Here is a 288,358-nt window from a genome sequence, read left to right as displayed (position 1 = left end):
AAATGAAATAGAAAAGAGAAGAATCTCCAACTTACAAGGAGAATTTGAGAGCTTTCCTTTGGCTTGATGGTTTGAGGGATCTACTCTTGTTTAAAACAAGAGTGGCCACCAATCTTTAGAAGAGGGAAGATCAAAAACTAATGAATTATGAGTAAATTCACAGTTTTTGGCTCTTGGGAGAAGCAAGGTAACAGTGCAAAAAACACTATTAAGCTTCAACAAAGGGGGAGTCTTCTATTTATAGGAAAAAGTGAGCCTCTAACCAAGCAAACTGATTCTAGAATTTTCGAGATCAGTTTGGTCAATTTAAGACCATTTTAGGTCAGTTTAGCTCACTTTTTGGATCTAGTTGAAATAGGAGAGAGGAGAGATAAAAATATCTCATTATTTGGGAGTTTAAAACTCTCCCCCACATGTGAAATAGGCCCCTCCTTCATGAGGGGAATTCCCCCCATACTGAGGTGTCAAAAATGCATCATTTCTTCTAAATATCTCCCTTTTTTAACTAATAACCTTGTCCTTAGTCAACTCTTCATCTTATGTGAGTATTTACTCATTTTTGGGGGGATTTTCTTTATTTCTTTCATTTATCTCCTCCACTCATTTGGATGAATCTTATTGGCCCATAGGAACCTTAATTTAAAATTTCAAAAAAATCTTGACCCTCAGGATAAGGCCTCTTGAACAGATTATACTTGACCCTCAGGATAAGGCCTCTTGAGCAGATTATACTTGATTTCTAATGCACCTTCTGAAAATCTTTTTGAACTTCTGTTTCGAGAAAATTTATTTTAATAAGAAGAGATATTTTTGCATCCAAAAATATTTAAAAATTGAATTACCACTCTCTAGAAGATTTTCTCTCTCTAGGCCAAAACTTGTAGAAACAAGATCTTTTATATTTTTGAAGAGGGATTTGACTACAGGGGAAGATACTAGACATCCTGAGAGGTTGGGGAGGAATCTTACATTCTACCTCACTTAAAAAACGCGAGATGTCCTCATCTCGCAGGTGGAGTATGATCTCTTTCATCTTCTTCTTCTTCTTCAATCACTTCCAGCGTTACTGCCTTGGAAGTGGACGGCCAATTTGTGAAAAACTCTCTTTGACTTCCTCTATTCTGAGGTAGAGGTCTTGCATTACCTTGGATTGAAACTGCAGGTTGGATAGAGGGTCTACCTCTGGGATTTCCCTGATTTTAGCGGATAGAACCCTGATTACTTTGGATGAAATGGAATGGATCCTGGAATCTTGATCCCTGATTTTCCTGCCCTGAAAACCTTGATCCAAAAGGAGTTGGGAAATCCATGCTGCGATGTCCAAACCCTTGACAGTTATAGCATTTCACTCTCTTGTTCAAGGGTGGAACTTCTGAAGTTGAAATCTAGGGGATTGAGTTTTGGGAAAAGGACATTTCTTCCATTCTGAAACTTCCCATATCTAGGGTTTCACCCTAATATCTCTTAGGCGGAGGAAGGTTGGAATCACCTTCTGGGAATAAAAACCTTTTGAAAGGTGATGGTGCTGGCTTTGGCGGGACTTTGACATCAAAGGCCTTGGCGAAATCCTTCGCCATCCGAACTACTTCGGCCATGGAAGCTGGCTTGGCATTCTTCACCAGGATATTCAAAGGTTCGTTCAGTCCCCGAATGAACCTGGCCATCAGCTGTTCTTCATCCAGCGGAGGCGAGTATTTGAGGAGGAGGGTGAATGCTTGGTGATATGCTTCAATAGTTCTTCTCCCCTGGGTTAACTCTAAGAATTCATTCATCTTTGTTTCTAAAAAGCTGGAAGGACAGAACCTCGTCCTTAGGTAAATTTTGAGATCAGTCCAGGTTTGAGTATTTCGGTCGAGACGCTTTGTCTCGCAGTGGTTTCTCCATGCCACTCTAGCTGACTCCACTATCTTTAGCCTTGCAAGAGCCATTTTGCTCTTCTCATTGTACCCGGTGACATCGAAGTATTCTTCCATTGATTCGATCCACTTCTCCACAGCCTCGCCCAAGTTTTTCCATTCTTCCTTGATAGGTCCAGGCTGTGAACTATGAAGAGTTTTACGAACATCCAGGTCGAGCTCTTCTTCATTGAGTTAGGGGTTAACATTTCTACCACGACGACCTCAATCCATGTTCCTATCAATACGAAAATTCTTGTTAAGTCTCTTTATTTATGATTCAATCCGATTTTTGATTCAACTGCTTCCGGGGTTCTCTAAATAGGTCGGCTCCCCACAGAGTCAAGGGATAAAGATACTCATATAGAACGCATTATCAGTTAACAATTCATTCAGAATTATCTCATTCATATCTTTAACACAATAATGGTCTATCAGATTGAATTTTTATATCTAAACAATCCTCCATGGGGATTTCAAATTTTTAGATTTTTAATTTATCAACCCTTAACTCATCTTTCCATGCATAAATCCAATTTAGTAGGAATTACACTTTTAGAATAAAAGAATTTCTCTTATGCATTTAATTTATGCATAAAATCAAAATTGATGAAAATAACTCTTTTGAATTAAAAATAAAATTCTTTATGCATCTATTTATGCATAAAATCAGAATAGATGAGAATAACACTTTTGGATTAAAATAAATTCTTTATGCATCTTTCCATGCATAAATCCAATTTAATAGGAATTACACTTTTAGAATAAAAGAATTTCTCTTATGCATCTAATTTATGCATAAAATCAAAATTGATGAAAATAACTCTTTTGAGTTAAAAATAAAATTATTTATACATCTATTTATGCATAAAATCAAAATAGATGAGAATAACACTTTTGGATTAAAATAAATTATTTATGCATCTTTCCATGCATAAATCCAATTTAGTAAGAATTACACTTTTAGAATAAAAGAATTTCTCTTATGCATCTAATTTATGCATAGATTCAAAATTGATGAAAATAACTCTTTTGAGTTGAAAATAAAATTCTTTATGCATCTATTTATGCATAAAATCAAAATAGATGAGAATAACACTTTTGGATTAAAATAAACTCTTTATGCATCTTTCCATGCATAAATCCAATTTAGTAGGAATTACACTTTTAATATAAAAAAATATCTTTTATGCATACAAATCATTTATGATAAAAATCACTCTTTTAATATAAAAGAATTTCTTTTATGCATAAAAATTATTTATGATAAAAATCACACTTTTAATATAAAAAAATATCTTTTATGCATATGTTTATGCATACAAATCATTTATGATAAAAATCACTCTTTTAATATAAAAGGATTTCTTTTATGCATCTATTTATGCATAAAAATCATTTATGATGAAAATCACACTTTTATAATCAAAATAACAATTTCAATATACTTCCTTCTATGCATGGAATTTAATTCTAAAGAAAGTAACACTTTTTTAATAAAATATTTTTAGTATGCATTTTCTTATACCTAGGATGAAAATTAACACTTTAAGAATACATATACGATGGGAATTACTCTTTTTCAATAAAAAAAATTAAAACTTATTTTTCACAATTTTAGAAAAATTTTGCCATAACCTCCTTTGTATGGCTGACCATTTTTCAAATTTTAACTCTCTAAAATTAATTGGAAGTTCACCAAGAGTATTTAAATCATTCTAATGTAAACATTTTCTACTTATCAAAGTGAAACATTATGAAAAATGTGATTTTATCCATTAATCATTCATCTAGGATAATGAATGGCTGGATTTACTAAAGAAGAGAGGGGAATGCCTTTTTTCAATGAGGCATAACATCATAATCATTTTACAGAAGACAAAAATCATAAAAACCATAAAATGAAATAGAAAAGAGAAGAATCTCCAACTTACAAGAAGAATTTGAGAGCTTTCCTTTGGCTTGATGGTTTGAGGGATCTACTCTTGTTTGAAACAAGAGTGGCCACCAATCTTTAGAAGAGGGAAGGTCAAAAACTAATGAATTATGAGTAAATTCACAGTTTTTGGCTCTTGGGAGAAGCAAGGTAACAGTGCAAAAAACACTATTAAGCTTTGACAAAGGGGGAGGCTTCTATTTATAGAAAAAAGTGAGCCTCTAACTAAGCAAACTGATTCTAGAATTTTTCAGATCAATTTGGTCAATTTTTGACCATTTTTAGGTCAGTTTAGCTCACTTTTTGGATCTAGTTGAAACAGGAGAGATAAAAATATCTCATTATTTGGGAGTTTAAAACTCTCCCCCACATGTGAAATAGGCGCCTCCTTCATGAGGGGATTCCCCCCCATATTGAGGTGTCAAAAATGCATCATTTCTTCTAAATATCTCTCTTTTTTAACTAATAACCTTGTCCTTAGTCAACTCTTCATCTTATGTGAGTATTTACTCATTTTTGGGAGGATTTTCTTTATTTCTTCCATTTATCTCCTCCACACATTTGGATGAATCTTATTGGCCCATAGGAACCTTAATTTAAAATTTCAAAAAAATCTTGACCGTCAGGATAAGGCCTCTTGAACAGATTATAAGGCCTCTTGACCGTCAGGATAAGGCCTCTTGAACAGATTATACTTGATTTCTAATGCACCTTCTGAAAATCTTTTTGAACTTCTATTTTGGGGGAACTTATTTTAATAAGAAGAGATATTTTTCCATCCAAAAATATCTAAAAACTGAATTACCACTCTCTAGAAGATTTTCTCTCTCTAGGCCAAAACTGGTAGAAACAAGATCTTTTATATTTTTGAAGAGGGATTTGACTACAGGGGAAGATACTGGACATCCTGAGAGGCTGGGGAGGAATCTTACAATCTACCCCACTTAAAAAACGCGAGATGTCCTCATCTCGCGGGTGGAGTATGATCTCTTTCATCTTCTTCTTCTTCTTCTTCAATCACTTCCAGCGTTACTGCCTTGGAAGTGGACGGCCGATTTGGGAACAACTCTCTTTGACTTCCTCTATTCTGAGGTGGAGGTCTTGCATTACCTTGGATTGAAACTGCAGGATGTGGATGTGGATGTATGAATGTGAATGTGGATATGGATGTATGAATGTGGAATGTGGATATGGATGTATGGATGTGAATGTGGATGTGGATGTGGATGTATGGATCTAGATGTAGATGCAGATATGGATGTATGTATGTTGATGTGGATGTGAAAATGGATGTATGGACGTAGATGTGGATGTATGGATGTATGTATGTGGATGTGGATGTATAGATGTGGATGTGGATGTATGAATGAGGATGTGAAAATAGATGTATGAATGTGGATGTGAAAATGGATGTATGGATGTAGATGTGGATGTATGGATGTGGATGTGGATGTGGATGTGGATGTGAATGTGGATGTGGATGTGAATGTATGGATGTGGATGTGGATGTGGATGTGAATGTATGGATGTGGATGTATGGAAGTATGTATGTGGATGTGGATGTATGAATGAGGATGTTAAAATGGATGCATGAATGTGAATGTGGATGTGGATGTATGAATGTGGAATGTGGATATGGATGTATGAATGTGGAATGTGGATATGGATGTATGGATGTGAATGTGAATGTGGATGTATGGATGTGGGTATGAATGTGGATGTATAGATGTAGATATGGAATGTGGATGTGGAAAAGGATGTATGCATGTGGATGTGAATATGAAAATACATCCACATCCACATCCACATCCACATCCACATTCACATCCATACATCCATTTTCACATTCCACATTCATACATCCATATCCACATTCACATTCATACATCCACATCCACATCTACATTCATACATCCACATCCACATCCACATTCACATCCATACATCCATATCCACATTCCACATCTACATCCATACATCCACATCCATTTACATCTATCTGATTCCTATCACATCTTATCACATCTATTTATAGAATGTAGGAGAATTCTAATTATAAAGATTCTTAACACATCTAATTAGGCATAAAGACAACTTTAGTAGGAATAACACTTTTATAAAAATCCTTTTATGCATCTATTTAGGCATAAGTTGAATTTTAAGGAAAATAACACTTTCGAATTAAAAATAAACCTTTTATGCATTTTACTATGCATAAATTCCATTTTAATGAAAATAACACTTTCAAAATAAAAATAAATCTTTTATGCATTTTACTATGCATAAATTTTATTTTAATGAGAATAACACTTTCAAAATAAAAATAAATCTTTTATGTATCTAACTATGCATAAATTTAATTTCAATGAAAATAATACTTTCGAAATAAAAATAAATCTTTTATGCAATTTTCTATGCATAAAATCAATATTGATAAGAATAACTCTTTTGAATTAAAAATAAAATTCTTTATGCATCTTTCTATGCATAAAATCAAAATTGATGAAAATAACTTTTTTGAATTAAAAATAAAATTCTTTATGCATCTTTCTATGCATAAAATCAAAATTGATAAGAATAACTCTTTTAGAATACAAATAAAATTCTTTATGCATCTATTTATGCATAAAATCAAAATTGATGAGAATAACTCTTTTGAATTAAAAATGAAATTCTTTATGCATCTATTTATGCATAAAACCAAAATTGATGAGAATAACTCTTTTGAATTAAAAATAAAATTCTTTATGCATCTATTTATGCATAAAATCAAAATTGATGAGAATACCTCTTTTGAATTAAAAATAAAATTCTTTATGCATCTATTTATGCATAAAATTAAAATTGATGAGAATAACACTTTTGGATTAAAAGAAATTCTTTATGCATCTTTCCATGCATAAGTCCAATTTAGTAGGAATTACACTTTTAGAATAAAAGAATTTCTCTTATGCATCTAATTTATGCATAAAATCAAAATTGATGAAAATAACTCTTTTGAATTAAAAATAAAATTCTTTATGCATCTATTTATGCATAAAATCAAAATAAATGAGAATAACACTTTTGGATTAAAATAAATTCTTTATGCATCTTTCCATGCATAAATCCAATTTAGTAGGAATTACACTTTTAGAATAAAAGAATTTCTCTTATGCATCTAATTTATGCATAAAATCAAAATTGATGAAAATAACTCTTTTGAGTTAAAAATAAAATTCTTTATGCATCTATTTATGCATAAAATAAAAAATAGATGAGAATAACACTTTTGGATTAAAATAAATTCTTTATGCATCTTTCCATGCATAAATCCAATTTAGTAGGAATTACACTTTTAGAATAAAAGAATTTCTCTTATGCATCTAATTTATGCATAAAATCAAAATTGATAAAAATAACTCTTTTGAGTTAAAAAAAATTCTTTATGCATCTATTTATGCATAAAATCAAAATAGATGAGAATAACACTTTTGGATTAAAATAAATTATTTATGTATCTTTCCATGCATAAATCCAATTTAGTAGGAATTATACTTTTAATATAAAAAAATATCTTTTATGCATATGTTTATGCATACAAATCATTTAGGATGAAAATCACTCTTTTAATATAAAAGAATTTCTTTTATGCATCTTTTTATGCTTAAAAATCATTCATGATGAAAATCACACTTTTAATATAAAAAAATATCTTTTATGCATATGTTTATGCATACAAATCATTTATGATGAAAATCACTCTTTTAATATAAAGGGATTTCTTTTATGCATCTATTTATGCATAAAAATCATTTATGATGAAAATCATACTTTTATAATCAAAATAACAATTTCAATATACTTCCTTCTATGCATGGAATTTAATTCTAAAGAAAGTAACACTTTTTTAATAAAATATTCTTAGTATGCATTTTCTTATACCTAGGATGAAAATTAACACTTTAAGAATACATATACGATGGGAATCACTCTTTTTGATTAAAAAATTTAAAACTTATTTTTCACAATTTTAGAAAATTTTTTCCATAACCTCCTTTGTATGGCTGACCATTTTTTAATTTTTAATTCTCTAAAATTAATTGGAAGTTCACCAAGAGTATTTAAATCATTTTAATGTAAACATTTTCTACTTATCAAAGCGAAACATTATGAAAAACTTGATTTTATCCATTAATCATTCATCTAGGATAAAGAATGGTTGGATTTACTAAAGAAGAGAGGGGAATGCCTTTTTTCAATGAGGCATAACATCATAATCATTTTAGAGAAGACAAAAATCATAAAAACCATAAAATGAAATAGAAAAGAGAAGAATCTCCAACTTACAAGGAGAATTTGAGAGCTTTCCTTTGGCTTGATGGTTTGAGGGATCTACTCTTGTTTGAAACAAGAGTGGCCACCACTCTTGTTTGAAACAAGAGTGGCCACCACTCTTTAGAAGAGGGAAGGTCAAAAACTAATGAATTATGAGTAAATTCACAGTTTTTGGCTCTTGGGAGAGGCAGGGTAACAGTGCAAAAAACACTATTAAGCTTCAACAAAGGGGGAGGCTTCTATTTATAGGAAAAAGTGTGCCTCTAACTAAGCAAACTGATTCTAGAATTTTCCATATCAGTTTGGTCAATTTTTGACCATTTTTAGGTCAGTTTAGCTCACTTTTTGGATCTAGTTGAAACAAGAGAGAGGAGAGATAAAAATATCTCATTATTTGGGAGTTTAAAACTCTACCCCACATGTGAAATAGGCGCCTCCTTCATGAGGGGAATTCCCCCATACTGAGGTGTCAAAAATGCATCATTTCTTCTAAATATCTCTCTTTTTTAACTAATAACCTTGTCCTTAGTCAACTCTTCATCTTATGTGAGTATTTACTCATTTTTGGGGGGATTTTCTTTATTTCTTCCATTTATCTCCTCCACACATTTGGATGAATCTTATTGGCCCATAGGAACCTTAATTTAAAATCTCGAAAAAATCTCGACCCTCGGGATAAGGCCTCTTGAACAGATTATACTTGATTTCTAATGCACCTTCTGAAAATCTTTTTGAACTTCTATTTCGAGGGAACTTATTTTAATAAGAAGAGATATTTTTCCATCCAAAAATATCTAAAAACTGAATTACCACTCTCTAGAAGATTTTCTCTCTCTAGACCAAAACTAGTAGAAACAAGATCTTTTATATTTCTGAAGAGGGATTTGACTACAGGGGAAGATACTGGACATCCTGAAAGGCTGGGGAGGAATCTTACATTAAGCAAACTAACGTGGAATACATTATGTATCTTGAGATGGGGAGGCAGAAGAAGTTTATAAGCTAGATCACCCACTTTCTTTATAATAGCATAAGGTCCACAGTATCTGGGATAGAGCTTCTTGTACTTCCCTAAAGATAAGGAACTTCTTTTTGGTCGTACTCGAATGAAGACCATATCTGATTCTTCAAACTCTCTCTCTGATCTCTTTTATATGCATACTGCTTTTGCCTATCTCTTGGGCTGCCTTAAATCTTTACGAATTGATTGCATTTACTGGTCCATGTCATCAAGCATTTGTCTAGACATTTTGACTCTGATCAATGGGTCAGACCAAGTCAATGGTGTAAGGCAATCTTGTCCATACAAAGCTTTGAAAGGGCTCATCCCAATACTTCGAATGATAAGAAGCATTGTGAGTAAATTCAACTAGATACAAATGGCTTAACTACTTCTTGTGAGTAAATTCAACCAGATGCAAATGGCTTAACTACTTCTTGCATTCCCTACCACAGCATGACCGAAGATATCTTCTATTACCTGGTTCACTCTTTTAGTCTGGCCATCTATTTTTCGGGGTGATAGGCTGAGATCCAAGAAAGTTCCTATGGCTTCGAAGAATGCGGTCCAGAATTTCTTCTATTACCTGGTTCACTCTTTTAGTCTAGCCATCTGTTTTTCGGGGTGATAGGCTGTGCTGAGATCCAAGAAAGTTCCTACGGCTTCGAAGAATGCGGTCCAAAATTTCGATGTGAATCTAGAATCTATGTCACTTACTATCCTCCTGGGTAAGCCATGTAATCCGAAGATCTCTTTAAGAAAAACTATGGCAACATCCACTGTAGTATATGTTTCTTTTACTAGAATCAGATGGGCAACTGATTGCATTGAAGGTAATCCAGTGACAAAGTCCATACTGATACATTCCCACTTCATCTGTGGAATGTCTAGAGGCTGCAATTTTCCTGGCATCTTGACTCTCTGACACATCAAGCATTGTCGCACATTATCAATCCATACTGATACATTCCCACTTCATCTGTGGAATGTCTAGAGGCTGTAATTTTCCTGGCATCTTGACTCTCTCTGCCTTGACTCTCTGACACATTAAGCATTGTCGCACATTATCAAGTACATCCTTTTTTATTCCAGGCCAGAAGAAGATTTTCTTCACAGACAAATAGGTTTTTATAAACCCTGGATGTCTAGCTATCACGCTATCATAGGCTTCTCTCAGAATCCTTCCCTGTATGTCTAGCTATCACGCTATCACGCTTCTCTCAGAATCCTTACATGTATTCCCTCATCATTGGGAATGCATATCCGATTATTATAATACATGCATCCTTCATCCAATTTGTACTCAAGAACTCGACTCATTTCCTAAGGAGTCTTGCTTTCCTACATCAGAAGGGTAGCAATAGGGGCAAAGAATTTGTCTTGCATGATTTTCTCCCTTGCTTCACAGATTAATGGATTTGACACCACTGTAATTTTGCAAGCAAGGAGGCTTTTCTGCTGAGCGCATCTACCACCACATTTTCTTTCCCCAGCTGATACTTAATTTCAAAATCGAATTCCTACAGGGTCTACATCCATCTCCTTTGACGCATGTTGAGATCCCTTTGGGTGAAGATCCACTTCAGACTTTGATGATTTGTCATCAAAGGTGAACGTTTGTCATCAAGGTGAACTTCTATCCCAAAAGATAATGTCTCCACAACTTTAGAGCATAAACTACTGAGAGTAACTCCAAGTCATGGACGGCATAATTTCTCTCATGTTTTGTGAGTTTTCTGGATTCATAGGCCACTACATGACCTTCCTACATAAGATCACCGCCTGAGGCAAACCCACTAGCATCAGTAACTACCTCAAAAGGTTTGGTAAAATCTGGCAATTTAAGGACAGGGTTGGTTACAAAGGTTGTCTTCAGCTTGTCAAAGGCACTCTGACACATAGCAGTCCACTGAAAAAGGGTACTCTTCTTGAGAAGGTTAGTTAAAGGGGATGCTATCTGAGCATACTTGGGTATAAAGATCCTATACCATCCGCCGGTTAACCCTAGGAGTCCTCTGACTTCCTTTACTATCTTGGGTTCCGGCCAATCTACGACTGCCTGGATCTTTGCGGGGTCAGGAAAAATCCCATCTTTTGACACTTTGAATTCCAAGTATTCCACTTGGTCAACAGAAAAAGAACACTTGCTCTTTTTTGCAAAGAGTTGGTGTTTCCTTAGGATTTCCAGGACCTTGCACACATGATCTTCATGATCTACAGCATTCTTTGAGTATACCAAGATATCATCAAAGAAGACAAGAACAAAATCATCCAAGTATTCTCTGAGAATATGCTACATAAGATGATTAAACGTCGCCGGGACATTAGTCAATCCAAATAGCAGGACTGTGAACTCATAATGCCCATAGCGAGTATTGAATGCTGTCTTCGGGATGTCTTGTTCCTTGATTCTGATCTGGTAGTACCCGAATTTGATATCTATCTTTGTGAACATTTGGGTCCCACTTAACCGATCCAGAAGTTCATCAATCCTAGGGATAGGATACTTATGTTTAATTGTTAATTGATTCAATTCTCTGTAGTCAATACAGAGTCTTACCATTCCATCTTTCTTCTTTTGAAAGAGAACGGGCACTCCCCGAGGTGAGACAATGTGTCTTACGAATCCCTGCTCTAAACTATTCCTTAAGTTCTATGGCTTCAGGGACTGGCATTTTGTATGCACGCTAGGCTACTGGCCGGGGGATAACTCAATCTCATGATCTACTTCGCGAGACGGAGGCATCTCAGTCAGCTCTTCAGGGAACACATCTGCATACTCACTTAACCACTCTGGTTCTTTAGCCTTGCATTTTATGTCTACTGGATTCATCTTAACGACATAAACAGCTTGCCTCTTTATGAGCCCTTTTAACAATTTAGAAACCTTGACTAATTGTAGCACTGGGGATCTGAAAATTTCAGTTCCTTGAACTTTATTCCAGTGAAGATCAAGGAAAGAGATGGTTCCTTTGTGATAATGAATGTCAACCTGATTCTTATGGAGCCAATCCATTCCAAGGACTCCATCATATACTCCCAAGGGTAGGACTCTGAACTGGCAATTTGTTACGTTCCCATCTAGACTAAACTGAATAAGGTTTGTCTCAAGGTGTGTGAAAAGAATCTTTCCACTAGAAAATTCCACTTGCATAGGTTTCCTTGATTTTATGTTTAGGACTAACTTACGCAGACATCCTGGGAAAATAAAAGAATGAGTACTGCTTGAATCAATCAAAAGCTTGAATTTCTTACCCTGGTACTCTACTAGATTCTAGAGGACTGAAAATTGACAGTTATTCCCCTGATGATGCTCTATTGTAGCACTATCCTTTTTCTTCCTCCACTTCCTCAGTTATAGTGATGATGACTCTAGCTGCTGTCTGCAGTCTGAGGTGGAACTCTCTCTCTCTTTGGTTTCCCCAATTCTGGGAGGGAGTTTGGAGATTGCTTTGCATGAAGGCTGTCGCAGGCTGAGCTGGCACTCTTCTGGGGTTGCCCTGATTTTGGTGCGGGGGACCCTGATTAGACTGATCAAAGGAGTCTGTCTCTGAAATCTCGGACCTTGGTTTCCTTGGCCCACTGAAGGAGATGGCAATCCTTGAAACCCCTGACATCCGAAGCACCTGTTCTCACTTCAAAGCGCTTCTCTCTGCATTCTTGAAAGAGCCAGAGTTCCTGAGAAAGAACTTCGAGGGAAAGATCTTCCTTCATTCCTAAAACTGACTGATGAGACAAGAGCTTTCAAAAGAGCATATAGATGCTTGCCATTTTCGCCCAGCTTGGAATCTCTACCAAATGTGATAAATATAGAATGGCTTCGTATGGCAATTTCGATGGCATCGCAAAATGGAGAGATGATCACAAGAGAATAGCATGAGTATGCAAGAGGATCTGACTCTTAAGTAGGTACATTCTTCATCTCTATCTTATGTATATACCTTGTTTAATGCACTATACTAAATGTCATGCTTTTGTTTAATGTTAGTATAAACTACATAATGCAATATGGTCAGAGGGAAGGCACTTTTGCATGGAGCATGTGGATTCTAAAGAAACACATTTGATTGTGGTGTGAGAGAGCTACTATCTTCTCCTTAGGAATAAAGCGAATAAGAAGTCTGTAGATATGGCAAGAAAGTCTGAAATCTCGAGGCGTAGGAGGGTGATATAAAATAACACCATGCATCACTTTTAGCCTCATCAGAATCATGGCCAATGAGATATTTTGCCTCAGCATCACACGATGGTCCTCGCAAGAGGCGTGGACATACTGCCCTACAAGCCACTTGTGCTGTCGTCTCTCCGCTAGGTCTGGGAAATATAAATCCTTGAAATGGCCTGCAAGTCTGGCTTAGTTCGTTCGAGTTGTAGTAGAAGAGATGAGATGCTCGAAGGCAAAAACAATCATATCTTATGAGACTGGGTGAGATCGGGAAGACCAGATAAGTGTGGAACTTCCATCTATAAAACCAAATTCTTTGATTAAAAATCTCATTAATGAAGCTTAAGGAATAAAAATACAATACGTAAATGCTCTTTGTGAGTTTTTATTATAAATTTCTGATAAGAATTCATTTGTCCTTATTAGCTTTCATCAAAGCTTTGATACCAGCTGTGAGACCCCCGTCCCCCCTCCGTGATGCCCCCTCCGAGGGTGCTGTGGCAACAGAAGCAGTGTCAGCCTCTCACACGGGGTAGGGATCCACACTCGAGGCCTCGCCCATGGATGTTCGAACAAGAGACTAGCCCAGTGGTTCCTCCAAAATGAACCCAAAAAAACTTTCCTCGCCTAGAAGGCACGGGTGATTCCGCTAGGAAAATCATCTAACGGAAGAATTGATCTAATGAGTCAAAGTCTTAACTATTCAAACTGATCCGACTGAACCCAAAGTCACACGGTCAGATCAAAGAAGAGACTTGCACATGGTCCATAGAATCACCGCTTTTTCGTCCTTTAACAAGGCACAGCCGCGCTGATTCCCTCCCACAGAACAAAGGTCTTCCTAGGACTTAATCTAACTAATGTAACTAATCGTAACTTATTTGTATCGCAAGAATCCCCCGATCTAGCCTATCCCCAACCAGCCCATGGGTTAGCCAACCGCCCAACCACTGTATTGGTGGGATTCCTTTATAAAAATTTGGTTATGTTTTGCCCGGGTACCAAGGAAAAGAGTTCCCATGTCCCCTAGCTGTTTCAAGCAAAATTTAAGGTAGGCATACCACGTACACACCCAATATGAAATTGCCGTTATAACAGATTCGGCTGTCTTTAAAACAATCTTTCAATGAAAATCATAGTATTGCTGATCATAATCCTCCAAAATATTGAGTCCATTGTTTTACAAAATATATCATCTGGACTCTCAGCAGCAGCAGCTGGTCAACCAACGAGATCTAATATCAACATTAGATTCACAAAAGTCACTCTTTTTAGTTTATCCGAATCTTCATCGACGTACGCATGGGTGTCCTAGCAACCGTGAGCCCGTGCATCACCTGGTCAGAACCCTCTAGGATCCTACTTAGGTGTCCTAGCACTTCACTTAGGGACCGCTTCATCGGTCCTCGCCCATCGTACCGGAAGCACACCATTTTAACCATAACGAGGTTGGTCAAGACCTTGGTAGGCTTTGTCGCGAGCGACATCCCTCGACCACTCCCCCGCTGCGCCAGCTGTTACAACAACGAGTCTCTCCTTAGTTAAACACATACCAAATGCTTCCTTCAGCATTCTGGCATAAAACAATCCTTTAAAAGAAAACAGAGGTTCTATGCAAGTAAAATTTCCGGTTTGAGATTGGTTCCACAAAACACTTTTTCGTTAATCCATATTTCATCAGGGTAATCTACTCATCATTTGACTGAATGTCCAACTAAATTCTTGGTGATTTTGGTCAAGGGAAAACTAGGTTAAATCAACGGTAGTCTATTCTTTGTATTAAGAACTGGAATTGGTCACGGGGTTTTTGCTTATCGAGAGATGGACAAGTAGTTTACTGGCCGTCCCTCTCACAGTCCTGGTCTAACCAAAATTATTCGGTTTAATTCTAACTTTAATTCCAAGGATTTTCTTGAGATGAACATCTACAGAACTTGTAACTGTAAGAAAATTCCAACTTTATGAATTTCATTCCTTCTTAACCATAATAGATTAAGAAATGGTTTTATATGAGAATATCGGATTTTTATAAAAATTCTTCTTCCATTTAATCTAATTTTGGGTAAATATCAATTTGGTGATTTATCCACATAAAATATCTAAAGATATTCTTTCTGCCAATTTAATTTATCAACCCTAATTCTCTAGGTGAAATTATGGTAAAAATTCCTCTTTTGTCACCAAAATTTAATTCAAATCTTTCTCTACTTAAATACCATAAAAATTCTTCTTTTAACTAAATATAAATATGCTTTTTTTAATATAATTAAAATTCCTCTTTTTGCATTTAAATGATTGAATTCCAAATGTCATGGAAATTTCTCTTTTATCATAAAATAAATTAATCTAAAATTTCTCTTTAAATTAAATAAAATATCCATTATTTTAATTATGCCAAGAATTCCACTTTTACCATTTAAATGATTGAATTCCAAATGTCATGGGAATTCCTCTTTTATCATTTAAAATTTCTCATGCATAAAATAAATTTATCTAAAATTTCTCTTAAAATTAAATAAAAATATCTATTATTTTAATATACCAAAATTTCTCTTTTTCCATTTAACTACATGGATCTCCATTATCATGGGAATTCCTCTTTTTGCATAAAAATAAAATTACCAAAAATTCCTCTTTTCTTTAATTAATTATTTATGCATAAATACTATAAATTAGTTTCTCATGAATATGATGAAAATCATTCTTTAAGCATAGGATGTCTCATCCTAAAATATGGTAGGAAGTCCTCTTTTAGCATTATGCATAAAAATAAGATATATGTTAATTTTTAAAAATTTTGCCATAGCTTCGTTGCTATTACAGATAATTTTAAATTTTTCTAAAAAAGAATAAGACTTTGTAATACAATTTTTTTGTAATACAATTATGATAGAAGAACTATCATTAAACTTAAATCCAAATTATGAAATTAAATCATAAATTTACCATAATTTTATTAACATAAAAGCATAAAAATACTATTTTCTTAACCTCTAGCTTAACAAGCTTAGAGTTTGGTTTTAAATTAAGAATTTATCAATGAGAAGCATTCTTTTTCTAAAGAATTAGCCATAGGAATGACTTTTCTTTTGGGAGAGAGAGATATACATAAAAAGCATTCAAACTAAGCATAAAGATTAACTTTTTTGTGATTAATCATTAAAGTTCTTAGAGAAAGCTTGATTTGCATGAAAAACAACTAATTAGAAACTTCTCAAGCTTGAGAGGAGTTGAGAAGTGAAATCATTTTAGAATATTAACAAAAACGATGAAGTTCCTTCTTACCTCTAGGTTTGGCTTGCTTCTTTATCTAGTGAAGTTCCTTCTTACCTCTAGGTTTGGCTTGCTTCCTTATCTAGAAGTGAAGCCCCCGACCAATCAATTAGTTTAGCGAGTTGAGAAGGAAGCTCCAATTGTTGAAGAGAGAGAAGCTCCAATCTCTCCAAAAGTAGAGGATTTTTAAGGGATAATAGAAAATATGATTATTTTAATGTAATACTGGCATGGTATAGCTCACAGATGAGAATACAAAAGAATGAGGGTCTATTTATAGGTGAGGGAGGCCACTAACTGAGTCCAACTAGGTTCTAGAATTTTTGAGCTTCAGTTTGGCTGAATTTGGATAAGACTTGGACCAGTTTAGCTCCCATTTTGATCCAATTTGATCCACGAGAGAGGAGAGACAAAAGTATCTCAAATTTTTTGAATTACAAACCCTCCCACACGTGTGAAGGAGTGCCTATCTCAAAGGTCCCCCTCTCCTTACTAAGGTATTAAAAATTCATCATTCCTCCAAAATATCTCTTTTTTTAGTAATATCTCTTAATTTTTAACTAATAAACCTTGTACTCAGTCAACTCTTCATCTTATGTGAGCATTTACTCATTTTTGGGTATTTTCTTTTATTCATTGGATTTATCTCATCCCAACACTTGGATTAATCGTATTAGCCCATAGGAACCTTAATTGGACCATAATCCAAAAATTTCTGAAAATCTTGACACTTAGGCTAAGGTCACTTATATCATTTTTAATTGATTCCTAATGCACCTTGGAGAATTTATTTTAAACTTCTGTTTCAGGGAAATATATTTTTGATATTAGGAGAATTTTTATATCTAAAAATATCTCAATATTGAATTACCTCTCTCTAGAATTTTTTTTCTCTCTAGGCAAAAACACGAAAAAATAATATTTTTTTTGTATTCAGAAATAGGAAATGATTACAGGGGATTGAGGTAAAATCTTATTCATTATTCACGCTGAGGAGGAATCTTACATCCTTTCCCACTTGAAAAACATGAGATGTCCTCATCTCGCAAAGTGGGGGTAATCTTTTGCCAACTCTTCTTCTTTCTCCCATGTGGCGTCTTCCAGAGGGAAGAACTTCCACTTGACTAAAAACTCTCTAAAGACTCTACTCCTGAGAACCTTCTCCCGAATGTCAAGGATTTCTTTAGGTTGGAGTACCATCTGGCCTTGAGTCAGAGAAATCAATTGTTCATCATCAAGTACTATGTGACTCAGACTGGGTACATATTTCTTAAGCAAATTGACGTAGGATACATTATGTACCTTGAGATGGGGAGGCAGAAGAAGTTTATAAGCTAGATCGCCCACTTTCTTTATAGTAACATAACGTCCACAGTATCTGGGATAGAGCTTCTTGTACTTCCCTAAAGATAAGGAACTTCTTTTTGGTCGTACTCGAATGAAGACCATATCTAATTCTTCAAACTCTCTCTCTGATCTCATTCTATCTGCCTACTGCTTTTGCCTATCTTGGGCTGCCTTAATATCTTTACGGATTGATTACATTTGCTGGTTCATATTATCAAGCATTTGTGTAGACATTTTGACTCTGATCAATGTGTCGGACCGAGTCGACGGTGTAAGACAATCTTGTCCATACAAAGCTTTGAAAGGGCTCATCCCAATAATTCGATGATAAGAAGCATTGTAAGCAAATTCAACCAGATGCAAATGGCTTAACCACTTCTTGGGTTCCCTGCCATAGCATGACCAAAGGATATCTTCTATTACCTGGTTCACTCTTTTAGTCCAGCCATCTGTTTCGGGGTGATAGGCTATGCTGAGATCCAAGAAAGTTCCTACGGCTTGGAAGAATGCGGTCCAGAATTTCGATGTGAATTTGGAATCTATGTCACTTACTATCCTCCTGGGGTAAGCCATGTAATCTGAAGATCTCTTTAAGGAAAACTCTGGCAACATCCACTACTGCAGTATATGTTTGTTCCACTGGAATCAGATGGGCAACTTTGGTTAGTCTGCCAACTACCACAAAAATGGAGTTGTAACCTGATTGCACTGAAGGTAATCCAGTGACAAAGTCCATACTAATACATTCCCACTTCATCTGTGGAATGTCTAGAGAGGCTGCGGTTTTCCTGGCATCTTGACTCTCTCTGCCTTGACTCTCTGACACATTAAGCATTGTCGCACATGATCAAGTACATCCTTTTTGAGTCCAGGCCAGAAGAAGCTTTTCTTTATAGACATATATGTTTTTATAAACCCTGGATGTCCAGCTATCAGGCTATCATGGGCTTCTCTCAGAATCCTTCCCTTTATTCCCTCATCATTGGGAATGCATAACCGATTCTTATAATACATGCATCCTTAATCCAATTTGTACTCAAGAACTTGACTCATTTCCTGAGGAGTCTTGCTTTCCTGCATCAGAAGGGTAGCAATAGGGGCAAAGAATTTGTCCTGCATGATTTTCTCCCTTGCTTCACAGATTAATGGATTGGCATTTTGACCGTCTTGTGAATGAGGTCGTGGAGACCTATCTGTTAAAGTTGCAACTGCTAATAGAGAGTCAACGGAGGACGTCTCGCGTAGCAAGGTCGGCCGAGGTCTTGACCAGCCTCGGTTTGATTTAAATGGTGAGCTTCTCGTACAATGGATGAGGGACCAAATTTTAATGAAAGTAACACTTTTATAATTAAAAATTTTCTTTTATGCATTTTATGCATAAAAATCAATTTTGATGAAAGTAACACTTTTATAATCAAAATATTCCCAATATGCAACTTTCTATGCATAGAAATTAATTCTAATAAAAATAACACTTTTATTATAAAAATATTTCTAATATGCATTTTTCTATAAAAATAACACTTTTAGAATACACCAGCGGTGGGGATTACTCTTTTTGAATAATAAAAGATAAAACTTATTTCACAAAATTTAAGAAAATTTTACCATAACCTCCTTTGTATGGCTGACCATTTTTCAAATTTTTTCATTCTCAAGTTACTTAAAAATTGTCCCAAATGGTTCAAAGCATTATAAACTAATCAAATTCCACTTTTTAAAGAGAAACAATATGAAAAGTTTAATTCTAACAATTTTATTACACATCTAGGATAAAGAAAGGCTGAATTCAAGAATGAAGAGAGGGGGAAAGCCTTTCCAACAAGGCATAGCATCATTTTTCATTTTAAAGAAAACAAAAATTAGAAAACCATTAAATGGAATAAAGAAAAAGTAGGATTTCTAGCTTACATGAATTTTTGTGAGCTTTCAGGGATCTACTCTTGTTTGCAACAACAAGAGTGGCCACCAATTCTTTTGAAGAGGGAATGGTCAAAAACTAATGAATTATTAATAAATTCACTGTTTTTTGCTCTGGGGAGGAGTAGAGTAACATTGCATAAAACACTATTAACCATTTACAAAGGGGGAGGCTTCATTTATAGGAAAAAGTGAGCCCCTAACCAAGCAAACTGATTCTAGAATTTTCCAGATCAGATTGGTCAAATTTTTGACCATTTTTAGGTCAGTTTAGCTTACTTTTTGGATCTAGTTGAAGCAGGAGAGAGGAGAGATAAAAATATCTCATTATTTGTGAGTTTAAAACTCAACCACACATGTGAAATAGGTGCCTCCTTCATGAGGGAAATTCCCCCACACTGAGGTGTCAAAAATGCATCATTTCTTCTAAATATCTCTTCTTTTTTAACTAATAATCTTGTCTTTAGTCAACTCTTCATCTTATGTGAGTATTTACTCATTTTTAGGGGGATTTCCTTTTATTCTTCAGTTTATCTCCTCCCTACATTTGGATTAATCTAATTGGTCCATAGGAACCTTAATTTAAAAATTTCAGAAAATCTGGACCCTTAGGCTAAGGTCCTTTTTACCTGATTTCAATTTATTCCAATTGCACATTGGAAATTTCTTTTTGAATATCTGTTTCAAGGGAAACCATTTTAGACACTAGGAGGATTTTTATATCCAAAAATATCTCAATTTTAAAATACCTCTCTCTAGACATTTTCTCTCTCTAGACCAAAACAGGGCAAAATGGAATCTTTCTTTTATTTCAGAGAGGGGAATAATTATAAGATCAGAAGGGGAGGTTCTTACACTTGCACACCTCAAAAGACGGAGGGAGGAATCTTACATCCTACCCCACTTAAAAAACGCGAGATCTCCTCATCTCGCAAAATTAGAGGAGAACTCTTTTCCTTAAGATCCAACTGATGCTGGGGTTCCTTATAGTCTGGTTAACCCAACAGAATCCTGGGATAAAGATCCCTTATATAAAACTCATCATCAGATAATAATTCACTCAGATCGTATCATTCAAATCCTTATCACAATAATGGTCCATTAGACCGAATTTTCTATCTGAACAGTCCATGGAAATTTTCAATTATACAGATTTTTACTTTGACATCCCTTAAGTTGATCCACTGGGTCAAGTGTTAATAGCAGTAATCTGCCAGCACAATCCACTAATCTCATAGTGATTTGCTAAAGTCATTAACGTCATTCCAGCTACTACGAACATCATCACAGGGACTCGTCCCATTCATCCTCATTGTGGTTTTGCTTAGTTTATTACATTTCAACCAAAATTTAGGAATCTTCATTTTTCAGTCAGAATCCAAATCAACTCATCAGTTCTCAACCTCATTTGAATTCATCATCTGAATAGTATTAATGCTTATAATTTCAAGTCTTAGATTTACTCTTATATACTGCCAGTAAAGAGCTGCAGTTATACCCTCGGTATATAGTAGTCACGGTCCTTGGAACTATAAGGTAAATACCATCATGTCTAGGCCTCAAGCAAGTCAGGGATTCCATATAATTGCGGTACTTCCATCTAAAGACCCAATTACCAATTTACGAATTTCAGTTTGAATATCAATTCGTATGAATTTTTTCACACAATTACAACCTTTTATTGTTTCTTCATAAATTTTTGACATTTTTGGCTTCTCGGTTAATCCTCATCAGCCACCAATTCGCTCTGATGTGAGGTCCCTCTCCCCACCGCCCAACGAATTTAGGAGTGCTAGTAGTGGAAGTAGCACTTCTTGCATGGGGCAGGGTCCCACACTCGGGGCCTCGCCCACCCATGGATATTCGGACAAGAGACTAATCCATCGATTCTTCCAAAACCGATCCCGAAAAAACTTCCCTTGCCCGGAAAGCACGGGCAATTCCTCTAACGTAGTCAAAAGCCTTAAAACTAACTGAACTGATCTGACCAAACCCGTAAGTCCCAAGTGAGATCAAGGAAAAGATTGCACTTGGATCATAGAGACCAACACATTTTTCCTCATTGAGAGGCAGAACCATTGATTCTTTTCCACATAACAATTTTTGTTCGGGATTTACTTCATCTATCGTACCATAACAGAATTGAGTCTCAATTTAAGGATCCATCAGTCCAGCCTAGTCCTGTGGGTTAGCCATCCGCCCAACCACTGTAGTGATGGGATCCAACTAAGAATTTGGTTAGGTTTTGTCCCGGGTACCAGGGAAAAGAGATCCCAGGCCCCCTAGCTGGATATTCATGCAAACTTAAAACTAGTCACACCACTTACACACCCAATATGAAATTGCCTTTTTCTCAGCATCAGCTATCTTTAAAACAATCATTTAATGAAACCATTGTGTCACTGATCACAATCCTCAAAATCTTCGATTGAATCCTTATTTCCAATCATTCCTTCATCAGTGTACCTATGGCATCATTGGCAACCAGAACGCTCACCACCTGTTGCTCAGGGGCCTTTTCGTTCCTAGCTCATAGTAACTGGCAATATATTCATATATCAAAATGGAATCTCCGTTGAAGATTAGCAAGGTCAACCAACGGATCCATATAAAAGAGCCATGGACTCAGCCGTTGAGGACCAACAAGGTCAACCAACCAGATCCATGCCCGAATTCAGAAAACAACTCTTACTCCTTGTTCCAATATCTTCCCCGACGTACGTGTGGGTATCTTCGATGACCCAAAGCCCGAGCACCGTATGGTCAGCACCCTCTAGGATCCTTCGCAGGTCACCTAGCGCTTCACTCATAGGCCGCTTCCTTGGTCCCTCATCCACTGTACGAGAAGCTCACCATTTAAATCAAATCGAGGTTGGTCAAGACCTCTGCCAACCTTGCTACGCGAGACGTCCTCCGTTGACTCTCCGTCAGCAGTTGCAACTTTAATAGATAGGTCTCCACGACCTCATTCACAAGACGGTCAAAATTCTTTCCCAGCATTCTTGACATAAAACAATCATTTAAAAACAGATTTCACATATAAATACAGTTCCAACAATATTTCCATTTTTTCTCATCACTCCACATCCTTTCACATTAGTCCCCATCTTTTCTCATCTTCCCACAATTTTTTTAATTTTTTCTTCATCAATCCCTATCACATCATATCATTCTCATCCAATCGCATCATCCACATCATCCATACATCCATCCACATCATCCACACCAATCCACATCATCCATACATCCATCCACATCAATCCACATTATCCACACATCCATCCACATCTTCCATACATCCATCCACATCAATCCACACGTCAATCCACATCATCCATACATCCATCCACATCAATCCACATTATCCACACATCAATCCACATCATCCATACATCCATTCATGTCAATCCACATTACCCACACATCAATCCATATCATCCATACATCCATCCACATCAATCCACATTCATTTTATAAGTATTTCCATTCTCATCTTATCACATCTTTTTCTATCTCATCACTTATTTCCTCATTTATCCTCATCAGATCACATCTACTTGCATCTACCCATACATCTCATCACTTCACATACATTAACATCTATCCAGTTTACATCGCATCTTATCACATCCATTTCACATCACATCTCATTCATTCACATCCTGATTCACATGCTAACACATTCATTCACGTCCCTTATCGTTCATTCACATCCCGATTCACATCACATCACATCCATTCACATCCCTTATCATTCATTCACATCCTGATTCACATGCTATCACATTCATTCACATCCCGATTCACATGCTAACACATTCATTCACATCCTATATCATGCATTCACATCTCGATTCACATGCTAACACATTCATTCACATCCTATATCATTCATTTACATCCTGATTCACATGACATCACATCTCATCACATCTATTTACCTCTCATTCTCATCACTTCTATTCTCAACACATCCATTCATCCATTCTTTCCCATCTATCTGATTCGCATTACATCTCATCACATCTATTCACCTCACATTCTCGTCACTCCTATTCTCATCGCATCCATCCATCCATTCAATCCCATCTATCTGATTCGCATCACATATCATCATATCTATTTATCTCTCATTCTCATCACTTCTATTCTCATCACATCCATCCATCCATTCTTTCCCATCTATCTGATTCGTATCCCATCTCATCACATCTATTTACCTCTCATTCTCATCACTTCTATTCTCATCACATCCATCCATCCATTCACTCCCATCTATCTGATTCGCATCCCATATCATCACATCCATTTACCTCTCATTCTCATCACTTCTATTCTCATCACATCCATCCATCCATTCATTCCCATCTATCTGATTCGCATCACATATCATCACATCTATTTACCTTTCATTCTCATCACTTCTATTCTCATCACATCCATCCTCTATTCATTCTCATCTATTTGATTCATATCACATCTTATCACATCTATTTATAGAATGTAAGAGAATTCTTGTTTTTGATATAAAGATTCTTTATGCATCTATTTATGCATAAGAACAACTTCAGTGGAAAATAACACTTTTATAAAAATCCGTTTATGCATCTATTTATGCACAAATTCAATTTTAAGGAGAATAGCTCTTTTGAAATAAAAATAAATTTCTTTATGCATCTTTCTATGCATAAAATCAAAATTGATGAGAATAACTCTTTTGAAATAAAAATAAATTTCTTTATGCATCTTGACCGATGGTCAAACAGAAAGGGTGAACCAAGTAATCGAAGATATACTTCGGTCATGCTGTGTGGCAGGGAACCCAAGAAGTGGCTAACCTATCTGCACCTAGTCGAATTCGCCTACAATGCTTCTTATCATGGAAGTATCGGGATGAGCCCTTTCAAAGCTTTGTATAGACAAGACTGCCAAACACCATTAACTTGGTCCAACCCATTGATTAGGGTCGAGATGTCCAGACAGATGCTTGACGACATGGAGCAGCAGATGCACTCAATGCGTAAGGATATAAAAGCTGCCCAAGATAGACAGAAGCAGTATGCAGATAAGAAGAGGTCAGACGGAAAATTCAAAGAAGCAGATATGGTCTTCATTCGAGTACGACCCAAAAGAAGTTCTCTATCTCTTGGGCAGTACAAGAAGTTATCCCCGAGATTCTGTGGGCCATATCTGATTATAAAGAAAGTAGGTGACTTAGCCTATGAACTTCTTCTGCCTCCTCATCTCAAAGTACATAATGTATTTCATGTCAGCCTACTTAAGAAGTATGTACCGAGCTCGAATCATGTGCTTAATGAACTCTTAACTTCTTCAACCCAAGGGCAGATGGAACTCCAACCTCAAGAAATCCTTGATGTTCGAGAGAAGGTTCTTAGGAATAGACTTCTAAGAGAATTATTAGTCAAATGGAAGTTCTATCCTTTTGAAGACACCACACCTGGGAGAAAGAAGCCAAGCTGATGAGGGATTACCCCAAGTTTGCGAGATGAGGACATTTTGTATTTTACAAGTGGGAGAGGATGTAAGATTCCTCGCCAGCCCCTCAAGCTGTCTAGTTTCTTCCCAGCCCCTCAAGATGTCCAATTTCTTCTCCTGTAATCAATCCCCTTTTCAGAAATATAAAAGATCTTGTTTCTACCTTTTGAGTCCATCGTGGATGAAGCAGGACACTTTTTAGTATCACGGTCAAAGGTTTTACAATAGATGCAGTATAGAAAAACACGTGCCTTGTATGCACAATAATGAGGATTGGGATGGTCATAGTGATTGCATTCAACACAAGGCATTTCGCTCGTCCCTTTTATAGGCATTAAGGATGTCTGATTTTGAAGGTTCTCATCCTCTCTTCGAGATGTTGGCTGTAAGGTTTTAAGCAAGGCTGCATAAAATTCTGGAAATGTCAATTCCAAGATCGATCTTTCTTTTTCCATCGCTTCATTTGGTTTAGATGAGTAACATCTCGTAGTATGATCACCTTCTAGCATGTTGTCATCTAAACATATTGCTTCTTTGCAACATTGATCGAATGTTTCCGGATTGGATACAATGATCAAGTCATGTAAGTTGTTATTCTTTAAGCCCATCATGAAACATCTCCTCAATCGAACATCATTTAATTTTTCCCATGACTCACAACGTGAGTCCAAGATTTTATCCGAAGGATAAAATCTCTAATGGATTCATTTGGTTGACGTTCAATTGAATATAGTTGTGTTATTGCACTCCACCGATCACCTTGTCTGGAAAAGCCGTGTATAAAGGTTGATTTCAAAGTTTTGAAGTTAGTCTTTTCATCGCTGGCATTAATATGCGATGAACCATCGATTAGCTTTTCCCTCTAAGCATAAGTTCAACGCATGTATCTTAGTGGGGCAGTTAGGATTTCCAAAGGCTTCACATCTCTATTCAAACTTTTGAATGAATTGAACAGGGTCTGTTGTTCCATCATATTTGCCCATTATTTTGAAAATTTCTATGGCCGTATTTCTGTATGAGTCATTGAGACCGTATGTGAGTGCTCTTGTTGGAAGACTCACTGAGTCCTTGGGCCACCCCCTTACTAGACTAGTCAGTATGTCCGAGGTATGGGCATCCAGGAAAGGGTTGGTACTTATAGGACTTGTGGGAATGTTAGGCAAAGGACCAAAGCCTGGTGAAATCGAAGTGATAGAGGGTGTAAAATTGGATGACACGCTTGTTATAGGCATGGTCAATGGCATGGGGAGGTGAATTGGCGGCATGGATCTCAATGGCTCGAAGATGTCAACCATTGGGTTCAGTCCTTGCGTAATTGCAAGCAATCCCTCTATTGTGGCCATGTCAGACTGCCTAAATGCTCCTTAATGAGCAATCAAATTTTTTTTTGCTTTTTATACTTTCCCACAGCCCGTTAACAGCCTCAAGAGGCTTGGCGTAAGCTTTGTTGGATCAAACGGGTGTCCGTTTACCCTAATTAGCTTAGGCGCTATATGCACGTGACCAACCTCTGAGATATTTTTGGAAAAAGCATATGCTAGGAACTTCCCAGATGAAAGAGGAGGTCCTAAAACCTATTTTTCATTACTGTCTCAAGATGAAAAAAAATTCTGAGAATTTTTTTCATGTCTCGTAGTACGTTTTTGAGGGTGTTCCAACAAGGAATTTTGAAAAACTCTGTATGAGAAAGTTGTAGTATTTTTGGAGTACTACAACTTTGTTTTCCTGATTCGTCTGTGATTTTGTCGTTTAGACCCTCAAAAAGTAGCCCAAATATGGCTCATCGTCGTTTTCGCGCTATTTTTGTGATTTTTTGTGGTTCTTTTTTGCCTCGATTTTCGGGTCGAATTTCGAGGTTGCTGGTCGAAGGCCAAAATGATCGATTTGGACTTCGGACGACCGAGTCCAAAGTCGAAGAGCTCAATGTCAGCTTTTCGATGAGCCTTAGAGCGCCTTCATCGGATACACGATTCAGGAGATACGGGCCTCCAAACAAGAGTGGTTTTTCATTTTTTTTATTTTTTATTTTTTATTTTGGCCGCGTGAACTGTTTCACCGTGAAACTTTTGGGGGGTGAACCGGACTTCACGTGGACATTAAATTTTGAATTTTTATTTATTTATATTTATTTTACTATGTGAACTTTTCTTTCACGTCGTGAAACTTTTCACGCGTGAACCGGACTTCACGTGGATATTAAATTTTGATTTATTATTATTATTATTATTATTTTGGCCACATGAACTTTTCACATCGTGAAAAACTTTTCATGAATGAACGGAACTTCACGTGGATATTAAATTTCGATTGTATTATTATTATTATTATTATTTATTTTCTTTCTTTTACCGCATGAACTTCTGTTTCACATCGTGAAAAACTTTTCATGCGTGAACTTCTGTTTCATGTCGTGAAAAACTTTTCATGCGTGAACCAGACTTCACGTGGATATTAAAATATGATTTTTATTTATTTATTATTTATTTTTTTACTGCGCATGAACTTCTGTTTCATGCCGTGAAAAACTTTTCACGCGTGAACCGAACTTCACGTGGATATTTAATTTTATTTTTTTAAATTATTTTTTTACCGCGTGAACTTCTGTTTCACACTGTGAAAAACTTTTCACGCATGAACCGGACTTCATGTGGATATTAAATTTTGATTTTTATTTATTTATTTATTATTATTATTTTGGTTGCGTTAACTTCTGTTTCACGTCGTGAAAAACTTTTCACGTGTGAACCGGACTTCACGTGGATATTAAATTTTTATTTTTTTTCATGCCGTGAAAAACTTTTCACACGTAAATCGAACTTCACATGGATATGAAATTTTGATTATTTTTTTTTCCGCATGAAATTATGTTTTACGTCGTGAAAAACTTTTCACGCGTGAACCGGACTTCACGTGGATATTAAATTTTAATTTTTTTAATATTATTTTTTTTACTTTTTACTACGTGAACTTCTATTTTACGTCGTGAAAAACTTTTCACGCGTGAACCGGACTTCACGTGGATATTAAATTTTGATTTTTTAAATATTATTTTTTTACTTTTTACTACGTGAACTTCTATTTTACGTCATGAAAAACTTTTCACGCGTGAACCGGACTTCACGTGGATATTAAATTTTGATTTTATTATTATTATTATTATTATTATTTTGCGAGAACTTCTATTTCATGTCGTGTGAAAAACCTTTTACGCATGAACCGAACTTCACGTGGATATTAAATTTTGTTTATTATTATTATTTTTCTTGCAACGTGAACTTATGTTTCACGCGTGAGAAACTTTTCACACATGAGCCCGACTTCACCAGATATTAAATTTTATTTTTTTTAAATTTTATTATAATTTTTTATTTTTATTGCGTGAACTTCTATTTCACGTCGTGAAAAACTTTTCACGTGTGAACTGGACTTTATGTGGATATGGAATTTTGATTTTTTTTCTTTTTTTTTTCCGCATGAACTTATGTTTCATGCCGTGAAAAACTTTTCACACATGAACCAAACTTCACGTGGATATTAAATTTTGATTTTCTTTCCCTTTTTTTTGCGCGTGAACTTATGTTCCACACCGTGAAAAACTTTTCACGCGTGAACCGAACTTCAAGTGGATATTAAATTTTGATTTTATTTTTTTATTTTGATTTATTTTTTTACTACGTGAACTTTTGTTTCACACCGTGAGAAACTTTCCACGCGTGAACCGGACTTCACTTGGATATTAAATTTTATTTTTTAATTATTATTATTATTATTATTTTATCGCATAAACTTCTCTTTCACGTCATGAAACTTTTCACGCATAAACTGGACTGCACGTGGATATTAAATTTTGATATTTTTTTCTTGCAAGAATTTATGTTTCACAACGTGAAAAACTTTTCACGCATAAATCGGACTTCACGTGGATATTAAATTTTAATTTTTTTATTTTTTTATTTTATTTTTATTTTTATCGCCCCGTGAACTTCTGTTTCACACCATGAAAAACTTTTCACGCGTGAACCAAACTTTTTTTTTATTTCTTTTTTATTTTAATCGCGCGAACTTATGTTTCATAGCATGAAAAACTTTTCACGCGTGAACCGGTCTTCACGTGGATATTAAATTTTGATTTTATATTATATATTATATATTATATATATTTTTTCCATTTTTTTAACCACGTGAACTTATGTTTTAGGTCGTGAAAAACTTTTCACGCGTGAACCTGACTTCAAGTGGATATTAAATTTTGATTTTATTTATTTTTTATTTTTTTAATCGCGTGAACTTTTGTTTCACGCCGTGAGTTTTCCTGCATGAACCGAGCTTCACGTGGATATTAAATTTTGATTTTTTTTTCTTTTTTTTAAATTTTTTGCCGCATGAACTTCTTTTTCACGCTATGAAAAACTTTTCACTAGTGAGGCGGACTTTACGTGGATATTAAATTTTGATTTTTTAAAAATTTTATTTTCCCATGAACTTATGTTTCACGCCGTGAGAAAGTTTTCACGCATGAACCGGACTTTACATGGATATTAAATTTTTTTTTTTTGCTGCATGAAATTCTGTTTCACGTTGTGAAAAGCTTTTTACGCGTGAACCGGACTTCACGTGGATATTAAATTTGATTTTCTAAATTTATTTTTTATTTTTTATCGCGTGAACTTCTATTTCACGCGTGAAGCAAAATTCACGTGGATATTAAATTATTATTATTATTATACTTATTATTTTCTACGAGAATTTTTTTTCATGCCATAAAAAACTTTTTACGCGTGAATCGAACTTCACGTGGATATTAAATTTTATTTGTTATTATTTTATTTTATTTTTTACCGCACAAACTTATGTTTCACGTCGTGAAAAACTTTTCACGCGTGAATCGGATTGCACCTGGATATTAAATTTTGATTTTTTTTATTTTATTATAATTTTTATTTTTACCACCTGAACTTCTGTTTCACGCTCTGAAAAATTTTTCATGCATGAACCAGACTTCACATTGATATTGAATTTTGTTTTTTTTTAAATTTTACCACGTGAGCTTATGTTTCACGTCGTGAAAAGCTTTTCACGCATAAACTAGATTTCATGTGGATATTGAATTTTGATTTTTTTTCTTTTTATTCTTTTTGTCGCGTGAACTTATGTTTCACGCTATGAAAAACTTTTCACGCATAAACCGGACTTCAAGTGGATATTAAATTTTGATCTTGATCTTTTTTATTTCTTTTTACTACGTGAACTTTTGTTTCACGTTGTGAAAAACTTTTCATGCATGAACAGGACTTCACGTGGATATTAAATTTGGATTTTTTTAAATAATAATAATTATTTTTTGCTGTGTGAACTTCTATTTCACGCCGTGAAAAACTTTTCACGTGTGAACTGGACTTTAAGTGGATATTAAATTTTGATTTTTTTTATTTTTTCTCGCGTGAACTTATATTTAACGCCGTGAAATACTTTTCATGCATAAACCAAACTTCACGTGGATCTTAAATTTTGTTTTATTTTATTTTTTATTTTTCTCACGTGAACTTCTATTTCACGTCCTGAAAAACTTTTCAAGTGTGAACCGGACTTCTCGTGGATATTGAATTTGATTTTTTTTAAAACCATGTGAACTTATGTTTCACGCCGTGAAAAAATTTTCACGCTTGAATCGGACTTCATGTGGATAATAAATTTTGATTTTTATTTATTTATTATTGTTTTACCACGTGAACTTATTTTTCACGCCGTGAAAAACTTTTCACGCGTGAACCGGACTTCAAGTGGATATTAAATTTTGATTTTTTAAAACCCCACGTGAACTTTTGTTTCACACCTTGAAAAAGTTTTCACGCGTGAACCGTACTTCACATGGATATTAAATTTTGATATTTTTAATTTTGAATTTTTTTTATCACATGAACTTCTGTTTCACGTCGCGAAAAAATTTTCGAGTGTGAACCGGACTTCACGTGGATATTAAATTTTAATTTTTTTAACTTTTTTTTCCCACGTAAACTTTTGTTCACGCCATGAAAAACTTTTCACGCATAAATCGGGTTTCATGTGGATATTAAATTTTGATTTATTATTATTTATTTATTTATTTATTTTAAAGCGTGAACTTCTGTCTCACGTCGTGAAAAACTTTTCACGCATGAACTGGACTTCACGTGGATATTAAATTTAAATTTTCTTGAAATTTTTTTCTCGCTAGAGTTTCGTTCACATCATTTTTCTGTTCACGTGAGATTTCCGTTCACGTCATATTTTGATTTACATGATTTTTCCGTTCATGACATCATTTTCTTGTTCACGTCATTTTTCCATTCACGTCATTTTCCCGTTCATATGAGATTTTTGTTCACGTCATTTCTTCGTTCTCGTAATTTTTCCATTCACGTCATTTTTTTGTTTATGTCATTTTTTAGTTTACGTGATTTTTTATAAAAAAAAATATTTCACCCACATGAACTACTGTTTCACACCGTAAATACTCTTCACACGTGAACCAGACTTCACATGGGATTAAATTTTAATTTTTTTAACTTTTTTATTTTTGATTTTATTTTATCACGTGAACATCTGTTTCATGTCGTGAAAACGTTCTCATACGAGAACCGAACTTCACATGGATATTAAATTTTGATTTTTATTTATTTATTTATTTATTTATTTTTACCGTATGAACTTATGTTTCACGCATTGAAAAACTTTTCACGCGTGAACCGGACTTTATGCAGATATCAAATTTTGTTATTTTTATTATTATTATTTTTTTCTTTTCACACGTAAACCGCACTTCACGTGGATATTAAATTTCTTTTTTTTAAAATTTTTAATTTAATTTTTTTATTTTCTCTGTCGAATTTCCGTTCACGTCATTTTTCCGTTCACATGAGATTTCCATTCATGTCATATTTTCGTTCATGTGATTTTTTCGTTCATGTCATTTTTTATTTACGTCATTTTTACGTTCATGTGATTTTTTTGTTTTTTTGCCCACGTGAGCTGTTGTTTCACACTGTGAAACACTCTTCACGCGTGAACCAAACTTCACGTGGGATTAAATTTTGATTTTTTTTATTTTTTATTTTTTATTTTGCCGCGTGAACTTATGTTTCACGGCGCCATGAAAAACTTTTTACTCGTGAACCGCACTTCATGTGGATATTAAGTTTTGATTTTATTATTATTCTTCTTTTTGCCGCGTGAACTTATGTTTCACACCATGAAAAACTTTTCACGCATGAAATGAACTTTACGTGCATATTAATTTTTTTTTGTTACCGCGTGAACTTTTGTTTTACGTCGTGAAAAACGTTTGACGCATGAACCGAACTTCAAGTGTATATTAAATTTTGATTTTTTTTCACGCATGAACTTATGTTTTACGTCGTAAAAAACTTTTCACGCGTGAACGGAACTTCACGTGGATGTTGAATTTTAATTTTTATTATTTTTATTATTAGTAGTATTTTCTTTGCCGCGTGAACTTCTATTTCACGCTGTGAAAATCTTTTTACGCATGAACCAAACTTCATGTGGATATTATATTTTAAATTTTTTATTATTTATTATTTATTATTATTTTTACCACGTGAACTTCTGTTTCACGTCGTGAAAAACCTTTCACGCGTGAACAGGACTTCACTTGGATATTTCGTTTTGATTTTTTTATTTTTTTTCCACGTGAACTTTTGTTTCACGTCGTGAAAAACTTTTCATGCGTGAACCGGACTTCACGTGGATATTGAATTTTGATTTTTTTCCCCATGAACTTATGTTTCACGCCGTGAAAAACTTTTCATGCATAAATCGGACTTTACGTGGATATTAAATTTTAAATTTTTTACTTATTATTAGTATTATTATTTTACCACGTGAACTTATGTTTCACGTCGTGAAAATTTTTTCACGAGTGAACCGGACTTCAAGTGGATATTAAATTTTGATTTTATTTATTTTTATTTTTTTAACCCTGCGTGAACTTTTGTTTCACGCCGTGAAAAAGTTTTCACGCGTGAACCGTACTTCACGTGGATATTAAATTTCAATTTTTTAATTTTTTAATTTTTTTAATTTTTTAGTTTTACTGCATGAACTTCTGTTTCACGCTGTGAAAAAATTTTCAAGCGTGAATCGGACTTCACGTGGATATTAAATTTTCATTTTTTTACTTTTTTTTTCTCACGTAAACTTTTGTTCACGCCACGAAAAACTTTTCACGTGTAAACGGGGCTTCATGTGGATATTAAATTTTGATTTATTATTATTATTATTATTATTTATTTTAAAGCGTGAAGTTCTGTTGCACGTCGTGAGAAACTTTTCACAGTTGAACCAGACTTCACGTGGATATTAAATTTCGATTTTCTTAAACTTTTTTTTTCCCGTCAGAGTTCCACTCACGTCATTTTTCTGTTCACGTGAGATTTCCGTTCACGTCATAATTCGGTTTACGTGATTTTTTTGTTCACGACGTCATTTTGTTGTTCACATCATTTTTCTATTCACGTTATTTTTTTGTTCACGTGAGATTTTCGTTCACGTCATTTCTTCGTTCTCGTTATTTTTTTGTTCACGTCATTGTTTCGTTCACGTGATTTTTTTAAAAAAATATTTCCCCCTCATGAACTGCTATTTCACGCCGTAAAACACTCTTCACGCGTGAACCGAACTTCACGTGGGATTCAATTTCAAAGTTTTTTTATTTTTTATTTTTGATTTTATTTTATCGCGTGAACATCTGTTTCATGTCGTGAAAATTTTCTCACACGAGAACCGGACTTGGTGGATCTTAAATTTTAATTTTTATTTATTAATTATTTTTTTAAAACCGTGTGAACTTATGTTTCACGTCGTGAAAAACTTTTCATGCGTGAACCGGACTTCACGTGGATATTAAATTTTGTTGTTTTTTTTCTCCTGCCACGTGAACTTATGTTTCACGCCGTGAAAAACTTTTCACACGTAAACCGGACTTCACGTGGATATTAAATTTTATTTTTTTTAATTTTAAATTTATTTCATTTTTTATTTTTTTTCGCCAGATTTTCGTTCACGTAAGATTTCCATTCACGTCATTTTTTTGTTCACGTGAGATTTCCATTCATGTCTTATTTTTGTTCACGTGATTTTTTCGTTCATGTTATTTTTTTGTTTACGTCATTTTTACGTTTACGTAATTTTTTTTGCTTTTTAGCCCGCGTCGTGAACTATTGTTTCACACTGTGAAACACTCTTCATGCGTGAACTGGACTTCATGTGGGATTGAATTTTGATTTTTTTGATTTTTTCTTTTTTCTTTTGCCGCGTGTGAACTTTTGTTTCACGCCGTGAAAAACTTTTCATGCGTGAGCTACACTTCATGTGGATATTAAATTTTGATTTTATTATTATTATTCTTTTTGCCGCATGAACTTATGTTTCACACCATGAAAAACTTTTCACGCATGAAATGAGCTTTACGTGCATATTAAATTAATTTTTTTTATTACCGCGTGAACTTTTGTTTTACATGGTGAAAAACTTTTGATGCGTGAACCGAACTTCAAGTGGATATTAAATTTTGATTTTTTTTGACGCATGAACTTATGTTTCACGTCATAAAAAGCTTTTCATGCGCATGAACTGAACTTCACGTGGATAATAAATTTTATTTTTTGTTATTTTTATTATTATTAGTATTCTCTTTGCCGCGTGAACTTCTATTTCATGCCATGAAAACCTTTTCACGCATGAACCGAACTTCATGTGGGTATTAAATTTTGATTTTTTTTATCGCGTGAACTTCTATTTCACGTCATGAAAAACCTTTCACGCGTGAACAGGACTTCACCTAGATATTTAGTCTCGATTTATTTATTTTTTAACCACGTTAACTTCTGTTTCATGCCGTGAAAAACTTTTCACGGGTGAACTGGACTTCACGTAGATATTGAATTTTGATTTTCTTTTCCCATGAATTTATGTTTCACGCTGTGAAAAACTTTTCACGAGTGAACCAGACTTTACGCGAATATTAAATTTTAATTTTTTTTACTGATTATTATTATTATTTTACCGCGTGAACTTATGTTTCACGCCGTGAAAATTTTTTCACGCGTGAACCGGACTTCAAGTAGATATTAAATTTTGATTTTATTTATTTTTGTTTATTTTTAATCCCATGTGAACTTTTGTTTCATGCCGTGAAAAAGTTCACCTGTGAACCGTACTTCACGTGGATATTAAATTTTGATTTTTTATAGTTTATAAAATTTTTTTATTTTACCGCATGAACTTATGTTTCACGCCTTGAAAAACTTTTCATTCAAGCGTAAATCGGACTTCACGTGGATATTAAAATTTGATTTTTTAACTTTTTTTTTCTCGTATAAACTTTTGTTTCACGTCGTGAAAAACTTTTCACGCATAAATCCAGCTTCATGTGGATATTAAATTTTGATTTATTATTATTATTTATTTTAAAGCGTGAACTTGTGTTTCACGCTGTGAAAAACTTTTCACGCGTGAACTAGATTGCACGTGGATATTAAATTTTAAATTTTTTTATTTTTTTTCCATTGAATTTTCATTCACATCATTTTCTGTTCACATGAGATTTCCATTCACGTCATATTTTCATTCACGTGATTTTTTCGTTCACGTCATTTTCTCGTTCACGTCATTTTTCTGTTCACGTGATTTTTTTGTTCACGTGATTTTTCCATTCACATCATTTTTTTGTTCACGTTATTTTTTTAAAAAAAAATCGCTTGTGTGAAACTACTGTTTCATGCTGTAAAACACCCTTCACATGTGAGACAGACTTCATGTGGGATTAAATTTTGATTTCTTTTGTCGCGTGAGATTTTTCCCTTCACATGAGATTTTCGTTCATGTCAGTTTATCATTTTTCCGTTCACATGATTTTTTAAATTATTTTTTTATCCGCGTGAACTATTGTTTCGCGCCTTGAAACACTCTTCACGCATGAACTGGACTTCATGTGGGATTAAATTTTGATTTCTTTTTTTTTCTTTTTTTTTTCCGCGTGAACTTTTGTTTCACGACATGAAAAACTTTTCACGCATGAACCAGACTTGACGTGGATATTAAATTTTGATTTTATTATTATTATTTTTTGTCATGTGAACTTATGTTTCACGCCATGAAAAACTTTTCATGCATAAACCGAACTTCACGTGCATATTAAATTTATTTTTTATTTTTTTTGTTACCATGTGAACATTTGTTTCACGACGTGAAAAACTTTTCACGCGTGAACTGGACTTCAAGTGGATATTAAATTGACGCGTGAACTTATGTTTCACACCATGAAAACCTTTTCACGCGTGAACCAAACTTCACGTGGATATTAATTTTTGATTATTGTTATTTTTATTATTATTAGTATTTTTTAACCGCATGAACTTCATGAGGATATTAAATTTTTATTTTTTTACCGTGTGAGCTTTCATTTCACGCCATGAAAAACTTTTCACGCATGAATCGGACTTCACGTGGATATTAAATTTTGATTATTTTTTTATTTTTTATCACGTGAATTGTTTCACGCTGTGAAAAACTTTTCACGCGTGAACCGGACTTCACGTGGATATCAGATTTTATTTTTTTAATTATTATTATTTTATTGCTGCATGAACTTCTGTTTCATGTCGTGAAAAACTTTTCACGCGTGAACCGGACTTCACGCGGATATTAAATTTTGATTTTTCTTTTGTTTTTTCCGCTGGATTTTCGTTCTCGTGAGATTTTTGTTCACGTCATTTTTTCGTTCACATGAGATTTTTGTTCACTTTATTTTTCCATTCATGTGATTTTTTCGTTCTCACGAGAGATTTTTCTTCATGTGATTTTTTCGTTCACGTCATTTTTCCATTCACGTGAGATTTTCATTCACGTAATTTTTTTGTTTACGTGATTTCTTTTATTTTATTTTATTTTTTATTTTTTTGCCCGCGTGATTTGCTGTTTCACGTCGTGAAACACTCTTCACGCATGAACTGGACTTTACGTTGGGATTAAATTTTTATTTATTTATTTATTTATTTTTAATTGGTCGTGTAAACTTTTATTTCACGCCGTGAAAAACTTTTTATGAAAAACTTTTCACGTGTGAACCGCACTTCATGTGGATATTAAATTTGAAAAAAAAATTACCATGTGAACTTATGTTTCACGCCGTGAAAAACTTTCCATGCGTGAACCAGACCTCACGTGGATATTAATTTTTTTATTTTATTTTTTATCATGTAAACTTCTGTTTCAAGCTGTGAAAAACGTTTCAAGCGTGAATTAGATTTCACATGGATATTAAATTTTGATTTTGATTTTTTATTTACCACTCGAACTTCTGTTTCATACCGTGAAAAATTTTTCACGCTTGAACCAGACTTCACGTGGATATTAATATTATTTTTTATTTTTTTTACCACGTGAACTTATGTTTCACGCCGTGAAAAACTTTTCACGCGTGAACCGAAGTTCATGTGGATATTAAATTTCGATTTTATTTTATTTTTTTAAAAAATTTACCATGTGAACTTTTGTTTCACGCAGTGAAAAACTTTTCACACGTGAACCAGATTCCGCTTCATGTGGATATTAAATTTTGATTTTGTTTTTTTTGATTTTTTTGATTTTTTGATTTTTTTTGCCGGTTTTCTTTTCACATGAGATTTCCGTTCACGTCATTTTTTCGTTCACGTGAGATTTTCGTTCACGTCATATTTTCGTTCACGTGATTTTTTTGTTTACGTGATTTCTTCATTCACGTGAGATTTTCGTTCACGTCATTTTTCTGTTCACGTGATTATTTTTATTTTGGCCCACATGAACTACTGTTTCACGCCATGAAACACTCTTCACGCGTGAACCGAACTTCACATGGGATTAAATTTTGATTTTTTAATTATTATTATTATTATTTTGAGTCTAGTGGAAAATAAGAATTTTCCTTTTTGGGGGGAATATTTTTTGAATTTAGAATGAAAGGGGTATGGGCATTTTTCCAAAAAGGTAAGTGGAATCAAAAAAGTCAACTCTTTAATGACACACCTTACACCCTTCATAAATGACCCCCAAAATAGACAAATTGACAACTCATGAGCCTCTTCTCATTGAATGCTCATTAGCCTTAATGAGTTATGTAAAAAGGTGATTAAAGATTAATACAAGATTAATCCTTTCACTAATCTTTTTCTCTTTTACACTAATCAAGGACTCTAATTAACCACGAAACCTTAATTAATTTACACAATTGAGCACACCATTGGATAGAGCAAGGAAAAACTAATCTTTATGTATCAACAATTGTGTACATTAATCTAAATTAGGAGATTAATTAGACTCCTAATTATAGTCTCCTCTTTAAGGCAAAATTAAGCAAAGAGAGTCAAATTTCTCCAATTAATCAAACAATTGATGTGATTAGGTGTTTTGATGCATCTAGATGCTCTCAAAACACTCAGAATTCCCAATTTCAACTACTTATAGGATCAATTTAGACCCCAATTAACACAATTTATAAATTTTTAGCCTCTTTGAATAAGATTAATCACTCTTAATGACAAAAACCAGTCCATTAAGAGAAATTAGTCAAATTCAAGGGTTTTTTGATAGTTTTGAGAATTTTTTTGAAAGATTAAGCTACTCCTAACGCTTGGGGCTAACACTCTAATTCAAATAATTTTTACAAAAAACACACAATTAAACTAAAATTAATGATCTTAGATCTATGTTTAAACTAAAGAGAGCTAACATTCACTAAGAAATGCATTCTCTTGCATTGTTTGATGCAATGGATGCAAACTAAGCCTAATACAAACTATTTGCAAGCCCTAAGAACATGAAAAACCATAAAAACAACAAATTAATCTAAAAATTAAGCAAAAAGCATTCTTTTCAAAAACAAAAAAGAGAGCTATTCTACACCAAATCTCACACAAATCACCATCAAATCCACATCTTTTTCATGGAAAACCACTAATCAAGATAATGGGCAATGGGTTATACATAGATTAGAGACAAAACGATGGAAAAAGCCAAGGCAGCGGCGCCAAAAATGTTAAGGCTCACCCTAACACATCCAAAAAGAGCTTACTTGGTGAACCGCAACTATCGTGAGGATCTTTCCAATGGCCAAGCTCGTAACTCTCGAGGTCTCCAAGCTCTACAACTCCTTGAGAAGTAATTTCACTACGTCTTCTGTGAGCGTTGTCACACCACCGCGTTGCACTACGGGTCATCATCCCTCCCCTCACCTCACTTCACTCACACACACTCACTAGCATGCATTAGGGAGAGAGATTAGTAAGAGGATTAGCAAGAGCAAGACTCAATTGCACAATGGGAGAGTATGTTGTATTATGAGAGAAATTCACTTATATACATGGCCATAAGTGTTCACACTCACTTAAACTATGGCTGACCGGGCACTTTAGGCTCATAAGAGGCCTAATGCTATTACAATGACTACTCTCATAATATATCCTTGAAGTACATCACTTAGGACTTCATCCTAACTTGCTACCACACGCTCTTGAAGCGGGAATTACCATAAATACTCCGTCACACTATTACGGGCGCTCGTCCAAGTTGTAGCTTTGGACACTATTGCCTGATATCTTGAATGTATGACCCTTTGGTGTATCTATCGTGACTCCTTGATGTAAGATAATGGCGGTAGCTCTTGTTAATCCTAGAATTGGATTAACAGGGGAACAACTGCATAAATCCCTGTTCCTATCCCTTATACACAAAAGAGCTTAAGACTAAGCTAAACCAACCTTCCTCTCACGAAACAGCCCCCATTCCAAGAGACATTGCAGGTCTCTCTTCTTTCCTCTCTTCTCGGGTCCAAATCTCTATCGGCACTTTGCTTCAAAGTAGCCAAGCCTATGGAATGACCTAAAGGATTGGATGAAAGGATGCCTCCTCAGGGCAGGCATGCACAAAACCATGGAGCCTGATAGCTCTAATGAATCTAATGAAGAAGAATTTCACATGCCCCTTAAGGTAACTAGAACTCCTATGGTTCGAGTGAACAAGCTTAGACACTACTTCAAAGGTGATGAACTCAATGCAGCCTTGCCAATATCCTTCAAAATGGCCACCAAGTTATAGCAATCTTGGATGGTGGAGCAGGTGTAAGCATTGTTACAAAACAATGTTGGGAAAAATGGTTAGAACCCACCTTGGATGACACTACTTTGTTGGTTAAACTCACTGATGGAGCCACAGCTAGACCCATTGGTCTACTAAGGGATCTTAAGATTAAGATCCTGGGAACCACTTACCGCCACACCTTCGTGGTCATGAATTTTGGATGTCAACCAATTTCCTATGATTGCATCCTTGGTAGACTCTTTATGAGAGAGTCTAAAATGATTTATGATTGGGATACTGAACACATATACATTCAGAGAAAAGATCTTACATTCAAGATCAATCTACGCACATGGAAGGTGGACCAATCACAGAGGACCCAGTCACAACTACGCAATCCACAATAGTCCATGTGTGTCAAACGTGCCACAAGACACTTGAGGATGAAAAGGAGAGTGAGGGTTGTGCACCTCTTCCAGAGCCTGAGAACTCTGAGAACTAGATGCATATCCTTGATACCTTAGACATTCAACCTACTAGAAAACTAGTACAAGGTTTGCATGGCAGACAAACAAGAGATTACATCACTATACATGCTTAGTTTAGCAAACTTGCCTGATGTTGCCACCCAAGAACTCAAACAAGCTATTAGAGAAAAACCACCAGGGAGTACACACTCCCATAGAACACACAGGCGTGAGGGATTCCTTGGGCCAGAAAGGATTTTGCCAACAGCTCTCTTTTGGTCCACAATACAATCGCACAACCCATTAGAACCCACTGAACCTAAACTAGTCTCAAAAAAGCTTTTCTGCTCAATGCGCAAGGCACACAACAAAAAGAAGCACAAGCTAAAAAAGAAGCCAAAAGGCTGATTAATGAAGCACAAGCTAAAAAAGAAGCCAAAAGGCTGATTAATGAAGAAAGTGCTAAAGCAAAAGATATAAGACAAGTGCCTTTAAGCATTTTAAGAACTTCCAAATGGCCGACCGATTTGTCCAATATGATTTGCCTCAAAGGTCTAACAGGGTAACCTGGGGCCTCATATGATGGTCCACAACCAAGGTCAAGGAAATAAACTTGGTAGGCTCGTGTGAAGACTCGAGGCCAGTGCAAAAGACCTTTCAAAAAGAAGAAGAGACTGAGCTCATCGCCCTATTGATTGAGTTCCAAGATTTCTTCACTTCGAAGTACACAAACATGAAAGGTGTGCCCCCAGAAGTAGTCGAGCACACCATTCCCATGGTTGAGTGGAGCCAAGTCGGTCAAATAATGAACTTACCCAATGAACCCTAAGTACTCCAAGGTGGTCCGCAAAGACATCGAAAGACTCATTAATGCTGGATTCATCTATGAAATTGAGCATATGGAGTGGGTATCACCTATCGTGATATTGCCCAAAAAGAACGGTAAAGTCAGAGTTTGCGTCGACCTCAAAACGGTCAATTTTGCCACCATCAGGGACCACTATCCCCTACCCTTCACAGAACATGTGCTGGAGAGTGAATAGCAGGAAAGGAAGCCTACAGCTTGCCCGACAGATTCTTTGGTTATAATCAAGTGCTAATCGATCCAAAGGACCAATTCAAACAGCCTTTGCCACATGGGGTACCTATGCATATAGAGTCATGCCCTTCGGGCTGACCAATGCCCTCGAAACCTTCCAACGTCTTATGTGCACAACTTACAAGGAATATCTTTGGAAATTCCTTGAGGTCTTCATGGATGACCTTTGTGTCAATTCCTCCTAGAAGGAGCACCTTGCATGCTTGCGCAAAGTTCTAGAAAGGTGCAGGCTATACCGCATCTCGTTGAACCCACTGAAATGCCAATTTTGGATTTGACATGGAGTAATCCTGGGACCATCATCTTCAGGCAGGGAATCTCAACGGATGACAGCAAAGTGTGACTCATCTTAGAGCTACCACCACCCACAAACTTTAAGGGAGTCCAGCAACTTATGGGACACGTCGGCTACTATCAACAATTCATTTTTATGTACGTTGATATCGCTCGGTCTCTTTATGGACTCATCATCATCTTTGAGTGGACTAAAGAATGCCAACGGGCTTACACTATGCTCAAAAAATCCCTAGCAAGTGCTCCAATTATTAGATCCCCAAACTGGGATATCATCTTTCATGTCCACATATCGATGCCTCAGCCTTTGCTATTGGATGTGTGCTGGCCCACCAACCAGGAGAATACAAGATGGATTTCCCCATCAGTTTTGCCAACCGCCAACTCAATGAAGCTAAGAGAAACTACACCACAACTGAGAGGGAGGGACTAGCCATGGTTTACACTGTCAAGAAGTTTCACCAAGTTTAGCGACCAAGTTTATATTCTTCGTAGACCATCAAGCCCTCCTATACCTTCGTAAAATAAGCCCTATATGACAGGCATAATCACTTGGTTGCTACTTATTTTTCTTGAGTTTAACTTCACATGAGGAAAGGCTCTCAGTATGTTCTTGCAGACCACATGTCAAGGATCCCCAATGATGAATAGCTGGTGGGAGTAGATGATGATTTACTAGATGCCGCCATATTCCAACTATGCTTGATTCCTGAATGGGGTGAGGAAGTGGCTCACTTTTTGGCCAATGGCTTACTCGTTGATCCCCTCCTCAACAAAGCACCCGCCACCACTTGATCAAAAAAGTTACCCCCTACCAACTCATTGTGTAAGTCAATTGTATAAATAGGGGAAAGATAGAATCCTTTGACGTTGTGTTCAAGAAGACAAGTATGTCTTCCTCTTTGAAATGCTCACTCCGCCTGCATTGGGGGGCACTTTCAGATATCACAGCTCGAAAGGTCCTCACGGTTGGGTTATGGTGGCCCACTGTAATGGCTAATGCTGCTAAGTACATCAAACGATGCGATGAGTGCCAGCGTACCGCCATTCCACGCTTCAAAGACCACATGCCCCTGAACCCTATAGTGTCCTTATTACAACCATTCAAGAAATGGGGCATAGATTTCATCGGACCTATTCGTCCAGCAGCCAAATACACTCAAGCACTACTACAGACTATTGCACCAAGTGGGTAGAAGCTTGTGCAACCCCCCCACAAGGCTGATGCTAGATCGACTGCTAAAATTCTCTATGAATCAATCCATAACCCACTTTGGTTGCCCTCTCGAGTTCATCATTGACAATGGGACACGCTTCATTAACGAGGTAATCCAATTCCTCTTGCAAGAGTTCCTTGTCACCCCACAAAAAGTCCTCCCAATATTACTCCTCCCAAGCTAATGGCTAAGCAGAAAGCATAAACAAAATCATGTGTGCCATTCTGACCAAAAGCATGGAGGCCAGCCACAATGATTGGGAACAAAAGTTTCCGGTTGCATTTTGGGCTTATAGAACTTCATACAAGGTAGTAACCAATGCTACCCCTTTCAGTTTAACCTACACTACTAAAGTGGTCATGCCCATGGATTTCTTAGTCCCTAGTTTGTGTATCGCAATGCAAGAAAAACTCATCGGAAATGCCTTAGGCTATCACCTTTTTGAGCTTGAAAAGCTCAACGAAACACGCCTTCTAGCTATATATAGCATGATCGTAGAGAAGTTAAGGCGTAAACAATGGTTTGATGACCAACTTAAGGATAAACAGATGAATGAGGGTGAAATGGTCCTCTTACCAAGACACACAAGAAAAAGCTCAAGCTCAAAGGATTAGGACCTATCCTAGTCACTGAGATAACACCACAAGGTACAATGCGCATTAAAACACTTGATGGTGTTGAGATGGCTGGTGGAATTATTCACATTATTTAGACTTTATGGATTTATTTAATGGTGGATAGTTATTTTATGTGCAAGCAAGACTGATCACCTCTCATATTTTGAGCTTATATTGTGAATGTCAGTGCAGATCAATGGCAAGGTTAGTGTGTGGGATGTGCATGGATCCATTGGTGGGCTTGCTTCGACAGAAATCTATTGACACATGGCGTGTGGCGATTATTTATTCGATGCTGGCAGTGATATTTTATGTGCACATTAGTGTGCAACATTTTGATATACATTAGTTCTATTTTATGAGTGAAACTTAGAGTGTTCACACTTTTGTATTTAGGCTTATGCAAGCCCAATGTGGAGATCCATATTTTTGGTTACATGTATTTTTTTGGCTCTTGCTTTTTGTACAAGGAAATATATTTTAAATACACCATGAAGAGGACGTGAGCCAATCTCATAGTGGGGGAGATTTAACCCATTCTTGTGTCGCATGCATATTCTTCTATTTTAAGCTTGAGTATTTCTTTCAAGTTGATTTTTAATAGAGGGCCAACTGTAAGCTTCCAATATTGGTATCAAAGCCAGAGAGCTAGGGAACAGAGAATTGTGCCGCATACTTTTCTTGTTAGAAATTAAAAAAAAAGTTGTGTATTGGGCACTCAGACAGCCCCCCAGACTATTGTCCTTTGTGTGAAGGTGAGAGCCACTGACACGGAACCCGAGAGTGACACCAGTTGTCAGAGCGTCGCCTAACTCTATGTCTACAGTGCGCACTGCACAGTGGTCAAAGCACCAGTTAGTGGCAAACACACCGACTATTGACCACACCAGTTAGTGGCAAACACACCGACTATTGACCACACCAAGTACAAGTGAGCACAAGAGGCAACAAATACAGCCGACCACAAGCGCCAGTAGCAAGCCCAACCACCGACAACAACACCGACAAGAAGCACCGGTAGAAAGTCCAACCATCGGCAACAACAACGTCAACAAGCATCGACAGCAGCGGACGGATGACAATGAGATTTCAACACCGGCGGTGGTGGACAGACAGGCATAGAACGCACCGAAAACTCACACCTCCCCACACACCAACGTGGGTGTCTCCTAAGAGACAAATGTAAAGAGGTAGCTATCCTCTCTCCTTTATACTTGGCGTGTTCTTTCTAATCGATACTATGTGGGATAATTCAAAAGTTGTGTGGCGCCCTGTGGTGGTGAGCCAGTGAGAAGAATTTAAAAAAAAACTAAGAGAATAAAAGAGAAGAAGGAAGAAAAGAGGAGAGAAGAAGACAAAGAAGAGAAGAAGAAGGAGTAGAAAAGAAGAAGAAGAAGAAGAAGTAATTTCAAAAAAACATATATATATATATCTTTTGAAAGGGGGGTATTTTTTTTCCAATCTTTGTTTCCGCTTAATCCCCAATTTCTATCAAGCATCTATAGCCATGGATTCTAATGATGGCACTCAACTACCAACCATTTCGAATGTGTCACCTCTTCCCGCTCCTACTTTGGAGGGGTGAAAAAATCTATTTTACCTTTTCCTCAATCTATGGATAATTACAAGTTTCAAGTTCTTTAAAGGTTGAAGACACTTGCAAGAATTTATCCTTTGCCATGGAACAGCTTATTATTGTTTGAGTTTGTCGCTATGGGAACACTCACGGCATATCCTGAAAGGATTACCTTTACATGAGACTTGAATATGCCATGTTTGGGGTACTTTAAACATACAATGTATATTGAAACTAACCCCCTCACTTGCAAGATTTTGTGGTTGGGAGTCAATAACCGAAACATTTATGCTACCTGTTAAGGATCCGATCAACGTTTGGCTAGATTTCCTAGTGGGTGAAAACAAGAAAAGATCCCTAAGATTTTGGTTGGATTGGAAATTTCAAATAAAATCACCATAGCTCAAGCACAGCTTTCTAATTGGAATCGACTCCTTACTTTGCAAACTGGACACGCGATCAGTACAAAACCTACAATGGGGTGCTGGCAGCATAGCCTCTGTGTACAAAACCTACTTCAAGGTGCACACCCAAAAAAAAAAAAGAGAGAGAAGCCACGGGCATTCCACATTTGCCACACACGTTCCCTTCTCAAGTTCTAGAATCCCCCGGCCGTTCCAAGTATGCCTTAGCCATTCCACGTTTGCCCTGGTTGTTCCTTCTTCAACCCAAGAAAATTCCTATTCCATTCTGATTCAGTGAGCGAACACCTGTTCCATTCCAATTTAGTGAGCAAATTATGCCTTTTCCATTCCAATTTAGTGAGCCCACACCCATTTGCTCTGTATTTCCTGAAGCTGCAGCTGTTTCCTTGACTTGCCATGGCCGTTCGTTTCCACTATCCAACTGCCACCACAACCTTTCGTTCACCTTGCCACACAACCATTCCTTGCCAATGCCATGGCCATTCCCTTCTCCCATAGCTATAAATATGCCCCCCCTCTCTATTTCCTCACTTTCAGCTCTCACCTTAGCTGAACTATTGCCATTTTTTCTCTCAAGCTCCCACAGTCATTAGCCAGCTAGGAACATGTCAGAAGCCTCCGACTCCTCCCAAGAGGTTCTTTGTCACACCTCTATTCGAAGGAAGAGACCTGCAGTGGCCGTTTTCAAAGAATATGCTAAGCACCTGACCCTGTTCTCTCATCTCGAAGAAGCACTCATGAAATAGGTCAATGGGCATACTGTACACTCCCTTATGAAGAATAATCATAAGGTGGAGAGAGAACATCTTCATGGCAACTTCTTCAATGATTGAGCAAATCTTCAAGTTCTAATCAACATTGGTGAGTCAATTAAACCTTCTTGGTGAATCATTGGCATCATTGGCATTGTGGTGAAGTGGAATATGAGCCTTATGCATGGATCTTGAGGCTACATGAGTCATTTGCCCAAACCCTAAGAGCATCAAGGCTTGCATATTGCCATTAAAGGGCTTAGTAGTTTTTTCCCATGCTATTGAACACTCTTGATGCATGATTACATGCTAGTGAATGATTACATGCTATTGAACACTCTTGATGCATGATTACATGCTAGTGAATGCTTTTGGATGCCACTCTTTACAAATGCTATGCCATGGGATGTCATATGAAGCATATGGATTTTCTTCATGATTCACATGTCTTTTGGTAATGATTTGATGTTATTAGAGTCACATATGGAGGATAAAGAGGCATGAGTACATGATCAAAATATGTTTGAGTAGGATGAGTTCATGCTAAAACTATTGTAAGTGATTACATCCCTACATTTTGGATTGTACACCACTCTCACACACCATGTATTCACTTTGATTCATAGAATCTAGTATGTGTGTGAGGGTACTCTTGGCATTGGTGGAGAGGCCAAGGGGGACCATGGCATGAACTCTCCTTGTCGTGAGTGCTTTTGGTAACGTGGCAAACAAGGAGGGGGATTAGGTACATTGGTGTGAAGACTTGGCCCCAACCTTTGCCTTGAGGCCCGAACTCGGTAAAGGGGTGGGAAGGCTTGGTCGGGAGATTGGCAAGCAAAAATGCTTCATCGACACGGTCTACATCAACATCATTGTGCATTGGAAAAGTGGTGTATGTAAATTACTGAGCAAAATGGATGTATACATGCTATATTGAAAAAGGCATTGTGGATTAAGGCTACTATATTTTGAGATTTGGTCCAAAATACAAAGGAGACTCTGCTGAAATTTTTTTGGGAGTCTTTTGCAGAAAAACGACATTGCAAAAGGGTTCCATAAGGTTTCTTGCCATTGCTTATTGCTTATTGGTAGTTGCCAAGTGGTTGTGCACAAGGATTGCGCACTCTTTGACCCCAAAACAAGGTGTTTTGCTGAATCATAAAAGTGTGATTCAGTCCGAGGGGTTAAGGACTGAAGTTAAGTGGTTTACACCCTTGGATAGCACGTGGAAAGACCTTTCTATCAAGCCATCAAAGTGCGTGAATCGGAATTCATTTTGTGGGTTAACCGGTCGACCTTGACCGCAAGAGAAATTGTGATTCAGTCACAAATGCTAAGGACTGAAATCGAGTGGTTTACATAGCCTTAGTGTGATCATTCTAAGCTACAATTTGAGTTATTAACCTCTCCATTTGGATAACCCTAGCTAGGTCAACCCGATCTTGTTGACTGTTTAAAGAAGTCAAAATAGAGGCATATTGCCGATTAAAGTCAAATGGACACTTGGATCTTGTAGTATACCTCAAGAGCTTTCCAATAGATCCCTAGATCACCCGATTTCGACAACTTTTTGCCATCCAAACCCTAAAATTCCATTTTCGGCCATGGGAAGGGCAAGCCAAGGAAAGGTGTGGATGCAACCAATGATTTTGGGCTAGGTGAATATGATACGAGGGACAATGTGATTAAGGATGAAGCCATTGTGCAAGATCTCCATGATGATGAGCAAATATTTCATGAGCATGGGGAGGACAATGTTGATGCAAATGTGCATGAAAGGGTGCAAATGCATGAAGGGAATGCTACGCTAGCCGGAACTAATGACATGATGATGTTCATGCAAAAAATGTTGGCAAACATGATGATGTTCATGCAAAAAATGTTGGCAAACATGACGGCAAGCCTATGAGAGCAGTGAAGGTACAACAACCGTATGGAATCAATGATGAAGGATCAACAACAAGCCTTCATTGATACATTTGCCGTACTTCGCAAAGATATCATGGGAGGTGCCTCCAATGCAAGAATCAATTGTGGGAATGAATATGTGGACAATGGTGACAAGGAGAATCGCCCTCCAAACGCATCATTGCATATTGGTGGACCTAAGATGCATAATGGTGACATGGATAGAGCTATGCCTTCAACCTCAAGGGATGTTAGAAAAGGCAAGCAAGTGGTATTCAACTTTGATGTGCAAACTATTGATGGGTCTTGGAAGACTTCCAAAGCTCTCGTGAGGGTTGGTGGTAATCAAGGGAATCATGTGTCACAAGATGGGGATGAGTTCAAAGGTGTGAAGGACAAAGTGAATCCCACCAAGTTCAAGGGTGAGGGCAATACCAATGACGAGTATGAAGAATGGGTGAACAAAATGGAGATGTACTTTCAGCTCAACCCAATGTCGGAACGAGGTAAAGTGTACTTTGCCACTCTTCATCTCGAAGGCTATACCCATACATGGTGGAGGCACTTGTCTACTCATGGATACGTGATTACGACTTGGGATGAAATGAAGGAAGCATTTGTCTTGGAATTACATCAACAAAAAGTAATATGTGCTTGGAATGAGCTTGAGCAACGAGGGAAGAGTGTAAAGGAGTATGCACATCAATTCCTCAAACTATCCTTGCATGTAGATGATGTGAGTGAGACATATAAGAAGATCAAGTACATCAAACAAGGAGCTCAAGTCAAACATTGGAGCTGATGTAAATGCTCAAGGGCCATCATCTCTCAAGGAAGCCATGGTGTTAGCCGAAATCTATGAGGAGACATATAGTCAACAATGGCAATCCAAAGTTTCCAAAGTTGATGCAGTCCCATCTTCCAATGTAAAGACTTCTCCAAGCAATGCCATTCCAAAGTTTCCAACGGTGTATGGCAAGGGCATCAAATCAAATTTCAGGTTTGGTGGCAAGGGCATCAAATCAAATTTCAGGTTTGGTGGCACTTCTTCAAAAGTTGGGAATGGTAAGATGGATGGGAAGCCGACTAATGGTGCACACAAGAGCATGGTGATGAAGGAGGACCGCATCAATGAGTTTCATAGCAAAGGTTTATGCTATAAGTGTGGAGAGAAATGGTCCAAGGAGCATTACAAGGTGTGCAAGGCTAGACAACTATCCTTGAGTATATGATCTTAACCGAGTCGAATGGTGATGAACTCGAGGATGAGGAAGCAAAATTTACGGATTGAAAAATGACAAATATGATAAAGAAGATGAACATGAAGTTGATGGTGAATTTCCTTTCAATTCAGGTGGACCCATGAAGAGCAATTCATTTGATGATGGTTTGCCTATGCGTACTACAAGTGCATGCAAGAAAGATGCTATCCTTTTCACGTTGTCACATGATGCTTATGCAGGTTGCAAGGGCACTAAGACATTGAGAATCAAGGCTATGGTCAATGGAAGAGAAGCATATGTACTTGTGGATAGCGGTAGTATGCATAGCTTTGTCACAATCAGAATTCCTTGTGTAATCTCAAGTTGTACCCGGATGCTTTGGATGCATTGCATGTTGTGCAAGTGGCAAATGGGGAAAGTATGGATTGCACAATGGTGTGTAAGGACATGGAGGTGTTGCTTTCAAAGGATTATGCTTGCAAAGCTAATTTGTTAGTGTTGGACATGGGGCCAATTGACTTAGCGTTGGGATGTGATTGATTGTCCACACTTGGCACCTTCTCTATGAATTTAAAGAGGGGATTGATGAGCTTTATTCATCATGAGTGAAGTCAAGTGACATTGTGGGGTACTACTACATCCAAGTTGACCTTGATTAATGGCACGAAGCTCAAGAGAGAGCTAAAAAGGATGGGATGTGTGTATGTACTACAGCTTTGCAAAGAGGAGTCTTCAAAGGAAAGAAAAACCGAAATGCATGGTGACATGGCCAAGCTCTTAGAGGCTTACAAAGATGTGTTTCAAATGTCCAAGAGCTCACCACCTAAGAGGGATGTAGATCATGGTATTGATCTTGAACCGAATGCAAAAGTGGTTAACAAGACACCCTATAGGCTCTCGAAGGTGGAGAAGCATGATTGCCAAGCAAGAGGATGTGAATCCAAGTGCCAAGGAAGAGGTTGAGAAGATGCTTACACTTCTTCAACAATGCAAAGAGAACATGAAGCGTGCTCAAGAAAGGATGAAGGTTTATGAGGACCGACATAGGAGGCCACTGGAGTTCAAGGAAGGGGATTTTGTGTTTTTGAGAATCCCTAAGTCTAGATGTGCCTCTCTCAAAGGCAACACCAACACTAAATTGGCTCATCGATATTATGGTCCATACAAGGTCTTGAGGAAGGTTGTTGAAGTGGCATACCAACTCTTGCTTTGAAAGATCCCTGCCCCCTCCACGCAACGAATTTTGGGGGTGCTAGCAGTGGAAGTAGCACTTCTTACGCAAGGCAGAACCTCTCACTCGGGAACTCACCCACAGATATCCGAACAAGAGACTAATCCCTCGGTTCTTCCAAAACCAAACCCGGAAAAACTTCCCTCGCCCAGTAGACATAGGCGATTCCTCCAGGATATTTTTATTCTAACGTAATCAAGAGCCTTAACCAAATTGATCCGACCGAACCCGTAAGTCACATGGTCAGATCAAGGAAAATACTTGCACTTGGATCATAGAGTCCAATGCTTTTTTCCTCATCAAGAGGCACAACCGTTGATTCTTTTCCATAGAACAGTTATTCGAGATTTACTTCAACTATCATAGCTAAACAGAATTGAGTCTCATTTTAGGGATCCATCAGTCCAGCCTACCCCATCCAATCCTATGGGTTAGCCAACCGCCCAACCACTATAGTGATAGGATCCATTTAGAAATTTGGTTATGTTTTGTCCCGGGTACTAGGAAATAGAGTTCCTAGGCCCCCTAGCCGGTGCTTCAAGCAAACTTCGAGATAGTCACACCACTTACACACCCAATATGAAATTGCATGTTTCACAGATTCAGCTGTCTCTAAAACAATCTTTTAATGAAACCATAGTATCACTGATCATAATCCTCCAAAATATCCAGCTTGAATTCTAATTTCCAATCATTCCTTCATCGGTGTACCTATGGCATCATTGGCAACCAGAATGCTCACGACCTGTTCACTCAGGGGCCTTTTCAATAGTTCCTAGCTCATAGTACCCGGCAATATAATCACATAAGAAAATCCAGATGGACTCTTTGTTGAAGATCAGCAAGATCAACCCCAACAGATCCATAAAAGAGCCATGGACTCATCCATTGAGGACCAGCAAGGACAATCAACCAGATCCATGCCGGAGTTCAAAAAACAACTCTAACACCTTGTTCCATTTTCTTCCTCGCACGCGTGGGTATCTTCGGCGACCCAGAGCCCGAGCACCGTATGGTCAGCACCCTTTAGGTTCCTTCGCAAGTCACCTAGCGCTTCACTCATAGGCCGCTTCCTTGGTCCCTCATCCACCGTACCGGAAGCTCACCATTTAAATCGAACCGAGGCTGGTCAAGACCTCGGCCGACCTTACTATACGAGACGTCTTTCGTTGACTCTCCGTGAGCTGTTGCAACTTTATCACTTAGGTCACCATGACCTCATTCACAAGATGGTCAAAAATGCTTCCCAGCATTCTTGACATAAAACAGTCATTTAAAAACAGGTCATAAATACAGTTTCTAACGAACTCTCATCTTTCCACATTGTTTCACATCAATTCACTTTGTTTATTCCACATCCAGTCATATCTATTCCCATCATCCTTCATCAAATCATACCATATTACATCTCATCACATCTATCCACATCACATCACATTCATCCACGTCACATCTCATCACATCCAATTACATATATTCAGATCCTCATCACATCATGTCACATCCATCCTCATCACATCTCATCCATTCACATCTACCCATATCCACATCACATCACATCACATCTCATTCATTCACATCTACCCCGATCCACATCACATCACATCTCATCCATTCACATCTACCCCGATCCACATCACATCACATCACATCCATTCACATCACATCTCGTCCATTCACATCTACCCCGATCCACATCACATCACATCTCATCCATTCACATCTCATCCATTCACATCTACCCCGATTCACATCACATCCGTTCACATCACATCTCATCCATTCACGTCTCATCACATTATATTCACATCTATTTATATCTCATCATATCATATTCACATCACATCACATCCATTCAGATATCATCGCATCACATTCACATCCATTCACATCTCATCGCATTATATTCACATCCATTTATATCTCATCATATCATATTCACATCACATCACATCACATTCACATCTACCCCGATTCACATCACATCCGTTCACATCACATCTCATCCATTCACGTCTCATCACATTATATTCACATCCATTTATATCTCATCATATCATATTCATACATCACATCACATCCATTCAGATATCATCACATCACATTCACATCCATTCACATCTCATCGCATTATATCATTCACATCACATTCACATCCATTCACATCTCATCGCATTATATTCATGTCTACATCTATTTACATCGCATCACATCTTATCCACATCTCATCACATCCACTCACATCTCCTCACATCACATTCACATCTTATCACATCACATTCACATCCACATCCATTTACATCTCCTCACATTCACATCCACATCCATTTACATCTCCTCACATCACATTCACATCTTATCACATCACTTTTAGTACGATTTTTCTACTTTCCATACCGATGGGACTTTTCTAAGTTTCTGCCAATTGCTTGGCCTAGTTAAAGGTACTTTTTCTCGATGGATATTTTCATATTCTTTCTCAAATTTCTCAAGTGAAATATATTCAATATTCATCTTTTTGAGTAAAAGATTCATGGGATTTTGTGAGGTCCCTCTCCCCACCGTGCAACGAATTTAGGGGTGCTAGCAGTGGAAGTAGCACTTCTTGCATTGCAAGGCAGGGTCCCACACTCGGGGCCTCGCCCATGGATATCTGGACAAGAGACTAATCCATCGGTTCTTCCAAAACCGATCTCGGAAAAACTTCCCTTGCCCGGAAAGCACGGGCGATTCCTCCAGGATAACTTTTCTCTAACGTAGTCAAAAGCCTTAACTAACTGAACTGATCTGACCGAACCCGTAAGTCCCAAGTCAGATCAGGAAAAAGATTGCACTTGGATCATAGAGACCAATGCTTTTTTCCTCATTGAGAGGCACAACCGTTGATTCTTTTCCATAGAACAATTTTTGTCTAGGATTTACTTCATCTATCGTACCATAACAGAATTGAGTCTCAATTTAAGGATCCATCAGTCCAACCTAACAGAATTGAGTCTCAATTTAAGGATCCATCAATCCAGCCTAACCCCATCCAGTACTGCCCAACCACTGTAGTGATGGGATTCAATTAAGAATTTGGTTAGGTTTTGTCATGGGTAACAGGGAAAAGAGTTCCCAGGTCCCCTAGCTGGATATTCATGCAAACTTAAAACTAGTCACACCACTTACACACCCAATATGAAATTGCCTTTTTCTCAGCATCAGCTATCTTTAAAATAATCATTTAATGAAACCATTGTGTCACTGATCACAATCCTCAAAATCTTTGATTGAATCCTTATTTCCAATCATTCCTTCATCGGTGTACCTATGGCATCATTGGCAACGAGAACGCTCACCACCTGTTCCTCAGGGACCTTTTCGATAGTTTCTAGCTCATAGTAGTAACCGGTAATATATTCACATATCAAAATGGAATCTCCGTTGAAGATCAGCAAGATCAACCAATGGGTCCATATAAAAGAGCCATGGACTCATCCGTTAAGGACCAGCAAGGTCAACCAGCCAGATCCATGACCGAATTCAGAAAACAACTCTTACTCCTTGTTCCAATATCTTCCCCAACGTACGTGTGGGTATCTTCGGCGACCCAGAGCCCGAGCACCGTATGGTCAGCACCCTCTAGGATCCTTCGCAGGTCACCTAGCGCTTCACTCATAGGCCGCTTCCTTGGTCCCTCATCCACTGTACCGGAAGCTCACCATTTAAATCAAACCGAGGCAGGCCAGACCTTGCTATGCGAGACGTCCTCCGTTGACTCTCCGTCACCAGCAGTTGCAACTTTAACAGATAGGTCTCCACGACCTCATTCACAAGACGGTCAAAATGCTTCCCCAACATTCTTGACATAAAACAGTCATTTAAAAATAGATTTCACATACAAATACAGTTCCAACAATATTTCCATTTTTTCTCATCACTCCACATCCTTTCACATTAGTTCCCATCTTTTCTCATCCAACAATATTTCCATTTTTTCTCATCACTCCACATCCTTTCACATTAGTTCCCATCTTTTCTCATCTTCCCACAATTTTTTTTCCTTCATCTCCATCCACATCAAATCACATCTAATCGCATCATCCACACATCAAACCACATCATCCATGCATCCATCCACATCATCCACATCAATCCACATCATCCATACATCCATCCACATCAATCCACATTATCCACACATCCATCCACATCTTCCATACATCTATCCACATCATCCATACATCCATCCACATCAATCCACATTATCCACACATCAATCCACATCATCCATACATCCATTCATGTCAATCCACATTACCCACACATCAATCCATATCATCCATACATCCATCCACATCAATCCACATTCATTTTATAAGTATTCCCATTCTCATCTAATCACATCTTTTTCTATCTCATCACTTATTTCCTCATTTATCCTCATCAGATCACATCTACTTGCATCTACCCATACATCTCATCACTTCACCTACATTAACATCTATCCAGTTTACATCACATCTTATCACATCCATTTCACATCACATCTCACTCATTCACATCTCGATTCACATGCTAACACATTCATTCACGTCCCTTATCGTTTATTCACATCCCGATTCATATCACATCACATCCATTCACATCCCTTATCATTCATTCACATGCTATCACATTCATTCACATCCTATATCATTCATTCACATCCCGATTTTCATGCTAACACATTCATTCACATCCCCATTCACATGCTAGCACATTCATTCACATCCTATATCATTCATTCACATCCCGATTCACATGCTAACACATTCATTCACATCCTGATTCACATGCTAACACATTCATTCACATCATATATCATTCATTTACATCCTGATTCACATGACATGACATCTCATCTATTCATTCACATTTATCTGATTCACATCACATCTATTCACCTCACATTCTCGTCACTCCTATTCTCATTACATCCATCCATCCATTCAATCCCATCTATCTAATTTGCATCACATATCATCACATCTATTTACCTCTCATTCACATCACTTCTATTCTTTCACATCCATCCATCCATTCTTTCCCATCTATCTGATTCGCATCCCATCTCATCACATCTATTTACCTCTCATTCTCATCACATCCATCCATCCATTCATTCCCATCTATCTGATTCGCATCCCATCTCATCACATCCATTTACCTCTCATTCTCATCACTTCTATTCTCATCACATCCATCCATCCATTCATTCCCATCTATCTAATTTGCATCACATATCATCACATCTATTTACCTTTCATTCTCATCACTTCTATTCTCATCACATCCATCCTCTATTCATTCTCATCTATCTGATTCATATCACATCTTATCACATCCATTTATAGAATGTAAGAGAATTCTTATTTTTGATATAAAGATTCTTTACGCATCTATTTATGCATAAGAACATCTTCAGTGGGAAATAACACTTTTATAAAAAACCGTTTATGCATCTATTTATGCATAAATTCAATTTTAAGGCGAATAACTCTTTTGAAATAAAAATAAGTTTCTTTATGCATCTTTCTATGCATAAAATCAAAATTGATGAGAATAACTCTTTTGAAATAAAAATAAATTTCTTTATGCATCTTTCTATGCATAAAATCAAAATTTGATGAAAGTAACGCTTTTATAAAAATAATTCTTATATGCATCTATTTATGCATAAATAAAAATCAATATTGATGAAAGTAACACTTTTGTAATAAAAAAATTCTTTTATGCATCTATTTATGCATAAAAATTAATATTAATGAAAGTAACACTTTTATTTAAAAAAATATTCTTTTATGTATCTATTTATGCATAAAAATTAATATTAATGAAAGTAACACTTTTAATTAAAAAATCTTTTATGCATAAAAATCTATATTGATGAAAGTAACACTTTTATAATAAAACAAAATATCCAATATGCATCTTTCTACGCATAGAATTTAAATCTAATGAAAATCACTCTTTTATAATAAAAACAAATAACCAATATGCATCTTTCTATGCATAGAATTTAATTTTAATGGAAATAACACTTTTATAATAAAAACATTTCTACTATGCATTTTTCTATGCCTAGAATGAAAATAACACTTTTAGAATACACAAACGATGGGGATTACTCTTTTTGAATAATAAAAAGATAAAACTTATTTCACAAAATTTAAGAAAATTTTGCCATAACCTCCTTTGTATGGCTGACCATTTTTTAAATTTTTCTAACCTTAAATTACTTAAAAATTATCCACAAATGGTTTAAAGTATTCTAAACTAATCAAATTCCACGTTTAAAAGAGAAACAATATGAAAAGTTTATTTCTAACAATTTGATTACTTAACTAGGATAAAGAAAGGCTGAATTTAAGAATGAAGGGAGGGGGAAAGCCTCTCCAACAAGGCATAGCATCAATTTATCATTTTAAAGATAACAAAAATTAGAAAACCATTAAAAGAATAAAGAAAAAGTAAGATTTCTAACTTACATGAATTTCTGGGAGCTTTCCTTTGGCTTGATGGTTTGAGGGATCTACTCTTGTTTGCAACAAGAGTGGCCACCAATTCTTTAGAAGAGGGAATGGTCAAAAACTAATGAATTATTAAGAAATTCACAGTTTTTGGCTCTGGGGAGGAGTAGAGTAACAGTGCATAAAATACTATTAAGCTTCAACAAAGAGGGAGGCTTCTATTTATAGGAAAAAGTGAGGTTCTAACCAAGCAAACTGATTCTATAATTTTCTAGATCAATTTGGTAAATTTTTGACCATTTTTGGGTCAGTTAAGCTTACTTTTTGGAACTAGACTTGAATTAGGAGAGAGGAGAGATAAAATATCTCAATTTTTGGGAATTTAAAACTCCACCACACATGTGAAATAGGTGCCTCCTTCATGAGGGGGAATCCCCACTCTGAGGTGTCAAAAATTTATTTTTTTAGTATTTCCTTTGGTCCTTAGTCCACTCTTCATTTTATGTGAGTATTTACTCATTTTTGGAGGGGATTTTCTTTATTTCTTCTATTTATCTCCTCCACACATTTGGATGAATCTGATTGGTCCCTCAAAACCTTAATTTAAAATTTTCAAAAAATCTAGACCCCTAGGATAAGGCCTTTTGAACAGATTATAATTGATTTCTAATGCACCTTCTGAAAATCTTTTTGAACTTCTATTTCGGGGGCATTTATTTGAATAAGAAGAGATATTTTTCATCCAAAAATATCTAAAATCTGAATAATCTCTCTCTAGAATATTTTCTCTCTCTAAGCCAAAATAGGTAGAAACAAGATCTTTTATATTTCTGAAGAGGGATTTGATTACAGGGGAAGATACTGGACATCTTGAGAGGCTGAGGAGGAATCTTACATATGAGATTCCCACTTTGGACCTTAGATCTTCACATAATATAAATCTTAACTTGATTTTTTGAGAAAATTCTAAGCTATTTGTCTATTTTCTTTAAATATTTCAAGGTCTTTAAAGTGTTATAATATATGCCACTTTTTGCACCCACAATATCTACCACTTAAAATGCTCAATCTTGTAGATCAAAAGAGTGGTAGATAGTGAGAAATTAGTAGAATGTGGAGGTTAGTCAAAATTGCAAATCCAATGGTTGGATTTTTTATGATCTCTTTTCTAAAATTCTTTCAGGCTATAAGAAGGCCTGCAAATTTTAATAATATAATTAGTAAAATTACAATTTTGATGCAAATCATCTAAAACCTATAGAGACTAGTGTACTTGTAATGGCGCATCTATGAAAAAAACAATTGGATCACTCTAAGTATGGAAAGATCATGTTTTTATCATTTCATCATATTTTTTATTAATTTTGATTAATCAGACTAATTTGTATTAATTTAATTTGTATTGGGTTAATTTGATTGCATGTAAATTTTCTATTAGTTCCTTGATCTCATTTGAAGTACCTTGCCCCCCCCCCAAATTTTCTCTCCAAGCATTGTCCCAGTCCAGCATAAATTGGACAAAACTGAATGCCCTGATCGTGCAACAACCCATTTATCTGAATATTTTAATCTCGATAGATTTCTTGAATTTTCTTTTTACAATCCGTGTGAATATAAAACGATAGAAATTTCTCTCTTAGAGTATTTCAATATTCATTTATCAAATACTCATAGTATTTAAGAGAATTCTAATTTTGATATAAAAATTCCTTATGCATAAAAATCAACTTCAATGGGAATAACACTTATATAAAAAAATCCTTTTATGCATCTATTTACGCATAAAAATCAAATTTTATAAGAATAACGCTTTCATAATAAAAAAATTTCCTTTATGCATCTTTCTATAGATAAAAATCAAATTTAATAAGAATAACACTTTTGTAATAAAAACATTTCTTTATGCATCTTTCTATGCATAAAAAACAATTTTAATAAGAATAACACTTTTATAATAAAATAATTTCCTTTATGCATCTTTCTATGCGTAAAAATCAAATTTAATGAGAATAACACTTTTATAATAAAAAAATTTCTTTATACATCTTTCTATGCATAAAAATCAATTTTAATAAGAATAACTTTTTTGTAATAAAAAAATTTCTTTATGCATCTTTCTATGCATAAAAATTAATTTTAATAAGAATAACACTTTTGTAATAAAAAAATTTCCTTTATGCATAACGCTTATATATAAAAAATCTTTTTATGCATTAATTACGCATAAAAATCAATTTTTATAAGAACAACGTATTTATAATAAAACAAATTCCTTTATGCATCTTTCTATGCATAAAAATCAAATTTAATAAGAATATTACTTTTGTAATAAAAAAATTTCTTTATGCATCTTTCTATGCATTAAAATCAATTCTAATAAGAATAACACTTTTGTAATAAAACAATTTCCTTTATGCATCTTTCTATGCATTAAAATCAATTCTAATAAGAATAACACTTTTGTAATAAAACAATTTCCTTTATGCATCTTTCTATGCATAAAAGTCAATTTTAATAAGAATAACATTTTTGTAATAAAAACATTTCCTTTATGCATCTTTCTATACATAAAAAACTAAATTTAATGAGAATAACACTTTTGTAATAAAAAATTTCCTTTATGCATCTTTCTATGTATAAAAATCAATTTTAATAAGAATAACACTTTTGTAATAAAAAGTTTTTCTTTATGCATCTTTCTATGGATAAAAATCAATTTTAATAAGAATAACATTTTTGTAAAAAAAGCTTTCCTTTATGCAGCTTTCTATGCATAAAAATAAATAACAAATGCTTTAGCAAAGTCCTTTGCCATTCTGACAGTTTCTGCCATTGAGACTGGTTTGACATTTTTCACTAATGTGTCCAATGGCTCGTTCATCCCTCAAATGAATCTGGCCATCAGCTGCTCTTCATCCAAAAGTGGAGAATATTTGAGGAGAAGGGCAAATGCCTGATGATATTCTTCAATCGTCTGGCTATCCTATTTCAGTTCCAAGAACTCATTCATTTTGGTTTCCAGGAATCCCGGAGGACAGAACCTCTTCTTGAGGTAAGCTTTAAGATTTGACCAGGTCTGGGTATTTCGGTCGAGACGGATTGTCTCGCAATGGTTCCTCCATGCGACCCTGGCCATTTCCACAATTTTTAATCTAGCGAGAGCCATCTTGCTCCTCTCGTTTTTATAACCGGTTACATCAAAATACTCTTCCATTGCCTCGATCCATTTTTCCACTACTTCTCCTAACTGTTCCCCTTCACCCTTGAAAGGACCAGGTTGGGATCGGTGCAGGGCTTTACAAACGTCCGGATCTAACTCTTCATCATCGGTAAGAGGATCCAGCTACCTAGCATGGGCCGCGTGCCTCATGATTCTGACAAAACAATATTTTTGTCAACTTAACTTTGTCAACAGATTTATGACTATTTAATTTTTGAGATTTATTTCTTAAACAAATAAATATTCCATCATAATTCTTGAAAACAAGATTCACTCTGATAATTTTATTAACCAATATTCACAACCACGAAAACAATTTGGAATCTTTTATAAAACATCATTTATTATCAAAAGTTCTTCTCCTAGGAATAAAGCGACTAAGAAGTCTAAAAATGCGACAAGAAATTCTAAAATTTCGGGGTGAATGATTATAGAGTTGGACATAATTAATAACTCCTACCCTTATCAAGAGCATGGCTAGCGAGATATTCTGTCTAAGTCTTTGACGTTGATTGGTATTGACGTTAATACTTTGCCCTCCAGAGTTCCACATATGCTCACGTCGCTCTATTGGATCGGGAAAGTATAGATCCTCAAAGTGACGAGCGAGTCTCACTCTGCTTTCTCAGGTTGTAGCGGAGTTGATGAGATTTTCAAAGGCAAAGGCGATCATATCCTCTAGGAATGCTAGACAGATTTGGGGTATCCATCTAAAAATCCAGATCAATTTATGAAGTTCATTTCAAACATAATCTTAACAAGTGAAAACATGATTTCCCTGATTTACTTTAAAATTTTAGGCAATTTCTACTGCAGTTTCTTAAGTTTACAACAGCGCTCTGATACCAGCTATGAGACCCCTCTGCCCCCTCCCTGCACACGGGATTCCCACTTGCTAACAGCGGAAGTATCTTCCTCTTGCGTGGAGCAAGGTTTCCCAACTCGGGGCCTCACCCATGAATGTCCGGGCAAGAGACTAATCTGATGGTCATTCCAAAACCAAAACCGAAACCGGAAAATTTTCCCTTGCCCGAAAAACGAAGACGATTCCACCTTTTGATTTTCTTACGAATTTTCTAATGGGGTCAAGAGACTAAACTATCCTTCACCTGATTAAACCAGATAGAATGAAAACTATCACTAACTTAATTTGAAGAAATTAATGCTTTTTTCCTAACCAAAATCAAGCACAACCGTTGATCTAATCATTTGAGGAAATCAACGCTTTTTTCTTAACCAAAGTCAGGTGCACAACAATTGATCTACTCATTTGAGAAATTCTTCAGGGTTTTATTTAACTACTCAAATTCTAAGCGTAATCCTATTATCTCAATTTAATTATTAAAACTCCACTGATTCCAGCCTATGGGTTAGCCACCACCCAACCACTGGAATTGGTAGAACCAGACAATTACTCACTCACAGTGACCCATAATTGAATGCCTTTCTTAACTTTTTCTTTTGAATATAGATACGCACACACTTCTCTTTAAAACTTTTGCTTTTGAATACAGATACGCACACACTCCTCTTTAAAACTTTAACATATAAAATAATCCATTGACAAACAGTTATTGGTTACAGATATCATAACTCAAAATTTCCATCCAGTCCCTTGTTTCTCAAAAAACAGTATCACTCTGGACTCTCCATTTTTGAGATTCAGTAACTAATTACAATAATCATTTCGTCCATCATACATATCTTCCATGACATACGCATGGGTGTCCTAAGCAATGCGAGCCCGTGCATCGCCTGGTCGTCAGAACCCTCCAAGATCCTCCTTAGGTATCCTGGCACTTCACTCAGGGACCGCTTCGTCGGCCCTCGCCCATCGTATACCGAAAGCACACCATTTTTCAACCATATCGAGGCTGGTCACAAGACACCTGGGCAGGCTTTGCCACATGAGCCGTCCTTTGAACACTCCCCGACCGCCAGCTGTTGCAACCGAATTTTCCTTAGAAAAACATAAACCAAATGCTCTCTCCAGCATTCTGGCGTAAGACAGTCCTTTACGAAAAGAGGGTTTCTATGCAAGTTTTCAGTTTGATTTTCTTTTGAATACAATGAGTATTTCTTGAATCAGTATCTCCAAAACTTCTTAAATGAAATTCTGAATTTCATACCAGAATTCCTCGAATTTTGTAACCTTAATCCACAGATTAATTCGAAGGGTCTCAAACTTAGTCTCAGATTTGGCAAGAGTTTTGAGTGTATTTTTCTAAACTGGTCACACCTTCTTTCTTCGAAACTGACAAAAGAGTTTGGTCTTGGTCATAGTCTGAATCACGGTTCGAGTCGGATAAGATTTTTCCTAAACAATCTTTCTCGAAAAGGTTTGATAATTCAGTTACTATTTTACTGAATTTCTTTCTTTGAATATTCACTTAACTGATTTCTAAATTAGTTACGAATGCCAATGAGGAATAAAATAATCATTTATTTAAATATTTTGATCTCGATAGATTTCTTGAATTTTCTTTTTACAATCCGTGTGAATATAAAACGATAGAAATTTCTCTCTTAGAGTATTTAATTATTCATTTATCAAATACTCATAGAATTTAAGAGAAATCTAATTTTGATATAAAAATTCTTTATGCATCTATTTATGCATAAAAATCAACTTCAATGAGAATAACACTTATATTTAAAAAATCCTTTTATGCATCTATTTACGCATAAAAATCAAATTTTTTTAAGAATAACGCTTTTATAATAAAAAATTTCTATGCATAAAAATCAAATTTAATAAGAATAACACTTTTGTAATAAAAAAATTTCTTTATGCATCTTTCTATGCATAAAAATCAATTTTAATAAGAATAACACTTTTGTAATAAAAAAATTTCCTTTATGCATCTTTCTATGCATAAAAATCAAATTTAATGAGAATAACACTTTTATAATAAAAAATTTCCTTTATGCATCTTTCTATGTATAAAAATCAATTTTAATAAGAATAACACTTTTGTAATAAATAAATTTCCTTTATGCATCTTTCTATGGATAAAAATCAATTTTAATAAGAATAACACTTTTGTAATAAAAAAATTTCCTTTATGCATCTTTCTATGCATAAAAATCAAATTTAATGAGAATAACACTTTTATAAATTAAAAAAAATTCTTTATGCATCTTTTTGCATAAAAATCAAATTTTATGAGAATAACACTTTTGTAATTAAAAAAATTTCTAAAAATCAATTTTAATAAGAATAACACTTTTGTAATTAAAAAATTTCCTTTATGCATAGAAATCAATTTTAATAATTAATATCAGTGATATCCATGCATATTCATAGGTGAATATGTACATGGAGTAATTAGAATATTTCTTTTAGATGCAAAAATGGTGGGAATTACTCTTTTGGAATAACATAAAAACAAACTTTCTTTTCCACAAAATTTTGGAAAATTTTACAATAACCTCCTTTTGTATGGCTGACCATTTCTCATTTTTATCATTCTTTATTTAACTTAAATTAACCCAAATTAGATTCATAGAACTCTAATCTACATAATTTTCTAAATTCAAGAGAGTAAACAATAAGAAGAGTTTAATTAATCCTGTAGTTAATCTTTCTAGGATTAAGAAAGGCTAGAATGTAAAGAAGAGAAGGGGACGGCCTTTTCCTCAAAGGCATAGCATTTGAATTTAATTCAATCAACTGTAAAACATAAAAATCAAGAAAACCATAGATTTAAAATTTGTAAATAAGTAAGAAAATTAGCTTACATGGAGCTTGTAAGCTTTTCTTTGGCTTGAGGGATTGAGGTTTCTACTCTTGTTTGAAGCAAGAGTGGCCACCAATTCACTTTGGAGAGGATTAGGCCAAAAACAATTGAATTATTAAGAAATTCAATGTAGATGGTTGAGGACAGGAGTAGAGTAACAGTGCATAAACACCATTAAGCTTTTACAAAGGGAGAGGCTTCTATTTAAAGAAAAACGTGAGCCTTTAACCAAGAAAACTGATTCTAGAATTTTCCAGATCAATTTGGTCTATTTTTGACCATTTTTGGGTAAGTTCAGCTTACTTTTTGGATCTAGTTTTGAATAGGAGAGAGGAGAGATGAAAATGTCTCATTTTACTGATTAAAAATTGGGGGTAATGATGAGAAAAAAGGTGCCTACTTCATGAGGGGAGATCCCCACTCTGAGGGGATCAAAATTCAGTTTTTTAACTCTTTTCTTTGGTCCTTAGTCCACCCCACTCTTCATCTTATGCGAGCATTTACTCATTTTTGGGTGGTTTTTTCTTTTATTCTTCAATTTATCTCCTCCCTACATTTGGATTAATCTTATTGGTCCATAAGAACCTTAATCTGAAATTTTCAAAACATCTGGACCCTTAGGTTAAGGTCTTTTGTGCACATTATAATTTATTTCTAATGCACCTTAGGAATTTCTTTTTAAACTTCTATTTTAGAGGAATTTATTTTAATAAGAAGGGATATTTTTCCATCCAAAGATATCTAAAAACTGAATTATCTTTCTCTAGAACATTTTCTCTCTCTAGGCCAAAACAGGTAGAAACAAGATCTTTTATATTTCTAAAAAGGGGATTGATTATAGGGGAAGAAACTGGACATCTTGAGGGGTTGGGGAGGAATCTAACAACATGTTCCAAGATTGCCCAAGACAAGGGACAAAAAACAAGAAAAACAAGGGACAAAAATCTGTTGAAACCAAGGTCGAATTAAAAGACAAGGAAAAAGAGTCTATACAAGACTTAAACCTAAAAGGGGACATAAACACGAAAGAGCCAAAAGCTATACATGATGCATAAGCATCCACATCAAAGACTACCACACAAACCTCAACACCCATATGTACGACATAGGATACAAAAACCCAAAAGAATATTCGATCTCGTCGCATGGGTAACCATAATGAAAAACTGACAAACCAAAGAAAGTTAGAGAATGAAACAAGTTCTAGTACATCACTAAGTGAGGATGAGAAAAGTTCTTACTCTTCGCTCAGTGCACCATATAGACCAATCAAGAAACTAGAACCCACCTAACCACCCCAAATGGATAATAATGATCACATGACATATGCAGAACGTAAAAAACGAGCTCAAGAGTGCATGCTTAGCATGGTTGAATGTCTTACAGGGTCACCAGTTGTGATTGAGCCTCATACACACCAAAACTAAACCAGCAACCAAGATACAAAGCCTAGAGGAGTACCGCTTTCCCTTTCAAGAGGAAGACATACTCTCTATAGAAGAGTCAATTGACATAGACTATACAAACTATAGGCTTGAGAAAGCACGTGAGGAATTCGATAATTCCCTTACAAGACTCTCAAAACCTCAATGCTCTTCTCTGATAAAGCCAAAATCACATCAACACTTGCACCTTTCATGGCTCAACCTGAGTTATACAAGGACATAACGAACTACATAAACTAGGAATGTCAGGGTTTGCAAGTTTCCAAATAGCCCTCATTAAGAATTATCAGAGGGCCAAGTGTGCCATTGTATGCACTGGGTGCTTTGAAAAAGCTGAGACCCAAACAAAGGATGAAAGTGAATGGGAATATGAAACAGGCACAGGATCTGAAGAGCTGAAATAATAATCGAAACACCCATGGTTACTTTGGAAGACTTTATCATGGTATGGTTGGATTTCCCTACACGCAATGATGTTCACAGCGTAAGCGTGCATTGATTAGCCCGTCAACATCATAACAATAGACACTTGGGTGTCATTGGGACAACCTAACCTCACCCCAACAAGCAATAGTCTTGCAAAAGGAACCAATGAACAAAACATTGAAGTTCCAGGCTACTTTAGATACACTACTCAAACAATCGAAATTTACATTTCATGTCACCCTAGATTCCCTTGAGTATGATGTCATCCTTGGCGGACCTTGGATAAGTGAATCATTGTATTCACTAGATGAATCCATGCAAACAATCACCTTGAACACTCCTGCATGCAATGTACAATTACTATTATATGGGAGGAAGAAACCTTATAGGAGCCAGAACTTCCAACATATCTTATTGAAAAGATCCCTAGGATTTTGGTTGGATTGGAAATTTCAAATAAAATCATCACAGCTCAAGCTTAGCTTTATCCAAAACGAGAACACAATCTCATGACGCTCGAGCTAAGGGATTTGTTAGGTCAACCAACACGTATGAATGCGATATGGTGTGGATGTGATGTAATATGGATAGAATATATGTGATGGGATGGGGATACAATGAATGTGATGAATGTGGATGTGATGTGATGTGACGTGAGTCAGATAGTATGAATGGGTGAGATGTGATGTGGAATGGATGTGATGTGATATGATGTAAATTGGGATAGATGTGAATAGATGATATATGTGATGTGAATGGATGAGATGTGATGTCATTTGAATCGGGATGTGAATGAATGATATGGGATATGAATGGATGAGATGTGATGTCATGTGAATCGGGATGTGAATGAATGATATGGGATATGAATGGATGAGATGTGATGTCATGTGAATCAGGATATGAATGAATGATATGGGATATGAATGGATGAGATGTGATGTGATGTGATGTGATGTGATGTGATATGAATCGGGATGTGAATGAATGAGATGTGATGTGAAATGGATGTGATGTAAATTGGGATAGATGTGAATGGATGATATGTGATGTGAATGAATGTGATGTGAATTGGGATAGATGTGAATGGATGATATGTGATGTGAATGAATGTGATGTGAATTGGGATAGATGTGGATGAATGAGATGTGAATTGGGATAGATGTGGATGAATGAGATGTGATGTGAATGGATGAGATGTGATGGGATGTGAATCGAGATAGATGTGAATGAATGAGATGTGAGGTGAAATGGATGTTATGTGATGTGATGTGATGTGGATCGGGGTAGATATGAATGGATGAGATGTGATGTGGATTGGGGTAGATATGAATGGATGAGATGTGAATGAATGTCTAGCTCTTTACGCAGGTAAGAGATTTTTGCCTCGTTACGACCTGCATACAAACCAGCTAGAATATCCCAAGCCTGTTTTGCTGTTTTAGCTGAACGAATATGTGGGGTGATGTTACGTTTGATAGAAAGTGCAATCAAGGCATGAGCCTGCGCATCTTTACCATCCTTGTTCAGCAGTGGGTAAAACAGTAGCAACAGTAGAGCTGCTCGATCCTGCAACATCCTCAACAGATCCTACATCCACAGAACCTGGACGTACATCCATACCCTGCACAATGTTCCACACTCCTTTTGCAACCAAAACATGCTGCATCATGTATGCCCAAAGTGGGTAGTTGTTGTCTCCATCCAGTTTGTCTTCAGTAGACAACATGCGAAATACATCATTGCTGTTATCAACCATGGCCACTGACTGAAACTGATGCAAAAGCTACCTGTAATGAAGCAAAGACTGAACAGAAAACAACTCGTGCTATGTAGCACGGTCCACAATAGAGTACGTATGCCTGTTTTGCAGAAAACTGCACTGTCGAAATTTCTACACAAAATGACGAAAACATGTGCAGAACTTGAAATGCAAAACGGAGCCCGAAACGACCTCAGATGTAGAGTATAGGGACCTGTAAGCGCTTGTGAAAGCTCACCTCAATCGGAGAACATGAGTCGGAGGGTGCTGGCGGCGTAGCCCTGGGAGCCGATGCCTGCTCTGATACCAATTATTGGAATTAGGGTTGCAGGAAAGCACACAAAGCTTGGAGAAGAAGAAGCAAGAATGCACACAACACAAAGTATTAGATTGTGTCAATGTACAAAAGATAAGTTAGCCCTAGAATGATGGGCGTATATACAAGTCGGGGGAAAAAACCTCCTAAAGAGGGAAAAAGTGCCCCGGCGGTCCTAAGTGTGTTCACACACATCACTGCCTATATATATGGCAGTGATGTGCTCACACACATCACTGCCTATATATATGGCAACAGCCCCTCTGCTGGCACAGAGATTAGACAGCTCTTGGGAGATTATTGCTAGCATCTCAGCCTCGAATATCTGGAAGGCTAGATGCACTGAGGCCATTGAGGGTATTCCCGTTCTTGTTTCTCAGTGTCTTTGCAGGATTTGGAGTGATATTATTCACACCATTATGGTTACCTAGGCCAGAATCCAGGGATCTTCGAGGGCTATGGAGAGGAAGCGCGGCCAGTTTATGAGAGAGTGGGACATTGGTATCTTTTTCACATCCTCTCATTCGGGACCCTATTGGCAGCACAGGGCTCCTGATTGGTTGAGATCTCCACCTTGCTTGGTGTGAAATCTCCATTTTGTAAAATTTTTTCATACTTAATAAAAGTCTCCTTTCTAAAAAAAAAGGCAGCTTCGACATTTAGAGATAAGGGTGTACAATTTATTTATGAGCTATTTTCATCAATGCAGGCTACTGTTCACATGGACACCTCCATGTGCTGGCTTTTTGGCCCTTCTACAATGCATATGAGATCTATTGCTCGACAACACCCGCCTTTTTCGTCGTGGGACCTTCTTCAACATCTTCTATATTCATGCTTGAGCTTCTGACTCAAGTATTCATCTCATGGCAAACGAAGATGCAAAATGGTCTACACCAGCATTGAGGGGAGTTTCTTCCTTTGCTTCTAGATGTTCTATTTTTTATGAGTCACAGGTTCTCTGCTTGGGTAGTTCCCCAAAATCTGAGTTATATATTTTTGGATCCTTTTGGATTTTGTACTGCCTTATTTTCTATAAAAATCTCCTCTCTGTCATACCCTTTTTGCCCTTGCTTTAGGCGAGGGGGAGTTGTTTTGGCATGCCGATGTAGGCTGTCTTTGTCACGCTAGTTAGGACCTAGCCTCTTGAGTCTTTTGCCAAGACCATGCTTGTTAAGCCTTTGAGCCATGCTTGTTGAGCCTCTGAGCCTTTTGTGCCATGCTCACTAGCCTTTGAAGCCACACTTACTGGACTCTGGGTCTAAAGCGAGGAACACATCTTGTGTCTTTGCTTGTGTTGGTGTACGGGACTATTGAAGGTATTGCATGCAACTCCACCAAAACTTCGAAGGGAGGTTTGTTTGATATTTCGAAGTTAGTTTGAAGTCTAGTCTAGTGTCTTTTATATGGTGTGAAGACCCCTTATTTAGGTCTAGGTCAAAAGACAAAGGCCTTGGTGCCTATAAAAGCATGTACTTGGGTCCTTCATTCACATATGAGTTCCATTTAAGTTGTGAAATCTCTCACTCTCATACTTGAGCTCTATTGCTTCTCTCTCTCTCTCTCTCTCTCTCTCTCTCTCTCTCTCTTACACACTCCACTATGATGATGATATTTTATCCTTCCATAGCTCCATGTGTGATCCTGTGGGATGCCAAAAGTATCTTGGCTCTCCTTACTTCTAGGAACTGTTGCACAAATCCATTGACTGCACGAGACTTTGTAGCACCACCATCGATATTTAAGAGAGTCTTCAACATCATTTGTGGTCCCTTCAGTATCTTGAGGAATAGTTGCAAATTTTGTTTTTGTATATGACCAATGAGTTTATTTCCTTGAGTTTGGTCCACATGTATGTGCCCATGGGCAACCAATCTTCTAATCCTAACATGGATTAGTGTTGGTAGTAGATGTTGGTGGTTTGAGCATTCAAAGCCAAGGGAATGCACATAGGTACAAGTTTCCATCAAGAAGTCTGACCTTGCACACAGGAACCTTGGAGCTTGGAGAGATTCTTTGGAGTCCCCCACTTGCACCAAGAAAGTGAATGCCATGTTCTTTCTTGACAAATACTAAAAGGGTCCTCAATTAGGCTCAAATGAAGAGAAAAAAGAGACAAGGTGACTTACATGTTTTTCATAACCCTCATCGATGCGCCTCTGTATATGCGGTCTAAACGTTGTGCCTTCTTAGACATGTTTTTAACTGTCCACCATCTTTATGTAATCGGCAATGAATTCTTCATTTGTCATGCTTCCAACCTTATGAGAACCGTCGTCTTCCCAAAGGAGTTATGCTTGAGCGTGCTTGATATGTCTTAAAGTTGCATTGAAATTTCCTTTCTCTATCACCAAACCGATGCACATCTTGCTTGCCAAGTCTCCCTATCAAGATTTGGGAGCATCCTCGCATTTGCTTGATCCTTGCACTTAGGAGGCCGACCTATCTTTTACAAAGGCATATACACATATGCAACCCATGTTATTTAAGGTGGTCCATCATGCGAGTCCTTTTGTGCTCAAAAGTGAACCTCTTTGGACATGTCAAGGTTGCCCGACATTGGCATATAAGCCTTCCGTCCAGCAAGTGCACCTCCACATAAGGCAACACATCCCCTTTGTTTCCCTTGAGCTTCATGGTTTGCTAGATTTTGAGGTTGTAGGGGCACTTCTAATCCCGAGGGATGATTTTCGTGTCAACCCACCGCGTCATAAGGATGAGTACTTAGGCCCGCATCATTGGCGGCACCATGTGCCATGGAAATGAGCCTCTTCTTAGGCGTTTTGTTCAAGGTCAGAGGAGCCTCTATTTCCTTGCCTTGCACTGCATTTGGGATTGGGGGGGATGCACCCCCTTTCCTAGGGCTTCTTTTAACACGAGAGGAACCCTCCTTAAATGGCACGTGATGCGCATGTGTGGAATGCTTTTCCCTTCTTAACTTGAAGGGAAATTCTTTTACATGGCTGGACTGAGCATGCATCTCTTCTCAATCTGAAGGAGGGACTGGTTGTTGCAAAAATGGCCGAGTTTACAAAGCGGGCCAAGTTTACAATTTCTCAAGACCATCCAACGGCGGATGCCCGCCCTCTGAAGTCCATGCACCTCCACCCTTTTAAACATCCCTTGGGATTCAGTCTTGCGGCTAGTCCATGACCAAATTAGTTTCTTGCTCCATAGGAATGCTTTATCCTTTGAGCTACTACGTGAGCCAAAATAGCTGTGCTTGTTTGTATTACCACAAAACAAACTTGCGGATCATCATGTAACCTTGAGAAATCTGCATTCCAAATTGGGAAAAGGGAACGCTCCTACGTTCTAATACGCAAACAAGTGCAGTGCTCAGTGGCATTTTGTCTCACGAGATGAGTAACTCTGAAAAGAGTGGCTCAAGGAATAAACTACCAAGGGGCCATTATTATGATCCTTATGTTTCTTTTTGGGCTCTACCACTTTTGCTAGTTGGGTTGGAAAACCGGCCATCTCAGGGTTTGATTAGCCTTTTACTCCTCATAACCACATGTTGTCTACATATAATGCGGGTATGGTTCATTCCACCACCTTATCAACCTGCTCATGGCACACTGGGTTTTGGATCTTTTTAAATGAACTTCCCATGGTTTATAATTTGCTTTTACTATCCTACTTGGAATCAATTAAGATTTCTATTGTAAAAAAATGTCAGTGGGGAAACTTAGAAAAGTGCCTAGTTCAGCCCAAAGCTACTTCTATGGTGTGTAAGGTGAACTAGTTCCTCCACCAAATGGTACGTTTCTTTTCCATGAAATAAGCCTTAGGGTCCAATTCCCATCAAACCATGGACACACCAATAGATTCATTCCTTGATAGGAGGCCATAGCATCGGATTGCCATTTGCCCTTGAATACACTCGAATGGATGGACATGGTGGAGCCATGGAGGGGATAGATTCAGTCCTCACCTCAATCCAACTCTTATGGATGCATGAAATAAACTTAGCTGCCCAACCAACTTATAAATAATTTTGAGAGAAAAGCCAAGCCACAAAAATTACCATACTAGATCCACAGAAGGAAAGCCAAGAGAAATGGACCCAAAAGGTGAAGGCATCCGAGAGACCACATTCTCTTTTCCTGACCTATATTTGATCTCAAAATCAAACTCTTGAAGAGTTTGCATCCATCTTCTTTATCTCAGTTAAGATCATTTTGAGTGAAAATCCACATTAAGCTCTTATAATCAGTTATTATCAAAGTGAACTTTAGCCCAAAAAGATAGTGTCACCATAGCTTCAAGGCGTGCACTATTGCAAGCAACTCTAAATCATGGACATCATAGTTCCTTTCATGGGTTTCAATTTATGGGGCTCATATGATATGTGGGGAATCCTCCTACATTAGGATTCCACCAACAATAAATTCACTAGCATCAGTGAGATGACTTTTGAAGGGCTTCCTTAATTTTGGTAGCTTTATCATTAGATTTGTCTAATGCAACCTTTATCTTATTGAAGGCACTCTGACATGTAGGAGACCATCAAAATGGAGTATCCTTCATGAGAAATGTTGTCAAAGGAGAAGCAATCTTGGCATATCAGTGGTGGGGAATGAAGATTCGATACCATCATGTTAAGCCTGAGAATCCTCTAACTTCCTTTACGATCTTTGGTTTTGGCCAATTAATAATAGCTTACATCTTTGCGGGATCAATTGATATTCTATCCTTTGAAACTATGAACCTTAGATATTCAATTGTGTCGATAAGATACACTTAATTTTCTTAGCAAAAAGTTTGTTCTTCTTGGGGTTTCTAGGACTCTACACACAAGCTTCTCATGATTTGCTGCATTCTTGAAGACTAAGAGAAAATTATCCAAATGTTTTCTTAAGATTTCTTGCATTAATCGATTGAAGGTAGCAAGGGAATTTGTTAATCCGAATGGTATTATTGTAAATTCCTAATGTCCATATCGGGTATTAAAGGTTTTCTTAAGAATATCTTAATCCTAATATGGTAGTTCCCCAAATTTAAGTCTTTGTAAATATATGGGCACCAAGCAATCGGTCTAAAAGCTCATCTATCTAGGGAATATGATACTTATTCTTGATGATGAGTTGATTCAACCCTCGATAAAATCAATGCATAGCCTAAAAGTTCCATCCTTTTTTTTCTAAAAAAGTAAAGGCACACTCCATGGGGACGCACTGGGTTGAACAAAGCCTTGCTTCAAAAGTTATCTCAATTGTTCCTTAAGTTTAATTTCTTTTGAAACAACTATTTTATATGCTTTCTTCACAAAAGGCCAAGAGCTCTAGGTATTAGCTCTATCTCACGACCTACTTGGATGCATTTCGGTCAAATCCTTAGGAAACATCTGCATACTCACTTAGATCAGATTCCTTTATTTCATGAGCTAGCTTAACAACATAAATTTCCTACTTCTTTCTAAGTCTCTTTAATAGTTTAGATGCCTTTATGAGTTCTAAGGTAGAAGCTCCAGTTACTCCAATCCCTTGCACCTCTTGTGGAGATCCATGAAGGAAATAATTCCCTTATGACAATGGATGTCAGTTTGATTCCGAGTAAGCTAGTCCATCCCAAGAATTTTTTCATATATGCTTGAGGGTAGAATTTTAAAGTTACCATTGGTTAAGTTTCCATCTAGGTTTACCCTACTTCAGGGCGATTACTAATTTGTGCATGTACCTAGGTGAAATTAATGAATGAGTACTCTTGAATAAACTAAAAGCTTAAAATCTTTACCTTGGTAATTGGTCAAAGTCTAAATTATTGAAAACTGTAAATTTTATCCTTGATGCTCTATGACGTGAATCCTACCTCTTTCTTCTTCCTCTTGGTTAGCTATTGTAATGGCATATGATGCTGTTAATTGAGTTGAACTTGCCTCCTTTGATTTCCCCAGTTTGGAGGTGGGGTCCTTGACTTTTTTGCACTGAAAACGTAGGCCTGTGGTATCGAGATCCTAGAATAGGAGGAGTCGGAAATGTAACAATAGCAGTTGCATCCAAACAATCATTCATCAAGTGACGTGGTTGTGGGCATCTTAAACATTTGTGCTCCTTCCTAAGAAAAGTGTAATTTTGTTAACATCTTGGGATAATACTATTGGCCAACCTTATAGCCTTTTCTCTGATACTGTCCCTCATTTCTCTTTGGCTTTGGTAACCTATAATTAGTTGGAGTCCTCATTAGGGGAGGGGACAAAATGATTCCTCTATTAGGATGTCTCCTTAGGAAACGCTTGCGTAAAGTCTTTGGACACTCTCATAACTTTGGCTATGGAAAAGGGCGTTGCATTCTTCTTCGGTCTATCAAGAGGAGGATCCAACCTTTGAACAAATTAATGAAGAAGGGTCTCCATCCATACTGAGAGCATAGTAGAAAAGACTTGTGTAAAGGCTGATGGGTTGCTTGGAATGGACTTCCTTGCTTGAGATAATTTCAGAAATTCATTCATCCTCCCCTCCTGGAATCTTGGGAGATAAAACCTTTGTTGAAGGTGTGATTTCATGTCTTCCCATTTGAGTTGATCTTGATTCAAATGGTTGGGCTCAATATGATTCCTCCAACTATTTTAGGCAATATCAATTATCTTGAGTCAATCAAGAGCCAACTTGGTGCGATTGTTGTACCTTGTGATGATGTCAAAGTATTTGTCTATGGAATCAGTCCAATTTAAAGAAAATACTTTTCTTGGATCAAAATCTTTATAGCGATTAAAGTAACAAGATTACTTAAGGATAAGAAAAATACTTCTTTTATGTCTTCAAAAATTTATTACATCGATAGGGGAAAGTATCAGTCCTGGGATCCAAAAAGTTGGAAACGAAGATACTGGCCTATAATTGTAGATTTTTAATGAGGAAGATATAAATTGAGATGATTAAGCCTAGGCAAATATTCATCTAGGGTAAAGAGACTTCTACCCATGAACCCTATATTCCTTTACAAAATCCATTCTTTCCATAATCATGGCTAAGCTCAAATTTGAGGCGTAATGTGAAAGATAGTCTGTCAGGACTATGGTCCTACGGAAGTCGAACCCTAGCATAAGTTAATAGCTTTCGGAGTCTCGAGAGTATTATTAGTGCTAGCGGGGTTCAAGGGTTAATGGGCGTTAGGGTTTGGTTGATATGTGTACACATCTAAGTTAGCACGGCTCTTAAGTAAGATGGGCGGCCGGGCTAGGAGGTGTGGACACAGGCCAGGGTTTTGGTATAAAACCCAATGAGAAACCCTAACTCGTCATTATATGGTTGGGAGGTGAACCGACTTCCACCCTCTCTTCTTCTCCACGCCTAGGCTATGGCGGCTTGAGGAAGACGCAGCCGTAGCGGAGGCGTTACACTGGTATCAGAGCCAGCGACGACAGGCGTTTGAATGCCTCTTTTGAGATGTCAGATTTGGGGCATTTGCATCATTATTTGGGGATACAATTTAAGCAGTGTGATGGAGGTATTGCTTTGTGTCAGACAAAGTATATTGAGACATTGTTGCGGAGATTTGGCCTTGAAGACTGCAAGCCTATTGTTGCTACTCCAATGGAAACAGGTTTAAATTTGAGTCTTCATGATACTGGAGATCACTTTGATGTCACACTCTATCAGACAGCTGTTGGTTGCCTCATTTATGTACGCATTACTGTTGAAATGTCAAGCTCGTATACAGCTGGAGGATAGCACATGGGTGCTGACAGAGTGACAGTATGGTAGATAGATATCGTGTGGTGTGTTTATGACCGCGTCCAGCTGGTCATGTGTGGTGTGGACATTACATTAGGTTTACTTTGTAGTGTGGACATAACACTATGTTGTGTTCTCCTTTGTGTATGAGAGAGAGATGATGACTATGGCTTCTCTCCTTCTTTATGATTGATAGATATGGATTAGGGTTTGCTTCTCTTGTGTGTGCTCTCTCCTGCTTCTGTTTTTTATCATGGTATCAGAGCCTAGAGCTCATCTGTGTTGTGAGAGTGAGTGAGAGAAGAGGGAAGAAGAAGAAAAAGCTGTGAAGGAAGCCATTGGAGCTTGGAGCAAAGGAGAAGCTGTGGAGCACACATCGGCATCAGATCTGAGAGCTAAGGACCATTGGTAAGTGTAGCAAGACCCCCTCTGCGGATTGCAGGTATCAAGAGCAAGTGTAAGAGAAGATTAAAGGTGCAAAAGAAAGCAGAAAATTTTTGTTTTGAAGCTTTCAAGGAAAGCTTGTGAATGAATGTACTTTGGCACATGTATTTTGGGAAATGCAAGCAAAGAAGTGAAGGTCTCATGTATTTGGAAGGGCACATGTACTGGCAACTCAAGAGCAAATCATTCATGCAAAAAATTGATGCATTACAAGTGATGTGTGAAGGAAAAATTCTGGTTTTGTGAACTCCTGCAAAACAGAAAACATACCCCCCGTGGAGGATCGATTGCGGAAGCTAGAGGAAGAATTGAGCCAAACCCTTCAAGCACATGTTAGTTTAGGTCATTGCTAAGTTGCTGATGATGTCAATGAGCATTTGCCCTTCTTCTACAGCCCCCAGGAGCAGGCGGCGCATTCTGGAGCAGCTCCTTGGACAGTTTGCAATGATTATGGTCTAATTCCCTCATTTGGACACCAAATTGGATGCTTTAAAGCTTGGAGTACTTAGCAAAAGTGTGATTGAGAGCAAGATAACATTTGGGGCAGCTCATTTGATGTATTTGGAGCTCATTGAACTCAATTAGCAGAGGTTTGCAGGTTTACAGAAAGTCTGTCCAGAAACAGAGCATTATTAATCAAGGCATTAATCCTTGTCTATATCAAATTGGCCTAATTCCTTTGGTACAAGTAGAGTCCTATGAGTTGCTAAACTTATAACACATGTTGGCAGTGTGCCTTTGAGGATGCATGATGGAAATGTGAAGAATATGTCAGAAGTGTTATATGTACCATCCATCACAAAGAATTTGGCATCAGTAGGCCAAATGGTTGAGCAAGGATTACAAGTAAGATTCAATGAGAATGGCTGTTTTGTGGAAGACTTTAAGCATGGCTGTAGATTGATTGCCAAGGGCAAGAAGGAAGGAAGGTTGTTCAAATTGGATGCAGGCATACCAGAATTGAGCTCAGCCATATTTTCAAAGAGCAATGGGATTGTGCAGAACATTGACATGTGGCACAAGAGGATTGGACATGTCAATATACAGAGATTAAAGAACATGCAAACAAGAGGCATTGTCAGTGGATTGCCTCGATTCAAATATGATGGACATATGCATGTTTGTGAAGCCTGTCAGTTTGGAAAGCAGGCAAGGTTGAGGTTTCCTAGAGAAGGAAATATGAGCAACAGGCCACTTGAGATAGTACACAGTGATGTATGGGGCCCTGCACAAAATCCATCTATCAAAGGAAGTCTATACTATGTGACATTTATAGATGACTTCAGCAGGATGACATGGATATACTTTTTGAAAGAGAAGAGTGAAGTGCTGGAAAAGTTCATGGATTTCAAAGCTCTTGTAGAAAAGCAATATGGCTGTTGGATTAAATGTTTGAGAACAGATGGAGGTGGTGAATACATCTCAAAAGCTTTTGAGCATTTCTTGCGGAAGCATGGGATAAGAAGACAGTTGACATGCAGGTATACACCTCAGCAGAATGGTGTGGCTGAGAGAAAGAATCGAGTCATATGTGAAGTGGCAAGGGCAATGCTCAATGAAAAGAGCATGCCAGATTACTATTGGGCAGAAGCATGTGCTACTGCAGTGTATATCCTGAACAAAACATCTACAGCAGCCATTCATGGAAGCACGCCAGAGATGCGGCTTACAGGTTACAGGCCAGACATTGGACATCTCAAAGTCTTTGGATGCGTAGCTTATGTCCATGTGCCTGATGAAAGAAGACGGAAGTTGGATCCTAAGGCAGAGAAATGTGTATTTGTTGGATATGCATAGGATCGAAAGGCCTACAAATGTTATAACCCTCAAACTTACCAAAGCACTTGGTAAGGATAAGTTTGAGTATTTCCGTACTAGATTGGGAGTCCTAGAGATGGACATGTCGAGCTGGAGGGGGAGTGTTGAAATGTCAAGCTCGTATACAGCTGGAGGATAGCACATGGGTGCTGACAGAGTGACAGTATGGTAGATAGATATCGTGTGGTGTGTTTATGACCGCGTCCAACTGGTCATGTGTGGTATGGACATTACATTAGGTTTACTTTGTAGTGTGGACATAACACTATGTTGTGTTCTCCTTTGTGTATGAGAGAGAGATGATGACTATGGCTTCTCTCCTTCTTTATGATTGATGGATATGGATTAGGGTTTGCTTCTCTTGTGTGTGCTCTCTCCTGCTTCTGTTTTTTATCAATTACGAGGTCGGACGTTCAGTTTGCAGTCTCACAGGTGAGCAGGTTTATGCATAGCCCAGGATCTCAGCATTGGAAGGCAGTTAAACGCATCTTTCGCTACTTGATTGGCACCATACATCTTGGGTTGTTTTATCCCAAGGGGGGATCGTTGCCGCCAGATTTACATGCTTTTTCGGACTCAGATTAGGCTGGTTGCTATGACACAAAAGTGTCCACAAGTGGTTCTTGTTTCATGCTCGGTAGCTCATGCATATCTTGGTTGAGCAAGAAGCAACCTACTGTGGCCACTTCTAGTTGTGTGAAGCTGAGTACAGGGCAGCTTTCACAGCTACGGTTGAGTGTGTGTGGCTCAGAAGGCTTATGGTGGCTGACTTGGGTGTTGGACAGGAGTCTGCCACCTCTATCTTCATTGATAGTCAGAGCGCATTGGCAGTTGCGAGAAACCCAGTTTTTCATGCTCGCACAAAGCACATTGAGGTGCATTATCACTATGTCAGGGAGAGACTCTCAGCAGGAGAGAGCAGCTTGGCCTATGTGCCAACACAGGACAACCTCGCCGATCTTTTCACAAAGGCGCTTCCTCGTGAGAAGTTTGAAGCTTTCCGCAAAGCTTTGGGCTTGCTCCCCTTTGTGGATTGATCTACTTAGGGCATGGCACTCTCCTATACATGAGTGCCAGCTCTCGTTCACACCATCACTCCCAGGGGGGATTTGTTGCCATATATATAGGCAGTGATGTGTGTGAACACACTTAGGACCACCGGGGCACTTTTTCCCTCTTTAGGAGGTTTTTTCCCCCGGCTTGTATATACGCCCATCATTCTAGGGCTAACTTATCTTTTGTACATTGACACAATCTAATACTTTGTGTTGTGTGCATTCTTGCTTCTTCTTCTCCAAGCTTTGTGTGCTTTCCTGCAACCCTAATTCCAACAGGGACAAAGTGTGAAAGTGGCAAATCCTGAAGACAACACTGCCAAGCAACTCCTTGCCTAACCATAACGGCCAAGCTCCTGTCAGTCACCTTGAATCTCAGCTGAGGCCCAGACTGTGTCAACCAAATGATAAAACCAAAAGAAATGATAGCATCCCTCTTAATCCTACCAAAGTGGTGTGCAATCGCGCAGACCAAACCCTCTATGCTTCCCTGCATTCCCATAAACAATGGTAAACTGACTCCGAAACTCCTGCACATCTAGGGCATGCTGGGCAAGCACCAGTAATAACAGACCTCCACTAATTGGTGGCCAGACCACCATGAAGAGAAACCCAAATAAAGGAGGAAATATGTGGCTTCCTATAATAATGCCACAATCTCCGCCAAAATACCCTCTGAATGTCAGTCGAAATGCCGTACGATTCCCGATCGGGTCTAAGAGTAGGGACACTCTGAATGTGTTTAGGGACACTCTAAATGTGTCCCAAGATAAGATGTCTGGCATTCCGCACCGTATAACTGAAAAAATGCATGCTTTTCAAAGGGTTACAAGCATCCTTCCACTCCCACTCACCAGGGTCCCAATGCAAATGTTTGATAGGGCAGCCACCATACAACCAAAGGCTAACACTCTTTGTGATCATCCTTGGGGGGGGTCAACAAAGACATGCCTCCCTAACCTGCCAACAACTCTAACTAGATGAATCTGGGGGCCGTTCAATAAGGTCTTGCACATCACTCTCTCCAGCTGCCATCCATCCTATACAAAAAAAAAAAGACCGGTACATCATCCTCCCTAGGCAAGGGGAGACACATAACCTGAAGAGGAACACCTGTCCTTGAAAAAACCCCAAACCAAGAATGATGACGGCCTTCCAAGAAAGATCCAGTAATCCAATGGTTGGGAATGGCTGCATCAATGTGTGCAATTCTCCGGCTAGAGCCTCTCAAATGCTGCATGAAATCCAATCTCTACAGCTCGGTGAGGCTCTGAAGCCTCTTCCAAGCCAGCACTATGGGGCATAAGGTCTCCCAGCTAGCCCAAAGAATATGCATAGCTGTCCCAAGAGGCCTACCATGTACATCTAAGATCAAATCATTCCACAGAATGGGCTGCCGGTTAGCTTCCTCCACTAAACGCGGGGGGATGTGTACCAAAAAACTCCTCAGGCCCGTAGGAGGGACCTAACCAGGGGGGATGAAGGGGAGCGGTGAACTGCATCCAAAAAAATAAAGCGTGAGCTGAGAGTCTAGTCACCTCTACAAAAACAGGGACACACTTCGTGATCTGCTGCATGAGAAAGTCCTTCCACGGCTCAGTGCCTGGAAGAAAGCCCCTAACAACAAGCTTACAAAGAAAAGCCTTACATTGCACCACCTTAGGGTCAATGATATTCAATCCCCCTTCTTCCTGCTTAGGCCTGATAATGGTTTCCCAAGCAACTCTAGCCCTGGTGCGTGCATTTAAATCAAGCCCTGACCAAAGAGAGTTCCGAATAAGGCGACGAAGCTAGCCAATGCAGCCCTTATGAAAAATCTAGCACGAAGCGATAAACCAAGCAAGCTTCCTCCTACGCCAGTGATGAAGTTTGCTTTTAATGCTTAAGAGCATTGGAGCAAACTATTGTGCAGGGAAGATGTCAACGCCCACCTGACAACCAAGGTATCTGGCAAAGCATCCTCTCTTAATCCAAGTAAAACCAACATCTATACCCCAATCTGCAAGAGGAGAATCACTGATCCAAAAACCAACTGACTTATGCCAATTAATAATAGCTCCTGCTACCAAACAAAAGGCCTCCAAGGCTATCCGGAAAGCACATAATCAAGCATGTGAAGCCTCAAGGAACAACGTCGTATCATCTGCTAACTCCTCAAAGTCCAAAAACTCTTCCTCCGTGCATAAAGGCAACCTGAGACCCACAACACTAGGGGCAGCCCGAAGAAACCTGCTCATAGCCTCAGCCACTACAATGAGGTACAGTAAAGGGGCAAGGGGACAGCCCTGCCTCACTGAACGGGAAATCTGAAAATGCTCGTCGTGCCCCTTACAAGCTAAAATAGTGCTATGAGCCTCCCTGTATAGGCATGAGCACACCTCACCATGTATCCCCACCCATTAAAATTTAATCTAAATTAAAATTATATGTGTATGTCTATGTATATATAAATTTATTTATATTTATAAATGCACATATATATGTACGTATCTAGGTATGTGTGTCTAAATATAATAAAACATGATATTATATAAAACATATATTTGTGTGTGTGTGTGAGGTAGCATGAACTTGTAAAAAACATCAGCTTCATTACGTGTATCTTCTAAGGTAGTCATTCTGGCCATTGCATACACGAAGTCAACAATGGGCAAATTGGAATGCAAGTGTGGAAAGTGCTCCTTGAGTATAAGTCAAATCATGTACAAGTGCTTACAATCATTTGTCCAATCTAGGCACTCACAATAGTTTGACTGCATGGTGACCAAGTACCAATGGGATTATGTACTCACACTCTAAATCCTAAAAAGCATTGAGGCCTCATTCACAACTTAAAGAGTGGAAGGATCAGCGTTGAACCTTTGAAGTATCTTTTCTCTTACAACCAACTTAGTTGTATCTCTCTTGCTTGTGCAGTATGTATTCAACCGACCACAATCAGTTGAAAAGAGGCAAACCATTAAGTGAAGCAAGGAGATGCACACTATATAGTAACGCGAGAGTACAAAGAGGACAATGGAACGAATATAGAAATCAAGACAAGAAACCATCACCTAGTTCTTACTTTTGCTTGAAAAAATTAAGAAACGTCCCTCCCATCCAAGTCCCGGTGAGAGAATTCCCTACAAGCGCATGTAGTAATTCAAGGATAGATCTATTTATCCTAGCATCTAAGAGTGTGTGCTTAATGCACTGCCACAATCTCTCCACCAAATTAGTCGTGTCAATATTCCCATCATGTGGAAGCAAGCGTCCAAACTTTAGCCACCTTTCTCGCTATATGCATGTCTTTACACACCAACCATTCGAGATGTATCGTTGCACATTCACATGCAAGCAGGAGCTCTTCATGAGAAGTTGATACCTTGCTTCAAACTCTTCGTCAGTAGGTGTGTGCATAAGTTCTGATAAGGTATTGTAGATATGGTCTCTCTTGTCTTGTGGAACTTGAGGGAGAAGATTCTCCACCCATGCCTTCTTCGTGTGAAACCAACACACTAAAACATGGCATTCACTTCGATACCCTTCATGGTCTTCAGTCCAGCAATGAGGATTGTCCTCAATCACTTTCAAAATAGCCTCAAGCTCTTATATGGGCTTGTCTATGACAACAACCTTTGCATAAGGAAAAATTTGAACTCAAATTGGATCCTTTAAGGATTTCTACATATTCTCTCTCTACAAAAATAGGCTCATGGTGAAATTTTTGCAAATCAACTCAGAAGTGGGCGGAGTTTGGACATTTGGAATGTACTCTTCGATACCTTTCCAATGATATATAGCATGATGGGCAATTTGCATGTTCAAGAAGTCAGTGATGATGTGGCATATAATGTGCCATGTCATCACCAAATTTGGAGACTCCAAGAATATGTAAAATTGCCCATCATGCTATATATCATTGGAAAGGTCTAGAAAAGTAGATTTCAAATGTCCAAACTTTGCTCACTTTTGAGTTGATTTACAAAAATTCTACCATTTTTGTAGAGAGAGAATGTGTAGAAATCTTTAAAGGGTCCAATTTGAGTCCAAAAATTCTCCTAATGATCGAATAATGACCCTCATGGTTAGTTGAAGAGCAATGCTCTCTTGGTTGGTACCAAGGTCATTTGTGCACATCATGAACCATAAAGACAAGCCAACACCATGCTGGTTTGCAAGCCAAAAACATTTATTTTGAATGTGCTGTCCAAGGCCTAGGAGTTGTGGTGGAGAGCAGAACGAAGAGCATTTTCTAACATCCACTCATCCGGGATGACAATGACAAAATGCCTTTTTGTCTCCAACACTTGTGGATGCACAGGCAATAATACAAGTCGTTGTGAGAGCCCGAAAGATGACCCTCGTGATGTGCATGACACATTATCTAGCCCATCAACATAGTCAACTTGCACCTTGAAGAGGTATCCACACTTCTTCGACATTCTTAATCTTCGCAATTGAGCTCCCTCCCAGCCAACTTTACCACCTTGATGCCAAACATACTCAACATGTGTTTTAGATGGCCTATATTTTTGCGTAGAGCGAAGTAAGACTAGCCTCACCTTATGCTTAATCATGATGTCAACCAAGGAATCCTCCACAGTGGACCTATCCATGAATATTACTTCCTTCTCCACTCTTTTCGGATCCTTCTTGTTATGCAAGTCAGGAAAAGTATCAAAATCAACTTGCTTGTTGATGCTCTTGCAGAGTTCACATGACTTAATCATGTCTTTAACATAAGAAACATGTATACAATGCTTTTCTTTGTCAATGCACTACCTTGATTTGATGACGTCAAGTATAGCCTTGATGCCTAAGTAATTTCCATGCCGGGGATTACAATGACTTCCTCGAACAACTCCTTCCCAATCTTCCATTGGTGCAATTAATAAATGGGGGCTTGCTTTCAAGCATAGCCAATAGCAATCACAACCTTCATCACCTTGAACCAATCCAATGCCATCCTTCATCCTCCACAATTTTTTCAAGTCCTGAATCCCTTTGTTATCACATGCTTTCAATGTCTCCAAGGTGACATGGACACCCCCTTGAAGATTTGCTAGCATAAGGTTATAGCTCTCCCTATCAAAAGCGAAGTAGGTGGATGAGACGTAATCTGAAGGATTTGCTAGAGCACACACCGTGGCTGAAAAACTCTCCCCAGTATCTTTGTTGAGGTCCAGGATGTCCAGATCATCACTACTTGGATTTGAGCTTTGCACATCCTGATCTAAGCATTCATCAAACTCGAAGGCATTTGGTTCCATCCACTGCGAGAGTGCATTGCTCCCTCCTCCTGTGTAGACTTCATCCTGCACCCTTGCTCTTGCCTCTGAGGTTGCTCTTGGGCAACACACAATTGTTTGTGTAACATGCAGCGGAAGTCTTCGTATTGGAGGATCTTATCACACAAATGCTCACACCGTCTTTTGTATCCTAAGTTTCGCGAGTTTAGCAATCCACTTTAATACTTCAAACTTTAGAGAGATATGAGAGTGAGAGGTCCCGAATTACCCACTGAAGGGCCCCCTATCCCGTTACCGAGAGAGTATTTGCTTTATTATCTTTAAAGAGACTGACGGTGTGACAGATGATAAGCCAAACACAAGACCTCTGAAGACCAAGTGTTGGGCTGAACTGTACACTGTTGTAGAAACACCAAAGATGTCCAATCTCGAGCCTATGCACTCTTCCCAATGGAATGAGGGAGGGATGTTTGGGACTGTTCTAGACTGTATATGAATGCTATAAATGAATGAGAATGCTATGCTTTACCTTCACCAAGAGGCTGGAGCAAAACGATGAATGAATGAATGCTGAAAACTGAATGGATGCAAAAAACGCAAGGTTTACTTATGGCTGAATGCTGTGAACTGATGGTTGAATGCTGAGAACTGATGCGTTTATGCTAAGAACTGATGCGTTTGCTGACGTGGAGGACTAAATGCACAAGTGTTGATGCTCCTCTTGCTGAAGGATGATACGCTTCTCCAAAACGCATGGATCTGAGGTGGATGCAAGGCTGAATGGGATGCACCTGAATGCTTCTTGGCTGAATTATGAGATGAATGAGAGAATGGGTCAAGCCCTCCTATTTATACTAGTAATGTTGCTAGTCAGTTGGCACTAGATGCTGGCCGACTGCTCTATAAACATTAAATGCTTGATGATGATGCATAAATGCTGAAAATGATGAAAAAAACACCCAAAAAATTCTAGATAAATCTTGGATGCAATCTGAGGTTCCTGCAATGGTCTAGATGCTATGCATGAATGCTGTGCAATATTCAAGATGCTTTCTAATACAAACCCTAAGGTTTCTACTGATTGTATATGCATGAATGTGTCTCTTTAAGTGGGTTAAGGGACTTAGACTGATTGACTGAGTGACTATGGCTGAGAATGACCTACGTAGCTCGTGCCTGACTTATCCTAGACTGAGGATACACAATGGAGTCACGGCATACAACAAATATCATCCTAAATGGAACTTATACTGTACAAATGTTGCACTGCTGATGATGAGCCAGTTTGTCACCATGCACTACAGTGCAGAGTGCATGTGACATTCCCTCCTGCTTAGCTTGGCGGCAGGTTCATGGCTTCCAAGTAGTCCACCAACCACTGGGGGTACTCTTGAAAGAACTCCTCGTCTAGTCATACAGCTTCGTGGGTACCTCGATCTCGAAATTTTGTATAGAACTGACGTATCCGTCGACCGGAACCATGCTTCCAACAATGAAGAAGGATCTGCTCGAGCTCGATGACTTCTGCTTCATCTACCACCTCTAGCTGTTGTTCATATGAAACATCAAACACTTATGGACCAACATATGGTTTTAGCCAAAAACATCCAACTGGTAGGCAACTTTAACTTCATGGAGACATCACTTAACTTCTTAACTATTGGAAAAGGGCCAAAACTATGGAATGAAAGCTTGGGACAACGTTTGCCCACTTGTTTCAATCTTTGTTTCATGATACACAAAAAGACCCAATCTCCTTCCTTGAAGTGGACATCTCGTCTATAAACTTATTCGCATGTCTGCTATATGCTTCCGATGCTTTGGTCAAGCGGTCCTTAGTGACTCAATGATCTCGGAAAATTCTTCCATGGTTTTATTAGCCTCTAGAGATGGAGACACCAATCTCGTCAAAAGAGAAGAGAAACGGCGACCAAAGGCTACTTCATATGGAGTCTGTCCGACACTAGATGAATGAGTGTCCTTCAAGATAGCTTGGACCAATGGAAGATAATGTTCCCATTTGGACTGCTAGTCATGACAGTATGACTTGAGAACATCAAAGACCAACTGGTTATAAATTTCTGTTTGGCCATCTGTCTGCAGATGGAATGCACTAGACAACTGCAACTTAGTTCCAAAGTTTTTAAATAATGCCCTCCAAAAATGCGAGGTAAACTTGGAATCTCTATCTGATGTAATGGTGCTAGGCAAACCACAAATTGGGTACCAATGCTTGAGAAACAGACGGGCTACGTGCTCTACTGTGGCCGTATGCTTTTGCATGGGATGAGCATGCAAAATTTACCAAAGCGATCCAAAATGGTGAAACACTAAGTGTTACGGGATCCGATGGATGTTGGTAGAGGCCCTACAAAGTCCATAGATATGTCGATGAAAGGTCCGTCGACAATAAGCAAAGGTTCAAGCAAACCAGTCTTCTTTGTATGTGGAACCTTTACTTTTTGACAAATCTTACAGGCTTGTACATGTGCATAAACATCACGCCTCATCTTTGGCCAAGAAAAGGACCGTTCTAATTTCTCGAGGGTATTGTTGATACCCCTATGTCCTCCAACTAAGGGGTCATGGGCATCATGGAGAAGAGCAGAATGCTTTTCTCGAATGACACAGAGACGGTTCTTGAAAACAACCAACCGTTCTGGATGGAATAATGACCCAGCTCAGAATTGAGGGCCAAACTGTACTGAGTACCAAACTCAAGGGAGTCGACATATTGGTCCTTCATACTATCTAAGTCCTTCCCCGTGATTTCGAGAATGGTAGATTCTTGGACTGCTTGGATGCTGGCCTTTCGACTAAGAGCATCTGTTACTGGGTTATGCTTACCAGGGATATATTCAATCATTCCTCCAAACTATTGGAAGAGTTGACTCCACCTGGCCTGTCGATCACTCCACTGGGCATTGGGCACTGGGCATAGTTTGAAGCCACTTAAGTGCTTGCTGGTCTATTTTTACTGTGTGAAGACCTGTCCATAAAGAAAAGGCTTCCAATGTTTGAGTGTTGTGATCACACCCAAAAGCTCTTTGTCACATACCGAATAATTCTTTTCGACGACATCCAACTTTCTACTGTAATATGCCACAAGTCTATTGTCCTGCTGGAGAACTGCACCTATGGCTACATTGCTTACATCGGTAATGACCTCAAAAGGTTCATCCCAAGATGCTAACTTTAATACAAGCACTTTTGAGGTAGCTTTCTGGAGTGCACGGAATGCATCAAGCGCCTTTCCTGTAACTGAGACTTTCTGCTTGCGAGTCTTCACCCCCTTGAGCAAGTCGGTAAGACGTGCTGCAAGGTTGGAAAAACTGATGGACATGGGTACTATAGGCCTGACAAAGACCTACGAATGAGCGGATTTCTTAGGCAGTCTTAGGAATATCCCAATCTAAGATTTCTTGAACCTTTGATGGATCCAGTCTAATCCCATCAGAACCGATGATATAGCCCAAATACTGAACTTCCTTAACACCAAAGATAGACTTTTTGGGGTTTATGTAGAGCTGATTATCTCGCAAAAGTTGCAAGACGTTCTCCACATCTTTCTCATGCTGCTCCGCAGTGGTTGAGAAGACTAGTATGTCATCAAGGAATATGAAAATACACTTCCCAATGTGGATTCAGAAAATCCTAGACATCATCTTATTGAAGGTTGTGGGTGCATTTGTAAGCCCAAAAGGCATGACTACGAACTCGTAGTGACCATGATCTGTCCGGAAAGCTGTTTTTGGAATGTTAGCTTCGAAAATGCGGACCTGATGGTAACCACTCTTGAGGTCGATCTTAGTGAAAAACTTAGCACCGTCTAAACGCTCCAAAATGTACTCTATCCTTGGCATAGGAAACTTATTCTTGATGGTGAGTTTGTTTAATGCCCTGTAATCTACACAAAGGCATGCAAACTTGTCCTTCTTTTGGACAAATAGGATAGGTGCAGCAAATGGTGAGGAAGAAGGCCGAATAAATCCGGCTCGGAGAAGCTCAGATAACTGCTTTTCTAACTTGCCCTCTAAAGGCTAGGAAAGACGATAGGGAAACCTGCTAGGAGAATCTGATCCAGGGACCAAATCAATGTGATGGTCCTTAGGACGAGAGGGTGGGAGACTGGGCGGGAGATCGTCCCTAAGCATAATGTCCTCATGTCTAGACAAGAGGTCTGCTAACTGAGGGACTGAAGATGAAATGGATGCTACCAATGAGGTAGAGGTTGTTTGAGCACAAACATAAAGTAGTGCTCCTTCTACTCCCTTGCGGATAGCTTGTCTGGGCCTGGAGATGCGAAATCAATGGGATGCCAAGAATGCTTCTATTCCCACGAATCATGACAGGCTCAAGAAAACCTTTATAGATAGTAAAAGTGTCCTGCCCCCAATCGAGAATAGGCTCATACTGACGGAACCATTGAATTCCTAAGATCGTGTCACACCCCAACAGAGGCGAGACGATGAAATCTCGTTGAAATGACGCCTTCTGAACTTCAAAGGCAAATTGTTGTGCCTTCTGGGAAATGTGGGTGCAAAGACCAGGTGTAAACCAGATGATATGGGACTAATGTGCAGTTCAATTTATTAGCCAATTGGGGAGAGATGGCGTCTTCAGAACTACCCATATCGAAAAGGACTACAAACTATCGACCCTTGGCAGAGCCATAATCTCGGATGAGGCTCTTCTGTGCAGCATCACTCTCACCCTCATGCTTAGCATCAAATACCACTGATGGCAGAGGATGCATAGAAGGTAAAAGTTGAACCGCATTTGTGGTAGTAGGCAGGGTTGGAGGAGTTGGGGAGGCTATGGCAACTGTGGCAAAAGGGGTTGTAGCGGCTTGTTCCGCTTGCCATTTGTGACAATCCTTCTTACCATGCCCTATGATGTGACAAAAAAAACATCTATTTTTTGACTGATACTTCTTTTGCTCCTCTGGAGAGGAAGATAACCTCCAGTAATGCTTGCTTTAGCCTTTTCATCGGGGGTTTTCTTAGGCTTAGATTCTTTATCTTTCTTACCCCCTGAACTCGAGCTATCAATGCCGTCCTTCTTAGCATCTTTAGAAGATGCATTACCTTTCCCTAGCTGTGCAGTGGATTGCTGCTGTCTGCTGGGGTTTGGTACTAGATTGAGATGACTGCTTGGGCTTGCCTCCATTCATCTTCATTTCTTCATTTTGAGCGAGAGTCAAAGCCCGATCATATGTACTGGGTTCAAAGTTACGAACTGTGAACCGAATGTTACGATCCAATCCACGAATGGATTGTTCCATCTTGGCCTACGCAGATAACCCTAACTGCTATGCTAAAGTAATAACCTTTTCGGAAAACTGAAGCACTGGGGATCCAGTCTGTCTGAGTCCATAGAACTCATCTACCAGACCGGTCATGTACTGGGGCGGAAGGAATCTGGTCTTCAGGTCATGGACAAAGGTATCCCAGCTAAAAGCTGTGACACCTGTGGTCTGGTCTGTATAGAGATTAGACCAATGTTGCTACCAAGTGACTGCCTCACCAGTGAGATGGGGAGCCGCTACGTGGACTCTATCTTGAGGATCTGTGATCCTAGGCAATGAAAAATGAGCAATAAATTGATGAATGAACTGATTTACTACTAAATGATCACACTTACCATCATACTTACTGAAATTAGGTTGACTTCGAATGACGATAGTTGATACTGCGAGCTGCTGGTTGGTGGCACCTGAGACTGGGGATGCTGAAGAGAGGTGCTGGTATCTAAGATGGATGGCCTCCTTTCCCCTTTGGTGCTCGAGTAACATACGTTCTCCATCGAGCTCTCGGTGCTCCCGAGCGTCGAGTTCAGCCTGACGTCGATCTTCGTCGATCCTGCGTTGGGCTTCCTCATAGTCCCGTCTTTTTGCTTTTTCATGTTGCTTTCTAGCTTCTGCTTCTACTTTTTCTTCTCTCCTTCGGGCCTCATCTTCTCTCCTTTGTTGTTCCATCTGAAAGAAGAGGGAGATGTAGTCGGGTGCTGCTGGAGGCAGAGGAGGACGTGCTGCTGTTTCCTCCAAGAGTTGGAGACGCTCCATGAGCAACTGGTTCTGAGCTCTAAGAAGAGCTATGGTGTCTGCGGTAGTCGGAAGAGTAAGGTCTCCTTCGGGGGAGACTTCTTCCGACTGATGGGTACTCTCCTCTATAGACATGATGCTGAAGTCGATGATCGTGCCGGAACACAATCTGACCATCCAAAGATAGCCTCACGCTAGGATACGGTGTGTGGACAAGCTGAATCTGATACCAATGTAACATGCAGGAAAGTCTTCGTATTGGAGGATCCTGTCACACATGCTCACATCGTCTTCTGTATCCTGAGTTTCGCGAGCTGAATCTGATACCAATGTAACATGCAGGGAAGTCTTCGTATTGGAGGATCCTGTCACACATGCTCACATCGTCTTCTGTATCCTGAGTTTCGCGAGCTTAGCAATCCACTTTAATACTTCAAACTTTAGAGAGATATGAGAGAGAGCGATAATTGTACACCGTATGGGGTCCCAAATTACCCACTAAAGGGCCCCCTATCCCGTTACCAAGATAGTATTTACTTTATTATCTTTAAAAGAGACTGACGGTATGACTAACGATAAGCCAAACACAAGACCTTTGAAGACCAAGTGTTAGGCTAAATTGTACACTGCTATAGAAACACCAAAGATGTCCAATCTCGAGCCTATGCATTCTTTCCAATGGAATGAGGGAGGGATGCAAAGCTAGGGCTGAGAGAGGGGCTGTTTGGGACTGTTCTAGACTGTATATGAATGCTATAAATGAATGAGATCGCCGCGTTTTACCTTCACCAAGAGACTGGAGCAAAACGATGGATGAATGAATGTTGAAAGCTGCATGGATGCAAAAAACGCAAGGTTTATTGATGGGGGTGAATGCTGTGAACTGATGGCTGAATGTTGAGAACTGATGTGTTTGCTGATGGAGAGTTGAATGCACAAGCATTGATGCTCCTCTTGCTGAAAGATGATACACTTCTCCAAAATGCATGGATCTGAGGTGGATGCAAGGCTGAATGGGATGCGCCTGAATGCTGCTTGGCTGAATTATGAGATGAATGAGAGAATGAGTCAAGCCCTCCTATTTATACTAGTAATGTTGCAAGCCGGTTGGCACTAGATGCTGGCCGACTGCTCTATAAATATTAAATATGCTTAATGATGAGGCATAAATGTTGAAAATGATGGAAAAGATACCAGAAAATTCCTAGATAAATCTTGGATGCTATCTGAGGTTCCTGCAATGGTCTAGATGCTATGCATGAATGCTGTGCAATATGCAGGATGCTTTCTAATGCAAACCCTAAGGTTTCTACTGACTGTATATGCATGAATGCGTCTCTTTAAGTGGGTTAAGGGACTTACATTGATTGACTATGGTTGAGAATAACCTATGTAACTCGTGCCTAACTTATCCTGGACGGAGGATATACAATGGGATCACGACGTACGACAAATATCATCCTAAATGAAACTAATATTGTACAAATGTTGCACTGCTGCTAATGAGCCAGTTTGTCACCATGCGCTACAATGCAGAGTGCATGTGACAGTTTGGCCGAGAGCCTCACGTATCCAAATCTGGCTGGCTGCTCGCCCGAGTACACTTTTTTACCCAAGTTTACAAAAGCCCAAATTTTAAGGGGCATTAACGGCACATCAGCCCACTTGTATATCCCATGTAAACGACGGTGCCCAATCACTTTTGTCAAGCCAAGTGGCACATTTGTCAAGCCAGGTGGGGCAAGTTTGTCAAGCTAGGTGGTGCTGACCTTCCAACTCGGCCAAGTTTACAATTTCCCATTCTCAGGACCATCCAACGGCCAGAGCCGCCCTCCAAAGCCCGTGCCCAGTTACTCCACCCTCTTAACATCGTAGAACCTGCAATACCGCCTATTGGATTACTCCAGTGTGTGGCATGAAGCTGCTGGTGCTGCCGAGTCGGCATGTTCCACTCGTTCTGGGTACTCTATATTTGTTTGTCTTATTCAGATGAATTTCCTCACGGAGACATCCCCTCAGCTTAGAAAGCAGCTCCCTACGGCTCTCCCTTGGTGCGCACAAAGAGAGAGAGAGAGAGAGAGAGAGAGAGAGAGAGATCCACTCTCTTCCGCTCTTATACTTCTGAGAGACAAAAGCTGCACAGCTAGCGTCGAATCACGCTTTTGATCCAACACTTCTTGCACAGGTAGGGCGGAAGGGAGCAGCTTTATACTGCTGCACAGACTGCACACACACACACACACACAGAGAACGCCATGCACACCCAGATGTCAAACTTGCAGAAGGATGAAGATTCTGAAAGATATAATACAAAATTTAACCACCCCAAAGGCTCACAAATGAATACAAACCTTTCAAATGAGAGTATAATGAAAATCTTGGACATTTGCTAATGAATTCTCGCCACCCGAGAAATCGTTTTGGCAACACGCAAGTTCAATTGAAGTGCATTGCGCGCTGGCTTTCTTCAATGACCATCTTTTTAAAAAAGAAGCCAAATAAAGACCGTTGTCCACAAGGTGATTGTCACCACTGAGGCTAGATAACACCAGAGTAAAATCAGAGATGCCTCCTCTCCAGAACCGAAAAGCTGAGTGATAATACCTGCAATAAAAAAGCAACATTTTGATCTAAAAGCAAAGTCAGCTCTTATAGTGCATGTGCTTGTCACTCATAGATTTATGGAAACAATTATTATGTAGATAGTGTTGAACAGACCAATGGTCATGGCAGTTGGCATTGTATACTGCATCAAAAGAACTAGGTGAAATAAAGGATCCGATGGTATCAGGCTCAGATGCGAAGCTCCCCGCACAAAACAAATGCCTAGTATTGGTAGTACCAGAAGCTTTGCCACTACAATTCCTGCAACTACGCCTGCTTTCATTTTTGCTGAGCCTAAACCTGTAAGATCTAATCACGTTTAACTACTCTAAATCATCTATATTAAGTCGAATTATGAACTGCACAGCACTTCATTATGACTCAAAATAATTTAGCCATTCTTACCTTGTGAGAGATTTCCACCAAGCAGGAGGATCATTGAGGGTAACATGGCACTCCTGGATCCACCAAAATATAGATATAGATAGCATTCAATGCTTTGTTATTTAGCTTTGCATGCCATGAAAAGTACTATAAAATTTTTTATAGAAAATATGTCATAATACCCTAAAGTAACCAGTGAATCTTGTACAAATCGAAGAGGAGCGTCTTGTCCAATAAGAGTTCGTTTGAACACAGGAATTCCTCCGACAATGAATGCTACCACCTACCACAAAAAACTCAAGAATTGATCCATGCAAATACAAGAACCTGTAAATTGATTAGAGTCGATAAGAAAATTACTGCAAGACAATCTTCACTTTGTGCCAAAATATCGAGCATCTAGTGAGTTTTCAAAAATTCCATACCCATCAATATGTGTTTGTATAGGTAGCCTTACCGACAGACGGGCCAGTCTGCCAGCCCGGCATGGCAGCCAACAAGAATTTGCACCACAATGGGTCTCTTCCAGCACGCCTGCCTATTTGATACCCACAGGTTGCCTGTATGCTTCTCCAATTTCTGCCTGACCCCATTGCCAGGTGTGGAATCCCCAGACAGTCATGTCTTATAAATAACTACTCTTCCTACCAACTTGCATTACATCTCAAGTGAAACTGGATTCTTCAGGCTGTTCGAATTTGACACTCCGTGAAAATGGGGGTCTTATGATGTGAGATAGATTGAACCACACACATGCCTGAGGAAGAAGCATTGATTTTAACAAAGACCTGTTATCTTGCAGCCAAGTTCTAACCCCTATCAAAGAAGCATTTAATTGTGCCCTTATGGGCCTAGGTTATGACTCAAACAGAGAGATCAGCTTGGATTGATTACCTTCCAGGGAAAGCCTTCTAGAACTAGTTAAGCAGTCCTAATGCCCAGGAATCCTGGCTTCCTACCATACACAGATCTAGTCAGGACTCATCAGTACAAACCTAGATGGCAAAGTGGTGACCTAGTAACCAATCTGCATCCCCCTGCACCTTACAAAAGTGTGGACTGAGGAGAGAATGCATCATGTTTCCACCCAAACGCATCGGTGTTGAGTTCATCTGTACAAGAAAGGTATTCTTTGTTCTCAAACTGATTTGTTGTGAATAGGCATCTGAGTATTTAATTTATGTGCAAGGAATGCAAACGCAGTTAGACCACATAGCTGTACTTATATGGTATGGCATTCTTTGCTAATGCTGTCAAGAACCAGATAATAGGAGAAATAGCTCAACTGCGACCTGGAGCAGCTCAATCAATGCAAAGAGCTGGCCCACCTCCATTTGCAGTAAAGGGATTATTGACAGAGACAACTCTGCCCTTTGAAAGTTCAAATTCAACACAATCCCCGCCTTTTTGGAAGGTATGGGAGACCATAGAAACAGATCTAGAGCATCAAGACCAATGTTAGGCCTCAGCAGAAAGAAAGAAAGTTATATTTATGTCTTACAAAAGGCCCAATGGACCTATGAGACAAAAGATGATTACAAGTATCCATGGAATATCATCGTCACTGAAACTGAAACTGGAAACCTAGTAACTGAAGCTAAGTGCTAGGTAAATGCACAGAACAAACGGGGGAGCATGCTATAAAGTATACAAGAATGATCATAATGCACTCTATCCTGAATCTATGGAGGGGAGGGATCCATGGAGGAGATCCAGAGAGATGGCAAGGCTTCGCTGTCAACAGGGAAGAGGGCCACGCAAATCCTTATCATCAACGAGAAACCCGTGTGGCTGCATGTGGTAACCCGTGGCATCAGTTATGCCAATCATTCATGTGAAATATGTGAAACATGTGTTATAAGATGCTGCACACAAGAAACCCAAAACACCACTGTTGATAGTCTAAACCAACTGGTGTAATGTAAGCCAGTTAACTACCCATCGTTTGAAACTTACCAGGCAATTCATAATTGCAAAACATCACTAATTCTACAGACCAAGAGAAGGTAGATGTACCACAGCCACGTTTGGAGGATTGATTATATCATGAAATGGAATCTTTTTGGCCCACTTTGTTATCCTACTGCAAAACGAGCCATCTTTATAAAGATGAAGGCCAGATCCGGGTTGTGATAGATCACACTGCAAATTTTACATCAAAGGCCATCTCTTTTAAATGACGGCACAAAACATCTTTAACATCCTTCCTCTTCATAAAGCATCTTATCAACAATTGATAACAACCCTTATTGGCTCCCTAATCAAGCACATTGTTTTTTTTACACGACTAAAACAAATTCAATTATGGAACAAAAGTGCTTTAATTATGTAATAAATGGAAAGGTCACTCTTGTGTAATATCCAAGTGGGTTGTGTTTAGAAGGCTTTTTCCTTGATTTTGTAACCTTCTCGAGGGTGCTCGAATTCCCATGGTTGGAAGCATTCATTGGCATTAGTTCTTCATTGTTAGCTTTGGAATTACTAGTGTCTTCAACGATATTCGTTGCAAGGGTTGTGAAATTGAAGTCCCCATGTCTTTCAATTTCAACTGAGCTAGGTTTGAGCAGATGATATACAAAAGTCCACAGTATCAACGTGGCTATCTGCATCATTAAATCAGTCCACCTTCTCATTAACAAAGGGCAAAGACAAGCATTAACTGGCCAAAAGTCTCCCTAGAGAGTGGAGTTGAAGGTTGTCAGTAGAAGTGAGCCAAAACTGTAAACAAAGGACACCCATTTCTTGTTCATTAGTATTGTTTTCTTAGACTAATCGTGGCAAAAAATCTCACCCATAAACCAAATGAAACATATGCCACCCCATTTCCAATACACACTTGGGTTGGCTTAAAAGGGCTATTTGGCTCCATACATGCTGCAGGAATAAGAACTAGTGGCAGATTTCCAACATTACCTGGTTATGATCAAAAAAGGCACCTATTTTAAAAATAATTTTTGTTGCACTTAGCCTGATTCAAATGCCCAACCTTCTAGAAAAAAGCTTTGTATGTTGACTAGCAAAATATCTACAAGATACCTAACCACGTTGAGAAAATGTTTAATGCCAATAGTTTCAACCATATCACAAGAAAACTTTACAAAATGACAACACAAAGAAGAATTTCACACTTTTAATAGAAAATATATTGCACTAATTGAAAGAAAGAAATATGAAGATAAATCATGCCTGCAGAGCAACAAGCTATGGTGAGGCGCTCCAGATGTGATTCAGGCTTGAAGATCTTCACAACAATAAGTCCAAGAACCCCTCCGATCAAAAAAGTGATGATCACATTGATTGGCAAATACCACCTAAAGTTAACAATCACATTTAGGTTGTAGCAAGAAATGTACATAATCCATAATTCAGAAAAACAAAGCACTCAAGAAACCATTCAAACTGTGTTTCCCTAGATACATGAACATGAACTTTGAGGGAGTTGCAATATTTTACTTTCAGTTATTTGAAACAAGGTATAATCCATGGATTATAAAGGCCAAAGATTGTATAAGCATCTCTTTTTAGTAATAATCCATGCATTTGGACACTAGGCTCAAATGGTACTATTCCCAGAGCCTAAAGAAGTATTACTTCCGGCATTCGGACTTGGCTAGATCAAGTTGGTACGATTCCCAGTCCTGATTAGACGAGCTCGTCCATGTAAAAGCATTGAGAACGGCAGATTTTCTAGCATGTGTGTTTGCACTAGAATGAATATGCGTGTTGATACAAGATTTGTGCTTAAGCATGTGTATGATATATACCTAGATGAATTCAGGAGCATGCCCAAATTCACCTTTTAGGAACGTGCATGTTATATACTCATGGTAGTCAACCCACAAGACTATATAACTATCAACTCCATTATGCATTGTATGGACTAGATACTACAACATCCCCACTAACATCATCAGTGCCCAATAGTGGGTGTAGAACTCTGTATCAAGATATGCTCTCACACACGCACTCCACACACACACACACATAAGAGCATATATTCACACACAACCCTTCGTACTGAGTTTCTGTCAAACCTCCGGAGATGCAGGGCAGACTCAGCCATAATGAAGCCTAGCACTAAGGGAAGTAGCAAATAGAAAGAATTAGTACAGCAAATAAGTAGTTGATAGGGCAAATGCACCACTAAAGATAGAAAGAATAAGTACAATATCAACTGGCCACAACTCGGACGAAAACTTCACAATGTGAAATCTGCATGTCCGCTAATACGGCTGAATTATATACCTAGATGAATCCAGGGGAACATGCCCAAATTCACCTTTAAGGAACGTGCATGTTATATACTCATGGTAGTCAACCCACAAGACTATAAAACTATCAACTCCATTATGCATAGTATGGACTAGATACTACGACATCCCCACTAACGTCATCAGTGCCCAATAGTGGGTGTAGAACTCTATATCAAGATATGGTCACACATGCACTCCACACACACATAAGAGGATATATTCACAAAAAGCCCTTCGTACTAAGTTTCTGTCAAACCTACGGATATGCAGGGCGGACTCAGCCATAATGAAGCCTAGCACTAAGGAAAGTAGCAAATAGAAAGAATTAGTACAGCAAATAAGTAGTTGATAGGGCAAATGCACCGCTAAAGATAGAAAGAATAAGCACAATATCAACTCGCCGCAAATCAGACAAAAACTTCACAATGTGAAATCTGCATGTCCGCTAATACGACTGAATTATATACCTAGATGAATCCAGGAACATGCCCAAATTGTTTATGATGTTCATGTTGCTTGCATGAATTGTTTATATGTTGTCCAAAGGAGCCGGAGACGCCTAGACCTAAGCAACAAATGAATTTGTGGGATAAATTGTTTGTAGACATTGGTACTTGTTGTCTTTGAACACGAAATCCCTTAGTTCTAGGTCAATACCTTGTATACTTATTCCCAGAGCCTAAGTAATGAGTCACAAGCATAGTCATAGGAAACTCCGTTCTCTATGGTCTAGAACGGCAGAACGCCGTTTCCCTTTCAAATGGATCGCCGGAACGGCTCAGAATAGGTGCTGACATGGCATTGCCTAGGGAACAGTTCCTTCTGTTTTCAGGAACGACATTCCCATTTCTGGAATGACCGTTCCACATGACAGCCTAGCATGCAACGGTTGTCTTGCTGCAACTTTAGGTACCAAAGGTACCTAAGGTTCTAAAGTGTAACTATTTGGCCCTCCTAGCTCTATTCTACATGATGGAACACATGCTCGGACACATGGACGGGTTGTTGAAAGCATGGGAACAGGAATTATGAAGTTGGCTCAAGAAAAAGCACCAGTCTTAGTCAAAAAGCAAGAAAAAGCAAAAAGTCAAACTTGGTTGACCGCAAGCCAAGGTCACCGTTAAAAAGAGGGGACGGAGATGAACCAAAAAGCTAAAAGCTGCTTTTCCAAAAAGCAGCTCTAGGGCCAAAAAGCAAGGCCCTGAAGATAGAAAAGCATAAATCAAGAACTTTGGCAAAGATGAGGAATATTTCATTATTATTAAAATATTAAAAAAACAAAAGACAAAAGGCTGCAATCCAGATTGAGGGGGGGGCTTGAATATTAACGATCCGGATGTTCAATGCAGGGCGTTGCTTTGCAAACTTGTGGTCAAAGGTTTCCTACCAGGCACTGAGCCTTGGAAGAATTTTTTCTTGTCTCAGATTTCCAGATGTACACCCAAGGTCGGGAGAGACTGGATGCCCAACACACGTTTTTTGTTCGCAAAGGCTGATATTAGGGCACCATCTTCCCCTCTTATTGCAGCCATTGTCAGAGCATGGAGAAGCATGAGATATTTTTATCGACAAAGGCTTCCTAGGTCTTTGGACGAGGCTGACCGACAACCTATTATGTGGAACGAGTTCATTAGGGATGAGGCTGGTCGGCCACTTGGTGCATCTCGTTATATGCAATGGTCAGGATGGGAGAGATGCGCATACACAGTTCTTGCTTGGAAGACCTTTAAGAGTCTTCCGGAGGATCGGAGAGTTGCATCCACTCAGCATCTTAGGGGCTCTCGCATTCGTATTGATCATATTGATGCAGCTATTCCGCATGAGTGGCTTTCTGGGACCTTTCATGGAGACTATCATCCAAGTTGGCGGGGAGTTTTTTCGAGGATAGGCATATCTCTGCAGGTCATTGCTCTGCCAGGCCAGGAGGATACAGATTTCCTCATGTATTCTATCATGCCTGGTGGGAGATTGAGGAGATGTAGTATGGAGGAGATCATACCAAACACTAGGCTTAGTCCAGTGAGGATTGTTGGTCGCTCGGGGAAGCACTGGTTCATTGACCCTTCTCCTTAGATAGTGACTCATGGCTCTTGGTGTTTGTGGCTATATGGTGGCAGTCCTATCAGATATCTTCAGTGGGATCCAGGAGAGTGGGAGTGGATTGATGCCTTCGATCCTTTGAAAAGCCTTCCTTTTTTCAGTTTCACTTTTCGGAATGCCAAGCTTCTCCTCACTCGACAGATGCATAGGATCCCTACTCTCGGGCCTCATTGGGAGAGCTATGATATTTCTCCAATGATACAACGCAAATATTGGCATAGACTTTGGCACTCATACAGAAGGAGCCAGATCTCTCATTTCTTTTGGTTATTCTTACATGGTGGTCTCCCCACCAATCAGTGGAGATCAGTTTTCCGTGTAGCACCTTCCCGTCCTAGATGTGCGGCAGATTCTGAGTCCGTACAACATTGTCTATGGGGGTGCAGCATTGCACAGCAGATTTGGGGTCCTGTAGCCCAACTTATGGGCAAATTGAGTGGCCGAGCCATGCATGTGAGACTTGGGGGGCAATTGCTTGGCTCTCCCAGTCCAGTCCGCAACTTTTTTATGAGGGCAGTGGTACATATTCTGTTTTTTTTCATTCGTAGAGGTATTGCCTAGCATGGTTTATTGCAGGATGTTCCTCACTCTGATTATACACCCCCTAGACAGAGGATTGACACCAGTTGGGAGATTATTGCCAGTATTACAGCATGACAGATCTGGAGAGCTAGATGCACGGAGGCTATTGAGGGTGTCCAGATTTTTGGATCTCAGTGCATTAGTACTATATGGGGTGATATCATCCACACTCTTATGGCTACTTGGGCTCGCATTCAGGGGCCCTCTCGTTCTGCGCAAGCGAAGCGTGTGATATTTATGTGGGAATGGGACCATGGCATCTTCTTTTCCTCTAGTACCACAGGTCTTACATGGCATCATGATGCTCCTCAGTGGTTGAAATCACCTTACATATTGGGGTGATTCTATTCTCTTTCGGCTTATAGCTGTGATTGTTGTATGTTTTTCTCATACTTAATAGAAGTCTCTTTCTGGGGGGGGGAAAAAAAAAAGCAAGGGCCTCCCTCAAGTATAAAAGAAGCATGGATCCCTCTTGAATCGATAGACGAAGAGTGTGGAGATTATTTTGGAGCTCATCATCTTCATCTACTCGCCACCCAAAGCCGGTCATCGCCCACCGTCCATAGCCACCAGCGCTGCCAACATTTTCCTCTAGAACCTCAGCAGGGGGGGATTGGCTATCAGACTCATATCCACCACCTTGGTGTTTGCTTTTTCGAGAAGATAGGGTATTGAGTTCACTTGGATTTGGACTTAGATTTGGATTTGGACTTGGATTTGGATTTGGATTTGGACTTGGACTTGGACTTGGATTTGGATTTGGATTTTGACTTAGATTTGGATTTGGACTTGGACTTGGACTTGGACTTTTGGACTTGGATTTGGATTTGGATTTGGATTTAGACTTGGACTTGGACTTGGACTTAGATTTGGGACTTGGATTTGGACTTGGACTTGGATTTGGATCTAGACTTGGATGTGGATTTTGGATCTGGTACTAGCCTGGTGAGAGATTCTTGTGGGTCATCCCCGTGAGGATAAACACACTCCATGCGACTGAAACTGAGCAGGAAACATCTCTAAGCGGGGGGGAGGAGGGGGGGTGGCTATTAGATTCATATATCTGCCCGGCGCCACCTTGGTGTTTGCTTTTCGAGAAGCTTCCAAAGGATTTTCTTGAAGATTGGATATTGAGTTCACTTGGATTTGGTGTTAGATTTGGATTTGGGCTTGGACTTGGATTTCGATTTGGATTTCGATTTGGACTTGGACTTGGACTTGGACTTGGACTTGGATTTAGATCTAGACTTGGATGTGGATTTTGGAGCTAGTACTAGCCCGGTGAGAGATTCTTGTGGGTCATCCCCGTGGTGTGCTCAGCACCAAAGATCTTGTGCCTCAACCTCGACTCCGACTTGGGATTTTACATCGGCATATTTGTTTGCTTTGTATTCATTATTGTTTTGATCCTGGCCATTGTGCCCGTGGATTGTTCGTGAATAAATTCCTGAAAGGACGCGGGGCCTGTTCCCCGCTCAGTGTGGTGTATTGTGCAAAGATCCCTAAACCCTTCTCTCTCTTCCCCTCTCTCTATATCTCTCTCTCTTGGATACGTAGTTGAGTCTGTCACGTCACGCCCCATTGGGCTTACAAAAGTACCTTCAAACGGGTACTTTCCTTGTTGATAAGGGCTTAATGAAAACAACAGGCTGCTATTATTTATGTGCGTTGCCCTGCAGCCCTTCCCTGGGATTGAACAAAGACTCAAGCTCCTTCAGAGGCCATCCTTGAATCCTTCTCACACCGTACATAGCAGTGGGCACACCTTGGCTACTTCGGAGTTCGCCCTCTCATCTTGCATGCCTTTCATCTTGGCTGCCTCTCGAGTCTCAGCATTCATGCTTGTGACTAGTCCCTGCAGACTGCATTTTATTTATGTAGTGTAGGGACTATCTCTCTCTTTGTTCCTCCTCCTCCTCGTCACTTTCATCTCCTTCAATCATCAATCATTCAATGGTACCTAGAGCTTCAGGAAGGAAGCAGTCGAAGAAGCAAGGTACTTGGTCATGGTGGGAAGAGGTGGACTCTGATGAGACATATGCAAGTGGACATGCCAAGAAATGGAAGAGGTGCCAATCATGTGCGAGCTCATTTGATGCATGAACTTGGCCATGATGTGGCTTTTTGCCAATCAGTTCCAACAGAGGAGGAGGAGTTACATGGAAGGCTTGATGCACGTGTGTTTTGAGCTCCACCTACAAGGTCTGTGGCTATAAATCCCTCCTTTTTTGCTTCTAGTGCATTTAGTGGTACCTATGCAGAGGCTATGATGAGTACCGGCTCTACTCCGGGTAATCCTCTTGGGCCTTTTATTGTTCTCACGGCACCACCATCACGAGGTGGCCAGAGAACTATTCCTGGTTCATGGGATCCTTGAAAGCAAGAAGCTGTGGATGCTGCAGTGGCCAGGTTTCTCTTTCATGATCACATTGCATTCGATGTGGCAAGATCACCATATTTCCAAGAGATGGTCTGTGCAATTGCTGGACCATCACTTACCTTGCAGCAGCCTGAACCTTCTGCCTGTAATCCATACAATTCTCATGGTTGACCATACTACCATGCAAACTTTCCATACCGTAATGTATGCTTGGTGCACAGCATCTTCCAGCTGCCATATCGTGGCTTGGCCTTCAATCATACACTTTCAGGGGGAGGAAAAAGTGCGCTCGCTTTTCCATGATGAACCTTTTCTTCCAAAAACTAGCCCAACAATAGTCAAAAATGGTAAAATATTGATTAACCCACTGACAAAACACTCAGTCAAACAAATTCAAAGGCTGGAAAACTCTGAGCAGACTGGTGAACTCAAAAACAGCCAAATCTGGTCAAATCAACCGTAATTGGTGATGGGCACTTTAATATTCCAGATAGTCCAATAAATGACCCTGACATGTCTCTAGGTAGCTTTCTGTTAGATAAAACTTCTTTTTCCATTCGCTTTTGGTTGTTCTACTGTCTACATTCATCAAAATCAAGACAGAATAGACTTAGAACAATTGCCTCGACATCTTCAATTTGACCATATTGTCTCTAATGACTTGCCAGTTCACATTATCTCATAAGTTGCCTGAGTCATGTATTGTGACACAAACTCTTAAGATGGAGGATTCTAGGATCAAACAACAATAACCCCCTTGGTGGATAACTTGTTCTCTAGTGCCCTTAAGGGAGGTGTTCTTTTAACCTTCAAACAGGTCCCTGCCTCTGGCAAAGCATGGTGACCTGGGTGCATGCCGATCCAATGCCATTTCAAGATTCAGCCTTCCTTCCTTTAAGTCCTCTGCAGGGGCAACCTGCTCTTTCAAAAAGGACTCTTTTTTTTCTAGTTTATTTTACTCTTTTCCTTCTCAACACTGCCAAATTTATCATTCAGACTCATTTTGTTGGGGGATACAGGAGGCACTTGGAGAACTTTTGTCTCATGTACCCCCACTCTGTCAGAGATTGAAATTACTATGTTGCTTTTTGTTCACAGATGATATTATGAAATTCCATAAAATCTTATCCTTTGTAGGTGGTAGTGCATGCATGTAGTGAAAAGCCAATAATTGAGTCTTAGCATCTTGTCAGAAACCTCCATTAACAATAGATAGTGGACTCACCAGGCAATTATATTTTCCGGAGTCACGGCTTGAACTAGGTTGCAAAACACTAGGGCAGGTGTAAAGACAGTGAATACGAGCTGCACAGGACATAAGCCATTCATGTATGTCAGGCATTGCGTATTTTTATAGCTCTTTCAAAAGAACTATGTACCCCCACATATGAAGCCACTATCCTTGAAATGTAGGCTTCACAAGCTTGTAATCAGTGCTAAATTTCCTCTCTTGAAACGTTGATTTCTATCAAACCCCTCCTTGGTCCAACATTAAGGCACAATTATACCCTGCTTAATTCAAAGAGGTGGAACTAAATAATTTCTTAATCCAATAAGCAATAGTTCAGATTGAGAAGGTTACAAGTGCTAATTAGCAGAAACGTTCAAATCTGTTGAATTGAAAGATGGAGAACCTTGTTGAGATGCTTGCGGGCGTCCTGGGGGAGGATGCCCACGTGTGGAGAGGCCAGGAAGCCTCCAAGGGCGCCAAGTAGCAGGACTTTGAGGACGGGCATGCAGGCCACAACCAGTATGGACACGAGACCCATTTTGTTTGGATTGACTCTCTCTCTCTCTCTCTCTCTCTCTTCTGCTGCTGCTGCTTAAGCCTCCTTCCTCCTCCTCCACCTCCTCATGATCCCACCCACATGAAAGAGGACGGGCACGCTGTGCCCCCCGCAGAGTTTGTTGGTCGAGATCTCCGAAGGTGCTCCGATTGCGCGGCTCGTTTGAATGTAGTATTTGGGTGGCCACACCCGTGGAAAATTACACCCAAATAGGGGTCCACAATGAGTGAAAAAAAGAAATGTATTAATTAGTGAAGGAGATGCTTTTCCAAGGTCCTTTCGATTACGATTAAATTTAGAGACGGGTTGCATGAAATAATTAAACGACAACCGTCACCGCGCGACATTTACCTTCCTCCGCCACCCTGCTGCCGCTTCTCTCTCACCCGCGCATCTGTCCCTCCTCCTCGTGCGATCTTCCAGCAGCAATTGCCGGCTTCCATCCCACAATCGCTCCACATTGCAGTTGCTCTCTCAGAGGCCAAACAAAAGACGTCGTTCGATTCAGCAACTTCCGCTTGGTGGCAGTCTAGTTGCGGCCAAACAAAAGACGCTTCTGCGCTTGGCGGCCGTCGTTCAATTCAGCAACTTCCCCTTGGCGCCAGTCCAGTTGCTCTCTCAGAGGCCAAACAAAAGACGCTACGACGCTTGGCGGCCGTCGTTCGATTCAACAGCTTCCTGTAAGATACCTTATCAACCTCACCATCCACAATGTCGGATGGTGAGGTTGATACGATGGAGATTGAGGACGGGTCTTCATCGTAGCAGGGACATGGAGACGGAAATGGAGACGAAGACGGAGAGTAGATGGTGGCGGAGATGGAGACGGACACGGAGGGTGGTGCGAGTAGATGGTGGCGGAGATGGAGATGGGTAGGCTTAGAGAAGAAGGCGCTTGTTGCAAGCGAGTAGATGGTGGCGGAGATGGAGACGGAGACGGAGGGTGGCGGCGGAGATGGAGATGGGTAGGCTTAGAGTAGAAGGCGGCAACAGTTTTTTTTAATTACTTTGTTTTCTTTTCCTATTTGGTTTTCATTATGTTTTTTTTTGTCCATATATATTAGGGTTGTTTTAATGACTCTAAAGAACCGACACAATCAGCGTGCGATTGTTTGTTACGTCAGATTGCAAACCTTGACGTCCCAGATCGTCCTCATAGGCATGGGCGAGACAGCAGTTAGCGGTGTGCCGCAATTGCTCCACAGTCGTTCGATTCAGCAACTTCCTGTAAGAGACCTTATTGAAATTTTTTTTAAATATATTAAAAAAATATAAATTTCATCTCTTTTGACCCAAATGAGATCCGTCGGTTTAGTGAACAGAACCTACACAATCAGCGGGCAATTGACTATATGTATTCTGAATTATTAACCTATTTTTTCTTATTTATTATGTAGTGAAATGTCAAAAATGAAAAAAAGAGCAAGAGAATCAACGACTGGAAAATTTATAAATTCAACTATTGAAAGCCATGAAGTTTCAAGCATGGAACCTAAGAAAAATCGTGGAAGACCAAGGAAGTTATCTAATGAAGATGCAATGTTAGATCAATCCAATGTCAGCTTGAAAGTACTTGAGCTAAGTGTGACTATATCATTAGGTGGTAATGACATTGATGAAGCATTACTAAATAATCTTCATGATTTTATCACTAAAGAATGCCTTGCTGGTAGTTGCTCATTGGAAAGAGGAGGCACAGTTTTCCATTTACACTATCAAATGGTCATTAGAATTCATGCAAAGTCAATAATTGCAATAAATAAGCTCATCAAAAAGTATCTTGGATGGGATAAGAATAATCCCATTAGTGGCATTGTAATGTAGAGCATTAAGACAGAAAAACATGCACACATTTCATGGTATGATAGGCTATTGTATGAAAGATATTGATAAGCCTCATTATAAAAATGTGTCAGATAATATTAGTGCTGAAGATATTACAAAGGGAATAGAAATTTACATGCAGATGATTTGAAGATCAAAGTTTGTCTTACTCCAACAAACATTTTTGATAGAGCATTGATGTTTTGGAAGTTCTATTTAAAGCATCCTTTAGGCAATAATTTCTGCACCACCATTCATAAAATGATCAAGACAGGAAAGTACTACCCATCTTCTAATTGGATAACACCATATCAAGGAAGAGGAATGGAGCTTCAAAAAGTTGATGCTTTATGGAGGACAATGGTATACCCATCCAACACAACAATGAAAGATATCTTTGACATTTTTATTAATAAACAAAATTTCGATGCTTCACATCCAAGATTAGATTGGTTCATGAATAGATGGAAAAGAAATGAGAATGAAGTTGACGATTTAAGGTATGCCTTTAATGAAGATGAAATAGTAGAGAATTTATATAAGACAAATAAGCAAACAATTGAAATAATGGAGAAAGAGCAAACACATAGACCGGGTAAAGAAATTGAGAAAGATAAAGACATTCCAATTGATATTGAAGTTGATGATAGTGACAATGAGGAGAACATCCACAAGCTAGAATATATTCCTTTATTCCAAAAAAAAAATATTGGTATTGTAATCACTTGAAAGATCAATAAATGATATTTTTATTATGTTTTTCTCAAATGTGAATCCATAGGAATTTTTATCTTGAAAAATAAAAAATATCTATGGTTTTCTTTTTGTCGTCCTCTTTTTAAAAGTAGAGTTATAATTTTATCCGAATAGTAGAGTGAATAGGTTGAGTGAATAGTAGAGTGAATAGGGCACAACATTAGTGTTCGAAAAAATCCCTCAAGTTCCAAATTCTTTTTTTGTTAATATTAACACTAACCGGTCTTCGGGTAGGTCACAGGCAAAAGTAATGTGTAAAATCACCCTTCCTTTCCTTTTAGAAGCTAGGCACATTGAGTTACACACAAACACGCATAAAGATGTATGTATGTATGTTCGTATGTATGTACATGTACGTATCTGTACGTGTACGTGTAATCCATTGAAACCATGCATGCTACAACTGGAAGATATGTGTATGTGTGTGTTCGCCTATGAACGCATGTGTGCATGTCACATACACACATGTAAATATGTGTCTGTGTATGCGCACACACCCATAATATCCATAGATATTGTTTACACTCATACATATATGTATACATCGTCCTCAACACATCATGATTTCCATATATATCCATATAGAAGCTTCTAAAGCACCAAACTTGGCATATAAATATACATCTAGCATTACAAACCCATAAAATGATGACAATCTTAACACACCTGAACACGGCTTTAAAACAATCTTCAGACAACTGGATTATCTCTTCTTGGTAACCTATACCCCGCGCCTCCATCTGGCAAAATGTATGCCATAAAAAAACATTAGCATTGAAGATATAATTCTCATTGCAAAAAAGAAGGGTAAGGATAAAAGCTTACAAAACTCATTTGGTGGATCAATATTTGAGGCGAACGGCGTTTGAAAAGGCTTGTAAATAGCAAATCGAAAAATTTTGTATTGTCCAGTACCTATGCACTGAAAATCTAACTTATCGGGCTTTTCATAATCCACAAACATTACATGTACATGAAGTTGATCTGCAGCCTTCCGCAATCTTAGATTGTAAATTCCAAGGAGCCCAAAGCTCTCATCGTTGTCGTAACTGTCTCGACCATACAAACCCAATAACAATCTGGGTTCTAAAAAGTAAAGATATTCCCTATTGCAAAAAGAATGTTTCAATAAAAATATAAGTTAATCAAACAAAACACAAAAGCTACACAAAAAGGAAGTTTCTATATACCGTAAAACACCAGTGCTCTCTAATAGTTCAATAATTAGAGATGATGTTGCTTGTCCTTCCCAAAATGGAGGGTCTACAATCCAGCCCATAAATATTAAATAGATCTTGGAAAACGATAATACCTATATTATACCAAACGTCTAAAACATTTACCTTCAATGTCTTGTCCATCACCATAAACGAATGTAAATGATCTCCTTGCCACATCCATCCTAAGCAATATACCCCTGATATAAAATATAACTCTCTCTCTCTCTCTCTCTCTCTCTCTCTCTCTCTCTATATATATATATATATATATATATATATATATATATATATACACACACACACACACACACACACACACACACACACACACACACACACGTATATATGGCTGTGTGTGTGTGTGCGCGCGCTCAATAGCTTGAGCCAAGCAACGAATAATATAATGGCACTGTGTATAAAAGCAATCCAAAAGCAAACAAAGACTGCACTTGCACATCTTTAGAAACATTCTCCATTCAAATGCTTACTTCATTGTACAACGATATGTATAAATGTAGTCTCTAACATTTGCAAGCTGCCATTTACATTTACATTCTTCGGCATGCCATTTGCAAAACCTCCTTGTAGACAACATTGGTTGTGAAGACTTCATTTGAACCTCTTGTGCTGCTTTCATATTCCACAATATGTTCTACACACACTTTCAATGCATCGGATGATCTAACACGTGACATAGCAACTTACAGTTGTCTATGTGTGAATACTTGTGTGGCCAGATAAAGTCCCAATACACTCAATGTTTGTCCTTGGACTTATTTATTGACATACCAAAAGCTAACCTGATAAGAAATTGCCTCCTTCTCATGTCAAAAGGCAATTGAAGCATAGTAGGCATAAATGTTATCCTGGGAATAAAGACTCTGTATCCAATGTTTGTACCTATAATGATTTCTGCTTCTATCACCTTTGAGTTAAATTGCTTGCATATCAATCTGGTACCATTACAAAGTCCCCGTCAAGGGTCCAAATTGTGGAGCAGAATGATAGGGGCATTAATCTTTAGAAGTAAGTGGTGAGGAGGGTAACCACCACCTAAGTTAAAACTGTTCAAGTACTCAATTGGATACAGTATTGCATCATTCTCACAAGAAACAACAGAATCTGCACTAAGGTATTCTCTTTCAAGACCAAGCAACGTACTCAAGGCTAGTTCATTGATCTCATCAACCTCTAAATTTCATGGTGCAAGAATAGCACGGTCTTTGAAGAAGCATGCATAATCCTCAACTCTCCAAAGATCTTTGTATACCCATTCTACCAAACTCAAAATAGAGTTGCCATGGATAAATATTTGCGGTGGAATTACCACTCTGCCTTTATTGTTTGGCTGACCTATAGTGCCATCCCCAATTTATAATTTTCATTTGACAAATTCATGTTCTATACCATTTTAAGCACTCTATCTAACCCGCATGTTTTGGGTGAGCTTTAAAACACTCACATATCTCCAAATATGTGACCGGCATAATGTTGCATCAACAATGTCCTCGTGAGATCCCTTTGGCACAACCATTAATATTTGCCCCTGAAGTCACCACCAAACAGCATAACTTTTCCACCAAACACTATATCACTTTGCATAATGTCCTGTTCAGTGCTTCATATGCGTACCTATGCATCATTGGAGCCTCGTCCCAAGTGATTAACCTTGCAAGTTTCAACACCTCTGCCAATGGGCTATTAGCTTTGATTCCACATGTGCTAGAAGCATTGAGTACCAATGGGATTTTGAAACGTGAGTGAGCTGTATGACCATTTGAGAGTAACAATGCGTCTATTCCAGAAGATGCACATGCCAAGGCAACGTGTTTCTCTCCACGCAATCAAGATAGCAAGGCATTGTAAAGATAAGTTTTGCCTGATCCACCTAGTCCATCAAGGAAAAAAACACCACCTTGGTTCAAAGAAACAGCTCTAAGGAAAGTATCAAATGCTCTTGATTAACAACTATTAAGACTCCTTTCCATGGAAACAGACAAATCAGCCTGCTGAGAACAGAATTAAACATCATCTCTTCCATCAACAAACCATTGTTGACAGTGGCAACACTTGATCTATCTGGAATAGGCAACCCTTCAAAATCAGCTAACCGCTTTCCATACTGGTGTAAGAGATCTTGCATGTGCAACAAAGCCTGATTCTTTGCTATAGAATGACAAACACCAACATCAACATACCCTCTTTGCTGCAATGAATGGAAAAAATCTTCTAAAAGTTTGGCGGAGAATTCGTCCCAAAGCTGCCCAGGGTATATAGGCTCACAAAAAACCATTATTAATGACAAATAATTGACGTAGCTGGAATCCTGTATTCTGAATTGTAGCTTCATGGAGACACATGTACCACTCCTCATCACTCTCCAGCATCCCTCTAGCTTCACATGCAGCCTTGAAACATGGATACAAATTTCCATTCACTGTTCACAAATCCTCAAAATATTTGCACCCTTTGCACACTGTGAGTAGCATCCATAAGTAATATTGCTCACTTGCACTCAGACTAACATTGTACATACGTCAAATCATATTTTCCCTTTTCCTTTTAGTCCATGAGTAAAGAGCGGAATTCCACACCCACTTGCAAAGGAAATCAACATACAGTAAGCTATTTGCATCTGTTGAACCATTCGATGAGAGATGTTCTTTGGTTTCTATCGCAACTAATCATATCACGCAAGTCATCCTAGTCATTGAAAAGCACATTATTGTGCATTGGTGGGAGATGAACATGTAACCTTTGTATATCGGGCTTTTCATCGTGCAAATCATATTGATATATGTGCCAACATGCCTCTGAAGCAGAAACGTACCGTGCATCCAAATATTGACTAACCTCATCAATAACCCCATTTCTGTCTTGCAACTCTATAGTAGCTCTATCATGTCCTCTGTATACATACTTATATAAATATTTTATATATGTAATGGTAGAGCATACTTCTATGTTAATATGGGCTTTGTACCTCAAAGAGAGAAAAGGGTTATATGGAACAACCCATCGACTATCCACCCTATGATCCTTTACTTGGATGAAACTACCATCATCTCGTTGCATGTAAGTTGGATACACATTGTCATCAACGCTAGTAGTCTCGTAAAATTTTCGAGGATATGTTTGGAACTTCCATTAACCATGCAAGGAGAGCGAATATTCAATTCACCACATGGTCCATGGACATTGTAATGACTAATTATGCTATGCAACTCTGGAAACATCACCTTGTCCGGAAGTTCAGCACATACCAACATATCATAGTGAGGGATCTTGATCGGTTTACATCCACTTTCCAATATCAATAATATATGTGCAGTGTGTATGTGTGTGTGTGTACATGCATGCGCTCTTATGAAGTGTAAATAAGGGGAAATAAGTGGGCACTGCTAAAGGATGATCAATTATATGAAATGATATTACTATACACAAAGCCTATGCTTATGAGGGATATCATTACTCTAGTAAGGATAATTACTCTTTGAGTGGTGATACTGTTTATTAAATACTTCATTTTAAAGGATGAACACTTTAAAAAAAACAACTCTCAACTTACATACAAACTTTATACTCACAAACCCCCGTAAAATACATACTCTCCCTTTCTCTCTCTCTCTCTCTCTCTCTCACACACACACACACACACACACACACACACAATTTCAAATACATGGGTGCGTGTATGTGGGTGTGTGCATATATGCATGTATGTGTGTACATACATATAAACACACTCTATGTTCAAATAACACACACACATACACACTCTATGCCCTCAATTAGATGGGGTTTAGTTTTACCCCAGCTTGCCTACTCTCATGTGTATATACATATGTGCACCATGAACGTGTGGGTTTGTGTGTGTATGTGGGTGTGTGCATATATATACACGTGTGCTTGTGTATGTACACGTGTGGGTGTGTGTGTTTGTGTGTATGTGTGTGTACATGCATGCACTCTTATGAAGTGTAAATAAGGCGAAGGAAGTGGGCACTGCTAAAGGATGATTAATTATATGAAATGATATTACTATACACAAAGCCTATGCATATGAGGATATGATTTGTCAAAATTACTCTAGTAAGGATAATTACTCTTTGAGTGGTGATACTGTTTATTAAATACTTCATTTTAAGAACTTTTAACATATTTAAAAAACTATCTAAATCTTCAACATATTTAAAAAACTATCTAAATCTCACACCCACACATGCACACACCACACAATTAAAGAACTTGAATAGCACTTGCTATTCAAGTTAATAAAATTTCTAAAGAACTTTCAACATATTAAAAAAACTATCCAAATCTTCACACCCACACACGCACACACCACACAATTAAAAAACTTGAATAGCACTTGCTATTCAAGTTTTTAATTTTTTTAAAGAACTTTCAACATATTTAAAAAACTATCTAAATCTTCACACCCACACGCACACACCACATAATTAAAAAACTTGAATAGCACTTGCTATTCAAATTAATAATTTTTTTAAAAGAACTTTCAACATATTTAAAAAACTATCTAAATCTTCACACCCCCCCACACACACACCACACAATTAAAAAACTTGAATAGCAATTAATAAATTTTAACATTTTAAAAAATTTAACATTTAAAAAAACAAAAAACAATTAAAAACCCACCCACACACCCACCAAAATAAACTCTCTCTCTCTCTCTCTCTCTCTCTCACACACACACACACACACACACACACACAATTTTAAATACTCTCTCTCTCTCTCTCTCTCTCTCACACACACACACACACACACACACACACATCACATTTTGACTTAAAAAAATAATAAAAGAAACTTAGAAAATATTTTTGGGGCTAAAGGAAGATAAGCTTAAAGATTCAAATTTTTGGCCTAAAAATGAAAGAAGATTAATTTCTCGCACATGTTAACAAGATGAAAGGCATAATGAATCAACTTGCAAGCACTGGTGCAACATTGGAAGAGAAGCATGCAATAGCAATCCTTCTCAAAAGCATGACATTGAAGAGTATGGTCATTAGTGGCTACTCTCAAGAGCCTTCTAGAACCAACATTCATAGTAGCAGGAATAGAAGTGGCTCTTATGGAGAAAGAACAAAGGCACAAAAGCAAGCTACATCAACAACAATAGGAGAAAGCAAAGCCTTCTTCTCAAGAGGAGGACCAAACTACAAAGGAGGAGCCAGAAGAAAAGTCACGTGTCACTATTGTGAGAAGGTAGGAGACATGGCTAAGGATTTGATGGTATAAGAGGCATGCCTAGGAGGCCAACATAATGGTCAATAAAGAACGAAACAATAACGAGGCTTCCCCTAAAAGAAGCAATCTGAAACAACTCTTCGTAATTGTAACCCTAATCTCATGAGCATTAGCCTCAACAAAAATTATACATAGAGAAGAGTGCACATTTTAATTAAACTAAGGTTAATTGGGTTACTCTAGCAATGTATAAATTTAGGAGTTAACTTGATGTATGATTGGATGCATGTGGGAGTGGCTGAGCGCATGGAAAAGAAGTGGATGCATGAGGTCTAAAGTTAAGTTGCATGGGATATTATGTGCTAATAACCTTGAGTTAACTAGGGGAACATGCAAAGTGGCCATCCATCATTTTTAACTATATTAAGTTCCCTTTTGCTTTTGCAAAATCCATGAATTTTTCTCTTTAAGGAGAGGAGAGTACTTTTTCCATAGATTTCAGTGCTGCAATTGTTCTTTGGTCACATGATTATATTACCTAGGCTCAAAAAGGGTACAAGATTCACTTACAAGCTAATTTTCAAGGTATAATTAGACCCTTAAATATTCAAGGTATAATTTTCAAGGTATAATTAGACCCTTAAATATTCAAAGTTTATAATTTCTCTCATTTTTGTGCATTTTAATTGTCTATTCCATGATTTGGATTAAATTAAATTAATGGGTTCCTAACTTTTGCACAATCCCCAAGAACAAGTTCTCTAAGGTCAAAAATTTGACCTTCAATGTACATAACCTTTATTATTAATAAGGAGACTTGAATAGATTTCCTCGTTGCATAGTATAATAGTAAAATCAAGGGTTAGGATAGGTTAATTTAAGACCTAATAAAAGTTTAATATTTAAATAATTTATGAGTAGCCTTAGATTAAATAATTTATGAGTAGCCTTAGATTAAATAATTCCTAGAGAGAGAAAATTAGCCTAGGTGCTCTAGTTGAGGGGTATCCAAACTTAGGATAAACTTTAGATTGTTGGAATTAGGGTTGCAGGAATGCACACACAACTTCAAGAAGATGAGGAAGCTTGAGCACAACACAGTAGTGTATTATGAGTGCCAAAAATGAAAGATAACAAGCCCTAGAAGATAATGGGCGTATATACAATGCACGGGGGAAAAAACCTCCTAGTGAGGGAAAAAGTGCCCCGGCGGTCCTAAGTGTGTTCACACACATCACTACTATAATATGGTAACATAGATTAGTATGTGAAAGGTTGAGTTTAATTAGGAAGATTAGATACAAGTTATGAATTAGGGATACCCCACATGTAGAGAGAGAAGGAGAAAATAAAAGTGTAGAGAGAGAAGGAGAAGTAAGGAGAAGGGCATCACCCCAAACTTATTAGAAGAATTGTTAGATTTAAAAATTAGATTTTCTTTTTAGGAAAAATTAAGGTGAAAAGGTAGGTAATAATTCTAGAAAGACAATTGTCTAAAAAGTGTTAGAGAGAGAGAGAGAGAGAGAGAGAGAGAGAGAGAGAGAGAGAGAGAGAGAGAGAGAGAGAGAGAGAGAGCTTACCTACATGCATTAGATATGCACGGATGAACTAGGGGTTATGATAGTCAAAAACCATATGTTTACTTTCAAAAATCAAAATGTGACAAGTGGGATAGATCTGGATAAATCTCTGTAAGGCAAAATATTTTTAAAGACAGAAATTCCTAATTTCTCCATAAATCAAACACATTAGAAGCACCTTATCTGTGTAGATAAAGAGTAAAACCATATCCTAAATCTTGGAAGAGAAATTGTTAAACAAAAGTCCTATGTGTAATAATGTACACAAATTAAATGACCCTTCGAAATAGATTAATTCCATAGGATAGAAAAGGGTAAAGTTAATTAAAGATTTCTTAGGAAAGGTAGGAACCTAGTCTTATGTGCAAAGAAAAGTGACTAAAATACTCTTAAAGATTTTCAACATCAAGATAAAGCCTAGATAAGAGAAGTAAATAGATGACCTTAGAATTATAAAAGGAATGTCTTGAGAAGACCTTGCTAGAATTTATGCAGCTAGAAAGAATTTATGCAGCTCAATTGACTAGAGAGCTGGAACGAATTTGACTTGCTTGGTCGAAGTTTCGAGTGGGGATTAACAATAGGTATAATGCTTTGTTAAAAGTTGTACTTCCCATGTCTTATTTGAATCCACCATAGACATTTCTTCATCCATGGCTGTATCCAAATTTGCATGCTCAACAACATCCTCAAAACATGTGGGTTCAGTATCTTGCACAACCTTCGCCATATATGCATAATGGTGAGATACAAATCCATCACATACATCAATCTTTAAACACGGTTTTTCACCCTATTCGACTTGCGTAGTGTTAGATTTGTCCTTGGTAGTCCTTGCAGCCTCCCTTACACTAGGTGTTTTAATAGCTGGAATCTTAAACTCCTTGTCAAGGCTTTACTTTGAGCCACTAGACTCTCCATCAACAAATGAATGCCTTGCTAAAATGTCAGGCATACCAAGGGCCTCTAGTCCTTGAATGCGAGTGGCATTCTCTTTAGGCACCTCTAGAGGCTCCTCGTTGTCTCCTTTGACATAGTCCGAAAATCCTTTACCCATCAAAAAATTGGTCATTTTGTACTTCCAAGCATAGAAGTTGTTCTCGTCTAGCTTCTCACTAAGAATCTGATTGATTCTATGAGATATGTTTTCTTATAACAACTAGAAACCTAAAAATAGACAATTTTTGTATGCAACTTGTAACATAATAGTCACTTTTGTGACTGCCGTAGCACAACTTGTATATCACCAGGGTACATGTACATACACCCAAGATAAAAAATACATGTGTAAACACTATTTACACTCCCAAAATACACTGTTGCACTGTAATATCAAGTTTTGAGTAGAGATAGTTATTAAGTAAAAGTTCTTGGAACTCACCAAAAACACCTTCAATGATTGAGCAGAGACCGAAACGTGCTCAAAGCACAATTAAAATCATAAAACTTCAATACAAAGTACTTTTCACCTTATAAGCACCTCCACACTTGCAAAGATAGCTCCTCAATCAGAGATGTGTGGCTCTCGAAGAGCTACCCAGGGAGTGTCGTACCTAAACAAGAAGGGGAAGAGATGATGATGCTTTTACTCATGTATTGCTTCCTTTGCCTACCACTCATCTCCTTGAACCTGGCTCTAATACCATCAAAATATTGGGGGAGGAGAGAGAGCTTAAGATCTTGCAAGCGCGCACACACACTCACACAACAATGGATAACACACACACAAAGATGGAAGGTTGAAATATCCTTCTTCTTCTTACTCTCAAAAGAAGGCTACAAAAGATAAGTGAAAACCTAACATAAGTACTATGTACAAGAGGTCCATAATGAACACGCTAAATAGGTGAGCTGGCAAGATAAGTATGCCATAACTTGATGGGTGGACTATGTGGGTGTAGTCTAACTGTAGAATTACTAGCAAAGTTCTATCGTGTTGGCTACCAAATGCACCGATGATGTAAATGTGGAATTGTCACCCAAGCACGTCGTGAGTGTCAGCTCTAGTTGAGCTTGACATCTCAACATTGAAGTGCCAAAATCAGCCCCCCCTAAGCCCATGCCTTACTATGCTGCCATGTGTATACTTTTCCTTATAGATCTCCAAAAAGTGTAAATGCACTTTTTCTTGAAACATTTTCCAAACCAATATCTTGCACACCTCTTGGACCACATAGACCCTTTCACAACTTTTCGACGAAAATCAAAGATTTTTGCAAATTGTTTTACTAGTCTTATTGTCTTTCATTTCGTCTTCAGTCGCAATACTAATCATTTTTATTGGTTAGCCACTTTAGGTTTAATATTCTTCACCATTTTCTTTTGAGAATCACCCACCCATGGAAAAGTGGTAAATCTTGAGCCATATCACCCCAATTGGCAAAACCAAAGGTGCCTGAAATGGGCTCCTCTCTTTCAGCTTTCACAAAAGAGAGGTGAGCTCTCTTCTTCTTTTGCAAGCTTATACAAGTTTTTCCTTTATTGCACCCTTGGTTGCTAGGTTTAGTTTTAGCTTAGGTTTATCTCTATGCATAGGCTCTTGCAAGCTCTATGCGGCGTAGGCTCTATGCATAGGCTTTATGCATAAGTCTCAATGCGCCCATGTCCAATGGCTCAACATCCATTGCAGTGATATTCTCACTATCCACTTCAAAACAATTGACATCAAGATCCATTTATTTTAAGGCAAGTTTTTTCCATTTTTCTAGTATTTTTTTGTAAAGATACTCACTCATGCTCCACCATCTAGGATTACAATTGCTTGATATCCGTTATGGTAGATAGGAATGCTACCAATGCCATCATTTTCATAGTAATGTCCCAATTGATCGATTAGAATTTGGATGAATCTAGGAGCATTACTATCCTCTCAAAAAGGTTGTGAGAGTTGTCGACCTCTGTGTCATTTCCCGGTTTAACATGTGGTATTAAAATCCCTTCTATCCAACCATTATTTGATATCCCTGCAGAATGTAGAATTCCTACAAAAGCAAAGGCCTAATTGGAATTTTTACCTATAGTCTCACATTTGTGTGCTCGTCTATAGGCTCATGTATGTCATCTGGTGAGCTAGACTCGTGTCATGCCTCGTAGACGCATGTCTTATATGGGTTTACACCTTTGAGCTATGCTTGTTGGCTCACATCTCATGTCGTGGGCTTAGGCTCATATGTAGTTAGGCTCACATACTTTTTTATGAAATAGGAACATGGCTTTTTTTTAATAAAATAGGCACGGATTCCAAGTAACACATAGGGTTTTGGGTCTACACCATGGTTAGTGTGAGCAATTAATTATACAAGTTAATGCTCCAATAATTATAAAGGATAAAAATTTTCCTTAGATATTTTTACTAGTGTAGAGATTATATAACAAGAAATCTTGATAGGACATGAGTAGATGTATCCTCATAATTCTTTATAGGACATGAGTAGGCGTGTCCTTATAATTCTTCAAAGAGGAAATTGTAATTGAATGGTAAAATATTAGGTTTTACTTATCTCTCTAAACCTTTGTCTGTAGGCTCACATCTATAGGCTCATGACTCTAAACTCACAGCTCACATCTCTAGCCTCATGGGTCACGTTTCATGCCTCAAATCTCCAAGCTCATGGTTCTTCATGTATTTAGGCTCACGCCCTATTAGGACATCTGCTAGACTTATGCCTTTTTTCACAAGATTATAGGCTCACATCGTCTAGCTTAAGAGATAGTTTGGCCTAGTTTTTAGATTTTTTTAGATTTTTAAGACTTGGTGGGGAGTGATTAAGGTTCCTAATCCTAGTTTATAATGGTTATACAAGTGATTGATTGTTTTTTTATTGACTTTGGTTGATTTTACATCCTCTAAGCTACCAATTCTAGCAAAGCAAGAATACAAATTATGAAATACATGAACATCTACCAGACTTGCATCTTTTTTCCACGAGAATGTAGGCTCACATCTCCCAACCCGAGAGATGGTTTGGCCTAGTTTTTAGATTTTTTTAAGAATTTTAGACTTGATGGGGAGTGATTAAGGTTCTTCATGCTAGTTTATGATGGTTATACAAGTGATTCATTGTTTTTAATTGATTTTGGTTGATTTTACATGCTCTAAGCTACCAATTTTGACAAAGCAAGAATAAAAATGATGAAATACATGAATAAAAATCATAAATTTCTCACTCTAATTCACATCAATGGAACTTCGGATGTGCTAGATTTGTTGTGTTCTTCAAAATCATGCAAATCACTAAAAAATAAGGGGTTTACCCTTCCAAATTATGTACATAGAATGACATAATGCAAACAAGCTTTTTTTAAAGAACATAACAAATCTAGCACATCCGAAGTTCCAAAAATATGTGTTTTTTAAAGTGTGACCTCTAATCAACATTGGGCAATATTGGGTGACCCCAACAGCTTAGAATAGATGAAAAAATAGAGCTAACTAGTTCTCGTTTTTGGCGGCACCAAATATGTTCATGTCAAGAGGTTTTTCCTTCGTCTATGCCAATGCAAATGTCATTTGGTCTTACCTTTGAGCTAAAAATGTAAATTCCCAATGTGGGTGTGATAGCCCATCCACCACCACGTCCTCACTTTATAACATGCTAAAAGGGTGTATGATCAAGCTATGAAGCAATGGGTCTAAATCTACAACTTAGATAGGCACCCATAATGGTGCAATGGAATACTTACAATCATTCCGCTCCTCCAAGAGCATGTGGTAGCATGCTAGAGAATCCCTTGTGAATGTACTTCACTCCTATAATTATGAGATTAGATATTTTATAAATAATAGGCCACTTATAAGGGGTTCAGTCAGGTGTAGTTTAAGAGCATGTGAATAAATATGGCCCTATATGTCAGTTTTTCTCATAAGGCATCACACTCTTCCATTGCTTTTTATTCTTGTAAAATTAAGTCTTTCTATTCTTGTAAAATTAAGTCTTTCTCTTCTTCTCTACTCTATCCTTATGCTTGTGTAGCTACCATAGCTATGAGAGAATAGTGTGTGCCTACTCCCAAGGAACTACTTATGCTTACTTCTCTACTCTATCCTTGTGCTTATGTAGCTACCATAGGTGTGAGAGAGAGGAGTGTCTGCCTATCCCCACCAATGAACTACAACTTAGCCAGTGTGATAATGGATTGGGATGAGTACAACAATGTAGATATCTCTCTAAAAGAAGAGCAGGTTGCATCCATTATGGCACATTGGTAAGCTCCCATGACATGTTTTGCTTGCTCTTGTTTTCTATTGTGAATGTGTTTAGGAGGATCAAAAAGGGCCATAAATTGTTTGGCAGCACCACTATGTCCAGGAGCACTAAATATTATACTTCTAATTTTGTCTCTAGAGCATTTCATAGCCCAGTGTGGTGAGTGATGTGTGTACTTCTTGAAAAGGTGTGTGAAGAATAAGAAGAGAAAAATATAGAAAAACTATCTTTCTATATACTTCATATTATTTTACCTAGATCTATTATGGATCTAGTTATTAGTTATTTTTTTAATATTAGAGCATGCTAGGAGCTAGATGCATTTAGAATGCATATTTGCATACATTAGTTGTAAAAACGTAAGAGACTTTTTTATTTCTAAGAAAAAGGTTCAGATAAGCCTAGAGCCTAGATCTACTTTTTTGTTTGATTGTTATTGCTTTTCTTGCAATAGAGTAGATCGATTGGTTAGGAAAGATTAATCAAGAAAAAACTAATCAACGGATTTAGAAATACTAATCAAGTAAAAAAACACAAAAAACAAAGTATTTAGTATTTAGAAAAAAAACACACAAAAATCACAAGAAACGCTTGATTGTAGCTTAAATTTACTAATCCACTAGTTTTCATGCTTAATAGAGTCAAGATATGAAAAATTAAAAATGGATAGATATATGTGGTGAATTGGGTCTCATTAAGTTTAGAATCATAATCCATATATGTAGGAGAACCAAACTAGATACTTACAAGCTACAGAAATCATCAAAATCACCCAAAAAGATCAAATCTACAAGTTGCTTGGTTTTTCATGATCGTGAAAATCATTTTTCAAACTATGAAAATCTTTGCAAGATTCCTGTTTGTGATTGTAGGGATTACATGGCCAAGAACAAGGCTTGAGACTAGATAACCTTATCCAAAAATCATAGTTTCTCATGCCATGAATATTGAGAGTTCTTCACAACCATGAAAAAGAGTTTTTCACATCGTACTTCATGGTGTTTACATTTTTGACACCCTAAAAAACTAGAGTAAAAAACTAGAGTTGTTTATTCTACGATTAGTCAAATATCATGTGACACTTGTGCATATGGGATGGCCTTAGACTTTACTACATATAGAGAGCATGGGTGAGGGAGAACTCAATTCCCCTTTAGCCCAAGTTGTGGAGTCCATCTTATGTTATTTCCCTTTGGATAGGATTAAGTTTTGTGTTATCTCCCTTGGAATTGAGTCCATCTTGTGTTGTTTCCCTTTGAATAGGATTAAGCCTTGTACCTTCCTCTCTTATCTTAGAGGTTAAGGTATCTCCTTTTAGGGTTTGCTTAGTGTTGAGTAAGGTCTTCTTGTTTCTCATGAGAGAACTAGGATGCATGCTCACTCTTGAGAACTCCCCATGTGTGCGAGCATGTGGTTGAGAGCTTGAGTGTGGGGTTTCCATATTCTCATTACCATGTGTGCTTATCATTTGCTTGAGCTGAGGCTTGTGAGAGGTGGATATGAAGTAAGAGTGTGTGGTGAGAGTGAGTGTGGCGTGAGTGTTGAGTTGCTTTCCATTTCATTAATTAGGTTCATTTCTCTTGTTACCTTATTTCCATAGATTAGGTTATTCATCATTCATTCATCTAGATCACACAATGGAGATTTTTGCAAATTCTTTATTATTTATTCTTTGATTGAGGGATTGGGTGAGAGACAAGTTCTTTGAGCACCTCCCATGTGTATTCCATCGACCTGCGAATGCTTGGATTAGAGAGCACCTTACTAGTAGCTTAACACATGCTAGGAACATAAAAAGAAAGTTCAAGAGACCATGCTTAGGATTGTCAAATATCTAATTGGATCACCTATTGTGATTGAACCATATAATATCAAATCCATAAAAGTAACCCAAACACAAAAAGAAGAGGAGAACCAATTTCCCTTTCAAGAGGTACTACTTATCGAAACCATTCCTTTGAAACATGGGAAAAAGTCAACAAAGGTAGAATTTACAAATGATAATGCAAGCCAAAATTTATGAATAATAATGCAAGACAAAATTTGCTAGAGAGAAAAGTTGAAACACCTTGGTATAGATCTATATTAAAACACCTCAGTAAATATCTATATTGGGAGATACACTCTTACCATGATGATGTAGCTTCCATATTTGCATGCCTATGGTCTAAACCCAAAAGACCTAAAAGGCTACATAGAAGGGTGTTCTAATGCCACATGTGAACATTCAAAGTGTTGGATATCAATGCTCTACCCTCATATTGTATTGTCTAAGCACCAACTAGCTCATGTTTGTATAGACCCCATAATGAGGAGTAGCCATGATTGAGCATCCCGAGAGCCCGACATCCCTATTCATATGGGAAGGTGGCCTATGATGCTAAATGGTTTAGAGATGTCTTGGATTAGATTTGGCACACTATCAAATAGGCTACATGCTGCACTCGACCGTTAACTCATACTGGTCCACACATGGAGTAGGTAGACTTTATTCTTGGATCATTGGACACCCTATCTTGACATTTCGAGGCTCAAACGAGGCCCAAGATGAGCCTAGATGGTTGCGGATGGTGGAACCAACCATGACCGCAAACCTATGTGGTCATGTCAGGGCCGCCTACGAATACGACCTATATATAGATACATGGCCAACTCCTTCTCCACACAACTCATCAATGTGAGTTAACTCCCTAACTTTCTACTCATAATAGTCTCCGTCTTAGTAATTCCAACAGAGCCACATTGAATCTCCCTTCACTTCGAGGCACATAGAGAATCTAAATCCCTTCGTCTCCAAGCTTGGACAAGATCGGTAGCAAGTGGTACATGGCTGATGTATGCATCCCTTATTGGTGATGGATGAACATCAACACGAATGATGGTGTCCCAAAGCTCATAGGAGGAAAGAACAGTCTTAAGCTTGAACTTCTAAAGATGTTGAACATGTCTCCATAGCTGCAGAAGCATGGACCTTGTTTATAGAGCCAGTACAAGACCACAAATCCCTTAAGGATTCATAATCTTAAAAATAACCTTCAACAAGAGAAATTGAATGAAGGTGAAATGGTAGGCATTTCTCACCAAAATCAAAGATCTCTATTACTAGATGGATGTAATTGGCGTCTGCACTCTCCTCAAACCTCACTCGTCAAGTTTTGTCGCCTAAGTATGATACTTTTATTACATTTTTTAATGTTGGTGTCAGGTCTATTCCTCTCACATTCGAGGAGTTTAGCTTATTACTTCGGGATGAGGATACAACTAGTTCGTAAACCTAAGCCTCATCATCAACACTACCTAAATCCACAAACATAAGTAGTGCTTCCTCGCAAGCTCATGCCAATAAGGATACCAGATTTCTAATTCCATCAAAGAAGGTAACTCCGCCAAGAAGGATACCAGATCTCTAATTCCACCAATAAAGGTAACTCCACCAAAAAGGATACCAAATCTCTAATTCCACCAAAGAAGGTAACTCCACCGCGAAAATTATTATCAAGACATTGTAAAAAGCATCAAAAGATGAGTGGACAAACAGTTTCTTGTACCTCAAAACAAGGGTGGAAATCCAATTTAGCTACCTCATCAATGCTCTAGGCCACACACCCAATGCAAATCTCAAGAGTATAAAAACAAGGGTACAAAACTACCAACTCTTCATGAAAACTTGGCAAGAGCCCGACCAGAACCTCTACCAACTCAAACATTGTGGGTGCCAATTGCAACAAGAAAGCTTAGGGATACTATGAATATAGTGCCGAAGTGTGGGTTCCAAAGAAATCCACATGACTCCCTAAGAATACACAAAAGAAGAAAACTCGACATCAATGATAGTCCAAGCCAAAAGGTTTAGAAAAGATGGATGCTATCCATGCATACTACATGCTCAAGGGTATCATGAAGGCACTTTCTAAATATGGGTGCCTAAAGAAATATGCAAAAAAAAATCCTCACCACTAAAAGAGCACAAAAGTCTCACATGATGTGGAGACTAAAGCATCATCAAACCAGCCACAAGAACTATCTTCTACCAAAATGGAGGAACCACAAGAACCTTCTTGCACTTAACATGGTCAACTTATCGCCTAATGCCTCACAACTTGATGAGGGGAAGCTTTAACATTCTCACCTACTTCATCCATAAGGGAGTTAACCAAGTGCATAATTGTTGTTGGGGTTGACTGCTACCCCGATCAACCTACTGAGTCTCTCTGGTTATGCACGTAGCAATACACCAGTCTAATATGGAACATACACTGGACGACATAGAAAATAGCTTATTGATTACAAGCATTTGCACAGATGGAAAATGGTTACTTAAGACTGATCAATTCATGTGCATGATCTGATTTGCCACATGAAATACAAGACTTAAAAGACAGATCCATAGGAATGATAGACAAGATGAATATAGAAAAAAAGATAATAGACATGAAAAATATACAGAGATGATACAAAATGATCCTTTGATTAATGAAAAACACGTGGCTCAAAGAATAAACAACTAGCCCCTATACAGAGTTTTGATTATATCTTTATATTGCTTAATGCATAGTTTTTGTGTGGTACAAAGACACCCTTCGTGAGCACGGCTAATTTATAGAAGTAATGACCTAATTAACCGCCTGGACCATAGTGTTAAGTGCGCCAGCTCTGGCATTCCGGTGGCATTCTGGCTCGGGGGTTGTCCAGTTTGGCGATTGTCCGGTGTGGCGGTTGTCCTTCCTATGATAGACGTAAACTGGCCTCCACATTGTTGTTCCGAGCAATCTTAACCCTGACACACTTGGGCACATTCCTGATCCCTCGGGTTTGGGCCATAATGTGCCCTCTCCAGCCAAAGGCAATAGCTCTTCTAATTCTGGTCTTGGTGCTTGGAGAGGGTATGGCACATACGACTGCTTCATTGGTGTAACATCTGAATAGGCTTCGGATAGAATCTGCCTAGGTTCAAAGGGTGTTATTTGCATTAACACCTTGAACATTAGCTTTGGCTTGAGTAGAGGATTCTTGGCTCTTATTAAACCTTTGTACTTTTTGCAGTAGACAAAGACTCAAGAATAGAATCATTAGTGAATGGCTCAAGTGTATCTTGTGTGGTAGAGTGTGACTAACCTCTTGAGTTGGCCGTGGTGGAGATGGGTATGATGTGGACAACTCCTCGGGGGTGAGAGTGTTAGTGGGAAATTCTAAGGGTTGAGAAAGAAGTCTAGAAAATATATAGTCGGCCTGAGATTTGTCATTATTAGTAGGTGGAGCACTTGGATATGGATTAAGTAACTTACTTGCACATCCCCATCTCATCATCATCGTTGCCATGAGCAGGTGGGTTCAGATTGTTCAGGCCCAGTTGAGCTGGGGCTAGGTTTGGGAGGGGCTGCGGTTTAGGGCATGCTGCCAGAAAGGTGTCCATCCTTCTCCAAGCTCAGGGTTCGGGTAAGTTGGTTGCCACAATGGCCGTTGTTGTGAGAATCTGCATGTAGTAACAAGCTTGGCGGATTATTTGGGTGCAATTGCCATGTTGCCGGATTGCTTCTTGGTGCAGGTCCGTGATCTGCGTTCAGGTAGAGGCAAGTTCGGCGTGGAGGGTCACATTCTTGGCCACTTTGATGCCGGCGATGGCCAACTAGATGTCTTCGTGGGTCTCGTTGGGCTTCTTTTGTCGAGTGACGGGCTCTTCCTGCAACCTTGGTTTTGAGCTCATTGATGTGAGCTTGCATCTTCCCCCTATCCTCCATGGCCCGCGGGTGCTGTTCCTTGTAGGCCATCTTCATGGCGGCCATCTTGTCGTAATACAGCTTGTCATAGTTCTTCTAGAGGGCCGTTGCATGGTCTTTCAGGAGGGCCATGGCCGCGAGTCTTCCCTAGAAGTGGTTCCGCCAGAGTATGGCACCATGGCCAGTTGTAGGTTCTGCATGTCGGCTCCTCCGGGTTCAGCTCGGCTCCTTGCCGAGGGCAGCAAGTTTGGCGTTCTTCTTTGTAGTGGGCAAGCTCTTGTTCCATCTGGTCCATCTTCAAGAGGAGGTTGTCATGGCCGGGCGGAGGGGGATGCTCTCAGGGGCGGAGGACTGGGTTGGAGTTGTCGTGTCTGTCAGTACAGCCAATCGCTGTCGGGCGAGTGTTCAGCTTGGCGCTCCGGATTGAGAGGTGCCTTTATCATCCAAGTCAGCATCCTCCTTTGGCTAGATTGCCGCTACATTGGCCAGTGAGGAGAGCAGGCGAAGCTCGTCCACATGAGCTGGTCCTAGAGACGACCGAGGTCGTCTTGCAGAGTGTCGAAGAGCTCGGCCAGGACTTTAGTATCGATCTGGATGTCGATCTGGATGGTACTAGAGGAGGGGCTGGTATGGGCCTTGAGCTGGGCATCCAGGAAGATGATTTGGGATTTATCTTTGAGGGCTTGGTCATATAAAGCTTAGTCATGGCCACTGTGAGCCTCTCTTGTAGCCCTGCAGACATTTCATCGTTGACTTCCCTCTTCAGAGAGTTGTCAGCTGTACCAAACGCATCTCACTTGCTATGCAGCAAGCTAGGCGTCATAGCTGCTTGCATGGACGCCGTTACCTACCTCCTCTTCTCTACCGACCTTGTTTTTTCTATGCAGCTAGACTTTGCCATGCGCTATGCAGCCTCAGTCCGGGCCAAAAATACCATGAACAGCATGCTTACCAATGTCTGGCCTGATCCACCTTTGGGTTTAGGAAGTGGAAGCCTGATTCGCTTCCAGGTTTGAGCAGAAAACCTATCTGCCATCCGGATTCAGCAAGCCAAGGTGCGTCGGAGTAAGCAACGGGTGCGAAATTGTCATTCCGGGGGGTGCGACTGAGCATTCCGGGTGGCGGAGTTTGGGGGTGGATGCGGAGTGCGCAAGTGAAACGAATAGCAGTCTGGGAGGACGTGGAGTTAAGGTGGCGGAGAAGTCTGCAGGATTCAGGAAGTCTACACGTTGGTTTATCAATCCGAGAAGTCCAGAACTATCAATCCGGGTGGCGAAATCAGAATGTGCACATTGAATGGCGGAATCGGCATCCGGATGTGGCGCAGAATTAATCCGGGTTCCGGGCGGCGTGCGGAAGCTGACCGGTGGGTGCGGAATGCTGAAGTTGAAAGTCTGGCTGGTTTTGTTGCTAGCTCCAGAGCTGAGGATTCCGGCTCCTCTCTAGCTCTCCTCTGCCAGCCATGGTGTCAAGAAAGGTCTATCCACATGGATGGCTATGTCACCCTACGCCTGGCTTGAAGCTCTCATACCACCTATGGTCTGATACACATGTTTTGCCTCTGTATATGAAGTGTTGGATGCTTTGCTCTCTCCTTCAGTTACAGCAAGTGTTTGACACAACCTCTTTAACTCTTTCCGCGAGCTAATCACCTCACCCGGTATCTATGGCATGAGATATGCGCTGCCCTGCTTATTAACGGGATTGTTAGGCCAATAAACCTCTTCGCCCTTTGCGCCCACTAGCTGGATAGAGGGGGGCCTATTTGCAAGGTCTCCCACAGAAAGCAAAACTACCCCATTAAATGGGTAATGGCCTTCGCACACGACCCCCTCACTCACTTCCACTAAACTCTCTGAGCACTATGAGGCTTTAGGCCTAGGAGAACCAGTCACTGACCGACACTGAGGATGTAAGATGGCTAAACCTCTTCCCATTATAATAGAAAAACCCCCAACAGCACCTCCGACCACTATGGAGAGAGCCCTACTATAGGTGTCTGAGGACACGCCAACTTTCCTGGTGGGGGAGTGTCCTAAGTTTTGCACGGAAGACCACTATGGCAAGCCCGACCTCCTCTCCAAAGCAACGAAGACGGGGGAAGTGTTCAACCTTCCATCTTGCCAGGACCCTGTCCAGGAATTCAATTTCAGCACTTCCGAGGAGCCCCGTCCCATCCTCGTAGGTTTTTGGCTATGGGACCATCCCGCCCTCCTCAACCAAGTTGCTGCCTACTTCCAACCCTATAAGGATTTATTTACATGGACATACAAGGACTTGGAAGGTGTTCCATCTGCCATTGGTGTCCACACCATTCCTCTCTAGGAGGGCACTTGGCCTGTTTGTGGGCGCAACTACAAGCTCAACCCAAAGTACACAAAGACCATCAAGGTGAAGCTAGAAAAGATTGAGGACACCCAAATCATTTCCCATGTAGAACACTCTGAATGGCTTTCCCCTATGGTGAGTTTTCCCAAGAAGAAGACCAACAAGATCCGTGTCTATGTGGACTTACGGTCTCTCAACAAAGCCACTATCAAGGATGGATTTCGTGGATCGGGTCTTAGAGGATAGCCAGGCATGACGTCTATAGCTTTATGGATGGGTTTAGTGGATATAACTAAGTCTCCATCCACCCGGATGACCATGACAAAACCACTTTCATCACCCAATGGGGTACCTACGTCTACAACCAGATGCCCTTTGGGCTATGTAACACTCCGGCCAGTTTCCAATGGCTTGTCACACCAATATCTTCAGGGAGTACCTCCTCAGTTTTCCTCGTACTTTCATAGATCAATTTTCTAATTTCATGGGCACTCAGCTTGTTTCTAGACCAGAGGCCTTTTCAAAACATCTCTCTCAGTTAGCTCTGGTCTTTGCAAAGTGTTGCTCCTCTTGGCTCCGCCTTAACCCCTTTAAATGTCATTTCTTAGTGGTCTAGGGCACCCTCCTAGGTCACATCATCTCTTCTGATGGCCTGGCTCCCGACCTTGACAAAATAGTTGCCATCCTTTGCCTTCCTCCCCCAATTAGCCCCAAACACACCGAGGTTTTTGTTGGACACACCGGCTACCATCGTCGTTTCATCGACATATATGTCGACATGGCCCTTCCTCTTACCCACCTCGTCAAGCCCTCCACCATCTTCCAGTGGTTTGGCATTCTTATATCTTAATAAGTGACTGATGAAAGCCCCCATTCTCATCCCACCCAATTGGACAATCATCTTCCATGTCCATACGGATGCAAGTCTCACTGTTGTGGGCGCAGTTCTTACTCAGCCTAGTGAGAAATACAAGATGGATAGACCCACCTATTATGCCAACGGCCTCCTCACACCCGTACAAGTTTCTCCCTTCAACAAGAAATGCATATCCAACAAGTCAATAGGATCCAAGGACAAAGAAAATCACTCATCTTGTGTATTGATTTTTCTTTGTTATATGTTTGTAAGTACTTTTTTTAATGACTTAAATTATTGGGTAATTTTCTCTTCCAACAGTGGTATAAGAGCCTTCACCGGCCAATACAAAGTACTTATACAGGTTTGAAACAATTAAAGACAAATGGAAGAAATTAAAGAAACAATTGAAGACAGGTGGAAAATTTTGAAGAAACGTAAAGGTAAGTTTCTACTCCTGCTTCTAAAGATGCACGATCCCCAAGATCAGCAAGGCCACTTTCGACACTCAAGTAACTAAAAAGGATAGTAAGATTAGCCGTTGTACTTTTTTTAATCAAATCTGATGGCAAAAAGGATGCTCATCTTGTACTTTCATGGTTAAGTTAACTGGATGATTACTTTTCTAAAGAGACTTTTTTAGAACGAGATAGATTAAATGTACCACCAACCATATGGTTAATTATGCATCACTATGATGGAATGTTCTGGCAATAGCCTTGACAAGGCTACTACTTGTTGGGAGGAGTTCCAATGCAAGGTGCAGGACAGCTTTTTATCACCACCATAGTTTGCCCTTAAAGGTCGTCGTGCATGAGACACTTTGTCTATGTTCAACCGCCTGCAAGACAATCCCTCAGTATACTAAGAAGTTTCGGCAAACTCTATGTGCCTAAAAATACTATTCAACATTGCTATGAATCTAGTCTTGAAGAAACTATTTAAGCGGAGGTAAACATGTTCAAGCCTACTTCACTTAATGATGCTATTGCTTTAGCACATGCGCTTTAGCACATGATACCGGATGAAAAAGAGGTTGAAACAAATCTGCTCGTCGTCCCTTCAATGCCTCTTTTCCAAATCATCGTAAAAACTTCAAGCTTTAACCAATAATCAGCAACCTTTTTCTCGTCACTACAGCACTTTACCCTACTTCTCCCAAGAGCCAAAAAACTGTGAATTTACTCATAATTCATTAGTTTTTTGACTTTCCCTCTTCTAAAGATTGGTGGCCACTCTTGTTTCAACAAGAGTAGAACCCTCAAACCATCAAGCCAAAAGAAAGCTCTCAAATTCCTTCGTAAATTGGAGATTCTTCTCTTTTCTATTCATTTTATGATTTTTGTCTTCTCTAAATTGAATGTGATGTTATGCCTCATTGAAAAAAAGGCATTTCCCTCTCTTCTTTAGTAAATCCAACCATTCTTATCCTAGATGAATGATTAATGGATAAAATCAAGTTTTTCATAATGTTTCTCTTTGATAAAGTAGAAAATGTTTACATTAGAATGATTTAAATACTCTTGGTGAACTTCTAATTAATTGTAAAGAGTTAAAAATTAAAAAATAGTCAGCCATACAAAGGAGGTTATGGTAAAATTTTTCTAAAATTGTGAAAAATAAGTTTTACTTTTTATTCAAAAATAGTAATTCTCATTGTATATGTATTCTTAAAGTGTTACTTTTCATCCTAGGTATAGAAAAATGCTTATTAAAAATATTTTATAAAAAGAAAGTGTTACATTCTTTAGAATTAAATTCTATGTATAGAAGGAAGCTTATTGAAATTAATTTTAATCATAAAAGAATGATTTTCATCATAAATGATTTTTATGCATAAACTTATGCATAAAAGATATTTTTATATTAAAAAAGTGATTTTCATCATAAATGATTTTTATGCATAAACATATGTATAAAAGATATTTTTTTAATATTAAAAGTGTGATTTTCATCATAAATGATTTTTATGCATAAACATATGCATAAAAGATTTTTTTTTTCAATATTAAAAGTGTGATTTTCATCATAAATGATTTTTATGCATAAACATATGCATAAAAGATAATTTTTTATATTAAAAGTGTGATTTTTATCATAAATGATTTTTATGCATAAATGGGTACATAAAAGATATATCTTTTATATTAAAAGTGTGATTTTTATCATAAATGATTTTTATGCATAAATGGGTGCATAAAAGATATTTTTTATATTAAAAGTGTGATTTTCATCATAAATGATTTTTATGCATAAACATATGCATAAAAGTGTTATGAAAAATTGGGTAGAGACAAAGCTGAAACTGAAACTGAAATGAAAGCAAGACTAGAAAAAGACACAAAGCATAGACATACCTTGAGATGAATGTAGACAAGACACAAGATTGATACTTTCATTGATGTGACACCCACAATATATAGGTGCATGGGGGAAGAGAGCTTGAGCTCTTGCAAGCACACACACACACTCACAAAACCCTAATAGAGAACACACTAGGTGAGAGGCTGAAAATCTTCTTCTTCTCTACTCAACACTCAACACACCATATACAAAGATAAGAGTACACATAATATGAAAGGTACTCAACCAATACATACACGGGTTCTCTATAGTGTGAACCCGACTAAATGAGCTGGCGCTATAACTATGCCAGTCTCTAGAATGGCTGTCACACAGCCTGTCATCCCACTGGCCGCATATCTCCCATGATCTCACCAACCATGCCAGTGGTGTAAGTGTGGGGCCTATCTCCCAGGCGGGTCATCAGTGGCCACCGCCTCACTAGACGAGCTCGATATCTCAACACTCCCCCTCGAGCTTAACTCCATCTCATGTACACCAAGCGAAGCCCTGAATCTGCGGAGCTTCTCTGTACCCAATGTTTTGCCAGTAAACCTCTCCTCTGGAGTTACATCATGTATGGCTGCAGTTGGAGTCCTGTTCATGATGTATATTGCTGTAGAAACAGCCTCAGCCCAATAGCAATGCGGCATATTCTTCTCTTCCATCAATGCTCGCGCAATCTCAGCAATGTGCCTGTTTTTCCACTCAGCAACTCCATTTTGCTGCGGAGTGTATCTGCATGTAAACTGTCTCCGAATACCATTCTTCTTAAAAAATTCAGAGAACTCATTGGAGAAGTATTCTCCCCCTCCATCTGACCTTAGGCACTTGACATATTTCCCTGTTTGCTTTTCAACCAAAACTCTGAAATTCTGAAAGTGAGTGAACACCTCACTCTTCTCTTTCATGAAATATACCCACACTTTCCTTGTGTGGTCATCAATGAAAGTCACATAGTACCTGCAGCCTCCCATAGATATGGTCTTCGTAGGACCCCATACATCTGAATGCACAACATCTAGTGCATTTCTGCTCACATATCTGTTACGTGGAAACACATGCTTTGTTTGCTTCCCAAATTGGTATGCTTCACATATTTTCTGCATACCTTCCACTTTAAATTTTGGCAGCCCTGTCACAATTCCTTTTGTCTGCATAGACTTCAATCTCTGCACATTTACATGTCCAATTCTTTTATGCCATATGTCTGTGTCTGCAACAACTCCTGAACCATTTGCAAACATCGCAGCACTCATTTCAGGCATGTCTACATTCAATGTAAACATTCTGCCCACTCTGTTGCCTTTTGCAACCAACCTGCACTTGTCTTTGAAATCTTCAACATAACACCCATCAGGGTTAAACCGAACCTGCAAACCCTGCTCAATCATTTGGCCAACTAAAACCAGATTCTTTGTTATGTTCAGTACATGAAGTACATCTGCAAGGTACTTCACTTTGCCATCCTGCATAGACAATGGCACATCTCCAACGTGGGCAATTGGATGAGTAGTGTCATCCCCTGTTTCCACAAAACCTGGTCTTTCCGGGTTTTTCATCTCCTTGAACTACTCCCCATGACTCGTCATGTGGTTCGAAGCGCCTGAATCCACATACCATACATTATCTTTTTGTGCTGCATCAACATTTTCAGACATGGCATTCACAACATGCTGCATAACAAACAACCTTTCATTATTCTCATTATTTCTGCTTGAGGATGCATAGTTGTTTTGCTGCACTTTCCCATTTTGCATGTCAGCCTGCTTCTTATAACATTCTGACTGCACATGTCCAGGCTTACCACAATAATAGCATTCACGTGCATCATTATATTGCCTTTGCCAATTTTCACGGCCTCTTTGACTCCCCCTGCCTCTGAATTTGCCTCTTCCACTTGCGTGTTGTTGTTGTTGTTGATTCTGGGACTGTTGTTGCTGCTGTTGCTGCTGGCCATAATTCTGATTACCTGTTCGGCCACCTCCTTGACCGCGTCCACGGCCTCCTCTACCTCGTCCTCTTCCTGAACTCGTGTAGAAGGCCCGTTGCTCTGAACTGTTTTTGCTTTGTGAAGACCGTTGGTCTTCACCCAAGTTCTTCTCTTCGATAATCAGCATAGATACCAAATCTGTAAAGTTGGGAATGTTTTCCCGAGTCTGAATAGACGTCTTGAATGCCTTGTATTGTGGCCCGAGACCACGTAGACAGACCTCCACCTTATCATCATCATCTACTGACACACCAATAGATGCAAGGGATTCCACAATACCCTTTATCTTCAACGCATAGTCATTCACAGACATGCTCTTTTTCTCCACAGTATGAAGTTCATTCTTCAACTATATCTTACGTGCCTTGGTATTTGTTTTATAAAGCTTTACCAAGGTGTCCCACGCCTCCTTGGGGGACTTGGCATCCTGAATGTGCCCAATCATGGTGTCCTGTATACTAATGGAGAGCCAATACATAACCTTCCTGGCTCCTTGGTTCCAGTCTTTAAACTCTTTCACATCTGCAGCAGTCGGATTTATATCCGGTATCTCTGGTGCCTCTTCATGTTCACCTTCTATGTAGTCCCAATAGCCTTTTCCCATTAGGAAATTCGTCAACCTGAACCTCCAAGCATGGAAGTTATTCTTGTCAAGCTTCTCAGCCACAATCTGAGTTATCCCATCATTTGACATCTTGCCAAACACACAATTTTACCAGAAACTGCACTCTGGTTTTTCTGCACAAACTGCTGTATTTTCTGCACAGCGGTACTGTAGTACTCTCAAATGTCACCAACAGTGACTTCAATGTGCATACATACACCCAATGGCAACTGTAGACCTCTTTGCAGCACCCACAGTGTCTGCACAGTCAATCTGTCTTCCTGCAGTTCTTAAAACAGAGTTCTGCAGAGAATCGATGACTTACCCGCAGTGCTCGAAATCGCCTGCTTTCTGAAAAACAGAGGTCCAGACGCGCCCGAAACGCGTTTTCGGCCAGAAAATCTCAGTCCGATAGGACTACTGTATAGTTGCCCTATAGCTTTACTCCCGCGAAGAAAGCTCCTCAATCAGAGATCGTTGCCGGTGCCTCCCGTAGAGCTCCCGACAAGGGTGTAGTCACCAACACAAATAGGGAAGAGTAGTTGAAGCTCTTACCCTCGTACCGCTTCCTGTGGTTCTCTTGCTTGCAGCTCAGCCCTTAGCACGAACCAGGCTCTGATACCATGAAAAGATGCAGGGGGAAGAGAGCTTGAGCTCTTGCAAGCACACACATACACTCACAAAACCCTAATAGAGAACACACTAGGTGAGAGGCTGAAAATCTTCTTCTTCTCTACTCAACACTCAACACACCATATACAAAGATAAGAGTACATATAATATGAAAGGTACTCAACCAATACATACATGGGTTCTCTATAGTGTGAACCCGACTAAATGAGCTGGTGCTATAACTATGCCAGTCTCTAGAATGGCTGTCACATAGCCTGTCATCCCACTGGCCGCATATCTCCCATGATCTCACCAACCATGCCAGTGGTGTAAGTGTGGGGCCTATCCCCCAGGCGGGTCATCAGTGGCCACCGCCTCACTAGACGAGCTCGATATCTCAACAAGAATTACAAGATAGAGTAGACTGACTTATGGGACAATTATAGAGGTGCCACATGGCACATACTCAAGACTTAAGACAAAAACTGAGACTAGACAAATGTAGACTAGAGAAATAGTACACCTAGTGTGCACTTATTTCCAACACCCTCCTTAAGTGGACACTAGGAGAAAGACAGAAAGACAAGACTAGAAGACAGACATAAAAACCTATAGACTGAGAGACAAGACAGAAGACATGACAGACAAAGATCCTGAGACACCCCTCCTCAAGTGATATCCTCATATGGGTCCACAAGGATAGGGACAAGATGGATCTAAAACAAGACACAGTCAGATTGATAGACAAATAGACAGACAGACAAGACTAGATAGACAGAAGACTGACTGTAGACAAATAGATGGACTTTGAAGACATCCCCTCCTCAAGGGCAATCTCTGCCTCTCGGGTAGGGACAAGAGAGAGGTCCTAAAGCAGAATGAGTAAGACATAGAACCCTTTGACCTACATCATCGGTGGTCAAAGTGGTAGACAAGAAAGATGAAGTAATCAGAAAGCCCACTCCTCATCATATGAGGAATGAACAGCAAGATTTGCTGATGGAGATGTTGCAGCAACATGGGCTGAGGTAGATGCAGGGGCTGATGTAGAGGTTTTAGAGTAGCAGTCCTTCTCCCGGTGATTATCACGGCCACAAATGGTGCATGGATGAGCCTTGAAGCAGTCCTTCTCCATATGATTAGTTTTTCCACAATGGGTGCAAGGCTTTCTTACCTTAGAGCTTCCTTTCTTTGCTAAAAATGCAGTGCCAGTTACCTTTTGTTGTTGAGTTCTTTCCTCTTCTTGGAGAGCATTGATGATACCTTCAAGAGTAGGATTATTGTGATACTTGAAGGTAGTGACAAGAGTAGCATAGGTGTTAGGTAAGCTTTTGAGAAGCACAGCAATAGCAGTATCTTCAGAGATGGGGGACTTCACTGATGCAAGCTGAACCATAAAGCTGCGAAAATAATTGACATGAGAGGCTATAGTAGCTCCCTCCTGCATATATAGATCAAAGAATGAGATCATAAGTGCAATCTTAGAGTTTTTAGAGCGGGGTCCAAAAAGGGTATCCAAAGTGATCCATGCTCGAGAAGCAGACTGTATGTTGGAGATGTGATGAATGTAATCATCTCCAAGACCGAGCAAGATGATAGCATAGGCTTTGTCATTCTTGGCAGTGGGAGCATAAGTGATAACTTGCTCAATGTCGGAATCTTCGGGAGCAGCATGGTGAACAACGTCCCAAAGACTTTCTTTCATAAGATGGCACTTGATTTTGATTTGCCAAGTATGAAAGTTGGACCCATTGAATTTGTCGATAGACATGAGAGAATGAGTAGAAGAGGCCATGTGGGAAGGTCTTACCTCTTGCTAAAATGCAAGGGCAGTGTCTATTCCCTTACAAGATTGCAGAAATGAATGAAAGAAGAGATCCAAACTGTTTTTAGAAGCCGGCTCTCTCACCACTTGTCAAGGCCATAGCATGTGACAGCCCATCGAAGCATGAGGAACTAGCAGTTTGCAGATATGAGGATAAGAAAAGGACTGACCAGCAAACTGAAGGAGACAATGCATAGTACCTTGTAGACTCTTCAAGAGGAAGCTATGGCAAAACTGAATGCAGCAAATAGCTCGTTAACAGGAGGAAAGTCGATGTGCAGCTACTTCTAGATGATGCGCACCCTTGAGTCAATGAAGAAGGCAGCCAAAGGAGAGCAGCAACAGTACAACGGGCAGCAGCAGCTCCAAGAAAGAGAACAGTAGCAGCTCCACGAAAACGAGCTGTATGAGCCTGAACAGGGCAGACAGCAAGAAAGTGGGCGGACAGAAAGTTCAGGCTGGCGGGTTGCTTACTGATATGACGAGCTGCATGTGCAATACTAGAGGACAGGAGCGAACATATAGAAACGGTGAGATGCAAAAAAAGGCGTGAGGCAGCTCCCAAAAATGTGGCCGCAGATAGTTAATCTGCTACAGCAGCAGGTCGATTACTAAGAGCAGGGGCAGCACCCAGCTAAGCGGCAGCCTGTTCTGAACCAAGTGATTGCAGCAAGAGAGAGAAGAGGGGCAGTCGCTCACAGGAAACAGGGGCAAAGATGAGGGGAGCCAGGATAAACCTGCTCTGATACCATGTTATGAAAAATGGGGTAGAGACAAAGCTGAAACTGAAACTGAAATGAAAGCAAGACTAGAAAAAGACACAAAGCGTAGACATACCTTGAGATGAGTGTAGACAAGACACAAGATTGATACTTTCATTGATGTGACACCCACAATATATAGGTGAGAAGTACAAGATAGAGTAGACTGACTTATGGGACAATTATAGAGGTGCCACATGGCACATACTCAAGACTTAAGACAAAAACTGAGACTAGACAAATGCAGACTAGAGAATTAGTACACCTAGTGTGCACTTATTTCCAACAAAAAGAAAATTTTTTATATTAAAAGTGTGATTTTCATCATAAATGATTTTTATGCATAAAAGAAATTCTTTTATATTAAAAGAGTGATTTTCATCATAAATGATTTGTATGCATAAACTTATGCATAAAAGAAATTCTTTTATATTAAAAGAGTGATTTTCATCATAAATGATTTGTATGCATAAACATATGCATAAAAGAAATTCTTAGTGAAGCAAAGAGCCTACCCTATGAACCCCAAATATTCCAAGATAGAGTCCGGGAGGAAATCGAACGACTTATAGATGCCAAATTCATCTACAAGAAGATAGAGCACACAGAATAGGTTTCATCCATAGTGATAGTACCCAAAAAGAATGGTAAAGTGAGAGTGTGTGTGGACCTCAAAGAGGTCAATACTGTCATAATATGGGATCACTATCCATTGCCCACTCTACAGGATCTCTCTCAACCCTCTCTCAAATGCCAATTTTGGGTCTGGCCTGGGGTAATCTTAGGGCCTATTGTCTCAATTTACGGAATCTCCATCAACGGCAGCTAGATGCAACTCATTCTTGAGCTTCCAACCCCGACCAATTTCAAAGAAGTCTAGCGATTCATGGGACATGTTGGATATTATCGACGTTTCATCTTCATGTACACCAACATCACTTCTCCCCTTTATGGACTCTTGGTAATCTTTGAATGGACATAGGAGTGCCAACATGCATAAGATACCCTAAAGAGAGCTAGGGCAAGCGCCCCCATCTTGAGATTCCCAGATTGGAAAATCATATTTCATGTCCACATAGATGCCTTTGGTTTGCAATTGGGTGCGTATTGGCTAAACCCAGCAAAACACAATAGGGATTTCCCTATTAGCTTTTCCAATCGATTAAATGAGGCAGAACGAAACTATACCACCATGGAAAGAGAAGGGTTAGCCATGGTCTACACCAATAAAAAGTTTCGCCATTATCTTTTGGCAACCAAGTTCATTTTCTTTGTGGACCATCAAGCTCTTCTTTACCTCGTAAAAATAAATCCTATACCACTGGCAAAATCACCAAATGGCTTCTAATTCTACTAGAATTTGACTTTACTGTCATAGTACGAAAAGGCTCACAACATGTCTTGGCCAACCATATGCCATGCATCCCTAATGGTGAGCCACTGGTGGGTGTTAATGATGACCTCCCAAATGCCCCCTTATTCTAGCTATGCTTGATTCCTAAATGGGAAGAGGAAAATGCACACTTCCTCGCTAATGGCCTACCCGCTGAAGCACTTATCGAGAGAGAGAGAGAGAGAGCAAGACACCTCATCAAAAAGACTGCCCCGTAGGGAAACTTTACAAGCAAGGCAAAGATAGAATCATGAGATGATGTGTCCGAGATGGCGAATATGTGTCGATTCTAGAGCAAGTCCACTTTGGAATCACAGGCGGGGTGAGCCACCGGTGTGGGTGTTAATGATGACATGCAAATGTCCCCTTATTCCAGCTATGCTTGATTCCTAAATGGGAAGAGGAAAATGCACACTTCCTCGCTAATGGCCTACCCGCTGAAGCACTTATCAACAACAGAGAAATGAAATGAAATGAAATGATATATTAACGTCTTCAGAAGGCCAAAATGACCTATGGTACCAAAAAGGTTACAACAATTGGTGGATCTGATACAATGTCCGTGTAAGAAAAGCTAAAAACAACTAAACAACTAACTGAAACTGAAACAACTATGAGGAAAAGTACGGTACTAGGAGCTCCTAATGGATAACATCTGGGAGGAAAATTCCAGCAACAAAGGTAAGCATCATACACATCACTATCCAAAGATGTCTCTCATCGGTCGAATGGCGGATATCCTCAATGTCCTCCATGGTGAGTACTCTGATTGGACGTCTCCCATGCCATGCCAGTATGGTCCTGATCCTCTGTTGTAGTCTCCGCCGGTGTCGAGATGGGCCTCTCATCTTGGGGTGCCTGGACGGCCCCAGCTCTATAGCCCGATCAATCAGTGTACCTCTGGTGCGGCTATACTCTGGGGCTAGCTGCAATGCCTACTGGCCTGACTGCTCAATCTCTGGTCAAAAGAAGTGTGTAATTTGCCTCTGTAGGTGTCTCTCCCTCTCTGATCCCCTCCCTCTCAAGAGACCCTCTCTATGTCTACGAAGCTCCAGCAAGTATAATCCGAGGCATCTCTGATCCTGGTATCTCATGACTCTAGAAAGTGGTCCGAAACCCTCTCCAAAGAGGCAATGAAAACGGCCTCGTATCTCATAATGTACTGGACACTGACATATGTAATGTAACTCTGTCTCTGGCTCCATTTGGCACAGCTGACAAATCCTGGCCTCAGCTGGTACTCCTCTGAATCTGCCAGTCTCAATCTCTAGTTGGTGTGAGGATGTGCGCATCTGACCAATAGCACACCGTACCCCATGAGAAAGATGAGTATCCATGTAGCTAGGTCTAATCACAAACCCATCCTGCGTGAGCTGGAGAAGATGATCTCTATAGAAAGCCATCTTCGTACCAAGCTCGTGTGTTGGCTGTATCCATGTCCTCCTAGTGTCCAGCTGAATCAAGTCCTGCTTGATAAGTCTGGTAATCTCTGCCCGTGTGAGAGAGAGGGAGGGTGCATCCAGGGAGTACTGAAATGGAGGTAGCCTGTCCATACTAAAGCCATGCAGCTGGAACCAAGCTGTCATCTGTGCATACCAACATGATCCGTCTCCTTGTGATGCCAACTGGCTGGCTGTCAGCGCTGCCTAGATGTGTTGTTGTTGCCACCACCACCTGTTAACGTTTGTATTGCTGCTGCCAATTAGCCGCCTACAGCCTGTCTATACCAATCACACCAGCGCGCTCCTGAGTGCTGCAGTTTGAAGTTTGCCGCCACTACTGTGTGACACCGCCTGCTGTAGCCACCTTGTGCCAGCTGCGCCGCTAAACAACTGCCAACTGCTTGTTGTTGCTACTGCTGTCGCTGCCTACAAAGCACCAGCCACTGCCTACCCTTTGGCCACCACCTGAACCTGCTGCCCTTGGGTCACACCATCTGTAGCCAGATGGTCTGTGCATGAATCGTCATCTTTGTACCTGGACGTCACCAACTCCTACTGTCTGCCATCATCTACTTTTGGCTACCAGCACTTCTGCCATCTAGAGCTGTTGTCCAAGAGCCGCCAGCACCTACAAATACAAAGCTGCTGCTATCTACTCTTGGCCGCCACGGGACACATCTAGCCGCCGCCGTCGTACAAAATCTTCCCTCTGATATTGTCATGTGCACAGTGTGTATCTACCGTGTGCTACACGCATGCAAGACTAGTTTCAAGGCTTGGGGAAGCTTGGAACTAGGCAGGCTGATTGACGAGCTGAGTTAGGGAAATACTAACGGGCGGGCACCCAAGTATGGACGGGCGGGCGGCCAAGTGTGGACGCCCGATGACCGGCCAAGAGCCTATAAAAGGGTGGCCAAGGTTAGTTATTGTATTATAGAGAGTCTCGCGAGTTTGTGAGAGCTCTATGGTCTTGGAGCCTGGATCTAGTGCAGACGTGCACCTGCTTTATGCAGCCGAGGCTGACAGCTGTCTCGAGGCCCACGAGGGCAGCTTCGTGGCGGTATGGGACGTCGCGAGGAGGAGATTGGTCGGTACGTCATTCTAGTTAGCTCAGTTCGTGGCTCGGTGGGGATAGCCAAGACTGTGGGCTTGCCCACGGCTGTCATGGTTGGGAGGTGAGTCAAGCCTGCACCCCCCTTGCTTGTTTGTTCGTTCGTTTGTTTGCAGGATTTGAGTTTTGAACCAAGATCGATCACGAGGGGATCCGTGGGGATTTGACAGTGGTATCAGAGCATACCTCGTGAACGAGCAAGTCGGTAGGTAGAGAAGAAGAGGTCGATGTGTTAAAAAGCTTGCTGTTTTTTCTGTGCATACTGCAAATTTCAGAATAGTGTGTGTTTTTTCTTCATCAAAAACACCCATGTTGATGGGAGGTGGTAGTCTAAGTAGGGTTGATTGCTTTGCAAAGAAGAGGCAGCAGGGAGAGAAACAGAAAAAAAAAGCATGTTTGCTTTCCGTTGTTTTTTGGCGCAAGAGAGAGAGAGCGAGAGAAGTACTGGATCGTGTATTGAGTTGGCGAGTGGGCATGCTGGCCGGTTAGTGTTGGACGCGTGCGGTTGGCCGGGTGTAGGTAGATGCTGCAGGCGGCCAGGCCTGCCAACACAGGCGGCCAGGTTTGCGTGGGCAACTCTGCGCAGCCAGCCTAGGCAGCGCAACGGGCAGCGCCCAGGCCAGCCCAGGCCTATGCCAGGCGGCCAGGCCTGCGTAGCCAGCCCAGGCACGCTGCCATGATGCGCAGGCTACACACAGGCGTCGGCAGCCCATCAGCTGCTGCTGACGACAGCATCCGCCGGGAAGAAAGCATGTGCTGGCAGCTTCAATCGCCTGCAACCAACCGACGACGTTAATCCAGGAGGAGAAAAAAAAAACAAGAAAAGCCACGTTTTTTTTTAAAGCTTTCGTTTTTTTTTGGAGTTTTAATTTTTTTAAGACAATAGAATATATATATATATATATATATATATATATATATATATTCAAGAAAAAAAAAAACAAAACACAAAAGCAAAGCAAAAGCTAAGCCTAGCTTTTGGAGATTTTTTGGGTTTTGGGAAACCTTTATAAACTCCCTCAAGTGGGCTTCTTGCCACACATCTCTCAAGTTTTCAAGCTCTCAAGCTCTCAAGTTCGCTCGCACTTTTGTTGTGTAAAGATCGAATTTTCTCTCCACGTACCCTCTTCACGATGTCGACCCAAGAATCAGAGTTGGAGCCCCTTGTGGAACGCGAAGGCTTACCGGCTATACGGAAGGTACCGATGCCGATCTTTTTGACAATTTTGTGTCAAAATCAGATTTCCAAGAGTTCAAAGTAACTCTCGAAGCTTCTTCAACGGAACGTCAGGCACAAATCGCAGCCCAGCTGCAAGCTTTGCAGAACTCCATCGCTCTATTGACCACTACCCTCTCTACTTTCTCGGGTATGGATACTTTGGCTTCAGCTTTAGACCCCAACATTACTCCGAAACCGTTTGGGGGCGAGCAAAAGCAGCGAACCAAGGAGATCGTGGACACTTGGCTACATAAGTGGCAAGTTCACTTTCAGTTTCATCCATATGATGATGGAAAGAAGATACAGTTAGCAGCAGCTTTCCTGTCCAGCAAAGCTTTGCTGGAAGGAACTCAACCCTAAGCCAACGACTTGGACACAATTCGAAGACATTTTCAAAGAAAGAATTCCTCAAGAAAGAGGATGATTACGATGTTGTTGCCCGGTTTTTAGCTTTGACCATGACCTCGCAGCACCTCACTTATGAGGTCTACCTCCAGAAGTTTCGTGACTTGCAGATGAAGGCTACAAAGATGGATCCCACTACTCTTTTGGGGTTTTTCATAGCTGGTTTACCCGACTCGTACCGATTACAGGTTAAAAATAACAAATGTAAAACATTGGAGGCCATTCATTCAGCTCGTATCTATGATGATACGATGGTCTCTTTCAAGTCGAAACCCATTACCGAGCAGGGGAACAAGCATAAAAGGAAGTTCTCCGCACCTATGGCTAACACGACAGAAGGAAAGTCTTCGGACCATCTTCGGACCAACCTTCGAAGAATTCAAGTTCAACACCAGCGAAGAAGAAACGACTCCTTAGGGCTTTAAAGCTCAAGAAGGAAGGACGTTGTTTTATTTGCGAAGAAAAAGGACACATGCATAATGAGTGCCCAAAGCAAAAGGGTACCAAGACAAACGTAGGACCCAAGCCAAAGGCAGCTAACCAGTTGTCTTTGACAGGTACGTCAATTACTGTACTTTCTTATCCTAGTACTTGTTCTGATTGTCTGTTCAATTCTAAGGTATTTGGCTTGCATGATCTTCTCCGAGTTTATGGAGAAGTGAATGGCCATAAGATTCACATTCTTTTAGACCCTGGCAGTTCGCATAACTTTGTTAACTACAAACTCGTGCAATTATTGAGTCTTGATCACTCAGCGACCATACCTATGAGGTACACCTACCTGCGAGAAGGCAAGTTTGGGATCGCAAGGTGGAGATGCTTCCAATCCAGATTCAGGACTTCAAAGACACTCTGGAATGCTATGTTATGCATCTGGAAAATGTACACTTGTTATTAGGGATTGAGTGATTTAAGACTCTTGACGTCTAGATAGATTGGTCTAGTCATATTTTTTCTTTTCAGCATAGGGACACCAAGTATAGTATTTTAGGTGATTGTATTCATCTCTCTCAGGAACCTCTTGTAAATACAGTTGATTTTGGAAATATAATGGATTCTTCTTTGTATACCGCTTTCCATTGTGTATTGATTCCACTTTCTTCTTTTCCCATTCCTTCGTTGGATGTAAATGAATTAAGTGTGTTTGAAAGCAAAGAATTACAGAAAATACTTGATTCATTTCAAGATGTATTTCCTAAGGAACTGCCATCGGGTTTACCACCTGAACCGGCAGTAGATAATCGTATTGACTTGATCCTTGGTGCTCATCCTGTGAGTATTCCACCTTATAGGATAAGCCATGCCGAGGAAGATGAGTTGGCTAAACAACTCGAAGATTATTTGAGGATGGGCCAGATCCGTCCAAGTAAATCACCTTAGGGTGCACCTCTGTTGCTTAGGAGAAAGAAGGACAATACTTGGAGAATGTGTATAGATTACAAGAGATTGAACAAGCTGACCATTAAGAACCGTTATCCTCTCCCTAGATCAGATGACCTGATTGACCGGTTAGCAGGAGCGAAATATTTCACGAAGATAGATTTACGTACTGGCTATCACCAGATACGTATTCATGAAAGGCATGTCGAAAGAACCGCCTTTCGGACTAGGTATGGCCATTACGAGTTTCTCGTATTACCTTTTGGGTTAACCAATGCTCCAGCCACTTTCCATGATGAACGATCTTTTTCGTGAACATTTGGGGAAATTTGTGGTGGTGTTCCTGGATGATATTTTGATATATAGCCGTACTCTTGAGGATCATGTCAGACACCTCACGATTGTCTTAGCTATTTTAAGACAGAATCGACTATATGCTAAGTTGAGTAATGACCGACATCATTTACTTGGGACACAAGATCACTAGAGATGGATTGAGCATTGACTATGACCGAGTTCAGAAGGTTTTGGACTCGCCTATACCACGAACAGTGAAACAACTTCGTTCTTTTCTCGGTTTTGTAGTTTTTCTTCGGAAATCTGTATGGGAGTACTCTCAGCTCACACTACCGATGACCGACTTATTGAAAGGTCGTGGACGTAAGTCAAATCAGCCTATCACTTGGAATAACGATTTGGATATGGCCTTCAAACTTTTGAAAGATAAAGTCAAGGAAGCACCTATCTTAGCATTGCTTGATCCTAGTCGGCCTTATGTTCTTGAAACTGATGCCAGTGACTATGCTATCGGGGCTGCTTTATTTCAAGATGGTAGACCGGTTGCTTTTGAAAGTAAAAAGCTAGACGACACTCAATCTCGTTGGCCGACCCTTGAGAAGGAGCTTTATGCTGTGATTCATGCTCTCAAGGTTTGGAGACATTATTTATATGGCTCCAAGTTTGTGGTATTGACTGATCATCAGTCAATCAAGTATGTGTGTGATGCGCAGGCTTAGTTCCGTACGTCGTACGGACAGATTCGTACGTACGAATCGTACCGTACGGTACCGTACGTATCCGTACGATTAGGTACGAAAATCGCCTGTTTCTGCCCGTTGGAAGTGGCCGTTTTTGTCCGTTGGAAGTAGCCGTTTTCTGCCCGTTTTTCTAGTCGTTTTCGCCCGTTTTTTTTGGTTGTTTGCCTTCATCTCTCTTGAGTCCTTCTATAAAAGCCTCAAGGCCCAAGCCTCTCCTCCATCTACTCCAAGCAAGCCTCAAGCACCAAGCCCTACTCCAAGCCTCTCCTCCACCCTCCTCCACCCTCCTCCAAGCTCCTTCCATCCCACTTGAGCCTCTACTCCAAGTTCTCTTCCTCCAAGCTCTTCCCATACTTCATCTTCTCTACGTTCTCTCCTCTACTCCACACTTCAGCCCTTCTCTTATCCATCATGCCTCGGGAGAAGCATGAGGCTTTTGATTTGCATTGCCTCAATGTGGAGAAGGACACCAAGAAGTCCAACTCCCATCATTGGACATGCCGATATTGCGGCAAGTCATACACTAGTGGAACAACAAGGCTTCTCCAACACCTTTCGAAGATTGGGGGACAAGTTGCCCCATGCAAGGAGATTCCGCAAAGCATTGCCGATGACATTTCGTGGAAGATGAGCCGCGGCTCAAATTCAAGTAGAGGAGCATCATCAACACGCGCACCGGCACCACCACCGGCACCACCATCGGCACATGATGAAGCGGCCACCGGCTCTTTCATTGGTGTATCCTCCACTGCCACTTCCACGGATGCACGGTCCGCCTCCGCACCGGGCAAAAGGCAAAGGGTGGTGGAGCGTGAAGGGGTGCAACCCTCTCTCCACGGGTAGTGTGAGAGGTTCGGTTGCATTCCTTAAGGAGCGGCAACGCCTTGCGGAGATAGAGATTGCTCGCACCATTATTGAATGCAATCTTGCCTTCAATGTACTCCAAAAGGAGCAATGGAAGAAGATGGTGACGGCGATTGCAAATGTGGGCCCTTGTGAGGGGTGGACGGGGGTCTCTTACACGGCTATGCGCACAAGGAAGATTGATGAAGAGAAGGAGAGAAATGATCGAGCCCTTGACCCGATTCGAGCCGCATGGACGAAGTATGGATGTTCTATTCTCACAGATGGATGGAGTGATCAAAGGAAGCGTGGCATTATCAACATCCTTGTGTCTTGCCCGCTTGGCACATACTTCTTGCGTGCGGTTGACACCGGGAGAAGGGGGAGAAAGACAACCGGGAGTTTCATCTACCGCCATATTAGGCAAGCGATCATAGAGGTAATCATTATTTTACTTAAGTGTGGCTGATTTTGTCATTTGTGCAAAGCCCTCAACTCATATGATTTATCTACCATGTAGGTTGGGGCTCAAAACGTGGTGCAAGTCATCACCGACAATGCATCAAATTGTCGACGCATGGGCCGCTTGCTTGAGGAGGAATTCCCCACCATTGTGTGGACTCCATGTGCGAGTCATTGCATTGACTTACTCATGGAGGATGTGGCGAAGCTCGGCTGGGTGAAGAGGATTGTGCAACAAGCTACATCTATTGTCAACTTCTTCATGCTAAAGGTGAAGGTGCTTGCTATGTTTCGTGAGCATAGCAAGCTTGACTTGAAGAAGCCATCGGCCACCCGCTTTGCCTACATGTGGCTGGTTTTGGAGTGTCTATACGATGTGAGGCCCGCCCTTCGCCAGACAGTTGTTTCCACCATGTGGAACGATTGGGATGAGCACGTCACTGAAGAGGCCAAAGCCATGCAACGCTTTTGCCTAGAGGAGAGATTTTGGGCTAGATTCCGAGCAATTGTCATTGCTATGACTCCATTCTATAGGCTCTTGCGGATGACAGATTGCGAGGGGTCCACCATGGGCCTTCTTGTCCACTTCTTTAGAGCTGCCCTTGTGGAGTTGGAGGCTTGCACAGACATTACATCTGAGGAGCGAGCACAAATCATGGAGATTGCACAGAAGAGATGGAGGTGGATGCACAAACCAATCCACGGGTTTGCAGCATTGGTACATCCAGCCCCAGTAGTTTGCACCGATAGGGAGCTTCGACAAGATCGAGATGCATATATGCTTCGAGCTGTGCCAGTTGATGAGCACAATGCCTTTCTAGAGGAGTTGGGCTGCTATGTTGATCAGAGAGGTCAAACCTCCTTTTCGTCTCCCACTTGCTGGAGGAGGGAGTCACTTGTGAAGCCCCTTTTTTGGTGGGACAATTTTGGGTATGGACTAGAGCATCTCCAACCCATAGCCTTAAGGGTCCTAGCCCAGGATTGTTCTTCGAGTGCATGTGAGAGGAACTGGAGTTCCTATTCTCTCATACACACGAGGATACGCAATCGACTGAGCACACGACAGTTGGAGCGGTTGGTCTACTGCCACACTAACTTGCGCATGATGCACGGCATTCTTAGTATGGGTAGTCCCAAGCAAGCAAGTGACAAGTCTAGACTCTAACTTGTCATGACTCATAACTTTTAAGTTTTGTGTACACTGTACAGACTCTAACTTTTGTGCCTTAATGTGTAGGTCAATGTTGACACTTTCACCTTGACGAGTGAAAACTTTGCAAGTGTCAATCAACAACCTGATGAGGAGGAGGAGGCAATCTTCATGGAGCTCTATAGTGAGCTTGTGGCAGCAGATACTCGCAGCACCAGGAGTCAGCATGGACGGGGCCGAGCAGTTGGAGTTCATAGGCCTCCGCCTTCGACATCGGCAAAGGGTGGCCTCCTCACATATGTGAGGCGGGGATCCTCGAGCTCCAATCCCCGCCTTCATGATGATATTCCATTGCCCCCTCATGATGATACCCCACTGCCTAGAGAGCCCTTGTTTGATGATGATGGCAACCTACTTAGCGAGAATGATCCCCAGAGTGTCTCGTCCACCTTCGAAGAGTCCTCTTCAGAGAACTCTCTTGATGGACACTCTAGTAGTGATCATGTTGATGATCATGCAGATGTTGGTGATGATGTAGACTTTTGATATGTTATAGCTCTCTAGGCATCGGGCATCTATCTCCTTCTAGCCCATCGATGATGTATTGTAGTATGTAGTATCATGTATGTACGCATGTTGGCGGTCGCCCATGCCATGAGTTTTTGGCCTATCCTTTTGTAACAATTTTGTACTCTAATGGCATGATGACATTATGTTCATGGTTCTACTATTTTGTAACTTCTTGTCTACAATTTTTAAGTTTAGGAAGTATTTTTTTTAAAAACGTACTAATATCGTACCGTACTTCAAAAAATTTTAAGGTACCAATTAGTACCGTATTTTATCGTACCGTACCGTATCGTACCTATCGTACTAACTAACCATGGTGATGCGGATGATTTGAGAGGCAGGAAAGCTCGTTGGGCAGAGTTAATGCATGATTTTGATTTTGAGATCCGTTATTGGAAAGGGTCCATGAATAGTATTGCAGATGCGCTTAGTCGGATTAGAGAGGTGAATACTTTGTCATTCACCGAGATTTCTACTGACTTATTTCAGTCATTGAGAGGGCTGTGCAGGACTGATAGTTATTTTGGTCCATTTTGGCAGAAGATCCAGGATGGGAGCTCATTGATTGACCAAGACTCGGTGACTAAGCAGTCTACTATTCAGGCTGCAGGAGGCCAGTGGATGATTCGGAATGGTTTGCTATTCCGTAATGACAAAATTTGTGTACCACAGATCCCGGACATTAGGTCCAAGATTCTTAAGGAGTGTCACGACGCCCCTTCTGCTGGACACCCTGGGGTACATAGGACACTATCATTAGTGAAACACACTTTTTATTGGCCGAAGATGAAAGGGTATGTAGAAGATTATGTTCTCAAGTGTCAGATTTGTCAGGCAAATAAAGCTGAACGCTTTAGACAGGCTGGGTTGTTGCATCCTTTGCAAATCCCAAGTAATAAATGGGAAAGTATTTCCATGGATTTTATTACCGGATTGCCAAGAACACATCAAGGCCATGATTCTATTTGGGTTGTGGTAGATCGCTTGACAAAAATGGCTAGATTTTTACCGACCCGGAAGACTATTACAGCTACACAATTAGCTCGGCAGTTTATCGAGCAATTGTTTAGACTGTACGGGTTACCGCAGGACATAGTCAGTGATAGGGACTCTAAGTTTACGAGTGATTTTTGGAAACTTGTTTTTGAGAAGTTGGAAACAACTTTAAATTTGAGTTCCTCAGATCATCCTCAATCTGATGGCTAGACTAAAAGAGTGAATCAGATTTTGGAGGATATGCTTCGAGCATATGTATCCAAAAGACAGAGTTCATGGGAAGATTATCTTTCTATGTTAGAATTTGCATATAACAGTACTAAGCATACGAGTACAAGTTTTAGTCCTTTCATGCTTATGTATGGTTTTCAACCAAGATCACCTGTTACAGTAGGATTCTTAGGACTTCAGCATGATGTAGCACGTAATTTTTTGCAAGATATGCAGGAAATGTTACAAGTTGCGAAGGAATCTATTAGAAGTGCTCAAGACCGAGACAGGTTTTCTTCTAATAGACATCGTTCACGTAGAGAGTTCTCTGAAGGAACGATAGTGTATTTGCAAGTTCCGAAAGATTCCGAGACTTTACGGACAGGTAGATCTCCGAAATTATCCCCTAGATACTGTGGACCATTTCGTGTCACACGACGGATTGGTTTAGTTGCATATGAATTGGATTTGCCTTCTCATGTGAAAGTTCATCCTATATTTCATGTCAGTAGACTTAAGGAAGTACTGGGTGGAGCAGATCAGCTAGTTACTCCTCAAGAAATTATAGATGTCAAGGACATGACATTTGTTCCACACGAACCTGAAAAGATTCTTGGATTTCGTGAACGCAGATTGCGTAATACGCTTATCACGGAATACAAGATCAAGTGGAAGGATTGTGTTGAGGAGGACGCTACATGGGAGACATTGACTACTTTTCAGAGAGATTACCCTGGCTTTTTAGTGAGCTCAGGAGTGAGCTCTTAGAGGAAGGAGAGTATGTCATGTGCACAGTGTGTATCTACCGTGTGCTACACGCATGCAAGACTAGTTTCGAGGCTTGGGGAAGCTTGGAACTACGCAGGCTGATTGACGAGCTGAGTTAGGGAAATACTAACGGGCGGGCACCCAAGTATGGATGGGCGGGCGGCCAAGTGTGGACGCCCGATGACCGGCCAAGAGCCTATAAAAGGGTGGCCAAGGTTAGTTATTGTATTATAGAGAGTCTCGCGAGTTTGTGAGAGCTCTATGGTCTTGGAGCCTGGATCTAGTGCACACGTGCACCTGCTTTATGCAGCCGAGGCCGGCAGCAGTCTCGAGGCCCGCGAGGGCAGCTTCGTGGCCGTATGGGACGTCGCGAGGAGGAGATTGGTCGGTACGTCATCCTAGTTAGCTCAGCTCGTGGCTCGGTGGGGACAACCAAGACTGTGGGCTTGCCCACGGCTGTCATGGTTGGCCACGGCTGTCATGGTTGGAAGGTGAGTCAGGCCTGCACCCCCCTTGCTTGTTTGTTTGTTCGTTTGTTTGCAGGATTCGAGTTTCGAACCAAGATCGATCACGAGGGGATCCGTGGGGATTTGACAGATATCTGCTGGCCGCTACTCCTTAGCGCAGCCTGTTGTGCCTTTGCACTACCACCATCTGCCTGCTGTGTGCACCAACCTGTTTGCTGTTGTGCGCTACTTGAACTGCTACGAGCCATTTGTGTGCCGCCACTGTCTGGCTGCACACCATACATTGACTAGTCACCACCCGTGAAAGTGCTGACTGGTCCTACTCCACACCATACACTGACTAGTCCTAGTGGCCGTTGTGATCAAGTTCCCGATCCCACCATAGTGGCAACAATCCGATTTTTCAACCTCATTATTACACTCTTGGAAGCATTTCCAGAGTAGGACCACTACCAGGAGGGCAGTCAAGACCTCACCTTCGACCTCAACAAAAGCCCTACCTTGAAGCAGTTGTTCAGATACTATGAGTACATCCAATACCCGCCTGGCAACTCCAAATCTTTGAGGATATGATGGAGACAGTATTCTGGACTAATACAAAGTCTTTCAGCTACTATGAGTACATCCAGTGCCTGCCTGGCAACTCCAAATCTTTGAGGATATGATGGAGACAGCATTCTGGACCAGTACAAAGTCTTTCACCGATCCCCTCCATATCCCATGGTACGACTTCATTATAACATATTCCATCTACTATCGCTGATTTTCCTTGCCAACTCCGAGGACGGATCTAAATTAGGGAGGGGGGTATGTTAACCACACTAGTTAACATTTTTTTAAAGCATGGTTATGCTTCATGTAACTCATCTTGATATAACTGTGCTAAGCGCTTCATGTAAAAGATCTATGGGATGACCAAGCTTACGACTTGTGTAATGCCGGCCACAAGAATAAGCCTAGGTGTACATAGATCTAGGGAATTAGTTTTGGGGCCCCAATTGTTAAATGAGCGGTCAGCCATTGTAAAAAGAGAGCTCATGTATAGAAGTGACTTATGAAATACGAAAAGGGACAATCCAATTATCACATTTGAGTTTTCATTTTGTTGGGATGACAGAGGATACCCCATACAGGTACTCCGATTTGTCTCATAGGCCGAGTTCGGTCTTTTGGAAGACCTTAATAAAATCTTTCTTTCTTTCTCTCTCTCTCTCTCTCTCTCTCTCTCTCTCTCTCTCTCTCTCTCTCTCTCTTGTGGCTATGGTGGTAATCTTGTGTAGGTTATGCTTGGTGTATGCATGTAGGTGATGGTTTCTTGGCTTGCTTCCTTTTCTTCCTCTTCTTGTCTTCTCTCTTATCTTCACTCTTGCACACATGAGGGCATGGAGTAGGGGTTGAGCTCTCCAAAGCTCTCTTTCTCCTTGCTTATTACCTAGTTTGTGGAAGCTCCACTTGAGTGACACAAGTGGTTGTGGAGTGAGCCCCTAGCGGCCTCACATAGGGGAGGTAACCTTCATTACGATTGGCTAATTGCTAGTTCCCAAACCAAACTTTGCATAGTCTTCTTCCTCTTCTCCTCACCCTCTCTTATGCAAGGAAGCATGTTCAATTTGGTGAATAGACTAGAGGAAATGAAAATGCCATGGTCCCACTCCCGCATAAATACAACGTGCTTTTCTTGTGCAGGATGAGAGGATCCCTAAATACGAGCCCAAGTAGCCATGAGAGTATGGATGATATCACCCCATATAGTGCTAATGCACTGAGACTCAAAAATCTGGACACCCTCAATAGCCTCCGTGCATCTAGCTCTCCAAATCTGCCATGTTATAATACTGGCAACAATCTCCCAACTGGTGTCAATCCTCTGTCTAGGAGGTGTTGGTAAGGGACATCCTGCAACAAAACATGATGGGCAATACCTCTACGAATGAAAATGGCAACTGCCGACCAAACTGGGAAACCCAAGCAACTACCCCTCAAGTAACATGCATAGCGCGGCTACTCAATTTGCCCATAAGTTAGGCTATAGAACCCCAAATATGTTGTGCAATGCTGCATTCCCATAAACAATGTTATATAGTCTCAAAATTTGCTACACATCTTGGACAGGTGGTGCTATACCGAAAACCTATCTCCACTGATTGGTGGGGGGGAGACCACCAATCTCCACTGATTGGTGGGGGAGACCACCATGTAAAAATAACCAAAAGAAATGAGAGATCTAGCTTCTTCTGTATGAATGCCAAAGCCTATGCCAATATCTGCGCTATATCACTGGAGAGATGTCATAACTCTCCCAATGAGGCCTAAGGGTAGGGATCCTATGCATCGTCAAGTGATGAGAAGCCTGGCATTCTGGACTGTGAAACCAAAAAAGGGAAGGCTTTTCAATGGATCAAAGGCATAAATCCACTCCCATTCACCTAGATCCCACTAAAGATATCTGATAGGACTGCCACCATACAACCACCAAGAACCATAAGTCACTATTTGAGGAGAAGGATTAATGAACCAGTGCTTCCCTGAACGACCAACAATCCTCACTGGACTAAGCCTGATATCTGGGATGATCTCCTCCATGCTACATCTCCTCAATCTCTAGACGGCGGCCTCGATTGAGAACGAACTGAAACCTACGTTGAGAAGCACTGAACAGAAGAGGCAAGAAGGGGAAACAAGAAGCCGGGCATGATAGGATAGATGATGCAATCTGTAGCTTCCTCACCTGAGAGAGAAATGACCTATAGAGGTATGCCTATCCTCAAAAAAACTCCAAGCCATCTCGGATGATAATCTCCATGAAAGGTACCAAAGAGCCACTCATGTGGTATAGATGCATCAATTTGATCAATACGTATGTGATAGCCCCTAAGATGCTAAATGGATGCAACTCTGCGATCCGCCGGAAGACTCTTAAAGGTCTTCCAAGCAAGAACTGTGTATGCACATCTTTCCCATCCTGACCAAAGCATGTAACGAGATGCACCAAGCGGCCGACCAACCTCATCCCTAATGAACTCATTCCACATAATAGGTTGTCGGTCAGCCTCATCCAAAGACCTAGGAAGCATTTGTCGCAAGAATGGTCTCATGCTTCTCCATGCTCTGACAATAGCTGCAATAAGAGGGGAAGATGGTGCCCTAATACCTGCCTCTGTGAACAAAAACCGGGTAGCCAATCTCTCCCAACATGGGGTGTACATCCAGAAATCTAAGATAAGAAAAAATCTTATTAAGCCTTAGTGCTAGGAAGGAAACCTTTGACCACAACTTTGCATAGCAACGCCCTATTCATCACCCACTCTTGTCTAGGCTTAATAACTGTAAGCCAAGCTACCCTTGCATGTGTGTCTATGGTGCCATCCAAATCCGACCAAAGAAAATTGTGGATCAACCTCCACAATTGACCAATGCACGCAAGAGAGAAGCACCAACAAGAGGCAATAAACCAAGCCAAGGAAAGTAATACCTGATTAGCCACCAATGCTCTAGAGGCTAAATCCAATCTCCTGGAGCTCCAATGAAGAAGCTTCTTCCTTATACTCAGGACTATTGGAGCAAATTGCTGTGTAGGAGAAATATCAACCCCAACCTGGCATCCCAGATATCTAGCAGTGCATCCTCTATTGATCCAAGTAAAACCAAGGTATGCACCCCAAGCAACTCTTGGTGAGTCACTAATCCAAAAACCAACAGATTTGTGCTAATTAATGAGGGCCCCTGCTGCCAAACAAAACTCTTCAAGTGCCACCCGGAAGGAACATAAACATGTGTATGAGGCCTCCAAGAACATGGCTGTGTCACTAGCTAACTCAGAGTCAACCAACTCCTCTTGATTACGAAGAGGCAGCCTCAATCTAGAAATACCAGTAGTGGAGTGGAGGAAGATGCTCATTGCCTTTGCGACTATGATATATAATAATGGGACTAAAGGGCATCCCTGCCATACTGAGCGAGAGATTTGAAATCGCTCTCCTCTATCTCCACAAGCAAGCACACTAGTGTGGGCATCTTGGTACATGCATGAAACTCCCCTGATCCATCTATGAGAGAAACCCATATGGCTAAGAGCACCCTCAAGGAAGTCCCAATCCACTCTATCATAGGCCTTCTCAAAGGGCTGATTACTCATTTTGGCCCATTCCACAGCCTCCCAAAATGAGAAAATGTTATCAAAGATGCTCCTTCTGTGTAAGAATCCAGTCATGAATGACATCCTGCAAAATTGGCTGCAATCTAATGCTCACTGCCTTAGCAAGAATCTTATATGCAATCCGAAGTAAAGTGATAGGTCTCCACTGTCCAATCAAGGTCTTATCCCTACTCTTAGGGATAAGGAAGATAAGCCCCTCAGTGAGAGAAGAAGGCTTAGAACCTAGGTCCCACATCTCCTAGAGAGCTCATGTGATCTCTGCCCCAATCTCATCCCAAAAAGTAATGAAAAAAAACAAGGGAGAGACCATCCTCCCCTGGACACTTACCATGAGGTAAGGCATGAAGAGCATGACTGAACTCTTGCATAGAAAAAAGGGCATCCAGAACAGCACACATCTCCTCAGTTATCAAATGTGGCAATGCATTCCAAACCTTCCTCTGTGCCCTGTGTCTCATGTCAAAATGAGGCTCAGTGCTACGAAGCTAGCAACAGAAATGAATGGCAATCTGTCTAATCATAAGAGGATCAGAATGAAGAGTGCCATGTGAATCCTGCAACTGCCTCACACTATCTCTAGCATGAGATGGGCCATGAGTAGCAAAGAAATGTTTGTTGCATTAGCCACCCATCTGGGTCTCGAGCATGGTAGCAGTACTCCTCACGCTACTCAAGAGTGTGATGAAGCTCTGCAATAACAGTACATAAAGAGTCTACAACCCAGTGAGCATGAGGATGTTTCTCGTGCTCTGTATGTAAGGTAGCCAGTCTACGTCTAATAGCCCTTTCTAAATCCAAGGTCTCTTGCCTCTTAGAAAGGAAACACATATGCTAAAAGTCGCTAATATCACAGAGAGCATAAGCCAGGCTTTGCGAGGCCTACGAGAAATCATGAGATCTCCAAATATCAAGCATTTGACGTGATAGCTCTGCATTTGAGAACAAATGATCAAGGATGCATACATTAGGTGCTAATCCATGGCGACTCGGATCTCTAATGCATAAAACCACTGGGCAATGATCTGATTTTGAAGTGCATACAACAGTAAAAGTAAGCCCCCCTCTGTCAAGTACCCAATCCTCCCCATAAAATCGATCTAACCATGCATGAATACATCCTGCATCCCTTCTCCTGTTAGACCATGAATAAAGAAGAGTGGATGGTTTCCTCAAAATGTCAGTCTCATGCCAACAATCTCTCCCATGAATGGAGAGTATAAATCTCTCCCAAGGCGCTCTCTCAAGAGGATGCACCAAGCCCTCATGTCCACCTCTTTTATACATTGGCATCTCAACCATGTTAAAATCCCCACCAATAATCCAATGGTCAACCCAAGGCATCAATGTAGTGAGAGATTTCCAAAAAAGAATCCTCTCACCTCTATGGTTAGGAGCATAAAGGTTAAGAATACCAATGCGTGTAACACCTTACATAGGAAGGATCCACTGCGCTCTCGTAGATAAAATGACACCATGTCCAATGACACAAGGCAAAACCAATGCGTGTAACACCTTGCATAAGAAGGATCCACTGCGCTCTTGCAGATAAAATGACACCATGTCCAATAACGCAAGGAAAAACCACAGATGAAACGGAAATACAAACACCACCTTTGGTACCAATGGGAAAGATGCGTCCCGAGAGAAGCTTGCCTGATCTCCCACACTGGCTAGCATCAAGTTTATGCTCTTGCAAGAGCAATACATCCATAGGTCCACCTATAATTGCACTATGCAGCTGAGTTTTGACAATCAGTTTCCGCCGACACGGAAAAAAACCCCCAAGACCTTGAATGTTCCATGAGACAATCCTCACAAGGACTCACAGTAGAAACGACCAGATCTCGTGGTCGACGAAGGACCCCCTTTAGAAACGGGGGTACGTCTCGCATGAGTAAGGGAGGGAAAATTTGACGATGAAAACCTTCTTTCTCTTTTCCACTCCAAGGAAAAGCTAGGGCTAGTCCTCAAAACTCAAGAGGTTCCATGACAATGCGAGTACGCAACATCATCCTCGAGAGTGTAATCATCTTGTAACTGTAATGCACCATCCTCCTGCAAGGGATCCAAATCCTGTGCATGCACAGCTTCATCCTCCAAAGAAGGATTCACATCCTATGAGGCAAGAGTTGCATAAGGGTCGGGTGGTAAAGGGGCAGGTACGGGGGTCCGAGGGCGTCTGCCATCTCTAACCACAACCCAACATTGTGTGGTCTACTAGGGCATAGGGGCAACTGGGGTCTGGATAGTTGTAGGGGGCATCTAGGTAGGACCACACTGTCTCCTTGCGCAGCCTCTCGATTTGGGACAATCTCTGGCAAAGTATCCCTGTCGACGACAAATCTAACACTGGTCTGGTCTACCTGCAATCTCCATCCTCTAACAGAAACGACAGCCGTCAGGTCTCTGAAGCATGATATGATCCTCAGTAATCAATGCATCAGGAACAAGCACAAAAACCCAGGGTACACCATTAGAAGTGGTAGTAACAACCACAGAAGTTGAGGCAGGAGAGCCCGAAAGGGCTGGTACCTCTAAAACCTAGCCAAAGGATGCCCCTATGGAAGCTAACAGCTTCCAATAAGACTGAAGAAGAGCAAGGAACCACAATGAGACCGGGTAAGGTGTTGATCCTCCACCATTGGATCAAAGCCCACCTGGTACTGAAACAAGAAGATCTTCCTAGGGACAAAAGGAAAGAGGCTAGTAACCAACACCAGAGAAGTAGCTTCCGGAGAAAGAAAGTCCACCTGGAAGAAACCTCGACCAAGCAAACGTGTATCCTGGAAGTGCACAATCAGCTCTGAAGGAAGAGCTGCTAGAAGCCATTCACCGGCCTGCGAGCGAGAGGGGTGGGAGCCATAAACCCTCACGATAAGGGTGGTCTGGACCTCGATGTCAATGTCGTGTTGGAGAGAGGTGAGCTCGTCTTGTGAAAAATTGATGCTTCTCCCGACCTGTGGGGGTGAAGATGGATTGGTTGTGGTGGCGAAAGCCATAAGACCAATCAAATGGTGGATGACTGACTTGAATCCGATTAAAAATAGCTGCAGAAGGAATAGCAAAGGGCAAAGAGGGAGACGGAGGGAGCAGGGACAGAAGTGGGGGGCAAAGGTGGGGTGCAGCAAGGGAAGCGGTGGGCAACAGGGCTGTGGTAGGGGCGGTGGGCAGCAAGGAGAATCGGGGACAGTGGGCAATTGGGGGGCAACTGGGGGGCAAGGGCGGGGGTGGGGGGCAACAGGGCAGGGTTAGCAGCAGCATGAGCTCCAAGTCTCCTGATCCCCGTACAAGAATTTGGCTACTGTTGCAACTAAATTATCGCTACTCTCTTCTAGCTATTTTTACATGGTGGGCTCCCTACTGCTACCTTTGGTGTTAATCTAGCATGTCCCAACAGATGCACAGACAATACATCATTGTTCATGGGAGTGCAGAGCAACACAGAGGATCTGGGTATCTATAGCCCACCTCTTCAGCAGAGGTCCAGTTTATGTTACTTGGGGTGTTATTGCTTGGATGGCACAGTTTGGCCCACATATATTTGAGGGAAAAGATTCTGATCGTGTCAGAGAGGCCCACTTCAGGATATTCCTTAATCACAATATGCACCACCCTCACAAAGCATTGACACCACTTGAGAGATCATTGCTATCATCATAGCGTGGAAGATTTAGAAATTCAGATGCACACGAGGCTCTGGGGAGGGCACTCATATATACGATGGTAAGTATATATGCAACATAAGGAGTGATATCGGAGTGATATCGTTAACACTCTATGGCCACATGGGCCCGCACAACACAGGGTCCATCTAGGCTGCAGAGGCGAAACACCACCTGTTTATGAGAGACTGGGATCATGGTGTTTTCTTTTCTTTGACCCCCATGGGACACTCTTGGCAACATAACGCCCTAGATTGGTTGAGATCTCCCTATATTATGGGATAAGTACTTTCCTTTCCATTTTCCAGCATATAGCCGTGATTTTGTAATGTTTCTCTTGCCCAACTGCCATAACAATCATCTACAAATATTTTATCTGCAAAAGGTGGATCCGTACATCCCTATCCATGATCTCAACTTTATCAATTTAAACTTGTAATTCCAAGCTTATGTTTACAAAAAAATCTCAACATAACATGGAACAACATTTTACGAGGCTTTAAAAAAAGAAATTTGTATATTTTTTAGCTAATTATAACCAAATTGCATTTAAAAAGATTTTGGGATTGAGAAACAACCTTTACTGGTAAAAATGAGAATCTTGCAGGTCCATTGTATACAATTTGCAGGTTTTCTGTGAGCATTGCTTCAGGATAAAGAACATGGGACAACGCCAAAGTGATCATCCTTATCCCATTACCTCAAAATCCGGTATGTTTGCATTGAAGAAATTCTTGATATAGTGTAGAACACTATCCTTTGTAAAATGCACAACCATAAACCACACATGACCATAAGGCCAAAAGACCTTTATGCAATACTCTTAACTACAACGCTTCAACATGACCATCAGTCAAGGAATTTAGAGGTTTAGAAGTGGAGCAAAGAGGAAAAGACCGTCTTAAGACAGGAGGTTTCTCAAGGTGAATTGCATGACTGCAACTAGGTATCCATATACCGGTATTCCAGGAGTTGTGCACGTACGTGTGTGAGCTGCATCGTATTGCCTTTTATTCGAGCCTATGTACATTTATTGCTCTAGGAGGTGATCTTGAGACCCCAAACAAGACAGAGTATCAAAAATGAGAGTTTACTCATTGATTTGAGAGAATGAGACTGCTGCAGTGCACCAAAAAAATGCTTTTTTCAACCCTTAAAATTAAAGGCAATGTTTAAGCTTAACCAGGATTTAAACTTGAAAATCAATAGAAATCGTACAAATGCCGGGATTTATAACTCAAATGTTCCAATTTCATTCCTTCAAATTAAAGGCAATGTTGAATTCCAACCGGGATTTTTGAATTTCAACCGGGAAAATTACACTACAAACCGGGTTATGTGAGCACTGGACTGCTCATACAACACAACTGCTCGTCTTTGAAGTTGATCCAATGAACAGCTGCTCTTTCTCCAAAATTGAGATTGTCGTTGCTGCATGCTTTTGGGGCACCTACTATTGCATACAAGAGAGAGTGACAAGGGGGGAAATTACAGATGGTGTTTTACTTCTTCTTGGCTGATTTGGGCTTGCTCACTGGAGACTGGTATCCTTGTGTGTCACCAGGGGCAGGTGACAGTAGGTGTTTGGAGTTGGTAGCAATGCCCTTGTTCTGATTCTCCCAAGTCGGGCTAGTTGTTCCTGGTGGCCTGGGGCTCTCAACTTCTCCATCCTTCTGCAACAAGTTGCACATAGACTCTGAGGCCTACGACCCGGAAAAACATGCTCCCTACGGTGAGACCAACAACAAAAATCATACATTTTTGCATGAATATCAGATGTCTTACATACATGGTACAGTCGCTCTGCTGCATGCATAGGAAGAACCTGACGTCGCATGCAATTGGTTGGCAGGAATTCTGCCCGGTTTGGGTTCAGCTTCTCAAGCCGATGAGCACAAGACCTGCATATGCATGGATGCATTGGAATGAATTCCACATACAAACAAACAGACAACATGGCTTTATCGAGGTGTAGTAGCAAAGACTCTGTAACATATACATACATGCATTTGAATCCAGGAAGAGCTTTGCCGCTGAACATTGCAGTTTCGGCACGGTCAAGCCGTTGCTTCAAGTAGGTCTTCATTTTCTGCCAATGCCAACATGTCACACAAGTATCAGCACAGTAGCAACAGTCCTATCACACGTGTCTGATACACAATTGTTGTTGAAACACGAAAGCAGTCTTACTTGCAGCTCATCTTTCTCAGCTGTGTTGTCTTGTAAGGAACGAATTGTGTCATCAAGCTCCTTCATTTTGAGGGAGAGAGGTAAGAAATCTTCTGCTAACTTGTTCACAACCTCTGCATCCCCCTTAGGCTTAATTAACTTCTCTTGCAGGGCTTCCTGCAGAAACACGCACACCTCTCTTGTGAAGGGTAAATGATCATGCTTTTCAAGGTCTTTCTGGTAAAACAGGCATTTTGAATAAATAGAGCTGCTGCCTTTTTTTTCCTTGCTTTCCAATGCCTTTGGATTGGACCAGAATGGTGGACAAAAGAAGGGAACTTCCTTGAAGAGAGTATTTATTTACTGCCTTTGTGATGTTTATTTCAAGCAAGGGACGGATCAAAGGTTTGTTAGCACTGTACCTCGAGCTCGAGAATTGCGTTGTGATTGTCACCAGCCTTGGTCCCAGGCTCTAGCCCAGTGTGTGTCTGGTTAATAGTCTGATTACCTGTCTCGTTTTCATGCTTCTTTTTATCATGCACGATGTTACTGTCACTTGATATATTTTGAGTTTCATGGCCTTTCAAAGAGCCTTCTATGTTTCCACCAGCTACCGCAGACTTATGGTTTTCATGGCTTTCTGTCAGGGGACTAGCCACAGCTGAACCCTCGTGATGATCTTTAGTTTCATGGCCTTTCAAAGAGCCTTCTATGTTTCCACCAGCTACCGCAGACTGATGGTTTTCATGGCTTTCTGTCAGGGGACTAGCCACAGCTGAACCCTCGTGATGATCTTTAGTTTCTAAAACCTCTGCTGCAATGGGCATCTTTTGCTGCATTTCAGTGTGATTATGCCCTGATAATGTCAGGATGCCTGTTCCAAGTAGCTCCATATCTTTAAAAAGCTGCAAGGTTTTATGTCATCATATTAGCAGCCTGATGACAAGCATCTAAGAACCATGTCTAACGATACACAGCAAAGATACGCCTGCATATTTCTTTATAAACTATTTTTCTTTGAAAACCTGCGTAGCATGAAGGCAAACAGAAGAATCACCTTATTCAACATCATTTCATGCTTTTCAACCTTCTCAGCTGCTGATACCACTCGTGTAGGTTGTTCAACCTGTTAGAAACATCAGATGATAGGATTTTTGCAGATGAGCTACTGTTTGGTTAGTATCCTCTGTTTTGAGGGAGTAAATCAATTTTCAAATGGTTGCGCAGTCACTTATGATCTTGCTTTCAAAAAATCGCTCTCTCATGAGACTGCAGATGCTGCACAGGCATGCACGCACAATTACCATAAAGCAGCACCATCTTGTGGGAGATTGAAAATTACCAGTACATCCATTGATACATACATGTAGGCAAATAGTAATGCTAGTGTATGTTCTCCTCAACCGGTTGAAATAAGAAGCATATCACAGATCTTTTTGAAGGCCTTGTGGAGCTGCACATAAGTTGCGCTGTCTCCCTTCATCTCCCCCTAAGTGTGTGATTCAAGTCCACATATTTACTGTCACTACATGGAAAATCCTAGACGATCTCTGCAGAAAATGTGCCCCATCACCAGTATCATTCCCTTGGAGAACAAATGCCACCCTCACTACATTATGGCGGGAATAAAATCACCAAGAACAACTTAAGCAACCCTGAATCTGCATGGTCTATGCTTGGAGTTTCACAGGATTTGCTTCAACAACATAACATCTTGGTATCATTGTTCCCCAAGTGTCTGTCCATCGTGTTACCCAAAGACCACTTGCAAGAGGACAAAACTGTACGAGGTTGGCATCTCGTGTCTTTTGGTGTTCCTCAGGAAGGGATAATGTTGCCTACTCCTTACTACATTATTGGAGCCTTCACATATGCTACCACAACAGGTGTCCATTGAGCATGCTGCATGCCATTGACCCATTGGACATATTCTTTTCCAACATTGTTTACCCCACTTGGAGCTTGTGGTTGGATGATAGTAGGGTACCATGTCATTATTTGGCCGGTCCAAAACCACATATTCATGGGATTTCGGCCAAGACGTGAACTTATGACACACATATGGTTCACTTTCTGAGCATTCTGTCGTACAGATTTATCCCCGCCAAGGGCCATCATAACATGGGGCCTTTTCCCTCAGGCACAGTTCTTGTTCACCTGCAAACTAACCCATGAGCAGGCTTTAAGTTCACCAACAGTTAAGCCTCAATGTTCATGCACTGGTTGCAGAGCAAATGCTAAGATTGATTTGCAGCTTTTAAAAGGAGGGACTTTCAACAACTCTACATTCCTCCAGCAAGATTTTCTCTGCTTAGTTTTTCGTCCATAACTAAGACTTTTTTCACGAACCCACAATTTGGTTATAAGCATACTTCACTCGCATGGGAAAAACCTGGATTGACTTTAATTGCTCACGTATGTTCTGCACTAGAACCTGAGACCAAACCTGTTTTGACTGTGGAGCAGATTCTGCAGAAGATGGACGTGTTTGCTCTTTACTCCTCTTCTTCAGCTCCAAGATAGAAGCCCTTAGAGCTTGCAAACCAGAAGCATCAGCTTTGCTTGCCAGTAGAGCCTACAGGACACAACACGTGGAAAAAAATTATGCAAAGAGTGAGAGTTTGGGCAAGTGCAAGTTCAAGAAGAACACAAAGCACAAAGATGTTAAGTTTGCACCTCCATTTGTAGAAGAGTATCAGCATACTCCATCATGCGATCCGCATGCTCATTGATAGCGGCTTTCATTTCATTGAGGCCTTGGGATGTTTCTTGGACAGTGGCAGCAGGTTGAGCAAAGTTTTCCAACCTTTTACTTATCAAGACATTCAAGTCACTTCTTTCTTCCTGTATGGCATCAAGAGAAGATATAACGACCTTAGAAAGCAATCTTTTGAGTTCACCAATTCTCTTTTCATGTTCAAAGCCATTGTCGGCAAGCCCTTTCCGGAGTGGCTGTCATACCAGGCTGCCCAAAAGGAACTGTGAGTTGGTACTCCCAACTCCTATAATATGATATATAACTGACAGTTTTTATTATCAAAGACAAAAAAAAAAAAAAAACGGACTGTATGCTTTTGGTTACCAGTTTTTTCATTTTGTTGTTCATATTATCCATCTCGAGCACTAAAGTTTTGTACATCTGCTGTTTATTCCATTTCAAAAGAAGGTAAAATTAGCTTTTACAATAAAAGTCTAATTAACATTTCCATGTTTCTATTGTAAACTTGTCCTATTAGAGTTGCTGGGCATCTTGTGGAATACTTTTTAGAGTTAAAAAGTGGTTTCAGGTCTAAGGCTCAACCTCACACGCAACATCTTGGCAGATTCTGGCTCTCAAGTGCTCAAATTTTTCTTGTTTATTTTTCCCTTGTTCCCATGTCAAAGATTAAGCACGTGAAAAATTAAGCAGGCATAGTGTAGCCTGATGGTAGAGGGATTGGACTTGCCATACAGGACCCTAGGTTTGATGCATGCCAGCCTACACCTGTTGGACAACTATATAATACATTTCTCTTTCAAAAAGAAAAGGCTGCCATGCCAACGGCGGGCTCTAGCCTGGCACCATACTGAAGGAACTCTCACCAAATTTAAAAAGAGCAGCCATTTTACCATTCCTTTGAGGTCTCTTGGATGAGAACTGGGAATTTATACTCTATTTTGGAGGAGGATGGTATCATTGGATGACCCCATTATAGGCACTGGCACCTTATATCAGCCATGGCTGCCTGTATTGTATTCATTGCACATGTTTTTAGCATAGGCAGGTAGTTTCTTTTCCATCTTTTTTCACGACTCAGTATTTCTCATGGAGATACTGTACTACCTCATAGACCCTTTGGGTGCATAACTCAAGTATTTCTCATGGAGATATTGTCACCGTTTGGCTGCCCAATCGTGACACTGGAATGACCTTTGTGCTTGGCCACGTGTGTGGGCATGTCACTTGCACACTCTTCCAAAGTGTGATGTGGACATGCTTCTACCCATTGGCCAACTCAAAGATCGAGTACATGGCCGGATTTGTGTTTGTAAGGGCTATTGTGCAAAATCTTTGTAATATTGTCTAGGCACCCAATGAGCAGCCCAATGTGGACAAAGTTATTGGGGTATCACTTAGTTGGACATTATTATTAGGGTTGGTAGAGTTGGTAGCCAACTCACCAACTTTAGACACTATAAATAGGAGTCTAGACCTTAGTCATATTCATTCATCGATCAAGCAGTTATCATTGAGTCATTGAGAACTCGAGAGAAGTGCTACTGTTGAGTATCTCTATTCAAGATTCTACATATTTCATGTTAGTAATACATTATAGATTAGGTCATCTCTCTCTACTATGTATTGAGCATGAAGAAGAAGCAGTTTGTACATGGGTTTAAGTTTCTGATTAGGTGCTTATCGCAATCACTCAATTCATAAACATGCTTTTGCAAGCACCCATGTTATAAGGCTGGCCCCACACGTAGCACCAGTTAGGTGCATTGCCAACCAACCCACTTTGGGCGTCTCTCTATGCATGCATGCATGTATGTGAGAGTGCACACACGAACACGTGCACATGCAGAGAGCTGCACATGCCCAAGCATGCACGTGCACATTCTGGTCAAATCACCTACCTTGCCTCTTTAAATACTAGCAAAAACAACTATTTTTTCTACTATCCTTCTAGCAAATTATTGCCAATGAGAATTATCGAGAGTGCAAAGAACTGGATATAATGCGAAACAAATCAGAAAATACCTCATTGTCAAAGCTTCCACTAGAAGGCAATTGAGGATGAGGATTCTCAGCTCTCTGGTTTACACAAACACCTCATCCACTAAGTTTTAGATGCTATTCAAAATCTATCCTTGAATGTTTTACATGCATACAAAAAGGATTCCACACGTGCACTTTTATCATCTTATTGTGTAAAGATATCTTATGAGAAGTATGATTACCTGGCGATGGATACTCTCGTGTAGCTGAAGCAATTCATCCCGATCAGCTTTCTTGGATATCAATTCCTGATGCGAGTGCATAAGACAACGATTCAGATTAGCCATTAGATAACTACGCAGCTGGAAAATATAACATTATTCAACTTACAAAAAATCTTTTGGCATGATTTTTTGGAAGATGACATCTTAAAATAAACAGAAGAGACAATTGTGGCAACAAAGATCATAATTACAGCATCTGCTCCCCAAATCCCTTTTCCCTCTGCATGCTCCCCCACAGCCCCCACTCTCTTGCACTACCTGCCCCTCCTTTGCACGCCCTTGCCTGTCCTGCTCCCACGGCCCGGAACCTCGGACAAATGATTGACACATCCCTACCAACAGCAGCTGCTGTGATTGACCATAGGCTGCAACAAGCAGCACGACAGACAACCCCGCAGCAAAGGAAACCACCCATCATGGGGGTCCTACCAAGGAGTATCCTCAACCGCCCCCTCAAGTCCTTGATATACCGGCCAAGCAACCATAGGAGGGAGGTGAAGTCCCCCCCCCCCCCCCCCCCCCCCCCAAAAAAAAGGAAAAACCCAAAATTAGGGCTAGCAAACTCCTAGCCATCATGTAAGGCGGAGGCACGCACACCACTATGGGCGGCTCCCCAAGCACAGAGCTTGAGGCACCAGTTCCTACACAAAACCACTTTTCATGTTAAGAACGCTTTCTGAAAAATTTCCTAGTTTTGCGCTTTCATGTTGCAAGTAACTTTGTTGGGTTAGGGTTAATCCTTATGTGTAGGAAATAGGGGCAAAAAGAGAGAGAGAGAGAGAGAGAGAGAGAGAGAGAGAGAGAGAGAGAAATGAAATGTTATATTAACGTCTTCAAAAGGCCAAAGTGACCTATGAGACCAAAGTTACAACCATATGACATCTGATACACTATCTGGAAAAGAAAAGAAAGGACTGAAGGTAAGTATCTAGCCCTACAATACATCATAGGCCACTATGACCTCTTAGAGAGAAATGAAATGATATATTAACGTCTCTAAGAGGTCATAGTGGCCTATGAGACCAAAACTGAGAGTACATCTGAAGTTGGTGTCTCATCAAAGAGACTAACTAAATGAGACTAAAAAGTACAATAAACTGATTGTCCTACAGTTATAAGAACAAAACTGTAAGACTCCGAGATGATACTGAGTAGAAAATACTCGTGGAAAATACTGAAAAAATGTATATCAGGTAGATCCACGTATGCTGATCAGTTGAAGTGTTGCCCTCTCCTTAGATCAAGTATCTCCGCCATGGGGCTGTCTAGAATGGAGAGGTCGTAGAAGCGAGGTAGGCGCCTCCGATGCCGAGCAATAATGGCTCTGATCTGGCGATGGTGAGGATGTCGTGGTCGATCCTGGTGGGCGTGGCCGACGAGCATGACATAACTGCTCTATCAGTGGTGACTCCCTGGGAGCGTGGTTGGTGCCTTGATGGCCCAATGGAGGAGGTATCAGGAGGTGTGCGGGCTGGGTTGCTAGTGCTGGTGTCGATGAAATCTGTCAGGGTCCTCTGTATAGGTACATCATGGCTCGGCCTCCTGTCTGCCACGAGAGTCTCTCTACGTCTCCTGAGCTCAAGTAGAAACATTCCCAGGCATCTCTGATCCTCAAACTCCATGACCTTGCGTATGGCCCAAAACCCTCTCGGAAGAGGCAGTGATATCTCCCTCGGATCTCATAATAGACTGTACATTGGCAAATGTAGTGTTCCTCTGTGTCTACCTCCTGGTAGCATAGCTGACAAATGCGGTCATCCAAGATCTGGTGCACATATCGCCCTGTCTCAATTCGCATATGGTGTGATGAGGTCCCGATCTGTCCAATGGCACAACATATCCCATGTGATAGATGTACATCCATGTGTGCCGGGAGGGTGATAAAATCATCCGGTGAGAGGTGTAGAAAATGGCTCTTGTAATGAGCCGTTTTCGTGCCCAAGGGCTCAAGGGGGCTAGTCCATGTCCTCTCTGTGTCCACTCTGATGATATCCATCAGGATCACGCGGTTTTGCTCTGAGCGGGTGAGATCCAAAAATGGACAATCCAGACTGTACTGAAAGGGTGGTAGTGCCTCTATCCACAAACCATGTAGGTCAAACCATGATCTCATCTGAGCGTACCAATCCATCCTCTGCCAACTGTATGGATGAGATCAATGCCAATCGGGAGTACCTCTGCTGAGGGAGCTCCCATAGCCGCTGTAAAAAGGTAACTGCCTGGAATAGGGCCTCGGTTACTACTGGTGGGGCAGCCAGCTCAGCTGTACCACATGTATTTTGTCACGAAGCTCCTCCCTGTAAAGTATTGCCACTCCTCCAAATCCTCTGGTACCTCCCACTTTGCGTGGCTAAGGGCGGAAAACTCATTCCCATCTATAACCCCGGACGTGAGAGAGAGAGAGAAAGAAAGAAAGAATGAATGATATATTAACGTCTACGAGAGGCCAAAGTCGGCCTATGAGACAAAAAATAATACGACTGTGTTCTTCCGGTCATCGGAAGAAAAGAAAAAGAAAGAAAAGAAAAGGAAAGAAAAGAAAAAGCGTGCATGTGTCTGGATACAACTGTGAATCATCATGGATCGGTGGAGCCCATATACAAACAATATAAAGGGGGGTGGGGCTGTGGATGGAGTGCTAAGGCAAGATGCATCTCTATATGCTGAAGGGGTAGTACAAGCATGCTATGCAGATCTATGTCTAACTCCATCCAGTGCCGTAAGAGGGATATAAGATATCATACATCGCCGATGCTGAGGCTGTGAGTGGCGTGAACATGTACCCTGAGTCTGAATGAAAGCGAGCTAGCCTCTCCTGTGTCTCCATCCAGTGCCGTAAGAGGGATATAAGATATCATACATCGCCGATGCTGAGGCTGTGAGTGGCGTGAACATGTACCCTGAGTCTGAATGAAAGCGAGCTAGCCTCTCCTGTGTCTCCATCTGGTGTCCCATCCAGATAGCTGCTATCTCTCGGTGACGGAGTCGGGGTGCTCTGTGTCCAATCTGTCTAGGTCTCCTCCTGGCTTTCAATTCCTCTGCTCTCTGTACGGTCACCCCACGTGGTACATCAGCTGGCACTGGCATAGCTCTCTGGAAGAAATCTCTGAGCTGGGACTGTCTCCCACCCCTAGTGGGAGCGGGTGTTTGGAGAAGTCTCTCTCAAGAACTATGAAGCTCTAGTAGTAGTCTGCCAAGCTGTCGCTGGTCCGAGGCCTCCATCAATTGATGTAGTGAAGAGTGCTCCTCAAACAATCCTCCATATCTATCTCTGACCCCCTGGTGGGCTCTACATCTACATACAAAGTGATCCTCAGTCTCCACCTCCTCGCGGCACAATCTGCATATCCGCTTGGCTCTGGGAACACGTGCCGCTCTTCCAGCCTCTATCTCTAGCTGATGTGATGAGACTCATAGCTGTCCAATAGCAACGCGAGAGCTGTGTGGCACGTATACATCCATATACCACGGAGATGCTCATAAAGTGGTCTCTGTAATACAGCATCTTCGGTGGTAGTGGGCTCTCTAGTGCTGTCCATGTCTCCTGTATGTAGCGCTGCCATATGTCCTGTCTCATCACTCTGTTCCTCTCATTGAGAGAGAGGTAACCCCGTGGAGCAGACTGATCATACTGAAAAGGTGACAACCGCTCAATGTCTATCCCATGATGTGAGAACCACTGTAGCATCTGTGCATACCAAGATCCAGTGTGTCCAGCCTCGACCAGCTGTCTGGATGCCTCAAAAGCTCGGCGGGATAATCTCTCCGTGGGCATCTCCCTCATCTTGTATATAAAGGAGATCGTCTGGAACAATGCCTCCACTGCCATAGGTGGTGCAGCAAACTCAGCTCGAACAATGTCGTGCGGGATGGATGGTTTGCTGCGTATCATCCTCGAGAGCATCAAGATCTGTGGTCTCTCCAGCTGTACCCATAGCAGCTATAAAACGCGTTTTTTATATATTGGACGCGACGGAACGTTTTTTATAATAAAAAACGTCCAATTGCTAAAAAAACGTGAAAAAAAAAATCAAAATTTTTCAAAAAAAACGTTAAAAAACGTTTTTTAAAAATAAAAAACGTTTTTTATAATAAAAAGCGTTTTTTATTTAAAAAATGCGAGTTTTTTATCATTAATAAAAAAACTTGCTGCTGAATGTTTTTTTTTTCTAATACATACATTAATAAAAAAACTTTTTTAATGCTTTTCATGTATGTATGCATGTTAACACCTATATGTATATGTACTAATATGAGTATATACACGTGTATATATATATATATATATATATAACCTTTCTTGATGTTTTTCATGTATGTATGCATGTTAACACCTATGTCTATATGTACATATATTTGTATATGCACATGTGTATATATACATGTGTGTGTGTGTGTGTGTGTGTGTCCATATATGTATGTACACACTTTTTTTTTGTGTGGAATCATAAGTATATTAGATTTACAAGATGACTATCCAAAGTAGATAGTCTCAAAGTACATCAACTGAAGATGTCAATATAAGACAAATATACATCATGATCTATTTGGTCAACCTGCATGCAATCGAAGAAAGATTGATGCAGGGAGTACCGAAAGAAAGAAAAAGCAGAAAAAGCCGCATCACCGAAAACTCCATGGTTGCGAACTTTCCATAGTGTCCATAAAGCCCAGTAGTGCACCCATGAGAAGAAAAGAGTGAATTCTGGTTTGGGCAAATGAAGACCAAATAGCCAGAAAAACTTTCCAAATTTCATATTTGGAAATCTAGCCCGCAGAAGTTGGATGATAGGAAGAAAAAACTGACGAGAAGAAGGACAGTTCCAGAAAATATGAATGACTGTCTCCCTGGAAGCAGAGCATCTATGGCAAGTGGATGAGGATATATTTCTGCGTGCCAGAAACTGTCCTGAGGGAATAACAGCCAAAAGAACGCGCCACAAAAAAAGCTGTTGTCGAAGAGGAAGCTTCAAATGCCAAAGAGATCGCAATCGTCTTTTCCACCACAAAGACGACCGATGCATATGCCAGAAGAGATTTGCCCGTTCAGAAACCCAAGGCAATGGCAACAAATGTTTATACAGATCAGCAACTGTAATATCAGATAGCCTCAAGGGATGGCATGAAGAATCAAAAGAGGAGATAGTCCAATCCTGTAGGCGATCTTGAATTTCCAACAGTGGAATCGGCAAAAAAGGCTGAAGCATCTGAATTATATCACGCCAAAGACGACGATAGTGAGGTCCCAAGCCATAATGTGCAGCAGCCTGTGGAAAAGAAAGAGGGGAGCCATCAGGATGGATGACATCTCCCACAGAGGTAACACCCTTTGAGTGGAGAAAATATGAACGCCGGGGTTCTTGCACCGCCAGGGGAACTGAAAATGCTTTGGACCAATGGATGCTCTCAGCGCGGAGAGAGTTGCCTTGTAAGGAGTCACGACCATTCCATTTTAAATTTGAAAGGACAAGCTTCCAATCAGCAAGTAAGCCAGAAATGAGAGGACAGCCCTTAATTTTGCCAGTAATGTAACCAAGAATAAATTCCCAATGAGTAGGTTGCCAATGGCCAAAAGCCGAAGTCGTCAGATGAAGTAATAAATGACGGATCATCGCTGTCCAAGGCTGAGTGCCTTCCAGAAATTGAAGCATCAGTTTACCTCTGTGGGCAAGAATATGCACCTGTAAATTAAGGATATTTAAGCCTCCATGCATTTTAGGGGTACACAAACGATTTGCCGAAAGCAAACGTACACTCTTTTTCCCCTGCTTCGATCTCCAGAATATCTCCAAGATGGTGGACATAAATAATTTCAGCTCCCCCTGAGAAAACCTGATGAGAGGAAGGTAGAACTGAATATAGGCAACCAAGATGGATTGGAGAATCCGTAATAAACGAACATGTTAAGGCCATGTTGCAAGTTTCCAGTATTCCAACTTTTTCTTGAGCTTTGCCAAGACCCAATCTGTTTGTTGACGGCGAGTGACTGTCCATCCCAAAGGATATCCCAAATGCCGAATCAAATGAGTGGAGTGAACTATTTCCCCTAGCCATAGCAAATTATGCCACTGTTTTGAATGCAAAGGCAGCAATTTAGATTTCTGAAAATTGATTTGTAGGCCAGCCGCAAGTGCAAACAAAGAAAGAGCCTGCATCAAAGTAGAGAGATCCTGATGTGTATTGCGAGGAAGAAAAAAAGAATCGTCAGCATAAGCTTGAGCAACCAACTGACGTCTATTCTGAATGTCCAATCCATGAAGACTGCCAGTATCAACCAAATGATCCATATAAAGAAGCATGGGATGCGTCGCTATAGCATACAAAAGAGCACTTAAAGGGCATCCCTGCCTAACTGAACGATGCAAAGTCCATGATTCTGAGAGATCTCCTGACAATATACAAGCCGCCTGACTATCAGCATAAAGCCAGTAAATGATATTCTGCATTTTTTCTCCAAATCCCAGAGCACGCATGGTTTCTTGAATGAACCCCCATTTAATAGTATCAAAAGCCTTAGCAATATCCACTTGCAATAATAAGACATCCTGCTGCGTGTATTTGGCATATTCAATGCCAATATAAGCATTTGCAATGTTATCTGTAATGTGCGTGCGAGGAATAAATCCATACTGTGCAGAATTAAGTCCATCATTCAAGTAACCCTTAATGCGATCGACAACCATTTTACTGATAATCTTGTATATCACTGGCATAAGGGTAATTGGTCTCCAGTCTGCCAAAGACTGACATAAGTGTTTTTTAGGCAACAGCTTCACTAATCCTTTTTTCCAGGAAGCTGGCATTTGCCTTGTCTCCCAGGCAATGTTAACCATACGCAGTAAAGGTAATTTGAGGGTGTCCCAATATGCAAGAAAAAATTCAACTGTAAGGCCATCCCATCCCGGAGCTTTCCATCGGCCACAAGACCTGATTGCATCAGACAGTTCTTGTTCAGAGAATTTTGTTTCTAGTTGTTGCGCTTGAGTAGCAGAAAGGATGGGGGATACATGCTGTAATAACTGATGACGTGCATCATACACTTCCATGGCGTGAGAATCATCCTCATCAAATTGAGAGGAGAAATGGGCAACACAAGTCGCAGCCAATTGTGCTCGGGTGGAGGTCCACGTGTCATCTGAAATTAAAGTGCGACATATAGATGCAGCTTGTTTTCTGGAATGTAAACTCTTGAAAAAAATTTTGGAAGAGCAGCCTTTGTCCAAAAGCGCCTGTTGTCGTGCCCGTATCTCCCATTTGACAAGCTTTCGATGATCATTTACCTGAATACAGTGACGAGCTTGACATAAAGAAGTGGCTTCAGCCAAAGTTAGAGAGCGAAGATGACTAAGCTCAATTAATGATTGGCATGTTTGCTTAGCATAAGCAACAGTCTGTCTCCAACCTTTCAGATACTGTTTACCATAATCACGGATGACTGATTGCATGCGAGCAATAAAAGCTGTCCATGCATAATCCAAGTCAATGAAAGATTGAGGAAAGAGTGGCTGACAGGCCTCAAGTATCAGTGCTTTGAATGCATCATGCTCCAAGTAACTATTATTGATGATAAGCAACCTTCAAAGTGGCAATCTGTCATCGGGCATGTCATGCAGATGAACTCTGAGCCATAAGGGTACATGATCTGAATATGTAAATGTATAATCTAGCCACAATTTGGTTGTGAGAGTATCATAATGAAATGGATCAAGCTAATACCATCGATCCAATCGAGCTTTGTAAGTGGATTGAGCATTATGTTGGAAGGTATACCCAGGCATCAGAGGCTGAGATTCTTTCCAAATATCAATCAAATTAAGCGTTGCTACAAAATCTGCCCACGAAGACCTCTCAGTAGCAAGCATATGTGTACGACCGGATGTATTATCACCAGGTTGAGGGGCATTATTGAAATCTCCACATATGAATGCTTTCTGTCTCCAAGGGTACAATTTCATTTGTTGCCATATCTGTCCTCTAGCCTGAGAGGATTGAGGTGCATATATCAATGCAAATTCAAAGATTTCACCCTGAATAAAGCACTGCATAACCATCCATCTGCCTTGGAAGTCATTAAATGCCATGACTGGCTGCAAATGATGTTTCACAAGAAAAAGTACACCCGAAAAGGCATGGTGGCCTGCATAAAAAATATCATAACCAGCATAATGGCCTTGCTGTCCAGCATAGTGATGTTGATTGTGTTCCTGAAGAGCAACGATATCTGGCTGCATATGCTTCAAATATGCCCAAACCATCTTCCACTTTTTAGGGTCACACAAACCCTGTACATTGAGAGTCAAAACTGTGATATATGACATCATATTTATAGTGTATGTATAGCATGAACAAAAAAAGTAGCTCAAGCTTGCATTTCCTCCACAGGGTCTGCACCTCGATCAGGAGGTGGAATATCTATGAGACGGGTGGCTAGCAAGCTAGCAGCCTCTTCTTCGGGAAACAGAGTACGACCTGCAGTTACAGTAGCCCAGGTGATGCCAATTCCAGAATTTTCTTCCGGGGTATGCCCACTGGAGGAGGCTCCATTCCAAGTTCTAGAAGGTAAAGGACGCCTGGGGATAATTGTCCTGCGTGGTGGCTGAGAGGTTTCTTGAAGTATCTTTTCTTTTCCTTTTGGTGAAGAAGTAGAGGGATTAGCCACAGCTACATTCATATCAGAAGAGACTGGCACTTTGCCTTTTTCTTGAGGCATAACAGGAGTCTTCATACTTTTGTTTTTAATCCCTGAAGGACCAGGAGTGTCCTTATTTTGCATTGGGATGGGCAAGGCATCAGGCGGCATCTTATGGAGGACCAGAGGGCATTGAGATGCCATATGTCCAAACTTTTTGCACTCAAAGCATGCACCTGCAAAAAGACCCCATTTGAGTCTGAAAAATGCACTCCCCATGGAAACGTTATTTATGGTAACAGCATAAGATTCCGGAGTGGGCTGATCTGTGTCCCATAAAATACAGAATCGATTTGAGTTGCCATTTGGTCTAGGAGGGCATACAACCTTTCCTAGAGATGCTGCAATTTTAGGTAACAAGGAGGCCAAACATTGGGGGAAGTCCACCACTTCTACCCAAACAGGACAGCGATGCTTAATCAAAGCCTGATAGTCTCTGGTGGGGGACCATGGCAATACTATGTATGTACACACACACGCGCGCGCGCGCGCACACACACACACATATATATATATATATATATGTATATGTATGTATATATGTATGTATGTATGTATGTATGTATGTGTGTGTGTGTGTGTGTGTGTGTGTGTGTGTGTGTGTGTATATATATATCTATCTCTCTCTCTCTCTCTCTCTCTATATATATATATATATATATATATAGATACACGTTTTCTATTATTAAAAAAATGGCGTTTTTTATTTTGGCTTGATAAAAACGACGTATTATACACATATTATACTTTGCCGTATTATACGTCCCGTCCCGTACCTGGCTCCTATGGAGCCTGTACCCATGTGGAGGCTGCAAGCCCTGGTGTCCAAACCGTTGCTGCATACATCAAGGCTGGTGTCACTAATGTATCAAAGACCCACCCCTTCATGCGGGGTTCTTGAAAGTGTGCCTGATGACACTGACGCTCAAGGCTAGCAAGAGCTGCATACCCCCGGGTCACTCTGTCTCGGACTGCCTGAGCCATGGAGAAGCGTCTAGCTGAGCTAGTAAATGTGATGCCAAGGTAAACATAAGAGCTCACCACCTCGACCCGCCCTCCTGCTAATGTGAGAGTAGTGTGGCTCCTGACTGCGGGTGAGGTGTGGAAGATCATAACCTTGGTTTTCCCAAGGTTCACTGTGAGACCCTACTGTGCACAGAAGTCATCAAGAGGCACAAGGTGTCTTTGAAGCCCAACCTGCGTGTTGGATACCAAGACGATGTCATCAGCATAAAGCATAACATGGACAGTAATACCTGATAGCAACAATAGAGCCGTTGCCTCCGTGCCTTGGCCTGATCAATCAGGCACCTCAATGTAAAAATGTGGTCGATAGTCGAGAAGGCTCATCGGAAGCCTGCCTCGCCTGCTGCTCTCAATCCCCCATCCTCTGCATGAGTGCTCAGCTCTGCCTCCAAAACTGCCCCGTATAGTTTGGCCAATATATGGCCAATCATGATGGTCCTGTAGTTCCCGGGGTCTAGTACATCTCCCGCTTTATGGATCGGCACAATAGTGTGCATTGTCCACTCAGCTGGAAACCCCTCTGACAGAGCTCTGTTGAAGAGATGAGCAAGAAATGGTGCCAATGTATCAATAGCATAGATGAGATGCTCTCCCTGTAATCCTGTATGATCTGTCGCCTGTCCATGTTGGAGTCGGCATATGGAATCTGTCAGGGTCCTGTGTCTAGGTACATCATGGCTCGGCCTCCTGTCTGCCAAGAGGGTCTCTCTGTGTCTCCTGAGCTCAAGTAGAAACAATCCCAGGCATCTCTGATCCTCAAACTCCATGACCCTGCGTAACAGCCCAAAACCCTCTCGGAAGAGGCAGTGACATCTCCCTCGGATCTCATATTAGACTGTACATCGGCAAATGTAGTGTTCCTCTGTCTCTACATCCTGGTAGCATAGCTGACAAATGCGGTCATCCACGATCTGATGCACATATCGCCCTGTCTCAATCCGCAGCTGGTGTGATGAGGTTCGGATTTGTCCAATGGCACAACGTATCCCATGTGATAGTTGTAAATCCATGTACGCCGGGTGGGTGATAAAATCATCCGGTGAGAGGTGTAGAAAATGGCTCTTGTAATGAGCCATTTTCGTGCCCAAGGGCTCAAGGGGGCTAGTCCATGTCCTCTCTGTGTCCACTCTGATGATATCCATCCTGATCACGCGGTTTTGCTCTGAGCGGGTGAGATCCAAAAATGGACAATCCAGACTACTGTACTGAAAGGGTGCTAGTGCCTCTATCCGCAAACCATGTAGGTCAAACCATGGTCTCATCTGAGCGTACCAACAATCAGTATCTCCATCCTCTGCCAACTGTATGGATGAGGTCAATGCCAATCGGGAGTACCTCTGCTGACGGAGCTCCCATAGCCGCTGTAAAAAGGTAACTGCTTGGAATAGGGCCTCGGCTACTACTGGTGGGGCACCCAGCTCAGCCCGAACAATCTCATGTGGTAGTGATGATTTGCTTCGAATCATGCGGGAAATCATCATAATCAGTGGTCTCTCCATTTGCCTCCATCCCTCATCTATCCCTCTCTGAGATCTGTGATGTATACTGGGTTTCCAAATTGGAGCTCCGTACAAGACGGTCGGTGTGACAAGCGTATCAAATAGCCACAATTTGGTGCGTGGCTCCTGAAACTGTATGTGTGCACAATGCCTCTCAAGTGCCCCCAAGGCTGCATGCCCTCGAGCTAATCTAGCTGATGCTGCCTCCTTCAGGGAGAAACGCGGTCCTGTGAAAGTAACTCCCAAGTAGACATATAACCTGACGTACTCTACCGGCTCCCCTCGGAAAGTGAACTGAGGCTCTGATCTCGTCACCCATGCCTGTGTGGTGTTAAACACCATAACCTTGGTTTTCCCAAGGTTCATTGTCAGATCTCTATCCGCACAGAAAGCCTGTACTGCATCCAGGTGTCTCTGTAATCCCTCCGGAGAGTCTGAGATTGAAACAATATCATCAACATATAACAAGATGGGTATCAACACCCCTGCCAGGCATGCCCCTGGGCCTCCCAATCTGTCTACATAATCAGAGACCACATCAATGTACAGTCCAAACAGGGTGGGCGATAGCGGGCATCCCTGCTTCACCCCTATCGTGCTGGTCACCCTATTAGATAGTCCGCCGGGAGCTCGGACTCTGCCTGCTCACAGACTCATACAAATGCTAAATGTATTAGAAAAAGAGAGAGAGAGAAATGAAATGAAATGAAATGAAATGTTATATTAACGTCTTCAAAAGGCCATAATGACCTATGAGACCAAAAGTTACATCATGGTGGATCTGATACAATGTCTGGATAAAAAAACCCAGAAAATGAAAAATAAAGATGATACTACTGGCACCTAGAAAATGAAACTGGAACTGGAACTGGAATATATATATATATATATATATATATATATATATAGAGAGAGAGAGAGAGAGAGAGAGATTTTATTAACGTCTTCCAAAAGACCGAACTCGGCCTATGAGACAAATCGGTGTACCTATATGGGGTATCCTTTGTCATCCCAATGAAATGAAAAAGTACTGAACTAAAAAAGCTGAATTTGGGTGTGCAATAAGTACAATGAGTTGGGGAGGGGATGGAGCTCTACTACTAGGAGAATGCAAAGCTAAATGCATGGAGTATACAATCATGATATGCAACCTAGCTACCTCCATCCTGTACCATACTCGGGGTATAAAATGGTATACATCAATGAAGGGGGTGTCCACAGCTCCCTGAAGAACATGCCTGGGTCTGCTCTGAAGCGAGCCAGTCTCTCCGCACCCTCTCTGTGAAACTGAGCTCTGATCTCTGTCATCTCTCTCTGGTATAGGCGTGGTGTCGGAAAGCCAGATGTCCTCTGTCTCCTGCGGGCTCTGAGTGTCTCTGCTCTCTGGAGAGTAATTCCCTGCCGTGTAGGGGCTAGGAGTGGGATGGATCTCTGAAAAAATGTAGTAACCTGTGTCTGTTGTCCCCCCTCTAGAGCTGTCTGAGCCTATAATGATGTCTCTCTGTGACGCTGTATGTCTAGAAAGAATCTCCCCAGTATGCGCTAGTCTGTTGCCTCAAAGATCTGGCGTAGGGAATGTGGCCCTCTGAATAAAATGGGATATCTCTCTCGGATGGCTGTGGTCTCTCTATCTGTGTCCACCAATGGGTAGCAAGGCTTGGCGCCCATACCGCTGCTCCATACATCAGTGCCGGTGCGACAAATGTGTCAAATAGCCGCCCCTTCGTCCGAGGCTCCTGAAAATGCACCTGGTGGCACTGTCTCTCTAGCATAGCCAATGTTGCATATCCCCGTGTCAATCTAGCTCTGGCTGCTGAACCCATGGTGAAGCTAGTGGCTGCTTTGCAGAGAAGGTAACCCCTAGGTACACGTATGATGTCACCACCTCCACCTGGTGTCCTGCGAGAGTGAATGTCAGCCGACTCCTACCCTGTCTCGATGTATGAAAGCCCATAACCTTGGTTTTCCCAAGGTTCACAGTAAGACCCCTCTGTGTGCAGAAATCATCGAGTGCATGTAGATGCTGCTGTAGACCTCCCGGAGACTCAGACACTAATACTATATCATCAGCATAAAGCAACATATGTACCGAGGTACCTGCTAAATCAACTCCATCTCCGCCTCCCCGTGTAATGAAGTCAGCCACCTCATCAATGTATAACCCAAATAGCGTGGGGGAAAGTAGGCATCCTTGCTTCACACCAATGGTGCTAGCAATAGTCTCGGACATACCTCTTGGACATCTGACTCGCCCAAAAACCTGCTCATATAATGCATAGATGCCCCATGTCATATCTGCTGGTATGCCAAGAGATTGCAGGCGCTGAAAGAGCCTCTCTCGTGGTACTGTGTCAAATGCCTTGTGGAAATCCACAAAGCAGCAATAGAGCTTTCGCTTCCTCACTCTGGCCTGATCAATCATACATCTCAAAGTGAATACATGGTCAGCGGTAGAGAAAGCTCTCCTGAAGCCTGCCTGCCCTGATGAGCGTAAACCTGCTCGCTTAGCATATAAGCTAAGCTCTTGCTCCAACACTGCACCATAGAGTTTGCCAACACATGGCCAACCATAACCGTCCTGTAGTTGCTCGGATCGAGCATATCCCCAGTTTTGTGAATCGGCACAATGGTGTGCATCGTCCACTCCACAGGCAAACCCTCTGCTAGTGCCCTGTTAAACAGGTGTGCAAGAAAAGGAGCCAAAGAATCTACTGCATATATGAGATGCTCACCCTGCAGGCCCATATGGTCGGCAGCCCGTCCATGTTGCAGGCGGTGGATAGCTTCCTTTACCATCGAGTGGGTAAAGAAGCTAGCTGAGGCTCCTGTGGCTGAGGTATAGGTGGCTGCTGTGGGGCGTGGTATAGGCCCTCTGCATATGTGTGCCATGTCTGTGGGTCTACAATAGGTGTCGGTGTCCGGGGCTCTCTGAAGTGCCGCCATGAGATAGGGCTATCTCTACTCATGAAGAAATGAAAGATCTCTAGCTCTTGTATCTCTGCGAAGGCCTGCCTTTAGCGGCGAGTAAGTCTCCTCATCTCTCTCCTCGACTCCTGCTCTGTGATGGCTCCCAAGGCTCTCTGTATGCGGAGCCGTGAGTATAGGACTCTGCACTCGTCATCATACCATCTGTTCTGGGGCATAGTCCCAGTTCTCGTAGGCTCTCCTGAGTGGACACGATGTGGGAAGCTCTGTAATGCAGCCGTGTGTAGGAGTGATGCCAGTTGGGCGCTGTAATGGTATCCATAGGTGCCAGGGGATCCATGAGTAGGAGCCCATCCTCTACTCTGCCAGTGTATATGTCTGCCATGTCATGTGTGAAGTAGATGGTAGTGTGTGGCGTCGGTATGTGGGGGGCTGGTGATACTCGTGATCCGGCTAGTGAAAATGCCAAGTATGTATGATCTACCCCAATAGGACGAGGTGGAATGGAGAATGAGGTGACAAGCTGTGATGCCTCCAAAGACCCCATAATGTAGTCTACCACCGTGCCTCCGGTCCGTGTATGACTCCCATGTGGGAAGCATGTCAGCCCTCCTGATCCCGGCCACTGTAGCATCCCGTTATAAATAACGAGACGATGCCTGGCTCTCCCAACTCTAGTAAGTGGTCCCCATAATGTCCTTTGTCTGGTCTAGTGTCCTCTGATGGCCGACTAGCCCCTATCTCCTCTCGATCCACAGGGTGGAGGATCTCCATGTCATCATAGTCAGACAAGTGTATGGCGAAGCTCTTGTCTCCTAACATGTGATATATGCACATACTAGAGCCTCAATATCCTTGTGCATAGTTGACCAAAAGAAATAGCACTCAATCATGTGTGTAGTTGGTATGATACCTCTTTTCCTACATAAGGAAGAGCATGACACTCATCCATAACCTTTTTCCCCATGTTTTTGACACAACACATCGGCAGTTATCCTTCATGAGATACCCCTCTTTGATCACATAAGAGGCATGTACATGACCAGCAACTAAATCAGTCCATATATGCCCAAAATCAGCATCTGTATTGTACATTTCATGCATGGCAGATAAGTCCTCATGTGAGGCAACTGGCACTGAGCTACATATGGCTTTCTAGACAATGCATCTACCACCACATTCTTCTATCCTGGAGTCTGCATAATCTGAAAACAAAACATAGACAAGAAGTTTGCCATCCTCATATGCTTCTTTGAAAGCTTTTTTCGTGCCAGAAAGTACCTTAGGCTTTGATGATCTGCCTTGACCATAAAATCAGCCCCAAGAAGGTAGTGTTTCCATATGGTCAAGGCATGAATTACAGCCAAAAACTCCTCCTCATAAATGCCCAATGAAAGCTCAGCATCATGCAAATGACAGTTTTCATAAGCTACAACATGTCCCTCTTGATTTAGGACAAACCCAATGCAACTTCTCGATGCATCACACTCCACACAGAAAGGTTTCTGAAAGAACACCAGCCCAGTCATAATGGCATCCTTGAGGTAGACGAAAGCCTATTTCTCATGAACGGTCCATTGGTGAAGATTGCCTTGCTCTTAGCGAGCTCGTGCAATGGTGAAGCAATCCATGCAAAGTGCCTAATAAAACGCTTGTAGTATGAACATAAACCCAAAAAGCTTTGTACTTCATGTACGGAATATAGCTCAAGCCAATTTCAGATGGCTTCTATCTTCGCAAGATCCATCATGACACCATACTTAGATACAATGTGCCCCAAATAGTGAATCTGTGAGGAAAAATTCACTCTTCTTCGCATTGATAAAGAGCTTGTGCTTACAAAGCTCTTCAAATACAATAGCCAAGTGTTGGGTGTTTCTCCTCATTCTTGAAGAATACCAAGATGTCATCGAAAAACACACCTGTGAATTTCTGATGCTCATCGAAACTGAAACCCATCATTATGTTAAACATGGTCAAGGCATTCGTGAGACCAAACGGCATAATCAAAAAGCTCATACAAACCAAATGATGTCCTGCATGCCGTTTTGTGCACATCCTGTGGTGACATCCACTCTTAAGATCAATGCAACTGAAGCATGTTGACCCATCAAGTTTATCAAGGATTTCATCTGTGTGGGATTGGAAACCGATTCTTGATGGTAAGCTTGTTTAAAGCCCGGTAATCCACGGTTTCTGCACTAGCAAGACAAGTGAACAGTATAGCGAAGAGCTTGGTTGAACCAAACCTCGATCCAACACTTCGGTCACCTGTTTCATGATCTCTTCTTGCTGTCCCTCTTCTGAGTGGGGAAACGGTCATTTGGGCATTGGTCCATGTGAACAGCCGTCATACACTATGGATAGTCATGCACAGAGTGGGCAAGAGCCTAGTTCACATGGCCAGCCAAGTGATACACATGCATCTAATGCTTTGGGTAACAGGCATACGCATACAGGTTATGTGGAGAAGCAGACACATGTGCTACATCACACTCTCATGGAAAACAAGAGATGCATAAAGATGATCCAAATGTGTTGAGGGCCGAGATGGAACACATAAAGAGGTAGTTGTATGCCAAGGAGGAAGAGTTGAAGATGCTTTATGAGAGCCTGTAGGTTCATAAGCTTATGGAGGCCACAAGGCTAGTCAATGGTTGCACACACTATGGACTCTATGGCTAGGGAATTGGGTGTGAACCCTCGAGAGATAGCTCTCAACTATCTCATACGTAGTGGAGATGTGGTCAAAGGCAAAGCAGGTGAACTTTGTGTCAAAGAACTCCTGCGTATGGAGACATGTGATGATTTGTCTTGTAGAATCAAGCCTTATGTACACAAGGATGAGGTTTCAATGACTTCAAAGCAAGCCTCTACCCCGCTTGGTTCAAGAAAAGAAAGAGATGTACATGCAAGAGAGTGGCAAAAACGATTTGGTTTTTGTACATGACATTGTTAAATGTGATGATGTACAAGTAGAAATGCTTATGAGTGATAAGTTGTAGAGATTTTGCCATGAGAATTATCCCCTAAAAGACCCAAGGATCACCGCATTGATTTGATGCTAGGTAGTTCCTTGCCAAATAGACCCACATATAGGCCGGGCTTTGATACCACTGTAATAACACCGGTTAGGTGTGAATGTTTCTCGGCAGCGTCTCATGAATAGCAAGCTCGTCAACACTTAAATATGAACCAGAAAACAATGCAACAAATACACAACACTGCACAAGATAATACTGCAAAGATAGAAATTGCACAGTGCACCACCACTGGGACCGCGAACGGGCGGACCCCTCCTCCCCCTTCAATAATGTTGTATATTATTGGAGCATTTAATCTGTGCACAAAGTTCCAAGGGCAATGCAAATAATGAATACATGTTACCCAAACAATTATGTGTGTCGGTGTTGACTGTCGATGCCGAACTCATCGAAAAAGAGTAAAAATGACCTCGCCACCAGCCTCATACAGTTGGGGCTGAGGGAACACGTAACTCTGATTCCGATACCACGCACGAACATGTTCTCTCGTATTAGAGCCTAGTTCACTCAACTCACAGAGACTGTGGTACAAACCTTCGGGATATGGATACACAAACAGGTACTCATACAACAAGTACACGAACAGGCACTTGGTAAAGAACTAGTACTCAACAGGTACAAGGGCATAGATACCCTTGTGCCAATGCAAGTAATCAAACAAGTACTCAAGCAAGTGCAGGTGGAGTAGGTACAGCTGGTGCAGGTAGTACGGTAGGTACAGTTGTAGTCTCAACAAGTATAGAGGAGGTACATGGTAAGAACATCAGGTACTCAACTAGCACAACAGTACACATCGGGTTCAATAGACTATACATCAAGCACAGGTCGGGTACAATAATGTACACAATAGGTACAGGTCGGGTAGGTGCCTTCCTTACCCTTGAACTGGACATATCATGGTAGGTAGTCACACGAAAACAAGTCACGAGGAATCAATTTCAAGCAAGCAGAGATGCCTGCCACATGCATTATGCAATGGATATATCTCTAGTTCTTGGAATTTGTAAATAGATGGTCTTTTTGAGCACGGAATTGGCTCAGTGGGAAACCTAAAACTGGGATCCCTGACAATGGGTTCCACGTCCTAGCCACACTACGGGTGACACGAGGCCTGGCCTCCCCTAGGTGACACCAGCCCTGGCCTCAATACAAATGACACGAAGCTCCCTGGCTTCCCATACCTTGGCACGAAATAGGGGAGAACCACTTGGGCAGCCAAATGGTGACATACAGACTCAATTGTAGTAGCGAAAGCTGCCCTGTACTCAGCTTCACATGAGGATGTAGCCATAGTAGGTTGCTTTTTGCTCAACCATGATATGCATGAGCTCCCAAGGAAAAAGCAATTCCCCCTTGTGGATTGCCTTGTGTCATAATGACCAGCCTGATCCAAATCACTTAAGCATGGAGGTCAAAATCTCTCTCTCTTCCCCCCCTGCCCCGTGGTGGGCACAAAACAAACCAAGAGACTGGGTGCCTTGTAAGTACATGAACACACAGCTAACAGCTTGCCAATGCTTTGTCCCTGAGCTGTGCATAAATTTGCTCAACTGGGACACTCCAAATTGTATGTCCGGTCTTGTGTTAGACAAGTATATAAAACAGCCAAAAGCCTGGCTGTAAAGAGTGGCATCACAAAGCTCTCACGGTGCTCGAAGGGACCGATTGGAGAGATGGGGTGGCGGGATTGGGGAGGGGGGAGGGATTTATAGGGGCCTGGTCAAGTGAGTTTGATCATACATGTAGGTTGTACAGCAGGTGACAAACATCTGAAAAATGGCCACATCATAACATTTCACGCTACATTGACTATCTTAGTCTTGTAGTGTGGTTTTTTAAATCAGACTGCATTGCTTTTTTTTTTTTCATCATTGCTTGGGTAAGCGTATTATGGAGGTCAAGGTTCCTCAGTTGTAGTGACTAGGCTAGTTCAAGTAATGAGAGGAAGAAAGGCCCTTTTACCAACAGGGTTTATCAAGAATTTAAGAGCCATAGCTCATTTATCTAGAGAAGACAAAGACAGCGAGTCGGGAACAGCTCGGTAATCTTTTTAAAAACCTGAATTTTCTGAAGTGTGACTTGAAGTGCAACATAGCTTGATTTGATTTTTTGGAATTCAATAGCAGATATTGCATCAGGTGTCTGTTTTTCATGCTGCACTGCTTGCTCAGGTACTGGATGATCATCCCCTTGATCTGGTTGCCTTTCTGGTTGTTGGCTACCTTTATCTTCAATGTATTTTTTCTGCTCTTGGTTCACCTCCTGAATTTCCTTGCCAGGTGTAATCTCCATGAGTACTGCATCTGGACTAAATGTTGCTAGTGATGAGAGACTGCCAGGATGTCCTTCTTCCAGGAAAGTCATCTGTATCTGCAGTCCATCAAGGTCTTTACGATCTGCTTTACCTGCCATTTGAGTTGCCTGAAAAATGTTAAAAAAGATATAACAAGGTCAAACCTTGCACCAAAATGGACTACAATGACAGACACTGAATTTTCAAGGCTATAAAACGACATCCTTAAAGTCTTTTCAAAATGCGATGAACTCACCAAAGTTACAATTTCTCCCTCTAAATGTTTTAAGCGGCCATCAAACAGCTCTCCATCAACAGACTTTAGAACCTGTTAATATTCACCCAAAAAAACTTGTAAGTAAAGATTATCCCCTGTCATACCAACCTTAAAAAAGGAGAAGGTTCATATTGGTAGTACATGCCCAAATGTTATGAATACATTGACAATGAGAGCACACTGCCTCTGACTGGCCAATACCAACCTTAAGCATTGAAGCCTATTTTGACCAGATTTCATGTGAAATGAGTGGAAAAGTGCACTACCATCTCTAACAAACACAATTGGGCCCCCTATTATCGTAGCAGATAAATATTGTGTTAAACAGATGGCACATAAGAACTCATTTGATATGATTGTCACAAGCTATGCCTCTTGATTATCACATTCGTGGGGCTGGGGGGGGAGGAGTGCACCTAGAGACTCCAGGGGGAGGCCCTCAACGGGGAAGCAGTGACCGTCATCGCTATGGGCTTCGAGAAGTGATGAATCAGATTGCAGACGGAGCCTACCTGGAGGTTTCTCCCAAGGTCAAGGGTTCTAGTGGTCGACGGGAGTGCTCAAGAGAGGCCATCAGGGGCTTTGGGGGGGGGGTGCGGGGACAGAGGAGGTTGGATGGGAAGGAGGAGGAGAGGCTGAGGGCAGAGGGGTGGGTTAGAGGAGGGAAGCAACGAACTGGGAGGGGAGGGGGGGATCGAGGAAGAAAGTAGGGGAGGAGGAGGAGGAGGGGGCGGAGGAGGGTGAGGGTGAGGATCCTACAAAAGAGGGGGAGGATGGTATCTGCTCCCATCCCTAAAGAGGACATCTGCTGCTGCTGGTGGCTAAGGAATCATACCCTCCTGAAGAGGGGGAGGTTGGTGTAACACACGGAAGCCCTGAGAGTCTTCTTTCAGCCCTAAACACTCCTGGAAACATGCTGATGCAAAAACGCAGATATGGAAAGAGAGTAGAGAGAAAAACATGCTGGAAATTCAGTATATTCATATAGTACAAAAAGGGTACTTTGCTACAGCCCTAGGCTGCCTTCATAAAAAGGTGGTAAACACCCTAGATCTGGTCCCTACTTGGACCCCTAAGACCCAATCTCTAGAGGATTGAATGAATAGAATGAGGAGCCTCTTTGCCTATTTATAGGCCTTTGGTTTGCTTGGGGAACTGGCGAGCAGTCGGCCAGCCGACTGGAGATAAATCCCAACTTGAATATGCGCTTGCAGCCGCCTCAGCCGACAGCTCCTGTGTCCTTTGGTTCAGCCGACATCATCTTTAGGTCATCTCCAAGTCCCCACTACTGCCAAATCAACATTGTGTGCTCCAACTTCTGGTTCTATCTGGTTCATACTCTTTATCTGGCTGCCTCTTCTGGACCAGCATGTGAGAATGTCCATGGCATCTTTCATGCACATGACATCCCCCTCTGCTAAACTTGATGACGGGATTCCGACCTGTTCTTGGATGACTGTCATCATCCCAATCTTTTCTCGAAGTCCCTCTGTCATCCATCCATCCTTGGCAACCCTTTTCTCTGAAAGTTCGGCCTGTTCTCCAAACCACTCTGTCTAAGACGAAGATCTATGCACCTGTTCCATCCACAATCCATTCCTGCCCTGACTCTGAACACTGTCTTGGTCTTCATTCATGAGAAATGAGTCTGGCACTCTCACATCACCCTTGGAGGATAAACCTCCCTTGGGACCGTTGCCCGAGAACCTATCTGGCTCACAGGGTTGCCATCCCCTTTGGCACTGTGGAACACCACCAACAAACCTCCTGGGAGCTCTTCCCGATTCTGTGCTCCTTGCCTTGGGCTTCGCATCCGTGTACTTTCCTGTACCTTGGACCTGTACACCATCATATGGGACTGATTCAGTGTTTAGCTTTGCTGAGCCTGATGCTCTGATACCAATGTAACACGTGGAAGCTCTGAGAGTCTTCTTTCAGCCCTAAACACTCCTGGAAACATGCTGATGCAAAAACGCAGATATGGAAAGAGAGTAGAGAGAGAGAAACATGCTGGAAATTCAGTATATTCATATAGTACAAAAGGGTACTTTGCTACAGCCCTAGGCTGCCTTCATAAAAAGGTGGTAAACACCCTAGATCTGGTCCCTACTTGGACCCCTAAGACCCAATCTCTAGAGGATTGAATGAATAGAATGAGGAGCCTCTTTGCCTATTTATAGGCCTTTGGTTTGCTTGGGGAACTGGCCGACCAGCAGTCGACTGGCCGACTGGAGATAAATCCCAACTTGAATATGCGCTTGCAGCCGCCTCAGCTGACAGCTCCTGTGTCCTTCTTTGGTTCAGCCGACATCATCTTTAGGTCATCTCCAAGTCCCCACTACTGCAAAATGAACACTGTGTGCTCCAACTTCTGGTTCTATCTGGTTCATACTCTTTATCTGGCTGCCTCTTCTGGACCAGCATGTGAGAATGTCCATGGCATCTTTCATGCACATGACAGTTGGGGGGGTGGTTCCAAAATAGCAGGAAGACCGGCACCAAACCACTCTGTGGGACCAGTCTCCAAGCGATACCTAACACTAGGACCCTCTAGGGGGTGGATGGGACCTCCACTCCAGACGGATGCTCCTAAGATAAATGAGTTGTTTGCCACCTACCCCCATCCTCGTCGGGGGGGGGGGGGGGGGGGTGGGGGGGGTGGGGCGTTGAGGTTGTTGAGGAGGCTAGACCGACGTGTGGAGCAGCTCTAGTGAGGTGACCCATCTGTTGGCAAATAAAGCACTAGCCTGGGAGGCCTAAGTACACCCCTACTGAAGAATGGGATCCCCCTGAGGCATTGAAGAGAGATGACATGCGGTATCATGTCCAGAGAGGAAATGCTGATGTGGAGTGAAGGAATCCGAGCCACGCACGCCAACATCGAGGCAGTTGCCACCACTAGGGATTCCAACACTTGTCCTATCGTTCTCCCAATGACAGGGAGAAGAGGCAGGTACTCCTTCCTGAGGCTTGGAAAACAAACTATGACCAAGAATCCCGATACTCCAGCAAAAAAGTCAAAGGTAGGATCAAAACTGTGCTGCCAACATGCGAAGGATGCCTAGGCCGTGCGTAACGCTACAGGGCTCAACTCAAGCACGCAGTCTGAAGCTGCTAGGGTTTCAAACTCCACCTGGTAGTAGGCGACCCAAGGGTATGGATGCCTTTGATCTTGCCTGGCTCGCCAAGGAGGCTTGCCTGTAACAAGTCACGAAGCTGGTTGCACACTGGGCGGCTACCCACAATCTTGCAAACCAAAGTAGAGGCCTCAAGGCAGACTACTATTGAAGCTAGGAGCTGGAGGTCCACTTCAGAGAAGAGGGAGGGGGTGGTGGCCTTGATCAGGGATGACAGAGCGAGCAGCTGCCATGGAGTCCTCCTGAAGGGGTGAGGACCAAAGGAAGCCAATGTCTGCCAAAATGAAGCAGTCCGAAAGCAAAGAACCTGCTGCGAAAACGCTGGTGGGGGGGGGGAAGGAGGAGACAGGTCGAAGAGGGGCTTGGGTGCACGAGACCTGGTGCAACAGGCAGAATTGGGTGAGCAGCGGGCAGAGAGCAGGAGCGCGGTGAAACGCTGAGGGAGGCAGGTGGAGGAAACAGGGCAGCTGCACAATAATAGGGCAGGCAGGCAGAGGCGTGAAGGCCTGGTGGGAGGCAGAGTGGCGCAGGGCAGAGGAACTGAAACACGCAAGGAGAGTGTGTGCAGGGGGAGGAGCTCAAGTCCCGTTTTTTAGAGTCGTATCCTCTTACAAGAGCTGTTGTGAAATAAATCTCTAATTGGCATATGTGGATATTATTAATTAAACTGTGAGCCAACCCCAATCTAACCAATGGCATTCCTCATAGCGTGTGACCACTGACATGTGCCTCAACAAATATTTTGGTCTTTAAATGAAACCATCAAGAGTGATATGTAAGAAAAGGTCCTTGTAAAACTCCACCTTTGTTGAAAAATGAGAGCTAAATCCTTGTCCGAAACATTAAAGAGTAGAAAATGTTCATGTGGATTATCCATTTCAGCTCCTATTCGCTCAAGTGGAGGTTCGAGGCATTAAGTCTGTACTGGAAAGTTGATAATCTGTCCATGTGGATGCTTCAAGAAAGGAGTCATATACTAGTCCAATAATGCCACCCTACCCCAATGCTCGCCAATGGTATGGATAAAGTGCAATTTTAGGTAGACGCTAAGCTGTTAGGGACCAAAGCTTGTGAAGATAAGTGAAGGGTCAAGCTCTGAACTCTGCAATGATGATAGCTACGGCATTGAGACTTGCTCCTGATAATCCTAGGGAGGAACTTCATAATCTGGAACCTTTCAAAAAATGCTCAGCCCTTTCAGCGCCACTTAGCGGACCATAGAATCAAACAGTACACTCTTTGTCTGTGGATCAACTGCCACTCCAATCATGGAAGAGAACCATATGGATCATCAAGGTGAGCTTCAAAGCCTTCCTAATGGTAAGCATGGGCCAGAAAAAGTACCCCGAGGTATGTGTAGGTCTATTTGTTACCCTTTGTATGTAAATTTATGTTTGTTCACCGATGAGGCGATAGCCCAAGTGGTGAAGGAGTTTGTTGAGGACCAGGAGGTCCTTGGTTCAAAACCCCACAAGGTGCATCCTCAGCGGCATCACCTATGGGCGGATAAAAAGCGCCTATAGTCAGTGAAAAACGGTAGATACAGGAGGATCTTGGGCCTAAGGCTATATATACATATAGCCGTAGGCCCAAGATCATTGCCACCCTAGAGGTATGAAAGACCATCACCCTGGTCTTACTGAGGTTTTGGCCCGGATCCTTGTGTTCACAGAAGGTCTCTAGTGCACCCAATTTCGTTTCAAGGACATCGACACAATATGATATGCATACAATATAATAGCAAGACAATTACAAGTATGCCACATTTGTGATATGCATGAGTTAAGACTGAGGAGCTTGCCCTGCTTTGATGTCCAACATACCACAAAATCCAAGTCCAAGGCTGCATCCACTGCCTTTTTAGAGAGAGATTCGGCCCCGTGTGAAGGGTAGTGATTGGGACCAATAGGGTAGTTGGGTTAATGCTATAAGCCGTGTTGTGTTAATGGTAAAAATGATAGTGATGGTAGGTAGAAATCTTGGGAACTGTAGATGTGGGGCTGCTAGAACTTTCAAGGTGCCTTGCATGGCAGTCATGTTTCTCGCACTTATGCAGACACTGTGCAGAGTCCCAGACATGAGTGGACTTTGTCCCAAAGATTACCCCCACCTTCAGCATTATGAGAGGAGGGCTCTGACACTGGCCCAGCGTTTGCTTCGGTCACATGTCAAAACTCCATCTTGTCCATGAGGATTGTCTCATGGAATGTGCAGGGCCTAGGGGGGCTTCCCACCCGTAGTAGGAAGTGCCTTGTGAAGGACCAGCTCCATCAAGCGGTCATAGGTGGAAATATGGATGTACTTTTGATGCAGGAGCACAAATTGGATAGGCTCCAATGTTGCAAAACTGACAAGTTTCTTTCGGGCTTTACTTTTTGGTCTGGGCAGTTGGAACCAAAGGAGGTGTTTGCATTTCAGTTGCAGCTTCCTCTTGCCTCATGTTGTTGGATCTGGTGTTATTATACCTGCTAGTGCTCATTGGATTATGATCATGCATGGGGGTCAGAAGTTAGGCATCCGGAATATCTATGCACCTAACTTAGGGTGGCCTTTTGGGACACCGTCACAGGGCTCCTCCCCCAGGTTGACCATTGGATAGTTGGAGGAGATTTCAATATGGTTGAGTTGCCTTCCGACAAAAAGGGTGGCCGTGAGGGCAGAATTCACCCCTTAGAGTGTGCCTCATGGAACAGATTTACACTTTTCTTATATGGCAGGGATTGTTGGACAGAGGATGACTTCCAAAGGAGGCCTAATTCTCTCTCTTACTCTGGGCATAATCGCAGGACGGGGAATGATTGCATTTTTGCACGGCTGGATAGATTCTATGTAGATGATTGGGCCCTCGATAGGGGGGAGCACTATCGCCATTATACTTGGCACCACCAGATCAGATCACTGCCCAGTTGTTCTTTGTCTCAAACAGCTTGGGACTCAGAATGCCTCCCCTCGTGTTCGCATCCATGATTCTCTTGATTTGGATGCAGAGACCTCACTTGTGATCAAAGAGATTTGGAGGTCATGTGATGATCCTGACCCTCGCCACAGGGTTACCATGGCTCTGGAAAGGACCAGCCAGCACTATCAGTCTGTTGCGTTGGCCAAGAAACACGAGATCTTGGACAAGGAGAGAGCTATCAGACAGAGGATTGTGGCACTTCAGAGGGAACATGAGAAGCATCCTCATTCTCCTTGGATTTCAGATCTTTTATCTACAGTCAGAGCTGAGCTGCAGGTGGTCTTGGATAGGCGGCGTGAGTTCTCGTTTCACGCTACTGAGGCATTCTGGGTACAGATGGGTGGCAGATGCAACACACAATTCTTCTCCTCACATAGACCTACCCATAGTAGCAAGGAATCTGTCAGGTGTTTGCAGGACTCGGTGGGAGTGATTTAGACTGAACCGGATACAGTGAGGGGTATTGCCTCAGAATTTTATCGGATTTTGTTGTCTGCAGAGGCACCCTCTCCGTACAGAGATGTTGCACAGCGGAAAGTTTGGGAGTGCATGCCCAAACTCATTACAGATGATATGTGTTCCTCTCTGGAGGCTCCTTTCTCAAAGGATGAGTTGAGGCTGGATTTGCTGGCTCTCCCAAAAGGAAAATGCCCTGGGTATGATGGTCGCTCCCCATCTTTCTTTATTCAGTTTTGGGATCACATTGGGGATGGGATCACTCTTGCCTTGCAGGAGATGTGGTGTATAGGTATGATGCCACCCCATCTTACGGAGGGCCTTATCCACCTTATCCCAAAAGGTGGGGATAAGACCAACCTCAGGCAATGGAGAGCGATTACATTATTAGGTTCTGCATCTAAGGCTCTGAGCATGAGGCTGCAACCGGCCCTCCAAAGGATCATTCATGACACATAGAATGGTTTTCTCCAAGGAAAGAGTATTTTTGATAACATTTTTTTCATTTTGGGAAGCTGTTGAGCCACCAACCCCTTGCCATCCTTCTGTTGGATTTTGAAAAAGCATACGATAGAGTGGATTGGGGTTTTTTGGAAGGCACAATGGCACATATGGGATTCTCCCAGGATTGGATCAAAGGGTTTTCAGATTTCTCGCTCGGTGCAGCAGGGTTGTCCCCTTGCTCCCCTACTTTTTCTCATTGTGGCAGTATGAGCAGATTTCTTTGGGCCACCCCAGGAGTCATGGGTCTCAGTTTGCCTTTATGCATAGAGGATGAGCTTGTGGATTCAGAGTTAGCAGATGAAACCACGATGTTTCTGGAGGCCTCACATCTTGTCTTTGTGCTTTTCAGACAGCCCTGGATATGTTTTGTTTGGCTGCAGGTGCCAACATTAATTGGCACAAGTCTGTCGGATTTTGGGTCAGTGACTCCCCACAGATAGATTGGGGATTAGATGTAAGGTTTACTTGGATTGAGAGAGGATGTACTGCCAGGTACCTTGGCTGTCAGGTTGGCATTGACATTTCCCCAGCACAGCAGTTTGCACCTGTACTCATGAGCATTAAGAACAAACTTCAGCATTGGAGCAACAGGAAGCTTGATCTGGCATCCTAAGAGTTGGTGGTTAACCAAGTGCTGCTGGCCATGGCCTGGTTCATCACCCCGTGTTGGGTTTTTCATAGAGGATGCATTGGCCAACTTCGCCGCCTCATTAGGAACTTTTTGTGGTCACGGTTGGATGACACTAGTGACTATACACACCCGGGCTAGAGTTGCCTAGGAAACCATTATCAGACCTAATCCATTGAGCTGCTTGGGGAGATGTTTTTCCCTTCTGTCCTGGAGTGGAAGAGATTTAAGAGCCTCACAGAGGATCAGAGGGTTGGCCTTACACATCACTTGAGGGGAGCTAGTCGGAGGATTATGCAAATTGATGGAGCTTACCCAACCATTGGGTTATAGGGGCTTTTCAAGATGGATCTCCTCACTTGTGGTTTGGGGTTTTTTCAAGGACCAGGGTTCCTCTGCGGATTATGGGTCTCCCCTCGCCAGGGAAGGGTGAGGTACCATTTTTCTTTTCTGTTCACAATCAGCAAAAAGTGATACATGGTTGGAGACCCTATCCAAGCTTGGAGACACAGAGAGAATATGAATCCCTTCGTCTCCGAGCTTGGACAAGGTTGGCAGTAGCCGACATCAGGTGGTATATGGTTAATGTCTGCATCCGTTGTTGGTAGGCAGATGAATATCAATATCAATGACGGTGTCCCAAAGCTCATAGGAGGAAAGAACACCAATGATGGCATAGAGAGCCTCTGAATCCCTTTGTCTCCAAGCTTGGAGGTCGACACAGGTGGTACATACGGTTAATGTCTGCATCCCTTATTGGTAGCGGGTGAACGTGTCATGTGCATGACATGCTTATGTACATTCTCAGGGCTAATCCAGAAGGGGCAGCCAGAAAGAGAGTATAAGAACCAGATAGAGCTAGGACTTGGAGCACAAGATGCAGAAGTGAACCAGTTTGGACTTGGAGCAAGGACAAGGAAGGCTTAGGGAGCTGTTGGCTAAGACAAAACAGGCTGTCGACTGAACCAAGACAAAGGCGACAAGCACATCAAGATTTATGATTTAATGTCTGATCAGCTGGCCGACTGCTCTCCATGCAGTCCAAGAGACTATAAATAGCAAGTTTTGCTCCTCATTCTATTCATTCATTCCTTTAGGGAATGGGTCCAGCATTAGGACAGTTTTTGGGTGTTTCCCACCTTAGGAGTACCTTTTTGTACTATATGAATATACTGATTTTCAAGCATATCTCTCTCTCTCTCTACTCTCTCTTCATGTCTATGTTTTGCATCAGCATGTTTCTAGTAGTGTTTAGGGCTGAAAGAAGACCCCCAGAGCTTCTGCATGTAACATTGGTATCAGAGCATCAAGCTCAGCAAAGCTAAACACTGAATCAGTCCCATATGATGGTGTACAGGTCCAGGGTACAAGAAAGTACACGGATACGAAGCCCAAGGCAAGGAGCACAGAATCGGGAAGAGATCCCAGGAGGTTTGTTGGTAGCGTTCCACAAAGCCAGAGGGGATGGTAGTCCTATGAGCCATATAGGTTCTCGGGCAACGGTCCCAAGGGAGGATTATCCTCCAAGGGGTGATGTGAGAGTGCCAGACTCGTTTTTCAGGAATGAAGACCAAGACAGTGTTCAGAGTCAGGGCAAGAATGGATTGGGGACTGGAGGGAACAGATGCATAGATCTTATTCAGAGTCAGAGTGGTTTTGGAGACCGGGCCGGGTTTTCAGTGAAAAGGGTTGCCAGAGATGGATGGATGACAGAGGGACTTCGGGAAAAGATTGGGATGATGACAGTCATCCAAGAACAGGTTGGATTCCTGTCATCAAGTTTAGCAGAGGGGGATGTCATGTGCATGACATACTCATGTACATTCTCAGGGCTAATCCAGAAGGGGCAGCCAGAAAAAGAGTATAAGAACCAGATAGAGCTAGGACTTGGAGCACAAGATGTAGAAGTGAACCAGTTTGGACTTGGAGCAAGGACAAGGAAGGCTTAGGGAGCTGTCGGCTGAGACAAAACAAGCTGTCGGCCGGCTGAAAGAAGACCCCCAGAGCTTCCGTGTGTTATAGAACGTTAACACCAATCACAATGTCCTAAAGCCCATAGGAGGAAAGAACAACGATGGCATAGAGAGCATCTGAATCCCTTTATCTCCAAGCTGGATGAGGTCAGTAGCAGGTCATGGTCACGACATCTACATTTTCTATTGGTGGCAAATGAACATTGACACACCAATGACGATGTCCCAAAGCTTATAGGAGGGAAAAAACAGCCTTAAGATTGAAATTTGAAAGAGGATATATGTGTCGTTAAGTTTTCTTTCAGCACCGAAAGGTGGTGGTGGGCAGGTCTTGTGGAATATGCCATTTCTCTAGACAACAATTAGAAAATAAGTTATGTACCAACAAGCCAAAGCTTTGATACCATGTAAGAGAATACATGTAGTGTCTATAAAAGAGCACTCACAAGAAGTAGGATCTTTCATAGCACAAAACTTTAAAACTCAAATTGCATAATAACAGAGATAGAGAATACTATATTACTGTCCCAGTGAATCATCTTTAAAACGGCTCGCTGAAGCTTCCGCTCCCCCCCTGCTCGCGCTGCAGCCTGCACGCACTCCCCCCTCCCCGCCCTCGCGACTGTTCCCCCCGCCTGCCCTGTTTTTTGCCGCCCTCGTGTTGCCCCCCCCCCCCGCCTGGTTTTCTTGCGCCCCCCGCCCCAGCTCTGTAGCGCCCGCCGCCCCCTGCTCCTCTTCTTTGCGCCCCCCTGATTCTCCCCTTCTTCAGCGTCCCACCCCCTTCGCCAGCCTCCACCCTCTCTCCCCCCCACCCCCTTTCGCGTTGCCTCCACCCCCCCCCTGCTTTTTCGCCGCCGCCTTACACCCCTCCCCTTCTTTCTGTTTTTCCCCCCCCCCCCTGCCCCCTCTGTTTTTCTCTGCCTTCCGCCTTTCCCCCTCCGCCTTTTGTGCAGCTCGGTTCTTGCAGGGCTCTCCGCATTCGCTTGGCCTTCGACCTAGCTTCAGACACTGATGGAGGCTCCTCCCACCCCACCTCAGAGGGACTCTTCCGCAGCCCCCTCGCCCGCCCCTGCTGAGGATACCCCCATCAGGCTTTCTCTTTCGCCAGAAGAGGAAGCGAGCCTCGCCGCAGAGGTGGAACGCCTCCAGGCACATTCCACCATCTGCCGTATAGTCGGCACTCGCCCCAGCAGAGGGGAGATCCGGGATCTTCTCCAGGCCCGCCTTCTTGCAGATGTGGGCAAGATCCTGGACGTTCAGTTTACCGGGCCGTGGACACTGCCAGATTGAGTTCGAGACAGCCCAAAGCGTGACCCAGGTCCTAGCCATGAGTCCCCTTGACATCAGGGGCGCTCGGGCATTCTTCAAACCTTGGCAGCATGGCTTTGACCGAGCAGTGACCGAGCAAGGACAGCACCTATTCCATGTTACAGTTTGCTTCCCTGGACTCCGCCGCGAGTACCTTCCACTCCTTTCTAGGCTAGGAGCATTGGTGGGTTCGGTGCTTGAGACTGGCCCCACAGCAGCTTCAGTGGTGGCTAGAGCAGCTGGGCTACCTTCGGTCAGAGTTTTGGTTCCTGACATCTCCTCCCTTCCGAAGGTCATTTAGCTACCTAGGATAGGGGGGGGGATGGATTGATCAGAGAGTGGAGTTTTTGGGGCTTTCGAACCAGTGTTTTATATGCAGGCAAGTCGGCCACATGGCCAAGGCGTGCCCTCGCAGGAGACCCCGATCATCACCGCAGCAGTAGGCCCCCGATGCCCCGCCCACAGATGCGGCTCGGCAGGCAGCCTCTGGGACACTTGCTCAGCCCACAGAGACCTCGGAGTGGCAGCCTGGACAGGGGCGCCGTAGAGGGAGACAGCCACAGCAGCACGCCCAGAGACCGATGCAGCAGCAGCCACAGTCTCAGCCATCACTGGGTTCCCGTGAGGAACAGCTTTGCTCGCTCCGGTTTTGGCAGCGGCTCCTTCTCCACCCCCTCCTCCCCCTCCGCTCGCCTCAGCTCCCCGGGAGGCCCTGGCAGTTCCCTGGCGCTCACCTGCAGTCCGGCGGGCACTGAGCACCGACCTTGCTCGAGCACCGCAGAGGAGACTTGCCATGCCGATTCGGGCTTCACGGATATCCTCTATCCGCAGTCGACTGAGTCATCTCGACACTAGACAGCGCTCGGAGGCTTTTGACTACTCCTTCACACGGCTTTTTGGAGCGGAGGGCCCCCATGAGCTAGCACCCATCCGAGTTCATGTAGTGATACCTCCGGCCTGAGGGGAGGAGGCACTTGATTTAGCGGTGGCCTTCTCCTTCCCTCTCTGTGGCCCTAGCGACCGGGAGTGGACTCTGGATCTCGCTCTTAGCATTTTGAAGACTCAGGCAGTTGAGTTTTCTCACCATGTGAGCGATCTGGAGGTGATAGACGTGATAGGCCGACTCTGGGAGTTGGCTCATTTTTTCTTTGATACCGGGAGTGTGGATGCCTCCGGAATTCGACATTTGGTTGTTCGCATAGTGGCAGACTTAGCACACGACCCTGGTTATGTATGCATACACGAGGTTGCTCTCTCTGAGTGGGAGGCAGTCGCCATGGGACACAGCCACTGGCGCCTGATCCGAGATTCTTGCAGCACACCGGGTGGGCAGATTCGTAGCCACTCGGATGGGGACTATTCTCCATCCAAGCCGCTTGCAAAGGCCCGCCATACGGCTGAGACAGCCTCCACCTCAGCAGGTCATCCATGAGGATCATCTCATGGAATGTACAGGGCCTTGGCGACGCACACTATGTACGTTATCGTGGTTGCTTGAGGCAAGAGCTTCAGAGATGCCTGGTTGGGGGGAGTATTGATATTCTGATGATGCAGGAGCACCATTTGGGTGAGAGCAGGATCCGGAGATACGGTTCGGTGATGCCTGGTAGATGGGACACATTTCGGTCTGCAGGGTTTGGCCCCTTGGGTGGGCAGGGAGGAGTATGTATGGTCATTGCGGATGTATGGCGGCAGGCCATTGTGGATCGCGGGGTCATTGTGCCTGGTAGAGCACAGTATGTCATTCTGAGGATGCATGATGAGCTCTTTGGCGTGCTCAATGTCTATGCGCCCAACCATGCTAGTGCCAGAGCAGAGTTCTGGACCCTTATTACGGATGCATTGCCAGAGGCCGCACATTGGTGTGTCGGGGGAGACTTCAACATGCTTGAGGACCCGGCCGATAGGGTGGGAGACAGTCATGTTACAGTGCACGGCACGGAGCTTACAGCTTGGGAGCGATTTTGCATGACACTGTGGATCACTGATGCATGGCAGCATGAGGCTTTCTCCCGCTCTCAGGACAGTCTTAGTTTTTCTCGGTCGGATCGCCGGCAGGGAGGGACTAATCTATCACGGATTGATCGCTTCTATGTGGGCCACAGGTTCGGGGAGCGTGGGGGCTCCGTTTGCATTCTCGTTGGCACCTCTTTTTCAGACCATGCGCCAGTTATTTTGACACTTGATGAGAGGACACGGGAGACCAGCTTGCAGTTGAGGATCCCAGAGAGGGTACTTACAGATCCTAGTCTTTTACAGATCCTAGTCTTTCTAAGGACATTGAGAGGATATGGCATGATAGCCAGAGCTCTGACCAAGATGCAGCAGGCCAGTGTGCCCAGGGACTCATCGAGCTCAGCTCTTTTTTGCACGCTGTAGCCTTGACACGGCTGGGAGAGACTTGAGAGCGGGAGCGTCGGTTGAGACATGGCCTTGCTTCGCTCCAGCGCCTTCAGGAGCAGCAGCCTACATGTGAGTGGGTGGCGTCCCAGCTGAGCCAGGCACGCCAGGAGGTTAGAGAGGCAGAGGAGTAGAGGAGGACGGATTGACGCCTGCCTTTTTTATGCGCTATTGGGACCTTTTGGGGCCAGGCCTCCGCAGGGGCTTTCAATATGTTTTGGACACTGGGGTGATGCCACAGAGCTTTTCAGAGGGCTTGATCTTTCTTATCCCCAAGGGGGAGGGAGTGTTAGATGATATTCGGCATTGGAGACCTATTACGATCCTCAATACTGTCTACAAGGTCTTAGCAAAGGCCTTGAGTTTGAGGATCCAACCCTTCCTTGGGGAGTTGATTCATGCTACCCAGACAGGTTTCATCAAGGAGTGCAGTATCCTTGACAACATTTTCACCTTCTGGGAGGCGACGGCCCGAGCTAGATTTCTCAGTGAGGACCTGGTTGTGATGCTTCTCGATTTTGAGAAGGCATACGATAGAGTCGATTGGGGTTTCTTAGAGGGCACTGTGCTTCGCCTAGGCTTTGAGCCAGTTTGGATTCGAGGAGTGGCGGCTCTATATTCCACAGCTCGTAGCCAGGTGCTGATGGCAGGAGGACGGGGGCCGAGTTTTGAGTTGACCAGATCAGTCCGTCACAGGGGTGTCCTCTCGCCCTGTTTCTTTTTCTCTTCTTTGCTGAGGCTATGAGCATGTATCTGACAGCAGAGGAGGTTGGTTTGAGAGGACTCCAGCTCCCAGTCCGGGGTGAGGACCTGCTCGATGCTGAGTTTGCTGATGACCCGGGTTTGTTTTTGCATGGCCAGGAGGCCAATCTTCAGAGGGCAGAGCAATCGCTTCCAGGTTTTTAGTGCAGCTTCGGGAGCATTGATCAATTGGCGCAAGACAGTGGCCTTTTGGATCAGTAGCGCTCCCACTCCGACATGGAGCCCAGACCCGGGTTTTAGATGGATCCCTCTTGGCACAGCAGTGCGGTATTTGGGATGCCAGATTGGACTAGATTTGTCACCTGAGTAGCAGATCGCCCAGCTTCTTCTGAGCATTCGGAAGAAGCTTTTGTATTGGAGTACAGCTCGGCTATCCTTGGCTGGGAGGGTGGTGGTGGCAAATCAGGTGGTTTTAGCGACCATGTGGTACATCACGTCTTGCTGGATCTTCTCGAGCTCTTGCATCAGCCAGGTACAGAGGCTGATCAGGAACTTTCTTTGGTCTGGGCGGGATGGTCAGCCAGCCCGGGCTAAGGTTGCTTGGGCAGTTATTACTCTTCCGCTGGCCCAGGGGGGCTTGGGCATTATAGATCCAGTTGATCAGAGTAGAGCCTTATTGGGGAAGCTTATTGTTCGGGGGCTGCTTCCAGGCGCTGAGCCTTGGAAAGAGCTTCTTTTTTAGCAACTGCAGGCTAGGGCTCCCCCAACAGGGGGCACTTGGGCACCAGAGATACGATGGATCTTCATAGAGATGAGGAGGACAGGCCTCAGTAGAGGATGGGAGGACAGATTTGCCTTGAGCATCCTGCGAGCTTGGGAGTTGCTGAGACCGGGGCTCTCTCGGAGACCTCCTTCTTGTGATGAGGAGCGGGCCAGACAGCCGCTCATTTGGAGCCCAGCGATACACACAAAGCAGGGTCATATGCTGGGTTCTTGGCCTCGTCTAGTCTGGGGACCATTGGCGGCAGGCCCAACACGTAGTTTTGGAGACTGGCAGGCCTTCTGCAGTCTCCCAGAGGAGATCCAGGTGGAGAGGCTGAGTCACTTCAGAGGGGGGTTGATTATGAGGGATGACATTAAGGAGGCACTCACCGAGGAGTGGTTCACGCCTTTCGAGCCAATGGCCCCACGGTGGATGGGAGCCTTTACACAGTTGGAGATCCTGATTGCTGTCAGAGCTTGCACTGAGGATGGTAGATGCCTCTACTATGAGATCCAGGATGAGGGCAGACTTCAGAGAGTGGAGGCGGAGTCGCCTTTGGTTGCAGAGTGCATCTTTCAGAGGATACGGGTAGTGGCCGCCGCTTCCTGGAAGTGGCATATTGATCCAGACCCTGCAGATGTGGACTCTGATTGGCGCATATGGGCATATGTTGCGCGCCCCTTGGCCCGGCTCCAGTGGAACCCTGGCGAGTACAAGTGGCAGGATCCTTATGCATCCCCCGAGGCCACAGAGATCACCTTTTTCCAGTACACTATTCGGTTGGGGGGAGATATTTTGATTGCGAGGAGGATGGTCTCTCTAGCTGCATCAGAGCATTGGCGGCTACAGGGACTCTCACAGGCGTTCCTGGAGGATTTTTGGACCAGGCTCTGGGCTAGTTGACAGGCACGCAAGATCTCGACTTTCCAGTGGCTGGTCGCCCACAGGGGCTCTGCAGTTGGCACCTGGCTTGTCTACAGTGGTCTTCCGGCGGCCTGCGTCCGATGCGGCCACCCTTTGGAGACACAGAGACACTGCCTATGGGACTGTCCTGAGGCGCAGCAGATTCGGCTGCGGATGCTGCGCATTCTGGCCCCCGTCTCTCCAAAGGGCATGTATACGTGGGGTGCCGCTGCTTGGTCGACTTCGTCAGGACCTGCTCTGGGATATGAGACGGAGCAGGACAGCCAGGCCATCAGATTCATTAGGGGCCAGCCTCGCCTTGTTCCTTCACCGGATTTCTCGTCCGCCGGCTGGACACAGGAGAGGGATCTACGATGGGAGCTCCTCAGCAGCCTCACCATCTGGTTCACCTGGAGAGCCCAGTGTTTCAGGGCCTTTGAGGGGAGACTGGAGCCACCAGCAGAGACTGTTCGGGGGATTTGGCAGGAGTTGATCCACACCCTGCGAGGACAGTATGACCGCATCCGGGGCGACTCGGATGAGGCGATCTTGCGGGGCCAGGCCTTTCACACCACTTGGCGCAGCAGCCCCTTCTATACCCTACACGCGGGTTCCCCCCGCTGGCACTACAGGCCACCTATTTGGCTTTTCCCCCCTCCTATTGTATGATATAGCCCCTTAGTTCTTTGTACTAATATTTGTACTTTTTTTGCACCTAGGGAGAGTCTCCCTAGCTGCCTTGATTGGATCTCTGCTCTGTTTTCTTATGAGCAGGAGAGGGTCTTTTGTAGCCCTACGGGCATTTTTTATATAACTAATGAAAGGATCTTTTCTCGGAAAAAAAAAAGAGAATACTATATTACTGAAGTGATATAATAGATGGTAAATCCCTACACCCATGTGGGAGTGATATTATCCATACCCTTATGGCAACCTAGGCCAGAATCCACGGATCTTCGAGGGCCGCAGAGAGAAAGTGCGGCCAGTTTATGAGAGATGGGATCATGGTCTATTCTTCATTTCTACTCATATGGGACCTTGTTGGCAACACAAGCACCCGATTGGTTGAGATCTCCACCTAGTTTGGTTTGAAATCTCCCTTTTGTATATTTTTTCATACTTAATAGAAGTCCCTTCTCTGGAAAAAAAAAAAAAAAACCTTGCAAGGTGCAGAGAGAGAGAGAGAGAGAGAGAGAGAGAGATTTACTTTTTGTTCTACTGTAATGTCAGATATTATTTTCGGATCTAATGTCATCTCTATATGAGAAGCCATCTCTTTTGCAATCATCTCAATTGCAGGGGTTTGAATATTTGTGGATGATGCTCTTCTCGAGGCTCCAGGCATCACTGACCGCACTTGCTGCTTGAGTTCATCAAAAGCTGATTTCATTTTCTCAAGGCCCTGTAGAGACAAATCATCTATTAGGAACTACATGTGTTGTTACCTTTCTCCTGGCTAATGATTTAAATATAGTGTAACAGACTATTAAATTCTTGATTGCATGCTTTAGATAACTTAATTGTTTCCAAAAGGAGGGAGACTTGCTAACCTCTTTAGCTTGAGCTGTAGACCGGACAAGTTGATCCACAGTGTCATAATCTGCTTTTCTTTGTAGACGATTCTGAATCTCGGTTAGAACTACCCCCAAGTCTGGATTCACTGATGAAGGCTCATGCAGACTTTCACGTGGTGCCGAAATATCTAAAATTGGTAACATCTCAATGTCTGACCGCAAATTCTGAGATGTCATGAGGAAAAAATGAAGCATTAACTAAATATGTTGTCATTTTCATTGACTAAGAAACAAAATATTAATAGCTTTTTCACACAAACGGCCCGGTGTTCACAAGACTTCTTGCTATTGTTCACTTACTCACATATTTTCATTTATCTATGTGCATGTGCGAACATGCATGCACGTGCACACATGCATGTTTCTACTTACATATGTACGAATGTATGTGTACCTACATATGTATGTATGTATGTAAGTAAGCATATGTTGTTTAAGTAATTTTGAGTTCCATTACCCTGCAAATCTTTTGAAGTGATTCAATATCAGAAGAGTAAGCTTTTGCTGCATCTTGCATTGTTGCCTTGAGCTCCTTAATCTGCAGCTCGTATTGTATTGGACATTTACTAGAATCTCTTTCTTGGCCGAAAAGAAGAAGAATTTAAACCATACAATCTATCTACAACTGCATTAAATGCACTTGAACATTTGTAGAGACCGTCAAAAGATTTTTATTATGGACCTAAAACTCTGCGGGTGCCACAGAGCAAGAATGTATAATAATACCTGAGTGCACAGGAGGTGGTATTTTATTTAGATCTACATGCAGTTTTTACATTAGCAGTTGTATCCGTAGTGGTGTTCAGTATTCAGGCTATTTACACAACATTCTCTCCATGCCATAGCTAAGGGCAAGATTTCTGTGGATGGGCTCCCAAAGCCAGAAAGTGTGGTGTAGCCAGGCTCAACTCAAAAGTATGTATAGTTATAGGATATAATCTATATACTCACAAAAACATGAATTGGCCTAATTTTTATTACCCTCCACATTGACATGATATGGGGGTTGAAGCCCTTGGGCCTAAATCAAGCATCATTTACATGCAGAAAACTTGATCTCACCTGGTCTTCCAGTCTACTGATCCTATCGTTCTGATCATCAAAATTTGCTTGCAAGGCTTCTATTCTTTCGTTCATTGGTGGTCCAGATTGTTGATCAGTAGTATCATTCAAGTCTTTCCCTTCCTGCAAGCCCGGAGTTTTCTCTTCTATTGCAGACAGCCGGGTTGGTAGCGATTGAAGGATTGAAAGGTCAGCAGCTTGCAACCCTGCTACCACATCGCCATACTGCTTTGCAATATCATCCAGTCTGCATGTTCAAATGTAAAATCTTGACTATAGCAAGCAATGGTCCATGCAGTGCGATCATAAAGCCTAGTTTGCTTCACGTAGAGGGGGAAATATATACAAATGATGAGATTTTAGCATTGGTAGAGAGTAACTACCCTTTCAGTCTATCCTCAATTAATTTGTACCAGTTGTTTTGCTCTGCTTCCTTTTCTGCCTTTGACTCCTTCAAAGCTTGTTTACTGAATGTATGCATAAAAATGACTTAAAAATTGGAAGAAGAACACCAGAAAATTCAGCAAACAAGCAATATGTGCAAAACACACACATGCTAATGCACACACACGCACTCCCTTCCTCCACCTTCAATATAAGAATGTTTGAAGTGACACTGTTAAACAAAATTGCCAAGATAAACGACCTAGAACATCTTGCCACTTCCACCACTGATGATTATACTGAGCTCTGAAAACTCTTCAAATATTAAGCTACACAACTGCCACATAGCTCTCCTGATTCATTGTGTCCCCCTTCAACCCTTGTATTCTCCTTTAGAAGAGTGGCGTTAGGGTCCCAAGTTGGTCCTAAAGCTCTCCCATATTCAGACACTCATTTTCCTCCATCTTCAATATAAGAATATTTCAAATCATATTGTTAAACAAAATTGCCAAGGTAAACAACATAGACATAGTTGCAGGAAATGGCCATTCCGGCCCTATGGAACTTGGATATACTGTTTGCAATCATTGCAATTCCCGTTTCCGTTCCCCTGGTCCCGTCCTTATTTTCTCATGATTGTGTACAATTTTTATTTTATTTTTTTCAGAAAGGAGACTTCCAATAAGTATGAAAAAATTTTACAAAATAGAGATTTCACACCAAGCAAGGTGGAGATCTTAACCAATCAGGAGCCATGTGCTGCCAATAGGGTCCCGAATGAGAGGATGTGAAAAAGATACCAATGTCCCACTCTCTCATAAACTAGCCGCGCTTCCTCTCCGCAGCCCTCGAAGATCCATCTCTGATCTCAAGGGAGATGTCAGCATCTAGATAAAGAGAGTCAGGGATAGGGACATGGGGAGAGGCCGAACGAGCCCCAGGCTCCCTGAGACACAAAACGACGGGGCAATGATCGGATTTGGTGATGCCAGGCATAATAGCAATGATGTCTCCTCTGTCCAAGGACCAATCATCCACATAAAACCTATCCAGACGTGCAAAGATGCTCTCATCCCCGCTCCTGCCAAGAGAAAGATAAGGAATTTGGCCTTCTCTGGAAGTCATCCTCAGTCCAGAAATCCCTGCCAAAAAAGGAAAGCGTGAACCTCTCCCATGAGATTCGCTCCAAAGGGTGTAAACCCCCTTCGTGTCCACCCTTCTTGTCAGAAGGTTGCTCAACCATATTAAAATCTCCTCCCACTATCCAATGATCAACCTAAGGAATGACATTTGTGATGGTGTCCCAAAAGGCCACCCTTTCACCTCTCACGTTAGGTGCATAGGTATTCAAGATTCCCAATTTCTGACCCTCATGCATGATCAAGATCCACTGCGCTCTAGCAGGGATGATAACACTGTGCCCAATAACATGAGGCATAACAAATGCTGCCACTGAAATGCAAATACCCCCTCTAGTCCCAACTGCCGAGGACCAGAAGGTGTGGCCAGAAAGCATCTTACCAGTTTTGCCACACTGAGATCTATCCAATTTGTGTTCCTGCAACAAAAGTACATCCATAGACCCTCCTGTAACAGCAGGGTGAAGCTGTGTCAAAATACGCAGCGGAAATGATAACCAAACTTGAGACCACAAGAGCAAGTAGAGTGCAGAAAATAGACAGCACAAGAAAGACAGAGAGATAGGCATGTAAACTCTTCTCTATACACAAGATCCCGAGAAAAACTGAATGAGTACAAAGTGGGGATCATGGGGCCTATTTATATGGCCCCATGGATGCAGTCGGCCAACGCATGAAGTGCCACCAGCCCTCCACGACTGGGCAAAGCCAGTCGGCTAGCAGAAAAACACCACGACCTCCTCTGATCAAGCCGGCCAGTCTTCAGGAACACATGAGTGCAGTCGGCCAGCATCAGAGGCTCTTGCCAGCATGTGGCATCCACCCACACCAAGGAAAAATGGGGAAAAAATACGGGGAGTGAGGAAAAATGATAAAACACCTATACAGGGTGGGCACACCCACAACAGAGGCCCTGGTGTCTGATTAAGACAGGAGATGACTTCTAACACCCCCTCTCAGCTCTTGGCTATGAAATCAACCCAAGGGAGCTGGAGTGCCGCTTGAGCGTAGCCCGAGGTAGAGACTTCGTGAAGAGGTCCGTCGCATTGTCCTCCGTTGAACAATAAAGGAGCAAGATGTCACCAGCCAAGATCTTCTCACGTACAAAGTGATACTGTATCTCTATGTGCTTGGTCCGGGCATGGAAGACCGGGTTCCGAGCAATAGCTATACAACTCTGGTTATCGCACTGGATGACTGTGGGCTCCTTCTGTGGAAACCCAATCTCGCCTAGCAGCCTCCGCAACCACACAACCTCGCAAGCAGCACCACAAGCAGCCCGGTACTCTGCCTCTGTCGAAGATAGGGCAATAGTTGGCTGCCGCTTACTGCTCCAAGAAACTGCTCCTGAGCCAAGGGTAAAACTGTATCCTGAAGTAGATCTCCTCGTGTCTGGATCTCCTCCCCAATCTGAGTCACTCCAACCTTGGAGTCTGACTCCATCCCCTCCTGTGTAAAAGAGTCCTAGATCCTTCGTACTCTGCAGATACCGCAAGATCCGCAATCCTGCGTCCCAATGAGACTTCAATGGTGTCTGCATAAAAGAGCTCAACAGCCCCACGGAGAAGCTCAAGTCCAATCTGGTGTTCAGCAACTAGATCAATGAACCAACCAACTTCCGGTACTGCGAGGCATCGACTGGCTCATAAGGATCATTAACGGTTAACTTTGTGTTTGGGTCCATCGGCGAAGTAATAGACTTGCAGTTCTCCATCCCAAAGGCCTCAAGCAACTCATGAACATACCGCTGCTGAGAGACAAAAAACTCCCTCTGGGTCTGCCAGATCTCCAATCCCAAAAAGAAGTGGAGTAAGCCTAAGCCGGTCATCTCAAACTCCTTTGACAAGGCAGCCTTCGTCACACCAATGTGCTCCACATGACCGCCGGTGAGAATGAGATCATCCACATAAAGGATGATAATCGTAACCATGCCGCGTTCCCGAAAGAGATACAGGTTAGGATCTGCAACCGATCTCTGAAATCCAGTCCAAACAAAGAAGGAATCAATCTTCTGATTCCAAGCCCTGGGAGCCTGCTTAAGACCATACAAGGCCTTACGTAACCTGTAAACCTTCCCTTCTGATCCTGGAACAACAAAGCCTGGAGGCTGCTCAACATACACCTCCTCCTGCAGGTCACCATTAAGGAACGCAGATTTGACATCCATTTGATACACGGCCACCTCTGAGAAGAAGCAAGGGCAAGAACGGTCCGAATCGTGGACATCCGTGCTGTCGGTGCAAAGGTATCCTCGTAGTCGATGCCTGGCCGCTGAGCATAACCTTTAGCCACAAGTCTGGCTTTGTGTTGGTCCACTGACCCATCTGACGCATATTTGGTCTTAAAGACCCATTTGACACCAATGACTGACCGTTTCGACGGCCTCGGTACCAACTCCCATGTGTTGTTCCTCTCGATGGCATCAAGTTCTACCTGCATGGCTTTCCTCCAAGTATCCTGTGAAAGGGCTTCCTTGACGGAAGTGGGCTCCTTGTCCCGCATAATACGAGACATCAGAGCATAGTTTACCTAAAGAAGCTCCGCTGTATTGCTTTTGTCTCGGACTCTGTGTGATCTTCGAGGGCCGTCCTCTGTGGTCCACTCGGAGGAGGGTAACTCCGTGACATCTGACTCCCGAAGGGTGTCCAACAACCACCTGGGTACTCGAACAGATCGTGGAGCCTCCTGCTGTTGCAGGGGCTCTACTCCAGCTGCGGGCTCAACCTCCTGTGTTGATTGAGGGTGATCAACTGGAGCAATGGTCTGGGAATCATCATCAGACTCCTCTGGATCTCCAAGAAGTGGCGGCTCCTCGACAGTGGATACTGGAACATGCTCATCAAAGACCACATCCCGGCTGACAACAATCTCATTCCTGTCTGGATCATACAATCTGTATCCCTTGGAAAGAGAATTATACCCCACAAATATAAGCTTGCGGGACTTGGAGTCAAGCTTCCCCCTCTGCTTCTTCGGAATATGAACATACACATCACTCCCAAAAACACGGAAGTGCGAGACATCAAGTTTTCTGCCAAAGTATGTCTCAAACGAAGTCATGTTAGGTACTGAAGTCGTCGGAGATCGGTTGAGGGTATGGACAACCGTTGCCATAGCCTCTCCCCAAAGTGGACGAGGAAGATCACGATGCTCCAGCATGGTCCTCGCCATCTCCACCACATTCCTGTTCTTGCGTTCTACAACTCCATTCTCCGAAGGCAATCCTGTATTGGCCAGTTCCCTCTTGATGCCATGGTTTGCACAAAATCTGAGAAATACAGTCGAGGAGAATTCACCTCCTTTGTCAGCCCGGAGAATCTTTACCTGCAATCAAGACTCTTTCTCCACCATCACGTGCCAATCCTTGAACCGTGCAAAAGCTTGGTCCTTCTGTGAAAGAAAGTAGACCCACGTGAATCTGGTACAGTCATCAACAAGCAACATAAAATAGAGAGATCCTCCCAATGATGGTGTCTGCTGAGGTCCAGTGTGAATCAACTCCAACGGTTTCGAAGCCCGACTAGAAGCCTGCTTCGGAAAGGATTCCCTGTGCTGCTTACCACGTATGCAAGAACTGCAACGTCCTTGCCTACTACCAACATCTGGCAAGCCAACCACCATCTGGTCTCGGAAAGCTCGCCGCAGTGCATCCACATTTAAGTGGCCAAAACGAAAGTGCCAGAAATCTCCGACCTGAGAACCTGTCAACGAGGAGAGTGCAGAGAGCTTGTAGATACCATTCTCCACACCGCCTTCCCAAACAACCTGGCCAATCTCACGGTCTCGTAGAGCAACTGAATGCTCCTCAAATTCCACCCGAAAGCCAGTCTTCCATACTTCATGCACTGACAGAAGATGAAAACCTAGAGCAGGGACATAAAGAACACGGGAAGCATGCTTGCCCCCCTTGCCGTCGGGAATAATCTCCATCCGCGGCCCTCACTGTGTATCGGAATAGTGGAGTTGTCGCCAATAAAAATGCGACCTGACTGCCATTTCAGATCCAAAAAAAAGTCACGGGATGGAGTCATGTGCCTGGAAGCACCACTGTCAAGAATCCACTCCCGGGTATCCTTCGCGGCGGTGAAGCCAACTGCCTCCTTGCTCGAAGACGATGAAGCATCGGAGTCCATCATCTCTAAGTGCACAAATGCAAGAGTCTTTGCAGCTGAGGCTGAAGAATCAGCACTCTTCCCAATCCGCTTAGGACACTTCCTCCAATAGTGGCCTTTCTCGCCACAATCATTGCAGGATCGTTCGGCCTTCAGCTTCTCTCATTCTAAGTCGGGCTTCTTCTCAGAAGACTTCTCCGGTGAAGCCTTCCCTTTGCCCTTGTTGCGATTCTGGCCTTTCGACCGTTGGCCAGTTAAGGCCTCCGAACCTCCGCTGTGAGGAGGGTTCATGAAACGTTCCTCCTGGTCCAAGACCATTGGCACAAGCTCCTCCCAGGTCATGGAACTGAGCCTGCCACTCGTAATCAAAGAGGAGTAGAAAGCAGAATACTGAGCAGGTAAGTGGGACAGCAAAGTAATGGCCATGTCTTCATATGATATCTCCTTCCCAGCCTGGAGGACTTCCTACTGAAGGGCCTGCAGCTTGTTAATGTGCTCCCGCATCGTCGATGACTTTGCAGGGTTCATAACCCGCATCTGCACTTCCAAGGAGATCCTCTTCATGGGTGATACCCTGTTATAAAGAGAAGCCAAGTGCTGCCATATGCCTCTGGCCAACGTCATGTGCTTTACGTGATTGATCACTTGTGGTGTGCAATTGAGGAAAATAAATGACCCGACCCTGGCGTTGACACGATCCCATATCTGTGCCTGTGCCTCTCGGTCCTTCTTCATCGACAGTAACTCCCCTTCCTCTGCTTCCGGCGGCCGTGGAACCCCGATGACGATGAAATTAGCAAGGTCATATGACTCCAGCGCACAGACTCCATCATAACCTTCCAAATGCCGTAATTGTTCCCGTCCAACTGACGGTCCACTGGGAACGTGGGGAGAGTCGGGATCTTCATGTGCTTCTCAGCCATCTCTAACAAATCTGCCATCGCGGGGATGTAACTGAAAAAGGGTGGGTGGGTGGGAAAAAAAACTAAACCTGCAAGTGGTTGTCCAGCACCTTAGCCCACCTTCCTCTTGCAACTTCTCTTCCCGAACAGTCCAAAACAGTCCACCAATCAGCAACTTAACTATCCCCCTCTTGCTCAAAAAACTCCCAAGATCTATCAAGAGCCTAGGGCTCTGATACCATTTCAAAAAAACTGAATGAGTACAAAGTGGGGATCATGGGGCCTATTTATATGGCCCCATGGATGCAGTCGGCCAGCGCATGAAGTGCCACCAGCCCTCCACGACTGGGCAAAGCCAGTCGGCCAGCACAAAAACACCACGACCTCCTCTGATCAAGTTGGCCAGTCTTCAGGAACACATGAGTGCAGTCGGCCAGCATCAGAGGCTCCTGCCAGCATGTGGCATCCACCCACACCAAGGAAAAATGGGGAAAAAATACGGGAGTGAGGACAAACGATAAAACACCTATACAGGGCGGGAACACCCACAACAGAGGCCCTGGTGTCTGATTAAGACAAGAGATGACTTCTAACAAGCTGGTCCTTCAGAAGGCGCTTCCTACCACGGGTGGGAAGCCCTCCAAGGCCCTGAACATTCCATGAGACGATTCTCATGGAAGAGAAGAGGGTTTGACCTCCGATCTAAGAAGACGATGGGCAGCCTGAGGACGCCTCTCATAATGCTGGAGGACGGGAAAATCCACGGGGCAAAGTCCACTGACATGCCCTTGTCATAGGCCCTGCACAGTACCTGCATATGTACGAGAAACCTGTTCGCCCTGCGGGGCATCAGGGGCAATGGCATCATGCTGAAAATCCTGCAATACATGATCCCCACTGTGCTGAACATCCTGCATATCGCCCCCTCCAAGTAGAGAGGACTCAACAAAATCATCATGATCTTAGATATCATCTCTCTGCAAAGATGCATCAGCTGACACATCCCTCTGACCAGAAACATCATCTATCTGTACATGATCCGAGGAGGCCTTCCCATCAATCGCACCAGGGGGGCGGGCGTGAGAGGCAGCTCGCCACACCTGGCGGACTGAAGGACGGGAAGGAACCAAGGGAGGTGGCACCTGAGAAGCACACTTACGAGGCCTCCTGCGACCTCGAGCCCCCGGGCAATCTCGAGCAAAGTGACCCTGTTGGTGACAAACCTGGAACTGATCGGGTTTACCTGCAATCTCCATACGTTGCTTCAAAGGGCCACAAGGGCCCGGAAGCAAAACATAGTCCTCAAAGAGCTCAATGTCACGGGCAAGAACCATGACCCTGAGGATAGCATCCGCTGAGGCAGTGACCACCTGGGTAGAAGATGTCGGTAAGGCGTGGAGGGGGGGCACTTGAAGAACCAGCCCAAAGGCAAACCCGATGGCCTCTAACATAGGCCAATATGTGCGAGGAAGACCTGGGAATCTGAGAGTACTTGGGAAACGGTTCCGGTCTTCCTCAACAAGGTCAAAATAGCTGGAGTAGGGAAAAAAGAATATCTTCCTCCGGCCCAATGGCAAAAGGCTACCCTTCAAAACCTTTGAGGCTGCGTTCTTAGAATCAAAATCCACTTGGAAGAAACCTCTTCCAAGCAACCTGACATCTCGAAAGTGTGGAGCGAAGTCGGAGGGCAGAGCCGCCACCAGGACCCAATCCCGAGCCTGGAGACGGGACGGGTGAGATCCAAAGATTCTGGCAATGAGGGTTGCTTTGGAGTCTTTCTCTATTTCGGCGTAGAGGACCGTGAGCTCGGCTTCGGAAAAAACAATGGTTCGCCTGGCCGAGGGAGATTGATTAGCCATGATGCTAATCAAAGAAAAAGGCCGACTTGAACCTGGATGAGGAGCAATCCGAACCAAGGGGAAGAGGCAGGCAAGGAAGCGGAGGAAAGGAAGGGAGGGTGGAAAAGGGCAAAAAAGAAAAAATAAAATAAAAAGGAAGAAGAAAGAAGAAAGAAAGAAAGAAAGAAAAAGAAAAAAGAAAGAAGAAAAGGAAAAAAAAAAAAGAAAAAGAAAAAAGAGAAAAGAAAAAGAAGAAGAAAAAGAAAAAAGAAAAGAAAAAACCAGGCGAAGAAGGGCGGGGGAAGGGCAGCACAGCAAAGGCTGCGCAGAATGGAGGAGGCAGAGGAAGGAGGGGAGGCGGCAGGCGAAGAAGGGCTGGGGAAGGGCAGCGCAGCAAGGGCTGCGCAAAATGGAGGAGGCGGAGGAAGGAGGGGGGGCGGAGAGAGGAGGGGAGGCGAACAAGGAGAGTAGGAGGGGATGGGGCGCAGATAGGAGACAACAACGGGAGGAAGAGGGGCGGGCAGAAGCAGGGGCGAACAACGGGAGAGGAAGGAGGGGGGGGCGGAGGAAGGAAGGGGGGCGACACAGACGACAGAGGCGGAGGTTCAGGGAGCTCGTAGGTCTTCAGCACGTCGTTACTTCGTGGCGCATTTTTCCGCCTTGTGTACATATTTTCACATTGTGCCTACCTTGTCCTGTTCTTGTTTCATACTCCACTCCCGTTCTGTTCCCGTTCCACATTCCATGCAACTATAGAACATCTTCCCACTTCCACGTTAGGGTCCCAAGTTGACCTTAAGGCTCTCCCATATTTTACACACTCCCTTCCTCCCTCTTGAATATAAGAATATTGAAAATCATATTGTTAAATAAAATCGCCAAGATAAACAACATAGACATAGGTGCAAGAAACCGCCATTCCGACCCTATGGAACTCAGATATGTCGTTTGCCGTCCTAGGCATTCCCATTTCTGTTCCCCCTTCCCGTTCTTATTTTCTCACGATTGTGTACATAATTTTACATCGTTCTGTTCCATACTGGTTCCCATTTCCTACCTTGTCCCGTTCTTGTTCCATACTTCACTACCGTTCTGTTCCTATTCCCCATTCCATGCAACTATAGATGATCATCAATATACTGAGCTCTGAAAACTCTTCAAATATTAAGCTATGTGGCGCACTAATGCCACATAGCTCTCTTGATTCATTGCAACCTCTTCAACCCTCGTATTCTCCTCCAGAAGAATGGCATTTAGGGCCCAAGATGACCTTAAGATTCTCCCATATTTCTAAATTCCCTTCCTTCCCTATATGTCCTTCAATCCTCCCACTCTTCCTTACAAGAAGAGACATAAACAAAGGACAAGAGGTCCAAGTTCCCCTTTCTTGTAAATAGTATCCATTTTCTCCACCGTCATGCCATCAAGAGCATGTTCTGAGGCAATCTAAAAATCTCAAATATCCATCAAAATTGTGTTCCATGAAAGAATTTCAAGCTCAATTGGTTATCCAATCAAAAGCCATGGAGCTCGGACTAACAAAACTTTCCAATGATTTGTTGCTGATTCATCCACTTACAGGCCTTCTAAGTAACATGAGCCTGACGGGATATAATGGAAGGAAACAACTAGCCTTGTTGGGCCAGCCTACAGGTTGGGAACTGTCAAGCCTTGATGTTTCCTACTTCTTCATATAGCCTAGTACCTAATGGGTTCAGTGAGTTGTCGAGGTCATCCGTAGTTTGATGATCCCCTCTCATTCAATTTTGCAAGCCCTGGCATTTAATCCGTAGTGATTATGAGTTTGGTGCGAGATATGGTTATGAAGAACTTACAAGAGTACTCATTTATTTGCTTGTCATTGGTTATAGCTTGGTAGAGATTGCCACCTGTGATGGGTAGGTTATTTTGGATTAACAAAGAGACCCGTGCGTGCAATTTTATTGCCACATGCACACTCTTCCGAGGTGCGACATGGACATGCTTCTACCCATTGGCAAGCTTAGAGGTCGAGTATGTGGCTGGATTCATGTGTTTGTAAGGGCTATTATGCTAGTTCATTGTAATATTGTCCAAGCGCCCAATGAACAACAAGTGTGGACAGAGTTATTGGGTTATTGTGTGAACACACTTAGTTGGGCATTATTAATAGGGTTGGTAGGGTAGGCAGCCAACTTAACAACATTAGACACTATAAATAGGAGTCTAGGTCCTTAGTCATAGTCATTCACATTGATCATTTCTTCATCATCCACTGATCAGCCAAGCATCATTGAGTCATTGCGAGCTCATGAGTGTGTTACCATTGAGTATCTCTACTTCATCATTGACACATTTTGTGATGAGTAATACAAGGTGGATTAGGTCATCTTCTCTAATGTGTATCGAGCATGAAGAAGCAACAGTTTGTTGCATGGGTCCATGTCTCTAATTAGGGGCTAAATCAATCAATCATAAACACGTTCTGCAAGCACCCATGCTACATTGGTATCACAACGCCAAGCTTTGATCAAGAATGGCTACAAGATATTTTTATGATCGTGGAATGGAGTTCATCGCAAAGCACCCCATCATCATCAACATTTTGACCTCAAGTTTGCGTTTTTCCTTCAAAGATGTGTTTATCAGTTCTATACCAAATAGTTCTCGTGGTGCAAGGTGGCAATCAGCCAAGGCCTCTTGAGGGGGCCAAGTGCATTGTTGAAGGGAAAATGGAACAAGGAAGACAGGGAAGCTTGTAGAGCAGTAAAACACAGCCAGAATCGAGGTAGAAGAAGCGCATCCGAGGGAGGGGCTTCAATCCACAAAATACACTAGTCTTCAAGGCGTAGTCCTCAAGGTGTAATCTTCAAGGCGGTCCAGTGGACAGCCAATCGTAGCCTTCATTACACTTCAGTTTAGGGGTTGAGAAGGGGTAGCAAAACGCAGCCCACAGTAGCAGCAGACACATCAGCACTTCACAAGCGGCCTGCAGGATTGTTAACACCGCTTTTAGGGTGGCCATACCTGCGCACAATGGAAGGAGAGCGTATCCGTTTCATATATCTAGGTATAGGTTGATTTCCTGCCCTAGCATAGGCTGATATATTTGGGTATAGGCTGTTGTCACATAATTTCTTACAGCTTCTATTTTTCTATTGTTCATGTGTGGCATGTGGAGCCTGACATGACATACATGTATGGCTGGTGTAGCCTGACATGGTGTGTCTGTGTGGCATATGGAACCTGACATGACAGTACATGTATCATAGTTACCAGGGGACGGGGACGGGGACGGGGGACGGGAACGGGGACGGCTAAAGGTAGGGAACGGGGACGGGGGGTGGGGACGGCACTCAAAATTGTTAATTTTAGAGGAGTAAAGAATCAAGATTAATCAATCAATAACAACAAGCTTTCTAACTCCAGAAGTTATGAATCATGATACACATTACATTTGAAATTAAATTACGCTACGAGGTGCAAGAGTCAAGAGTCAAGACTTGCAAAGTCGGAAAAGAAAGACTTTAAAGTTGATAACATTAAATAGATATAAGATGTTGGGGCCTAGGTGATACAAAATATAAGTCACTCGCTCTCATACTCTGCGCTCCCAATAAGAGAGGTGCTAGCCTCATGATCATGAGTGCGTGAAGTGTGGATGGGGGTTGTGTCATCCGATGAAGGCTCATGATGAGAACCATCTGTCCCACCCTCCTGTGCATTAGTTGTAGCTGCCTCCTCTTGTTCCATCTCCCACTGTGTAAAAGTATCGGCATTGCATCTTGCACTCTTGCCAAGCATGCGCAAGTTTGCGCTAATGAAGACAAGATCATTAGCTCTTTCCACCCCAAGCCGATTTCTTTTCTTTGATGAAATGTGACTGTAGGAGGACCATAATTGCGCTAATGAAGACAAGATCATTAGCTCTTTCCACCCCAAGCCGATTTCTTTTCTTTGATGAAATGTGACTGTAGGAGGACCATAATTGCTCTAGGCAAGAAGAGCTAACGGACTGGCTCAAGATCCGGATCGCCAACTGTTGTAGCTCTGGTCCATCTGATCCGAAGTCCTCCCACCATAATGCTGCACCAACCTTGAATCTGTCCTGCTGCGCATCTGCACATCCTTATAGCCTTGAAATGCCCTGTAATTAGAGAGCTGGTCTCTAATTTTGCGCCTGATTTCTGCATCCGCCGTGAGGCGATCCAAGATGAGTCTCCAACCGTTGCTCACCTCTTTATCACCCTCCTGCCCTTTTCCCTGAAATTCTGGGTCCACCATAAAAGTAGCTGCATGTAAAGGAGAGGAATATGAGCTCCATCTCGCCACACAAAGTGAGTGGATCTCATAATATCTATCTACGTCTAGCTCAAGCTTCTCAAGACTCTCTATCATCTGGTCCATGGCTTCATATACTTTGCCGATGCATGGCTGCATAGCATCAACAATCTTGAGCAAGTGGACAATGGGATGCACCATGGCGTCAGTGCGCTTGAGGTCCTCCCAAAAATCAGCATCGTCGACCTTTTTCTTGCATGAAATCCCTACCTGTGTACGTGCAAAAGATGAGGAGCAAAACTCATCACTGATGAATAGTTGCCGCACGGCACCCTGACAATCCTTCAAGTGATGCAACATAAGAAAGTTGTATGCAAAGCGAGTGTCCGAGTACTTGAGAAGGACCTTTGTGGACCTCTTCCCAAACTCGGATCGAAGGTATGTGTGATTGTTGATGAAGGTCACAATTGCACATGCATCATCAATCACCGATTCAATCCATGACAATTTCCCAATATCTTTCAAAAGATTATTGAGACATTGTGCCATGCAAAAAGAGACCGTGATTTGAGGATACATACTCTCAAGAATAGCTCCCGCTGCCCTATTTGTCGCCTCACCATCCCGTGACGAAACCGATCACACATTCGGGGCCGATAATCTCGACAGCACTACTCCACTCAGCAGCAAGTACATCCGCACTCTTTCCCGTCCCTGAAGCATCATGTGAGGAGACAAAGTACATCCCCCCCCCCCCCCCCCCCCCGTGAGTATGCCACAAGGCCATGGATAGACCTTTTCCGCGTGTCACTCCATCCGTCTGCAATCAAAGAGACTCCATTGCGAGCCCATTGTCTCTTTGTGTTTGCCGCCGCTTGCTCAACAAGGCGTTTCTCCTTGTCAAGCATAGTGGTCCGCAAGGTTTCGGAGGATGGAGGTGTGTAGTGAGGACCGTACTCGCCAATCTTCTTCACCATCATTTTGAAGTAGTCGGACCTATTTATCATTTCAAAAAAAAAGAGGGTAAGTAATTAGAATGGCAAAATGGTGACCCGTGAATCGTGACTCGTGAGACATGATGATGAAATCATGTGAGTGAAATACGTACCGTGCCACACGAAAAGCAATGTGGTCATGAAAAAAGAAGCGGGCCACCACGGCATCAACCTCCTCCTTCTTTTTGGGATCCCAACTCCCCTCAAGAGTACTTTGCCGACGAGAGAGAGAGGGTGGACTAGGTTGCGGCATTGAGAAGGCGGCTTGTGTGAAGCCTCGAGTAGTGCCACGAGGAGGACGTGATAGAGGGGTAGATGAAGATGCACCACCACCAGATGTAGAACCTGATGTTTGGGTTGGAGTGACATAAGTGTTGGGATCCACTCCACGCACCCTTTGGCTTGCACTCAAAGCTTGATGGGCGGCAAGCTTTGCAAGAACCTCCTTTCTTATCTCCGGTGTGACCCGCTCACAAAATTTCACCTCATGACCGGGCTCATGCAACAAATGGGCCCTCACCCTATTGGCCCCACCCACACGCTTATATGGGCAAAGCTTGCATGTCCATGGACGTGCACCCCCCGCATGAGTAGGAGGCTCGAAGTTGACCTCATCCCACCATGACCACCCATCCGTTCTACTCCTACCGCCCGCACGAGAAGAGGATGCCATGAATAGTTAGTAACTTAGTAGTAGTCTAGTAGAAGAGGGTGGAGAGAGCTTAGAGGGTAGAGTAGGAGAAGAAGTAGAGGGAAGATTGAAGTAGTCTAGTAGGAGAGGGTGGAGAGGAAGGTGGTGGAGTAGGAGAGGGAGATAGTGGAGAGGAAAGCTTGAGTAGGAGAGGGAGATGGTGGAGAGGAACTCAAGTCTTGGAAGTTGGAAGGCTTGAGTAGAAGAGGAGTAGCTTGCAGCCCATTATATAGCATATGGCAGCTGGCTCTCTCTCTCTCTCTCTCTCTCTCTCTCTCTCTCTCAAACTCTCAAACGGCCAGCCGCCAACGGCTAGTAGCCGTTGTCTGAAAAAAAACGGCTGGAATTTGTAGCCGTTGCAGACGTCCCCCCGTCCCCGGCTGACAACGTCCCCCCGTCCCCCCGGGCGGGGACGCCCGTCCCCTGGTCACGTCCCGTCCGTTCCGTCTCCCAGGCCGTCCCGCCGCCGTTACGCAAATGCCGTTGCTCGGGACGGCATTCCCACGTCCCACGTGGGCGTCCTGCCGTCCCCCTGTCACTATGACATGTATGGCTGGTGTAGCCTAACATGATAGTACATGTTTGACTTGTGGGGCCTGACATGGTGTACATGTATGGCCCATGGAGCCTGACATGATGAAATTCTCTGGGACTAGCTATCTTGGAGATCTTTTGTACTTATGTTCTGGGAAGGTTCCGGAAGGATCATGAGCCCTAGACATTTTATCGGATACAACTGAGCAGATGGGTATTTCTTCCAATCTAGCTGCACTCATGTGCGTGCATGACTTTCATTTTATCTTTGGATGACTTGTCTTGTTTACCTGGACAATGCCTGAGAATTCTACCTGCGTTGTCCATGGGGCCGAGGACGCCTGGGCACCCTCTGAACGTGTATGTACACACCTGTTTGGGACTGACATGTGGTCTACATGTGTTTTGCAGGTGGTAAGTATCCCCAAAAACTCAATTTACAGCTTTATGAGTTCACATGCTAATAATTATTGGTGCAGGTTCACTCTCACTTATAAGTGACCCGACAACTTATAAGTGAGTACACGTTGAGCAGGACTTATTTAATACACATGGTGGCCAAAAATGGGCACTGGACATTATTTGGACCTCCTTCAAGTAGGCGCCCCCTTTTTGGACCACAAAAGCAAACGTGTGGGCTATTTTCACATGGTGGCCAAAAATGGGCACTGGACATTATTTGGACCTCCTTCAAGTAGGCGCCCCCTTTTTGGACCACAAAAGCAAACGTGTGGGCTATTTTCAGCAAGGAAGCCCTATTATGGGAGAAAACTCCAGTTCTAGGGTAGGCGCATACTTTTCCGCGTGCATGGGAGCTGGTCGACTGCTTCTACAGGCTGTTTACAGCCTTCTATCACGACAAAAACCTAACAGGTGCATGGGAGGTGCTGGCTGACCCCTTCTGCATGTCCTCCACTGCTGGCCGGCTGATTTACAGCTTGAACAAAGGCTGGACAGAGGATAAAAACAGAGAGGAAGAGCTGGTCGTGGGCATCTAGACAGTTTTCCTTCTGACTGGGGGCTTGCAGGCTTGTGTACAGCTACTGGTCGATTTCTTCTGAGGCTACTGAGGAGTGGTTGATTGCTGAAAACAGCCTTTGAGGGCTAGTCAACTTGCTCTATGAGCCAGACACGAAGAAGACGATGATGTTGAGTTGTCCTGGGCTGATGTGGGAGTGCTATGGGCTGTCCATAGTTGTCCTGCATGTGCTTGATGCCGGGAATGCTCACTTGTGCTGAGAATTGTCAGCAAATTCAGTTTATGTTATGTTTTCTTGTTTTCATATTGTATTGGAAGAAACATGTGTAGCCAGTGGTGGTGAACCTTGGGCACCCGCAAAGTTGTATTGGAAGCAGACTCCTTTTTGGTAATCTAACCATAAAGGGGAGGGAGGCGGGGGGGGGGGGGGGGGGTCAGCCAATCTTCTGGCTCCTAATGTGGTGTACTGTGCAGATTTGTCATCTTGTTTTATCTGGCATGCTTATGTGTATTTTCAGATTTCATGATTGATAAGATTTTCCGTGTACAGTTACCCTTTTGTTTACATTGGTATCTGAAACTCGCAGCGGGTGCCCGGGGGACTGGGGCCTTTGACACACTTGTCGATACCATCAAAGCATATTAAAACATTTAAACATGGCCACAACCTTAACACATATCCATCATCACTTTGCATAAAACATAAAAGCTGGACAAAATATCCACAAATGCTGAAAATGAAGCTTGCCCGTGTGACACCACATAGAGGCCGAACCACCCCCCCCCCCTCCCCCCTTGGAGTATTTTATTACCCAAGGAGAATAATATCATGTACAAGCTTTGAGGGCCTTACTCTCCCCACGGGAGATACCAAATTATCCATATACAAATGCCATAACACAGCCCAACACGAGGCAACCAAGCCGGAACACATGTTGTAGAAATGCCGAGCCAACATTATAATCCATATACCTCCGTGTGAGTACTGATTCTTCCCCAAAAACCATGGGTCTTCATGCAATAGAGCTGGTACAGCAAGTATAACTCTCCATTCAGTCGTACAACAAGTACAATGGCTCGTACAGTAGGTACAATGGCTGGTACAGCTGATACAGCAAGTACAAATACTGGTACAGCAGGTACAATGGCTGGTACAGTAGTTACAGTGGCTGGTACAACCAATACAATGGTTGGTACAGCAGGTACAAGGGCTGGTACAGCCGGTACAGTGGCTAGTACAGCAAGTACAAGGGCTGGTACAACCGGTACAGTGGTTGGTACAACAGGTACAGAAAGTACAAGGGCTGATACAACAAGTACAATGGCTAGAAATCATAATAAAATGATTCAATACCCTTGCCTTAAGTATTTCTTCGCTCGCGATGGAAGCCTCCAAAACAATCCCCAACAGCTGGTATTCTTCATGGGCAGCCTTCAAGAGAGAGAGAGAGAAAGAGAGTAGCCATCATTAGGGCAACCTGTAACGGTGGTAGAGGCTAGTGTGCAGCAAGAGAGCCTCTCTTAATGAAGAGAGAGGGCTCCAATTTAAAGATTTGGGCCTCCCATGAGCTAAAATGGCAAGAGAAGGCTACAATGACAAGTGGAAAGCCACACAATAGCTGAAGTGACAAGTGTGAGGCCACTTGTCTCACTTTGATCCACTTTCTAACAAGTGTCAGGCCACTTGTCTCACTTTGGTCCACTTTCTTGCCACGTGTCCCAATCTAAGAGATGGGTCCTTCCATAAACTTTATCTCTAAAAATATCCCAACTGGTCGACATTCTGTCATAGGCACTTTGCCAACTCTTGGTATCTGCTCAATTCCAGATGTAATGACGCGAACAGAATTTCCATCGGAGTTGGGCCAAAAATAGCAACTCTCCTAAATTTTAGGAGTGTGGTCCTTTGTATTCTAGGATAATCCCCCATTCCCAAAGCTTGTACTTTCCAAATATTTAGACATCTTGGAGTCCACCAGACCCCTTTCATACTGGGAAATGTCAAGGCTGGTGACAGTATTAGAGCCTAGCTTTCTACACAGTTGTGCCTAATATGATGCTGGATATGGCTGTAAGGAGTCATTATCCATGAGAGAAGGTTGGGATTCTAAGGTAGCCCTTGTCTTATTGTCGCGCCTCGAAAGAGGTTACCTTTGGTTTAAGCGGCAGTGAGCATGTGGAAAGACTTCGTGGCCCTCCTGTCTGTGTAGGGGCACTGTTGCACCCTTGCAGTCTATTCGGTATCATACTTAGAGAACTGGTAGAGAGCGATTCTGGGGCACGGAAAATTCTTTTCTTTTTGATGATGAGGGGTTTTCAGCTCATTTGAGAGATGCAAAACATCTTCATCATAGTCACAGGGGACGGAGGGGACGGACCCTTGGAACGGGGGGGCGCCGTCCCGGGAACACTGTGGGACGGACGTCCCCAACTGGGCGTCCCTCACAAGGGACGGCGTTCCGGGGACAAATCCAGGAGGGGACGGTTGTGGGGGACGGCTGCATGGGAACACCGCAGGTTACTGTTTGGGCAATGGTCACATTTTTGACCTTTTTTTTGGCTGGGAGGGGCTTTTCATGGGCCTTTAGCCTTGGCCCATAGGCCTTGAGCCTTTGAGGCTTTGGGCCTTGGCCTCTCTCTTGCCTCCCTCCCTATAAGAAGACACATACACACACACACTCCCTCTCACACTTCAAGCTTTAGCTTCACACACACTCTCTCTCTCTCTCCCTCAAGCGGCAAGCCTCAAGGGCCAAGGTCTCAAGTTTCAAGCTCACACAAGCAAGCTGTAGCCTCTCAAGACACACACTCTCCCTCACACACACACTCTCTCAAGCTTCACACACACACACTTTTTTTTTTTAGTAAAACCAGTAATTGTTATATTTTCATAAAGTCAATATACAAGACATTAGACTCCAAAGGAGAGCCTAATGGAAGCACACAAGAAAGTTTACATAATCATATTCTCCAGAGTGGAGAATATCCAAAGATCAAAAGCACTCGAAGAAAAGCTGAATACAAGATGCATCCATGTCACCCTCAAGGCAAGCAGCATATACAGACTGTCGCAATGAGGCTCGGAAAGATTCATATGGAAAAGTAAAATGCCTTTGAAACAAAGACTTTTCCTCTGGAGATGTTTGACAGGTACATTGTCAGTGGGGGTTACACTTGCAAGACGCCATATTGCATCATCCACCTGTCTAAGATGTATGGCTCTTTCAGAGACAATTCCTCATTTGCTTTGGCATTGTCCTTGTTCTAGGATCCTCCTCAGGCGTATTTCTGATTATCTTTGCCTTCGCTTCCCAACTCATAGATTTGGGAAACATTTCTGGCTCTTTGGCAGACATCTCAGAACTTTGTCCCAATACTCACTTTTTCTATTTTGGGTGAGATATTGGGCCCTATGGTTCACACACACACACACCCTCACACTCAACTTCTCAAGTTCTCCCTCAACTTTCAAGGCTCAAGCCTCACTCCCTCTCTCTCTCTCTCAAGCTATCAAGTGACAAGGAGGCATCCATCATCCATGGCATCCTCCTTGTGGTAGTGGCTCTTCAAGTTCCAACTACCTGTAGAAGGACGACGGGATGGACATGGTGGGATGAGGTCAATCACACCCCATCCCCCCATGGAGGTGGTGCACAGCCATGGACATGCAAGCTTTGCCCGTATAGGCGAGTGGGTGGTACTGACAAAGTAATTTTTAAGTGCCGTTCCTACCCCTATCCCCGTTCCCTACATATGGCCGTCCCCCGTTACCGTCCCCCGTCCCTTGTGACTATGATCTTCATGCATTGTCGGTGGTGTCTCCACCTTCTAGGTATGTTCTTGCTCCTAAAGTTCCATCCTCCAAAGTGGAAGGTGTTACACGAGAAATCAGCCCTAGATCTAGGCACCGTCGCCATCGTAGACATGACGAGGAGGATGATGTATTAGAGCGTCGGGATGCTCATCATAGGAAGTGTTACGACCTTGTGTTTTTCTCTGGACAGTATGCAGGTGGGCACGGGGACATGGTGGACAGTGTGAATGGCATTGGTTTGGAGTTGATAAGGAAACCCATGTGTGGACAACCCCAAGTGTTAAGGGGACAAAGAGATTTTAATTTATAAGGTTTTATAACCTTTGATGTTTTAAAATAAATAATATTTTGGAGGATGCACTTTTTGCTATTGCTTTTAGTTTTTGCTTTTTGGAGAAAAGCAGGCTGTTTTTGAGGCGCCTCCTTATTGTTAAAAAGGGGGAGAGTTGAAGAGCTGAGGTGGGTTTTTCTTCTTGGATGGCTGGTCGCCAGGGAGCTTAGGCGACACACAGGGCTGCAGCACGTTCTCTCCCTCTTAGCAACAGGCCGGCGGACTGAACTGCTTTTTCTTTCTCTCTTGTGGAAGCAAGTGCTGGGCTGCAGGCGGCTGCTTTGGCTGTGGAAAAAGCTGTCGACTGGCTGCGTTGCAGGGAAGCGCAGGTTTACAGCTGCATGTGGGCTCTCTCTAGGTGACTAGTGGGCTGGTCAGGCAGAAACAAAGGAGTCCAGCAGTTTGCAGGTGGCGGGCAGGGGCTGAACCGCAGGAAACGGCAATATGCAGAGAAGCGTGGGCTGGCCTTTTGCTTTTTGGCTACTGGCGGGCTGTGCTACAGCACACAGCAAACACACAGGTGGCAGATTGCAGGAGGAGCAGAGACGTGTTGCTGGACAGAGACAGCTGGCCATTGTCTACTCTCTCTCTCTCACAATGAACCTTGGGAAAACCAAGGTTATGGTGTTTAACACCACACAGGCATGGGTGACGAGATCAGAGCCTCAATTCACTTTCCCAGGGGAGCCGGTAGAGTACGTCAGGTCATATGTCTACTTGGGAGTTACTTTCACAGGACCGCGTTTCTCCCTGAAGGAGGCAGCAGCAGCTAGATTAGCTCGAGGGCATGCAGCCTTGGGGACACTTGAGAGGCAGTGTGCACACGTACAGTTTCAGGAGCCACGCACCAAATTGTGGCTATTTGATACGCTTGTCACACCGACCCTCCTGTACGGAGCTCCAATTTGGGGGCCCAATATACATCACACATCTCAGAGAGGGACAGATGAGGGATGGAGGCAAATGGAGAGACCACTGATTATGATGATTGCCCGCATGATTCGGAGCAAATCATCAGTACCACATGAGATTGTTCGGGCTAAGCTGGGTGCCCCACCAGTAGTAACCGAGGCCCTATTCCAAACAGTTACCTTTTTCCAGCGGCTATGGGAGCTCCCTCAGCAGAGGTACTCCCGATTGGCATTGACCTCATCCATACAGTTGGCAGAGGATGGAGATACTTATTGTTGGTACACTCAAATGTGATCATGGTTTGCGGATAGAGGCACTACCACCCTTTCAGTACAGTCTGGATTGTCCATGTTTGGATTTCACCCGCTCAGAGCAAAACCGCGTGATCAGGATGGATATCATCAGAGTGGACACAGAGAGGACATGGACTAGCCCCCTTGAGCCCTTGGGCACGAAAATGGATACAAGAGCCATTTTCTACACCTCTCACCGGATGATTTTATCACCCGCCTGGCGTACATGGATGTACACCTATCACATGGGATACGTTGTGCCATTGGACAGATCCGGACCTCATCCCACCAGCTGCGGATTGAGACAGGGCGATATGTGCATTAGATCTTGGATGACCGCATTTGTCAGCTATGCTACTAGGAGGTAGAGACAGAGGAACACTACATTTGCCAATGTACAATCTATTATGAGATCCGAGGGAGATATCACTGCCTCTTCCGGGAGGGTTTTGGGCCGTTACGCAGGGTCATGGAGTTTGAGGATCAGAGATGCCTGGGATTGTTTCTACTTGAGCTCAGGAGACACAGAGAGACCCTCTTGGCAGATAGGAGGCCGAGCCATGATGTACCTAGACAGAGGACCCTGACAGATTTCTTCGGCACCAGCACCAGCAACCCAGCCCACACACCTCCTGATACCTCCTCCATTGGGCCATCACGGCACCGACCACGCTCCCAGGGAGTCACCACTGATCAAGCAGTTACCTTATGTCGTGCTCGTCGACCACGCCCACCAGGATCCCGACCACGGCATCCTCACCATCGCCAAATCAGAGCCATTATTGCTCGGCATCGGAGGCGCCTACCTTGCTTCTACGACCTCTCCATTCTAGACAGCCCCATGGCGGAGATACTTGATCTAAGGAGAGAGCAACACTTCAACTTATCAGCATACATGGATCATTTTGCAGTATTTTCCAGTATTTTCTACTCAGTATCATCTCGGAGTCTTACAGTTCTGTTCTTATAACTGTAGGACAATCAGTTTATTGTACTTTTTAGTCTCATTTAGTTGTTCTCTTTGATGAGACAACAACTTTAGATGTACTCTCAATTTTGGTCTCATAGGCCACTATGGCCTCTTAGAGACGTTAATATATCATTTTATTTCTCTCTCTTGGAAGGAGGCGGACTGTGGGAGAGGCAGAAGTGCACATGTGGGACACATGCAAGGTAGACTTGCAAAAGAGCAAGGGTGCCATGAGAGGTGCCGGCTAGCGAGTCTTGAGCCTTGAGTGTGTACAAGGCCCTTGAGCACTTAGCTTGAAGGCTTTTTGAAGACAAAGATCAAGGGTTAAGGCTTTGTGAATGGCCCTTGATGAAGAAGACATGGGGTAAGGCTTGCTAAGCACTCATTTGGAAAACCTGGGTGAAACTACAAGGGATCCTGTTGGTGGAGGATTCTACAAGTCGTACTTTGTACTTGAATTTGAATAAGTTAAAGAAATACCGCAAGGGGCGCCACTACGATTTGGGGCCAATCGGTGTCCGTGTACTGTTTGCAGGAGCACTCTAGCTCCCCCTGTTTGTTTTCCTTTTCAGGTCCTCAAAGGTGTTGAAGTGTCTTGTGTGCGAGTGTTTGTTTCACCGCCCGTCAAGTTTTTGAAGGTCGATTTCAGCAAGAAGGCCAAAGAGTTCAAGTCAAGGGACAAGGACATCAAAGTCAAGAGCTATAATGGAAAGTTGGATACTACCAAGGCACTTGCTTTCATAAGGCAATTTGAAATAGCCTTTTGCACTGAGGAATTTACCGAGAAATCTATGCTCAGGCATGTGGGTATGCATCTTAAAGAGATCAAGGGTTAAGGCTTTGCGAATGGCCCTTGATGAAGAAGACATGGGGTAAGGCTTGCTAAGCACTCATTTGGAAAACCTGGGTGAAACTACAAGGGATCTTGTTGGTGGAGGATTCTACAAGTTGTACTTTGTACTTGAATTTGAATAAATTAAAGAAATACCGCAAGGGGCGCCACTGCGATTTGGGGCCAATCGGTGTCCGTGTACTGTTTGCAGGAGCACTCTAGCTCCCCCTGTTTGTTTTCCTTTTCAGGTCCTCAAAGGTGTTGAAGTGTCTTGTGTGCGAGTGTTTGTTTCATCGCCCGTCAAGTTGAAGGTCAGTTTCAACAAGAAGGCCAAAGAGTTCAAGTCAGGGGACAAGGACATCAAAGTCGAGAGCTATAATGGAAAGTTGGATACTACCAAGGCACTTGCTTTCATAAGGCAATTTGAAATAGCCTTTTGCATTGAGGAATTTACCGAGAAATCTATGCTCAGGCATGTGGGTATGCATCTTAAAGAGACTGCAAGTGATTGGTGGATGGCAAGCTTTTGGATAGGACAGCTACCCGTACTTGGAGTGCTTTCAAAGAGCAATTTTATGATCAATTCCTTCCTCCTCACTTTGAGAAGGATGTACGAAAGGAATTAAGGAAAGTTTGAGTCGGGGCTGCAACGAATCATTCAAAAGAGCCTTGTAGTGTATCCCCACAACACCTTACAAGAGCTCATATACTCAGCAACTATTTCTCAGGAGTTGCATAGCAAGGGAGCGTCAAAAAGACAAGAATTCAGCTCATACAAGGAAAATTTCAGAGCTGGAAATGAGCAGAAAAAGGGTGGATACCCACCTAAGTTTATGCCTCATGAGTCCAAGGATGCAAAAGGGGGCTCATAAAAGAAGCCACGGGGTAAAAAGGATGATCCTAAGCTGTCTAGACAGCATATCTTTGATTGCATGAGAGAGAGGAAGTGCTTCACATGTGGGAGCAAAGATCACATGAAAGCTCAATGCCCCCAGAATCTCAAAAAGAATAATGTGCACGATGCCAAACCGAGTGTGAATGTTATACCCGATTATGAACCAAAGAGCACAATCTTATGCAAAGCTTGGGGCAAGTTAAAGGACCAAACAGCTTTATTCCTTTTTGATAATGCCTCAACAGATAACTTCATATCCATACAGACGGCTGCAGCTCTTGGGTTAAAGCCCGAGGAATTGGGCATGGACTTTCATGCAGATGCTGCCTTTGAGGGCAAGGAAGTTAAGGTCACTCCCATCATTGGGAAGCTTCGCATACAAATACAGGGATATTTGGATCATAAAGACTTCCTCGTGGCACCACTTACAGGATGTGATGTGATACTTGGGATGCCTTGGCATTATTGTTTGGATCCTAGGATTTTGCACAAAGAAAAGAAAGTTATGTTTACTCATAGGGGTAGAGAAGTTTGTATTGATGCGGGTACTACTGGGAGTACCATACCCGTTGTAAGCCATATATCTATTTCAAAGGCAATAAAGAAATCAGCTTGTTCTTACTTGGTCTTTGTACGTGATAATGTTGAGCATGATGCTGTAACTCCCAGATCAAGATAAGATTGATTTCTTAAGTGAATATGCTGATTCACTACCAGGAAAATTACCCCCAGAGAGGCCAGAGGATCATTGTATTGATATAATCCCTGGTGGGAGCTCTCCTCCTAACCAACCTCCTTATAGGGTGAGTGCTGTCCAACAGGAGGAAATCATGACTCAAGTAAATGATTTACTTGAGAAGGGGTTGATGAGGCCAAGTTCTTCGCCTTATTCTTCTCCAGTTTTACTTGTGCAGAAAAAGGATGGGACATACAGAATGTGTGTTGATTATAGAGCCCTTAACAAGATTACTATCAAGAACAGGTTTCCAATTCCTCGAATCAATGATATTCTTGATAAACTTGAGGGAGCTACTTGTTTCAGTCACATTGATCTTAAGAGTGGTTACCATCAGATTCGAGTGGTACCTCAAGATGCGCACAAAATGGCTTTTCGAACGTCATTTGGATTGTGCCATTTGGACTTACGAATGCTCCCGCCACTTTCAATAGAATGATGGACAGAATTTTTAAACCTCACCGCAAGTTCATAGGAACTTTCTTTGATGATATTATCATTTTTTCAAAGAGTGAGGCTGAACATAAAGTGCATCTTGCCATTGTTTTTGAAGAGCTAAGGAAACATAAGCTTTTCATCAATGGAAAGAAGAGTGAATTCTTCTTGTCAGAAATTCACTATTTAGGGCATATTGTTTCCAAGGATGGAGTATGCATGGATCCCGCAAAGATTCAAGCCATCAAGGATTGGCCAGAACTGCAGTATGTGCATCAAGTTCGGAGCTTTATTGGTTTATGCTCTTATTATGACACTTTGCTTTCTTAGCTTCACCGTTACATGATCTAACGAAGAAGAAAGTAGCGTTCCATTGGTCGGAACCCGAAAAGATAGCTTTTCAAAAGTTGAAGGATGTCTTCATATCAAGGCCAGTTCTTATTATTCCAGATTTGCATAGACCTTTTGTGGTCGAGTGTGATGCATGTGGAGATTGTTTGGGGACTGTTTTGAACCAAGAGGGACATGCAGTGGCTTTTGAAAGCCGCCGCCTGCAACATGCGGAATTGTATTTGCAGGTTTATGAGAAAGAGTTGTTGGCTGTTATTCATGCCCTTCAAACATGGAAGCATTATCTTTTGGGGACTGAATTTATGGTAGAAACAGATCACCAGAGTTTGCGGCACTTTCTTACACAGCCTAAACTCTCGGAAAAGCATCTAAGGCGGGCAAACTTCTTGTCCATGTTCCATTTTCAGATTTTACATACCCCGGGCAAGAAGAATTTGGTGGCGGATGCTTTGTCACGCAGGCCACAAGTGCATGCCGTAACTACCGCCTACCATCAAGACTTATCAAGGATGCGAGATATGTATGCTTTGGACACAGATTTTCAGCTTATTTGGGCTGATTTGAATCATGGTACTGCTGTCCCATCTTATTCGATTAGAGATGGGTTTCTGATGATACAGAATCGTATTTGTGTAGTGCGTGAATTACGCCAAAAGGTTATGGAAGAGTTTCATCCTTTTTCTGCTTAGCTTGAGATCTTTCTATGGCTGTCCGAGCCTGTGCAAATGCAGTATCCAAATCATGGACATACTCATCTGTTGCAAAGATTTCATCTTTTGTTCGTAGGATAGGTGGAAGTACCACCTTGCCATAGACTATCTCAAATGGAGCCTTATTAGTGGAAGAATGCACTGTGTTATTGTATGCAAACTCAACCAATGGCAAATACTTTTTTCAATCTGACTTTTGCTCAGATACATAACACTTGAGCAAGTCAAGCACAGCTGAATTTGCAATTTCACTCTGACCATTCATCTGAGGATGATAGGCTAATGAAAAACTCAATTTTGTGCCCATATTATAAAACAATGCCTGCCAAAATAAACTGGTAGTCCGAGGATCTCTATCTCCCATAATAGACTTGGGCATGCCATGATGTTTGAAAATCTGAGCTAAGAACAACTTTGCCATGTGCTCTGGCTTGATTGTTTTCCTCACAAGGATAAAGTGTGCTTGTTTGCTAAAGTGATCTATAGTCCATATAGCATCATTTCCATGTGCCGATTTCGGCAAATCCATAATGAAATCCATAGCAATGCTTTCACGTGGTTCTTGTGGAATGGGTAAGGGCTGAAGCAAACCAGGTGTCTTGTGTCTGTCAAACTTGACTTTCTGACACACTATGCTCTCTCGCACATAAGCTTCAATATCCCTGCATAGAGCTGGCCAAAAGAAATATCTTTCCAAAGCTTGTGTAGTAGCTAGAATACCACGATGACCAGCATATGGTGGAGAACAAGCGAGAGGTGGTTTTCAAGGAAGGTGATTGAGTATTACTAGAGAAAGCACGTCTTCAGAAGCGGCCAAGTAAGGAAGGCCGGTTTCCTAAGCTTTCAAACAAGTATTACGGGCCATTCCAAATTTTGCAGAAAATAAATGAAGTGGCATATAGATTGGTATTGTCCGATCACTGGAAAACACACAATGCCTTTCATATCAATTTGCTAAGGCCTTATGTGGGACCACCTCCTATGGAACCAGTTTTGGAAGATCCACCAGAAGTGGATGAACTTGAGGAGGTATTGCAACCTGAGCACATAGTTTTTCATAAAGAGCGCAAGCAGGCAGGTGGCAAGCTAGTGCGCAGGTATCTTGTGAAGTTTAAAAACTATTCGGCTATGGATGCAAAATGGATGGACAAGGATTATTTTGCGGATTATCCGGAACTTCTGAAGGCCTACTTGGAAGCTTTTCAATTGCGGTCAACTGCTTAGAAGCCGGGGGAATGTCACAAAATTCCTTACAGCTTCTATTTTTCTACTGTTCAAGCATGTGGAGCATGACATGACATACATGTATGGCTGGTGTAGCCTGACATGGTGTGTCTGTGTGGCATATGGAGCCTGACATGACAGTACATGTATGGCTGGTGTAGCCTAACATGATAGTACATGTGTGGCTTGTGGGGCCTGACATGGTGTACATCATAGTCACAAGGGACGGGGGACGAGGACGGGGACGGGATGGGGGACGGCCATAAGTAGGGAACGGGGACGGGGGAGGGAACGGCACTCAAAAAATACTTTTTTTTTAAATTTTTCTACTCTACACTTATTCTACTTTGGAAGTACATCAAAATGACCACAAATTTACACTAAAATGGTAAGCTTTTGAGTCATATTAATAATTAAGTAGATACAAAATGAGTCATGACTCAAGAGTCAGGAGTCAGGACTAAGCCTTAAGGAGGCAGAATACATGGACGGACTCCAATGAGTCAATGACAAAAAAGTGCTGAAGACTAGAGGCTAGGGCTAGAGCTAAGTAGTAGGAATCATGATCCATGAATGATCATCCACGTGAAGTGCTCGCCTCATGGTCATGGGTAGCTTGTGCCAAAGAAGCATCAAGCTCATCCTCAGTCTCATCCTCACTGGCATGCTGCTCCTGCACCTCATCCTCTTCTTGTTGACTCATCTCCCACTCCGTGATGGAATCTGCCTTCTTGGTCACGCTCTTGCAAAGCATTCATGAGCGGATGGGGTGTAATTAACCTCCTCCCACCATGTCCATCCCGTTGTCCTTCTACGAGAAGCCCCGGCGCGTGAGGAGGATGCCATGGTTGAAGATGGCTTGACTCTTGAGCCTTGAGGAATGAGAGAGAGAGAGAGAGAGCCTAGAGGCCTAGAGGCTAGAGCCTAGACTCTAGAGGCTTGGAAGTTGGAAGACTCAAGAGGCTTGAAAGTTGAGGGAGACGTGAGAGAGAGAGAGAGAGAGAGAGAGAGAGGCCTAGAGCCTAGAGGCTTGGAAGTTGGAAGACTCAAGAGGCTTGAGGGAGAGGTGAGAGAGAGAGAGAGAGAGAGAGTCTAGATTCTAGAATCTAGATAGTAGGGCGGCGGCCCGCGGGCCTTGTGTGAGAGCCTAGAGGCTTGGAACTTGGAAGTTGGAAGCTAGAAGAAGCTTGAGCCTTGAAAGCTTGAGCCTTGAGAGTTGTGTGTGCTTGTAGCCTTGTAGAGGCTTGTTCTTATATAGATAGGCAAGAGAGAGAGAGGAAAGCCTCAAGGGCAAGAGAGAGAGAGGGCCAAGCCTCAAAGGCTCAAGGCTCAAGGGCCAAGGCCCAAGGCCAAGCCAACAGCCATAAACGGCTAGAAACGGCAAGCGCAACGGCCAAAAACGGCGAGCGCAACGGCAAAAAATAGCCAGCAACGGCTCTCTGTCGTCCCCTCACAGAGCCGTCCCCGACCACCATCCCTGTCCCTGCGGCGTCCCCGTCCCCGTCCCCTGTGTGTGACGCGTCGTGGGGGACGTCCGTCCTTCCCCGTCCGTCTGTTCCGTCCCAATCGCCGTCCCCGCGTTCCAAGCAGCCGTCCCCTCCGTCCCCTGTGACTATGGTGTACATGTATGGCCCATGGAGCCTGACATGATGAAATTCTATGGGACTAGCTATCTTGGAGATCTTTTGAAATTATGTTCTGGGAAGGTTCCAGAAGGATCATGAGTCCTGGACATTTTATCGGATACAACTGAGCAGATGGGTGTTTCTTCCAATCTAGCTACACTCATGTGTGTGCATGACTTTGATTTTATCTTTGGATGACTTGTCTTGTTTGCCTGGACAATGCCTGAGATTTCTGCCTACGTTGTCCATGGGGCCGGGGACGTTGGGCACCCTGTGGACGTGTATGTGCACACCTGTTTGGGACTGACAGGTGGTCTACATGTGTTTTGCAAGTGGTAAGTATTCCCAAAAACTCAATTTACAGCTTTATGAGTTCACATGCTAATAATTATTGGTGCAGGTTCACATGCTTATAAGTGACCGAATAACTTATAAGTGAGTACACATTGAGCAGGATTTATTTAATACACGTGGCGGCCAAAAACTGGGCACTGGACATTATTTGGACCTCCTTCAAGTAGGTGCCCCCTTTTTGGACTTCTGGACCAAAAAAGCACACATGGCTACTATTTTCAGCAGGGAAGCCCTATTATGGGAGAAAACTCCAGTTCTGGGGTAGGCGCCTGCTTTTCCGGGTGCATGGGAGCTGGTCGACTGCTTCTACAGGCTGTTTATAGCCTTCTATCGCGACAAAAACCTAACAGGTGCATGGGAGGTGCTGGCCGACCCCTTCTGCATGTTCGCCACTGCTGGCCAGCTGATTTACAGCTTGAACAAAGGCTGGACAGAGGATAAAAACAAAGACGAAGAGCTGGTCGTGGGCATCTGGATAGTTTTCATCTGACCGGGGGCTTGCAAGCTTGTGTACAGCTGCTGGTCGATTTCTTCTAAGGCTACTGAGGGCTGGTTGATTGCTGAAAACGGCCTTTGAGGGCTGGTCGACTTGCTCTATGAGCCAGACAGGAAGAAGCCGATGATGTTGAGTTGTCCCGGGCTGATGTGGGAGTGCTATGGGCTGTCCATAGTTGTCTTGCATGTGCTTGATGCCGGGAATGCTCACTTGTGCTAAGAATTCTCAACAAATTCAGTTTATGTTATGTTTTCTTGTTTTCATATTGTATTGGAAGAAACAAGTGCAGCCAATGGTGAACCCTGGGCACCCGCAAAGTTGTATTGGAAGCAGACTCCTTTTTGGTAATCTAACCATAAAGGGGGGGGGGGGGGGGGGTTCAACCCATCTTCTGGCCCCTAGTGTGGTGTACTGTGCAGATTTGTCATCTTGTTTTATCTAGCATGCTTATGTGTATTTTCAGATTTCATGATTGATAAGATTTTCCGTGTACAGTTGCCCTTCCGTTTACAGCTGCTTCCTTGCACAAGCATAGGCTGATATATCTTGGTTTCCTGCCCAAGCATAGGATGATAAATTTGGGTATAGGCTAATTCTTTGCCAAGCCAGCTAGCTACACCCTTCCTCCATCGTGCAAGGATGAAACCTTCACCAAGTCCTTGATCAAGATGGGTGTATTTATTTTTCATTCCCACAAGTACATGTGCTTGTCCAAATTCATCTACATGTATAGGTGTTTTTCCAGCCCAGGGCAAGTTTAGGTATTTGCTAAGAAAGTCAAGATCAAGCCATGGAATCTTATTGGGAAAAGGTCCAACGAGAAGCCGAGGAGCGTGTAGAGTTTCACAAAAAGCAATTGGAGACATAGATAGATGAAGGAAACAACTTCAAGAAAACCAGAGAATTAGACGTCTGAAAGCGATAAGAGGAGTTACTAGCCATGATGGCCTCATTCATGAGATCATGCACCTGGCAAAGTGTCAATGCAATGGGCTGGACCGGTCTAAATGACAATGCAAGTGGTTGGACCGGTCCAAGGTAGCTAGCACTTTTGTCCAGTCCAAAAGTGAAGGGCCAAAACACTGACGGCAGATAGTGGGCAGCCAAGGTGGCTACCGACTCACATGAAATATGCGGTGAACCTTCCATATTCAATCTCCCTCTTGGAGATGCATTAGCATAAAATACTTATCTTGAGATTCTTGTATGGCTACCTGTCACCCCAAGATTCTTACCCAACTTAGAGTTGTGAAAATTTACAAATAACCTTCATTGTCGAGGAAGGATATTTAGAACACATACAAAGCCCCATTCTATCAAGCGAATGTCTCTTGACATAACCAAAGATATTATCCCAGAACTCATGAATACGAACTCAATGCGCCTATAACCTCAACATGTCCAACAGTCACATGAGCATCATAAAATATACATGCCAACATAGGCACCTCTTTATTGCTATCACATAAGTACATAATTCAATGCATCAAGTCACATTTCTGGAAGTCCAAAATTCATGACTGACAAAGTCTTTGCCTTCAAGCATTTAAGTAATTCTCTTGGTCACACAATCCTTCATTGGATTGATGTGTGCATCCCAAGACAGTCCCAAAAGTACATCACAACCCTACAAAGGTGCAACCTTGAGAAGCTCTCATGGTCCTTGTAACCTTGAATGTAAGTACACAACCTGCTTATAACAGGTGTTTCCAATACAGAACATGCATCCACAGGCATCTAACCAGGCCTATCACCCAGACATCTTTGTATCTATGGAGAAATCATGAAAGCAAGAAAAGGGTCGATTGGTCCTTCAATTGACCCCATGCTTTGCATACCTTTTTACTCTCTGCGGGCTGCCCCATATTCCCTTGCAGATAGAGAATCACATTCATCTATACTTTCTCCTCTTGAACCACTTCCAAGCACTGTGTCAAAATTTGTCTTTTGCTACCACACTTGAAGCGCCTTTTACTCAAATAGGTAGCTTTCTGCTGACGGAAGAGTCTGGGAACAAATTTCTTGCACACACACCTCCCACCCTTCATTTCTTCACAACCCTTAGGTGATCCTCGTGCTAATTGGACTTTTGACCAGCCCTTGATCTCCATTTAGATGCATTCGTGGCTCATTTGGCTTGCCTCCACTTAATACACAAATTCTCGGTGAATGTAGCTACCACAAAGTACTGGATGCCCTTGAAATCCAAGCACAGATAAACGCTCATTATCACTCTACTCTTTGTAGCTTTTGATTTTATTAATCCTATGTTATATTGCAGTGCACATTTTCTCTTAATTTCTGCTTCTCACACAGTCCTTGAATGCAGTGTGTTGAGAGGCCATGGTGTAGATGGGGGAAAAATACCTAAGGTGTTCGAACTCATCTTTGAGTAATGCGGCAGTTCTTCCTTGCTCCTCAGCTTTCTCAATTTTAGAGCCCTGGAAAAACATACAGGTCCAACTGAGAAGGGCAGTGAGGCCATGGGCGGTTGGACACTGACATGAGGTGGAGGTTTAGTTACATCAAGGGTCAGGATTGATCTTCCTGACTCAACCTTATGGTTTAAAGGAGAGCACCTGTGCATGTGTGAGGGTGCACGTCCGGAGCAAAGAAAGATTTTTACTCGTGTGGATGTGCGCGCAGAGAAGAATAAGGGGGAGCCAACCTGGAGAGCAAGGCGGGAGCACATGGAGCGGAGGAGGAATTGTAGCTTTGCCATGACAGGCACCTGCTGCAGCGCCACCAGCTCCTGGATGATGTCCTCATCCGCATCCTCGCACGCTACCGCCTGCGCCGACGCTAGTACCTCCGCAGCTGCAGCCATGGGGAGGCTCGCTAGCAAAAATGCACACGAAGGAAGAGAGAGGAGGAGGAGAGAGAGAGAGAGCGCTCGCCTCGCCACCTTTTTTCCCTCGCCCTTTTTAAGAGTCGCGACCCTCTGATTAAAAAGATCCGCCGTCACCTTAGCCCTAGACTGCCATGGAAAAAAACCCAAAAAAAAATCACCTTCAAATAAGAAAGCCCTTCCATATTGAGGCTTTTTTTGATCGTGTATTAATTAATGCTCGCTAAGCACAGGCATTAATTAATACAATGAAGGTCTCAAAGGTCTCATTTTAGCAAGCGTGTCTTTTCCTCCCACCTCCTCCGACCAGTTGACCACCCCTCCCACCTCCTCCGACCACCCCTCCTGCTACAGCTTTCGTCCACCCTTTGTCGTGCTCAGATAAAACTCGAGATATTCAACTCTTCTCCTATGTCCATCCTCCCCACAACTCCTCTCTCCCATGTGTAGCACTACCTCCGCCTTGCTAAGATACAATACTAGAGAGAGAAAGAAAGGTCTCGCTTTCCTCACGAGAGAAAGTAACTACTATAGCATTAGCCAGGTTCAGCCGAAGTACTGTATGATGAAAAATAAAAGATTGCATCGTAGAGAGTACAAGCGCAGTGAAAGCAACGAGAGAGATAAAGAGGGGTCTCAGTAGAGGACACACAGCAAGAAATATATGCTATTTAAAGATAAACATTAAAGAAATTTGAGAGCTGCAAACATTTCAAGCTCAAAAAAACGTTGGAGATTTCGACCTTTTCTCTTACACCACTACCTAATTAATTTATGGAACGCTACCGAATTAATTTATGGAACGCACAAAAAAATGTTGGAGGTTTAATAAGGCACCAAAATTTTTTTCTTGGATTTATGAAGTAACCGCGACACCCTCTCCACCGCGACTTTAACTAAAGGTTGCACTTTAGTGGAGTTTTTAATTTCAATTGCTTATTTGAGAAGGCCCCGGTTGTGGTCATGTCTGCTTAATGTCCTCTTCTCTGATTGTTGTTCTTGACTCTTCCATCAGTTGGCCATCTCGAATGCTCACGCTTTTTGTGGCGCTCCTAGCTGTCTCCAACGCTTCATGGTGCTCCTCCATGCTGGTCAATGTCTTTGGCCGTTGGTGATGCGTTGGCTCTTCTTTACTTACTGTTATGGGCTCTTCCATTGATTGGCCATCTCGAATCCTTGTTCCCACTTTTTGTGGTGCCCTTGGCCATCTCCAACCCTTTCGGTTTTCATCCATGGTGTTCGATGTATTCGGCCCTTCGTGATCCCCTGCGACTTTCCAAGGTATGGTTGCTCACATCATCTGTTTTGTTCTTTCTTGCTCTTTCATGCTCTTGCTACCTTCTCAGATCTTAATATATGCCCAAATGGTTTCTTTCTATATAATTCAAAGGGAAAATAACATATGGTTTGGATCTTGTGAAAAGCACATATGCTTTGGACCTTCGAATATTGCCAAGATGAGAAATTTAGATATTTAACATATGCTTTGGACCTTCGAATATTGCCAAGATGAGAAATTTAGATATTTAACATATGGTTTGGATCTTGTGAAAAGCACATATGCTTTGGACTTTCGAATATATTGCCAAGATAAGAAATTTAGATATTTAACAGATTTTTTATTGTGTGTCATTTTGTCATGCAAAAACACATGCTCTCTCTCTCTCTCTCTCTCTCTCTCTCTCTCTCTCTCTCTCTCTCTCTCTCTCTCTCTCAATCTGACCTCGACCTCCTACCTCTTTTTGCTCTTACTCAAATGCAAACAAGCACAAGTGGTATGTGACTCCTCTCTCTCTCTCTCTCTCTCTCTCTCTCTCTCTCTCTCTCCCCCCCCCTCACTAAAGATAGGAAGGGGCAAATACTTTTCACGATGTCAGGACTTTTCTCATCTCTTTCTCTCTCTCTCACTCACTCACACACACACACATGGATTACACCTTCGGAGCTCCCACCAAAGTGCACTTCTACAGAGATCATTTCCTCAAGCTCACAAAGGATGGCTTCATCCAACAAACATGCTACCTAGGTATTCACATGTCACATGCCATGTGGATTGCGATTGGCCACCTATACAAGTATCCTTCCACCGCCTATGGGTGGAAGACGTGGCAGGCAAAGCGCATATTTACATATGGAGAGCAAATACAGAGACCTCGAGAGGAGAGAATATGCGGTTTCCCATACAGGGGTCGAGAAGACAAAGGAGCGCTATACCTATCACTACCCAGTGTACTATGAGATCCACGGGACTCTGTCTTCCGTGAAGGTTTTTCCCCATTATCCAAGATCATGGACTTCTTAGACTAGCACTACCTTCCTACAAGAGCTTCGTAGACACAGAGATACACGCTTAGAAGAGTGTCAGGCCACGGCCACCAGCTGACCATCACCAATTGCTTCACAATCCAGGGATAGGATATCGACATAGTGGACCCCATGGGTCCACCACATGATACCTCAAATCCACCCCATCCTTGACTAGTCACTTCAAAACGGTCTTGCGTGCTTAAACATACCTGGTGTCCCCAGTTCACAAGGACACCAACCACAATCCTCCCATCCAGGAGATACTCGCCGCCATCACACCACCTTCCCACGTATTGTGATTGATAGAAGGGCATACCCTCTACTAAAGGATGATGTGCCCCACATGCTTCATATTCTCATGTACTCCATGATGAGAATGATGAGAGTCTCTTGTACTAGTGCTTATACCCCATGTACTTCCCCATGATGATCATTGTACCAACCTCTACTTTCAGAGAGCTATTGATTTGTTTTTCTTTTCCATGATGATGGATAGCATTGTATCACTTCGGTCTCTAGACTCATTAGGTCTTTAGGAGACGTATAATATAATTTTCTTTTGTTCTCTCTCTCTCTCTCTCTCTCTCTCTCTCTCTCTCTCTCTCTCTCTCTCTAGCAGATCAACGAAGCGTGCATCTCTCTCTCTCTATTTATGTATGTATGTGTGTGCAAAGAAGGAGTGCTAGAAGCGGAGGCAAGCGGGAGCGGAAGCATACTAGGCATTGGCTATCTCTAAGGACTAGGTAGTGACCTAGGTGATGTGAAAAATGATGCAAGGGAGGGGAAAGAACCGGTCAATGGGGTTGCCACCTTGAGCGGGATGGGAGGATTCGTCAGAGCATGAAAGAGGGGGTAGAGTGACCTATTTTTTCGCAAAAAGCAAATATTGATAATATTTTCTTTTGAAGGTTGCACTTAACTAATGCCACATGAGTGGTGTTAATTTATGCACAACAACAAAATAGGTAAATATACACAAATGATAATAACTAGTCATTTATTTAATTAAAATAAGGTAACAAGAACTACACATTCGTAAGTTGTGAACCTCTAGTAACTCATAACTTTAGAAATGAAGCTCACAAAATTATGAATTTGATTGGCCAAGTGGGGAAATAAGTCCTTAGGACATTGAATTTTTTTTTAATGAATAGGGAGATGGGAGGGTAAGTAGAAAATGAGAGAGAGAGATAGAGTGTGTGTGTGTGTGTGTGTGTGTGTGCGCGCGCGCGCGCACATCTGCATCACCTTTGAGGATCTATCGTTAATGTGATATTGATGCAATTGCTAATTGATGATTAGCATAGACACTTTTAAACATATAGTAAAGTTTTTTCTTTTTTATTTTTGAGAGAGAGAGAGAGAGAGAGAGAATTGTTTGTTAACATGGTTACTTTGTTAAAGTTCACAATTTAGAGTAGGCTTATGGTAACCATATGCCCTAAGACTATAATTTATGCTATTGAGTGAAATAAACCATTACATAGATAATCACCACCTAGTTATTATAAAACACCTAATTTATATTATTGAGTGAAATAAACCATTACATAAATAATCACCATCTAGTTATCATAAAACACCTAATTTATACTATTAAGAAAAATACAAAACCATTACATACATCATCACCTAACTTGGATTATTTTAAAGTTAATGTAAGGTTGCTCCTTGGGGTAGATCTACCCTCTATCGTGCCTACGACCCCCTAGTCATTATAAAACACCCAACATGGATTATTGGAGTTAATGTAAGGTTGTTCCTTGGGGTAGATCTACTATCTATGGTGCCTACGACCCCCACCCTCTACCTATACTTTTCCCTCGATGCCTCATCTGTCGAAGTCTCCCACCCTCCCCCACCTCCACCTCCACACACTATAACTCTTCTTCCAAATTAGGGTTCATACCATAGATCGGGTTAGAGAGAGAGAGAGAGAGAGAGAGAGAGATGTTTTCCCTAATTAGGGTCTTGGTGCAGGGAGCGACATGATCGCTATCTACAAGCATGGTGCATCTCATTGTAACAGTTCTCAACATCACTGTTGCCTCCCAACTCTCATCCTCCTCTTCCCCACACCTTAGTAGGCTATAGCTCAACTCCCACTAAAATCTCACGGTCTATAATGAAATATGTTACATGCATAATTAAGATTCATGCTCAAGCAAAGATGTTTCTTCGTCCTAAAGCTTAGTGTTAGGCATATTTTTAAGTGTAGCCACAATTGATTCATATGGTTCTTTATTAACACTTTTTAATAGTACAACAAAAGACTCATTTTCTTCAATAACTTTCTTCAAAGCACTTAGTTGCTTCTTGATACCTTTGAACTTAGTTGATGTGTTGTGCCATGCTCTCAATGTTGTCCTTCTTCTCAAGCTTGTAGAATTGCATGAGAAGGTTAATGTTGGAGCTCTTTGAGTCTATGCATAAAATCTTGTTAAGCTCCTACCATGCTAATTTGGCATCCTTGATGCCAACAATGTGACTACTCACATCATCACCAAGGTTTTGAGCAATAAGGCCCAATGTCTTGTTATTTTCACGTGGCCCAACCTCTACGTGTTAATCCTTAATTAGGTGCCAATGTCCCTTTTGCATAAGCAAGTACATGGCCTTACTTTTCCATGTAAAAAAATCATATCACCACCATTAAACCTTGAGATAACTTCTACATGCTTTATGATGAGAAGGATGTCTTACGTTGAGTCTTGATTTTAGTACTTGGGTAGTGTTTATCCCTTTTACAATTTTCTTGCAATTTATTGAGAATGTGTCTAATGTAAGGGAGAACTAGATAGGCAATGCAAATGATGAGCTTGAGCTTCAAAAGAACTTAAAATAGTGATAAAAAACTAGAGATTAGACTTGGGTTGAAGGTGGTGGATTAAGCCATTGTGTTAGCTTAACCATAAGCCTAATGATATATAGAAAATGCAGATGTGTACAATGAGAGAGTAAGTGAGAGTTCAAGTGCAAATGAGGATGTTTGAAGGTTTAAAAAAAATACCCGAAGATTCCAATTTTGAAGCTCAATTACTTAAAATTTCACTAATTGAGCCTTAATGGTAGTGATTTATCAGGCCAAATTAGAGCTTAGTGAATCAAAAAAGTGGAGGCCCCAATTGAGCTTACCAAGATGAATTTTAATGGGGGCTTAAAAAACCATCTCCACAGCATTGAAAAACATAAAACTTTTGCAAAGGACCGTGATTGGTGTTTTTCTCTTCCTAGTGTCAATTCTGAGCCAAATGCTTCCATATTTGAGATGTGGGAATCTTAGACTATGTCCAAGGCACACCTAAGAGAGCTTCTCCTAATTGTGAGTAGAGAGGGAGAATGCAACGATTTTCCAACACTAGCAAGGTAAAATCTGCGGTGATTTCAAAATAATTCGTGGTGCCCTTACTACTAGAGATTCACCTAGGATAGGGTAAGATGTGGTTAAGAGGATTTGGAATTTATGGAGAGGGATTGGCAATGCCAAGCTCCACAAAATTGGGCCACAAGTGGGTAGTGTGGATAAGGTTCACTAATGAGGTGATTGAGACCTAATAAATTGAGATTAGTGAGATATGAGATGAGGGAGTTAAGCTAATGAAGACTAATGCTACGCTAAGTACAACCCTAGCTCTGATACCATGTCAAAGTTGAGCATGGATCTAGTGCTAGCTTATGGTGGATAACTATGGTGGGTGGGTGTGAGTAGCATTCATCGCATGAAGATAATGGTAATTAGCTTTACTCAAGTTAATTAAGTTGCGAAATAGATTAGCTTGCACTCATAAACTTCAGGAATGAGCTTGATTTATTTTCTTGAAATGGGTCTCCTTATATAGGTGTTGGGTGCAACTTTTGGGCTCTTGCATATGGGATAAGTCTAAGCTTTTCCACACGGCACCACATTTCTCAACAGCTTCTCTGTATCCAATGCCTTTGTGAAGATTTCACCTACCTAATCCTCTATGTTGACATACACCAAATCTATCAACTTCTAAAACCTTCTCCCTCACAAAGTGATAATGCACCACCTTAATGCGCTTCATCCTAGCATGATAAATTGGATTACTTATGAACTGTTGCTCATGTTGTCACAATAAATGGCAATAGCCTTATCCATGGGCTCACCCATATCTACCAGTAGCTTCTGCAAAAGCAAGCTACCTCACATGCCCCTATGATCAACCTCTATACTTGACAAAGCAACCATTGTTTGCTTCTTGCTACTCTAACTAACAGCAGCACTCCCAACGAAAAACCTTCTAAAACCTTCTCCCTCACAAAGTGATAATGCACCACCTTAATGCGCTTCATCCTAGCATGATAAATTGGATTACTTATGAACTGTTGCTCATGTTGTCACAATAAATGACAATAGCCTTATCCATGGGCTCACCCATATCTACCAGTAGCTTCTGCAAAAGCAAGCTACCTCACATGCCCCTATAATCAACCTCTATACTTGACAAAGCAACCATTGTTTGCTTCTTGCTACTCTAACTAACAGCAGCACTCCCACAGGAAAACATAAAGCCATTAGAAGATCTCATGTCTGAGATACTACTAGCCCAATAAAATGTATATATATATTCATGTATATATATATCCATGTATATATACATGTACTCTAGCCTCATAAAAAAGTCATAATGTATTGTGGACTTTATGTATTTGAGTATCCTCCTAGTCGCATCATCCAAGTGTGGCGTGGGGCCTGTATAAACTGACTTACTAACCAAAAAACATAGCTCAAATGATGGTCATGTAAATCAAACTCCCTGCAATACACATGTATAGTACGGTCCTCCACCAAAAGATCACCTATATTTGTACCAATTTTATTTTTTTCTCCAATGGCACTGATATTGGCTTACAACCTGTCATCCCATACTTAAACAGCATGTCCAAAGCATACTACCTCTGTAATAGCCAAATGCCATCATGTGATCTTATCAACTCTATACCCAAGAAGTATTGTGTAGCTAATCCAAATCTTTCATTTCAAACTTCCTTTTAAGGGCATCTTCTCAGGTCATGAATGTCAACATCATTGTCTCTTATGACAATCAAGTCATCAACATAGATGACCACTAGAACAATGCACATGTGAATATTTTCACATAAAGTGAAAATTTTATTTGTAGATATATGAAATTTAATAGGTAACAAGATACTCGCCTATCTTGTATGGCTCTAGGTTTATATTTCAAGCTACATAAGGCTTTACGTAACCCACAAACAAAATTTGGATGTGCATCGTCCTCATATCCTAGTGGGTGGCTGCACCATGTAGACACTTCCTGTAACTTAGCATGTAGAAATGCATTTTTTATATCCATTTGATGTAATAACCATTTCTTAGCTACATCCATAAAAACAATTGCTTTCACTATTGTCATCTTAGTAATCGGTTTGAAAGTCTCCTCATAATCAATGCCATAGGTCTATACATCTCCACTAGCTCCTAATCTTGCCTTGTACCAGCTCACAGAGCCATCTAAGTTCTATTTCCCTTGATATACCTACTTGCATCTAATTGCCTTCTTTGCCTTAAGAAAAAAGCACTAAATCCCAAGTCTCATTTTCAAATTCGTTGTAGATATATTAAATCCAATAGCGACATGATACTCTCCTATCTTGTATGACCATACTCTAGGTGCATGTTTCAAGCCATACAAGGCTTTTATATAACTTGCAAACAAAATCTAGATAGTCATTGTCCTCATATACCTACTTGCATCTAATTGCCTTCTTTGCCTTAAGAAAAAAGCACTAAATCCCAAGTCTCATTTTCAAATTCGTTGTAGATATATTAAATCCAATAGCGACATGATACTCTCCTATCTTGTATGACCATACTCTAGGTGCATGTTTCAAGCCATACAAGGCTTTTATATAACTTGCAAACAAAATCTAGATAGTCATTGTCCTCATATCCTGGTGGCTTCACCATGTAGACCTCCTCCTATAAATTAGCATATATAAATGCATTCTTTATATCCATTTGATGTAAAGACCATTTCTTAGCTACAACCATAGAAATGACTGATCTCACTATTATCGTCCTGTCAATCGATCTAAAAGTCTTCTCATAATCAGTGCTATAATTCTACGCATATCCCTTGGCTACTAATCTTACCTTGTACCTACTCATAGACCCATCTAAATTCTACTTCACTTGTGTTATATGTACATTATGTATGTTATGTTATATGCACATTATGTATGCATATACTAGGAGGCTAACCCACATTAGGCTTGTGAGCATGGGAGCATGGGAACAAGCTCTAGTTGAGCATGGGTTAGGACTTACCTTAAGGGTTAAGGTTAGGGTCAGGCATCCAAGGGTCACACATGGGAAATGGAGAGTCAAGAGTCACTTAAAGGCCCTCCTATATAATAGGGGCATGGGACACACTCAAGGGAGGCTTGGGGGCTTGGAGGCTTGAAGGCTTATGCTATGGTCTCTTGTGTAGAGGTCCATATCTACTCATCTACCATTTCACACTATAGCTACATGCTATTGGATTGGAGTTATACCTCTTGATGGTATGGAACATCAAGGTAGAGGTATGATGTATTTCATTTATAATTCATGTGTGCATCCCTTGGGCTTGGGGGTGGTTGGGTGGTTGAGTTTATGCCTAATTTATGCATGTTTATGCATAACATTTATCTAGAGAGATCTTAGGGTTTTAACAGTGGTATCAGAGCAATCTCTATTTAATTGTTGTCGATTTTTTTAAGTAATTTTTTTTAAAATTTATACATGTTTATGCATAACATTTATCTAGAGAGATCTTAGGGTTTTAACAGTGGTATCAAAGCAATCTCTATTTAATTGTTGTTGATTTTTTTAGTAAATTTTAATATTTATTAATAAAAATATTATTTTATTGATTTGTGTTGATGAATTGCACGTGGATTGTCGATATGGCAATTGGAATGCGTGTTACTACAATTCAATGGACGAATCGACGTTGCGGGGGAATCCCGTGAGTTTAATGTAATTTTTTTTATTTTTTATGATTTAAAATAAGCATTAATGGAAATTTTTATAAAAATACCACATATTTTATGGTGGATAAATTTGGTAGAATGGATTCCCTAAATTTTTAGAATTTTAATGAAAATTTTTCTAATTTTTTTAAAAAAAATTGAGCTTTTTTTTAATTTAAAATGTATTTTTAATACATTTTTGCGGGTTTTTTCGCGGGTTTTGCGATTAAATTTCTGTCGATTTTCTGCTGAAATGCAGTAGGGGACAGCATGTTAATGCATGAAATGCTCTCCCGTGTGCGTGGGGTGTGCGTGGGATCCTCTTCGCCTCTCAATCTTGATTTTTTCTTCTTTTTTTCGTGAGAAATTCTCTTAAACATTAATGTTAATTAATGTTAATTATGATTAAGTAATGTTTAATTAAAAACTTTAATCAAATGATTAAAGATAATCCCTCTGTTAACAGAGGGGAGAGGAGAAAGGGAAATGAAAGGGAGAAGATGGAGAGGAAAGAAGGGAGAAGAGAGAGGGACTTTCTCAGTCTCTCCCTCTCTCATTTCTTGTGCGCACAGACCCGAGGGGGGTGCGCTACAAAGCCAGCCGGCGAAAAAATCGCTCCCCCTCCCTTTAAAAAATCAAAACCCAAGCATATTATTTTCTTAAAAAATTGAGTTTTTTTAAAAAAATTTAAAAGGCTTTTGATAATATTTCAAAAAAAAGCCTGAAAAATAGTGAGAAATTATGGGATTTAAGGAAAAAATCTCTGAAAATTTTTTGAAAATTTCTTCTTGAAACTTTTTGGCTTTTCATCTTTCGGAAAACCTTTGGCTTTCCGTTTTCCCGAAACCTTTTGGCTTTCTGAATTCCGAAAAAACTTTTGAGCTTCCGTATTCCGAAAACTTGACCTTTCACATTCCGATTTTTTTTGTCTTTTCATTTTCCCAAGAAACTTTTGGCTTTCCGTATTCCGGGAAAACTGTTGGAATTCCGAAATTTTTTGATCGTTCGTATTCTAAATGCGTTCGGGGTAATTTAAAAGATTCAAAAAATTAGTAAAAAATTAGACAAAGGTTATTTTAAATTTCAAAAAAATGTGGGATTGGTGTTTGGCATGTGGTGTGTCCATTCGGGCGTCCGTGACCATTCAAATTCTTTTAAAAATATATTTTTTGACTCAAAAAAATAGAAAAATTCATTAAAATTATAAATTTTCATTGGATTTGAGAATTATCGAGCAAAATTAAAAATTTCGTGAACGATGGAATTCTCAGAAAAAATTAGGAATATTCTAGATATTATTTTTAAAAATCTTAAAAATTGATATTTTGGTAAATTTAATTGCTAAATTTTTTTTGAAAAAAATATAGGTTTAGAATGTCATAAGTTAGGTTTGGTGGAATTCAAAATTATCATATTTTGAGGCCTTATAAAATTAGAAAAAATAGAAAAAAATCATGATAATTCTTTTTCTCGAGAATTTAATATTTTCGAGAGTTATTTAATGTTGAAGTACATTGTTTTCGTGCTGACATTAGATAGATGCGGGTTATTCGCATATTATTAATATGATTATATCTCGTATTAATGGATATTTATGTTTGGATTAATTCTAAACGATGTATTCATGATTTTTTGTTTAGCCATTCTTTTTGGACATGCTCCTTAATTTCTTTTGATGGCTATAATTTGCGTTCAAAGTGTGTTTCACCTTTGACACTTTTTCATGATAACTTATTTTGTACTTGTTTAAGTGTGGTTTGTGCTTAATTTCTTAAGCCTAAGACAAATTCTATCATGGGTTAGTTGACCGGTTTGTTTTGGTAGATTTTATTGGATGTTTTTCAAGTTTTATATGGACTCATCAGGTTCTGCCTAGATCACTTGTGTATGGGGGTTTTTTATTGAGTGCTACACACATATGTTTCACTTGCTTACTTTGGAGTTTTGCTTGAACGACACAATGTTCATATACTCCGGATTGATGAGTTGGCCACCAATTTTAATGCTTCTTTTGGCATGATTAATGTCCATTAGATGGTATGCATTGATTTTTATGATCAACTATGGTCTTTATGGATTTAAGGAGCTTCTATGCTTTTATCCATGGTTTTATATCTTTTGATCTTTTGGATAATTTCATGTGCCTTGAAGGTAGCATTTATCTTCGTTTTTTGCACATAAATTTGGAGTATATTTCTTATACTCTTGTATATATTCCAACTCGGATACCTAGTTGCTTATATATCTAGGTGAGTTATTTTTCTATCCTAACTTTATTGTGTTTTGGATAATTATCATTAGAAAGGCATCAATAATTTAATTTCTTTTCTAATGATGTACTCGGAAGGAGTTATTCCTTGATGTAGTCTCAGGTATATAGAGATAGGTTTTAGTACGTGAAACTCTGGATAAGGCCATCTTATTCCTTTTATACAGGATTTTATTCATATTTCCTAGACAGCATACTAGGGAGTTTTCAAATTGTTAAGGTATGTATGGGTGGTATCATGGTGGTATGGGATGCTAGTGATCCCTCACATATATTATCTTATGGGATAATTTGGGCTCAAGATTGTTGCTTTGCTTACATCACTTAGCATGTTGACCTCAACATTCAAAGACAATCTTATTTTCTAAATTCACTAGAAGTTATATTGTGGGCATTCTCTAGATAAATTTCTTTCATCTATAGCCTGCATGTTTTGATGAGGGTAATCTCATCGGCATTTTCACTTGTTGAAATCTCTTTCTTTAAAGTTCAAACAAGTTTATCTTGTTGTGTTCGGATAAGGAAATTTGGATTCTTCCTTTGTTGGCATTTCTTTCTCTAGTTCCGTACTTTAGGTGATTTATATAGTCAACCTGATGGTTTATGGATGAACATATGTGACTCATCGAGACGTTGATGACTCTCTATGTTGATATGGATAACTCAAAACGTCGATTATTCCATATGCAGATGTGGGTATGTCGGGACACTGATGAATCCCTGGTTTCTGCTGTTATAATGCCATGTTTTTCTACTTTATTCTGAATGGTTTACAATAAGGAAGTTACTTTGAATATGAATTTCTCTGATCATTCGTAGTCTGATGGGCAAAATAGAGCGTATGAATCAAATTGTAGAGTATATGCTTCGTGCATATGTCTCTAGAAAATCATCATATTGGAAAAAATATCTTCCAATGATGGAATTTGCCTATAACAGTTTTAAATATACGGCTATTGGTTTTAGTCCGTGCATACTTATGTATGGGTATCAACCCAGGGCACCTATTGATGTCGATCTTAAGGACATCAAGCTTGATGCATCGAGGGATTTCTTGCGTGATGTAGGAAATGCTGACCGAAGCTCGGGATTCTATCAGGATTGCTCAAGATAGGGTACGGTTTTATGCTGATAAGGGACGCTCATCTCGGTCTTTTGAACCAGGAGCGTTGGTTTATTTTAATGTTCCTAAAGATTCTCAGCCTTTGTCAATAGAAAAATGCTCGAATTTATCTCTTAGATATTGTGGTCAAGTTTGAGTTATACATCGGATTGGCACGGTTGCGTTTGAACTTAAAACTACCTCCACATGTTAGAGTTCATCCAGTCTTTCATATCAATAGATTGAAAGGGAAACTGGGAGGTGAGGATAACACAGTTACTCCTCAAGAACTCGTTGAAGTTGAAGATTTATCCTATGTTCCACATGAACCTGATAAGGTACATGAATTCAGGGAAAGGAAACTTTGTAGTTGACTTATCCTTGAAGTTAAAATTAGGTGAAAAGATAGGGAAATAGAGGATTCGACTTGGGAGTCGGTTGAGATTGTTCAGCGCAATTCTCCTTCTTTTCATTGCAAGAGTGCAATGTTTTGAGAGAGGGAAAGTATGTTATATGTACATTATGTGTGCTATGTTATATACACATTATGTGTGCATATACTAGGAGGCTAACCCACATTAGGCTTGTGAGCAGGGGAGCATGGGAACAAGCTCTAGTGGAGCATGGGTTAGGACTAACCTTAAGGGTTAAGGTTAGGGTCAGGCATCCAAGGGTCACATATGGGAAATGGAGAGTCAAGAGTCACTTGAAGGCCCTCCTATATAATAGAGGTATGGGGCACACTCAAGGGAGGCTTAGGGGCTTGGAGGCTTATGCTATGGTCTCTTGTGTAGAGGTCCATATCTACTCACCTACCATTTAAAACTATAGTAGATACATGCTATGGTCTCTTGTGTAGAGGTCCATATCTACTCACCTACCATTTAAAACTATAGTAGATACATGCTATTAGATTGTGTTATACCTCTTGATGGTATGGTACATCAAGGTAGAGGTATGATGTATTTCATTTATGATTCATGTGTGTATCCCTTGGGCTCGAGGGTGGTTGGGTGGTTGAGTTTATGCCTGATTTATGCATGTTTATGCATAACAATTATCTAGAGAGATCTTAGGGTTTTAACAACTTGATAGATCCACTTGCATCAATTACCTTCTTCTCCTTAGGTAAAGGCACTAACTCCCACGTCTCATTTGCATCCACCAATGTAACAATCTCTTCATCCATAGCATCTTCCCAATGTTTATGTCCAACTGCCTTCTCAAAATATATGGACTCTATTTCTTGTGTTTCTTTGACCATATAAGCATATTAATGAGATGTATACCTATCATATCTCAACTTGTCCATTAGATTTTGACCCTCATAGACGTGCATACACTTAGATCACTTCTAGGTGTTCTCAAAACTACAACAACAGTCGGGATCCCAAACTCCTCATCAAGGTTATGTTTTAAGCCAATATCCCCATCAAAACAAAAGAATGACCTATTGAAACATTATGCATTATAAAAGACTGGTCCACCTTCTCTTTTCCCTTTCATGACACCTGTGAATTTGTTAAATTTTCAACACGTGTAGCACCACCAAATTCAAAGCCAAGCTGGCATAAAATAAGTGCCATTAGAAATGACACAACCCAACCATATGGGATAAGAAATTATAAACCCTAAAAAATAGAGGGTTTTGCACAACCTTCCCTTTTGTTTCACTATCACATGAATGTATAATGATGTATTTAGAATGCATTTAAAAATGAGGATGGGGGGTTCTGAGATAACATAACACCTAGAGGCTCAAAATTGGGCAAAATAAAAACAATCCACATCGCAAGAATGATGACCAAATTTGATAGAAAAAGGATGTAGAAATGCCCCAATTAGAAGTCACAACCCTCACTTTCTCAATAACCCTCTCGAATCAGCACTAGTGATGAGATTAGCAAAAAAATACATATTCTTCCCATGCTAGTATAACAACAGAGGTTTAAGAGGTATTTGGAGGAGTTTCAATCTTTAAAAACTTCATCCCAAGTAAGAATATGCTCTATACCTTCAACTTGCACCTAAACACTCGATATTATCGGATTTGAGCTGTCCCAAAAAAGGGTAGAAACTTGCATTAAAAATTACTCAAGCTCTTTTGTTTTGCTTTGATTTTCCTCTGGAACTCAATGATGATGCTACATAATGTGTTGAGATATTGACAAGCTAAATCATAGTTCAAATGCTTCAATGATGAGATTTTATACTAGATTTGAAGGTGGGTAGAGAATGATGGGAAGTAAATTAATACAATACTTAATTAAATAAATAATTAATAAAGATTATTAGATGCTCTAAATTGATGAGGGGATGGTGGAGGCTATGATATGATGTGGAAATCGAACATGTGAGCAAGCTATGAAGTAAAGAAATAGATTAAACTCATGGTTTAGCGTAATAAAGTATTAATGAAAATTAGCAATTAGATTAGCAAAATAACAAGATAATGATATGAGATAAACACACACATATTGAATTAGGTGGGGGTGCTTGAGAGTACATCATCATTAGCCACTAATTTGGCTTTATAATCATGCTTAATCAAGCTCCCAACCACCTCCTCCACTTTTAGGTGCATAAATTGCTAATTGTTGAATGTTGATTGTTGTTGACTACAACTCATCCACTAGCCCACTCGAAGGACGTGCCTATGTTTAAACTAGTTTGGGGTTGATTCTTATTCGCATTGCACTCCTTTTTATGCATACAAGCTACATCAAATCCACCTCCATGATATTCTAAGGTTACATGCTTCCCTTAGTGCCAAATTGTTACACCATTCATTACATGTATTTCTAAAAATTGACACAGTGGCTAGCCATGTATCTTATGTATTCAGACCTATGAAAGTCTCTTGGCTATCCTGATGCTACATTAAAGGGGTCAATAATCAAGATGTGATCATCATTGAAATGTGTAATGTGTCAATGATTAACACATGATCACCATTGTAATATTTCTCCACCCAATCACTCGAACCAATACAATAGAGATAAGCACCTAGTACTAGTCCGTGTTCAAGCATGATAGCAAAAAACCATAGGTCATTTTTACATGGCCACCTCGTCTAGCCTTTCTATTTTAATAAGGTGGAGATTGATGAAAAAATGAAGAGTTATTCTGAGATGAAGAAATAGACCCTTCATCCATTATTGTGGTTAGTTCTTCGTTAATTGCTCCTACCAAAGCAACTAAAAGAAGTATGGAAAGAAGTTCATTTTTACATGGCCACCTCGTCTAGCCTTTCTATTTCAATAAGGTGGAGATTGATGAAAAAATGAAGAGTTATTCTGAGATGAAGAAATAGACCCTTCATCCATTATTGTGGTTAGTTCTTCGTTAATTGCTCCTACCAAAGCAACTAAAAGAAGTATGGAAAGAAGTTCAAATGGAACTAGAAAAGTGATTAATAATTGATATCCAAGTTCTTGGACATTATTCCCCAAGGGCTCTCCCACAAGAATCTTCAATTGATTAATGAAACATATATTAGACCATTTTGTGCTATGAATCTTAATGGTTAATAGTGAACACTTATACAAGCTCCCAAAGTAATGAAATTGCCCATACTCCAATTAGTGGGTGAATTGGAACTCGTGGGTTCATCGGTATAATAGTTTACAGCAAACACAATTAAAACATTTATAGCTCCTAACAACAAACACAATTAAAACATTTATAGCTCCTACATAAGCAAGCAATTGTATGCGGTAGCTATGGAATCAACATTCAATAGGATGTATGATAGGGATATACGGGTGAAAACTAGCCCAAGAAGAAAAGCAGAATGAACCACATTGGCGAGTGATACTACCCCAAACTTCCAAGTAGAATATCTAATTCTATTAATGTCAGAATAGCTTCATGAATTGATTCGGATAAATTCATTATACATAATTTCTCATTTTTTTAAAATCATCTCTAGTGTATATTCTCCCTCTTTCTCTTTTTTTCCCTCAATCCCCATCTCTTTATCATAGATAATGAGATCATGCGATTTATCTCTCAAAATATTCAATTGGTACTACGAGTGATGGTTTGCTTTTCGGAACACCTACCCATAACTCTTTTGGATAGGTAACTTGCTAAAACCATTTGGAGTGAAAAATATTGGGAGATGGAAAGGGGTAGACACCCTGAAGCCATTTGATTATAATTTGATTCATGACAATTGTAACTCGAAAATTCATACTCTTCAGTGACAAACAATTGGTTCGGTAGTATTTAACACAATTTGCATGGAAGATGCAAGCTCCGAAATCAGTGCTATAACTCTTCAATTCTTTCTTTCTAATGCTTTTTATTAGTTTCCAATCAACAATAGACAGATTGATTGGATATACTCAGACGTATGCCTGCAAGTGATACATTTGTTGAATTCAAAATGGATGCGTCCACAAAATCATTCGGATGATACAATTTTTTCATATGGATATTGGATAGTTATCGGGGAATGATTGACATGATCTAAAGTAACCACAATACCTTGACCAATGTATTTTGCAGCTTCTATGGCGTGTTGCCCATAATTTCAAATTTTGACTAGTGTGGGAAACATATGATAGATAAACCTAATCTATTTTTTCTCATAAATAGAAAATTATATTTCTCTCTCTAAAAAGTAGAAATATAAATAGATTTTACTTGGAGGAATATTGAGGTAAATAAAAGCGTATACTATTTGAGTAACAGAAGTTGATACGAAGCTGTCAGTAAATAGATTTCTCGTAGTAATGGAAAAGAAATTTCCATCCAAAATCCAATAATTGATCTATTCGTACTCAGGTCAAAGTCTACCTTGTTGAAATAGCGATTAGTAAAAATAAATAAGATTTGGATAATGTAATAACAATATCTATCACTATTTTCAATAAATCGAAGTATCCGCTCGCTGCTAAGAGCCCAAGATAGGTCCAAGCTTTGTAAAAAAAGGAATTGATGAATCCCATCCACATGAATAAGGAATTGTTACAAATGATGAAGAAACCAATGGATTCGAATAAGAACCCAACATAAAATAAACCAAATTTTATTTTTGAATATTTAGTTTAATAATAACCTCTCACATTCTGTCAATGACGCTATGAAAAATTCCATGAATGCCATGAAGATATACCACTCAGTCATCCCTACTGAAGCTAAGTCTCTCTCATTTGGTAAAAGAAAAAAGAGAAAGAAATAGAGAAAGATTTTATTTGAGTAGTTTTACGCTTTACTCATCCCCGCTTTAGTATATCTCCTTCCCTCTATCTTATAAGTCTCTTGTGTATATTAGTGTTCCTGACCATCCATTCTTGCTTAATCCTAAAAACTGAATTATTCTCCATTCCCACTTCAAGTCTCGATGTAGACCTAGGGTAAAGTAGTGTCTCTACTACTTAGATATGCTTTTACGCTTGTACATGGGGAATGGGACTTGACCCAATAATTGTGAAACGCTATTTGATCTCACCCAAATGACTATTTAGTTTATTGATAAACAAATATTTCTCTCTCTCTCTTTTTTTAAACAAACTACTCCAATTCCTACGTGTAGGGATATGGAGGAGATGCAAAAAGCCAAGGATATTTAATAACTGATAAATTGGATAGCAGCTCTAAGACCACCTAGAAAAGCATATTGAATATTTGAGCCATACCCTGCCATGAGAAGACTAGGGGTACAATGCTTGGGATAATAATCCAAAAAGAAGCACCTATACTCAAATCAGATAGAATCATATGTTGAACAAAAGATATTACCAAAAGACATGAAAACTCGTGTGACTACCCCACGGCTGGTCCAATATTGAATAACCCAGTGTCACCCCTGGCTGGAACAATGTCTTCCTTTTAAAGAAGCTTAATTCTATCCACTAGATATTGGGTAATTTCCAATCGACCTGCGTATTCTCGTCCGACATGTTGCATCCCTGTGGACATTTTTCACTCAAGCCATACAATGACTAATTCTCCTGTTATAACTCCTATAACTAAGTGTTAACCCATGACGGACACATACTATGTTTTACATCATTAATTTAAATATTCTGAGTCATGGGCCGGGCTTGTCGGTACCATATGTTAAGGATGAAGGGATTGGGTGATCGCCGATGAGAGGCGCACCTTGGATATCAGTAGGATAAGGGTTAGGGTCGGCCGGCCATGTATGGGCGCCCAAGTGTGAACGGCCAAGTCACCTATATGAGTCAAATGTAACCCTAAAATCCTCATTCTCATGTGTTGTGAATACAAGAGTGCTCTTGCCTTATCTCCTTGTTTTCCTTCTCCTGCGTGTGAGAGAGAGAGAGAGAGAGAGAGAGGGTGAGAGAGCGATCGAGCGCACTGTGTAGCGGCACGGCGAGGCGGCGGAGAGGCGGTAGAGCGGCGACGGCGGCTCCTCCTTCACGACTGCGACGCGGGAATCCTTCAAGGCGGCAGTTAAGCGGTGAGTGACACACCTTTTGCGTTCTGTTTTGAGCTTGCCTTCCTGGTTGTATGCTTGCAGCCATTCGTGGCTCGCATACGGTGTTCGGCAAGTCCCCAGCTACGACCTGTGCGGCAAAAGCGCACATTTTTGGCGCCGCTGTCGGGGAGTTGCCCTGCACCAAGCTCCAGTTTGCAGCTCGGCTGCTGCGTGAAGTTTAATCTACACTGTAGGAAAGCGACTGTGTGTTTGTTGTTAAGGTATTTCTGTGTTTTGCAATCTGTTTCTGCAATCTGTCTACTGCATTTCTGTTTCTTTTGTTATATTTTCGCTCCGCGTGTGGGCGTGCATTCTGTTATCTGGTTTCTGCGTGCGAGAGGGATTTCTGAATCCCCAGATCTGTGCTGTGTGTGCGAACTGCGCCGCGGCTAAGGCTGAACCCTAAGGAAACCCTAGAAAACTTATCTCACAAAAAAAAAAAAAAAAAAAAAATTTTAAAAAAAATAAAAATAAAAAATTAAATTTTATTTCTAAAGAAGAAACCAAACATGTGAAGAGGAAAGATTTTTCAATTGGAAAAAAGATTTGAAAAGAAAAAACCCCCAATCGACCCACGACCCACGACCCACGCCCCGGCCCCGGCCCCGGCCTCGGTCTTTTGATATATACATATAGGAGAGTGAGCCTCCATAGCTTTCTCTCAAGTGAGAGCTTATGGGAAGTTGTGCCCTATATGTAGCCCACTCCCCAAGGAGTAAAGTGAGTATGTGGGATAAAGCCCTCACCCTTTCCTCCACAAGCAAATAGGCTTCTGCCCCTTCCCCCCAAGGGAAACGGACTGTTTTGAGGACTACAGGAGCTCTAGATAGGCGAACACGGTGCTGTAAAGCACACTAGGATCCTTTGAACGATACGCTCGTTTCGAGCTATCATACGCCCTAGTCCAAGTTTGACCGTAAGTAAGGGGGTCAAAAACGGGTTAAAAACAACACAAAAACAAGTAAAAACGGGGTGCGAAACACCTAAGAAACCACTTGTGTGAGTTTCAAGGGTAGTTACCAACGCACGTAGGGTACCCACGTCACATGCATCTACGTTCTGGTCGGGTACTAGAGCCTGAACCACTAGAAAGCGTTTCAGTCTACGCAGGCTCACACCATCCCTCCACGTTGGCATCTTGGCCTTCGGCTGGAACCCAAGGGAGTGCAACCCAAGATCCACGAATAGTGGATAGTGACTCATCCTCTGACTCAGAAGCCATGGAAGGGCACCCTACCAAGAACCCTGAGGAGACAAGCCAAAACATGCCAGTGTGGGCCCCACAACCTGGATCTAGCATGTTTAGTCGTCTAATAGAGACCTTTAGTAGAGCTACACGCTCTGAACATGCGACAAGCGAAGTAAATGAGGAAGGAGGGGTAGTAGATTCGCCATTCACATCTTACGTGGACCCTACCCTCCCAAAGAGTGTCCATGTGGATATTCTACCTACTTCGTTTAATGAGGGCCCTACTGAGCTACCAACTTCCGATGCTCTTCCTAAAGTAGAGGTCCCTAGAAGCCAACCCATAAGAAGTGACATTGCGTCCACTTCAAGAGAGCCATTTGGCACACCAAGTCTAGATGGGATATTTCTCAATGAAAATTGGGAATATGATCTACACACAGAGACTCTAACTGACCTATACACAGGTTACACATACCATGTAGGTTGGTTAGAAGTCCTATGATCTACATCTAGCGCCACTAATCTAGAGGAGCAACAACACATGATATGTGAGGTGATTCATAGAATTATCCAAATTGAGAGGCAAAATAGGGGAGTGAACTTAGTTTCCACTGGCCCTATGAGGTTTTTGGATACGGGCAAGGCCAAACAACCAACCCTATCACAATTGGAGACTCCCTCGGTGAGTCCCATAGACCCTTCATATGTTGTTTCGCCTGGAGTCTCAATGCAGGTTGAGCCCACGAGTAGTAACTTTAGCTTTCCAACCTTGGCTCAACTTTCCATTAGGGAATCCGCAATGCCTACCCCAATGATGAGCATAGCTGAAAGTGCACCTGTTACCGCTGTAGTTAGTACGACACCGCTACCTAGTGGAACAGTACCTACAACAGTGCGTGCCAGTGCCTATCGACCCTATGTACCTATCGCTACTCATGCTCAGGTAGATCCTACGCCTCTTAGTATGCCAATGGCGTATGCTCCACGACTGCCTTATCACCACCCTTATCCAAGAGGAGCTAGGCCTAGCCACATATCATATCCTACGTCATTTGCCAACCTACTCAGACCAACGCCAACTCCTATCAGCCAGGCTATCCCAGAAGTGCCTCCACCCACTATGCCTGCTCACCTAGGTGATCTCGCAGCGTTTGCTCAGACGATCGGACGATCTATTGCGGAAAACATGCGGGGTATGCCTGAGAGAGAACCTAGAAGCAAGGCAGTACAAGTGGCTAAGCTCACTCAAAACTTCAGTGGTAACGAGGATGTTAGGAAGCACATTGAAGTCTTTGAGCACGTGTGTGATTCCTTGGAAGAACACAATGAGCTGCATAAGTGTAAAGCCTTAGGCTTAACCTTGAGTGGGAAGGCCGGAGATTGGTATCGAACCTTAAGGGTTGAAGAGCGCACTCACTACCCCACTCTCAAGAGATTGTTCTTGAAAGAATACATACGCGAGGGTGTGCTTTGGGGGGTAGCATCTCAACTTCAAAAAGCCGAACGCGAGGAAGGGGAGTCAGTGAGAGACTTTATAAGCCGATTGAAGCATCTAAATTCTCGCTGCACTCCTGATGAACGCTTCAATAACAACCAACTCCTCGATAGATTCATCCGAGGATTGCGCCACGAGGACATTTACAATGGCCTAGTCATTAGAGGTCTTACAACGTGGGAAGCAGTCACTGCCAATGCAATCCAGTTAGAAGACAACTTGATGACTGCAGGTAAAAAGGTGTCTTCAGAAACAAAATCCGTTAGTTCACAAGTATCTGGGCACGAGCCAATGACGGTAAAACCTATTGCCAAGGAGCCCAAGATATCTGAAATGTCTGTGACCGACCTTACTAAGGCTCTCCAAGAATACTTTAGGGGTAATCGAGCTCCTCAGAATAGCCATATGTACCCAAGGAGAGAGCAACAATGGTGTTCGGTGTGCTTAGGACCACATAGCACGAGTGAATGTCCCACATTCAGGGTTAAATTCAATGGGAATTGCAATGCATGTGGAAAGTATGGCCATCAATCTAAAGATTGCCTAACACTTAAGCGAATGTTGGCAAACCAGGCACCACTAGCTTGGTCAAGCACACCTCAAGTACCCGCGCTAATGCCTGCACAACCTATCGAGCAACCGTCACAGCACATAGTTCCAAGGAATTCGAATGTAGTCCAGTCTGTGCCGTTACCACCGCCAGTGCTAGGACCACAACCTCCACATCCAAGGATTACCCCAATAAACCAGATGGGTTGTGAGTCACATAGTGCGTGTGGGGATTATGAAGAGGAGATAGACCCCACTGCTCCATACGGGATTGATACGTTTGAAATGATTCCCCAGTACTACATGGAGGATCATTTTGGGCAAGTCAAGCCTGTATATCAAGTGGCTGCTCTCGCCACAAGAGGGCAAAACCTTAACACCTTGGCAAGGAGACCACCTCTTCAATGCTACGAGTGTGGTGGACCACATCGTGTAGCAGAGTGCCCTAATAGGCTACAGAAGATCTCTACTCAGATGCAACCAAATCAAGCGAGCACATCGGGAATGCCGGTACTTACATGTAATCGTTGTGGCATAGATCATTTGATCGCTCAATGTCCACATAATCCTAATGCACCCAAGATTACGCCATTGAATTTGGTTGAGGTCACCAACCAAGCACGAAGAACCACACCCGTTGTACCCGCGAATGTAGTTACACGATCAATGCTTCAAAATCAAAACTACATTCTTGAAGAGAGGGATACTGCATCAATCGCTCAGGCAAAGAAAAAGAAAACACGACGAAAGAGATCGCTTAATGCCACGAGCTCCAAGCCCAGTTCAAAGACCAACATAGGGACAGGAGACGACCCCGTGTATATGAATGATCCTGAAGATGATTCCGATTCAATAGAAACCATGGGGACCAAAGCCACTACCTTAAGGGAGGAACCCACTCGGGAGCTCAATGAAGGAGAATCAAACGAGTACATAAATAAGGGAAAACCGAAGGAAACTTCCTCAGCCCCACAACCAAGTCAGTCAATGCCCTCTCGACCACCCAAACTGACTGAGACTCCCCAAGACAAGCCACGGGGGCCAAAGACCCTCAAGAAAAAGATTGGAACTTACCCAAACCCAGTTGAGGAGATTGAACAAGTGCAACATTTAAGGGGTTTGGTGGAAGAAACACAAAGAGAACTGGAGCCAAACCCGAGAAAAATCAAAATTCCAGACACAGTGTTTCCTACGCAAGTTCAGCCTCACCGGAACCATAAACCGTTAGCTATACCTAGTATCATTCGGGAAGAAAGCGAGGATAGGACATCCGGAAGTGGGCAAACACCCTTCTTGCTGGAAAGAATGTTTAGTGAGGGATTGCCTGACCCCATTGAAGAGGAAGTGATTCCATCTTCACCAGTCCCTAGTCAAGGGGCGATGTCTCGAAAAGTACCATTGAATGTGTCTAAGCTAATGGATTTCATGTCCTCTGAGATCAGAACCACGATCATATCCAAATTATACGGAGATCCTGAGCTATTCTTAGCTCTTCGGGCATTTCTCAATGGAGAACTAAAGGCGGGGCTACCACAATTTGCAAATATGGATAGACCCGACACGCTTCAAGATGAAGGAGAACATTGGGATCTACAACCCAACCTAGATGAAAACTCGGTCGTGGAAATACCTGTTAACAAGTTGGGACAGTACTTTGAAGGGGACGAATCTAATGCCACCCTCCCCATTACTACCAAGGGATTAACTCTAAAGGGAATCCTTGATGGTGGTGCTGGAGTGAGCATTGTGACTAAAAACTGTTGGGAATCTATGGGAATGCCTCACCTTGAAGTCACAAACATAGTGGTTAAGATGGCAAACGGAACCATAGCTAAACCTATTGGAATGTTAAGGGACCTCAAGATCAAGGTCCTGGGATACAAGGTAAAACATACCTTCATTGTAATGGATTTCTCCAAGCATCCTATGTCATATCAAATGATCTTAGGTCGTCCTTTCATGAGGGAAGCACAAATGGTGCATGACTGGTCGAAAAACCATGTCTACCTACAATTCCAGGACTCTGTCATTCGAGTTGATCTTGAGAATGGTCGTGCACATCCTTTAGGAAGCAAGGTTATCATTGATAATCGATCGGATACCACTATTCACTCCGCCCCATTAAGGTATTGCTATACATGCAAAAAAGAGACTGATGATGGGAAGGATTCTCCTTACATGGATGTCCTACCGGGTATGACTGAGTCGGATAACGTGGATTGGGTACACTTAGCGGCAACCATAGACACATGGGGAAATAGAGGCACAAGCTGGGTAACACCTGACGGGCAAGATATGCCACCGTTAGTGCCAATGAACATGATAGGTGTTATGCACTTGACTCCTGATGATGAGAACGTGGCAAACTCCACTGACACTGACAGTAGTGAAGACTCAGACCAATGCAACTCTGAGTATGAATCTCAACAAGAAGAAACTGACTCTGAGCCTGATAGGGGGGATAAATCAAATATTCACCCAAATGTGGAAGCAAGGTGCTCAAGGCCTAGGACAGTGGCCTCCTGCAGTTCATCCGAAAGTGAAGATCGACCAAGTGAGTCCGAATCTGATAGAAACAAAAATCAAAAACTTGGTAAGAAGAAAACGAGACATAAGCGCCAACGCTATCGAGCTAATGTACGAACTGCAATAAACAAGGAAAGATCCACTGCGGAATGGCTTAGTTATGTAGGAGCCATTGACGCTCATCGGAAGATAGCGGATAATTGGGGACAATGCCTCCAAAGTGTCATGTGGTGTATTCCGCAACCTCGTGACGTCGCCCAATTAGAAATCGAAGAGAAGCCGAAACTAAGTCGTACTGCAAGAAGGCGGCAAAACCAAGAGTTGGCTCAACAACAAAAGGAAGAGGAATTGAAAGAAAAAAGCCTGGCACAACAAGAACCAGTAGACTTACACCCCGCACCCGAGCATTTCAAATCATTCACCACAGGGGAACGTAAAGTAGTCTACACAAAAGCCCAACGAATGCCTACCAATGGGAGTAGCGGTGTCTACGATGGCCCTGCGGTAGTCAAGGAGATAGACTTAGCAGATCCGGGTGAGGAGTCTAAACCAGTTTTTATTGCTCAAGACCTCACCAAGGCGGAAGAAGCTGCACTTACAAAGCTTCTTAAAGAATTCAAGGACATATTTGCTTGGACATATCATGATATGAAGGGTGTTCCACCCTCGGTGGTGCAACACACGATTCCAATGATTAGCACTGCTAAACCAGTCCAGCAACGTCCCTACCCAATGAATCCTAAGTATGCAAAGATTGTACAAGAGGAAATTGAAAAGCTGGTAAAATGTGGATTCATATACCCAATTGAGCACTCAGAATGGGTTTCTCCGATAGTCATCGTGCCAAAGAAGAATGGGAAACTCAGAGTGTGCGTTGATCTCAAAAAGGTTAATGCAGCCACCAGAAGGGATCATTACCCCTTGCCATATTCTGAACATGTGCTTGAAAGAGTGGCAGGCAAGGAGGCATATAGCTTTTTAGATGGGTACTCGGGTTACAATCAGATCACAATTGCAGACGAGGACCAAGCTAAAACAGCATTTATCACAGAGTTTGGAGTGTTTGCCTTTCGCGTCATGGCTTTTGGCTTGACCAATGCACCTGCAACATTCCAACGATTGATAAACACGGCCTTTAAGGAATATCTAAGGGACTTCTGTGAAGCTTTCTTAGATGATCTTTGTGTTCATTCCTCGTGGGACGAGCACTTGATGTGTTTACGAAAAATATTTGAAAGGTGTAGATTATATCGCATCTCCTTGAATCCTTTCAAATGCCAATTTTGGGTTAAACACGGAGTTATCTTAGGGCATATAGTGTCCAAAAATGGGATTTCCACTGACGAGAGTAAAATCAAGGTCATTCTGGAATTGCCACCACCCACCAACTACAAGGGAGTCCAACGCTTTATGGGCCACGTTGGTTATTATCGAAGGTTTATTCTATTCTTCGCCGAGATAGCTCGACCATTGTATAAGCTTCTCATCGAGTTTATTTGGACCGAAGAATGTGACCGTGCCTATGAGCTATTAAAGAAGGCCTTGGCGAGTGCTCCAATCTTGAGAATGCCTAACTGGGATTTACTCTTCCATGTGCATATTGATGCATCAAACTTTGCTATTGGGTGTGTTTTAACTCAACCTGGAGAACACAAGCTAGACTACCCCATTAGCTTTGCCAGTCGCCAGTTGAACGATGCTGAGATGAACTACACCACTACGGAGCGAGAAGGGTTGGCAATGATATATGCAGTAAGGAAATTTCGTTATTACCTCCTTGCCACCAAGTTTGTTTTCTATGTAGATCATCAAGCATTGTTGTATCTGGTAAACAAACCATGCTCCACAGGAAGAATCACACGATGGCTATTGATTCTTCTTGAGTTTGATTTCACTGTTGTTGTGAGACCTGGCAAAAAACATGTTATGGCTGATCATTTGTCTCGCATACCTAATGGTGAGGCTCCTACGGGGGTTGATGATGACTTACCAGACACTTCCCTGTTCATGGTGGAGACAATGCCTGAATGGAGTGAGAAGATTGTTAACTTTTTGGTTAATGGCTTTCCACCCAAGGAGCTTCGCAAAGATCTAGCTCGAAAGCTAATCAAAGAATGTGAACCCTATTGCCTGATAGCTGGGACTCTTTATAAAAGAGGAAAGGATGACGTTCTTAGGCGTTGTGCCCGAGAGGATGAGTATCTATACATTTTGCAAGAGGCACATATGGGCGTAGCCGGTGGTCACTTCTCAGGAGACTTAACTGCGCGAAAGATCTTACAATCAGGGTATTGGTGGCCCACTATGTTCCAAGATGCATCACTCTTTGTGAAGGGTTGCGATGAATGCCAACGATATAAGAAACCCCAGAGGAAAGATCAGATGCCCCTACATCCAATCAAAGTAAACCAACCATTTGAAAAGTGGGGTTTAGACTTTGTAGGTCCAATTAGCCCAGCGGCCCGAAACACACAATCTCGCTATATTATTGTGGCCACTGACTATATGACCAAATGGACTGAAGCGAAAGCGACACGTAAGGCAGATGCGAGGACAACAGCCAAGTTCCTCTTTGAAAATATAATCACACGCTTCGGTTGTCCTTTTGAACTTGTGAGCGACAATGGTACACATTTTATAAATGAAGTGATTAAGGAGCTCACAACAAATTTCATGATATCCCATCATAAATCTACTCCTTATTATCCGCAAGCGAATGGCCAAGCCGAGAGTACAAACAAGACATTAATCTCTGTTTTGACAAAGACAGTTGAAGCTCATCGTACGGATTGGGATCTAAAGCTTACGACAGCTTTATGGGCCTATCGTACTGCGTACAAAGTGGCTATTAATTGTACACCATTCAAAATGGTATATGGCCAAGAAGCAGTCATGCCGTGGGAATTTGTCATTCCTAGTCTTCGTGTTGCTACTCAAGAGGGATGGGATGGTAATCCCTTAGTAGAGCGTCTATATATCCTTGAGAGGCTAAACGAAGAAAGACAATTGGCTGTATACAATGCCCTTGTGGAGAAGGATAGAAGGAAAAAATGGTTTGATCGCCATCTAAAGGACAAGGACATCAAGATTGGGGATAAAGTCCTGATGTATGGAGTGCGAAATGAAAAGAAGAAGCTCAAATATGCTGGTAAGGGACCATATAGAGTATGTGAAATTACCCCGCAAGGTACCATCAGAGTGGAGACTCTCGACGGAGTTGAAACCATTGGATTCCTTAATGGGAGTAAATTCAAACGATACTATGACCCCCTGAGCCAGGAGGAGTTACATGCAATCCATCAAAAGAAGGCAGCTAAAGAACAAGCTGAGCTTAAAAAGATACAAGCGAGAGTCGAAGCCAAAGAACGTCAACAGCGTGCTAGGAGACAACGAGAAGCCAACTTGGGAATTACGCAAGTATTTTTCGAGGAAGCAGAAGAGGATGCACTGGAATCTGACCCACCTCTAAGATACCCAATTGAGTTACAGAGTCCTTACGGGGAGGTGCTGTACAATGCATTATTGGATACAGGAGCTCAACACAATTTGCTATCATATGGCGTGTGGTGTCAACTGGGAAAACCACCTCTATCCAAGAGTTCTATCCAAGTTCAAGGAATCAACAAGAAGAAAACCCCCGTCTCAGGAATTCTGCACACTCCGGTTGCCTATGACAAGGGAACCATAATTCAAAGCTTTTTGGTTATGCCAGCTGGCACCATGGAAGGGACTGTAATCTTAGGGCGTAAATGGATGATGGCCACCAAGTGCAATATCGATTGGGCAACCAGACAAGTCACAACGCAAGAACCAACACTAGGTCTGACCGCTCAAAATCCCGCACCTAAGTCATCCACTCAAATATTAGATAATGAAAAATCACAAAGTCCAGTGGCAAAACCATCCTCGATTGTTGGCCACCCCTCTAACGCTTCAAAGCCAAGAGTGGAAACAGGCAAGGTGGTCCCTAAAGCTTTGCTTACTATGCCAAAGAGTACATACAAATGGGTCCCCAAAGCTTCGCTAATAGCTACTTCCCCTGCTCAATCTCGTTCAGCCACCACCAAGAAGCCTCATAAAAGGAAAGCAGCCACCCACCCGAGAAAGGGCAATGTAACATCACGATGGATCCCTAAAAAATTATTAGTAGCCCAAGGGTACTACGAGAGAAATGACCAGATTTGGGTCCCTAAACATAAGCTGAATCCCTCTACATCACCTGTAAAACCTTGCAAACCAATTGTTGCCACCCCAACGATAATTCAAGATCGTGGTAAGGGAAAGGTAACAGAGTGCTCCATACCACTTCTTCCAGAGTTAGTTTGGATTCCCAAACGATATCGATCACTACCACCTAGCTCAGGAAGGGGGGAGCCACATGAAGCTTCTAGCTCCTCATGCCACGCACACACTCATATTGAAGTTTCTACATGCTCTACACCTACTCTTGTCAACACGCAACAAAAAACCGATAAGTCTACGTCTCCCCTTGTAATAGTATCGTCGGAAACCATTTCCTCCATTCGTCAATGGGAGCGTACACTACCATCTCTGCAATTGGATGTGGCCACAAGGGTCATAAAGAGCTATCTGCCCACATCACAACCTATGACCCGCTGGGCAAATTGGTTCCAAGAGGCTGCAACATCATTGCAAATAATATGATCTGCCCAAGGAAAGGGGGAGCATGTACTCACGCTTGACATTTTAATGCTTCCTCCTTAACCTTCTCCCCTGACCATGTAATTGCCAAATTCAAGGGGATGTATATATATAGCTTCATACATAAAAAAACAGAGAAAAGAAAAACAAAAAATAGTAAAAAGAGCAAGAGCACAAAACAAGAGAAATATCCGTATACAATCAAGAACTAGATGGACCTGTCTAAACCTACTGATGCTATATCTGTGTTTGCAGATATGGCAGATGCCCGATCATCATACACTTCATCCACTCCTACCTTTGGTGAGAGGTATCATCTATACCTTTCTCAGATATTCCACATGTGCTATCCTGTAATTGAAACTGAATGGGATCATATAGATGTACTAGCCAGAGAAGAAAATGTTGAGGAATTAGAATGGCTAATTCGCCTATTGACCATGACTGACCCCTACTCCGTAGAGGACATATCCCCGATAGCCCAATGCTTTCCTTTTCCACAAGATGACTATCCTCGCATGGTTACATTTTTGATGAGTTTATGTGGATGGGAAAATGAAAAGGAAATATCTGACAATGATGAATGGACGGATGAAACTCATGGCACTACTGAGGTTGACTTTATTTGTTTGGATGATGCGGATAGAGGCTTAGCCTTAGGGCTAGAGCCAGGACTCTACAACATCCTCTTACCGTATCCTCAGTAGTAGTGTGGTGACTAGTAGGTAGGTTAGCGTTTCCAAGTTTTTTCTAGTTCAGATTCCTTAAACAAGTCTTGAAATTTTCACACTGATGTGCCTCTCGAGGTATAGTGCTTGTTAGTTGATTGTACAGGTTAAAAACTTTGAGGTGGGTTCGCTTCCAAGTCCAGAGACTGCCGCAACGTTCATCAAAATATATCTACATCAAATTGCAAGCTGTCTCGTCAAATCAAGGAGATCTCCAATTACAGGTGTAATTCTTCCATACCCACTCTCTTTCGTTTTTACTGTTCAATCAATTGCATAAACTATAATGCATGACCACATGGAAATTGTCAATGTACTACTTAGTTTTTGAAGTTACTTGCATGCTAGTGTAAATCATTAATGAGCTTAACTTTATTGGAAATATTCCTAGGCAGCATGACGTCTTTAGTTAACCTTGGAATACGATTGTCTTAGGTCTAGGGTAAAACCATCTTAATGTTTGACACCTGGCCATGTGTGTGTTGACCTCTAGGACATAGCTATTACCCCTTTGTCGAAAAGATGCAAGACAAAATATAGTTCAGGAGCGAGGATCAAAAGAAATAGATTTAAAAAAAAAACAAGCCTACAATAGTGGCAATACAAGTCTATGATGTGCTTCAATGTTGGCCTATCGCCTTATTGACACTTGGTAGGCAAGGAGTATTCTACTCCAAACCGATGCCTTGGTTGGTAGGGGGTAGCCTTGCCTAAAGTGAGCTAATAGATTCCTGGATAATGCCTTGTGTTAAACATGGTACCAGGATCGATGTTAGTTTTGCCTTAGGAAGGTCGCCATTGTGTAAAAAATGTCACGTGCATTTAAAAAAAAAAAAGGCAAAAGGCTCCTATAACTCTAATGTTTCTTGTGTCCCTAGACTCGTGGTATTAACTTGTTCTTAGAGTAGACACAGTGTGGTCATATGTTTATTTATTAAGCTTGGTTATTTACCTTGACTTACGCCAGTTATAAACCTTGATTAACCTTTGACACCTTGCTTACTCTGGATTTACTTTCAATAATTTTAAACTCCTGTTAATTTGCTACACTAGCTCATTCATGTGACCCTTAAACTAAGTTCTCATAACAACATCCATTGTGGTCTAACATGCTTGAATTTATACACTTTATATCTTTTGAATTCCAGCATACTTTCACTCTACTTCCCTGTTTTGCAGACGGTCAACAACAACAACCCTCTCGAGCTTACCATACCATAGCTTCCGAGGACGGAATCTACATCAGGAAGGGGGGCATGTTAACCCATGACGGACACATACTATGTTTTACATCATTAATTTAAATATTCTGAGTCATGGGCCGGGCTTGTCGGTACCATATGTTAAGGATGAAGGGATTGGGTGATCGCCGATGAGAGGCGCACCTTGGATATCAGTAGGATAAGGGTTAGGGTCGGCCGGCCATGTATGGGCGCCCAAGTGTGAACGGCCAAGTCACCTATATGAGTCAAATGTAACCCTAAAATCCTCATTCTCATGTGTTGTGAATACAAGAGTGCTCTTGCCTTATCTCCTTGTTTTCCTTCTCCTGCGTGTGAGAGAGAGAGAGAGAGAGAGAGAGAGGGTGAGAGAGCGATCGAGCGCACTGTGTAGCGGCACGGCGAGGCGGCGGAGAGGCGGTAGAGCGGCGACGGCGGCTCCTCCTTCACGACTGCGACGCGGGAATCCTTCAAGGCGGCAGTTAAGCGGTGAGTGACACACCTTTTGCGTTCTGTTTTGAGCTTGCCTTCCTGGTTGTATGCTTGCAGCCATTCGTGGCTCGCATACGGTGTTCGGCAAGTCCCCAGCTACGACCTGTGCGGCAAAAGCGCACACTAAGGTAAGGATAGAGACTAAAATTCGAATTAATTCAAAAGAAGCTTTTGCAAATTAAATGAGTGAACTACTTATTCTCCGTAAGTTTTGGTACCAGCTACTATTTTAACGATCAACATGTCCCATGATAATATCTATGCTACCTAATATTGTCATAATATCTGCTAGCTTCATTCCTTCTATCAATCAAGAAAGAATTAGGTGGATTTGTAAAATTAGGTGGATGAATCTTCCATCTCCAAGGGAAAACACTATCATCTCGAATAAAAAAAACTCCTAATTCTCCTTTGGGAGCTTCTACTCTTATATAATGTTTCTGCTTAGGTAACATAAGAGTGGGAGAGGATTTCTTGCCAATAAATTGATAATTGAAATCATTCCATTCTGCTTCTCCTTGTTGGCTAAAGCATCGACCTTCCAAATTTTCATATGGACCTCTTGGAAGAAGTTTCAATGCTTAGCGAATACTTCTAATGGACTCTTTTCTTTCACCAATTCGTACCAAATAACAAGCCAATGAATCTCTTGGATCTACCAATGCAAATTATCATAACATTCATAATGATCAATTTTGCAGAGATCCCATTGAACCCCTAAGGCTCATAACATGGGTCACCTACTATAAGCCCCAATTGATAGCTTCTCCCCTACTCACGAAACCTATTCCCCTTACCTATCCCAAAAAAATAAGATTCTTTGTAATTAGTAGCTCGTATTCATGAATCTTTGGTAGATAGTAATTGTAGAACTATAGGCATTTGTCTACCCACCCCTATGGTAAATCTACTCCCCCAATACAAAATGGTTATGCATCATTCGCATACCTATAGCTTCAAATAAATCATAAATCATTTCCCTTTCTCAGATTATGTAAAAGAATGGAGTATGTGCACCAACATCTGCTAGAAAGGGTCCAAGCCACAATAAGTGAGAAGCTATTTAGCTTAATAGCAAGCATGATTACACGTATGTAACTAGCTTTTCCATGTAATTGAATATTTTCAAATTTCTATGGTGCATTAACTATTACAGTTGTTGAAATGAGTGATGCTAAAGTGCCAAGTCACCTAGTCAAAGTTATCCCACATGAGCAAAGCAAAGCTAACATGTACTCTCCTCATATAGAAGGGGCCCATTTCAAGAAAAGTTATCCCACATGAGCAAGCAAAGCCAACATGTATTCTCCTCATATAAAAGGGGCCCATTTCAAGCAATGAACATATCATTTGCACTTATCTCAAGTCTCTTTATGTATCCAAGCTAATTCATCTTAGTGTCTAATTATACTTGAGTGCATCTTAATTAGCACATACTCATGATAAGTCTTCTTCATTTTTATCCACCTTAGATTAGTGTTGTCATTAGAGTAAGATTAGTTTCTGATTAAATAGATGTTGTGTCATTATTAGGAGAGCTTTGATACCATCTTAATTAGCACATACTCATGATGAGTCTTCTTCATTTTTATCCACCATAGATTAGTGTTATCATTAGAGTAAGATTAGTTTCTCATTAGATAGATGCTGTGTCATTAGGACAGCTTGTTGACATGGATAGTAGTGCATTATCTCTATGGGATACCAAAACATGGGCATCATCGACATCATGTGGATCACCGTTTTTGACACTGACATGGGCACTATCACCATCAACGTGTGTGCCGGCAAATACATCACCAATGCAATCTTCATCGATAAAAATGATTCATAAAAAATTTGTAACCCTTGGCAAACGCCTCACATTAAAAATTCACCTCACTACCCATTTTTTAAACAAAAAATTATCTCTTTAAAAAAATCCTATTTCCTACAAAAAGTACTTGTAAACAGCCTCTGGGATTGATGACGTACCTAAGCTAGAAATTCACCCTTCACCTAGAGCCAAAGTAGCATTAAGGGGTGGAAGTGCCAAACTAGCACATGGGTCAAAGTTGTTCATAGCACATAGGGTAATGTAGAGAGAAAAAATCATTTAGACACTAGGAGGATTTTAATATCCAAAGATATCTAAATTTTAGATTATCTCTCTCTAGACATTTTCTCTCTCTAGGCCAAAACAGGGTAAAACAAGATCTTTCTCCTATTTCAAAGAGGGGAATAATTTCAAGAACAGAAGGGGAGGTTCTTACACCTTTACACCTCAAAAGCTGGAGAGAGGAATCTTACAAGGTTGCATAACATCTATGGTAGCTAGCAAATGCATCCAATTTTCACTGAAATCTAGAGGAGGTAGTGATACATTTTCGCTTCCTCTTCTTCCTTTGAAAATTCCATTGTGGGTTGGCATACTTGTATGGATGTGGGTCGCTTGGTTGTAACTGAATCATTACCAAACATTTGCCCTTCCATGGGGTGTGCTTTTCACATTCGCAAATCTATCTTTAGGATTTGTGAGTCCCTTTGAACATACACATAATCTAATGCCCAATCGTGTACCAACTTGGATTCCCTCATGAAGGGTCTCCCCAAGATTATGTCATATGAGTCTAGTTGGCACAGAAAATCCATTACCACAAATGTATGATGGTAGTGGAACGTAAAGAGTTTAAGTCGCATATTCTCCAAAAGCCCCATGGGTCTTGAAGATGTTATGTCTGCCATTTTAACGATAAGATCCACTCTTTTCAGATTGGGTTTTCCCCAATTTTTCCAACATCGTTTTATGATGATGCTGACTCCCACCCCACCATCCAAGATAGCCAATGCTTGATATCTATTATGATGAATTGGAATTGTAGCATTAGTGTTGTCACTTTTGTAATAACGCCCCAATTGATTAACCACCACCGGTATTTTGACGAATCTAGGTATTCTTTCCCTTGCGTGTTTTAAGTTTCTTTCTGCTAGAGGTGATTGAATCTCCTCTACAGTGGGCTGCTGGCTTTAGTCTGCCCTTTATCCATTCTTTTATGTGTGCCCACAATGTTGGTGAACTGCGTAGCAGTTGTCCCAATGGAATTTGTATGGAAGTGGACAATACAACTGCGAGACTGCCTATGTCTTTTTTGGGCTCTTTGGCAAGTGAGGGTTCCTTCCATGTGTGTGTCTCATATCCATCCCTAGGGAATGAATGAGTGGACTCATCCTGCTCAACCTCCTCAAACATTCTTGATATAAGGTTTTCTTGAGATCCCTCTTCCATTTCTTCTGGAATAGGAGTAGGTACATCCAATTCTCTTTCCTTTGTTGGTTCGTTTCTTGGATACATTGTATCCCTGGCCCAGTTAGCCCATAATTTGGCTTCGTGAAGTCATTGACACTCTTCTACTAGGGCCCTAGCTTCTTCAAGCTTTCTTATCTCTTCTTCAGCATTTTGATATTCACTAGTTCCCTTAGGGGTTGCTAGTTTTTCTCCCTTTGCCTCCTGGTTAGGCTCATTTGATTTTAGTGCTTAATCACTCTCTTCTCTTGATTAAGTGGATCTAGTGTCGATAGTATCTTCTTTAGATCTATCCTGAGTTGTGACCTGGTGTCACCTTTACCCACTTTTTTCACCCTCCTTCTCCTGCCAGTTCTAGAAGTGGTGGCATCTCCTGGGTTCTTCCCTTTGTCCCCTAGTTGGGCTTGGGCTTGGGCTTGGGCTTGGGCTTGTGTCAGGACATTCAGTGGTGTGATGTTTCCAGGCTACACACTTATGGTTTTTATAATGGCCTGGTTAGAAGTGGAAGCAGAACCACTTGCGCGGTATGGGCAATCTTTGATCAAATGATCAACCCCACATTTAGTACAAGTTAGCACTAGCATGTCATTAGGTGGTGCAGTCATTTGTTGAGTTTGATGCGTATGAACACATTCTTGCTAGGACATTATGCTATTCAATGAGGTCTACCTCAACCAAAACATTGTAGTGGCCCCCTCCTCACATTTGCATTTATGTCCTTACCTTACCATTGTACCATGTTTTGGTTGAGGTCTACCTCAACCAACACATTGTAGTGGCCCCCTCCTCACATTTGCATTTATGTCCTTACCTTCCCATTGTACCATGTTTTGGAACACTGGTACTGGTGTGTTATTTTGTACGACATAAAATTCTGGTGCAATCTCCGCAGCTTCCTCGTAGTACTCACCATTGATTTCTACCTCGCACCATTTCAACTTCCTCTGATGGCTCCTCAATCAGCATTTGGTTGATTTTAGCCTAAGGTGGTTGTGGGGGTAGAACAGGTGGTGGCAGAGGTAACATGTCCTATATTCAAAACATCCCCCTAGGTAAATAGGATGGGTTTGATTGTCCTGCAACTATAGTAATTTGCACGGGTGGTGCTGGGGTAAAGACAGTGGTGCTATGGGTGTGCCGGAAGTTATGCTATGGGTTGGAATCTCAGATACCTGCACATGGAAGTGTCATGGTTCCCTAATTTTATAAAATGAGCACAATACAGTAATGGCCTTACTCTTAACTGTGGACATTCAGTGGTAGTGTGATTCATTCTGCACATAGAACACCATACCAGATCTTTACAAGGGTAGAGATGGGTATGCCCATGCCCAGATGCTTCTCTCCCATCCTTCACCTTCAATTTGTCCAGTATGGCATTACTGAGTTTGTCCATAGTCATGTTCCCAACTTGCTTGCTCCAAGTTCCTGTTTCTTGGTGGCTCAAAACTCACGAAGTCATGCTGCTAAAGATGCCTTGACATCTTCAGGCTTTGGGAATTCAAGCATGTTGTCTTCATATTCAATTGCCAACTTACAACATGCATCCAAAGTAGCCGGTCGAGCTAATACTAGATGATCATGCATTTTGTGATCTCGGACTCCTCTCTGGAAGCAGGGCAATAACTGAACATCAGTTAACCTCTCCGATAGTTTACATCTTGAATTCAAGTGCTTTAGCCGAGATACATAGTCTCGCATAGATCATTTTCTTTCTATTTGATATTATGCAGTTGTGCCACAGGACTCCATCTCTCACCACTTCGGACAAAGCTTGGCACAAACATATTCTTGAGCCGAGTGAAATTGATCTTATCTTTTGGCTTGAGGGTTTGAATCCATTGATGAGCTTTTCCTTCTAGGGTCAGTGAGAAGGCATGAATCATGGTTACATCACTTATACTGGCCTGCAAGTTTCGTATGTGGACTCAAATATCTCCACATGTTGGATTGGTTTCCCATCCCCTGAGAATTTTATGAGCTTTGAAATGATGTGTGGCTTCATTTGGGATGGTATGGATTCTAGAGCACTGCTTGGTTCCCTTGATGATTTCTTGACCCATTTCCATAGCCATATTCAACAAATCTGTCCTTGTGGCCGCATTAAGATCTACATTTGGATCTTCCCTTAGTCTTTGAGGCGCTACTCCCCCCCCTACCTAGGCCTCATTCTCTTCCAACATTGGCTCTTCCAGGCATTTTTGGTCTATGGGTAGGTCCGGCCACCTCATTCTAACCTGGCTCATTATTAGCAACCTCCATCCGTCTTAGTAGAATCAAGAGATCCATGTCCTTTAAGAACGTGGGATGATTGATCATTTGCTCTATGTCATTCTTGGTATACAGCAGGCACTCCTTTGTTTTGGGTATCAGACCCTTCATCCACTCTTGGCTCTTCATTAATGGGCTCTAAATTTGGGATTTCTCCCTTAGTCCTGCCCATGACTATTTCTGGTTCCTTACCACATGATTGAAATGAATACACATTTCCTATTTCCTTTTGTTCAAGCCTAGCCCTTCAAGTATCGAGCTCTTGTTTCCTTAAGCTTAATTCTCGTAGTTGTTGTTCTACTTCAACCCTTTTCAAATCTAATTCCACTTCCTCTGAGGTTGGGAAGAATACTTGACTTGTCTTGCCTACGCTTTCCAAGTCTCTTCTCATTCTAGGGGTGCTAGTATTAGACAGCCTAGAACTTGAAGGTTAGGTTGGTAATTCTTGCCTTGGACCTAGTCCATCATTGGTTGACTTGCCCATGCCCGAAGATTGCACTTCCTCATCGTTGCTAGTTTAGAGACCAAAAAATCCTTGGGTTATATCAATGATACCACTAGATCTTGTAGGGGAGGGTGGTTTCGCCTCTTCTCCAATCCCAGAGAATCGTAGCCCTTCTTCCATGGATTCTTCACTACTTGTCTCGATGGTAGAAGAGGCTACACTCTCACGTGCTCCAATGATTACTTTGGATTTACAAGTCAGCATCACCTTGATCTAATTTTACTGGTCTCAATGTGCTCAGTTAAGGCACTTCCCTAACCTTAATCTAACATTCACTACTTGTCTCGATGGTAGAAGAGGCTACACTCTCACGTGCTCCAATGATTACTTTGGATTTACAAGTCAGCATCACCTTGATCTAATTTTACTGGTCTCAATGTGCTCAGTTAAGGCACTTCCCTAACCTTAATCTAACAATACTAGGTTTGTGAACTACACTCTCACGTGCTCCAATGATTACTTTGGATTTACAAGTCAGCATCACCTTGATCTAACTTTACTGGTCTCAATGTGCTCAGTTAAGGCACTTCCCTAACCTTAATCTGACAATACTAGGTTTGTGAACTAAATCTGGTTACACTGTGAAACTATAGATAACAGTTCACGTCGTGAAATGGTAAACAGTTCACGTCATGAAATGAAAAGCTACGTCCTTCACGTCGTGAGATCTAATTGGTTCATGCTATGAGATGTCCAAGAATCGTTCACATCATGAGATCTAAATCATTCACGTTGTGAACTACATAGTGTTTCACGTCGTGAAGCATACTCTGCTAGTTCACAGATTACAATTTTATCGGACCCATTGTGTCAAAGATGTCAGGATAAGATGACCTATTTCTAGCAAGGTAATCTCATGATTCGCGACGCTGATTTTGGGAGCACTTCACGCCGTGAGATAGAAGGAAGTAGTTCACATCGTGAACTATTTTCCTGCAATTTTACGTGTGAAGTTTCTGCGTGTCGAGAGGAGTTTGGGTGCAAATTAGCTATCCAGATGCTCCAAAATGATTGTGCTAGACATAAGGAATGTAATGCGAGTTCAAAACACAACCAATGGCTCCTTATTTTTGTGATTTTTGTGGATTTTTTCAAAGAAACAAAAACAAAGTATCACCCTACTCATTCACGTTCACGAGTTTGGTGATACAAATATTAAAATTGAAAGGAAAAAATGGTGTAACTTTCCTTTACGGTCATCCCAGTACTCACCCACATGACAAAAACAACCAATTTCTCACAAACCTTCACTTCCACTCAAGCCTTATCCATTCATTCCATACACAATGCACTTCCAAAATGCAAAGGCAATGATGAAACTTGTGTAATTGGAGTTGAAACTCAAAGAGGATGGAAGAAACAAAGGTGTTTCCCCAACAGCGGTGCCAAAATGTTATGGCCTACCACACCTCCAAAGAAGGAACTCTATGCATTCACCTTTGGAAGAAGCAATAGAACAAAACCGTCGTAGGGAACTTACCAATGCTTTAAGCTCGTATCCCTTGAGGTCTCCAAGTTCACTTCAAGAAGCTTCAATCCTCCAAGATTCACCTCCACGGTGTCACCGTAGAGTCACACCACCACGCAAGGCAATCTCTCTCTCTCTCACTTCTCTACACAAGCATGCATGCATACAAGCATAGAGAAGGCACATGTACTAGAGTACTCTCTCACACTCTCTCTCAAGACAAGGCAAGAACTCGCATAGCACAAAGGAGGATTATGTCTATTCATTAAGAGAAAATACATGATATACAATTGTCCCTTATTCATACTTGGGCGCGCCCAAAACTTACTAAGGCCTTGGGTGGCCAATATCTCATAGTGTTACAACTTTTATAGTGCCTTTGCATGACACTTATTAATGTACTCAAATGGAGGAGCATAATTGTTAATCCTAGCTAGGATTAGCAAGATTAGAGAAAAACGATGGAAAAAGCTAAGGGATGATTTCCCTACTATAGCAGCAGCACCAAAAATGTTATGGTTCACCCTAACCCCTCTTGAAACACATCCAACAAGAGATTACCTGGTGAACCATAAGTGTCACGTGAGGATCTTTCCAATGGCCAAGCTCATAACCCTTGAAGCTCTACGACTCCTTGTTTTTGAGAAGTAATTTCATCGCATCTCCCATGTGCGTTGTCACACCACCGCGTTGCACGATGTATACTCGTCCCTCCTCTCACTTCACTTCACTCACACACACTCAGTAGCATGCATTAGAGAGAGAGATTAGAAAGAGCAAGACTCTATATTGCACAATGGGAGAGTTCTCTGTATTATGAGAGATATTCACTTATATACATGGCCATAAGTGTTCACACTCACTTTAAACTGTGGTTGACCAGGCACTTTAGGCTCATAAGAGACCTAATGCTATTACAATGACTCATCTCATAATATATCCATGAAGTACATCACTCGGGACTTCATCCTAACTTACTACCACACACTCTTGAAGTAGAAATCACCATAAGTATTACATAGAGCCATTACGGGCGCATGTCCAAGTTGTAGCTTTGGACATAATTGCTACATATCTTGAATGTATGACCTTTTGGTGTATCTACCTTGACTCCTTGATATAAGATAATGCTAGCAGCTTTTGTTAACCTTAGGAATGGGTTAACACACAGTAAGAGCAATACTTCATTTTGGGGAAAAGACTAGATACACCGAGGATTGGGAACTTTGTATCAGCCAGGGAAACCTTGGGATTCTTTAGAGGATTCTTACGATGTTTCGGGTGATGATGGTTGTTCAATAGATAAGATGAAACTTTTAGAGGCAAATAGAAGTAATAGTGATACAAACAATTTCGGGGATTGTCTCGATGAGACATGCAGCAAAATTGTACATAAATTTCTTAATAAACACTTTCTATCAAAGAATTAACATATCTTTTACTTGTTACTCTAATGAATTTTTTGCATTGCTAGTAAAAGGGAGGAGTACACTATTGAGGTTTACAAAGAGATAAAAACTCAACTTTATCTGTTTTTGAAATGAAGAATGGGGTGTCAAAGGTTGAACATTTTCAATCACTATCTCAAGCGTATCCTTATAACAACTCAACTCAACTTTATTTGTTTTTGAAATGAAGAATGGGGTGTCAAAGGTTGAACGTTTTCAATCACTACCAAGGATTAGGATAATGGTTTAACTTTGTATGAGCCTAGGAAACCTTGGAATTTTGTAAAGGATTCTTACGATGTCTTGGGTGGTTTTTCAATAGATATGATGTAACTTTTAGAGACAAATAGAAGGAATAGTGATGGAAACACTTTCAAGGATTGTCTTGATGAGATAGGTAACAAAATTGTACATAAATTCCTTAATAAACACATTAGGGAATCTGAAGAGGGGTGGAGATGTCCCAAACAACTCTACGACTTAGATGCAAATAATTGGAATAAATGGGTAGATTGTTTCTACAGATACAACTTACCATTGGAGGTGTGGCATAATATAGCACCCAAAAAATGGAGAGTTGGTTTGGATAATTTAAACATATTTAATAATATTGAGAAAAAGTTTCTAGATGAGCCGGAACAATGTCCTTTGAGACAATTTTTTCATCTATATGAAAAATCCCTTGCTTAGAGATTGAATCAAGAATTTTAGTAAGCGTCGCAAATATAGTTATTAATTACATAGTTTCATTGATTTTTTTAAGAGCCGCAGATACACAAAATTTTCCTATGTGGCAAGATGCTCTCATGCAAGAGATTCATTTCCAGAATCGTATTAAGAAAATTAGTATAGTAGGGGGGAAGAACAAACTCTCTCATTCACAAATTTTTGATTCAGAATGGAATTTTAACTTAAAGATTGATTTGATGATATGGATAGTTTTGAATTTTGCGGGAAAGAAAAGCATTTCTAGAAAAAACCAAAAATTTAAAAACCTATTAGGAAAGATGATGATGATGTTGATTACATGATAGTAAAATTATTAGATATAGATGATAGGTTTCAAGATACAGTCAATGAGAGATGTGAGATAACATAAGATGAAAGAGAAAGTATTGATTAAATATTTTGATGGAAATAAAAATCACAAGTATTAGAGGGGGAACTAGAGAAATTTAAGAACTTAACAGTCCTCATTAGCATATTGGGAAATGACCAAGATCTTACTGCATTCCGTGTTAATACAGGTATAGATTCAAATCTATTGAATCTTTTTTAAAACACAACTAGATTTTGTGTATTAAATAACTTATTTGTTGTTTTGGCTCATCGTTTATACTACTAGTATTTGACATCTAAATTTTGATGTACAAAATTTTTAACCCTTTACTAAAATTCAAGTATAGATTTAGAAATAGATTTAATATACGGTTATATAACGATATATATAATGGGTGCATATCACATTTGTCACTCATAGTAGCGAGATAGAAGGAAAGAAAAAACAGTCTCATCTTTATAACATTGAGGATCTCCTGTTTCTGAGATGTCAGCGTGAATTGTGATTACTTCGACCTCTACTAAGTCTAGAGTCTCTTGAACTGAAAGAACAATATTTAGATCCCATTCCCAAAATTGAATGGCTCCATGGGAATAAGGATTCTAATCATCTAGAGCTAAGTGAGGTCCAAAAAATTAAACATTTCTTATGGCTCAATCATTGTCTAGAAGAACTACCTTGTGTAAGTAGATTCTACTTCAATATCACTAACAAAAGTTGATTTGCCATGCTCAAGATACAAATGTATCCCATTATTCAAAATTGACACAAGCAGAGGAATATAAAGCAAAAGCATAGGTTTGAACATTCACTCGATTGTGATAAACAAAATCCTTGGTAATCCCAATCAAGTATTTGACATATCGATTAAATGACCTTCCACCCATCGCAAACCGTGATACACATACCTCCTTATCGATAATGAACCGATCCCCAAAAAGTGAATCTGGGGCCTATTGCAATATCGTTTTTTAATTCAATTGAATTTTTTCCCTCTCACTCAAACGAATATTACTCCAATTTTCCAATTGGTGACTGAATCCCTTATAATTAGTTTAAAAGAGAAAAAGCAATTATGACTCTTATTGTTACTATGAATAAAAAGATATCTATTGATTTGTTATTAATAGGTGGGAATAAAGACACAGGATCTACTAGCTCCCAAGACTACTATTTGATCCATTAAGTATCGAAACTTACTTCTCATATGGAATCGCACCCCAAAGGCTATTCATCTCAAAGAGGTTTGTGGAAATTACTGGGCAAATGTAAATGTCCCTCAATCTATTTATCCAAGAAGAATCCAACTTTGTATAATAAAGTTATAAAAAATCTAAGTATTTGGGGATTAAAGGGGCGTTGATGCAAAATCATGCAGCAAGTTGCTACTTTGACACATATGATACATAATTTCTTTCTATTTATTTATTGAAGCTAGATTTTGTAATATTTATTGGAAAGGAAACAATTTACGAGTATGCCTCTCAAAGAAATAGATCCAGTTACAATAAGTCTAAGTCCTCATGATCCATGGATGCATGGTATTCTTAGTCTTATTGTTACTCTAAATAGAGAAAATGTTGTTGATTTACGAACTAATATTAGGCTATTTACATATAGGGATGGAGAATATTGCCAAAAATTGGATGATTTTACAATACATTCCCTATGTAACAAGGTGGGATTACTTAGCCACCATGTTTACTGAAGCTGTTTGTTGAGAATCATGGACCAAGCTCTCCTAATGACACAACATCTATCTAATCAAAAACTAATCTCACTCATCTAAACTCATCATGAGTATGTGCTACTTAAGATGCACTCAAGTATAATTAGACACCAAGATGAATTAGCTTGGATCCATAAAGAGACTTGAGATAAGTGCAAGTGATATGTTCATTGCTTGAAATGGCCCCCTTTTATATGAGGAGAGTACATGTTGGCTTTGCTTGCTCATGTGGCATAAATTTGACTAGGTGATGTGGCACTCTAGCATAACTCATTTTAATGTCCTCCCTTGATGCTAGATTCGGTACAATTTTTAGGCTTTCACTCTTCCTCCATTAGGTCACTCCCTCTGACGGATTCAACACATCTCATGGTTTCAACCCATCTCACAGATTAACAATCTCCTGGTTTTACCCATTTCACGGTTTCAACCCACCTCACGAATTAACAATCTCACGGGTTTACCTATCTCACCGTTCTAACCGTTTCGCGGTTTTAACCCATCTCATGGATTAATTGCCTCACAGATTAACAATCTCACGGTTTTACCCATCTCATGGTTCAATTTCTTCACGATTTCAATAGATTAAAAATTTCACGGATCTCACAGTTCAACTGCTTCACGGTTTCTACCCATCTCACGGTTTGATCCATCCCATGGTTTTAACCATCCCACGGGTTTCATACCCTGCTATCTCACGGTGCATAAACCTGCATTCTCACGGTGTGCACCTTCTTACTTGTAGACTCATACCTTGTTATTGCACCTTCTCGCTTGTAGACTCATACCTTGTTATTGCACCTTCTCACTTGTAGACTCATACCTTGTTATTGCTCACACCACTAACACACTTCTCATTGAATAACACTTACACACGCTCCCAAAAAAGAAGAAGAAGAAGAAGAAGAAGAAGAAGAAGAAGAAGAAGAATAAGATAAAGAGGCAACGGGCACATGCTCTCACCAGTCAATAATAGGACTGACCTTCTTATCATTATTATAGATGTCGACCTCAGCTACTTCTGAACCGGAAGTCGAGGAGACTCCGACAGTCACACAAGCTAGTGCAACTGGGTCACCAATAAGCAGGAAGAAGAGACCAACACATAGCCCAAAATTAAGTTATTTGGGACAGTATGCACAAGCATTCCATGGATCAATCATAAGCAAGGATGTCCATACTACCCATGGGAAGATAGATCTACAATACCACAGCCCGGAGTGCTTGTAGATCTTGAAAGAATCTGAGGTCAAGGACAAACTGGAGAAAGTAGGCCTGGGACAAATGGCAGAGTGTCTCCCCCGTACATTTAATCTGGAATTGTGTGCGAAGTACCTAAAATCCTATGACAAGGCCACAAAGAGAGGGAATGTGACCAAAGCAGATGGAACCACAGCACATGTCTTACTCTCAGACGGGAAGCCTTACAGTTACCACCAGAAGATCCACTCTCACAACTTCAAGAAGATGCCCTGGAAGCAATGCTGAAGAAGAGCTCTTAACAATTCTAATGGGGCTGAATACGACAATATTAGGGGGATGAGGTAACCGAGAAAGTTTGCAGAGCCATGCCCTTTATAATGTAGGTGAAACCACAGGATCGCTACAATAGGGTTCCCCTTAGTAGAATCACCAAAGTTCATGAAGAAAAAGAAGATGATTGGGCATGGTACATTCATAGGGAGATGGAAAACTATCTAAATGCGCACCAGTCAAAGGTCTACAATCCCTACTTATTGACAAAGGTGTTGAATCATGTAGCACAGCTACCTCTTCTAGATCCAGTGCACGAACAAGAGGAACAACAAGCAGAACCACCAGCACTCACCTCTGGAGAGTTATAGAGGAAGGCCATGCAATATTAAAAGAGACTAAGGAAATCATGAAGGAGCTTAAGAAGAAGAGTAGAAAGAAGAAAACTAACAAGAAGATGCGGGAAATAATACCTGGTGTCGCAAAAAGAAGTCACAATGCCTAGAAGCAAAACTGGCCCAGGAGATAGCTGCCTATAAGGAAGTACTAGAGAAAAGAGAAGCCAAAGGCTAAAGTTTATCAGAAACTCTAGTAAGCACAGCAGCAAATATACTCCAACAAACCCCACCTCCTAGCCCAGCACAAACTATTTTCAAAAACCTCTCCCCACTTCGAAATTCCATCATATTAGATCCACATGCATCAACTGAGTTGGGTACAGAAAAAGCCACATAACAAGAGAAGTTGCACGAAGAAAGACACCAAAGCTAAGAAGAGGCAACCTCAACACCTGTAGAGGTCCCTGAAGAAAGATTGAATGCAGACAAGAGAAAGAGAAATGAGGAAGCAGCCAACCCTAGCAAATGATAACGGCTAGATGGTGTATAAAGAATTCCAAAAAAGTTTTTCTTACAAAATCTGGATTACAAGAAGTTCCTCATCCACGAGACTATAAAAGGCTTGGACAGTCTATTACAGCTACCACACTCTGAATTGGAAGGAGTAGCTACAACCAGTGCCTCTATTTGGGAACAAGAGTAGTGGATGTGGCATTGCCATCTACTGACCACTCACATGCTTCAAGACAGACATGCAACACTATGGAAACAGGTCCAAGACGCCACAAGCCAAGTTCAAGCACTCCAAGGGCACTTAACAGCATTAGAAGCAATCCATCAAGATGTGATCTTAAAAAGCCTAAAGGCTACCGAAGAGCAAGAAGTAAGGTATCAGACATTAGAAAGTAATAATCTCGTTCTCAACGAGACACTAGTACAAAGAATTCAAGAAAATGCAAACCTAAATGTACAAATGGAGCAAGCCAAAGAACATATGCAAAGAGAAGTTGCACACAATAAGGAACAAGCTAGCATCCATGCTCAACAGATTCAGGAGGTCCACAATACATTCCAAGCCAAGGAAGAGGAATTACAAAAGAACTTGACATCAATATCTGCAGCTCTCAAGGATGCTGATCACAAAATGCTCCAACTTCAGACATAAAGGGATCAAATAAACAAAGCCAATGCAATGAAAGTACGAGCCCTAAATGAGACCATCAATGCCAAATCCTTGGAGATGGAGAAAATGATGAATACCCACAAAAAAGAAATGTTGTAGATTACCTAGCAACTCCAAACCAGCCAAGCATTGGCAAGTGAAAGGCTTAAGAAGATTACAGAGACTCAAGAGTTGGAAGCCTCAACCAGACGAGCACAAGAAGCTGCCACCAAAAGGTTTGAGGAATTAGATGTAGCAAGCCAAGCATTGGCAAGTGAAGGCTTCAGAAGATTACAGAGACTTAAGAGTTGGAAGCCTCAACCAGACGAGCACAAGAAGCTGCCACCAAAAGGTTTGAGGAATTAGATGTAGCAAGCCAAGCATTGGCAAGTGAAAGGCTTCAGAAGATTACAGAGACTTAAGAGTTGGAAGCCTCAACTAGACTTAAGAGTTGGAAGCCTCAACCAGACGAGCACAAGAAGCTGCCACCAAAAGGTTTGAGGAATTAGATGTAGCAAGAATGGTCAGAGAAATAGCCATTTCAGAGCTTCTAACCACCAAAGATTCAAGGATACAAGAATTAGAGCAACAACTAGCAATCCGAGAATGAAGTGAAAGATAGGAGCCTCTACCGACGAGTTGCGCTTACTTCTTAAGTGAGCTTTAGAGATAGGTTCATTTTGCTAACTCCTGAGGCCCCTCCTTAAACTCTTACTCTCTTTTTGTCTACACTAACACTCTATTTACTTCAATATTAAATAAATCTGTATGAAGATTTAAGCCTAGGCGAATTGACACTGATTAAACAAAATACAGAACGTGATGCTAACCCTACCATTATTATGGGTATCTTTTACAACAAATCTACGCATTACCCATTGTCCATTGTCTTTATTAATGGATTCCCATGAAAAAGATGTGGTTTTGATGGTGATTTGTGTGTGATTTAGAAATAGCTCTCTTTTTTGTTTTGTAAAGAATGACTTTTTACTTAATTTTTAGCTTAAATTGTTGTTTTTGTTATTGTTAATTTGGTTTTTAATGTTCCTAAGGCTTGCACATAGAGTGTATTAGGCTTTGTTTGCTTCTATTGCATCAAAAAATGCAATAGAATGTAATTTTTATTGACTTTTAGCTTTCTTTGGAGTTAAACCTAGAGCAAGAATCATTATTTTTTGCTTGATTTGTATGTTTTTTATTTGCTTTATATGCATTAGAGTGTTAGCAAGCATTAGGAGTACCTTAATTCTTTAAAATTTTTCTCAAAACCATCAAAAAATCCTTAAAATTGAGTAATCTTTCTTAATTGATTGGTTTTTGTCATTAAGGGTGATTACTCTAGTTCAAGAGCAAAAAGATTAGAAATTGTGTTTTTTGGGGTCAAAATTGATCATGTAAGAGGTTGAAATTAGTGTTTTGAGTATTTTGAGAGCATGTAGATGCATCAAAACACCTAATTACATTAAGTTCTTCATCAATTGGATTAATTTCCCTCACTTTTGCTTAATTTTGCATAAAGAGAAGAGACTAAAATTAAGAGTTTAATTAATCTCTAATTATAGATTAATTTACACATTAGTTGATGCACATAGCATAGCAATTCCATGCTCTATCCCATGATGTGCTCAATGGTGTGAATTAATTAGTGAGTAGTGGTTAACTAGAGCTCTTGATTAGTCTAAAAGGGGAAAAGATTAGTGAAAAGATTAAACTTTGAATAATTTCTAAGTACTTTTTTACATAACTCATTAAGGCTGATAAGCATTGAATGAAAAGATGCCAATAAGTTGTCAAATTGTCCATTTTGGGGGTCATTTATGAAGAGTGTAAGGGGGGTGTCATAAAAGGATTTGACTTTTTTTATTCCCACTTGTCTTTTTGAGAAAATGTCCATATCTCCCTAATTTAAAATTTAAAAAAAATCCCCCATAAACAAGGAAATTGCTCAATTGAAGAGATGTTGCATGATAGGCATAAATAACATCTTACACAACTTGATCATTGTATCCAATCCAGAAATATTCAAACAATGTTATAAATAAGCAATAGGTTTAGATGACAACATGATGGAGGATAATCATGATATGAGATGTCCCTCATCTAAACAAAGTGAAGCAATGGCTGAAGAAAAATTGATCTCGGAATTGTCATTCCCTGAATTCTATGTAGCCTTCCTTAAAAGTCTTGAACCAGAATCTCCAAGAGAGGATGAGCCCCCTCGAAACCAATCATCCTTAATGCCTCTCCAAGTGATGGGCGAAATGCTTTGTGTTCATTGCAATTACTACGTCCATCCCAATCCCCATTGTTCGTTGACATACCGCAATGTCCCAATTCATCTCTCGTGCCCCCAACCAAACATAGTTCAAAGAGTCAAAACTCCTCAAGAAATAGTTCAACAAACACTTTAGTATTTCTATTGTCGTCGTGGACCGCACAAAGTAGCAGATTGCACAATTTGGAATACTTCCATGCCCAGAGTTATTGACACTTTGCAACCCATATGTAAACGATGTGGAATCGATCACATATTCCAAGATTGCCCAAGGTGAGTTGCTTCCCTGCAACCTGTCTCATAGAATACAACTCTTAACATATTGAGTGTATGAAACAGGAAACTGCCCACGGTACCCTTAAATGTGCTTACACGCTTACAAGCCAAGGCATGAGATATAGTAAAAAAGAACACAAAAGAAAATACTTCAAAATGGGTAGAAGAGCATGTTTTAAAACAGAAACCAAAAGAGCATGTTTTAAAGCAGAAACCAAAAGAGGAAACAAAATGTTCTAAACCCAGGAAAAACAAGGGCAATCAAACTGTTGAAACCAAGGTTGAAATAAAGGACAAGGGAAAGGAGCCTTTAGAAAACCTAACCTCAATAGAGTAAAAAGCTACACATGATGCAAAAGAATCCACCTTAAAGGCTACTACTCAAGCCACAAAACCCACGGGTAAGACAGAGAAAAAAAAACAAAAAAGAAAGTTCGTTCTCATCACATGGGCAAACATAATGAAAACCTGACGATCCAAGGAAAGTCAGAAGATGATGCAAGTTCTAGTATGTCACTTAGTGTGGATGAACCAATTTCTAATTCGTCACTCACTAGGTGCACCTCATAGACCAATCAAGAAACTAGAACCCACCCAGCCACCCCATATTAAAAATCGTAATCACATGACATATACGGAATGCAAAAAGCAAGCTCAAGAGAGCATGCTTAGCATTGTTGAGTGTCATACAAGATCACCGGTTGTGATTAAACCTCATAATGCCAATCCTAAAAAAGAAACCAATATATAAAAACTGGAGAAGTATTGATTCCCCTTTCAAGAGGAAGACACACAGATCAAACGCGCATTGATTAGCCCTCGAGTTAGTCATCACATCATGACAATAGACACTTGGGTGTCATTGGGACAACCTCAAATCATCCCTAAAGATAATGGTCTTGCAAAAGGGGTGCCAATGGACAAGCATTAAAGTTCCAAGTTACTTTAGCTATGCTACTCAAACAATCAATGGAAATGTGGAATTCAGATTCCATATTACCCCAGATTCCCTTGAGTATGATGTTATCCTTGGTGGAACTTGGATACAAGACTCGTTGTATTCAATTGATGAATCCATGGAAACAATCACCTTAAACACTCTTGCAGGCATTGTGCAGCCGCTATTAAATGGACCATTGCTGCCCAAGTACCAGTGTGTTTTACTAGCGATAGGGTCATCATGATGGTCAACGACACAAAGTTAAAAATACCATACTTCCAGGAAGAGGATCCAACCCTAATGGATTTCTATGATGCTGAACGCAAAAAGTTACAAGCCTCTTCCTCGAAAGCCCCTCTATATAAAGACCTCCCATCGGCGTCACTGACCAACTTGGACAATGCATCTACCCCTTCCACTCCATCCTCACCAAAGGAGTTCAATGCCATAGCCTCGCAATCCACATCTATTCCCGAGGAAGTTCCCCAAACGTAACCATCTATCTCTAACAAGGAACTCAAAGGAAAAAGCTCCAGAGCAAATGCCTCTCCATCAACCAACCTCACCAAAGGAGATGGATGCATGCTCAAAAAACTTATCATCGATAGACACTCCACAAGATACTCAAGCCTCATCAACAATAACCCCCATGCATCTCAAACCCGCAATCTCAATGCCAACCAATGTGAAGGAGGACCCCAAAGCTTCTACTCCATCCACAAACAAAACTCCAAGACAGCCAAGATCAAGGTATCTTAATGGTGTCAAAATGTGGGTGGAGAAGTAGCCACTTGTAGCCCAAGGCTACAAGTGGGTGGAGAAGTAGCCACTTGTAGCCCAAGGCCACTTGTAGCCCAAGGCTACTACAAAGGCACCAATCCAATTTGGGTGCCTCGATCATTAAAGACTCTTCCTCAATGCAGCACTTAGAAGCCAAGGAAAAATAAAAGTACTCCACAACACCGTCCACAAACTTCAACAAGAGCAGCTCAATAAGAGTCTGTGTGACTCAATTCTTGTGCTTCATAAGAGCACTTAAATATACATAAAAGCATAAAACG

General features: G+C 41.7%; 2 protein-coding genes, 2 long non-coding RNA genes and 1 pseudogene across 11 annotated transcripts; 2 read left to right on the top strand and 3 right to left on the bottom strand.

The window, feature by feature from the left end:
• Positions 1-92,384: 92,384 nt before the first annotated feature.
• Positions 92,385-105,245, bottom strand: LOC147611788 (protein PIN-LIKES 5-like). Of its 2 annotated transcripts, XM_086783611.1 has the most exons (11): positions 104,877-105,245; positions 104,468-104,547; positions 97,114-97,238; positions 96,719-96,840; positions 96,333-96,530; positions 95,944-96,069; positions 94,110-94,210; positions 93,949-94,001; positions 93,658-93,843; positions 93,291-93,543; positions 92,385-93,162 (listed from the first exon to the last, which is right to left on the bottom strand). In XM_086783611.1, the coding sequence occupies exons 1-10, from the start codon at positions 105,009-105,011 to the stop codon at positions 93,422-93,424; spliced, it is 1,248 nt and encodes a 415-aa protein (XP_086639737.1). In that variant the 5' UTR covers positions 105,012-105,245; the 3' UTR covers positions 92,385-93,162; positions 93,291-93,421. The 2 variants fall into 2 exon arrangements, with proteins under 2 accessions (XP_086639737.1, XP_086639738.1); XM_086783612.1 differs by lacking the exon at positions 93,658-93,843.
• Positions 105,246-125,589: 20,344 nt separating this feature from the next.
• LOC147611787 (uncharacterized) lies at positions 125,590-161,160 on the top strand. The gene is made up of 4 exons (XR_015263589.1): positions 125,590-126,272; positions 159,754-159,857; positions 160,711-160,878; positions 160,999-161,160. It is a non-coding gene; the product is annotated as an uncharacterized LOC147611787 (long non-coding RNA).
• Positions 160,376-237,254, bottom strand: LOC147611784 (uncharacterized). Of its 7 annotated transcripts, none has more exons than XM_086783613.1 (20): positions 236,901-237,254; positions 236,600-236,673; positions 204,804-204,887; positions 204,421-204,667; positions 203,816-203,896; positions 203,335-203,523; positions 202,992-203,186; positions 186,031-186,102; positions 185,540-185,902; positions 166,257-166,322; positions 166,057-166,110; positions 164,398-164,454; positions 163,992-164,159; positions 163,762-163,890; positions 162,373-162,441; positions 161,738-162,220; positions 161,337-161,492; positions 161,150-161,235; positions 160,936-161,047; positions 160,376-160,849 (listed from the first exon to the last, which is right to left on the bottom strand). In XM_086783613.1, exons 1-20 carry the CDS (start codon positions 237,057-237,059, stop codon positions 160,649-160,651), a joined length of 3,045 nt encoding a protein of 1,014 aa, XP_086639739.1. In that variant the 5' UTR covers positions 237,060-237,254; the 3' UTR covers positions 160,376-160,648. The 7 variants fall into 7 exon arrangements, with proteins under 7 accessions (XP_086639739.1, XP_086639740.1, XP_086639741.1 ...); XM_086783614.1 differs by having other exon boundaries at positions 160,376-160,819; positions 164,398-164,457; positions 236,901-237,252; XM_086783615.1 differs by having other exon boundaries at positions 160,376-160,819; positions 236,901-237,252.
• LOC147611786 (uncharacterized) lies at positions 181,229-204,469 on the top strand. The gene is made up of 5 exons (XR_015263588.1): positions 181,229-185,652; positions 185,761-185,866; positions 203,084-203,495; positions 204,204-204,273; positions 204,406-204,469. It is a non-coding gene; the product is annotated as an uncharacterized LOC147611786 (long non-coding RNA).
• On the bottom strand, positions 213,815-218,218 carry LOC147611785 (uncharacterized; annotated as a pseudogene).
• Positions 237,255-288,358: the final 51,104 nt, after the last annotated feature.

This window comes from Cibotium barometz, chromosome 46 (assembly GCF_041138505.1).
Source record: "Cibotium barometz isolate CiBa-2024 chromosome 46, ASM4113850v1, whole genome shotgun sequence".
Taxonomy (NCBI): domain Eukaryota; kingdom Viridiplantae; phylum Streptophyta; class Polypodiopsida; order Cyatheales; family Cibotiaceae; genus Cibotium; species Cibotium barometz.
Note: the sequence above shows the minus strand (reverse complement) of the source record. Positions and strands in the feature narration are given on the sequence as shown.

What these genes read in the sequence shown, in the direction of transcription:
- LOC147611788 (XM_086783611.1), bottom strand. Translation starts at nt 105,011, where the DNA reads ATGGGTCTCGTGTCCATACTGGTTGTGGCCTGCATGCCCGTCCTCAAA. An exon ending in TGGTGGAAATCTCTCACAAG is followed by an intron (nt 93,844 to 93,948) that starts GTAAGAATGGCT and finishes TAGATCTTACAG; the next exon opens with GTTTAGGCTCAGCAAAAATG. An exon ending in GCCAACTGCCATGACCATTG is followed by an intron (nt 93,544 to 93,657) that starts GTCTGTTCAACA and finishes TTTTTATTGCAG; the next exon opens with GTATTATCACTCAGCTTTTC.
- LOC147611784 (XM_086783613.1), bottom strand. Translation starts at nt 237,059, where the DNA reads ATGGCTGCAGCTGCGGAGGTACTAGCGTCGGCGCAGGCGGTAGCGTGC. An exon ending in GTGGAAGCTTTGACAATGAG is followed by an intron (nt 164,455 to 166,056) that starts GTATTTTCTGAT and finishes AATAAACAGCAG; the next exon opens with ATGTACAAAACTTTAGTGCT. An exon ending in ACGCAATTCTCGAGCTCGAG is followed by an intron (nt 161,493 to 161,737) that starts GTACAGTGCTAA and finishes GTGTTTCTGCAG; the next exon opens with GAAGCCCTGCAAGAGAAGTT.